The sequence below is a fragment of the Ovis aries genome, chromosome 2 (genome assembly GCF_016772045.2).
Source record: "Ovis aries strain OAR_USU_Benz2616 breed Rambouillet chromosome 2, ARS-UI_Ramb_v3.0, whole genome shotgun sequence".
Classification (NCBI taxonomy): domain Eukaryota; kingdom Metazoa; phylum Chordata; class Mammalia; order Artiodactyla; family Bovidae; genus Ovis; species Ovis aries.
Window position 1 is genome coordinate 203019912 of NC_056055.1, and position 229595 is coordinate 203249506.

The 229595-nt window shown below is 42.4% G+C and overlaps 4 protein-coding genes and 2 long non-coding RNA genes across 18 annotated transcripts; 3 read left to right on the plus strand and 3 right to left on the minus strand.

Annotated features, from left to right (window-relative positions):
* The first annotated feature begins 1426 nt into the window (after positions 1 to 1426).
* LOC101104808 (aldehyde oxidase 4-like) lies at positions 1427 to 69458 on the plus strand. The gene is made up of 35 exons (XM_004004811.5): positions 1427 to 1592; positions 3712 to 3769; positions 8056 to 8152; positions 10624 to 10732; positions 14508 to 14634; positions 17821 to 17882; positions 21095 to 21178; positions 21965 to 22045; positions 23661 to 23805; positions 24053 to 24145; positions 27670 to 27821; positions 28257 to 28350; positions 29477 to 29586; positions 31874 to 32058; positions 34443 to 34605; positions 35202 to 35294; positions 36307 to 36476; positions 36787 to 36901; positions 37337 to 37459; positions 39709 to 39805; positions 44537 to 44661; positions 47110 to 47243; positions 49396 to 49483; positions 49800 to 49886; positions 50061 to 50252; positions 51258 to 51485; positions 53116 to 53211; positions 53583 to 53711; positions 56685 to 56759; positions 58158 to 58210; positions 58678 to 58792; positions 58953 to 59018; positions 65296 to 65481; positions 67801 to 67968; positions 69145 to 69458. Exons 1-35 carry the CDS (start codon positions 1539 to 1541, stop codon positions 69196 to 69198), a joined length of 4008 nt encoding a protein of 1335 aa, XP_004004860.3. The 5' UTR covers positions 1427 to 1538; the 3' UTR covers positions 69199 to 69458.
* LOC121818829 (biogenesis of lysosome-related organelles complex 1 subunit 1-like) lies at positions 1966 to 3298 on the minus strand. The gene has a single exon (XM_042244941.2). It carries the CDS (start codon positions 2423 to 2425, stop codon positions 1973 to 1975), a length of 453 nt encoding a protein of 150 aa, XP_042100875.1. The 5' UTR covers positions 2426 to 3298; the 3' UTR covers positions 1966 to 1972.
* Positions 69459 to 88601: 19143 nt separating the features above from the next.
* On the plus strand, positions 88602 to 174879 carry LOC101102548 (aldehyde oxidase 2). Of its 6 annotated transcripts, XM_060410192.1 has the most exons (36): positions 88602 to 88812; positions 91499 to 91565; positions 93235 to 93328; positions 94452 to 94560; positions 95875 to 96001; positions 98736 to 98797; positions 101558 to 101647; positions 104483 to 104563; positions 106769 to 106913; positions 108313 to 108405; positions 118002 to 118153; positions 119750 to 119843; positions 122466 to 122575; positions 124050 to 124234; positions 124828 to 125011; positions 126573 to 126665; positions 127738 to 127907; positions 128488 to 128602; positions 130530 to 130652; positions 133648 to 133744; positions 134189 to 134313; positions 135014 to 135147; positions 137037 to 137124; positions 139529 to 139615; positions 139803 to 139994; positions 142132 to 142359; positions 145848 to 145943; positions 148773 to 148901; positions 150638 to 150712; positions 151439 to 151491; positions 153128 to 153242; positions 156086 to 156151; positions 156264 to 156452; positions 156755 to 156922; positions 168348 to 168423; positions 169017 to 171179. In XM_060410192.1, exons 1-35 carry the CDS (start codon positions 88759 to 88761, stop codon positions 168399 to 168401), a joined length of 4044 nt encoding a protein of 1347 aa, XP_060266175.1. In that variant the 5' UTR covers positions 88602 to 88758; the 3' UTR covers positions 168402 to 168423; positions 169017 to 171179. The 6 variants fall into 6 exon arrangements, with proteins under 6 accessions (XP_060266175.1, XP_042100877.2, XP_027820873.3 ...); XM_027965072.3 differs by lacking the exons at positions 88602 to 88812; positions 91499 to 91565; positions 169017 to 171179 and adding an exon at positions 172925 to 174879 and having other exon boundaries at positions 93213 to 93328; XM_012142071.5 differs by lacking the exons at positions 88602 to 88812; positions 91499 to 91565 and having other exon boundaries at positions 93213 to 93328; positions 168990 to 171179.
* Positions 101482 to 102354, minus strand: LOC105610195 (uncharacterized). The gene is made up of 2 exons (XR_001032577.5): positions 102287 to 102354; positions 101482 to 101847 (listed from the first exon to the last, which is right to left on the minus strand). It is a non-coding gene; the product is annotated as an uncharacterized LOC105610195 (long non-coding RNA).
* On the minus strand, positions 137357 to 160024 carry LOC121818831 (uncharacterized). 5 transcript variants are annotated; one of them, XR_006058965.2, is made up of 6 exons: positions 159829 to 160024; positions 156698 to 156897; positions 150700 to 150910; positions 148743 to 149422; positions 147780 to 147834; positions 137357 to 144459 (listed from the first exon to the last, which is right to left on the minus strand). It is a non-coding gene; the product is annotated as an uncharacterized LOC121818831 (long non-coding RNA). The 5 variants fall into 5 exon arrangements; XR_006058967.2 differs by adding an exon at positions 159103 to 159173 and having other exon boundaries at positions 137357 to 147834; XR_009599382.1 differs by having other exon boundaries at positions 137357 to 147834; positions 148809 to 149422.
* Positions 174880 to 196685: 21806 nt separating the features above from the next.
* On the plus strand, positions 196686 to 211907 carry BZW1 (basic leucine zipper and W2 domains 1). 4 transcript variants are annotated; one of them, XM_042244944.2, is made up of 12 exons: positions 196686 to 196916; positions 197954 to 198027; positions 199981 to 200157; positions 201778 to 201872; positions 202489 to 202554; positions 203149 to 203284; positions 204008 to 204117; positions 204275 to 204445; positions 204835 to 204981; positions 205520 to 205658; positions 206676 to 206798; positions 207407 to 211907. In XM_042244944.2, the coding sequence occupies exons 1-12, from the start codon at positions 196870 to 196872 to the stop codon at positions 207436 to 207438; spliced, it is 1317 nt and encodes a 438-aa protein (XP_042100878.1). In that variant the 5' UTR covers positions 196686 to 196869; the 3' UTR covers positions 207439 to 211907. The 4 variants fall into 4 exon arrangements, with proteins under 4 accessions (XP_042100878.1, XP_060266176.1, XP_060266177.1 ...); XM_060410193.1 differs by having other exon boundaries at positions 206676 to 211907; XM_060410194.1 differs by having other exon boundaries at positions 196686 to 196771; positions 206676 to 211907.
* Positions 211908 to 229595: the final 17688 nt, after the last annotated feature.

Genomic DNA, 229595 nt, shown 5'->3' on the forward strand with positions numbered 1-229595 from the left:
CACCCTTCAGATCCCTGTTTGATGAGCAGCATGCAGAGGGATGCGAATAGGAACCATGGGGGTGATGAGGCAGGGGAGTAGGCAGCCTGCTGCCCAGTTGGTGAGGTAAGCACTTGGGGCTTGAAGAAAGACTGGAGTCTCTGTAGGGAAATTCTGCCCCAAACCTGGAGCCTTCCCTTTCCTCAAGACAGGAAGCAAGGGGGTGGGAGGGTCAGCAACCTACTCACCATCTCCATTTGGGTGTTTTTTAGGTTCCCAAACTTTTACTATCCAAATAGAACTTGACATGTAAGTTAGCCCCAGTCATCTGCTCAGACTAAAAGCTGCAGAGACATTTTTCACTCCACCTCTCACACATACAACACACACACACACACGTGCGCGCACACACACACACACCCCTCACATCCAGTTTGTCAGCACATGTGGGCCCTTCTTACCGCTGCCCCTCACTGGCACCCTAGACCAAGCGTCATCATCCCTTGGTTGAGCCACTATCATAACTTCTAATTACCTCTCTTCTCTCTCCCCTTGTCCCTACCCTTCATTCTTTGCAAACAGCCTAGCAATCTTTTTAAAACCTAGACCCTGTCACCCCTACTAAAAGCCTTCCAGTGGCTTCCCATCATATTTAGACAGCTCAGCAAAACCTTCGTCATGCCTGCCAGGCCTCCCTCCATGCTCTGGCCCCGACTCTGGCCACTAGCCACCCCTCCAGCCTCATTTCCTTCCATCTAGAGCACAGGAAAGAGGTCAAAGACACGGACTCTGGAGCAACTCTGCCATCATTGCCTGTGTGACATTGGACAAATTGCCTGACGTCTCTGTGCTGCGGTTTCTACATCTTTAAAGAGAAGATGACAGCACTTTATCAAGCTGCTGTAGGACTAAGGGAGTCCTGAAAGGAGTCTCCAGCCCATAGCAAGTTTCTGTACATGTTTCTGGTTTTAAGTAGTTTGATGTCTTAACCCTTAAATTCAGAGAAGAAAGTGAGTATGAAAAAAAGATTAAGAGAATATACTTGCAGTTTGCTTAATGCAATTAAGGACACATTTTTATGAAGTCTCTATAAAGAAGTTATGAAGGTATGTACATAGTGAAATCTCCCTTTTTCCTTTAACTGTAGAAAAACCTAAGAAAGTGTCATGAGTTTTAATAGCATTGAATTAATTGATGACTTGGTTAGTTAAAAAAAACAATAATAGTCTATTTTAAACTCTCTTTTATTTTTTTCATTCCTGATGTTAAACACCTTCCCCCAGTAAAAACCAGTCTTGGATTCCAACGGGGACTGGCAAAATCACTGACCTGACTGACATGGGAAGGGAGGGGAAGGGCAAGCTCGTGGGCTGGGCGGGCCAGGAGCTCTGGTTGGTGCTTCACGTCCGCTAGTCTGACTATAAGTCACCTCTTCTCTTCCTGCTTTGGCAGCTCGGGCTTCCCCAAGGCTGATAAGCATCCAGGTTTTTGCCCTAACATATCTGCTTTCCAAGAAAAAAATAACCCTCTATCTTGGTGAAGGTATTTTTTCTGGCATAATGCCTTCTCTTTCCAATTCTGATGAGTTGATTTTTTTTGTGAATGGAAGAAAGGTAAGTTTATGATATGATTAATATGAATTTTCATATGTCAGAGATGAAAACCAAGCTGATTTTCTTTCACTGATACTGTTTCTTATTTACTTAAACTCTTTTTCTGTCTTTTTCAAGTCATATGTAGTAGTATGAACTTGACCATGGGTTGTTAGTTTAGGGTTTACTGTGAAATTATTAAAGCTTGGGAGTGTTAGTTTGCTCTTTTCTTTTGGAATCAATAAGGTACTCTCATTTTTATTTGTTAAATTACAATGGTAGTGAAGTCTGACCCAGGCATTAAAAACTATGTCATCCTCCCATTACACGGATGTTAGCTCTGCTTGAGTTTAGCAATGCTATTTTATTTTATTTTTTTACTTTGGAGGCTTGTGTTTTATTCATGGGCTATCAGCCTCCCTCCTGCCCACCTGGGGCAGGAAGGAGGAGTGGGGGAAGGGAGGGCAACTGGGCCAGGAGGGGGCCGACTGCCGCTGCCCTTTGTAGATGTCCTTCAGAGTGGTGGTGATGCTGCACATGTCCAGCTCGATTTTCTGGGCCCAGTTCTGCACATCCCAGATTTCCTTGAGTGCCCGGTTGAAGTTCTCCACCATCCCGATCCACTGACCTGTCTGCTCGGCAGACTGGGCAGCCTGAATCTGTAGGCTCTTCACCTTGTGGTCCAGCTTCCTCTGGCTCCTGTTGGCCTGGGCCACACCCGCATTGAGGTGATCCACCGAAACTTCTGCCAAGTGGGTGGCTGGAGTGATGGCCTCTAGCCTCTCCTGCTGCAGCTTTTTGCGTTCATTCTGCTTGGCCTGGTGTTCTTTCAGCAGGTGGGACAGCATGGTCATGGTGGGCTGGGGGTAGGGCACATCCGGCCCCCTCCCAACAACACTGTTTTAATAGAAGGAGTATATGACATTGAGGATAATAATAGCAAAGGAGGATTTTATTTTGCCCTAATAAATACTTCCAGGCTGATCCATGAACCTTGAGGCTAAAGCGTCCTGGCCTGCTACTTTGGGCCTGGAGCAATATCGTGAATGAAGACAATAAATCAAGTGCAGTGTTGAACCGGCAATTAGAATGGTTGAGAAACATTGACCTGGAATGTTGCCTCAGGAACATCGATGTCTTTATAGCACAGAATAGTGTCAGCAGGCTGTGCCCCCTCAGTGTAGGGGCACACAGGAGGAAGGGAAAGTGGTCCTGGCTTGCAGGCCACCACTCCTGACCCCCATCTTGCTTCCACCTTGGAAATAATATCCGTAGCCACACAGGTAAGGTGTTAAAGCGGTCTAGGTGTAATGCTTTGCTTCTGCGATGACATTTCGCTCAGCCTGCTCTGCACACTGAGATTCCGAGAGGGGAGCACTGAGCTCATCTCTGGCTGAGTGAATCTTCTGAGGACTCAAAAGGAGACTTGAAAATAGGAAGCAGTTATGAAAATAATGTGGTTTGTTACTTTTTCTGGGGTCATCAAAAACACTTTTGGTGGAATAAGGTCCTGTGTCTCTAGACTCAGTGTTGCGCCCCTTACTGATGGGTTTCGTTCCAATTCTCCTCTCTAATCTTGCCCGACTGTACCCAGCAGAGATGCTGCCTGAGTCAGGGATGACAGATGACTTTCGATCTATTGAGAGTAGCAGCCTGGAGCACCCCGTGACAGGCAGAGGGGCGATTCCTGTTCCCTTAAGCTCTTCCTTCACCCAGGCACCTCCGTTTCAGTGGGCAAGGGGAGCTGGTGGGGACAGAAGAGGCTCCCTCATGACATACTCTCCCACAACTCCTTTAGAGAATCTTCTCTGGCTAAGCTTTTTCATGACTTCATGTGGCTGAGTTATCTTGAGTCAGTTTTGGAATCTGTTTCCCCATCTGGATCCTTTCCAAGTAACTCTAAGGAAAAAATAATCCAGAGTTGACAGTTGTCACATATACGAGAAAGTTCAGAGACATTGAAACAGCCTTCCATTATTTCTCCAGAATTCTAGTTCCAGTGTTAGAAAAGGCTTCTTTTGTTGTTTTTGGTCCTTGTGAAGCCAACACCTTTCAAAAACAAGCCCCCAAAACAACAGATAGGATTGCCATAACATGCTGGTATTATCTTCCTAAAATCTCTTCTTATTTCACAATGTAGGTCATAGAGAAGAATGCTGATCCTGAAGTAAATCTACTATTCTACTTGAGGAAAATCCGTATCCTTTTATTTTACTGTAATTAATCTGGCTTTGGTGGTAAAAAGAAAACATGCTAAGACTTCTAAAGGAAGTCATTCTTCCTTTTGTATTTGCTCTAGATAAATAACCTTGTGTTCAATTTGTGCAGTCTAGTTGGGGTTCAGAGAATGCATTTAAAAGTGACAGATATGTGCTATATTCGTTGTATTTTTTGCCTGGGCAAAACCAAAATGATCATCCAGTGAACTGTGAGTGTGCTAACTTTGGAAATAACTTTTTGACTTTTGACCCCCATGGTCACCTTGATGATGGTTTTATATTCAGCAGTGTGAATGTGAAAATGTCGAGCCAGGAACTTCCCCAGTGGTCCAGTGATTAAGACTTCCATGTGTGGGGTCGTGGGTTCAATCCCTGGTTGGGGAATTAAAACCCAACATGGCAGGCCAACCAAAAGATTAAATATGTCCAGCTACTTGCTCAAGGGTACATCCCACTGACAAAGACAATATGTGTACCCTCCCACAAGGGCATTTCATTGACTTGTCATCTATGCCTTTTGATAATCCTTATCAGAGAAAACAAAGTTTTATAAGCATATTTCAAAATCCCTTCGTATAACTAATGCACTCCAGCTCTTCACTTTTGATCTGGACCCTTTTTCGCATCTCTCTCCTCCTGTACCTTCAGTAAATATTCAAAAAGAATTTCTTGGGCTTGAGTGTAACTGTAAAAGCACAAGAGAGTGACCGTGGCAGTGGTTACACAGATCTATGAGATACAATTGCATAGAGCTGAGTATACCACACAGTAGGAGAGCATGCATAAGCGGTAAAATCTGAAGAAACTCTAGCCTCTGGTTATCTGTTTTTGGTATGATTCCTATGTCAGTTTCCCGGTTTTGGTATTACACTGTAGTTCTGTGGAATGTCAGCATTGGGGGAAACTAGGGAACAGGTCCATAGGGCAGTCTGTACTATTTTTGCAACTTCTAATGAGACTACAATTGTTTCAAAATAATTTGGAGATTTTGAGGGGGAGTTTCCTGGCGTCTGGTGGTTAGGATTCTGGGATTTCACTGACATAACCTGGGTTCAGTCCCTTGTCATGGAACTGAGATCCTGCAAGCCACATGGCCAAAAGATAAATCAACAAATAATAAGTGAAAAATAAGTATACTTATTCAGTGTCTACTAAGAACCAGGCACTGTATTAAGCTCTGAGGAATCGGTGGTATGCCAGACAATCCTCTCTCCAGAATCTTCGTTTCCTTCTGCTTCTGGCTCTTGGCCTCCCAACATGCACATCTAAAAACATGAAGCATGACTTCCTTTCTCCCTGACCTTTCCTCGCCAGACTTATCTAATAACTGTGTGTACCTAATGTCTCATTTCTCTGCTGACTCCATCTCTCACTATTTAACATTTCAATCTGGTTTCCTACCCCCATTATTCTACTACTCTAGCCAGTACTGCCCCCCAGCGTCCCCGTTGCACTCACTATTCAGGGAATTGGGATTACAGTTGAAACAGAACAAAAAAACCCAAACAGGCCAAATCCTTCCTCCTTGGTTTTGCCACCTCCCACTTACCCAGCGTTAAAATCTGTGTTAGTCAGCATACCCTATCACTTCTCTTTTCTTACCTTTCTACATCTGTGCCACACTTTACCATGCTTTCTCTAGACTCCCAAAGTGAAGAAACTCTATATTAGGAACAAGCTGAAAATTCATGGGCTCCCAGGTAAGCAAGGCTGCTAGAGCCCCAGACAGAATCAGCCCCAGCCTCCCATTTCCCTAGTGGCTCACACAGTAAAGAGTCTGCTTGCAGTGCAGGAGAACTGGGTTTGATCCCTGGGTCGGGAAAATCCCCTGGAGAAGGAAATGGCAACTCACCTATGCACCCTACGCAGCCCAGACCTGCTGGGGTGCAACCTCTCCTTCCACATGACAGATCCTGGCCTGCTGTTAAGCAATCTGACCTGTAAAAACAAGATCCTGCACCAGCAAGAGGTGATGTCCCACAGCTACACAGATTAAAGAGGATGTGTCATTAGGGAGGTGCTTTAATGCAACTGTGAGATCCTGGCTCCAGGATAAAACTGGAGAAACGGGATGGGTCAGGCCTCCTAAACGCTTGTCCTCATTTTCCCTCACTCTTCACATACCCAGCCCTATCACTTCTTGCAGTTCTCGAAACAACTCTTCATTCAGTAGATGAATTTTACCAAGCACCACGTGTGCAGAAGTAAGCTAGAAGACACAGCCTCTGCCCTCAATCTAGTGAATGAAGAGACAGACAGCGGGTGTGATGAGTGCCGTGTTGCAGGAACATGGACAGGGCACTCCCACCCGGCTTGAGGAAGGAAGGGAAAGAGAAGGGTTGTAGGAGTTGCTGGGAAAGGGGAATTCTTGGGGAAAAGGGTATTCTTGGCGGTGGTGTGTGGGGGATGGGGGTGGTGCAGAGGCAAGAGAATATATTGCTTTAGAGGAACTGAAAGCAGTTTATTCCAATGGATGTAAAGCTTTTGGGGGTGGGGGTGGGAGGGTATAGCAAGAGATTAATGAGGAGTGAGATCCTTGAGGCAAAGAGTCAAGTTTGGCATGCAAGACACACTCACTCACTGATGAATGACCAGAGGTCAGTGGAAATTCCAGGGTCAACTGCACACGCTGGCCATGAGCATTTAGTCTCAGGTATATGCCCATAGTGCTGTGTATCTTGGGGCCCTGAGAAAGCTCTTTCCTTAAAGGACCGAAAAATAAACTTCTGATATATTATTTTTTGTATTTGACTTATGTAGGGTTGTCAGCTTTAGCATATAGAAATATAGTATGCCCAGGTAAATTTGAATTTGAATGCATGGGACATACTTACACTAAAATATAACTCATTTTTTATCTGAAATTCAGATTTAACTGGGTGTCCTGTATTTTGTCTGGTCACCCTGCCTAGCGAAGAGCTTTAGGATGAGTCAACAGAACATGGAGGAAACTGCCTGAATCAGGTACTTCTGGTGGGACTGGAGGAAGGAGGCATCAAACTACTTGCCTAGTAACCAGAGGGCAAAGCAGCTGGTTGAATCAACCTTTCACTTTTCACTCAAGGCAATGTTAAAACAAGAAGCAGAGAGCTTCTTTAAGGTCTGACATAGTGAACAGTCAAAATTTGACTCTTCTTTGAGTCAGACGGCTCCTGGATTCCTTTGCTTGAAAATGTCAGGTCACCAAAGGCAAACAGAAGGGGTTTCTCTGACTTTTCCCTTCAGGTCAATGGTACACTCTCACTAAGGCATCACCCACGTGACTCTGCCTGAAGAAAGCAAGCTTGGCTTGCCTGAGTGGGCTCAGATGAGGGAACAGAGGAAGCGGGGTGCCACTCCCTCTGAACCTCTGCAGAGAATCTCAGCTTCCCACTCTGCGGTGTCCTGACCTGTTATTACCTCGTCATGGGTAGCAATTCCTAAGATGAAATTATTCTCAGCCTCCACCCAAGCCAATTATAATCTGCACCCACCATGAAATCTTTCTTAAACCTCACCCAGAGAGGTCCCAAGCAAATTCTAGTAGACTCTAATAGCACCTGAAGCAAAGGGATTACATACATTATTTGCTCTTTCTTTGTGGAAACATGCCAGTGTCTTACAGGGAAGAGGTACACAGAGTTTGTTGATATTACTGGTTCAGGAACCAAGTTATCAATTCATATTCTCTAATCTTGTAATCCTATAAGAAAATAAAAACATTACATTGCTGAACCAGGAAAAGTTAAGCTTCCTGGTGGGGGGTTCTAAGTTTTACATCTGCACCACCTCCCAGCACCTCCACAGCAATAACATAACACGAATGAAGAATCCATTGTCCCCAACTCTGAATTCAACAGGCTTTTCCCTGTTCATGTGGATGCAGACTCTGATCTAACTGGCATGAGGCTCTTTGTAGTCTTCATGGCGTCCCACTCAGTGTGAATATCCAGAGGACTCACTTTAGAAGCATGAGCTTTTGATTACAAGGTGCTGCCCTTGCCCCACTGGAGAGCTACCATACTGTCTTTCTAAAATCCAGAAAATGCCGCATTCACAAATGCCTCAGGGATTTCAGATAAAGCCCTGTGATGTGGGTGTGTAGGGATATCTTCTCACCTTTCATCAATTAGCTCACTTATGTGCAAAAAGTGGAACAGCTCTTTTAAGCAGGAAATCTTAGGAGACTCCAGAAAACCACTCACTTGTTACGAGTATCTGAGGAAGAAAAGTATAGAAAGCAAAGGAGCCTGGGTCCCTCTTTTCCTTGACCCCCTTCCTTCCAGTCCACCTCACTGGCACCAAATACGGCTGTGGGAGTGGAGGCTGCGGTGCCTGCACTGTCATGGTGTCCCGATACGACCCGAAGACCAAGAAGATCCAGTATCCTTTGCATTGGCCCAAGTACTTCTGGAAAGAATGCAGAACCTCCACTTCCTGCCCCTGTGTCCCCCTCCTCTCTCCAGGTGTCCACTGCACTCACATGGCCTCTGGACCTGCTCTCCTGTGACTTCCCATGCTCCAGATCTTTCCTATGGACTTTCTTCCCATCAGGGTATATCTGTCCTGCGTTCCAGTCTCTCGGGGCCACTCTGTCTTGCTGTACAGATATTTGCTTTGCTTTTGAGCAGATCTCAGACTGAGGGCCAGGGAAAAATGGGTTTACACACAAAGAAGTGATGTCTTGTCCTGGCAGAAGGTTTAGGTTAACATACACTAGAAGAGTTATTCCCCTGAAGGGCTGAGTGAGACCTCCCATCGTGCTATGTGACTGAGCCAACGTCACCTTGACCTAAAATGTAAATTTGCTCACAGATTGCATGTGGTAGGAGAGTTATCAAGCATGATTTCAAAGTTTTTTGTCTTAAGTCTCTGGGTTATGCTGTTAACAAATTAGGAAGAGGAGAAGCAAAGGAAAGGAAAGGGGTGAGTTTAGTTTTGGATGAATCGCATTGCGATTACTATGGGACATGCAAGAAGGATTGCCCACAGGTATCTACACAGACAGGTCTATTACTCAGAGGAGAGGTCTCATCTGGAGCTAGTTTATTGGAAATTATCGACATAGATACTAACAATGACAATAGAAATAGCTAATGTTTATTGAATGCTAGGCACTGTTCAAAATAGTTTACTTCATGTTATCATATTTGGCCCCCAAAACAATTTTGAGATAGTCTCGACTGTCACTCATATTGAAAAAAGAGGAAGTGGAGGCAAACAGGGTTAACTAACTTGTCAAGGTTATGAGGGCCTATTAGTGGTAAAAGCAAGTTTTCAACCCTGGTCATTTAGAATGTAGTGGGAATCCCAGGAGAGCTTCCAAGTTCAGGACACTGCAGAACAAGAGACAGGGAGATGGGCAAAGACACCCTCCAAAGGAGACCATGAGGGAGTAGCCAGGGATGAAGGAGGAGCATCCAGAAGAGAAAGTTCCAAGGTGGTAGAAGTGCAATAGTATGAAACACCAGGACACGGCTCAGAGCCATTAGATTGCTCCCAGAGCACCGTCAGCAGACTTGTGGGGCTGGAAGATGAGGTACAGATACGCAGGAGTGGCTGGAGGGCCAGGAAGGCATGGATAGCTTTTGAAGAAACGTGACTAAGAGGGGGAGAAAGATGGGCTGGAGAGAGACATTAGCCTGGGGATTTATTTTTAGCCCAAAAAAACACTTAAACTTCTAATTTAGAGGAATGAGACCCTAGAAAGGAAGAGGTTAGAAAGGCAATTGATAATGAAGCAAGTCCTTGGGAAGACAAGAATAGAAGGGATTCAGGGCACAGGGGAGGAGGAAGGGTGGGGTGTCCTCACCCTCCAGGCCTGGACTCGGGGTGAGGCTGACTGCAGCTAGAGATGAGTAGGGGTGGGCTGGGCAGTGAGAGGAGAATATGCCTCTATTTCCTGGATGAGGCATAAGGCTAAGACAAGAAAGCAACAAGCCCTGGAAAAGTTGAGAGAAAAGGAAGAGGGAGATAACATTAAGAGAAAGTAAACTTAATGGAGGAGGGCAGCTGGAGAACAATAACAACAAAAAAAAAATGCACAGTAACCCAAGGTTCACTCTTGCTCTGTACACCAAGCACTCTTCCGAGAGACTAAACTGAATTAATGAAGCCTAGACCCCATTCCCAACCAGTGAGATGAGACTCTGATGTAACCACATCTGCTGTGTCAATAATACAGACTCTAGTGTGAGAGGGATGGTCAAGACAGGGGCATGAACCCATGGCTTATATACTTGCCCATGCATTGGGATCAGCTGAGGAGCTTTGAAAAAGTGATGGAGTGATTACATCCCAAAGATTCTGGTTTAATTGCTAGCCTTGGACTTCCCCGGCAGTCCAGTGGTTAAGACTCTGTGCTTCCAATGTAGGGGATCCAGGTTCGATCCCTAGCCAGGGAACTAAGATCCCACACACTGTGTGGCATGACCAAAAACTAATAATAATAATTAGGCTAGCATACAACCAGAGTTTTTGTATTTTTAGAAACTTCCACAGCTGAGAATCACTGGGGTAAATTATCCCATGATGGTTTACATGAGTCAATATATCATTTTATGAAGAGAAAAAGCCTTTTTTCTCTGAATAAGAAAAATAAACGAGAATGAGGGTCTCTTGGAGGTTCTACACAAAACTCATTTTTCTTTTTTTCCATTTCTCTCTACCATTCTACTCCAGCCATATGTTAAGTCCTTTCTTGAACACTTCCAAAAAGTTATGGTTTTTTATCTAGTGTTCTCTGTGTTCTCAGGGAAATATAGTCTCAAGACCCTTTCTAGAAATAACTCCCTGAATTATGGTACCCACTCCAGGTGATTCCAATGTGTTCTCTTTACAAAATCCCATCACAGCCATTATCCAGTTACAGCCTGCCTGGTGCCCATCTGCTCTCTGTATGGGGCTGCTGTCACCACTGTGGAAGGTGTAGGAAGCATTAAAACCAGGATTCACCCCGTGCAGGTAAGAGTACAATGTGGTGGGGACCCAGTGCTGGTATCGGCACCCTCCATAATCTAATGGACTCCAGTTAGGTCATCAATTTTGAGATTTTGTGTGTGTGTGCTTTTAAATTCTCATTTTGTGGGATTTAGTACTTCATAGCTAGGGATCTTTTCAGAGCTTGGTGTATAGGGACTTCCCTGGTGGGCCAGTGGTTAAGATTCTGTACTCTTCCGCTGCAGGGGATACAGGTTCCATCCCTGGTGGGGGAACTAAGATCCCCAAATAAAATGCCAAAAATAAAATTAAATTTAAAAAAAGAGAAAGATTTGTGTATAAACCAAGATTTCTTCATCTTCATAATTTTAATATATCTTAACTTCTCACTCTCATCTTGCCCTAAACTAAAACAAGGACAAGCCCAGTCTGATAAAAGAAGAAAATGAGATAGGAAACTAGAAGTTTATAGAAGACACTACTTGTCTACCACATTTCAAAATTACTAAACTGTGAATAAGAAGCTAACCTTGTTTACAAATACTCCTGAAATGTCTCATGAGAAGCTGAACACCATGACGAAGTATTTATTGATACTAATGTTCAGAGGACTTTTTAAAAGAAACTGCAATATTACTTTTATGTGCTATTGAACAAGAGTTTCTTCGGAGGTTAAGTTTTAAAAGCAGGGTGTAGAAAGAAAATTATGGATTGCTATAATCTCCTTGGAAATTTCTTCCCCTAGAAGGTTATGTTAGAACATGGAGGCTCAGAGCTTCCTCTGTTGATATGTTGCATTTATGAGCACTTTTGGTAGTGCTTGTCTTTCAACTGTAAACTTAATGACTTTTTGATCTTATTAAGCTCTTACTGCACACTTGGCTCACCATCTTAACAGTTATGGAAGCAACCAAATGCTGCAGCTTATCAGATTTCTTCCTCCCAAATTCTGACAATACGTGATAGTTCAGTAGTGTCCCGAACAGGCTTTTACTGGCATGTGAGAGTCGCTTCTCTTGTGTTGTTGGAAGAGGGTATTTGCTATGACCAGTGTGTTCTCTTGGCAAAACTCTATTAGCCTTTGCCCTGCTTCTTTCTGTACTCCAAGGCCAAATTTGCCTGTTACTCCAGGTGTTTCCTGACTTCCTACTTTTGCATTCCAGTCCCCTATAATGAAAAGGACATCTTTTTGGGGTGTTCTAAAAGGTCTTGTAGGTCCTCATAGAACAGTTCAACTTCAGCTTCTTCAGCATTACTGGTCAGGGCATAGACTTGGATTACTGCTGGGAAAGATCAAGAGCAGGAGGAGACGCCGACCACAGAGGATGAGATGGCTGGATGGCATCACCGACTCAATGGTCATAAGTTTGGGTAATCTCCAGGAGTTGGTGATGGACAGGGAGGCCTGGCGTGCTGAGGTTCATGGGGTCGCAAAGAGTCGGACACAGCTGAGTGACTAAACTGAACTGAACTGAGAGCCACTTGGTAAATGTTAGGGATTTTGTGAGCCAAGCTTTAAGCACAGCTGTTACTAAAAACTAAACTCTACAAACTTAAAAGCAGGTAAATGATATTAAAAACAAAGTTGATAAATAGTAACTTTTACTGTATCCCAATTATTTTACTACATTTTTCTATCACCTATGCTTTTGAGGCCATTTATGTCTATTGTAGCTACACAGTGGAAGTACCTTGTAAATATATCCACATTCAATGACATCACATCAGAAGTTTAACCTCAGCCTCCATGGAAATATTTATATTACCAAAAATAGTAGAAGCTACAAATAAGGACTGTCTTCCCAGAGATCCAGTTGTTAAATATTTACCAGCACATGTGCTGTGTCTGTCTGTATGACACGTCGGAAACAACTTGCCTTCTAGCAGTAAACCCAACACAACCATATTTTCCTCTGGCACTAGAACAATGTCTTTCCTTTCAGTTGAACAATAGATGAAGGATTTGGCTTCCATCTTAAGGGTCATGCTGTTGGAAAAATGTTTATTTAAAACCATTTGAATCACATTCAGGCCAGCGAACTGAGTATCCTCAACTCATTGAGAAAGACATGGGACGGAGACACACAGTGGGACCCACAGAGTCATGTTTCCCATCCGTTCATGGATTGGGTCTTTGTACAGAATGGACAAAGCAAATTGTCATTTCTCATTCTATTTCTATTTTGCACTCTTTTTTTATTGTTTTGTTGTATTTAAATGCATAAAGTTGAACTGCATAACTTAAGTATGTAAATGGCACAACACTTCTAAATTATACATCACAATTTTCAAAGCATGTATATGCTGTTGCTAAGTCACTTCAGTCATGTCCAACTCTGTGTGACCCTGTAGACAGCAGCCCACCAGGCTCCCCACTCCCTGGGATTCTCCAGACAAGAACACTGGAGTGGGTTGCCATCTCCTTCTCCAATGCGTGAAAGTGAGAAGTGAAAAGGAAGTCACTCAGTCGTGTCCAACTCTTAGCGACCCCATGGACTGCAGCCTACCAGGTTCCTCCATCCATGGGATTTTTCAGGCAAGAGTACCGGAGTGGGGTGCCATCGTATATAGATTGTCATTTAATCCATAAAACATTATAGAATATAAATGAAGAAGAAGATAAAATTTAGTTGCCAGAGACTGTTAAATGATTTGTGTATGCTCATTCACTTATTCTCAGTTATCTTGTGCCATAGATACCATTATTATTCTAATTTTAAAGATGGGAATAACTTGTGGACACAGGGTGGGAAGGAGAGGGTGGGATGAATTGAGAGAATATTATTGACATTATACACTACCATGTGTAAAATGGAGCTTCCTGGGTGGCTCAGCAGTAAAGAATCTGCCTGCAATGCAGGAGACACAGGTTCGGTCCTTGGGTCAGGAAGATCCCCTGGAAAAGGAAATGGCAGGCTCCTCTGTCCACGGGATTACAAAAGAGTTGGACATGATTTAGCAACTAAAAGGACAACAATGTGTGAAGTAAATAGCTAGTGGGGAGCTGCTGTATAACACGGGGAGCTCAGCTGGGTCTCTGTGGTGACCTGGAGTGATGGAATGTGTGGTGGGCTGGGAGAGAGGCTCAAGAGGGAAGGGACATATGTATACTGATTTACGTTCTTGCACAGCACAAACTGTCAATAACACAACATTGTAAGGCAGTACATTGTTGTTTAGCCACTAAGCTGTGTCTAACTCTTTTGCTACCCCATGGACTGCAGTGCCCCAGGCTCCTCTGGCCATGAGATTTCCCAGCCAGGGATACTGGAGTGAGTTGCCATTTCCTTCTCCAGGGAATCTTCCTGATCCAAGGATCAAAATGCATCTCCTGCATTGACAGGCAGATTCTTTACCACTGAGCCACCAAGGAAGCCCCCAAAGGAATTATACTTCAATTTTTTAAAAAAATTTCTTTTAAAAGGAAGTGAAAAAGATGAAGAAAGAAGTCAAATAAATCATCCAGGGACCTACAATTAATGAGTACAGGAAGGACCAAAACCCACATGAACATGACTTCAAAGCATTTTACTCGTTACTTAAACCATATTCTTATTTCACAGGTAAAGAAACCAGAGAGTCTGTGGAGTAAAGTGACTTAATACATGCCAATAGTATTTTCTTGAGTGGGTAGGGGGAAACATATGATTTCAAGAAATAGAAATATTCTTCCAGAATGACATTTTCCACTCTGCAGTTATTTCTAGAAAGTTAAATATATAAGCTTTGCTCCTATCTGGTATACAAGGGAGGGAAGTAAGAGGTTTAAAGTAGAAGTAATGTACCATTTTTCCCCCAGGAAAGACTTGCCAAGTGTCATGGGACACAGTGTGGTTTCTGCAGCCCAGGAATGATGATGTCCATCTACACACTGCTGAGGAACCACCCGGAGCCCACCCCTGAGCAGATAACCGAAGCTCTTGGAGGTGAGGCTTCTCAGCCCTCCGCAGGCAGGACTTCCAGAGGGAGGTGCCCAAGGAAGGAGGGAAGAAGGCCCCAGGTGGTGGAGAGAAGCTGTAGTGCAACTTTGGGGTTCCAGGCACCTGGTCAACAAGTAGCCCCATTAGCCCTCACCTTGACCTCAGTCCTCTCTAGGAAAGGCTGCCCTCATTGGCTAGCACTGGTGCCAAAAATTGGGGCAATATTGTTTCATTACAAACCTTTCTCCTTTAATGGAGCCTGTAGTCACTCTACAAAAGCATTCAAATCTGCTGTTTCTAACATTTTTAATACAATAGTTTCCAAATGTGGAAATCTGGGTAGTGTACAAGAATGAGATTTTTTGGTTTATTTTTAAATCAATCTGTTAAAATCATTCATTAACTCTACTTACTAAAATTAATTTTACAAAGAGAATAGATTTCAGAAATTTTACCTTTTTCTGTTCTGGTTGGGTTCATTACAAGATCGAGAAGCTCATAAATAGGAATTAGTTATCACAGATAAGCTTGGTGAGCAACTCGATCTCTTATGACAAAATAGCTATCAAATTTAAGTGAACAGACATGATTTACTACCCCAAAAAAGCATTTTATCAAATGTAGTTTCAATAAACATACTAGGTTCAAGGTAAGCAGTTACTAGTTCTTTGAAGAAAGCTGTGGAAGCAAACTTCTAAAGGTTATAAGAAAACTCTTTATCCCTTTCAGTAAACAAACCTACACAAAAACTCAGTTTTATGATGAAAAGATACATACTAAAACAAAGTAAAATTTCAACTTAAGTTGTATGGTATCTAGAATATAAACATTCACTAATATTTTCCCTTATCTCTCATCAACTTCTACATTCAACGTTTTTCAGTTTCTCAGTAAGTATTATAAGAATTTTGGCCAATGGTTTCAATTATAATTTTAACTAAACCTGAATAAATTTGAATAACAGATGATCTTCGTTTTATAAAATAACCTACACTAATGGGATATTTAGAGCTTTAAAAAGTAAAGGTCTTGTGATTTGCCTTACTTTTTGTATGTTTCTTTGAATATGCACAGACAGTCTTATAAACATGAATTATTTCCTCCCAGATTCTATGCCTATAACTCACTTAACCACCAGGAGATGGCATTGTCAAGTTTGGCTAAATTATAAAGATAACTTTATTCTAGGTGTAGATAACTCAAGAGTAATTTTGTTTCACACTTCATTTACTTGATCTCTTTCTAGAATTATAAATGCTAGGCACACTGATAACCTTTATGTTCATATTTTAAGAAAACTGATCAAATAAAAACTCAAAAGGAATGCAATTAGACATGACACATACCTTCTATAATGATCAGCTGATACAAATGACCACTTCATTTAATCTTGTTTTTTCTTCAAGACTAAGAAAAGAAAAATTTTGAATTTCCATATTTTTTCCCCTTAGAATCAGAAAATTTTCTGTAATGGGAGCTATTAGTTTCCCTTGGTGGGCTTTTACTAGCGCTTCTGATTATGTGGCAAACAAAACTAAAAGCTTTGATATAGCTCTCTCTAGCTTTTGGAGGAGGCAACGGCACCCCACTCTGGAAAATCCTATGGACGGAGGAGCCTGGTAGGCTGCAGTCCATGGGGTTGCTAAAGGTTGGGCACTACTGAGCGACTTCCCTTTCACTTTTCACTTTCATGAATTGGAGAAGGAAATGGCAACCCACTCCAGTGTTCTTACCTGGAGAATCCCAGGGACAGAGGAGCCTGGTGGGCTGCCGTCTATGGGGTCACACAGAGTCGGACATGACTGAAGTGACTTAGCAGCAGCAGCAGCAGCTTTTAATGCTTTCTCACTGTTTATCAATGAGAAATTGTCCTTTGACTCTTAAATAGTTCAATTTCATCCCTTATAGGTATGTTCTAGGTATTTCAACTCCTTTTTTCTATGCCAAAGAGAGGTTTGTAACTCACAAACTCCTGTATTCTTTCTTCTTAGCAAAAAGAAAGATAAAATATGGAATCTAAATCCATCCTTGTGCATGTAGTTTCTTTCTAAACAATTCCTGCTCAAATAAAAAAAGAAAAGTAAACCTATTATCCAGTTTTTCCACGTGACTCACTGGCAACAAGTTTCCAAATAACACTTTGCTTCTAGCTAACTAAACCTGCCCAGTTCACATACATACATTGCTTCTGAAATTTTTAAACTATATTTGAACATAATAATCTTAAATTTATGTTTAACATAAAAATGATGTATTTCTATTATGAAAAATGAAAAAAAAAGAAAAGATAAGGGAAAAACTCATTTATATTTCTGCTCCTAGAAGACAACCACAGTCAAGATGCTTCTCTTTCAGTCTCTTCTGTACATAGTTTTTGTAGGCTTATTTTAAATACTTGTGACTATTATGTATGCAATTGCATATTACATATACAATTTTTAACTATACAACATAAGAATTTTCCCATATTACTAAAACCTCTTTATAAATATCATTTATACTGGCTTCAAAATTTGAATATACTTTTTTTAAAGGACAGTGGTTTCATCTCCGTTTCTACCATATTTTGAAATGACTAATTAAAACAACACCTGGTACTTATTGAACATCTACTTCGCTATACTGGGAGGATTTGAGAACATCTAAGACTGTCTTTGCTTTCTCCATGAGCTTAAGAGCCAATGAAGGAAATGAAGCATGCACGTAAATGACCCTGCTCCACCACGGTCAGCGATAGACCTGGGGGAGGATCCAGACAATGAGTGTATGGCTCTGGCTGGGGTGTTAGAGCAGACTCCATGGAGGAGGGGTGCTCTGGCCCTGATAAATGGACACACTCTCCCCAAGAGGACATTTGAGGCAGAAGAGATTACATGAGAGACGCTTAACAAAGGGGCCCGTGTGAGATGTTATGGGGGACAGTGGTCACATGTTACATGAGTTAGGGCAGGGGTGGGAAATAATGTCGGAGAAGGGAAAAAACTATAGAGATCTCTGTGATATTTCAGGATAAAACTGTAATCACAAGTGTATTCTAGTTTTGAAGGGCATTTCTGTTTCAAAGAGCCATTTTGTTGGTTTGAGACACAGAAAGTAAAAACTGAAAAACTACTAGTATAGCTATTCCACTGAAAAAAAGCACAACTATGCAATATATCTCTATCATTCCTTAAACATCAATTTCTCCTTCAGGTAATTTGTGCCGCTGTACTGGATACCGACCGATTGTAGAAAGTGGAAAAACTTTCTGTGCGGTAAGTTATGATAAAAAATATCTTTTCAGTTGATTTAACATATTAAGAAACCTTTGTGTAAAAACCATCTATTGCATTCAGTTATCTCTAAAATGTTGTGCTTTCTATCCACTGAAAGTTGTTAAATGCCACTATTGTTGTTTTTAAAAATATGTCTTTAATATCTATCTTGTTTACAGCCCTAAATTAGGCACTGTCTTTAGAAGTATGTGGTCCATGACTTCAAGAATTGCAAAGCCTATAGAAGAAAATGAAATATATAGATTAAAAAACAATAAACACGTAGTTGAAAAGCAAGATATTAAAAGCTCAATATATCCTCTCTAGCGGGCTTCCCAGGTGGCACAGTGGAAAAGCATCTGCCTACCAATGCAGGAGATTTAGGAGACTTGGGCTCCATCCCTAGGCTGGGAAGACCCCCTGGAGTAGAAAAATGGCTACTAACTCAGTGTTCTTGTCAGGAAAATCCCATGGACAGAAGAGCCTGGTGTGCTATAGTCCATTGAGTCACAAAGAGTCAGACATGACTGAGCACAGCACAGCACAACAGCATAGCCTCTCTACCTTGTAAATAAATTTCAGAGGAATACGGATTAAACAGAATCAATGAGTGGGGAGGGAAGACACAGAGGAGACCTATTGGAGAAGGAGAGTTATGAGCCAGGTCTTAAAGGAAGTGATGTTAATGGATGGGTAAAGAGAGGCCGTTAGAAAATTTCCAGTAAGAAAATGTATGGAAGTAGAAAAAAGAAAGGATGTCCAAAGTTCAACTAAGAAATCGATGTGGCTGAAGCACTAAGGAATTTAGGCTCAAAGCTGATGCCTACTATATAGTCATTGTTTATTCTCAAGCTAGAAGTCATACAAGAACAATATTTCAAAATTCTTGGCACCTGTCTATAAGAAGAATAAGCCTGGAAAGAGAGGATGGGGATGAGGGTGTGGACTAATGCACTATCCCATGCATGAGGGAATGAGGACCTAAACCAGTGTAGTAGCTATGGGCCCAAAATGATAACTTTCAGGAAGAGGATTGCCAAAATCATAACCTCTAGATGATAAAGGAGGCAGTGAGAAAGAAATCCAAATCAGCTTCCAAACTGAGAGATCAAGGAATCAAACAGGTTGAAGGAAGTTGCAAAAGAATGATTTAGTATATGGCCTGGAGGGGGGTGATGTCTTGAGATAGATCTAGTTTTCATAAAGTGAAATATCAAGACTAGACCTCATCATGACAAGTATTCAGTTCTGTTTTTCATCACCCATTTTTATGGTAAAAATTATTTTTATATAATTTTGATTGACCAAAACCAACTCAAAGGGTGAAAGTTCATTCCAAATACTAAAACGTCTGAAAGAAATCTTTGTTTAGACCAGAAACGAAGAATTTCAAAAAGATTTCCAAACTACAGGCTAGTTTATTTTAAATCCTGAGTAAGAGTCGGACATGACTGAGTGACTTCACTTTCACTTTTCACTTTCATGAATTGGAGAAGGAAATGGCAACCCACTCCAGTGTTCTTGCCTGGAGAATCCCAGGGACGGGGGAGCCTGATGGGCTGCCATCTATGGGGTCGCACAGAGTTGGACACGACTGAAGCGACTTAGCTGCAGCAGCAGCAGTAGCAAGATATGTTTTATGTTGTGCTATATGTGTGGCCATTTTGACTCATAAGAACAGCAATTTCGTATGATTCAATCTACTACTCTTTTCCTGGAGGCAAAATACATACAAAGGTAGACATATTTTGTCGCACTCACTCAGGGTCCCCACATTCAGCCACTAGTTGGTCCCTTTATCATGCATGATGTTGTCGCAAAGTCCAAACCCCTTCTTAACTCTGGACTGTTACCTTATGAGTGAAAATACCCACCACCATTCCTGCAGTGCTTCCTGTGTGCCAGATACTGTGCACACCCGCCACATATTTAAACCTGACAAACCTTTTGGGACGGGTTTTATTTTCCTAATTTAACAAACTCAATCCAGCTAGTATGTGTGAAAGCAGGAACTAGAACCCAGGTCTCTTTGATTCCACGTATGAAGCCAAACCATAGGTCTCCAGACCACCACAGACCCTTAGGCTGTGTCTGCATGTGAAAACGGCAAACAGGAATGATGATTTGTCTGAGACTTGCAGGAACTGACCAGTGAAGTCAGGCCAAAAACACTACTTTGGGTCTACATGAAATGTCCTGAAAGTTACGGCAAGATGTTTTGGGGCTTGTGTTCTCCAAATACTTTGGAATAGTTCCAAAAACATTCAAAGGTTTTTCAGGTTTTTCAGTCTATTTATATTTGTATACAGGACATCTTAAAGGCAGTTTGTCCTCCCAGGACTTAAAAAATACACATGCATCATCTCCTCCCAGAACTTCATTAAAAATTACACATGCATCACTCTTCTGATGAAAAGCCAGCTGTTTGTCTAATTACCACCTTGTGACTATACTCCTTTGACATCACTTCCAATAGGAAGCCTTAGCTGACTGACCCACCTTCCTCTAACCGCCTTCATCTTCCCCTGAAACTCAAGCAGAACCGTTTATAAAAACCCTAGCAGCAACCCACTCCAGTGTTCTTGCTTGGAGAATCCCAGGGACAGGGGAGCCTGGTGGGCTGCCGTCTATGGGGTTGCACAGAGTCAGACACGATTAAAGCGAGTTAGCAGCAGCAGCAGCAGGAACGTGGTTGCACAGTCCCTGCATTTTCCCTGATCCTTCAGTGATGGAATAGCTTATACTCTGTCCCGCCCCATTACAGAGTCCGTGAGCTTCCCTGGTAGCTAAACTGGTAAAGAATCTGCCTAGAATGTAGGAGGCCCCAGTTCAATTCCTGGGTTGGGAAGATCCCCTGGAGAAGGGATAGGCTACCTACTCCAGTATTCTTGGGCTTCCCTGGTGGCTCAGCTGGTAAAGAATCTGCCTGCAATGTGGAAGACCTGGGTTCAATCCCTGGGTTGAGAAGATCCACTGAAGAAAGAAAGAGCTACCCACTCCCATATTCTTTCTGGCCTGGAGAATTCCGTGGACTATAGTCCATAGGTTCACAAAGAGTCAGACGCGACTGAGTGACTTTCGCTTCACTGAGGGCCAGGATGGGTTCTGTTACTTCTTCCATAGCTCCTCTGGGGCCTGGGCACTGCCGGGTGCTCAGGTTGGTGTTTAAAAATCAACCAATGGATTTGTTATAAACTGCATTACTTCCTAAGGCATCAACTGTTTGTCAAATGAAAGGATCAGGAAAATGCTGCATGGATAAAGAAGAGAAGTCTTTCACAAGTGGACAGGAAAAAGTAAGTATCTATTATTCTCCTTAAGTTGGAATTGACTGAAAAATGCCCACATCAATCCAAATTTATTATTCTATTCTTTTCAGTGAATAAAATGTAAAGTTAGTGAATTCAAGGCATAAACAGCCTTGAAAAGCCCCCCAGATTAGCAAGCCCATGACTTTCATGAGGGGCTTCCCAGGTGGCACAGTGGTAAAAGAATCCATCTGCAATTCAGGAAATGTAAGAGATGTGGGTTCAGTCCCTGGGTCAGGAAGATCCCCCTGGAGGAGGAAATGGCAACTGACTCCAGTATTCTTGCCTAGAAAATTCCAGACAGAGGAACCTGGTGGGCTACACAGAGTCGGACAGCACACGTGCATAGACTTTCATGAGGCTAGTCACTACAGAAGACTATTTCCCTTCAGAAGCACTACAGACTTCTGTGCCTTAATCTGGGCTTACCCGCTCTGTCACCCCCCAAAAAGCACTACAAGGGATGAAAGCAGGGACACATCTTCATGCCTATGGCAAGTACACACCTGCCAGTGATACCTGAGACCCAGACAGAAGCTTCAAATCCCGTTCCTGACACCAAAAGAGGAAGCAGGGCCCAGCAGATCTGCCAGGGAAACCATCAGTGTCCTCTGAGGGTGGGAAGAATTCTGCTAGGGCTGCCCTGTGGCTCTGGCGCTTCTATTTTATATACAGAATGTCAGATGCAGGCTCTGACTCTGAAGTTTCACACTGAGAGACTCCTATACATCTCTCAGCATCTCTGAAGTTCCATTTGTGTTTTGTTTTGTTGAGATGTGTACCAAACTGTACAACGAAGATGAATTCCAGCCCTTCGATCCAACCCAGGAACCTATATTCCCTCCTGAACTGATAGTAAGATACTTTACTTTTTGTTGTCTTATAACATGATGTGGTTTAAGCATTTTGCCTTACACTATGGGACTCCTGAGTTTTAGATCCTAAAAGTTGGGAGAGTGTCCAACACGATAACCCATTTTTAGAAACATGTTCAGCTCCACTGTGAATAGTATAAAACAGACAGCTTAGGAAAGTGGTGCTGCCAGGACCACAGGGGTGCTTGGGTCTACCCCTCCATTGAAGATCCTGAGCTCAGAGAGTGTAGGTGACTTAACCAAGATCACACAGCTACACAGTGAGATGCGTCAAAGGCATTTTGTAAAACCAGTAAAGTAAAAATCAGATGATACTTATTATAATGGAGTTTCATTATTGCTACTCTTAACCTCTGTGTTCTCAACTCAGTGGGGAGAAAGAGAGAATAACACAAATAGTGTCATATGCCCATCATTCTATTCCATGGCTCTGTCCTGGAGAGAGCATGAACTGAGGACCATGATTCTACTGGCTTTTCAGAAGGCTTCAGTCCCTGTGTTTCCAACCAGGGTTCATGGCCTCCTTAATCAGTAGAAATCTATCAGAGGCCAGACGAGAAATTCAGGTAAACCTTTACTAGGGACCCTGCTGCAGCATGGGGGAGTCAAAACACACAACAGGTCCGCTCTCTGCTTGCTTGCTCCCTGAGTTAGGGGGTGAGCTTGTTCCTTATATGGGGTGAAGGTAGGGGTGTGTCCAGGGGTCAACCCGAAGGGATGGCTTAAATGGTTTGCCCACCCCTTAGGTGATGTCGTGTGCAGGGGGCTGTGCGCAGTACCCTGCTTTTTCTCTGGGCTCTTCAAAAGCGGCAGCTGGGTTTTTTGGTCTCTTTGTATCATTTGTTCAGAATTTGCCTCAGTTGCGCATGCACGTAGTTGCTTTTGCCCCATACAGTTTCCTTGTGTTTTGTTACCCAAGGAGAGATCCAGGTGCAAGCAGTAGAGCACTCCAGCCAAAGGCCCCAGGTCCCCGCCTGCCTCACATACACACCCCTCAGAGCATGAGAACCTGGACACACCTCGTATTTAAGGATTATTTGTAGATGTAGATAAAGATAGATATTTTAAATATATTAGTATACTTGATATATATTTTAATCGTATATATATGTACAAAGTTGTAAAAGTATCCACTTATACTCTACCAGATGAATGAGTTAAGGGATTTTTTTCCCCAAGGATAATATTGCTAATAAGCAATTTCTGTCCTACTGAAGAATCTAATCTCCAAAGAATCTAATCCCCAAAGGAGGGGCCCCTGTGAGTCACCATTACGGCAGAATTAGAGCAAGAAGCCTAGCCCTTTAACTCCAGGCTAAGATACCTTCAAGCCGCCATGCTGCCTCCTCTCTGTGTAGTCGCTTCACAAATGTAGAGTCTGCTCTGCTCTATATGCAGCTGTTGATGCACAGACACTCACTATGAGAGTTATTCAGTGGTGCTAATACAGATCTTCTCAATCTAGATAGCCTCAAACAAGGCCACCTTCTCCTGATACCTAGAAGTTAGGTTGTCTCAAAAAGCTAAAATGATCAGCAGGCTACTTAGACACCCAGGGCGTTACTTGGAAATCTATTGGCTTTCCTTCCCTATAGAGAATGGCAGAAGACCCGAACAAAAGAAGGCTGACATTCCGAGGGAAGAGGACCACCTGGATCACTCCTGTAAACTTGAATGACCTTCTGGAGCTGAAAACCAGGTTCCCTGAAGCCCCCATCATCATGGGGAACACTGCAGTGGGTAGGTGGTCTAGGGACATGTTTTTCTTAGTCTAGATTGGGGATAACTCAAACATTGTCTCTTTTACAACTCTGCATAAATGCAATTCACTTTTATTAGTGAGTGCCTATGATCCTTTAGAATGTTGTGTTGTTTTCTTTTGCAAATGAGTTGCCGTGTAATTTTCACTGTGAATTATCAGCAAGCCACATATATTAGTATCCACTGTCTTTCTTTTCTAATTGCTTTACATGTTTTTCTCCTTAAGGACCCAGCATTAAATTCAGAGATGAATTCCATCCAGTTTTTATATCTCCACTTGGGCTTCAAGAACTATATTTCGTGAATAGCACAGATGATGGTACGTACCTTTTTTTTTTCACATAAGATGTAACCATTGGCTGCTAGTGGGCTGTTAATCAGTTACAAAAACTGGACTAATTTGAGATCTTCATAGAATAGCTGACCTCATTTACTCTTTCAGAAATATTTATTGAGCATCTATGTGAGTCTTCTATGAGCTTTATCAAACTGCCCACCCGGCTGTGTCACCATGGACTACATTGTCATGGAAGCCGTGATGGCAGGAGGATGGCACACAGCTCAGCCAAGTAGAGAGAGAGTGACTGAATAAGAAGACTTAAGACATTATTTGGCCAGTAGGAAAGGTTCTTGCCTGATATTACTCTCTGATTCACAAATTTGCTTGAGGCATATCCTATATATGTGCACACTCATCCAAAAGAGAAAAGATCTGGGCCATAAGATTTGAAAATTTAACTGTAAACAACAACCTTAATTATTTTTACAGTCTTCACAATTTGTTTTGATCCTCATTACAACCCTGGGAGGTAGACACAGCAGGTAGTCTTGAAATCCCCATTCTCCTAAAGAATATACAGGATCAAAAGGCTTAAGTAACTGCTGAACATCACACACCTGGTCAAGTCAGGACTAGATCCTAAGTCTTCTTACTCCAAGTCAAGTATTCCTTCTTCATCATGCACCAAATAAGGCTATCTGAGACACATGTACTGCTGTCTACTACCCAAACTCATCATGTGAATGGATATAAACCATCAGTTCAGTTCAGTCACTCAGTCGTGTCCGACTCTTTGCAACCCCATGAACCGCTGCATGCCAGGCCTCCCTGTCCATCACCAGCTCCCAGAGACTACCTAAACCCATGTCCACTGAGTCGGTAATGCCATCCAACCATCTCACCTTCGGTCGTCCCCTTCTCCTCCTGCCTTCAATCTTTCCCAGCATCGGGGTATTTTCAAATGAGTCAGCTCTTCACATCGGGTGGCCAAAGTATTGGAGTTTCAGCTTCAACATCAGTCCTTCCAATGAACACCCAGGACTGATCTCCTTTAGGATGGACTGGTTGGATCTCCTTGCAGTTCAAGGGACTCTCAAGAGTCTTCTCCAACGGACTGATCTCCTTTAGGATGGACTGGTTGGATCTCCTTGCAGTTCAAGGGACTCTCAAGAGTCTTCTCCAACACCACAGTTCAAAAGCATCAATTCATCAATTCTTCAGCATTTAGCTTCCTTTATAGTCCAACTCTCACATCCATATATGACTACTGGAAAACCATAGCCTTGACTAGATGGACCTTTGTTGACAAAGAAATGTCTCTGCTTTTTAATATGCTGTCCAGGTTGGTCATAACTTTCCTTCCAAGGAGTAAGTGTCTTTTAATTTCACGGCTGCAGTCACCATCTGCAGTGATTTTCGAGCCCAGAAAAATAAATTCAGCCACTGTTCCCACTGTTTCCCCATCTATTTCCCATGAAGTGATGGGACCAGATGCCATGATCTTAGTTTTCTGAATGTTGAGCTTTAAGCCAACTTTTTCACTCTCCACTTTCACTTTCATCAAGAGGCTCTTTAGTTCTTCTTCACTTTCTGCCATAAGGATGGTGTCATCTGCCTATCTGAGGTTATTGATACTTCTCCTGACAATCTTGGTTCCAGCTTGTGCTTCCTCTTTCAGAATTTTCCACAGTTTATTGTGATCCACACAGTCAAAGGCTTTGGCATAGTCAATAAAGCAGAAATAGATGTTTTTCTGGAACTCTCTTCCTTTTCCATGATCCAGCGGATGTTGGCAATTTGATATCTGGTTCCTCTGCCTTTTCTAAAACCAGCTTGAACATCTGGAAGTTCACAGTTTGCATATTGCTGAAGCCTGGCTTGGAGAATTTTGACATTACTTTACTAGTGTGTGCAATGAGTGCAATTGTGTGGTAGTCTGAGCATTCTTTGGCATTGGCTTTCTTTGGGATTGGAATGAAAACTGACCTTTTCCAGTCCTGTGGCCACTGCTGAGTTTTCCAAATTTGCTGGCATATTGAGTGCAGCACTTTAACAGAATCATCTTTTAGGATTTGAAATAGCTCAACTGGAATTCCATCACCTCCACTAGCTTTGTTCATAGTGATGCTTCCTAAGGCCCACTTGACTTCACATTCCAGGATGTCTGGCTCTAGGTGAGTGTGAGTGATCACACCATCATGATTATCTGGGTTGTGAAGATCTTTTTTGTACAGTTCTTCTGTGTATTCTTGCCACCTCTTCTTAATATCTTCTGCTTCTATTAGGTCCATACCATTTCTGTCCTTTACTGAGCCCATCTTTGCATGAAATGTTCTCTTGGTATCGCTCATTTTCTTGAAGACATCTCTAGTCTCTCCCATTCTATTGTTTTCCTCTGTTTCTTTGCATTGATTACTGAGGAAGGCTTTCTTATCTCTCCTTGCTATTCTTTGGAACTCTGCATTCAAATGGGTGTATCTTTCCTTTTCTTTTTTGCTTTTCACCTCTCTTTTTTTCACAGCTATTTGTAAGGCCTCCTCAGACAGCCATTTTGCTTTTTTGCATTTCTTTTTCTTGGGGATGGTCTTGATAAAAATCATGCATCTGAGTAAATCTCAGATATACAAATAGAAATCAAATGGAGAATTATCTGCTTTCCCCTCTGATCTTCCTGTCTTAGTCTGCTCATTCTTTTCTTATTTTTTTGCTTGTTGGAAAGTCCATATTAATGGACCCACAGAAGGAGATGGAGCAAGGAAAGGTCAGGCTGTATGGGGAAGGGCTAGAAGGAAGTGATGTGGTTAGGGTAGGGTAGAGATGGAGGGACTGGGTGGTAGAACCTGTAAAATTAAGTCAGTATTTCTCAACCTTTTCATTATTTCTCACTCTAAGGAGTGATGGACTTTTTTTCTCTCATCATCCTCCATAAAATTTTAGCATCACAGATAGACCATATATCTGTATGGGTATCAGGGCTTCATAAATAAAAAGAATAAGATTTTTTTCACTGCCTTGGTGGCAGTATTGCCCCCATTGAGAATGCATGAACTAGAGGACATCACTACTCAAAATACTCCCTGTAAGCTCACAGGCAAATAGAACTAAGCCAAGCTTCAGGCAGGTGTTTCTTCTTGTTATGATAAAAGAACAACAGGAAGAGATGGTTTGGAAAAAGGGCAAATGGGCAATGCAGATTTGGAAGTCAACTTCCACTCAAGTGTAATGATCTTTTAAAAATCTTATAGGACCTTGGTTGAAATTTTCACATTTGATCCATCTATTCAGGACAGCACTACACCGGGAATAAACAAAGTAGTGTATTTCAGATATCTATCGTTGAGGTGTCCTAAAATGTAAGGTAGATATAACTGTACACATGAATGAGAAAAATCTTTTGTACTTAATATTTAAGAATAAAGCAAATTGCCAAAATATATTTATCTTTGTTTCTGTCCTTCTAAGTTTATGTGAAAAGAGAAGATATATTTGAAAGAGTGTTTCCAAGCAGCCCATGCGTCTTGTTACCTTCCACTTTAAGTTTAAATTCCATGTCTTACTTTCAGGGGTGACGATAGGCGCAGGATATAGCCTGGCCCAGTTGAATGATGCCTTACATTTTATTGTTTCTGAACAACCAAAGGAGAAGACCAAGACCTACCATGCTCTCCTGAAGCACCTGAGAACGCTTGCTGGAGCCCAGATTAGAAACATGGCGGTATGTGCTCTAGTGTCATATGAGATAAGACTGTGTCAGAGCAGCTTTAGAGACGGTTTTGGGACAATGAGATTGTATTGACAGCAGCGCAGCACACATCTGAATTTAGAGTTTCCTCAGGCTCCAGTCTCCTCACTTCGCCATGTTATTGGACTCGTGCTAGGGTCAGTTCTGAAAGAGGTTTTTTTCCTCATGGCACATGGAAAAGCAATATTTCCTCAAGCTATAAGTCTGAATTGGCATCAGAGGGGTGGGAATCTTGCACACTGTGTTGTCTGACTATATTTAGCCGCACCCCTTCAAGTTTGCCAGATCTTTCTCTGAAACAAAGAAGAGAATTTTTAAAGCTTACACAGGATCCCTGTATATATAATTCCTTATTTTTCAAATGACTGAGTGTAGCTTTAAAAATGCCATCTTTTCTTTTTAATCTAGACTTTAGGCGGGCATGTGGTGAGCAGGCCTAACTATTCTGACCTGAATCCCATTTTAGCAGCAGGAAATGCTACCATCAATCTGATATCTAAAGGTAAGAGACCAAGCTTTAGGCATTTGATTTTATAATTATCACATCAGTTACGTAGCTTCTTTGCAAGCTATGAGCAAGGAACCCAGATATATCTCACTTAGACTCACCAAATATATCTGGTTGTATCTACATTACCTCAAACATAAGGATGAAATGAGATCAATCACCTTGTTTTCCATATGTTCTATATCTTGTAGATCACATAAGTTACTGCACCCGACAGTTTTTCTGAACTAGTTGGCTGTATTTATGCATAGTCCAAATTGTACTATCAAGGCAGATAAAGAAAAACTTAATGAGAAAACATATGTGATTTTGAAGTTTTATGGCATATTTTATTTCACAGTTTCAAAAAGGTGAAATTTTTACTTATAGTACTTTTCATTTTAAACAAAATTAAATTTGTGGGGCATATTACTCATTACTTCTCTCTTTAGTCACAGATAGCTTAAACTTTGCCAAGGGAAAATGATTTAAACTTAAAGAAATAAAAATAAAGACAAACGTGTGTTATTCACAGGTCTATTGATATAAAATACCTTCTCTTTTGTTCAAATCAGATTTTTAAAACTGTGGTGGAGCAAAAGAGAGAGTATGGTAAACTGTTTAAGGGGGAAAAAGTATATATCAGGCATCCCACCCCTGCCATTCATCCCATCTCTATCTCTTTGGACAGGCCGTCTATCCTTTCTTGACTCAGGGCCTCGTTTTCCCATCTATGAAATACACTGTAACCAGTGTACCCTTCACCCATTTGTGAACCTCCTTTGTACTAGGTCCTGCTCTTTGCGACCCCGACTGAGCGATTTCACTTTCACTTTGTACTAGATAGTTTCCAAATAGCTTTAAAGTCCTTCAAAGCCCAGATGTTGTGAGGGGTGTATAATGGGCAATAAGAACAAGAAAGGACACGTTAGTGTACTGGGTCCAACCCTGCCATTATGCATGAGAAACCAGAAGCCCGAGGTTCCAGGACCTGCCTCAGCCAACCTAGCCTGGGAGCTGGACGAAGAACCCACATCCCTGGCTTCCAGATGCGCTCTCTCTGTCCACCAGTGCGTCACATCTGTCCCTTTGGGCATACTCTCCAATTTGATAACTTCATCCCAATCATTTTCTCTAACAGAAGGAAAACGGCAGATTCCTTTAGATGGCCGTTTCCTTGAGAAGTCACCTGAAGCCAACCTCAAGTCAGAAGAGACTGTGTTATCTGTGTATATTCCGCACTCTACCCAGGTAAGGGCTCCCTGACCCACTGCCCACCCCAGGGAAGCCCAGCTTCGTCCTGAGCAGAGGGCCACATGTGGGCTTCCAAGGGAGAGGTGTCCTCTCCTTTCCAACCAGCTGTTGCAGGGCGCCTTTGGGGCTGCTCACAGGAGGGGTGCTTTCCCAGGTGACCATCGGATTTGCTTTCTTATCAGAGCTACAGTATGAACTCAGAGGCCCTGTGTTCTTTGCCTTCTGTCAGTCCTTTCCTCCATAAAAGATAAAGTAAAAAATATATATAACTGTGTCAGTATAAAGATAAATATGATCCAGGCTGCCTTCAGTGTTATATATTCATTATCATTATATTCATTTTTCCTTTTGATTTTAAAAGAAATGAAAATATTTCCATGAGCCTTACCTCTCTGCCTGCAGGGAACATTCGCCCTATAAAAAGGAGAGCCCTTTGTGTGAAGAGTTGAATTGGGAGTTTCAGACAAAGATGCAACTTAGCCAAGATTAAGTAAAACTATATAGTCTGTTGAATACAGCAAGTTTCTGGCAAACTGAAAGTTCATTACCATAAATGTACTACCAAGTCAACCAGATATTTATTAACCAGATATTTTAAGTACAATTTTCGATTTATTGACTACCTACTACTTTACGTGCCTGGCGCAGTGCTAAACTCCAAAGACTACAAGACACAGCGTTCAGTCTTTAAAGGTCTCTACATCTATGAGGAAGGGCTTGAAATAGGAAAAAACTAATCTCAGACAGGAAATGAGTGGACAGAGAATTGAGGTAGTTCTGGTGATGGGGAGAGCCCTGCCCTGGTAGTGTTAACCATGAAGGAAGGCAGTTGAGATCAGCATAGATCAGTGTAGAGAAAGGGGTGGTCTTTCCAGGATTTTCATTCAATTTAAAATATTTTTTCAGTTTTGTACTGGCGTATAACCAATTAACAATGTTATGATAGTTTCAGGTGAACAGTAAAGGGACTTAGCCATACGTAAACATAGATCCATTCTCCCCCAAATTCCCCTCCCATCCAGGCTGCCACATAATCGTTCAATTTTTTTTTTAATTTTATAAAAGAAATAGTCAAAGAGTTAATAGTCTCACGGGGATGGGGGCTGGGGGGCATGGCAGACTGAAGGCCAGATGGCCGGGCAGGTTGTGTGGAGCAACCTGTGAGATGAGTCTGGAAGGGAGGTTGGGGCTCCATCACCAAGCATATCTATTGCTCTATTAAGGAGTCTGTATGGGTCCTAGCAAACAGCCACCTCGGAAGGCTTTAAAGAAGATCCAATCTTAATGAAATTAACTTTTTAGAAATACTGATCACTGGAAAGAGAGAGGATAAGTTGGTTGGAGGATAGCCTAAAAGCCGAATGGCCATTTAGGAGACTAATGCAATAGTTCAGGCAAGGGAAGATGGTGAGGGATGAGAGGCGAGTCCCCACCAGTCAGTGCGGCACAGCAGGAACAACCAGTGTCTCCCAAACACTTCTTTATCACCTTGCTTTCTAGATCAAAAATGTTTGCTCCTTGTCAGGCTCAATGATGGTAGGGTCTAATCTCTCCCCTGCCCCCTACCAAGACGCTGGCCACGCAAAGAGGCTTTCACACTTTGTGGCTCCAATGTTTCAAGCTAGTAATGAAACTCAACCTAGAATGACAGATTTAAACTTGGCAAGCACTTTGGAGACCATTTGTCCTGTGGTTTCCAAGGTTTTTTCTACAGTAGAATACTTTATCCAAATGAGATTTACATAGAACACCAAACTAACACTGCTACAGGTGGAAGTGAGGAAGTTCATTGTGAGAGGCACCCCACCTCCTCATCTTCCGCTCAACCCTCTCAGCAGTCACCAAGGTGCCATCTGATCAAATTAAACCTTACTGTTTTAAAGAAAATTAAAACTGGAACAGTTTAAGTCCCCTGCCCAAGGCCACACATGGATTCACAGTGGAGGGTAGATGAATATAGACCCCAGAGCCGGCACTGCCACTTCCTGTGTGACCTTGTGCAGGCGACTGAGCCTCTCAGTTTCCTCATCAGGAAACTGGACACGAGCAGAGTTGTTATGAGGATTAAATATTAACACATAACATAATACATAATGTAATATATAATGTAATACATAACAATAGATACAAAGCACATGGGCAGTATATACTCCACAGTCAGCTCTATACCCCAAAACCACGCCTGTGTGAGAACTTAGATCTTTTTCATTATCAATACCAACGCCATTGTTGCTATACATCAGACAGTGAAGGTAAGCACTACACTTTGCTTTTCTGTTTCTAGTGGCACTTTGTGTCAGGACTCCGGATAGCCCAGCGTCAGGAGAACGCCTTTGCCATTGTCAATGCTGGGATGAGTGTGAAGTTTGAGGATGGCACAGACACCATCAAGGAACTTCAGATGTTTTACGGAAGTGTTGGGCCCACTGTTGTCTCTGCAAGCAAAACCTGCCAGCAGCTCATTGGGAGGTATGTCATAACACATCTGAAACATGAAACCCAGGCCTTGCCATTTTAAAATTTTAATGAAAATAGCACTTGGAAAATTTTTCTGATTATAATACACATATGTATATATATATATATACATGCATATAATGTGTTGAAAATTTAATCACTGCAGAAAAGTACAAAGAAAATAAAAATCACCCAAAAACCAACCATCTTCAAGATACAATGATTCTTTTGTTGTAGTTTCTATAATAATAATTCACAAATTAAGATAATCTAAGTAGATAGTATCTCCAAAATTCTACTTCGAATTAACCTGAAAAATAAGTAAATGTTTCTAATACTGTGTCCTAAGACAACTGAAAATGTCCTTAAAGAGATTAAAGAAGATTAAATAGTCCAAAAGGTGAATTGGCCTTCCTCCTGTCATTTGCATTATTTCTAGCATTTGGACAGCAAGTTTTTGAAGTTCTTTCTAACCAGTTATTTTACAGTAATTTTCATCCACCCATCATGTTTATTGTCAACAATTAGAACTTAATGCACAATGGCACCCCACTCCAGTACTCCTGCCTGGAAAATCCCATGGACAGAGGAGCCTGGTAGGCTACAGTCCATGGGGTCGCTAAGAGTCGGACACGACTGAGCGACTTCACTTTCAGTTTTCACTTTCCACTTTCATGCATTGGAGAAGGAAATGGCAACCCACTCCAGTGTTCTTGCCTGGAGAATCCCAGGGACGGGGGACCCTGGTGGGCTGCCGTCTATGGGGTTGCACAGAGTCGGACACGACTGAAGCAACTTAGCAGCAGCAGCAGCAGCGGCAGAACTTAATGCAAGTTTTTTCTGATACTGAAATAACTAAAATAAGTGTTCTCAGAACACTTATATAGTAACTTTCAGTCATGAAAAATGTTGGAAGTATCATCAATAATTCAGTCATTTACTAGTCTTTAGTCAGGAAGATCCTCTAGAAGAGGAAATGGCAACCCACTCCAGTATTCTTGCCTGGAAAATTCCATGGACAGAGGAGCTTGTGGGCTACAGTCCATGGCGTCACAAAGAGTCAAACACAATTGAGCAACTGAGCATGCATGCACCTGTGCCGGTGTGGTGCAGTTGTTGGGGACACGGCCATGAACAAAACAAAGTCCCGAATCATGGGAAGCTTGATTTGAGTGCTTTTTTCATCCAAGCTATTTGAGGTAAATCAACATTCCAGGCCATGACATTAAAAATAATAAAAACAATCTGATTGAAAAATAAGCAGAGGATTTGAATGGACATTTTTCCAAAGAAGACATACAGGTGGCCAACAAGCGTATGAAAAGATACTCAACATCACTAATCACAATGCAAGTCAAAACCACCGTGAGCTATCATCTCACATGTTAGAATGAGTATTATATGAAAGACAAGAAATAACACGAGTGGAGAATGGGAAACCCTTATGCACTGTTGGTGGGAATACAAATTGGTGCAGCCACTGTAGAAAACAGTATAGAGGTTCCTCGGAAAGTTAAAAATAGGACTACCATATGATCCTACAGAGAAGATGGAAACATCTACTTAAAAGGCATAGGCAATTCCATGCGGCTTGCAGCATTATTTACAATAGCCGAGATAATGGCAGCAACCTAAGTGGTCAATGATGATCAATGTATAAAGGATCAATGTATATATGAACATTATTCCATTATAATAAAAGAAGGAAACTTGCCATCTGTGGCAACATAGATGGATTTTGAGGGCATTATGCTAAGTATGATGCAGAGAAAAACAAATACTGTACAATCTTACATGTGGAATCTAAAACAAAGCAAAAACTGAGCTTGTAGATACAGAGAACCGTTTGGTGGCTGCATAGATGTGGTGGGGTGGAGGATGGAGTGCAAAATGGATGGAGGGGGTTAAAAAAGTACACATTTCTAGTTATAAAATAAATGTCATTGGGATGTGATGTATAGCATGGTAACTATACATAATAATACTATATTGTATATTTGAAAATTGCTAAAAACAAAACTAGATCTTAAATGTTCTTATCCCAAGAAAAAAATTAGTAACAACGTATGGTGACGAATATTAACTAGACTTATTGTGGTGATAATTTCACAATACATACATCAAATCATTACATTGTACCCCTGAAACTAACATAATGTCATGTCAATTACACCTCAATTAAAAATTAAAAATTTTTCAATAATATTTTTGAAAGGACTCTGTAAGAAAATTTGGGAGCCACTGCCTCGGATTCTAAAGAAAGCTAGTGAGGGATTTGAGAGTATTTTGTGTAGACTTCGAAGACAGATACACACTGCTCTCCATCTTTTTGTACTCTGCTGGATTAGTGTTTGTCTCTGCCTCTTCTGTGAAATGTTCACACTCTTTCCTGCTAGGCAGTGGAATGACCAGATGCTGAGTGATGCTTGCCGATTGGTCCTGGATGAGATTTACATCCCTCCAGACGCTGAAGGTGGCATGGTAGAGTATAGGCGAACCCTCATCATCAGCTTACTCTTCAAATTCTACCTCAAAGTGAGGCGAGGGCTGAATAAAATGGTAAGGACTACTTCTCTGGGTCTCTGGGCCCCTTGGCCTTCTGGACATGAGCCTGCACATGAAGGGCCTCCACAGCCTGGTTTTAATAATACACAGAGGGCGTCGAGGGTGGGGCCTTCAGGTGGCGCTTCCCCGCCTCCAGCAGCTTCCTCCTGGCCCTTTTAGTTTCTCTCCTTCCCTCGCTCTCCTTCACTCCTGAGCTGAGAAGGGGAGGGATGACCTTGTTATTCCGTTTGCTTTATAATGTGTATGACAGATGCTAATATGCAGTGTCAAGTTGGTTTATAGTAGTGAAGAACCTTCAGTGAGTAAACTATGATCTTTTCCTTAAAATAAGACCTATTTTAATATTTTAAAAATATGAATAAGACAAAAAGGAAGAGAAAATCATCTATAATGTCATTATTAGTATTTTATTATGTACTTCTTCTTCAAACAACTGTGCTAGCCCAGGGAATTCAAAGCTCAGGGCTCTCTCCCAGCAGAACTGGTATCTGATATCTGAAAGAATAAATATGATAACCTATTTCTGACATGTGTTTTTCCAAGCTAGTCACTCAGAATGTAAGTTAAATGTGAAATAATCTTCTTTTCAGGACTCCCACAAGTTTCCTGATATCCCAGAAAAGTTCGTGAGTGCTCTAGAAGATTTCCCTATAGAAACACCCCAAGGAATTCAGATGTTCCAGGTTGGTGGCTGGGGTTTTTTGCTTTTTAATATGTCTGTGATGTAAGTGTATGCCATTATGCATATATCTTCTTTCTTTTCAATAACTTACTTTTATTACTTGTACAGACAAAGTCTGCTAAAGCCAGTTGATGTTACCCATTGTCACCCATGCGTGGCTTTCTTGGTTTAGCTTCTATGCTTTTACTAAAGGCTACACAAAGAGTTGGATTCTGTATCTCCTTTCCCTACTATTTTCAGTTTTGCTGCTTAAAATTTCCTCCCTTTCTTGGCCAATGTCTGTCCTTTCTTTAAAATCTGACTTAACACTTACTGCTTCACTCAGTCCTGTCCAAGTCTTTGTGACCCCATGGACTATACAGTCCATGGAATTCTCTAGGCCAGAGTACTGGAGTGGGTAGCCTTTCCCTTCTCCAGAGGATCTTCCCAACCCAGGGATCCAACCCAGGTCTCCTGCATTGCAGGTGGATTCTTTATCAGCTGAGCCACACGGGAAGCCCAAGAATACTGGAGTGGGTAGCCTATCCCTTTTCCAGAGGATCTTCCCATCCCAGGAATCGAACTGGGGTCTCCTGCACTGCAGACAAATTCTTTACCAACTGAGTTAGGAGGGAAGCCCCTGCTTTCTTGTAATCACCCTAAATCTCCCAGAAACTTGTGTATATTTCTTGCACCAAATTAGTTGATGTCAACTGTTCTTTATTGCTATACAAAGTTGATCACATTATGTTAATGTGTTACTATGTATTCTGATACTTCAACAAGGTTGTAGAGTCTTTGAGGGCAAATAAAATAAAGTCTTCCTTTCTTGGGGTGAGGGAGTGGTTGTAATCAGAACTTATCCTTTACAATATGGATCTTTATTAATGTTGACTCACAGATATGGATACCCAATTGCCTGTAGTTTTGTTTTTTTTTTTTTTTTACTTTGCGGTAAGCCAAGATATATCAGACCCAAGTTTCAATGCTTGAGGACGTCAGTCAATAAAATAACTTGCTTTGTTCGTGAACAGTGTGTGGATCCCTACCAACCCCTACAAGATCCAGTTGGCCACCCAGTCATGCACCAGTCAGCCATTAAACACACCACAGGGGAAGCTGTGTTTGTTGATGACATGCCCCCCATCTCCCAAGAACTCTTCCTGGCTGTAGTCACCAGCACCAGAGCTCATGCAAAGATCATGTAAGAAAATAAAACATCCCTATATGTTATTGGAATGCATTCACAATTTCATATTAGAATTGAGAATTTATTATATATTTGGGTCAATTAAGAATAATTTCCTCTTCTGGATGGGAATCAGTCATTTTTTAAATATAGTTAAGAAAAAAAAAATCTATGGCCCAAAGTAACTGCGGGCACTTTCCACATGGAATACTGCCCATGACTTGTTATGAGGCCACCAATTTTTCCTGGTGTTTGAGGAATCACTTATATTACCCTGAGCTTACCTCTGTAACTTCAGTGTATGCTTTCAAATTTTCCTTCCTAGATTAATTGATACTTCAGCAGCCCTGGCCCTTCCTGGTGTTGTTGATGTGATAACAGCAGAGGATGTTCCAGGAGAAAATAACTACCAGGGAGAGATTTTCTACGCACAAAATGAGGTGTGTGATTTGTGCGCCGCTTCTCATTCAAATGTTTTGCTGGAAATGCCAAAATGATGATGGGTCATGGGTCCATGTTCACATCACAAAGACCTACAGGGAACCAGTGACTCCCCCTCAAATTCTCTCTTGAATGGTGGACCCTTTTGAGATTCTGTTAAAAGCCATAAGCCTTCTCAGGGAAGGCTTCTAAAAAAAACCATCAAGTGGTAGAGGCAGTACAGAACATAGGACATTAAAGGAACCAACATTATTTCAGGACAACTGGATTACTGGCTGTGATATGGGAGTGGGAAGGAGTGTGGCTGAAGACAGTCACAGGCCAGGTCCTCAAATTCTGCCTCCAGCATATGTATCCCCTGAACCCCACTCAAGTTACTGCTTTAGATTTGTTCTCATAGGTTGAAAATAATACAACATGTGGCTTTTCGGCAGGTAATTTGCGTGGGTCAGATCGTCTGCACTGTGGCTGCTGATACCTATGCTCATGCAAAAGAGGCTGCTAAAAAAGTGAAGATTGTTTATGAAGACCTAGAGCCCAGGATTATAACAATAGAGGTACACAGGCCATTCCATGTCTTCTAGAATGACTAGGGTGGTATAATTTTGACAGAATTCAACCCATGGGGTCACAAAACAATATAGGGCTCACCTATACCGGGTTTAGAGTTGTCCATAGTTTTAGAGAGAAGGCTCCAGCAATCTGCACCTCGAAACATAATACTGAGAATTTTCCTGCCTGGAGCTCCCTCCCTTCTTGGGTCCATTTCTCCTCCCTTGATCTCTTGCTAAGGCATGGCCACAGAATATAGATAAGGGATACCAGGGGGATGTTCTATGACCTCACATGCAAAACTAGTCAGTACGGAAATCCAGAGCATGTGAAGCTCACAACAGTTGTAACATTCACTAAATTACAGCTTGGGTCCTCTGTCTCCCTGCCCACTTCCTGCTTAAACGCAAGCCTTGGAGATGGCACTCTGACTCACAGTCTGACTCTGTTGTCTAGTGGGACCTTAATAGCAAAGAAAGCTTTGACAAGTTGTTTCAACTCCTCATACCTCAGTTTCCTCGACTGTAAAATGGGAACCATGAAAGTACCTACACCAAAAGGTCACTGTGAGGTTTAAATAGAATTCAAATGCCTGGCACAGCACTTGGGACATGGGATCCATTCAATAAATGTTAGCTGTCATTTGTTTTAGCTGTTTTTGTTAATGAGGACAAGAACATATTCTCAGTGCTTTATAACCCCAGTACCTAGTGAAGCACTAAACCCATAGTAGGTGCTCAATAAATATGTGTGATGGAAGGATGGATGAGTCCATAGGCAATGTGAATCCCAGCCAATGGGATGCAGTCTTCATCATTTTCTGTGATTCCCTTATATTCTTCCCAATGGTTACCGAGGTCAAGTATTTCCCAATTATCCTCTGAATGCCTCTTAATTCTGTCCCTTTCTTTCTATTCTCATTTTGTCTCCCATCTCATGGTTTGGCCAGATCCTCATCACCTGTTGTCAGCTTAATTATCATAACTGCTTTAAAAGGAGTTTTGTACTCTGTTTCAACCTATCTGTCCATCACATTAACTTTCTAAGCCTCAAAGTTCATCAGATCCCTTCTTCCACACAGCAGCATCCCCTTAGATGAGGTTCCTAGTATAGCACTCAGGATCTTTTTGCCGGGATGGTGGGTGCTCTTTGGGTCTTCACCGCTGTGCACAAGCTTTCTCTGGTTGTGGGGAACAGGGGCTGCCCTCCCTGCAGAGCACAGGCTCTAGGGCATGTGGGCTCAGTAGCTGCGGTGCCTGGGCTCAGTCACTGCGGCGTGTGGGCTCAGTAGCTGCGGTGCCTGGGCCCAGTCTCTGCGGCGTGTGGGCTCAGTAGCTGCGGTGCCTGGGCTCAGTCACTGCGGCGTGTGGCCTCAGTAGCTGCGGTGCCTGGGCCCAGTCACTGCGGCGTGTGGGCTCAGTAGCTGCGGTGCCTGGGCTCAGTCACTGCGGCGTGTGGGCTCAGTAGCTGCGGTGCCTGGGTCCAGACACTGCGGCATGTGGGCTCAGTAGCTATGGTGCATGGGCTCAGTTGCCCTGTGGCTTGTGGAATCTGCCCAGGTCGGGGATTGAATCCTTGTCCCCTGCATTGGCAGGCAGTCTCCCAACCACTGGACCACCAGGTTAAGTCCTCAGGATCTTTCTTAATCCAACCTCAAGGCACTTTTCAGCCCAACCTACTATTTCTTGATAGAAAATCTCCACCCTTCCAGTTGCTTGTTCTCATTTTGGCCCCTCAGCTTGGTTTCAACTTCAAACTATTGCTTTATGAGGCACTTTTGACTGTAAATTATTCTCCCTCTCTTCTCTAGCTGTCCTAATCCCATTCAGTTCAGCACCTAACTTTCATCACCTACGCAGGGTCACCCTGAGCATTCCTGGCCCCACCAACCTCCTCCTCTTGTCCTCTCTTTACTCTGTTATTTGCCCCCCTCACCACAAAGTTGGCACCTTAACACCAAACTGCATTAGGCCCTCATTCAGCTGTCTAGGGTAGGGCCATATTGTATATATCTATTCTTGTCTCCCCCTCAGCTCTTCCTCAGAGCCCTGAACAAAACTAAAGCAATACCAATGCCTGTAATCCATTTCAACCCAACATCAGTTGTCTCTCCTTACTGCTTGGATTGTCTTGGTGTGTGAAGATCTGATTGAGCAGGAGCTTGGGGTTTTGATGGTAGGTGGACGGCTTATTAGAATACTTTAAAAAAAAACACCTTTTTCTTGTTTGTTTTGTTTTGTTATTTCCCCTGCAGCAAGCCCTAGAGCACAATTCATTTCTTTCTGCTGAGAAAAAAATTGAGCAAGGAGATGTAGAGCAAGCCTTTAAAAACGTTGACCAAATCATTGAAGGTAAGTGACCTTGAGCCAAAAAGGTAAAGCCTCTTCAGTTGAAGACTTAATTCAGTCATCTGGCTTGAGAAATACTAGAGCTCTCAGGCAGAGCTTCTCAACCCTAGTGTGATTTTTGAATCACAATTTTAAATGCACAAATAATAAATTTACTAAGCTTGATGAAATTTTACATATGTATAAGTCTATGGATGGGATGGTTAGATAACATCACCAACTCAGTGGACATGAGTCTGAGCAAATTTCGGGAGATAGTGAAGGACAGGGAAGCCTGGCATGCTGCAGTCCATGGGGTCGCAAAGAATGGGACACAACTTAGCAACCAAATAAGAACAACAATAGGCTTATGTAAATACTACCCACACCAAGATATAGAAATTTCCAGCACCCTGAAAGCTTCCTTGTGCCCCTTCTCAGTTAGTAAACCTCCCAAAGATTTTTGTTTTAATTTTACTTATTTGGCTGTGCTGAGTCTTTGTTGCTGCCCAAGGGCTTTCTCTAGCTGGAGTGCGCAGGCTTCTCTTATTGAAGAGCATGGGTTCTAGGGCTCTCAGCCCTCAGTAGTTGTGGTATATGGGCTTAGTTGCCCCTCAGCACATGGAACCTTCCCAAACCAGGGATCAAACCAATGCTGCCTGAATTGGCAGGTAGATTCTTAACCACTGGACCACCAAGAAAATCCTCAAAGATTTTATTCTAACCTTTACCACTGTAGATTAGTTTTACCTCTTTTGAACTTCATATAAATGGAACCTTACAGTATAACTTCTTTTGTGCCTACTTCTTTTATTCAATATTATATATGGAGGGCTCATCCATGTTGTTGCGTAGATGCATAATTCTTTTTCATTATTCAGGAGTATCTCATGGTATGAATGTTTATATATCCATTATATCTGTAATTATACCCATAATTTATTTATCTATTCTACTATTGATATGCATTTGAGTTTTTTCAACTTGGGGCTTTTATGAATAGTTCCTATAAACACTGTTAAACACTGTTATTATACATGTCTTGTGGTGAGCATAAGCACTCATTTTCAATAGAATATAGTCAGCAGTAGAAATGCCAAATAATAGTGTTTTAATATGCTTTAGTTAATGCCAAACATTAAAAAATGTTTTTCCTATTTTATTCCTAGTAACAATTGTAAAAGTTCCATTGTTTGTTTATTATCATCAGTCTTTTTAGTTTAGTTCTTGTACACCCTTCTTAATATTTCTTTCTAGTACTTGATACTTTATAATGCTATTGCAAATTATATTTTTATTTCATTTTCTACTTATTTATGTCTAATATATAAAGACAGTTGGTTTCTGTATATTGATCTTAAAGCCAGGAGTTTCACTAAATTCCCTCACTATTTTAAAAGTCTTACAGAGTTTCTTGAATTTTCTGTGTATAAAGTTGTATCTTAACAGTTTTATTTATCTTTCCTAATCTTGATACTATATTGTTTGCTTGTTTGCTTCTTTTGAATTGCTACACTGGGTAAGACTTAGTACAGTTTTTTAAAATACAAATATACAGATCCCACCTCAGACTTGTGAAATAAGAACCTTGGAGTATAAGATCAGAGCATCAATATTTTATAAAAGATCTCCATGTGGGTGAGCCTAATTTGTAGCCAGAGTTGAAAGCTGCAGTTGTCTTTACTAAGAGAATTGCTACATCTTAAGTAAGAGAAAATAGTAATTTTACAGTAATTTTTACAATCTGTTCAGTTCAGTTCAGTTCAGTTCAGTCACTCAGTTGTGTCCAACTCTGCGACCCCATGAATCGCAGCACGCCAGGCCTCCCTGTCCATCACCAACTCCCGGAGTTCACTCAGACTCACATCCATCAAGTCAGTGATGCCATCCAGCCATCTCATCCTCTGTCATCCCCTTCTCCTGCCCCCAATCCCTCCCAGCATCAGAGTCTTTTCCAGTGAATCAACTCTTCTCACGAGGTGCCCAAAGTACTGGAGTCTCAGCTTTAGCATCATTCCTTCCAAAGAAATCCCAGGGCTGATCTCCTTCAGAATGGACTGGTTGGATCTCCTTGCTGTCCAAGGGACTCTCGAGAGTCTTCTCCAACACCACAGTTCAAAAGTATCAATTCTTCGGTGCTCAGCCTTCTTCACAGTCCAACTCTCACATCCATACATGACCACTGGAAAAACCATAGCCTTGACTAGACGGACCTTTGTTGGCAAAGTAATGTCTCTGCTTTAGAATATGCTGTCTAGGTTGGTCATAACTTTTCTGTTACCTACTTCTAAATAAGTGGAATGGCAAGTGCTATATTTTTTACTGAAATGCCTACAGAATACTTGTTTCCCAGCATCATTCTGTTTAAGCAGAAAATGTAGACTGATTCCCAATCATAAAAACAATTTACTACCTCAGAAGAATAGTTAAATACAAGCAGGAAAGCTAAGAAAGATGCTCAGAGATTTGACAGCATCTTGTGTCAAACATTCATTAATTCTATAATAGATTTTATAGAAGAAACTAAATGAGATTTTACAAAGACTATAAATTTGGGCTAAAGGGTATTTAGTTATGGTAATAATATCAGTTAACATTTGTCAGATACTAATTGTGCCAGGCACCATGACAAACATTTTATGTGTTTTATGTTATTTAATCCTGACAACCCTAGGAAATGAGTAGTATTATTATTAAGTCTATTGTAAGTTCCTATGTATTACTGCTTACTATTTAATATGTAAGTAGAACACTGCTAAGAAAGAACATATCAGTAGATGCATTTTACAGATGATGAAACTGAGGCTTTGAAAAGTTAAGTAACTGGTTGAGATTTCATAACCAGTTAGCAGTAGAACCAGGACTGGAGCCCAGAATTGGCTGAGCCCTAGACCCTTGCTGTTAACCATAGTAGTATATTTTCTTTAAATTTCTGTTCTCACTGAGGATAACAGAATGACAAGATCCTAGCTAGCTATTTGTCATTCAGGATTCTGGCCATTGTGAGAGTTCAAGTGGGAAGTTTGAAAGACAAAGAGAATATAAAATATGGGCAGAAATGATGAAGAATTGGAGCAGACTCTTGAGAGTCCCTTGGACTGCAAGGAGATCAAACCAGTCAGTCCTAAAGGAAGTCAACCCTGAATATTCACTGGAAAGACTGATGCTGAAGGTGAAGCTCCCATACTTTGGCCACCTGGTGCAAAGAGCCGACTCATTGGAAAAGACCCTGATGCTGGGAAAGATTGAGGGCAAGAGGAAAAGGTAGCAACAGAAGATGAGATGGTTGGATGACTTCACCGACTCAAAGGACATGAATCTGAGCAAACTCCAGGAGACAGTGAAGGAAGGGAAGCCTGGGCTGCTCCAGTCCATGGGGTCGCAAAGAGTTGGACACGACTGAGCAACTGAACAACACCACAGCTAGGAGTTATTGAGAATATAATGTCTTGTAATAGTTAAGAGCATGGATCCTGGGGTCAGGCTGCCCGGGTTTGGATCCCAGCTCTGCTCTTTACTGGCTGTGTGACCTTGGGAAGCTTACTTAACCTTCTATGTCTCAAGTTCCTAATAATACCTGCCTCATAGGATTGGTACAGAGATTGCATTAATTTATTATTTATAGAGTTCTAGGCCTCAGAATAATATCTATCATATGTAAAAACTATTTAATTATGAAATAAGTTTGAATTTAGATTAAAATCAGTATATACATGCTGAAAGCAAACTTTTTTTGTAGGGGAAAGGGTGCCTTTTTACATGACTCACATTCTGTCATCCCAAGAAGTAATTCAAGAAATCCTTTGTTTTCTGGCAAAGCAATTCACTTATTTTTAACTGCATGGGGTTCTTTTGGTTAGTTTTAAATTAAAAATACTACCTCTTAAATACTTAAATAAGGGCTAAATGTGTCTCTAGTACAACCTACAAAATAATAAGGATGAGGAACTTATTTACAAAACAGATACAGATTCACAAACTTAGAAAACAAACGTGGTTGCCAGGAGGGAAGGATGGGGAGAAGGGATAGTTAGGGAGTTTTAGATGGACATGTACACACTGCTGTATTTAAAATGGATAATCAACAAGGACCTATGGTATAGCACAGGAAAGTCTCCTTAATGTTATGTGGCAGCCTGGATGGGAGGAGAGTTTGGGGGATAATGGATACATGTATATGTATGATCCCTTTGCTGTTCACCTGAAACCATCACAACATTGTTAATTGGCTATACTCCAATATGAAATAAAAGGTTTAAAAATAATAATAATAAGGATGTACTGAGCAAGCCAAAAATCTCAGCTAAATCAACAAGAGCAGGCTGGTTTTAAGGTAGGGATCAACCTACTTACCCTCTTTGTGACCCAATAATCCTGACATCACCTAATTAGGGTACATACTATTATTACCTCCAATTTTCCAGATGAGGAAATGAGGATTTACTAATTTGGCCAAACTCACTGAGCAAGGATATAACAGAGCTAAGATATGTGGTCATATTGGCCTGTGTACTCAAGTCCAACACATCACAGATCTCACCACCCACTGGACAGGCCAAGAGAGGGGAATGAGCCAGCCGGAGTCAGGCAGCTGGTGAGGCACAATGAAGATTAATGAGAAAATGTGGTTTAACCAAATGATGGAAAGTCAAACTCTATAAACTGAAGCAACTTTCTCTTTACAACGTAAACACCACCAAGAGTCCCCAGGTTAGAACTTTCAAGTAAACCTTGTCCTGTGTTTATGCTTTATAGGTAAGGTCCACGTGGAAGGACAGGAACATTTTTACATGGAAACACAAACTATCCTGGCTATCCCCCAAGAGGAAGATAAAGAAATGGTGCTGCACGTTGGAACACAGTTTCAGACCCATGTGCAGGTAACAGAGTATTTTTGGAAAAAGAGACTCCAGATGGCTGTGTGACAGAGGCCCTTACAACCAGGCTTTCCCCTCTAAGGGCCTTCTGATGCCTGCACTCACTGCACACTTGCTATTAGCAGAAGCCCGGAATAAAGGAAATGGGGCAGATGTATCCCTTAAAGGGCAGACCTTTCAGAGATCTGAAAATTGTGCTGCCTTCCCAAAACAGAGAGCAGAGTCCATCTTTCCCTTCTAACAACTTATAGTGTAAAACCTAATCTCAGGGAGGATAAGTGTAAAGACTGCATTTACATTTCCCTTTGTGGTTCTTCTGAGTTGCATCTCGGTGTGAATGTTTTTATAAATCGGTGGCATACGGGTAAAGTGATTGCATCTTCAAGACATTTTCAGCCCAGCGCAGCAGCATGTGGATTCCAATCCTGTCCTGGTGGTTGAGATTTAACCTCACCGAGGCAAGTAAAGAAAATCCTCTGACATTCCCCTCTTCTGAAACGTGGAGCTGTAGGTCCTAAAACAGTGGCAGGCACAGGGGATACTTGGCCAGTTCTTCTGGGAGAGGGAGTAATGACAACCTCGCTGAAGGAAGGAGCTGGGGGCTTCCTGGTGGAGCACAGTGAGTTGGTAGCTTGAGGTCTTGAAGGATGGCCAGCCTCAGTAGGTGGAAGAAGCTCCCAGTTGCCATTCGAAGAAATAAACATGTATAACAGAACTAGCAAAATAGCCTATCAGCAGATATTTAATTCAGAGCCCTTGAGAAGATGCTGATGCTGAGCTGAGATGTAGCTGTGGCCTCCATTGTTGCAAATTTTGGAGTGGACAGAGATGGAAATATAGGCTTTGATGCTAATCTGCTACCTGATCTCTAACAAGCAGCTGGACATCAATATCTTCTGTAAATTGAGGAATTTGATAAAGATCACCCCTGAGATCTCTTTTGGAAGACCGTATGTGGCTCTGGGGTCCAGAGGAATAATATGTATGTCCCAAGATCTGTAGTTATTTCCCATCAACACCTTCTGAGGAACAATCAGTCATGACAGCAGGCATTTCCCAGGGATAATGGGGGCACTGGGTACTCACAGCCCAAAGCCCATAACCTGGGCAGCATCAAAGACAGGCCCAGTAAAGAGTTGGAATAGATATTTCTCCAAAGAAAGTCTATGAATGACTAATAAGCACATGAAAAGATGCTCATGCGTGCCCAAATATTAAGTTGCTTCAGCCATGTCTTACTCTGTGCAACCCACCAGGCTCCTTGGGTTCAATTCCTGGTTGGGAAACTAAGATCCCACAAGCCTCACGTGTGTGTGTGTGTGTGTGTGTGTGTAAGTCACTTCAGTCATGTCCAACTCTTTGCGAACCTATGGACTATAGCTCACAAGGTGCCTCTGTCCATGGGATTCTCCAGGCAAGAATACTAGAATGGGTTGCCATACCCTTCTCCAGGGGATCTTCCTGACCCAGGGGATCTTCCTGACCCAGGGCTTGAACCCGCATCTCTTAACATCTCCTGCACTGGCAGGCTGGTTTTTTACCACTGGTGCCACCTGGGAAGCTCAGCATCATTAAATCACTGTGTGTGTTTGCACAGTCGCTCAGTCATGTCTGACTCTTTGTGACCCCATGGACTATAGCCCACCAGGCTCCTCTGTCCATGGGGATTCACCAGGCTAGAATACTAGAGTGGGTTGCCATGCCCTTCTCCAGGGGATCTTCCCAACCCAGGGATGGAACCTAGGTCTTCTGCATTGCAGGCAAATTCTTTACTGTCTGAGCCACCAGGGAAGCCCACTAGAAAAATGCAAATGAAAAACACAATAATAGCAGTTCACTAGACAAACAAAGGACAAACAGTAACAAGTGAGAATGTGGAGAAATTAGAACATTTATTCCCAATAACAGAACATGAAAATGGCAGAGCCACTTTGGAAACAGCTTGGCAGTTTCTCAAGATGGTAAAGATAGAGTGATCACATAACCCAGCAATTTCACAACTAGGTATCTGTCCAATGTGGACTTCCCAGGTGGCTCAGTGATAAAGAACCCACCTGCCAATGCAGGAGATGTGGGTTTGATCCCTGAGTCAGGAAGATCCCCTGGAGAAGGAAATGGCAACCCACTTCAGTATGTTTACCTGGAAAATTTTCCAGGGACAGAGGAGCCTGGCTGTCTATAATCCATGAGGTCGCAAAAGAGTCGGACATGACTTAGCAACTAAATAACAACAAATATTTTCGTTAGGAGTGACTGCTTAATAGATATAAGTGTTCATTGGAGATGCTTAAAATATTCTAAAATTAGATTACAAAGATGGTTGCATAATTATGTGAATGTTGTTTTTGCTCAATTACTGAATTTCTCTTACTAGGTAGAGAGGAAGTACATGAGTGAGGAAATAAACCAGTAAGTTGCACTTATGTGACTCTGGGAATGTGCCTCTTTCAGGAATACGTGGCTGCAGCACTAAACATCCCAAGGAACAGAGTCGCCTGTCACGCAAAAAGAGCTGGAGGAGCATTCGGGGGGAAAGTGAGCAAGCCTGCTCTGCTAGGAGCTGTCAGTGCCGTAGCTGCCAACAAGTAAGAGTTACAGTGGTCGCAGGGCAGATGCTACCTCTGTCCCCCCAGCCCCACACCCCAGCTTTCATCCCACTGATCATGGCCCTTTGTTTCTCAAGGGTATGGTTAACACGTGGGTGCAGGTGCAGAAAAACTGGACCCAGAGCCAGAGGGCCTGGGTGTAACCCCTGCTCTGCCCACTCATTCACAGGATCATCTTGGGCAAGTCACCTTGGTTTCCTCACCAGTAAAGTGGCAAAAGTAATAGCTACCTGTTTCCCAAGGTGGTTCTGTGAAATAAATGTAATCACTATAAATTTTGACTCACTGCACAGATGTAACTTGGGGTTACTTTTATGAGTTGCATTGACTTTCATTCATTTTAATGTTTGTTTCAAATCATTCAAATAAATCAAGCTGAGGTTGGCTGAGTGAAGGGAGGGTCAAAATCCCAACCTAATGAGGGGCATGTTTTTTCATGAAATAAATCAGGTCTGTTGCTGCCTGGGAATGTTCTTTTAGCCTCTGCATGTTCTGGATGAAATAACCAGACTCCAGGAATAACCAAACTTCTGTGAATTAACCTTGTAACTACTAAATTTCACTAAGATATATTCAGTTCAGTTCAGTTCAGTCGCTCAGTTGTGTCCGACTCTTTGCGACCCCATGAATCACAGCACGCCAGGCCTCCCTGTCCATCACCAACTCCCGGAGTTCACTCAGACTCACGTCCATCGAGTCCATGATGCCATCCAGCCATCTCATCCTCTGTCGTCCCCTTCTCCTGCCCCCAATCCCTCCCAGCATCAGAGTCTTTTCCAATGAGTCAACTCTTCGCATGAGGTGGCCAAAGTACTGGAGTTTCAGCTTTAGCATCATTCCTTCCAAAGAAATCCCAGGGCTGATCTCCTTCAGAATGGACTGGTTGGATCTCCTTGCAGCCCAAGGGACTCTCAAGAGTCTTCTCCAACACCACAGTTCAAAAGCATCAATTCTTCAGTGCTCAGCCTTCTTCACAGTCCAACTCTCACATCCATACGTTACCACAGGAAAAACCATAGCCTTGACTAGACGGACCTTAGTCGGCAAAGTAATGTCTCTGCTTTTGAATATGCTATCTTGGTTGGTCATAACTTTTCTTCCAAAGAGTAAGCATCTTTTAATTTCATGGCTGCAGTGATTTTGGAGCCCAAAAAATAAAGTCTGACACTGTTTCCACTGTTTCCCATCTATTTCCCATGAAGTGATGGGACCGGATGCCATGATCTTCGTTTTCTGAATGTTGAGCTTTAAGCCAACTTTTTCACTCTCCTCTTTCACTTTCATCAAGAGGCTTTTTAGTTCCTCTTCACTTTCTGCCATAAGGGTGGTGTCATCTGCATATCTGAGGTTATTGATATTTCTCCTGGCAATCTTGATTCCAGCTTGTTTCTTCCAGTCCAGCATTTCTCATGATGTGCTCTGTAGACATACTCCTTTTCCTATTTGGAACCAAACTGTTGTTCCATGTCCAGTTCTAACTGCTGCTTCCTGACCTGCATTCAGGACAAACCTAATTTACCCATGGTTATTGCTCCAAAAAGAAAGACTATGAATGTTCCAGCTCTTTGGCACTTCCCAACAATAGAGAAGACTATCCAGTAAGTACAGGTGTGTAGGCCTTGGGAGCACTCCCACAGAAGTGGGGGGAGTGTTCACTAGGCACTTTAAAAAGGAAGAGTCTGAATGCAGCCAGGAGAGGTTGACAAACGATCGGTTCTTAACCCTTTCAGCCTCCACATCCCACTTATAACAAATATATTATCCCCCTTTTAATGTCCCCAGATGAAATTCATAATAGTATAACCTGCTTACACATATAATTGCAAAATAATCATACAATTCCTTGATGTAACATAAAAAGAAATAAAAAGGAAGGAAACTTAACCAAATAATATGTTATTTCAATATCTGAATTCTCAGATGTGACTAAACCAAAATGATTACAGTAATAGGGCTTCTTTTCCCACATTTTAATACCCCCACAAATTTTCAAAATGTTAAGGCCTGCAACTACCCCCAACCCCACATTGAGAAACCACGAAACTGGATTCTTTTAAGCCTTCTTTCTTTATTTCAATGCATCTCCCCCATCATGAAGCATCCAGCAGATTAACAGAGTCATCTCCTACAGGACTGGCCGCCCAATACGGTTCATTCTGGAACGTGGTGATGACATGTTGATAACTGCTGGCCGCCACCCGCTGCTCGGAAAATACAAAGTGAGTGACAGCAACAATTTCAGGGAAGTGCTTAAAACACTGTCCAGTGATAACCAACCTATAGTACAGACAAGTTACTAAGTTCTGTGCCACTTGAAAGGGACATTGGGATGCTGCCTAAAACTGATCAGAACTTCCTGTTGGGTTCATGATCTACTTGGGCACCATCCTCGGTGTTCCTCTGGTGACTTTCACATCAAACCATGAGCAAAGCTGGGTATAGATCGACAGCTGTGATCAGACGTGTTTGTGTACAGCATGATCTGGTTGTAAAGGACTGTTGAGAAAACGGTTTACTTGTTCTATCACTTTGCAGATTGGATTCATGAACAACGGGGTGATCAAAGCTGCTGATATTGAATATTATATCAATGGCGGATGCACTCCTGATGAGTCTGAGTTGGTAAATAAGAAATACACCTTTCCCATAAGTTACCATTGCAATGTTCTTCTTATGAATAATCATCATACAAATTAGACAAATTCTGTGAAGCATTTGAGTTAGAGATGACATTTGGATAAGTGGTCTTGAATACTTGATAGATATGAAGTTTTGTGTTGTTCTGCCTTAACTCAGGTGATGGAGTTCATGGTGCTGAGAAGTGAAAATGCATATTATATTCCTAATTTCCGGTGTCGAGGTAGACCTTGCAAAACAAATTTGCCATCCAACACTGCTTTCCGAGGATTTGGCTTCCCCCAGGCCATAGTGGTCGGTGAAGCTTATATAACTGCTGTGGCTTCTCAGTGTAACTTAACCCCTGAACAGGTAAGTCATCAGTCAGAACACCCTAACAAAATTCTGACATCGTTTGTTCAAATATATGTTGAATATCTATGTATATTAATAGATGATGTCAGCTTCTAGTCTTGAGGTGTCTGGTGCTAAAGAACCCATCTGCCAGTGCAGGAGACGTGGTTTCATTCCTGTGAACCAAGTCAATCATAAAACTTATTAACCAAAACAACAAACAGCACTTCTGATTTTGTGTATATGCACAAAATGCATAATATGCACTTCTGGTCTAGACCAGCTCAACTAGAGTTTTATAGTCTAAACACAGTCTAAGCTGGCATGTTACATGGTCCTTGGGCTGATTAGTCTAGGGGATGTCTCAGCTGGGAAGGCTCTCTCTGCGTCATGCAGTTTCTCACCCTTAGGGAGGCTAGCCCAGATCAGTTCTCAAGGTGGCTCAGAGAATGAGTAGCAAGAATGTGGCAAGCCCTAGTGCACGAACACTTTTCAAGTCTGCCTATATTGTCCCATTGGCCAAACAAGTCTCATGGCCAATCCCAGAGTTGGTATGAAGCATCCAAGGGCATGAATAGAGAAAGTGGAATATTATGGCCATGTATACAAGCATGCTAACACAGTTCAAGATTTTGAGGAATTAATCTGAGAATGATTAAGAATAAGGAAAAACTGTGTATGAGTAAAAGGCTGTGGGATCAGGAGAATTTTGTCTCAGCACTAACAAACCTTGGGACAGAGTTCATAATAACAGTACCTGCTATTGCTCAGAGTGGTAAAGTTAACTGAGGAAATGCACTTAACCTACAACCTGGAGCATATGAAGTGTTCAATAGTGGTTTCTATTGTTATTATCATTAAGTTTATACACGTATGTTTGTACTTACATATCCATAGCCATTTCAATACTTGTTTTGTTTTTCAGAAAGACTTTCTTCATATCAGGTATATTGCAGAAATGCTTGCCTCACGTCAACAATAAACATATAGCCTTGAAATTCACTTTATTTCCCTGTCTTTCAGGTTAAGGAAATAAACATGTATAAGAGAACTAGCAGAACAGCCCATAAGCAGACATTTAACCCCGAGCCCTTGAGAAGATGCTGGGAAGAATGTCTGGAGAAGTCTTCCTTCTCTGCTAGGAAACTGGCTGCCGAGGAATTTAACAAAAAGAACCGCTGGAAGAAGAGGGGGCTTGCCGTGGTCCCCATGAAATTTACAGTTGGGATGCCCACAACCTTCTACAATCAGGTGAGATCAAGACGGGCGTCCCTGGCAGGCAGACATGATTGTCTCTCAAATCATGTGTGAGGAGGGATGGTCCCCTCCAGGGAGAAAAAGAAATGGGGCACTTTCCTATAGCAGGAAACACAGTGGATTTAGGCAAACGTTGGAAACCATAGGTACCGGAGCAGACCTGGGGCAATGCAGTCCCAGGGACCTTAGAAACAATCAACAGATAAAGTCCAGCTCAGGGGGTTAGGCCTTGGACTGGGCCCCGAAAGTGAATATTAGAGTATGGCATCAAATTTCAAATCCATGAGAGAACTGGGGGAAATAAGGATCCCTTCCTCTCTTTTCTAATTTCTCAGTGACCACAGTCATTTGAAAGTAAGAGATTTCAAAAACACACGAGAATAGAGCTCTCCTATCCGTACGGAACTTGGAATTCCTATATTGAGGCTCAGTGACTACGATGCCTCCTTTTTAATTTCATCTTAAACAGTTTTTCATAGAGTTCTTATTTCTGATTTTTTTCTTTTGGCTTCTATTCCCATCAATCTCTGAAATATTCTCATAACCAAACCCATACAAAGACAGGTGCCCTTACTGGTGTGAATGAGTTTTGGCCAAGCTGTCTTTTATTAAAACTACCTTTAATATACGCTCTTCCTCAGAGTCTACTAACAAGGTAGAAAGGCAAGTAAGAAGGAGGGAGGGAAGGTCAGGAGAGTTTGGAGCAGATGTTCAGTCTTTCCCCCAGGTAGTATCTCTCAAGCCAGAATAACAGATCTCCTTTAAAGGAAAACAAATGTATTCTTGTGGACTTTCAATGGTTGCTTTTTTTTTTTTTTTAACTGTGTGTAACCACAGAACAAAGAATAAGCTTCTTATAGTTCTTATGCTTTAATAAAATACAAATTTGTAAAATTAATAAAAATAGTACTGATAAATTCCAATAATGTTCAGAATAGTAACACTAACTTAATGTGGTAAATTATGTTGCTTTTCTAAATTAAATCCTCACTTACAAAATGATGATGGCTCTGTTGCCACTGCACAAGGCGTTTTGTATGCCAAACATGGCCAATTATCCCAATCACCTGAGAGTTTTTTAAAAAATGGGTATTTGAACTCCAAGTTCAACCTTCTGCTGAATTGGAATTTCCATAATGGGGCCCACACCCTCCCCAACCATGATTCTTAAGGTCAGTAGCATTTGGAAATTATTACAACATCCTGACTTTCTTCCAGCTCTTCTGGTATCCAGGGCGGGTTGTGCCTGGAAATCGACTTATCCAAGTTCCCATTTGTTTTTAAAATTAATCTTCATGTTTAGGAAGGAACAAACAATAGAGTATTGTGCAGGTTGGGGCTTTGGAGAGGCAACACGCAAGCCAACCACACAATGCCTCCAGTGGGCAGGACACATGTGGGAGTGTGGCTGAGCCACACTTCATGCCTCTGCACTAGTGTTTGCAAGCCTGGGGCTTATTGACAGGGCTTGTCTGTAGCTATCTGTAAAGGCTTTCCTCTCCAGTATAAACAATGAGAGGTTGGCTCATTGAAGCAAAGCCATTCATAGGGTAACCTCAGCTAAACTCATGGCAACACTTGGCTACGTCAGTGTCCAAACTGGTATTATAATTACTGTCCCCAGGCTGCTGCTCTTGTCCACATCTATCTCGATGGATCTGTCTTGGTGAGTCACGGTGGCTGTGAACTGGGACAAGGCCTTCACACCAAAATGATCCAGGTGAGATACGTATTCCTTCTCTCCACTGTGGAACAGCATTGCTGGACCTCAACCTTGTCTGCCTGTGCTGTCCTAAACTAGGTGTCCTAGGGTGACTGTACTGCTGCGCCGCTACTGCGAAAGAGGCATAAACGAAAACAGACTCTTCGCTAGGCCACAAAGAAAACCGCATCTGCTTCACAGTGCCATTTAAAATCTTCAGAATTATATAATCAACAGATGAAATCACCAATGTCCCCTTAAATGTTCATCAGTACAGGGTAGCCAGGTTTTATACTCAATTCAAAAAAAGAAATAAAAGGTTTTTAACTTGTGGGGAGGGAGAATTAAAGTCAATGAAATAAATAGTATTTTTCTTTTGCTCCTGGCAGGTGGCGAGTCGTGAACTGAACATCCCTGAGTCGTATATACACCTGTCTGAGACGAACACCACCACGGTTCCCAATGCGACCTTCACAGCTGGCTCAATGGGGGCAGACATCCACGGGAAGGCCGTGCAGGTGACTTTTTTTCATTTCTCAGTCACCCAGGGCACCGTGCTGGAAGGGATCTTGTCCCATCCCTTCTTTTATGGAACATGAAACTGAGGCCAAGAAGGATCAAGCAAGTGGTTCTAGATCTCTCAGCTAATCACTGGCAGAACCAAGACTCCAAGTGGTTCCAGCTCCCTCTGTGCGCTTCTCTCCTCTCCCTTGAATAAAATCTACCTCTAATTGTTCTAATAACTCTAAGATCACTTAAAATCCATTTTGGGGGGCCTTGCCACATGGCATGCAAGATCTTATTTCAACTAGGGATTGAAACCATATGCCCTTGCTTTGGAAGCGCAGAGTCCTAACCACTGGACCACCAGGAAAGTCCCCATTGGTCTCTTTTATCTCATTTCAGTAATTTAAATGTCCAATCCAAAATTCCAAAATGTACTTTAAATTCCACTGTCTTTGCTACTTCCCAGCTTGGGCCTGCAGGCGGAAAGGGGCAGGCATGGCTTCTCTCCATTTCTCTCCCTACCCTTTCCCCCGTGCCACCATCCCCTTTTCAATCTAGAGATTAGAGTTTAGCCAGAGTTGGAAGGCAGGGCAACAGAAATTATTTCATAACAGTTATAGAGTCACCAAAAAATACATACAAGAATAAGATTGCTTTCAAAAATCAGTGAATAAAGTACAGCTTACAACATGAAAACTTCGTTTATTAATAGAACTATGTGGATATTCCTGGGCCACTTTGAGACAAAATAAAATCCTTCATCTGAAGTCTAAAAATGTAGTTCTCAAAATGAAGCCTTCCCACACACTGCCTTCCACTGTCTGATTTGCACAGAGTGGTGTTCAGCAGATCCGGAGAGAGCTACTTGGGAGGAAAGGAGGGGCAGTTTGTCACCCAGTTGCCATCAGGCCTCCTACAGTTTTGCAGTGGGCTTCCATGGTGGGTTGATTACGAAGAGCTTTCGAGGTTCACAGCTTCCCAAGGCTCTAGACTATTTGTCAGCCAACCATCATGCCAGATTTTCAAAAGAATCATGTGGAGCAGAAGCTGGGGCTTCATTGGCTGCCAAGAAGACAGTGGCTCTAGCCCTGGTGTAAATAGGCTGTCCATTGGCTGAGGAAAATGAAGTTGTTAATTTCAGAACCCCAGAATTCTTTTTTAAATCTCAAGTCATTTATATGGGAGTAAACCTGCCTCTTGAGAAACTTATATGCAGGTCAGGAAGCAACAGTTAGAACTGGACATGGAACAACAGACTGGTTCCAAATAGGAAAAGGAGTACGTCAAGGATGAATATTGTCACCCTGCCTATTTAACTTACATGCAGAGTACATCCTGAGAAACGCTGGGCTGGAAGAAGCACAAGCTGGAATCAAGATTGCTGGGAGAAATATCAGTAACCTCAGATATGCAAATGACACCACCCTTATGGCAGAAACTGAAGAGGAACTAAAAGCCTCTTGATGAAAATGAAAGAGGAGAGTGAAAAAGTTGGCTTAAAGCTCAACATTCAGAAAACGAAGATCATGGCATCTGGTCCCATCACTTCATGGGAAATAGATGGGGAGACAGTGGAAACAGTGTCAGGCTTTATTTTGGGGGGCTCCAAAATCACTGTGGATGGTAACTGCAGCCATGAAATTAAAAGACGCTTACTCCTTGGAAGAAAAGTTACGACCAACCTAGATAGCATATTGAAAAACAGAGACATTACTTTGCCAACAAAGGTCCATCTAGTCAAGGCTATGGTTTTTCCAGTGGTCATGTATGGATGTGAGAGTTGGACAGTGAAGAAAGCTGAGCTCCAAAGAATTGATGCTTTTGAACTGTGGTATTGGAGAAGACTCTTGAGAGTCCCTTGGTCTGCACAGGAGCATGTGGTCAGGGTGCCAGTAAGGGGAAGAACAGCTGAGCTTCAGACAGGCAGGATCTCTGACACTCATGTTTGTCTTGAATGTGGCGCTCTTGTAGAAGGTATCCCTTGGTAATGAGGTCAGTATTGAAAATTGAATGAGCCAGCAAAGGCGGATTAATGAAAACAGGGATCTCCCTGATACTCGAAAAGCCAGAGGACATTTCCCAAAGACGAGAAGACAGAACAGAAGAAACAGAAACCAAGAGAGGGTGTGAGCGGGGCTCTGAGTCTGAGAGGAGTAACTGAGGGCAGACAAGTAAACAGATCTGCATTTGAATTGAGTGGAAGCCAAGCTGAGGCCCACCGACACCTGGGGATCAGTAGGGGTAATCTTAAGGGTCTGAGATTTCATCTCAATAATTTTTATTTTCATGTCAATGAAAATCTTTGAACAATTAAAGCAAGCATATTTTGCATCATCAGAATGACCACTTTATAAGTGGAGTATTGCCACGAGATCTCTTTGTCAACATTTGGGACCAAGGTAACAATAGCAGAGATAGACTTGATATATGAATGATGTTTCCTGGCCCAGTGAATAGCAAATGATGGCAAAGTATGAAGTGCAAAATAAAAATCCATAGCAATTTAAATAAGAGAGAAAATTGATCCGTCAATTGGCATGCACTAGGCACATGAACTCCGAAGTATGTATGCCTCAGCACTCCAGACCTTTCTTCATTCCAAGCAGCACTTTAGCTTCAGAAAAACAAGATCAGCAACTAAATTAATGTTATTCTGAATTTTATTGGTCTATAGATTGGTTTGCACACTTTGTTGTTTTATTTTTGCTTTAGAGTTATCAAAGAGCTATAACTATACACAGGCTCTAACTTTATGTTAACACATATTTAAACAAGACGATGATAAAAATAATTTTCAGTCAACACCTCAGGAGCCACAAGGATGTCTGTCCCCCTCTGAGGGATTCCATCTGTGAATCACGTTTAAGAAGCCCTCCCCAGAGGACTAGGAATCAGGTTCTCAAAACTGATTGTCTACATTTGAATTGAGTATTTTGCTGTTCCCTGAGGCCTTCATTTCTGATATTTCAAATATTTCTTTTTAGAATGCCTGCCAAATTCTTAAAGCCCGTCTTCAGCCAGTCATCGGGAAAAACCCTAAGGGAAAGTGGGAGGAGTGGGTAAGTGTTCTCTTTATCACTCTTGCCTGGAAAAGGGCAGATACACCCAGGTGGACCAAATCCTGCGTGCACGGACCAGTTTGTGGTGCCCTTTCAAGAACAAAACATTTCTTAACATTATTTCTGCTTTCCAAAAGAGTAAGAGATGTCTGTGTTCATTGCAACGTGACTTTATTCCAGAGCCCAGTCTCTCACAGAGCACGATGGCAGCGTAAGTAATAAGTGTCAGTCACTCAGTTGTGTCTCTTTGTGACCCCATGGACTGTAGCCCACCAGGTTCCTCTGTCCATGGAATTCTCCAGGCCAGAATACTGGAGTGAGTTGCTATTTCCTTCTCCAAGGGATCTTCTCTACCCAGAGATAGAACCCAGGTTTCCTGCCTTGCAGTCAGATTCTTTACCATCTGAGCCTCCAAGAGAGCGACGATGAGAGCATAGGGTCTAAACTGAAACACCCAGTATTGCTGCCCTGCCCGTCACTGCCCAGGTGCCTTGCACCTGTCCCCTGGCGCCTCAAGGGCTTGGCTTTCTCACCAGCAACGGAGATGATAGCAGTCCTAATATCAAGAGATTACTCTATTGTAATAACTTTATAATAATTATTTAATTAATACAATTATATTAAATATAATAAGCTATATTTAATTAATATCAATGATTAATTATTTTGTTTTTATTATTATAGCCATTAGTAGTAGTATTCCCAGCCCCACCCAGTTTATTCCAGGAGGGAAGCTGACATAATACACTGAGACAGCCATTCAAATTATTTGGGAAAAAGTCAGGGTAAGAATACATACATGAAAAAAAAAAGAATACGTACATGCATATATACATATACATATAGGTGGCTCAGAGGTTAAAGCATCTGCCTCCAATGCAAGAGACCCGGATTTTATCCCTGGGTCTGGAAGATCCCCTGGAGAAAGAAATGGCAATCCACTCCAGTATTCTTGCCTGGAGAATCCCATGGATGGAGAAGCCTAGTAGGTTACAGTCCACGGGGTCGCAAAGAGTCAGACGCGACTGAGCGGCTTCACCTTACCTTATATGTTTGTATAAAAATATACATGCCTGTGTGCATACAGTGTGCATACATATGTAAGCACATGAATGCGGCCTAGCCCGTTTTCTAATTCAAAAAGCTAAAAAGGGTGAAAAAAATAATAAACTTCATACTACAATCTCAAAACATAGAGTCCCAGAGTATAGCCAGCAGCTGCCTTTAAGCGCCTCCCTTGGAAAGCCTGACCTGTGGCTTGTATGGGCGTGAGTCTCACTCCAGGGGAACACAGATACAGAGCTCAGTGCAAACCAGAAGAAGCAAGCCCCTCATGGAAGGCCTTTCTCGTTGCTTTCCCCAAACTTTTATTTCTTTGTAACCAATCATCTCTTCCAGATTTCGGAAGCCTACGAAGAATCCATCAGTCTCTCCACTACTGGATATTTCAAGTAAAGGACATTCTTGTTTTGGCTTAGATTACACTTAGGCAAGGATGGTGTGCACTCAGCTATCTGACCAAGTGCGCTGAGAGCCCTGGAGCTCTTCTGGGCCCCTTGTCAACCCTCAGCCCTGGGTCATGGGGTGCGAAGGGAGGTGGGGGAGGGCCAAGGATTCCCAGAGGCCTCCATGCTATTAACCAACCAGAAGGGACACCATAGCTCCCTAAGTGCCACTCTGGCCATCCCAGCAACTGTGCACTGGAGGGCAGGGTTGGGACACCAGTGGGCCTTCTCCCACGTCTGCGGTGGTTCTCTTGCAGCTCTGATCACTACCACCCCACTCTCAGGAAATGGGAAGAGAGGCATCAGCCCCAGGGTGGGTGCTCTCTTCATCTCCAGGACCCAGAGCTCAGCGGGCATTCAGTCCACTAGTGGGGAAAATGCCTTTTCTTTTCATTCCTGACTTCTCTTCTCAGAGGCTACCAGACAAATATGGACTGGAAGAAGGGGGAAGGTGACGCTTTCCCATATTTTGTTTATGGAGCATCCTGTTCCGAGGTTGAAGTCGACTGTCTCACAGGGGCTCATAAGGTAAAGAGTGACGCTTGTGTTCACCATCTTCACAAACATTGTTTTCTGTGTATTAAGATTCTCCCAGTGGGAGAACCAGGGACAGATACATAATTTGAGTCCAAATCTATTTTAAGTAAACAGCATTTCCCATTGTGCATTTTCTCTCTTGTGTTTTCAGCTCCTTAGGACTGACATCTTCATGGATGCTGCTTTCAGCATAAACCCAGCTGTGGACATTGGACAGGTGCGTGATACCAGAGCCACTGCCACAGAGGCTTTTGGTCAGTTCCCTTTAGAAAATTCTTTCCCAGAGTCCTCTAAATGTTGTTTATGCCTGATACAAGTATTCTACAATATGTAGTGTATACTGCACACACAAATAGATAAGATATGGGAAAAATATTCAAGAAAAAGTTGTCTTTTCTTCAGCGGTTGCCTTTATAGCAGGAATATGTATGATTTCTAATTTAGCCTCAGTTCTGTTCAGTTCAGTTGCTCAGTTGCGTCTGACTCTTTGTGACCCCATGGACTGCAGCACACCAGGCTTCCCTCTCCATAACCAACTCCCAGAGCTTGCTCAAATTCATGTCCATCAAGTTGGTGATGCCATCCAACCATCTCATCCTCTGTCATCCCCTTCTCCTCCTGTCCTCAATCTTTCCCAGCATCAGGGTCTTTTCAGATGAGCCAGTTTTTCGCATCAGGTGGCCAGTGTATTGGAGTTTCAGCTTCAGCATCAGTCATTCCAATGAATATTCAGGACTGATTTCCTTTAGAATAAACTGGCTTGATCTTGCAGTCCAAGGGACTCTCAAGAGTCTTCTCCATCAAGGATCAATTCTTCAGCACTCAGCTTTCATTATGGTCCAACTCTCACATCCATACATGACTACTAGAAAAACCGTAGCTTTGATTATATGGACCTTTGTCAGCAAAGTAGTATCTCTGCTTTTTAATATGCTGTCTAGGTCATAGTTTTTCTTCCAAGGAGAAAGCGTCTTTTAATTTCATGGCTGCAGTCACCATCTGCAATGATTTTGGAGCCCGAGAAAATAGTGTCACTGTTTCCATTGTTTCCATGAAGTGATGGGACCAGATGCCATGATCTTTGCTTTTTGAATGTTGAGTTTTAAGCCAGCTTTTTCACTCTCCTCTTTCACTTTCACTAAGAGGCTCTTTAGTTCCTCTTCACTTTCTGTCCTAAAGGTGGTGTCATCTGCATATCTGAGGTTATTGATATTTCTCCCAGCAATCTGATTCCAGCTTGTGCTTCATCCAGCCTGGCATTTTGAATGATGTAGTCTGCATATAAGTTAAATAAGCAAGGTACAGTATATAGCCTTAACATACTTCTTTCCCAATTTGGAACCAGTCCATTGTTTCATGTCCAATTTTAACTGTTGCTTCTTGATCTGCCTACATATTTCTCAAGGCAGGTAAGGTGGTGTGGTATTCCCATCTTTTGAGGAATTTTCCAGTTTGTTGTGATCCACACAGTCCAAGGCTTTAGCATAGTCAATGAAGCAGAAGTAAATGTTTTTCTGGAATTCTTTTGCTTTTTTGATGATCCAACAGATGTTGGCAATTTGATCTTTGGTTTCTCTGCCTTTTCTAAATCCAGCTTGGACATCTAGAAGTTTTTGGTTCATGTACTGTTGCAGCCTACCTTGGAGAATTTTGAGCATTACTTTACTAGCATGTGAGATGAGTGCAATTGTGTGGTAGTTTAAACATTCTTTGACATTGCCTTTCTTTGAAATTGGGATGAATACTGACCTCTTCCAGTCCTGTGGCCACTGCTGAGTTTTCCAGATTTGCTGGCATATTGAGCGCAGCACTTTCACAGCATCATCTTTCAGGATTTGAAACAGCTCAGTTAGAATTCCATTACCTCCACTAGCTTTGTTCATAGTGACGCTTCCTAAGGTCCACGTGACTTCACATTCCAGGATGTCTGGTTCTAGATGAGTGATCACACCATCATGGTTATCTGAGTCATAAAGATCTTTTTTGTACAGTTCTTCTGTGTATTCTTGCCACCTCTTCTTAATATCTTCTGCTTCTGTTAGGTCCATACTGTTTCTGTCCTTAATTGTACCCATCTTTGCATGAAGTGTTCCCTTGGTAACTCTAATTTTCTTGAAGAGATCTGCTAAGAGACCTTGAAGCGACTGCTGCTAAGTCGTTTCAGTCATGTCCAACTCTGTGTGACCCCATAGACGGCAGCCCACCAGGCTCCTCTGTCCACGGAATTCTTCAGGCAAGAATACTGGAGTGGGTTGCCATTTCCTTCTCCCTGAAGAGATCTCCAGTCTTTCCCATTCTGTTGTTTTCCTCTGTTTCTTTGTATGGATCACTTAAGAAGACTTTCTTATCCCTCCTCGCTATTCTTTGGCAGCCTGCATTCAGATGGGTATATTTCCTTTTCCCCTTTGCCTTTAGCGTCTCTTCTTTTCTCAGCTGTTTGTAAGGCCTCCTCAGACAGCCACTTTGCCTTTGCATTTCTTTTTCTTGGGGATAGTTTTGATCACTATCTCCTGTACAATGTTATGAACCTCCATCTGTAGTTCTTTGGGCACTCTATCAGATCTAATCCCTTGAATCTATTTGTCCCTTCCACTGTATAATCATAAGGGATTTGATTTAGGTCACACCTGAATGGTCTAGTGGTTTTCGCTACTTTCTTCAATTTAAGTATGAATTTTGCAATAAGGAATTCATGATCTGAGTCACAGTCCTCAGTGGACATTAATATGTTCATAATTAGGGAACATTATATAAATACCTAATAGAAAGGTTCAACAGTATTCATATTAATATTGGTTTTAAGTAGACCACAATGTAGCAAAATATAAGGGAAAAAGAAATGCTTACAGGTTTTCCCCTCTTGCCGAATTTCTGATTTTTATCTCACAAATAAAATGAACATGACCAAAGGCTTTTTAAATTTAGAGTTAAAACCTTTCCAGCCGTTTGCATAACTTGGCTTTTTCCCTAGCCTGTTACTCACAGTGGGTTCCCACAAACCAGCAGCATCAGCCCACCGGAAACCTACCAATCAGCCCCAGGTGATAGGGAGTCGGCTAGTGCCATTCCGCACCTGAGGAACAGTCTACACAGGCTGAGCAGCTTGGCTTCACACCCAACACACCTGTGGTGCTTTCATATGCAAACAGCTTCCCGCTGTCCTGAGTCCTAGGAGACTGGTTTATATAGATTGATGTACTTTGTAAGGAAGAGATGGGCCACCGGGTATATCTCAAAATGTGATCCTCAGCGTCTGCAACAGAAGACCTGTAGTGTTTATTGGAAATGAGGATCCCTGGCCCACCCAGGTCCAGACTAGCTCCATCATAACCTTGCTAAGCTGGGACTGGATTCCCCATATTTTTAAAAAATTACTTATTATAATTGGAGGCTAATTACCTTACAGCATTGTGGTAGTTTTTGCCATACATTGGCATGAATCAGCCATGTCTGTACATGTGGCCCCCAACCTGAGCCCCCCCTCCCTCCTCCCGCCCCATCCCATCCCTCTGGGTTGTCCCAGTGCACCGGCTTTGAGTGCCCTGTTTCATGCATCGAACTTGGACTGGTCATCTATTTCACATATGGTAATACACATGTTTCAATGCTATCCTCTCAAATCATCCCACCCTTGCCTTCTTCCACAAAGTCCAAAAGTCTGTTCTTCATATCTGTATCTTTTTTGCTGTCTCACATATAGGGTTGTCGTTACCATCTTTCTAAATTCCATGTATATGCATTAATATATTGTATTGGTATTTCTCTTTCTGACTCACTTCACTCTGTATAATAGGCTCCAGTTTCATCCACCTCATTAGAACTGATTCAAATGTGTTCTTTTTAATAACTGAGTAATAGTCCATTGTGTATATGTACCACAGCTTTCTTACCCATTCATCTGTCTATGGACATCTAGGTTGTTTCCATGTCCTGATTAACATAAACAGTGCTGCAGTGAGCATTGGGGTGCATGTGTCTCTTTTAATTTTGGTTTCCTCGGTGTATATGCCCAGCAATGGGATTGCTGGGTCCTATGACAGTTCTATTTCCAGTTTTTTAAGGAATCTCCACACTGTTCTCCATAGTGGCTGTACTAGTTTGCATTCCCACTAACAGTGTAAGAGGGTTCGCTTTTCTCCACACCCTCTCCAGCATTTATTGTTTGCAGACTTTTTGATAAGCAGCCATCCTGACCGGCGTGAGATGGTATCTCATTGTGGTTTTGGTTTGCATTTCTCTAATAATGAGTGATGTTGAGTATCTTTTCACGTGTTTGTTAGCCATTTGTATGTCTTCTTTGGAGAAATATCTGTTCAGTTCTTTGGCCCATTTTTTGATTGGGTTGTTTATTTTTCTGGAATTGAGCTGCGTGGGTTGTTTGCATATCTTTGAAATTAATTCTTTGTCAGTTGCTTCATTTGCTATTATTTTCTCCCATTCTGGAGGCTGTCTTTTCACTTTGCTTATAGTTTACTTCATTCTGTATAACAGACTACTCTAGGTTCAATGAATTGAGAGATTAGCATTGAAACAGATATTACCATATGTAAAATAGATAGCTAAAGGGAAGTTGTTGTATAACACAGAACACCCAATCTGATATTCTGTGACAGATTTTGCTTTACACAGAAGCACTTTTAACCTGAAATTCACTGCAAGCAGGTAAGGTTTAGGAACCACAAGCCCCACCTCCCATTCCCTTTTCTTCCCCTTCTTCCCAGCTCTTTCCTGCCTCTTTATTGTTAAGCAGAGGCAGAAAGGGAGAGGTCACGATCAGGAAAATCTGGCATTTTTTCCATTGGAAAAGGAAAGAAAACCACAAGTGGGTTAGACTGCCACTCTTGGAACTTGATCTTTTCCTTAGGAACAAGCATTTGGAAACACTCAAATTTAGTGTTTAAATTTGTTTACCTTATTCTGTAATTTTACGTTTCAATAAAATGCAAACTGTACTTCAATTTTTAACCTTCAGGAAGATACCCCTTTTAAACAAGACCTTCATTTTCCTAAGAACACAATCATTTGTAAATAGGACACAGCACGGCTTTAATTTTAAAATATTTAATTTAATAAAAATATTTCTTCCAGCCCACCTTGTTTAACTGATCTACTCTCCATAGCAATTTATAAAGGGAAATAATGAAATGCAGAAATTATAATAAATACAGTGTCATGGTTCCATTTCTAGTTCATGTTCCCTTAATGTTAGCTTCTTTATTTTTTTAAATTGCTTTTAACTGCTTTTTTTAATTGGAGGATAATTGCTGTACAATGTTGTGTTGGTTTCTGCCATACAACAAGGTGGATCAGCCACAAGTATACATACATCCCCCTCCCTCTTGAGCCTCCCTTCCACCCCCACCCCATCCCACCCCTCTAGGCTGTCACACAATATCAGGTTGGGTGTTCTGTGTTATACAACAACTTCCCTTTAGCTATCTATTTTACATATGGTAATATCTGTTTCAATGCTAGTCTCTCAGTTCATTGAACCTAGAGTAGTCTGTTATACAGAGTGAAGTAAGTCGGAAAGAGAAAAACAGATATCATATATTCACCCATATATATGGAATCTAGAAAAATGGTACTGATGAACCTCTTTGCAGGGCAGGAATAGAGAGGCAGACACAGAGAACAGACTTGTGGACCTGAGACGGGAAGGAGAAGGTGGGACAAGTTAAGAGAGTAGCTTCTTTTACAACTAATTCGACAGACATTTACCGAGAACCCATGTACCGAGCACCATGAATAAGAACAGAATACAGGAAGGTCAGGCCCCAGTGTACTTACAAGCTAGTGAGAGTGAAGCAAGAGCAAGAACAGAACAGAGAGTATACAGGGAAAATGCCCTCTGATCCCACCTTGATAGGGTAACTTGTTCAAGATGCTGTGAACCTGGATGAGGCAGTTCCTAAGTCCACCCAGGATGGACTTGGATGGTTGGAGGACCCAAAAGTCTCCCAAGAGGCAGTTGTTCTTTGACTGGACTTGGAGGATGAATAGGCATTTGCCAGGTGGACAAGCTGAGTGGTGAACAATGAAGAGAGTATACTGCTTTACAAAGACTTGGGGGTCCTGGGAATTCCTGGTGGTCCAGTGGTTAGGACTTGGTGCTTTCACTGTCCTGACCTGGGTTCAATTCCTGGTTGGGAAACTAAGATCCCAAAGCCTCATGGGCGTGGCCAAAAAAATACACACACACACACACACAAACCATCAAGACTTGGAGATCTGAATGAATCTGGTGGATTTGGCACGTTACCCAAAATTTGAGAAGTGTCAGGTCCCTGGAGGGTGGGGTCTCTGGTGAGAAGAGCTGGGGATGAGATCAGGCTACCTCTGGATGGCAGGCTCCAGATCCTGGGGACCATTCATAAAGCCACCACAGTGCCTTCAAGAGTGGCTTACTATAGTGCAGAGCTCCCTTTTCAGTCACATTGGAACACTTATTCAACCAATATCACATACTTATGAACTGGAATTTTTGCTGGTAGATTGAAGGAGCATTTGTCCAAGGCATGGGATTCTATACCACAGAAGAGCTGAAATACTCCCCAGAAGGCGTGCTTTACTCTCGGGGTCCAGATGACTATAAAATCCCCACCGTCACTGAAATACCTGAAGAGTTCAATGTCACTTTGGTGCGTTCCGGAAATCCCATCGCCATCTACTCGTCCAAGGTAAGAACCCGAGACCTCTATGAGTTTGTTAGGGCTGCCTTAACAAAACACTACAGACTGGGTTGCTTAAACAGTGGAGATACATTTTCTCACAGTTCTGGACGTTGGGGTCCAAGATGAAGATGTGATTTCTTTTGAAGCCTCTCTTTGGCTGGCAGATGTACACCTTCCCCCATGCCTTTGTATGATCATGGGTTTATCATATACTAAATGTGCCTCTGTGTCATTTTTTTTCTTAAAAGGACACCAGTCATACTGGATTGGGGTCTACCCTAAAAACCTCATTCCTTAATTATCTTAAACCTAATTATCTTAGATTTAATTATCTTAAACTTAATTATCTCTCTAAAGACCTTATCTCCAAATATGGTCACAGTCTGAGGTAGTCAAGGTTAAGACTTCAGCATCTGAATTTGAGGAGGCATAATTCATCCCATAACAACCTACTCAGTCAATAAATAGTAAAATAGCGACTTCCTTGGTGGGCCAGTGGCCAAGACTCTGTGCTCCCAATGCAGGGGGTCAGGGTTTAACCCCTGGTCAGGGAACCAGATCCTCCATGCAGCAACTGGAAGGATTCACATGGTACAACTAAAGATCCTGTGTACTATGGCTAAGGTCCAGCACAGCCAAATAAATAAAAATAATTTTTTTTAGAAAAAGAAATATGAGCAATCCCGTGAATTAATTTATCCCTTGCAATTGCAAATACCGAAAGAAGAAGGAAAAAAAAAGCAAACATTCACTGACTTCAGAAGCCCAAGTAGAGTCTTCACTCTTGGGTTGTTGTTCAGTTGCTCTCAGGAGAGATTATGAAATGAGTTTGAATCAGACAAGAAGGGCCAAGGAGTAAGCAGACATCTTGGGTCATTAGGCTAATTGCCACCATGAGATTAAACTGAAGTAGACATATTTCACCCGCCCTGGACCTTCTTTTCTGCAGCCTTCCCTGCCCTCCAGACTCAAGTCTTTCTCATCGACACTGCCTCTCCCCTCACTCTCCCCAGGTCAGGATAAACTTTTGCCCCAGCTTCTCACTGACAGTTTACTCTGAGGTGTTAATGCCACAGATACAGGAGGTGTTGACCCCAGGCTCCATAGAACCAATGAGCTCTCACTGGCTCATAAAGACTTAGGGCAAGGTCCTCAAACACATGTGGAAAACACACGACTTCTCCAACTGAAGTTCTGTTCTAGGCCCACATCTGGCCAGACAGATGGCAACTTTAACCTCAGGCTTTCAGAGAAGTCCCTTTCTTTATTAGGAGTAGGTCAGGTTGGGAGGAAGGTGAGACTTCCTGTCCCAATGGTCTCTACCTCCACTTCACCAGACATCGACCAGGGACATCGCTAAAGACCATCCTGACACAGGGCACAGCCCTCAGGACCTAGCCACCTCTCTGCCCGGTCTACTACCTGCTCTCCCCACCTCCCCTCTCCTCAGAGGAAAACCCTCTTTCTGCCAGCTCCCCCTCTCCCCCTCTCCCCCGCATTTGCTTCAGAGAGAGCACCACAGACTGGGATAGCCTTTATCTGCTTGGGCCCTTGGACCCATCTCTCCACTAAGGCCCTGGACACAGATCAAGGACCAGAACACGTTGAAGAAAGAAAGAAGAAAAATTAGTAAAAAGAAGCATTGCTGAATTATTCAGCATGTAATGCCACCACATTGTTCATTCAAAAGCACCCAACACACAGTCAGGGAAGTTAACACATACAAAGACTTCCACAGTCCACCCTCCAGGGGGCAACCATCAAAAGCACCCAACACACAGTCAGGGAAGTTAACACATACAAAGACTTCCACAGTCCACCCTCCAGGGGGCAACCATCTCACTGTCTTTCAAGCTCAACTACAAATATTGTTGTTGTTTTGTTGTGGTTTTGAGTTCAGTGAAAATAGTCTGGAGCTGCAGTTAGAGTATCCTAGAGGGCCCTGAGGGCTTCTGTCTCCAGAACTTTACCTGGGTTGGGGGAGGTGCGGGGGGGGGGGGTCAGGGAGAGACATTTTAGCTGCCCACTGTCCTGATGCCCTTGGGACATTTCCATGAGCCACTCTGAGGAGGACCTCCCACACACACACAAATCAGCAGGCGGGGGAGTGATGGCGGCAGTGGGAAGGGTGGGAAGCAGGGGGGTAGGGTGGGAAGCAGGGGGGTAGGGTGGGAAGCAGGGGGGTAGGGTGGGAATTTGATTCTGGTAATTTTGATGCAATACGTTCAGAGGGTTGTAAAGTCAGGAGGAGTGAGTGTGTGTGTGTACACAAATTAGCCCTAAAAGAACCGTGCAATTCTGACAGCCTTTTACCCTCCTTCTCAGGGGTTAGGTGAGGCTGGAATGTTCCTGGGATCCTCTGTGTTGTTCGCCATATATGATGCCGTGGCTGCTGCCCGCAGAGAGAGGGGGCTGACCAAGACTTTCACCCTGAGTAGCCCAGCAACCCCTGAGTTGATTAGAATGACTTGTGTGGATCAGTTCACTGACATGGTAAGGCTGGTGGGGAGAGCTCCCTGTTAGAATCAGCCCTTATGTGAACTTCCAGGTTGTTGGTATGGACCTGACAACCACGTAAAAATTACAGGGCAAGCTCATCTTTTCCATTGAAAATTCTCATTCTGGCTTCACTTACTACTTATATGCTTCAAACTGCAAATACAGCTGCAAAGTGAGCGACCCTCTTCAAATGATGGTTTAAAGTTTCGGATCCCAAATAAAAGCTCACAACGGACCCAGTGCTCATATCAAATGGACATGCTAGGTTGCTTTAAACATTTTGTAAGATGAAATTGATGTGCTATTTTCATTGCCTTAATAACTAAATTAGATTAAATAGATATCAGATCTGGTCAATTATTCTGAAAATATCTGTTAAGCAAACTAATAAAAATAATTTAAATGGAACTATCAAGTCACAGGGCTTCCCAGGTGGCACTAGTGGTGAATAACCTGCCTGCCAATGCAAGAGATACAAGAGACACGGGTTCATTCCCTGGGTTGGGAAGATCCCCTGGAGGAGGGCATGGCAACACGCCAGTATTCTTACCTGGAGAATCCCATGGACAGAGACTAGCGGGTTACAGTCCACAGGGTTGCAAAGGGTCAGACACGACTGAAGTGACTTAGCATGCACGCACATCAAGTCACTGGGCACTCTTTGATATGCCCTGTAATCACACCCTAATAGATCATAGGTGCATTTTCCAGCTGCTAGAAATACATCTAGCACTATCATCAGAGACTGTTTCTATACTGAACTGCTTACTGCAGCCCAAATGAGTCTCTGGTGTAAAATTAGATTGCCTCAAGAGGGAGGAGATACGTGTGTACTTACAGCTGATTCATGTTGCTATACGGCAAAAACCAACACAACACTGTAAAGCAGTTATCCTCCAATTAAAAACTTTTGTAAGAATTAGATTGCACTTTATGCCTTTGAAATCACAGGGCTTCTGAATAACATGCATCTTATCCCAAACATAAGAAGTATATGAGAATAAGGAGATTTAAAACTCAAGGATTGAAAGAAATATGAAAATTATCTAATTTTAATAAGAATAAAATGGATATTGACTTTTCTATTTTTAAAAAAATGTGTCTTCTGAATTATAACTTATTTCATATAACAATATTTTATTAATAATTTTTTCTTTTGATCTTCTTTAGATCCCCAGAGATGATCCATCAACATTTACACCTTGGTCCATCCATGTGTCTTAATCCTCAGAAAATGTATTTTCCTCAAAAAATGCAACAACACATGTTTGACCTTAAAATTTTCAAAGCCAAGCAAAATGTAGGTTGGCCCCCAATTGTCAAGGGTAATTTTAGCATCTTTTCATTATTCTCTGTGATTTAGGCCACTGTATGATTATGTTTTAGGATTCACATTTTCACCAATATGTATAAGGAAGTTTAGAATCAAAAATTCTTCTTTCCATTTGTATTATCATTAATAAATACAGCATCAGAATTTTCAACAGTGGTGGAGTTTTCATTACCCAACAACTCAATAGAGACTGCTCGTACTTTGTTCTACACAAGTCTGCTCACCCCCAAAATCATTCACCCCCAAAACTCTTGGGATTCCCCGAAGCCAATGGTGTGCTGGTAGTAGCCAGTTTCTCTCGGAAAATCAATGATTTGTTTTATTTGCCAATTTCCACGTTGTAAATACCCCACATCAGCCAACTCCAAACCGCAGACAAGAGGTCTCTGAAGGCAGAGTTGGAAGAGAGGCTTGAAACCTGCTCGTGATCTCCAACTTGAAAGCCCACCACAACCCTTGGTTCCTGCTGTTCCTCCCATGCAGCCCATTTAGATGGGGCTTAGAGAGGCAAACTATCCAGAGCCTCCAGCTGGTCCTCATCTGCCATGAGCCACGCACATGGTACCATGTCTTCCTTACCCGGGAAACAACACAGAGTAAAACGGCAATCTCAGATCACCCTGGTGTCCCTTCTACTGGCTTAGTGTCTAAAAGGTGAAATCAGGGCCCCCTTCCTTTTGCCATCAAAGGGCCACAAAATCCTCAGGGTTCTCTTTCAGTTATCTCTTAGCTATTTTACACTGCATTTTCTTGAGGAAATGTAGTCTCATGGCAGAGAAGATGCTCAATCTCCTATGAAGTTTGAAAACACGAATAAACTAAATCATTTGTTGGGATCTGTGTGCTAGGTATTAAAGCTCTGCGTTTACACAGAGAGTGGACATGGAGGGAAGGAGAGGGTGGGATGAATTGAGACAGTAGCATTGACATATATACACTATCATGTGTGAAATAGCTAGCTAGCGGGAAGCTGCTGGATGGCACAGGGAGCTCAGCTCAGTGCTCTGTGGTGACCTAGAGGGGTGGGATGGGGGTGGTGGGAGGGAGGCTCAAGAGGGACAGGATATATGTACGCATATAGCTGATTCACCTTGCTGTACAACAGGAACCAACACAACATTGTAAAGCAGTCATATTCCAACTGAAATAAAAAGCTCTGCGTTTATTAATAGTAATTTTGTGGTGGAAGAATAAGCTTGTAGCAATTGTTTGTGTGTGTGTAAAACTAGACTGGAAGAAGAGAAGGTTGACAAATGGAAAGGAAAGACTCACCAGTCAGCCTCTTATTCTGTGAGGAGTAGGGATGTGTGTGTATGTGTGTGTACATGTGGTTTTAACTGTCTTTTAATTCACTCAGTAGTCTAAATTACCTGGAACCCAGCCCACAAAAACTCATTGTCCCAGGCAGAACAGTAAAAATAAGGTAGCTGATATATTTTTCTAGCAGTAAAATAGGAAGACACATTCATCACAAACATAATTTTAAGAGTGTTATACTTCCTAGACTGTGTGAACAAGACTTCTGATAACAGAAACTGGATTTTTGCAAAATAAATCTGATCACGTCAGTAGTAGAATTGGAGTTGGAAAGGAAGAGTTTATAAAAATAGTACAGTTTAAAGGATAGAAAGTTTCAAATATAAGATTGCTATATTAATGCCTTTAAAATTTGACAGTCTATATTATCTTATAAACAATCTATATTACTAATTTAGATAAATATCTGTTATTGTGTGTCTAATTTTAGATGTTATGACAGTGATAGTTGTATGAGAAGTAGAAAATACAAGCTTTTCAGCCAGAGGACTCAGTAAACAGTCAAGCATATTTTGAGTAATAGAGCACATGATCATTATTAATTCTGGGCAAAAATGCTAGTGCTTGTCACTCATAGAAACTTACCTTTACTATTGCTTAACTGTAAGCTCAATAAAAGTTTGTCAGAAGAGAAATAATATTACGTGGCAGGTACTACGCTTGCTGCCTTTTTCCTTTCAACTTAAAGGACACACAGGGCCCAACTGTCTTACTTCTGGACTGAAAGTTTATGATAGAACAGTTTTGTGCAACCTTACAAAATACTAAAGAAATGGAGTTAAGTGAATAGTGGCTGGGAGGGATTTGATCTCAGTTCCGTATCTTAACCCTGTAGCACCGGGCATGATCTTGGCTTTTAGAAATGGGGGAGGTCAAAAAGAGGGAGACATCAAATGCTTGGGTACAAGAATGCTTGGATGTCTACATTGTTTCTTTCAAGGGAAAATCTTTAACCCCTCCTCACTTGATACTTTCTATGATGTAAATTAGCCATATTCTTAACACTATCAGAGCCAGGGATCACAAGTTGACTTCTCTGAAAGAAAGTGCTGAGACAGAGTTTAGGGAGCACAATGTTTCTTAGGGCTCAACACTTTGGCCAACTGATGCGAAGAGCTGACTTATTAGAAAAGATCCTGATGCTGGGAAAGATTGAAGGCCAAAGGAGAAGAGGATGACAGAGGATGAGATGATTGGATGTCATCACCAACTCGATGGACATGAGTTTGAGCAAGCTCTGGGAGATGGTGAAGGACAGGGAGGCCTGACGTGCTGCAGTCCATGGGGTCACGAAGAGTCAGACACGGCTGAGAGATGGAACAACAACCTGAGAAGGAAAGGCTGAGGAAGCAGAATTGGGCAGAGGGAGAAGTCAAACTGATGCAGGTCCCTCTAAGCAGCAGGACCCTAGCAGGGAGCCCTGGATCGAGCATTGACCCATGGAGCAGTCCTGCTCAGGCTGAAATGGACAGGCCTGTGTATCCCCAAGTGACTGGTTCACTGACGACAGGCCTGCACTGGAAAAGCTTAACCTTGAACAAAGAAGCTCCTCTGCTCTAAGGGAGACCCCGAGGGCACTGACAGCTGGGGACCACACTCCAACAACACTCCCTACAGCTGGGTGGCGCGGGCGCGTCCTTCCAGGAAGGGGAACGGAGAAGCTCACCTCCAGTCAACCACACACATCTCCCAAAGTGATCCTCCCTGATTCGTGAGTTTATTAACATGCAAATTCTACATAGCTGTAAGCTGTAATTCACACTTAGTTATACATTAGATTAACTGCCTTTATAAAAAAGAATAATTCTGATGCTTTTGAATTGTGGTGTTGAAGAAGACTCTTGAGAGTCCCTTGGACTGCAAGGAGATCCAATCAGTCCATCCTAAAGGAAATCAGTCCTGAATATTCATTGGAAGGACTGATGCTGTAGCTACAACTCCAATACTTTGGCTACCTAATGCAAAGAACCAACTCATTGGAAGAGACCCTAATGCTGGGAAGATTGAAGATGGGAGGAGAAGGGGACAACAGAGGATGAGATAGTTGGATGGCATCACCGGTGCAACGGACATGAGTTTAACTAGGCTCCAGGAGTTGGAGATGGCCAGGGAAGCCTGGCGTGCTGCAGTCCATGGGGTCACAAAGAGTCAGACACGACTGAGTGACTGAACTGAACTGAATTCTACATTCAAAGAAATACACGATTTACGTATATATAACATTTCAATATTTTAAGTCAGTAGTTGCCTGAGAAATTTCATATTATTTGTTTGCTATATGCTTTCCTTACTTATTCAGTTGAATTTTATTAAATTCAGTTATTATCACACTGTACCAGATGATGTTATTAATTACAAATAAAACCTCAGGGGAAAAATATGAGATTTTAAAACTCATTGTTTTTGTGTAGCCACTAAGTCTTGTCTGCTTCTTTTGCTACCCCATTGTAGCCCACCAGGCTCCTCTGTCCATGGGATTTTCCAAGCAAGAATACTGGAGTGAGTTGCCATTTCCTTCTCCAGGGGATCTTCCTGACCCAGGGATTGAATGCGAGTCTCCTGCATTGCAGGTGAATTCTTTCCCGCTGAGCCACAGGGAAGCCCTTTTAAAACTCTTATCTAAATTTTATTATCTGGAAATTGATACTAGGCCAAGAAAATTAATTTGCTCTGAATAAGTAAATGACTGGGTAGAAGTGTTTAAGAAGGTACAACTTTGTGCAGAGCTCTACAACTCTGAGCCCTGGTTGATAGGTGTAAGAGCAGAAGAAGCATTATATTAATAAGAAAACACAAATTTTGTTGTTAACATTTGCTGATATGTGTTTCACCCATCTATATTTAATCCTTTCCTTTTTTACTTTAAACATGTTTCTCAGTACACACACTTATACGCATATATAAATACATACGTATATATACATGTATGCGTGCTAAGTCATGTCAGTCATATCTGACTCTTTGCAACTTCAGGGACTAGATGTAGCCCGCCAGGCTCCTCTGTCCATGGGGATTCTCCAGGCAAGAATACTGGAGTGGGTCGCCATTCCCTTCTCCAGGGGATCTGCCCAGCCCAGGGATCAAAACTGTTTCTCTTATGTCTCCTGCATTGGCAGGCAGGTTCTTTACTACTAGTGCCACTTTGGAAGCCCTGTATACCTATATATATCTTAGTGTATATATATATATATATGTGTGTGTATGTGTATATATATGTATACATATATATGTAGCATGTACATATAAATAGTATGTACTAGGTTTGGGGTAATTTTTCTCATTGAATTTCTAGTCATCATTTTTAAATGGTAACCCATTTCATTTGTGCCTTATAATTATTTGAAGTGTTCAATTTTTCTATTTATTTATAATATAATAAATAACAAGTTATATAATTAATGGCATATGTTTTTATTATTCAGACTTGCACTCCTCTTCACCTTTCTTATCAGGGTTGTTTTTTGTGTGATCCTTCTTCTCAGGTAAGGTGGTTGGTACCCAGGCAAGAATACTTAGTTCCACCAACAGGGTCTCCAGTGCCCTTCTCTCCTCTCAGAAACCAATCTACAGCTGCCAGTCTCCTGCCCTCTAGCGTCCAATGTGGCAGCAAGCACTTAGATGCCAGACTGAGTCTTTTTCTTTCATAGAAAACTTGATCTTTCAACCTGAAGTGCTGTGAAAGTCACTCCGTCGCGTCTGACTCTTCGTGACCAGTCCATGGAATTCTCCAGGCTAGAATACTGGAGTTAGTAGCCATTCCTTTCTCCAGGGGATCTTCCCAACCCAGGAATTGAGCCAGGGTCTCCTGCACTGCAGGCGGATTCCTTATCAACTGATTTCTTTCAAGCTAATACCTTGTAAGAAATTCTTTTTATCCTCAGAGTTCCAAGATGCTGTCAGCGGATGCCAGGTGTGTGTCTTTTTCTTTGATCTAGCGTGGAACTTGAGGAGAACGTCCAGTCTCTAGACTCAGATCTCTCTCAGCTCACAGAAAGCGTCTTCACGTGTTGGTGGTTGCTTCTCCTTTGCCTCTTCCTTTTACTCCTTCAGCTGTCCTGTGCTTCAGGCTTCATCTCTCACATCTCGGCTCCCAGTCTCATTTGTTTCCTTACAATTGCTTCTTCTGCATGTCTTTACTCTGGGCCCGGGCTTATGTATTGCACTTTTTTTTCCAAGTCACTAATGTGGCTTTCCTTGTCTCTCCCAAGCTTGTGGTGGCTGCCAGCATTCCTTGGTGTTCCCTGGCTTGTGGACACATCGCTCCAATCTGCCTCCATCAACTGACTTGTTTGTTAGTTGGTTGGTTAGTTTTTTCCCTCGAGAAGGTCTTGAGGGCAGGGGTTGTCTTAGTCCCTTGGAGATGACAATAGTGTGTTCCATTTTGAATGATCCTCTCTCTAACTCTCGGGTATGTATGAATTCCCAAGGGCTGCTCTAACAAAATAACATACACTGGCTGGCTTAAAACAACAGATATTTATCTTCTCACTGTTCTGAAGCTATAATTCTGAAATCACAGTGTCAAAAGGGCCGTTCTTCCTCTGAATGCTGAGAGAAAGTCTTTCCTGCCTCTCCCCAGGTTGTGGTGGTTGCCTGCAGTCCTTGGTGTTCCCTGGCCTAAGGACACATCAATCTCTGCCTTCATCCTCAGATGTCTATCTCCCTCCCTGTATGTCTGTCTCCAAATCTACCTCTCCTTATAAGGACACCGGTCACTGGATTTAGGGCCCACCCTAATCCAGTGTGACCCATGTTCATTTGATTAAATCTATGAAGACCCTGTTTCCAAATAAGATCACATTGGGAAATGCATGCAGTTCAGTCCTCAACCGGCCTCCTTAAAATTTTATTTGTCAGCTCACTGGGCTCCCACCTAGGTACTGGGATACCTAAGAGGCAACAGATTATAGAAGCCAGCATGTTCCTGATCCACCCCATGGGCTGGCAGGACAGAAACAGGGCCAGTGCCCTGCTTAGGAGACTGGAGGCGGCCACACAGCCCTACAGCTCCTTGATTCCCCTCATAATTGCCCAGACACATGGGAAGGAAGGGCTCAGACGGCCCATGTGGCCCCTGACCTCCTATTCACACCAAAGTCAAACATCCTCTCCATCCCTCACCCACAACCCAGAGGACCAGCTGTCCTCTAGATTTACGGTCTTCAAGGTAAAGATTTCCAGGTTCTTCCCCAGCCTAGCACTCCTCCCCCACACAGCCCAAGGCCTTACTTCCCACAAGCTCAGCTGGGAGGGGCAGGGAAGGGGTCTCACAGCCAAAGAGGCTAAGAATGAAGTGGGGTAGGGGTGGTTGGAATATGGATGTGTAATGACCAGCCTAGGGGGTCTTCAAAGTGCCCACTGTCAGTCTGCTTGCCCATGTTCCATCTCTGGGTTTCAAAGAGCTCACACAGAAGGGACACCCCATAAGTAGTGGCCAGTACTTTCCCATATACATCAGCAGGCAACACTTGTTACAGCTTTTTCCCCAGAAACAGGTGTGTTTGAATTGTTGGGGAGGGCAGTATCATTTCCAATAGTAATCCTTTCATTAGGTAACAGGAATTCTTTGATGTTAACTCCTAAGACCATTTTTTATAACAAACATATAAGCACCTGGGTCAATAGACATGGTACTTCTCTCACTCACAAGAACAATCTATTTAAAAGTAATGAAATTCAATCTCCCCCTTTCATTAAAAAAAAAAAAAAAAAAGCAGTGGTTGCTTTTTTCCCCATTGTTTTGAATAAGATCTGAGAATCAGAAAAACTTGGCAGAGACATCCTCTTACCTTTCTACAGTAAACAGCCTTTGGTCACTCTGCCCTGAGTGATCTTTTGACTCAGCTCCCCAGAGCCCCAAGAGCTTCAGAAGGAGAGAAAATGTGAGGATTTTAGGCCTCACCCCTAGCCCTCCAGGCTACACAGTGACTTTTTAAAATTTGTTTACACTTCACAGGATATCATTCAAACAAAACTTTCCCTGGCTGAAACATGTTTGGAAAACACTTCTCTAAAGCATTTCAAGATAGGTTTCCAGATTCCCAGCAATTAATGAATTTGGTTGCCTAATCCAAAGAACTTAGACCTTCCAACTCTAACACTGTAATCTGACTTCAGTATTCTAACACTGATCTTCTCCATTTAATGCTTGTGCCTTCTGTTGATGCTGAAGGAGTTATTCCTTTAAGTATTTTTTTATGAATACTTGTTCCTTTTTAAAATTATTTATTGATTCATGTGGCATGCAGGATCTTCAGTTGCAACATGCAAACTCTTAGTTGCAGCATATGGGATCTAGTTCCCTGACCAGGGATCGAACCCCGACCCCCTGCATTGGATGTGCAGAGTCTTAGCCACTGAACCACCAGGGAAGCCTTCCTATAAACATTTTGAAACAACATGCTTTTCATTGATAGTGCCCATGCTCCTGTAAATGGGAAGCATGTGCTCCTTGCAAGCACTGGCTACCCTGTTTTACAGAGCAGAGTAAGGGAATTCCCTAACAATCCAGTGGTTAGGACTCCATGCCTCTACTGCTAGGAGTCCAGGCCAAAAAATAACAAGTGACAAGGACAGGGTGAGATAGTGAACGCACTGTGGACCCATAGCATATGCCTGTGTCAGTCTTGCCCTCGGTGGAAGCAGCCGGAGGAAGGGCTTCTCCACGTGCCCCTTCTCCCTCTTTGCTCCGCTCCATTCCCAGTTCTCATGGCATCAGCTCCTAGTCCCTTCCTCAGGGAGGCCTTCTCTGATTCCTCTTCCCAAACAAAGCTAATCTCCCTGTTCTATGCTTCTCACAATGGTTGATATTCAGTTACGTGTAAATTGTCTCTCATATGAACCATGAAGTCTCTGGAGAAAGAAAACCAGTAGATCTTGTTCCCCACTGTGCTTAATACTGGGCTGGCCAAACACTCTGTTTGGGATTTTCCATAGATGTTATGAAAAACCCAAATGAACTTTTTGACCAACCCAATAAGAACTGAGCAAATGAATGAATGAACACCAATGCCTCCTTCAGTTAAAGTATTTGGAGTCAGGCATTGACGAAGCCCTGCAATGAACAAGTCATCACCCATGCTGAGCATGGTGGGGAACACAGCCAGCTATTTAACCTCCAGGAGAGTATTACCTACTTGGAAAAATGAGATACAGACACTGATAAGACAACCGACTATTAGTAACAGATTAGAGACTAGTTACCTGGTTCCCAGTTTATTCAGTGGAAAGTAAAGGAGCAATCGGTTGGATATGCAGATGCTTTTAAAGGAATTGAGAGAAAGGAGAGAAGGGAGGTTTGCTTCTCTTCTTGACGATAAACAGAAAAGGGGGAGGGCAGGAGGACAATCACAGGGAGACAGGAGCAGGGTTGCTGTCCCTGCAGACATGGAAGGGACTGAAGAAGTGCCCGAGAGACAGTGGTGCCCTCAGGGACCTCACCTTCCAGTGGAGAAAGCAAATAACAGGTAAAGAAGCGTCCATGTTAGTGGATGAAGTACCATGAAGAAAATGAAACAGCGGTTAGGAGACCTCCTTCAGACGAGGAGGTCAGGTAAGAGCTCAGACCCAAGTAGCAAGAAGGCCAACATCAGAGAGAAGAGGAGTCGAGGTGGAAAGGGTCACATGCACCAAAGCCTAGGACAGGAAAGAACTCGGTACGTTCAAGAAGCAGGGGAAGGCCATTGTAGCAGAGATGACAACCCAGGGAGGAAGCGGTGAAGCTGGTCTCAGAGGGGGCATGGGCCCATCCCACAGGCCTCCTCAGAAAGCCTGTGAGGTTCTGCTAAGTGCAGTGGGGACCACTGGAAGGTTCCCAGGAGAGAAATGCCAAGGTTAAGCAGAGGCATGCTGATGAGGGGATAGTTTGGCTGGAGCAGGAGACCTTTCTGAAGAGAAAGAGAGTCTGAAGCCTGAAACAAGGACAGACGGTAGCAGGCTTCGGACACCAGGCTGAGGAGTTTGGACCTTATGCCCCCTAGGCTCCAGGCCTCAGAGGGCTCCTGGGGTATTTGTAGCAGAAAGTGTCAGGATCAAAAAGGCTGACCTGGGGGCTTCCTTAGTGGCTCAGTGGTAAAGAATTCACCTGCCAATGCAGGAGACAAGGGTTCAATCCCTGATCCGGGAAGATCCCCCATGCTGTGGAGCAGCTAAGCATGTACACCACAATTACTGAGTCTGTGCTCTAGACCCCGGGAGCCCCAGCTACTGAGCCCACGTGCTGCAGTTACTGAAGCCTGAACTCCCTAGAGTGCATGCCCCACAACAAGAGAAGCCACTGCAATAAGAGGCCTGAGCACCGCAACTAGAGAGTAGCCCACAAAAAAGCCCTCGTGGCAACAAAGACCCAGCACAGTCAAAGTAAATCAATAAATAAAATTATTTTTTTAAAGGGCTGACCTGAAGGTCTTACCTGATTCGCAGTGTGATCTCTAACTTCTCCCATGGCCCCGTTGTGCATTTATTCAACAACTTTCTACCACATGTGCAACACCACATACATACCCGGATGCGGGGGACTGCCCGTGAAGGGTTAAGTCTTGGGAGCTCCCTGGCAGGTATGCCAGGCCCTAGGACACGTGCCTAAGCTCCCTGTCCCGCCACCCTCAAGAGTTTTTATAACCCTTAAGGCTCCAAGATGTTTGGTTTCGGCAACATTTCATAGAAGATAGATTATCTTATTGTGTATATTTCATAGAAGATAGATATTCTGATTGTGTTCTGTATACAATGGTAAGGGTCTGGTGATTGTATCCTGAGATTAAAAAACAACCTTGTGAGTGCCTTAAGTCACGTACTTTACCCTATATATACTGCAGCACAATAAAGCAAGGTATCAGCCATTTTGGGCTGATCCTCTCAACCCCATCTTTTGTCTATCTCTTATTTTCTTAGCGGGGACGCTCCGTTCTCTCCCTGTGCAGGTGTGACTCTTGCTTGTGCTGGCCGCGGCAGGTGGCGCCCAACGTGGGGCTCGAGCTCGACAGTTTTCCTCGCCACTACTCTTATTAATTGAAAAGAGTGAGTATATGAGTAAACAAGTGAATTAAATTGAGGAGGAGTAGTAAGGTATATAGTTGAGAGTATAAATATGGGACAGACGCATAGTCGCCAGTTGTTTGTGCATATGTTATCTGTAATGTTAAAACATAGGGGAATTACTGTTTCTAAACCTAAATTAATCAATTTTCTTTCATTCATCGAGGAAGTTTGCCCTTGGTTCCCCAGAGAAGGTACAGTAAATTTGGAGACATGGAAGAAGGTAGGGGAACAAATTCGGACTCATTATACTTTACATGGCCCTGAAAAAATCCCTGTCGAAACTTTATCCTTTTGGACACTAATTCGTGACTGCCTGGACTTTGATAATGATGAATTAAAACGTTTAGGAAATTTATTAAAACAGGAAGAAGATCCTCTCCATGTTCCTGATTCGGAACCCAGGTATGCTGTTCCCGAGGGGGTTGAAAGCGACCCTCCGTTTTCTAACTTATTACGTCCTTCAGATAATGATGATTTACTTTCATCCACAGATGAGGCAGAATTAGACGAAGAAGCTGCTAAATACCATCAAGAAGATTGGGGTTTTTAGCACAAGAAAAGGGGCGTTAACATCTAAAGATGAATTGGTTGAATGCTTTAAAAACCTCACTATTGCTTTACAGAACGCAGGAATCAAGCTTCCTAGTAACAATGCCAAATCTCCTTCTGCTCCGCCTCTTCCCCCTGCTTATGCTCCTTCTGTTGTGGCTGGTCTCGATCCCCTCCAGGGCCCCCTCCACCGTCTGAGAACATGTCTCCGCTGCAAAAGGCATTGAGACAGGCACAGCGACTTGGTGAGGTTGTCTCTGATTTTTCTCTTGCTTTTCCTGTCTTTGAAAATAACAACCAGCGTTATTATGAATCACTGCCTTTTAAACAACTGAAAGAGTTAAAGATTGCTTGCTCACAATACGGTCCTACCGCTCCATTCACCATTGCTATGATAGAAAATTTGGGTACTCAAGCTTTACCTCCAAATGATTGGAAGCAGACAGCTAGGGCATGTCTCTCAGGGGAGATTATTTATTATGGAAATCTGAATTTTTGAACAATGTGCTCGTATAGCTGATGTTAACCGACAGCAAGGTATACAGACCTCCTATGAAATGTTGATTGGTGAAGGCCCTTACCAGGCTACTGATACTCAACTTAATTTCTTACCTGGTGCATATGCACAAATATCAAATGCGGCTCGGCAGGCATGGAAAAAACTTCCTAGCTCCAGTACTAAGACAGAGGATCTTTCAAAAGTCCGGCAGGGACCTGATGAGCCTTACCAGGACTTCGTGGCACGACTTTTAGATACTATAGGTAAGATAATGTCAGATGAAAAGGCTGGGATGGTATTGGCAAAACAATTGGCTTTTGAAAACGCTAACTCTGCTTGTCAAGCTGCTTTAAGACCTTATCGAAAAAAGGGAGATCTGTCTGATTTTATTCGCATTTGTGCTGACATTGGACCCTCCTACATGCAAGGCATTGCTATGGCAGCAGCATTACAAGGAAAAAGCATAAAGAGGTACTTTTCCAGCAGCAAGCCCGGAACAAGAAAGGACTTCAAAAGTCAGGTAATTCGGGTTGCTTTGTTTGTGGTCAGCCTGGCCATCGGGCTGCAGTGTGCCCTCAAAAACAACAAAGCCCTGTTAACACTCCTAATTTGTGCCCACGCTGTAAAAAAGGAAAGCATTGGGCGCGGGATTGCCATTCCAAAACGGATGTTCAAGGTAATCCTTTGCCCCCGGTTTCGGGAAACTGGGTGAGGGGCCAGCCCCTGGCCCCGAAACAATGTTATGGGGCAACACTGCAGGTTCCAAAAGGACCATTGCAGACCTCTATCGAGCCACAAGAGGCAGCGCGGGATTGGACCTCTGTGCCACCTCCTACACAGTATTAACTCCCGAGATGGGGGTCCAAACCCTTGCCACAGGAGTGTTTGGGCCTTTACCTCCAGGGACAGCTGGACTGCTTTTAGGGCGCAGCAGTGCGTCTTTAAAAGGAATACTTATTCATCCTGGTGTGATTGACTCTGATTATACAGGAGAGATAAAAATATTAGCCTCCGCTCCTAACAAAATTATTGTAATCAATGCAGGACAGCGTATAGCTCAACTTCTTTTAGTTCCATTAGTCATACAGGGAAAACAATTAACCGAGACCGTCAAGATAAAGGTTTCGGGTCCTCTGACGCCTATTGGGTGCAAAATGTTACCGAGGCACGACCAGAACTTGAGCTACGCATTAATGGTAAGCTTTTCCGTGGAGTGCTTGATACAGGGGCCGATATTAGTGTTATTTCTGATAAATATTGGCCTACTACATGGCCAAAACAGATGGCTATTTCCACTCTCCAGGGTATTGGCCAAACTACCAATCCAGAACAGAGTTCATCCCTTCTTACTTGGAAGGATAAAGATGGACATACAGGCCAATTTAAACCTTATATTCTGCCCTATCTTCCAGTTAATCTATGGGGGCGTGATATATTGAGCAAAATGGGTGTTTATTTATATAGTCCTTCACCCACTGTGACAGATTTGATGTTAGATCAGGGCTTACTTCCAAATCAAGGTTTAGGTAAACAACATCAAGGCATCATTTTGCCCCTTGATTTAAAAACCTAATCAAGATCGAAAAGGCTTGGGGTGTTTTCCTAGGGACCTCTGATTCTCCTGTGACGCATGCCGATCCTATTGATTGGAAATCTGAGGAACCGGTATGGGTCGATCAGTGGCCCCTAACACAGGAAAAACTTTCTGCCGCACAACAGCTGGTGCAGGAACAGCTGAGACTTGGGCATATTGAACCCTCTACCTCTGCTTGGAATTCCCAATTTTTGTTATTAAAAAGAAGTCTGGGAAATGGAGATTGCTACAAGATCTTCGTAAGGTAAATGAAACAATGATGCATATGGGAGCCCTACAACCTGGGTTGCCCACTCCTTCTGCTATACCTGATAAATCCTATATCATTGTTATAGATTTAAAAGATTGTTTTTACACTATTCCTCTTGCACCTCAAGATTGCAAAAGATTTGCTTTCAGTTTACCCTCTGTTAATTTTAAAGAGCCTATGCAACGCTATCAATGGAGAGTTCTCCCGCAAGGAATGACTAATAGCCCTACGCTGTGCCAAAATTTGTTGCTACAGCAATAGCTCCGGTTCGTCAACGTTTTCCTCAGCTATATTTGGTTCATTATATGGATGATATATTACTAGCTCATGCTGACGAACATCTATTGTATCAAGCTTTTTCGATTCTAAAACAACATTTAAGCCTTAATGGTCTTGTTATTGCTGATGAAAAATTCAGACTCATTTTCCTTATAATTATTTGGGTTTCTCCTTATATCCTCGTGTTTATAATACCCAATTGGTAAAACTGCAGACTGACCATTTAAAAACTCTAAATGACTTTCAAAAACTTTTAGGAGACATTAATTGGATACGTCCTTATTTAAAATTACCCACTTATACCTTGCAGCCATTATTTGACATCCTTAAAGGTGACTCTGATCCTGCGTCACCCCGAACACTTTCTTTAGAAGGACGAACTGCTTTACAATCAATAGAAGAAGCTATTAGACAACAACAGATTACTTATTGTGATTACCAACGATCATGGGGTTTGTATATACTTCCTACCCCCGAGCACCCACAGGGGTTCTCTATCAAGATAAACCTTTGCGATGGATATATTTGTCTGCTACTCCAACTAAACATCTGCTCCCTTACTATGAACTTGTTGCAAAAATTATAGCAAAGGGACGTCACGAGGCCATCCAATATTTTGGTATGGAACCCCCTTCATTTGTGTTCCTTATGCTTTAGAACAACAAGATTGGCTTTTTCAATTTTCAGATAATTGGTCTATAGCTTTTGCAAATTACCCCGGACGGATTACTCATCATTACCCTTCTGATAAATTGTTACAATTTGCTAGCTCTCATGCCTTTATTTTTCCAAAAATAGTTCGCCGACAACCTATTCCCGAAGCGACACTTATATTTACAGATGGATCTTCTAATGGAACTGCAGCTTTAATCATTAACCATCAAACCTATTACGCACAAACCAGTTTTTCTTCTGCTCAAGTTGTGGAATTATTTGCAGTCCACCAAGCGTTGCTAACTGTACCTACTTCCTTCAATTTATTTACAGACAGCTCCTATGTGGTCGGTGCCTTACAGATGATTGAAACTGTTCCAATTATCGGCACCACCTCTCCTGAAGTTCTTAACTTATTTACATTGATTCAACAGGTTCTCCATTGCCGCCAACACCCCTGTTTCTTTGGACATATTCGTGCACACTCCACCCTTCCTGGTGCCCCTCGTACAAGGCAATCACACTGCGGACGTTCTTACTAAACAAGTGTTTTTCCAATCAGCTATTGATGCAGCCCGAAAATCCCATGATTTACATCACCAAAATAGTCATTCTTTACGCTTGCAATTTAAAATTTCCCGTGAAGCTGCACGGCAAATTGTTAAATCTTGCTCTACTTGTCCTCAATTCTTTGTTCTCCCTCAATATGGTGTCAACCCTCGAGGTTTACGCCCTAATCACCTCTGGCAAACAGATGTTACTCACATTCCTCAATTTGGGCGTCTTAAATATGTTCATGTTTCTATTGACACTTTTCCAATTTTCTCATGGCTTCCCTTCACACTGGAGAATCAACACGTCACTGTATTCAACATTTGCTGTTTTGCTTTTCTACTTCAGGAATCCCACAAACCCTTAAAACAGATAATGGACCTGGTTATACTAGCCGTTCTTTTCAACGTTTTTGTCTTTCTTTCCAAATTCATCATAAAACAGGAATTCCTTATAATCCACAGGGACAAGGTATTGTGGAACGAGCCCATCAACGCCTTAAACATCAATTATTAAAACAAAAAAGGGGAATGAACTGTATAGCCCCTCACCGCATAACGCCTTAAACCATGCTCTTTATGTTTTAAATTTTTTAACTTTAGACGCAGAAGGCAATTCAGCAGCCCAGCGTTTTTGGGGAGAACGATCCTCATGCAAAAAACCACTTGTGCGATGGAAGGATCCACTTACCAATCTGTGGTATGGGCCAGACCCTGTACTAATATGGGGACGAGGGCATGTTTGTGTTTTTCCACAGGATGCCGAAGCGCCGCGCTGGATTCCGGAAAGGCTGGTACGCGCAGCAGAGGAACTCCCTGACACATCAAATGCAATGCATGACACTGAGTGAGCCCACGAGTGAGCTGCCTACCCAGAGGCAAATTGAGGCGCTGATGCGTTATGCTTGGAATGAGGCTCATGTACAACCTCCAGTGACACCTACTAATATACTGATCATGTTATTATTATTGTTACAGCGGATACAAAACGGGGCAGCTGCGGCTTTTTGGGCATACATTCCTGATCCGCCTATGATTCAATCCTTAGGATGGGATAAAGAAACAGTACCTGTATATGTTAATGATACAAGTCTTTTAGGAGGAAAATCAGATATTCACATTTCTCCTCAGCAAGCCAATATCTCCTTTTATGGCCTTACTACTCAATACCCTATGTGCTTTTCTTATCAATCACAGCATCCTCATTGTATACAGGTGTCAGCTGATATATCCTATCCTCGAGTGACTATTTCAGGCATTGATGAAAAAACCGGAAAGAGATCGTACCGTGACGGAACCGGACCCCTCGACATTCCGTTTTGTGACAAAAATTTAAGCATCGGCATAGGAATAGACACTCCTTGGACTTTATGTCGAGCACGAATTGCATCGGTGTATAACATCAACAATGACAATACCACCCTTTTATGGGACTGGGCACCTGGAGGAACACCTGATTTCCCCGAATATCGAGGACAGCATCCACCCATTCTCTCTGTAAACACTGCTCCTATATTTCAAACTGAACTGTGGAAACTTTTGGCTGCTTTTGGTCATGGCAATAGTCTATATTTACAGCCCAATATTAGTGGGAGCAAATATGGTGATGTGGGAGTTACAGGATTTTTATATCCCCGAGCTTGTGTTCCTTACCCATTCATGTTGATACAAGGCCATATGGAAATAACGCTGTCATTGAATATTTATCATTTAAATTGTTCTAATTGCATACTTACTAATTGCATTAGAGGTGTAGCCAAAGGAGAACAAGTTATAATAGTAAAACAACCTGCTTTTGTAATGTTACCTGTTGAAATAACTGAAGAATGGTATGATGAAACTGCTTTAGAATTGTTACAACGCATTAATACGGCTCTTAGCCGTCCTAAAAGAGGTCTGAGCCTGATTATTCTGGGTATAGTATCTTTAATCACCCTTATAGCAACTGCTGTTACTGCTTCTGTATCTTTAGCACAATCCATTCAAGCTGCTCATACTGTAGATTCCTTGTCATATAATGTTACTAAAGTAATGGGAACTCAAGAAGATATAGATAAAAAAATAGAAGATAGATTATCCGCTTTATATGATGTAGTTAGAGTTCTAGGAGAACAAGTTCAGAGCATTAATTTTCGCATGAAAATTCAATGCCATGCTAATTATAAATGGATTTGTGTTACAAAAAAGCCTTACAATACTTCTGACTTTCCGTGGGATAAGGTGAAAAAACATCTGCAAGGAATTTGGTTTAATACTAATGTTTCTTTAGATCTTTTACAATTGCACAATGAAATTCTTGACATCGAAAATTCTCCAAAAGCTACTTTGAATATAGCTGATACCGTCAATAATTTTTTACAAAATTTATTTTCTAACTTTCCTAGCCTTCATTCACTGTGGCGAAGTATAATTGCTATGGGCGCGGTTCTGACTGTTGTGCTTATCATAATTTGTCTAGCTCCTTGTCTTATTCGTAGCATTGTTAAAGAATTTCTACATATGAGAGTTTTAATACATAAAAACATGTTGCAACACCAACATCTTATGGAGCTTTTAAAAAATAAAGAGAGGGGAGCTGCGGGGGACTGCCCGTGAAGGGTTAAGTCTTGGGAGCTCCCTGGCAGGTATGCCAGGCCCTAGGACACGTGCCTAAGCTCCCTGTCCCGCCACCCTCAAGAGTTTTTATAACCCTTAAGGCTCCAAGATGTTTGGTTTCGGCAACATTTCATAGAAGATAGATTATCTTATTGTGTATATTTCATAGAAGATAGATATTCTGATTGTGTTCTGTATACAATGGTAAGGGTCTGGTGATTGTATCCTGAGATTAAAAAACAACCTTGTGAGTGCCTTAAGTCACGTACTTTACCCTATATATACTGCAGCACAATAAAGCAAGGTATCAGCCATTTTGGGCTGATCCTCTCAACCCCATCTTTTGTCTATCTCTTATTTTCTTAGCGGGGACGCTCCGTTCTCTCCCTGTGCAGGTGTGACTCTTGCTTGTGCTGGCCGCGGCACCCGGACACGTACACATGGTGTAAACACTTGTCTCCACGGGTATATGAAGCAAGAATGCCTGGACCCAGGAATTAGAGCTGTGAAGACAGTTGGAAGCTGTCAGGTCAGCTCCCTTCAACCAGGAAGTGTTTTCTGGACTAGCTCTGCTGGGAAGAATCTGAAGCCACATCCAGATCAACTGGGAAACAGCGTGCGTGCGTGCTAAGTCACTTCAGTCGTATCTGACTCTTTGTGACCCCATGGACTGTAGCCTGCCAGGCTCCTCTGTCCATGGGATTCTCCAGGCAAGAATACTGGAGTGGATTCCCATGCCCTCCTCCAGGGGATCTTACCAACCCAGGGATCAAACCTTTGTTTCCTGCAGCTCCTGCATAGCAGGCAGACTTTACCGCTGAGCCACCAGGAAGTGGGAAAGAGGATCTTCCTCAATCAGCCAAGTCAGGAGGTTGCCAGGTCTTTGCTATCCCTGGCCTGAGGCATCGGCACACAGTGAGTTCACCTTAAAACAAGGGGTTGATAACATCGGTGAGCCAGGAAGGGTTAGTAAACAGAGAGGCCTTGCCTTCTCTCCTGAAACCAGACCACACAGGCACGAAGGACCTGCTTCATCCATCCATTAGGCCAAGCCTGGGCATTCATTTCACTGAAAGAATAAGAACTGCTTGATTTTATCCACAGATATCTAACTGGAGTTCTTCAAACAGATCAAAAATGATATTTTCTTTTTTAAGTAATGAATCCGTCAGATGTTTTAAGCCAGAGAGCTTGGTTTCAGTTCCCATTTTGCCACTTACTCTTTGCATGACCCTGAGTTATGGATGTCACCTGTGTTCAGTTGCTTGGTCATGTCCAACTCTTTGCAACCCCATCGACTATAGCCTACTAGGCTCCTCTGTTCATGGAATTCTCCATGCAAGAATACTGGAGTGGGTAGCCATTCCCTTCTCCAGGGGATCTTTCTAACCCAGGGATTGAACCCAGGTCTCCTGCGTTGCACGCAGATTCTTTACCATCTGAGCCACCAGGGAATGCCCTCACCTATCTGGGCCCCAGTTTATTTATCTGTTGAGTAGCTGACTAAACTAGACCCTCTTTTCCAGTGGAATAATCCTGTAGGTGGAAAGGAAGGGCATCAAGAAGCTAAGTGGATGAGACATCCCACACCTCCACGTCAGGGCACAGACTGAACTGGTCCACATGATTCTGTATGAGGAGACATTTCTGCAGCTAGAATTAGAAAAAGGTTGGGTGAAAGTGGGAGGTCTCAGAGAGCCCACTGCTAGCTCTCTCAGAGAAGGAGAAAATCCATCCAGGACCTGTTCCTGGAGCTGAGTTAATGTGCAGAGGGGCTTTGAGTTTAGACGGTTGTTTATAGTTTTCACAGTGAAGCCCTCCAACTTCTGAGGATGCAAGAAGAGGCGGGCGCTGGCCACAAGCAAGCCTGGAAGCCAGGATTGGTGGAAGGCCAAGTGAGGCAGAGTTGGGAGGCCGGGCCACGCAGATGCCCTTGACTTAAAAGGCCATGAAGCCCGGTAGTCTCCACCCCCTTGCTCTGCTCCCTGGAGCTCCATACTGTCTGCTTCCACACCAGGAGAGACTTCAGTTGCTTGGACCTAAATCCTGGCTGCTCAACCCTACAGCTGGCTCCAGAGAGCACTCCCCCTAGAGCTGTAAGGCAAAACTTCATCTCCAGGTGCAATGCCTTGCCCATCGAGATCGGATGAGCTGGTTTTCTTTGTGAACGGGAGGAAGGTAAGTGTTGGGTATCGCCACCACGGTTTGCAGAGTCAGCAGGAAACTTCTAGCCTGAGGGGAGCACATGTGGCCTGTTTGGGTTGAGGACCCTCCAATCAGGGACAAGAAGCCAGAGCCTGGGAACCTGTTTACTTCGGCCTGTTGTACTCTCCACCAGGGAGTGGGAGAAGTGATAAAGCACTGGGGGTAAAGACAGGTGCCCCGTCACAGGCCTGGGCTCCAATCCAGCTCCACCGTTTACTGCACAACCTTCTACAAGTCACCTCACTTTCCTGAACCTCAGGGTGCCCGGCTTTACGGCTATTGTAGAGATCGACAGAGAGACGCTTCTTTCATTGATTAGAAACCTCTTAAATGCTTATAGAGATCTCTAGTCTTTCCCATTCTGTTGTTTTCCGCTATTTCTTTGCATTGATCACTGAGGAAGGCTTTCTTATCTCTCCTTGCTATTCTTTGGAACTCTGCATTCAGATGCTTATATCTTTCTTTTTCTCCTTTGCTTTTCACTTCTCTTCTCTTCGCAGCTATTTGTAAGGCCTCCGCAGACAGCCATTTTGCTTTTTTGCATTTCTTTTCCATGGGGATGGTCTTGATCCCTGTCGCCTATACAATGTCACGAACCTCCATCCATAGTTCATCAGGCACTCTATCAGATCTAGTCCCTTAAATCTATTTCTCACTCCCACTGTATAATCATAAGGGATTTGATTTAGGTCATACCTGAATGGTGTGATCACTCACCTAGAGCCAGACATCCTGGAATGTGAAGTCAAGTGGGCCTTAGAAAGCATCACTACGAACAAAGCTAGTGGAGGTGATGGAATTCCAGTTGAGCTATTTCAAATCCTAAAAGATGATGCTGTGAAAGTGCTGCACTCAATATGCCAGCAAACTTGGAAAACTCAGCAGTGGCCACAGGACTGGAAAAGGTCAGTTTTCATTCCAATCCCAAAGAAAGGCAATGCCAAAGAATGCTCAAACTACTGCACAATTGCACTCATCTCACATGCTAGTAAAGTAATGCTCAAAATTCTCCAAGCCAGGCTTCAGCAATACGTGAACTGTGAACTTCCAGCTATTCAAGCTAGTTTTAGAAAAGGCAGAAGAATCAGAGATCAAATTGCCAACATCTGCTGGATCATTGAAAAAGCAAGAGAGTTCCAGAAAAACATCTATTTCTGTTTTATTGACTAAGCCAAAGCCTTTGACTGTGTGGATCACAATAAACTGTGGAAAAGTCTGGAAGAGATGAGAATACCAGACCACCTAACCTGCCTCTTGAGAAACCGATATGCAAGTCAGGAAGCAACAGTTAGAACTGGACGGGGAACAACAGACTGGTTCCAAATAGGAAAAGGAGTATGTCAAGGCTGTATATTGTCACCCTGCTTATTTAATTTATATACAGAGTACATCCTGAGAAACGCTGGGCTGGAGGAAGCACCAGCTGGAATCAAGATTGCCAGGAGAAATATCAATAACCTCAGATATGCAGATGACACCACCCTCATGGCAGAAAGTGAAGAAGAACTAAAGAGCCTCTTGATGAACATGAAAGAGGAGAGTGAAAAAGTTGGCTTAAAGCTCAACATTCAGAAAACGAAGATCATGGCATCTGGTCCCATCACTTCATGGCAAATAGATGGGGAAACAGTGGAAACAATAGCTGACTTTATTTTTGGGGGCTCCAAAATCACTGCACGTGGTGATTGCAGCCATGAAATTAAAAGACACTTACTCCTTGGAAGAAAAGTTATGACCAACCTAGATAGCATATTCAAAAGCAGAGACATTACTTTGCCAACAAAGGTCCATCTAGTCAAGGCTATGGTTTTTCCAGTGGTCATGTATGGATGTGAGAGTTGGACGGTGAAGAAAGCTGAGAACCGAAGAAGTGATGTTTTTGAACTGTGGTGTTGGAGAAGACTCTTGAGAGTCCCTTGGACTACAAGGAGATCCAACCAGTCCATTCTAAAGGAGATCAACCCTGGGATTTCTTTGGAAGGAATGATGCTGAAGCTGAAACTCCAGTACTTTGGCCACCTCATGTGAAGAGTTGACTCATTGGAAAAGACTCTGATGCTGGGAGGGATTTGGGGGCAGGAGGAGAAGGGGACGACAGAGGATGCGATGGCTGGATGGCATCACTGACTCGATGGACGTGAGTCTGAGTGAACTCCGGGAGTTGGTGATGGACAGGGAGGCCTGGCGTGCTGCGATTCATGGGGTCGCAAAGAGTCAGACACGACTGAGCGACTGAACTGAACGGAACTGAGATGCTTATAGAGGACCTCAGCGCTGGGCCCAAAACACCAGAAGCACTCTATTCTAGCAATGTATTTTGATTCTCAAACTCAGGAGGATAAGAAGTGGGGCATTCTTTATTTTTCTATTTATAACCTTAATTTTTCTGTTCAGCTTCCATTATACAGAATTAGTTGATATGTGCATGTGTGCTAGGTCACTTCAGTTGTGTCTGACTCTTTGTGACCCCTTGGACTGTAGCCCACAAGTCTCCTCTGTCCATGGGATTCTCCAGGTAAGAATAATGGAGTGGGTTGCCATGCCCTCCTTCAGGGGATCTTCCCAACCCAGAGATCAAGCTTTTGTCTCTTGGTCTCCTGCATCTCACTGGGTCACCCATTCAGTCCCCATAATAGTCTCCTCTCTGTTTCCAATACAGGTGATTGAGAGGAATGCAGACCCAGAAGTCACTCTCTTGAGCTTCCTAAGAAAGAACTGGATCCTTTTGGTCAGAGTCTTGGCCAGGTCTGTGTTTGCCTTAAAGCTTAGGCTAGCTGTGATTACGCAAATTAATCAAACTTCCCTATCTGTAAACAGCCAGGCCCCTTGGCCCTCATTCTCTTTTTGCTCTTGGCAATGGTTCTAAGGATATTAAGTTAATTGAGCTATTTGGAAAGGATGAAGTTTCCCCAGAGTTTCTTATATCTTGATTTAATAGCCATGAAATAGAAGCTAAGCTCTTTCCTTCAGCACTAATTATTCCTTTAAGGGCCTTCCAGCTCCCCAGGAGGGTGGTTATATAAGAGAGGTTTGTTTTGCATGTACCTTACCCTGGAGGAAAACCAAATTCTCCAGATTTAGGAAGAGCGCTTGTCATAGGAGATTACCTTTTTCAACATCTATTTTCTCACGAGAGGTTTTCCCTCAACTTCCTATATTCTGAAATTTATTCTCAGAATGGTTAACATATTTTAACTGATAAATCTAGTGTATCTTTCGAAGAAGGCAAATTTTTTAAAGACAGAAATTACAAGTTTTGTTTAAAAGCCCACATGGTTTATCACTCACTGTCAAATATTCTTTTTTTATTTTTTATTTTTTATTTTTTTTTCCTCTTTTTTAAAATTTTTTTTAAATTTTATTTTATTTTTAAATTTTAAAATCTTTAATTCTTACATGCATTCCCAAACATGAACCCCCCTCCCACCTCCCTCCCCAAAACATCTCTCTGGGTCATCCCCATGCACCAGCCCCAAGCATGCTGCATCCTGCGTCAGACATAGACTGGCGATTCAATTCACATGATAGTATACATGTTAGAATGTCATTCTCCCAATGTCAAATATTCTTACCTGGCAGCAGTCTTGCTTAGAGCTGGGTGGAGCCTGTCTGTCATCCTCCATCTAAAAGGGGGCCCAAGCTCTCCAGGTATACTCAGCCCACTCCAACTCATTCACATACTCTCTGATAAGCATTTATGGTTATGACTTAATTTAGATGAACAAGCCATATTGCTTTTTTTAAAAAGCCAGCGATTCCAAAGTCTTCTTAGACAGTCTAGTTAATTACTAGTTTATCTAATCCATAAACTGTTTGGAAATGGACAACAATTGAGGAGAAAAATGACTAAAGAGAGGAGCAGGGGCTGGGCCTTGGGATTGCACCTGGACCAAGAGGGAGAAGAGAGGTACTCCAGTGGGATACGAAAATAAGGATGGGAGTTTTCTCTGAAGGCTCACTGACTGGGTTTCAAATGCAGTACAGATAACTGAGAAAAACTAGCAATACATTAACCTGCTAAAAATAAATGCTTCCCTTCCAATTACGTAATCGGAACCCAGAAGACTACCTGTAATGAAATAGGATTTTTCTAAGGGCTTTTACTTCTGTTATCTGACAAGATACTTACGATAAGCCTGTGAAGATCAAGTAGATACTGCTGTTCCCTCATTGCTAGTGAGAAAACAGGTAGGGAGAGGTTTGTGTGTGCAGCGTCACACAGCTAGTAAGACACAGACTGGTCTTAACTGAGGCTTGGAGGCAGGGGAATGTCTTCTCAGACCTGCATCTCACTTCACAAAGGAGACTTTCCTCACTAGCAACACCCTAGGGAGGAAGCTCTAATGGAGGCGACATGTCCACCAGGAGTCTTTCCTTGACCGGCCCTCCCAGTGCGCCTCACAGGAACCAAGTACGCCTGCGGAAGAGGAGGCTGCGGTGCCTGCACCGTGATGGTGTCTAAGCGAGACCCCACGTCCCAGGAGATAAGGTATCCACCCAGATGCCCGGAAGTCAGGCTCGCATTCTCCTCTCACAGCTGAGGACGCTCTCAGAGGCCTTCCAGCTCTGTGATTCTAACCCTGTCTAGGTCTTAGACCTCTCTGAAAATCTGATGAAAGCCTGTGCTTTTACAGAAACTACTAATGCACAACACTGTAAAGCAACTATACTCCAATAAAAATTAATCACAAAAAGAAACTAATAATGTTTTACACAGTTTCCAGGGGGTCATGGATCTCCCAAGGCCCACTGATGCATCCCAGTTAAGAAACCCCAACTTAGGGACCTCCCTGGTGATCCAGCAGTTAGGACTCTGTGCTTCCACTGCAAGGGACACAGGTTTGATCCCTGCTGGAGGAAGATCTGGCATGCTGCAGATTCCACATGCTGTGTGGTGTGGCCAAAAAAAATGGAACTCCAATTTAGGCCAAACATTCATTTGACAGGTGAGGAAACTGAGGTTCAGAAAAATGAAGTGACTTGTTCAGTCATACAATTAGTAAGCCATATAACAAGAACTCAGGCCCACATTTTCTGGCTGTTTTTATTATTAGACTGAACCCAGCCCATGATTTCAGCATTTCATTAAGGGCCAGATTCTAGTACTTGGACTGCTCCCAAATCCACAGGCCCAAGATTGTGAAAAATGGCCTCAGGACACAGGCCTTCCAACTCTGCTGAATAACCTTATACAGAGTTTAAAATAAACAGGCAAAAAAAAATTCTCAAATATGGTTAAAAGACAAGGTGGGCCTTTTACCTGTTATGGGATTAATGCTGTAATGAGTAATAATTGACGTCTAACTTATTTCTGATGAGACAAGTCCATTCCCACTAAATCCAGATCCAGCTGGGTCTGTTTTAGGCTTGGAAAGTGTTTCTGAGGTTCAGAATGCCCATATTCCCCCTAAGAACCCCAATTATTACAGATGATACAGTCAGCGGACAAGACTCTAATTCTCCCTCCTGGTCACCCCTCCAGTTCCCCACCCTCTAGACTGAATGACAGGCCGGTTGAGGGGAGGGGTTCGGCTGCACTTCTTCGTTCCCACATTCCCACCAGGCAGAACGGTCTTACTCCTGTTGATTTTCCCTGTGCTTCTCACATAAAGACACTTCTCTGTCACTGCCTGCCTGGTGCCCATCTGCTCTCTGTATGGGGCTGCTGTCACCACTGTGGAAGGTGTTGGAAGCATCAAAACCAGGCTTCACCCCGTGCAGGTAAGAGCACATCCCAATTTTCTCACTTCTTAACCCTATCTTTGTAATCAAAGCTGTGTTGACTGTGCCGCCTAGGGCTTCTATGTTGTGGTCCAGAAAGTAGAAGCTTTAGATACACATTGATCCAGATAATAATATCTGTTAAATGACTTAAAAGAAACCTAGAAATACATCCACATTTCACTAGCTGATCATCTTTCTTCTTATTTTGTCTGCTTGAATAGTAACAGCATGATCAAAATATTAATTAATGCATATTAGACTGTAATGCAGAATAAATATTACACAGAGGGTATTATGCATAGAATAAAACATCTCAAGGATGACAGGATAAAATTTAGGTTTATTCCCTGTGGGATGGAGTTTTAAGAGTACTGTGACACGTATGGGCAGAAACACACCAATCTCTGAGTTATCGGCACAGGGGTTTGGGAAGTCATACATTCAGACACACTAATGCTGCAAGTACTACCAGGCAGGAGTCATCTGAATTTAACCACATAGGAATCAATTCCAGGAATGTCAGCAAAGGCAAAAGACCCAGCAGAGTTTACTAGAGTCTCTGAGAATGTCAGAGAGGATGCTTACCCCAAGACCGATAAGCCCAAATCCTAGGATTACACTAAGGTCTGCATCCAGAGCAAGCCTTCTCAAGCCTAAAAATCAATCAGCCAGGAGCTTTCTAAAAATGCAGATCCTGATTCAGAAGGTTTGAAACAGAGACCTGAGGTCCCACATTTCTTACAAGATCACAGGTGGGACCAACAACAACGCTGCCAGTCCACGGACTGGACTTTAAATAGCCAGGATCTAGAACACAGACCAAAATCTTGGACCTTTGAAAGTAGAGCTCCTTTTGATCCACACAGAAGAATTTAGAGAAGAGAGTAATATAAGGCCCATAGTGGAGAGTCTCTTAGTTATTCAGAAAGAAGTGACCCCTGCTCAGAACCAAGCTGGGAAAGATGTGGAGGTGCTCGACAAAACTGTTTTTTAAATTACACACACATTCCTTGTCATTACTGATTTCTGGAGAGTTCTCACTCTGGGAATAGAGGTTGTGCACCAATAACTCCCTAGTAGAGGGATCTGGACATTTGAGCTTGAGAAGCAACTGTAATGCTAGGACACGGTTCCTGGGTCACCTCCCCTGGGAGCAGCCAAGGAAAGGGGATGCTGGCCGACTCTGCCGCAGGTGAAGGTGCACTGCTCAGGGAGGGGATTCCACTGTGACAAGGGAGACGCTTGACCTGGACCCTGGTGGGAGGTGACAGTGGGAAGTCAGGGCCTGTGACCGTGCCTGTGTCCATCCAGGAGAGGATTGCCAAGAGCCACGGTACCCAGTGTGGCTTCTGCACCCCTGGGATGGTGATGTCCATGTACACGCTGCTGAGGAACCACCCACAGCCCTCTGAGGAGCAACTTCTGGAAGCCCTGGCGGGTAGGTCTGACCTGAGACCAGGTGGGGGCATGTGTCAGGCTGTGCTTCCCCCTACCATGCCACCCCAGCCCCACTCAGGGACCCCCTCGATTATTTCTGAAGTAGCTGCTTTCGCCAGGAGCAGAGAATGTCAAGCTTAGCAGCTGCTCATCAGAGCACTTGCTGCCCAAACAAGTGGCTCACACCCCCATTTTAACACCCCACTCTCTTTTCCTATCCAGTGACTTTACCTGGCTGCCTTCATTTAGGCTGTCATAACAAAGCACCACAAACTTGGGAAAAGAAAACAACAGGAATTTCTTCTCTCATGGTTCTGGAGGCAAAGAGTCTGAAATCAAGGCCCTAGAAGAGACTCTTCCTTTCCTCTTTCCAGCTTCTAGTGGGTGACAGCAGTCCTGGCCCTCCTTGATTTAGAGATTCATTGCTCCAATCTCTTCTTCCATCTACTCATGGCCTTCTCCCCTGTGTATCTATGTTCAGATTTTCCTCTTTTTCTAGTCCAGTCACTGGATTAAGGCCTACCCTAAGATGAGTATGGCTTCCTCTTCACCTGATTACATCTGCAGCTCTGCAGAATTTCAAATAAGGTCGCATTCACAGGTTCCAAAGGTTGGAATCTCAGCACATCTTTGGGGACACGATTCAACCCCATAACACAGCCCTTCACATGTTGAAAGGATCTTTTCAAATTTACAGTGGGTTTAAGTTACTAAAGAGGAGTTCATAGACATATCCTTTTTGCAGGAACAGTCAACCTCATGGGTTTCCCAGGTGGCACTAGTGGTAAAAACCCACCTGCCAATGGAAGAGACGCAGGTTTGATCCTGGGGTCGGGAAGATCCCTTGGGGTAGGAAATGGCAACCCACTCCAATATTGTTGGGAAATTCCATGGACAAAGAAGTCTGGAGGGCTACAGTCTATGGGGTCACAAACAGTTGGATGTGACCGTGCACACACACATGCACACATGTATTCACATACGCAGCAACTTCTGCTTCCTCTCAACAAACCTCACATTGGGTCATCAACCATTGCTGAACAAGACATCTGTTAGAATTGAAGGAGACACGTGTACCCCAATGTTCATCGCAGCACTGTTTATAATAGCCAGGAAGAAACAACCTAGATGTCCATCAGCAGATGAATGGATAAGAAAGCTGTGGTACATATACACAATGGAGTGTTACTCAGCCATCAGAAAGAATACATTTGAATCAGTTCTAATGAGGTGGATGAAACTGGAGCCGATTATACAGAGTGAAGTAAGCCAGAAAGAAAAACACCAATACAGTATACTAACACATATATATGGAATTTAGAAAGATGGTAATGATAACCCTGTATGCGAGACAGCAAAAGAGACACAGATGTATAGAACGGAATTTTAGACTCTGTGGGAGAGGGAGAGGGTGGGATGATTTGGGAGAATGGCATTGAAACATGTATACTATCATGTAAGAAACGAATCGCCAGTCTATGTTCGATGCAAGATACAGGATGCTTGAGGCTGGTGCACAGGGAAGATCCAGAGAGATGATATGGGGTGGGAGGTGGGAGGGGGGTTCAGGATTGGGAACTCATGTACACCCGTGGCGGATTCATGTCAATGTATGGCAAAACCAATACAGTATTGTAAAGCAAAATAAAGTAAAAAAAAAAAAAGACATCTGTTAGATACATAAATCCTTAGATTGAGGCCTGAAGAGTAAGCCCCACATGCTCTCCTAGTCTTCCAGTTATAGTGGACTTCCTTTACTCTCTCTGCTCCTCTACAGGACATCCAAACAAGTCATCTAAAATCCTGCCTTCCTTAGGTCCTTCCACTGCGTGAGGCCCTTCAGCAACTCGTCATCCCTCACGTGGCCACATCCACCCTCCTTCACGCGGCACTCAGAGATGCCCAACAGCTGGCCTCCCGAACTCATTCTTCCTCCTCAGCTACGTGACTCCCCGCTGGCCAGTCTCCTCGCAGCCCTCCATCCTCCGCACGTTTCCACTTTTGCCTGCGCTGCTCTGTGAACCCCGAGCGCCCCTCCTGTGCTCTCCATCAATCCATTTCTTTCTCATCCTTCAGCATGAGCTTCTTTGTGGAGCCTCTCCAGATGACCTCGATTCCACACTAACCTTCCTCCACCCCAGCCTCCCCCACGCCGTCATCCCTTGGAAACCTGAGGCTCTCATACTTTCCCATGCAATAGAATCACCACAGACCTCTTAAATGCAGATTCCTGGGCTTGTCCCCAGACATTCTGATTTAGAATTGGAGAAAGGCCAGAGATTCGCATTTTAAACAAATACCCTAGGAAATTCTGAAGCAGTGACCTAATGTGGAGGGGCTCTGCTAACAAGCTGTCGAGGCATGATACTTCACTCATATAGAGCCTTAGAAACAACGCATGTTTTCCTGTTTTAGAATCACTTGCCTCTTACATAGTATCTGAAATATAGTTGTTGTCAACAGATACACGTTGAATGAATGAATAATTTAATAGATGGATGCAACTGAGCTCACCAGATAGACTATTCTCTTCTTTCAAACAGCGAATGAAACTAGAATTGAGGTGATGGGAAGGGTATTATCTAAGAGGAAGGAAAAAGCAGTGAACAGCCTAGCAGATAGTCAAATATTCTCAAAAACAAAACACCTGTCTTCATATCAACTTTCTAAAGAAAAATAAAGTAAAAATCACTAAAAATAAAACATACTGATAACTTTGCTTTTTCTCTGATCAGGTAACCTGTGCCGCTGCACTGGGTATCGGCCAATTCTCGCAAGCGGGAAGACCTTTTGTTTGGTGAGTAGGGGCTGCAGGGGCACCCACAGAGAAAGAACAACAGTGACAGATGGTCTAGGCTGGGAACACAGGAGTCGAGTTTTTAGACCATGCAAATAGATCGTAAGGAAGACTGATTGAGTTATCAGTAGCTCCATCTAACTCAGGAGTCTGAGCTCTTTGTTGAGGGAAGGGTGGGTGTTATACTACTTTTCACCCTCGACATCACACCACCGGAAAGCCAGGTGATCTAGCCAGCCAGCTAGACATCTTCCATGAAAATTTCAGCAAGGCATCGGGACAGGACAGGGAAGACGTCTCCAGCAAACCCAAGGAGACAAGCAAAGATACAGAGTTTGCCTAGGGGAGGCAAGGTTAGTGCCGAGAATCCAGACCAGCTGAGAAAGTGTGAGCAAATAAAGAAGCCAAAAAGGCTTAGTAGAATCCAAAATTCACCCCAAATACCAGAGAACAGAGAGATTCCCCCACCAAATAGTGACACCTCACTAGGCTGCTGTGAAAATCAAATGAGAAATTGCAGGCACGTAGCAAAGTCTTGCTTAGCACTTAGAACTCAACAAATATTTACCACTGTATCAAGGATGCCATCGACACTACAAATAGTGTTTGCCAGGGAGATCAGACAAACACATCTGATCACCCTCTGCAGAGGGCAGGATGGACATAGGCAGTACTACCCTTAGACCCGAGCAAGGGGGATCCCAAACTTCAGAGAACCCGCTTGCTATTAGCCCTACAGCCAATCTCAGGAGGCCACAGGGCCAAAGTGACTTGCTCACTTCAAGCCTTCACCCTTTTCTGGACTATGCTCCAGATATGGTCTTGATCCCACTCCCAGGAACAGGCCTATTGCCCTAGTCCATCTTCCTTGAGAAGATCTTAACAGCCAGCATGTGCTCCAGAAGCCAAACACTGGCTATTCAGGGAGAAAGTACACAGAATTTGGATTTGCAGGCTGGTTCACAGGTGTGTGAGGCCCCTCACAGTACACACCCAGAACCAGGGTGAGGAAGGAAGAGCAGCAGGCCCCAGGCCAGGGCCTCCATTTGTACTCTTGCCTCAGCTCCATGAAGAGTGGACAAGGGCCTAGAAATGAACCAACAGGTATGTCCCACTCCCCAGAGCCAGGCCCATCCCAAGCGCATGTCCCATCTTCTATTGCCACACGGGGGAGCCAGCGGTTGACAAGCTGAGAAATAAAATGTATGGCTTGAAAGCCATCAAATTACTGGTGTAAACAGGAAAACATTTGTGAAATACAAATGAAGTTAAAGGCAACCTCTCTCCCTCTGGAACATGGATGTTATCCACCTTTCCAGGCACAGCCTCTGGGGATAAAGGAAAAACTGTAGTCAGAGACCCACAGTGCAGCCAACAGACCCCAGGAACCTTAACGGGTGAAAGGAAGCGAGCTCCGGAGCAGGAATACTCAAGGCGCTTATCTGCTAGACAAGCAGAGACTGGCTGCTTCTGTTACCACTCGCTCATGGTCTGTTATGAGAGCTCAGAGTTTTGCTGGAGAGAGGAAGTGCTACTGGCTTGGCTCAGCTGGTTTTTGCTTCTTGGGCAGAACCAGGAAGCTGCCAGCCTGAGACATTTGTGCAGAGACAGAGAATTAAAGTATCTGGAAGAAAGTATTTTACTAGAGACTTAGGAGAGACTATTTGAGGAATAAAATACAAGAAGTAAGGTTGGAGAAATGGGAAATGAAAGAACCAGCAAATGGAAACCAGCTTCAAAATTCATTGATTGTCCTTTCATTCCCAGTCAGTGCCACACAGATTGCAAATGGTGGGGAGACCTGGCTCCAAAACTGCTTTCTTTCTTTGTCTTCCTTTTTATTTTCTCTTTTTTAGGTCCCTATATAAATGATAATAGTCCATGTTGTCAAATCTTGCAGAGAATGATACTAGCAGTTGTTATTGCTCTGAAAAACATCTTATCAAGTGATTCTACAACTAGGAATTCACCTAAAAAAAAATTCAGAGATGTACACAAAACTATACCTGCAATGAACAGAAGTGTTTATGTTATTTGTAGTTATAAAATATAGGGAAAAAATTAAGTATACATCAATGGCAAATTTTACAAATATATTTATAGAATAGCCAGAAAATAGATTAATATGCCATCAACAAAACTATATTTTAAAGACTTTAATGACAGGCAAATAAATGAACAAAAAGTCAAAATAAAAGGCATATTGTAAAAAAAAAAAAAAAAGGCATATTGTACTAACTATAAATATAGTACAAATATATATTATATAAAAATTTTCATCAGTAATGATAGTTTATTTCTTTTACATTTCTTCATATTCTTTATTATTGTTTATGCTATTTATTAAATGTTGTAAATGTATTATATATTCTATCTATATTATATGTTCTGTATCTGAATCATATTTTTAAAATAAAGTAAAAAGGAAAGATCTTCTGATTATCCCTATTCCAATAAAAACCACCAAAAGTGACTTTAAAAGCTAGGAGCCTCATTTAAATTGCCAGACCCTTTAAGGCACACACTGATTTACATGTCGGAAAGTTTTTCATAGGAGAGGCAGGTGGTGAGAGGGAGGCTCAAGAGGAAGGAGATATGTGTATATGTATAATTGAGTTGATTCACGTTGTTGTATAGCACAAGCTAACATAATTATACTCCAGGAAAGCAAGTATACTCAAAAATTTTTTTAAATAATGTTTTTTTTAATAGGTTTGGTTTTTTTTAAGTTTTTCATCTCAAGGCATTTCTCTGTCCTAGGAGTCAAATGGCTGTCAACAGAAAGGAACAGGAAAATGCTGCCTGGATCTGGAAGAAAATGATTCTTCTTCGCTTTGCAGGAAAAGAGATGTGAGTCCCTTTGCTTTGTCTTCTCCCCAAGAGTATCACTTAACACCAGTGCTGAACCGTGCTTGTGCGTGCTGATGGTCATTCTCTGCTTTCACAAACGTTCAAAGTGGAGGCACAAATGGAACACTTTTCATTTGGGAGCAGGGTAAAGAGGTGATTGAAAGCTCGCGCTCTGATTTCCCTCTTCACTCTCCGGAAGGCTGAAACAGTAAAACATAAGCCGGTTTAGGTCAGAGAACAAAGACTTGCCCCAGCTCTGCGAGTCCTGTCCTTGCCTGACCCAGCGCCTGCCGTCCTGTCCTCTCGCACTGTCTTCCCCTCTGCAGAGAGAGGGCACTGCTGCCTCAGGGAGGCTGGGGAGCCAGTCCACACTCAGACGGCGAGTCACGGCCCCCACAGCTGGGACATCCAGCCTGAAACACCCCAGTCTCTGGCTTTGCTCTCTGAGAGATGCTAGTTTCCCAAAAAAGACCCACTGCCAAGTTCTTATAGTAATTATTTAGAGAAAATTCCTAGTGAGAAGACAGGAAAAATAGTCTGCTCCCTGTAGACATGGAAAGCTAAGCAAACAGAGCTGCCCTTACACAAAACTGAGCCCAGTCATTCCCTGCTGGTTCTGTTTTTACCCTTAACACCTACCTTATTTCCATTCTTGGCCTCCCCTGTCACTTTATTTCTGTCTGAGGAAGCTGTGCAATGGAAGAGAGGGGTGTTCCCCAGGAAGGCAGGCTACACCCTGGAAAACCACTTCACAGAGGATCAGTGCCCCCTGGAGGGCTAAAAATATTCTAAAGTCTGGATTTTGTAGCCTCCAGAATTCAATCTGTCCCTAGTAGCTCAGTGGTAAAGAATCTGCCTGCAATGTGGGAGATCTGGGTTCCATTCCTGCGTTGGGAAGATCCCCTGGAGGAGGGCATGGCAACCCACTCCAGTATTCTTACCTGGAAAATCCCCATGGACAGAGAAGCCTGGCAGGCTAGCCTGGTGGGCTACAGTCCATGGGATCACAGAGTCAGACACAACTGAGCGACTAAGCACAGAGCACACATGATTGGGCTCTGCAACCACCTGAATCACTTTAACCAAACTCAAAAGAACATATTTAAGCTGGACTGTGCCGCAGTATTCATTTATCAAGAGAAACACAATTTTAAGGTGGATCTTATGGTCACTGAGCCACGTCCTTTCCTGTAGGGAAGCACACGCAGGAGGTCACAATATAAGGGGAAGATTGCTTGGTGAGCGTGGATGCAGAGCCATTGATAATCATAAGGGTAACATCACAGAAGACCCCTCTCCACCCATCAGGTAGCCCTACTAGATGGCACGTGTCTGCCCCATGACACTCCCATCTCTTAAAGCTGTGTTACTGTCTTCCATGGGCTAACTGTGAAGTCTTGGCCTAGCTCCTATTTAGGGGAATTTTAATTCCTCAGCTCAGATTCATTGTTTTCCATTTTAATTCTCAGACGCTATCTTACTTCTAGGTTATAGATACACACCACATTATTGCCCCCAGGTACTGCCTACACTTCTAATTCCAGCTAAAGCAAAAACTGGTCCTTTAGATGTTGGCAGGTATGTCTCAGTCTGCGATCCGACTAAGGACCTACACAAGGAATAATGCAAGCTTTCCTTCCAGAATCTGGGGAAGACCTTACAGAGACAGAGGGAAAAGCAGGGCAGTGTTGGACACATGGCAGGGCATTTCATCTACATGTCACAATTACCCTTCAAAATAGTCATTATTTCACCGGGAATTTGGAGTTGGTATTTACGGACTGTTGCCTTTAGAATGCATAGACAACAAGGTCCCACTGTATAGCACAGGGAACTATATCTAATCCCCTAGGATAAACCATGATGGAGAAGAATATTTTAAAAAGAATGTAAATAGGTGTAAAACTGAGTCACGTTGCTGTACAGCAGAGATTGGTATAACATTGTAAATCAACTATACTTCAGTTTTTTAAAATAGGTTTCTACTTAATCTTTAGAGAGATTAAGTACATTTCTATTGAGAGGGTCAGAGAGCCAGCCAAGTTATGGCAGAGCTGATAATGAACTCAAATCTGTCTTCACCATCCCACCAACCCCACCCCCCCCGCCGTGCTCAGCCAGCCCATCTTCCACAGGTTTCCCCATTATATATCCTTCCAACCCCGCACCCCCACAGTTCTCTCCTGATTTGCCTTACTCTTTAGAAAACTGCTTGAGAATAAGCACTTCCAAAACTAAAACATATTTAATTTAGAGAGGATTGCAGTTGGGTAACTTTTCACCATGCTTTAGTTTCCTAATAGATGAAATAGAGATGGCAATTTACTCTCTTTGTACAGTTGTTGGGAGGATTAAGTAAATTATTAATATGTGTAGAAAGCACGTGGAATGTAAGCACTCCATAAATGCCAACTAGTGTTATTAAAGCAAGTGGGGTATGTGTGTGCTCACACAAGAGCATATATGTTCAGAGTCATGTTTTACTTAAATTACAGGACTTCTCAGAGCTTTTCACATTTTGAACCTTAACTTAACAGATGAGGGGGTAGTGGCTGGGGCACAGTGAAGAGGATTGCCCTAACTAATTGACCTGTGATTGGTTTTCACAGACGGTCTTTGTATTTTGCAGGATACTATTTGAACTGGTCATAGGATATTCTTTTCTTTAGTGTCAACACAATTCTTATCTAAAACTATTTGGTTTGAACTATTTTCCCATACAAGCAGAGTCGGAGCTATTACTGTGTTCATTTTGCCTTATTACTGTAAAGAATGATGATGCTGTTTCCAATTGAGCCCGACTGATGGAACCATCTTCTTCTGCCCTTTATAAAGATTTGCACAGAGTTATTTGTGAAAGAGGCGTTCCAGCCCTTGGACCCTACCCAGGAGCTCATATTTCCTCCGGAACTCTTGGTAAGAGGGATTGGGTGTTTTATGTGCTATTGAAATGTCACTGGTTATAAGCTCAGGTTTTAAAAACCACCTTTTCCATCCTGTGAAATTATCAAATTGTAGAAATTCTTTATCAAGTCAGAATGCTTGTCCCTGCCTGCCTCAGCCAGCCCTTGATGCCCTGTACACATTCCCCAAAGCCTCAATTGAGGCTATATTTTAACTGTTTTTGTCGTTACTTCCATCATTGCCATCTGCAATGTATCCCTATTGACTGTCCCAATCAATCCAGTCTTTCTCAGCTTCTAACTCGGTCTTTCCAGCCCTTCCCAGATATTGACCTCAAGGGGCACTTCCAGGGCCTCCCAGTTCTTCAGCCTTCCCTCTGTCAGCATTTCTGTCTTTCCTCTCTAACATCCACTTGTTCCATTCGATAACATATGTATTTCTGAAGGGGTTCTGATATGTTTATTCATATATTCAACAAATATTAATCATTCAGTAACATGCCAGGCACTGTTCTAGGTACTGAATACACACAGGGAACAAAACTCACCCAAAGACCTGCCCCCAAGGAGACTAATCTGATTGGAGAAACACACAATGAACAAGACAATAGATGATATCCCTTATACAAATAATCTTTAAAAAATGATACAAATGAATTTATTTATAATACAGAAACAGACTCACAGACTTAGAGAAGGAACTTACAGTTACCAGTGGGGAAGTGTGTGGGAAAGGGATAGTTAGGGAGTTTGGGATGGACATGTACACACTGCTATATTTTAAATGAATAACCAACAAGACCTACTGTACAGGGAACTCTGCTCAATGTTATGTGGCAGCCTGGATGGGAGGGGAGTTTGGGGGAGAGTGGATACATGTGTATGTATGGCTGAGTCGCTCCGCCATGCACCTGAAGCTATCAACATTGTTAATTGGCTATACTCTAATATAAAATAAAAAGTTTAAATGGATAAATAGATGTATAGATAATAGATGAGTTATACAGTGTGTTAGTAAGTGATAAGGAGAACAAAATAAAACGGTGAAGGGGGATAGGAGGCAGGGGGTTGCAATTTTCAATATCTGGCCAGAGAAGACATCTCTGAAAAGGTAGTATTTGATGAAAGTTCTGAAGTAGGAGAGGGAACTGGTCATGGTGGGGAAGAGCAATCCAGGCAGTGGGGCACCAAGTGCAGAGATACCAACGAGAGGAGAACTCCTGTCCTGATCAAGGACAGAGCAGAGGCCAGCCTGGCAGGAACTCAGGGAACCAGAGAAGTCAGTAAGCTGCAGGGCTGGAGGCAGGCCATCCTGGACTTAGACTGCTTGGCTTTTACTCTGCGTCAGATGAGAAGCTATCAGAGAGGTTGGACCTAAGAGGGGTACGCTCCTGTTAACCTTGTAATGGGTGGGATCTGGGGTGGTTTGGGCTGCTGGGACAGGAATAGCCTGGGGATGGGTGAGAGAAGGATCAGGGAGCCCGTTAGGACAGCTGTGCCCTCCTGAGGATGGTGGTGCTGGGCCAGGCAGCCAGCATGCACACGGTGAGGAGCCAGTGGATTCTGGATACACTTCTGGAAGAGCCGACATGATTTCCTGATGAATGTGATGTGGTGTGTGGGGAGAGAAAGGAGTCAAGGCTGACTCCAGGGCTTTGGGCAGCTGGAAAGGGGAGTGGCCATTTACTGAGAAGGGGAAGACCTCTGAAGGAGCAGGGGATTTTTCCTTTAGGGAATCCTTTCTGAGGGGGCTTGGAGGAGGATGGGGTATGAAGAACTCAGTTTTGGACATGTTCAATTTGAGATGCCTATTACACATCTAAGAAGAGACACCGAGCACTCATTCAGGTATGTGAGCTTGGATTTCAGACGTAAAACTGAAGATTCTAATTTAGGAGTATCAGTATAATTATTATTTTTTAAGGCCATGATTCCAAATTATGCTAAGTTAATCTACACTGAAGGGTCAATGACAGATGCCAGCTCATACTTTCACTTTCCTCCAAAGCACTACACATGAACAAGTCTTAAGCTAAAGGAGTAAATATCTAATTATGGAAATTCAAGCATTAGCCAATGGTATACTGAATACTTTTTGGTCAGGGGGAACCCAGAACTTCTGAAATCTCTCTAGAGAAACATACCTCCACCTGGAATCTATCATAACCCAGGAATACAGATGTGCCCACATGCACACACCTTTGTTATTTGCACTTAGAGAATGGCAGAGGACCCAGAAAAGCGAACCCTGACCTTTCATGGAGAGAGGGTTACTTGGATCTCCCCTGGGACCTTCAAAGACCTCCTGGAGCTGAAAGCAAAACACCCAGAAGCCCCGCTCATCCTGGGCAACACATCACTGGGTGAGTGATTACAACGGTTCTCACACCACCGTCAGGGCCTTAGTGCTGAACTGGACTTCCTGTCTCCTAGTCTACGAAAACTACTTTTTAAAGATAAAGACATCATCATTTTTAATAAAAGTGTTATAGTATAATAATGTATTATAAAATGTACTCATATTGTGTATTATATAATAATTATTTATACATTACCTTTTATATATACTGTATATAAATACTAGCATATTATATATATATATATATATATATATATATATATTCCTAGGTAGCTCAGATGGTAAGGAATCTGCCTGCAATGCAGGAGACCCAGGTTCGATCCCTGGATCAGGAAGATTCCCTGGAGGAGGACATAGCAACCCACTCCAGTATTCCTGCCTGGAGAATCCCATGGACAGAAGAACCTGGCGGGCTACAGTCCATGGTGTCGCAAAGAGTCAGACACAACTGAGCAAAAAACACAATATACTGCATATACTTTTATATATACATTACATAAATAATATTAAAAGTATAATACAAATATGATAGCATTATCATATAATAAAATAGCCTCCAAAATTCAATATACACAGATCCTGGGAGTATGCAGTGTAACCCCTTGAGGTGTGCAGCAGTATTAAAGGATTGTTGATCATTTAATTTACCTTGTCCTTTTAAATTTTGTTTCCATTAGGTATTGAGTAACTAAAATAGAATTTTATGAAATATGGTGGATATATTAACAATCTATACCCAGTTTTCACCATACTCACTTTGAGAACCAGAGCTTTACCAAGAAGTTTGCCCCATGGGCCCCCCCAGACCATAGTCCCTCCCCTCCCCTTCCTTTCAGGGGTGCTCACTAGACTGAATATGGTGTTGGTCCACCTCGTCTCTGTTTCTTACGTGTTATACCCATATACTTGAGTTCCTAAGCAATGTGTTGCTTCGTTTTGCATATTTTTGAACTTCGCTTAAGTAGATGGACACAGCATTACTCCTCTACAGTTTGCTTTGTGCATTTAACATTCTTGAGCAGGGACTTGCCCACATGGTTGCACATAAGTGTGCTAGTCCATCCTGTGCCCAGGGCACAGTTCACACCTCCATTCGATTGCTCAAGGCCATGGCGTGTTTTCCAAGTCTTGGCTCTCTCAGATACCGCTATACACATCTCCTTAGAGTCTTCTAAGGATCCCTCATCCATTTTATTTCCTATTTTTATATTCACGTAATGAGTATAAATAAACACGTATACTGGAAGCGCACGTGCTAGAAAATTACCTGGCAGGGTGTATGGCCACTGCTGTCACATGTATATGCATCTGAATATTTTAATGAGAAACTTTCAGTGCCAAAAAACCGCATTTTCTTTTTCCGAACTCCCCCTCTCTAAGATATGTACTGCATTTACTTTTAGGACCTGCCATGAGATCTAAAGGACATTTTCACCCAATTCTCCTCTCTCCTGCTAGGATTTCTGAGCTGAATGTGGTATCTAAAACAAACGATGGTGAGTTCCAGGTTTTTTTGTAAAATATCCATGAACCAATCCCTACACTAAACACTTGCACTAAACTAAACACTAAATAGTTTAGAATTTCATCATACCTTTATCTTGACTGGCTTGTTTCCAACTCTTTGACATTTTTCTGATATGATATTATACCCCCACCATGAAAATTTACTATCAGAAGCTTTGTACAGAATATGGGGTATTTGGATGATGTCGTTCAAGACCTTGTAGTCACCTGTAGTATTCTCGCCTATAAAGAGCCATGATGGAACTTCCTTGGTGGTCCAGTGGTTAAGACTATGCTTCTATGCAGGAAGCGCAGGTTTGATCCCTGGCCTGGGAACTAAGACCCCACATGTCTGCCTCTCAGTGTGGTCAGAATAAAAAGGCATGGTGACGCAAAGGCAATAAACTCACAGTGTCAGTTTAATGAGAAGACAGCAAGAGAGAAGTACTATCTATCACTTGGATGGTCAGTTCCAGGGAGGGAGGCAGGTTTGCAGGAGGTATTTAACTTAGTGTCTGGCATTCAGATGCTACTTGTCTCTTAGGGGCAATGGCAAAAGGCCAAGTAAGATAGAAACCTGCCCAGGGAAGCACCCCCGGTCATTTGCAACATCCTTAAGGGCCCACTATGTGCAGACTCTTCATCAGGCAAGGTGGCACCCATAGAGTAGGAAGGGAATGTCCAAGACTTTGCCTTCAAGGTGCACAGCAACCCCTTTAACGAAAGGAATTTTATTTTACGCCTTCTCTCATCCAGCAGATCTCTTAGCATACATGTGCTTGTCTAAGGTACATGCATATATGTACTGAATGACTTAATGGAAAGAAAAAAAGACTAAATGAATGAGTGGGCCAGGAACTTGAATTTGGAATGCAGTGGTCATAATGATTTCCTTAACTCAGGCAAAAAGGAGGTTGGCTGGACTGAAAGCTTTAGTCAAGATTGACTTGTAGGCCATCATGTGTTTTTGGAGATCCGTGGTGGGCAGGAGAAGGGACCCACCCTGGCAGTATCACTGCCATCCAGGAGTCCTACCTTCCCGGCCTCAACCATCATCAGCCAAACTTAGACTGTGCTGCAGACCAGCAAGCCTGCCTTCCCTGACCCCGACCCATCCATTTGCAAGGACAGGGACCCTTCCCGGTTTTGCACCACAGCCTCACAGCTTCAGCCTTGGGACCGCTTAAGTAGCACATCCACACACCACTCAGAAAATGAGGGGAGCGTGCTTAGATATATCTGAAATCTTGGGGTTGGAGAGAAGAGGAAGAGAGAAGAGTAAAGTGGATGGTTTGGGGGTATAGTCAAGTACCCTTTTATTTTTTAACATTTATTTATTTGGCTGCACCAGGTCTTAGCTATGACTCGCAGTCTTCAATCATCACTGTGGCCTATGGGATCTGGTTCCCTGACCAGGGATCAAACTCAGGCCCCCTGCTTTGGCAGAGCAGTCTTAGCCACTGGACAACCCTTAGCCACTGGACCACCAATAAAGTCTGTTGGTGGTCCAGTGGCTAATAATTTAATAATAAATTATTAGTGCCTAATAATTTAAGCAGACAGTCAAGACAGGACAACCCTTTTCCTCATCTCCACCCCAGGCCCATGGTTTAGCCCATGATTTTCAAACTTGTTTTAGCATCACAACTCAGTCCTCAAACAAATCCAAATAGATGAAAACATGCTCCTCTGTTTGAAGGAGGGGGAGATTTTCTCCATCCCACCAAGCCCCCTATATTTCCTCCGACAGGGCCAGGACAAAAAGAAAGAGATCTGGCCCAAGGTCTGCAAACTGGCTGGTGGCCGGTCACCAAGGCACGCATCTCCCATGTCCAATCCAGAACTCCCATCGTTACTGCCATTCCCTGTCCCCCCAGGCCCAACCCACTGGCTCTTCAACTGGCTCTTTGTCAGTTTAGACTCAGCGGGCAAGATAGAGGCAGATTCTAAAATCTTAACCACGTGTTTTTCTTGGGGCCCCTTAAACTTTAAGTGTGAGTCACCTCTAGAAGTCTCCAGGGACCTTTCTCAGGATGCCCAAGCTTTTCCTGAGGCCCAGAGGAGTGAAGGACACTTGTAAGGGAGGGTTACACCGGAGCCAGCTGTGCCCCACCACCACCACCAGCAACCCCAGGAAATAAATATCTGTGACAGCTTGTGTTTGTTTACATTTTGTGTGCTAATCCATGTCACCTAGTTGTTTGGCTGGATATACTCCCACCTCCCCCCTCAAAATCTTTAGTATAGTAAGTGCTACAGGAAGTCAGTGCATCTTAAACCCATAGACCCTCAAACTCTGAAAAGCATGGAGTTAAAATAAAACCCATGTTCTGAGGATCATATAAAGATCTTTTCAACACCCCTGAAATGCAAGCTAGGTTTTGTGACCAAAGGTGGAATAAAATATGAATAGAAGTTCAGTAAATAGAATTTTCTCAGTACAGTTGTGTCATGCCTGACACAAAGTGAGGGGGTACTGTGAGCAATGGAAAGAATCACACAAAAGTCTCTAAAATGGATTGTCTCCACTCAGCCTGAGTCTGAAACCCATACTTATCAGGACCTAAGCAATAGGGAAGACAGCAGACATTTTACTCTCCCCTGGGGCTGAACTGCATTGCCTGCCTTTTTTTAATTTAGGTTATCACTTTATTTTTTATGTATTATTTTTGGCCATGCAACATGTGGGATCTTAGTTCCCTGACCAGGGATCAAACCCTGCAGTGAAAGTAAGGAGTTTTAACAACTGGACCGTCAGAGAAGTCCCTGAACTTCCCTTTTCTATCTATGTCAAGTAACGGATGGTCGAGCCAGTCTGTGATGCTGCTGACCATAACCAGATAAAAATCTTTGTCTCTGATTTCTTCTCTACTAATATGGCTCTGGATCCATATGATAGGAGGAATGGTATGGTAGGAAACAAGCATGGTCTGCCCAGTGCCCCTGCAGGCAAAAGGAAGGCAAGATTTTGAGGAAGTTAAAGCTCTACTGGAACTTGTGGTGATGGGAAGCAATAGACAATCACCGATGGGACCAGATCCCGTGTGCCTTTTATGAGATACTGATGCAGAAACGGGGTATGGACTCTAAGCTGAAAGACACTCCAGGTAGAGGAGCAGTATAGTTACTTTTAGGCATGATTTGCTTGTGGGCTTCCCTGATGGCTCAGACGGTAACGAATTCACCTGCAACGAAAGAGATCCACGTCTGATCACTCGGTCAGGAAGATCCACTGGAGGAGGAAATGGCAATTCACTCCAGTATTCTTGCCTGGAGAATCCTATGGACAGAGTAGCCTGGTGGGCTACAGTCCATGGGTCGCAAAGAGTCGGACACGACTGAGTGATTAACACTTTCACTTTCAAGATTTGCTTAGCATATAGATAATAAGAAGCAGCTAGTAGTTTTGCTAATCAATTAGATTAACTATGATCACTGAACCAACAGGGGATGTTAGTTATGTGGGTATGTTGATAGGACTGGGAATGTATTGCACCAAGTTCATTTCTCAGTTCTGTCGCTCAGTCATGTCCAGCTCTTTGTGGTACCATGGACTGCAGCACTCCAGGTTTTCCTGTCCATCACCAACTCCTGGAGCTTGCTCAAACTCATGTTCATTGAGTTGGTGATGCTATCCAACCATCTCATCCTCTGTTGGCCCCTTCTCCTCCCGTCTTCAATCTTTCCCAGCGTCAGAGTCTTTTCCAATGAGTCAGTTCTTCGTATCAGGTGACCAAAGTATTGGAGTTTCAGCTTCAGCATCAGTCCTACCAATGAATATTCAGGAATGATTTCCTTCAGAATGGACTGGTTGGATCTCCTTGCAGTCCAAGAGACTCTCAAGAGTCTTCTGCAACACCACAGTTCAAAAGAATCAATTCTTTGGCACTCAGCTTTCTTTATAGTCCAACTCTCACATCCATACACGACTATTGGAAAACCATAGCTTTGACTAGACGGACCTTTGTTGGCAAAGTAATGTCTCTGCTTTTTAATATGCTATTTAGGTTGGTCATGGCTTTTCTTTCAAGGTGCAAGCATCTTTTAATTTCATGGCTACAGTCACCATCTGCAGTGATTTTGGATCCCCCAAAAATAAAGTCTCTCACTGTTTCCATTGTTTCCCCAACTACTTGCCATGAAATGATGGAACCGGATGCCATGATCTTAGTTTTTGAATGATGAATTTTAAACCAGCTTTTTCACTCTCCTCTTTCACTTTCATCAAGAGGTTCTTTAGTTCCTCTTTGCTTTCTGCCATAAGGGTGGTATCAACTGTATATCTGAGGTTATTCATATTTCTCCCAGCAATCTTGATTCCAGCTCGTGCTTCATCCAGCCCAGCATTCCTCATATATTCTGCATATAAATTAAAGCAGGGTGACAATATACAGCCTTGACATACTCCTTTCCAATTTGGAACCAGTCTGTTGTTCCATGTCCAGTTCTAACAGTTGCTTCTTGACCTGCATGTAGAGTTCTCAGGAGGCAGGTCAGGTGGTCTGATATTCCCATCTGTTTAAGAATTTTCCAGTTTAATGTGATCTACACAGTCAGAAGCTTTGGTGTAGTCAATAAAGCAGAAGTAGATGCTTTTCTGGAACTCTCTTGCTTTTTCGATGATCCAGCAGGTGTTGGCAATTTGATCTCTGGTTCCTCTGCCTTTTCTAAATCCAGCTATCCAGTTCATGGTTCACGTACTGCTTAAGCCTGGCTTGGAGAATTTTGAGCATTACTTTGCTAGTGTGTGAGATGAGTGCAATTGTGTGGTAGTTTGAGAAATCTTTGGCATTACCTTTCTTTGGGATTGGAATGAATATTGACCTTTCCCAGTCCTGGGGCCACTGCTGAGTTTTCCAGATTTGCTGGCATATTGAGTGCAGCATTTTCACAGTATCATCTTCTAGGATTTGAAATAGATCATCTGGAATTCCATCACCGCCACTACCTTTGTTTGTAGTGATGAAGGCCTACTTGACTTGGCATTTCAGGATGTCTGGCTCTAGGTGAGTGATCACACCATTGTGGTTATCTGGGACATGAAGATCTTTCTTTTTTATAGTTCTTCTGTGTATTCTTGCCACCTCTTCTTAATATCTTCTGCTTCTGTTAGATACCATTTCTGTCCTTTTTTGTGCCCATCTTTGCCTGAAATATTCCCTTGGTATCTCTAATTCTCTTGAAGAGATCTCTAGTCTTTCCCATTCTATTGTATTCCTCTATTCCTTTGCATTGCTCACTTATATCTTATATATATATATAAGATATATAAGATCTTATATCTTATATAAGATATAGATATAGATCTTATCAGTTCAGTTCAGTCAGTTCAGTCCCTCAGTCATGTCCAACTCTTTGCGACCCCATGAATTGCAGCACGCCAGGCCTCCCTGTCCATCACCAACTCCCGGAGTTCACTCAGACTCACGTCCATCGAGTCAGTGATGCCATCCAGCCATCTCATCCTCTGTCGTCCCCTTCTCCTCTTGCCCCCAATTCCTCCCAGCATCAGAGTCTTTTCCAATGAGTCAACTCTTTGCATGAGGTGGCCAAAGTATTGGAGCTTCAGCTTCAGCATCATTCCTTCCAAAGAAATCCCGGGGCTGATCTCGTTTAGAATGGACTGGTTGGATCTCTTTCAGTCCAAGGGACTCTCAAGAGTCTTCTCCAACACCACAGTTCAAAAGCATCAATTCTTTGGCGCTCAGCCTTCTTCACAGTCCCAACTCTCACATCCATACATGACTACTGGAAAACCATAACCTTGACTAGACGGACCTTAGTCGGCAAAGTAATGTCTCTGCTTTTGAATATACTATCTAGGTTGGTCATAACTTTTCTTCCAAGGAGTAAGCATCTTTTAATTTCATGGCTGCAGTCACCATCTGCAGTGATTTTGGAGCCCCCAAAAATAAAGTCTGACACTGTTTCCACTGTTTCCCCATCTAATTCCCATGAAGTGATGGGACCGGATGCCATGATGTTTGTTTTCTGAATGTTGAGCTTTAAGCTTTTTCACTCTCCTCTTTCACTTTCATCAAGAGGCTTTTAGTTCCTCTTCACTTTCTGCCATAAGGGTGGTGTCATCTGCATATCTGAGGTTATTGATATTTCTCCCAGCAATCTTGATGCCAGCTTGTGCTTCTTCCAGCCCAGCATTTCTCATGATGTACTCTGCATAGAAGTTAAATAAGCAGGGTGACAATATACAGCCTTATAACGTACTCCTTTTCCTATTTGGAACCAGTCTAGTTCGCATGAGGTGGCCAAAGTACTGGAGCTTCAGCTTCCATGTCCAGTTCTAACTGTTGCTTCCTGACCTGCATATAGGTTTCTCAAGAGGCAGGTTAGGTGGTCTGGTATTCCCATCTCTCTCAGAATTTTCCACAGTTTATTGTGATCCACACAGTCAAAGGCTTTGGCATAGTCAATAAAGCAGAAGTAGATGTTTTTCTGGAACTCTCTTGCTTTTTCAATGATCCAGCGGATGTTGGCAATTTGATCTCTGGTCCCTCTGCCTTTTCTAAAACCAGCTTGAACATCAGGGAGTTCACGGTTCATGTATTGCTGAAGCCTGGCTTGGAGAATTTTGAGCATTACTTTACTAGTGTGTGAGATGAAGGCAATTGTGCGGTAGTTTGAGTATTCTTTGGCATTGCCTTTCTTTGGAATTGGAATGAAAACTGACCTTTTCCAGCCCTGTGGCCACTGCTGAGTTTTCCAAATTTGTTGGCATATTGAGTGCAGCACTTTGACAGCATCACTTTCAGGATTTGAAATAGCTCAACTGGAATTCCATCACCTCCACTAGCTTTGTTCATAGTGATGCTTACTAAGGCCCACTTGACTTCACATTCCAGGATGTCTGGCTCTAGATGAGTGATCACATCTTCGTGATTATCTGGGCTGTGAAGATCTTTTTTGTACAGGTCTTCCGTGTATTCTTGCCACCTCTTCTTAATATCTTCTGCTTCTGTTAGGTCCATACCATTTCTGTCCTTTATCGAGCCCATCTTTGCATGAAATGTTCCCTTGGTATCTCTACCTATATCTTATATCTCTCCTTGCTATTCTTTGGAACTCTGCATTCAAATGGGTATATCTTTCCTTTTCTCCTTTGCCTTTAGCTTCTCTTCTTTTCTCAGCTATTTGTAAGTCCTCCTCAGACAGCCATTTTGCCCTTTTGCATTTCTTTTTCCTGGAGATGGTCTTGATCACTGCCTCCTATACAATGTCACGAACCTCTGTGCATAGTTCTTCAGGTGCTCTGTCTATCAGATTTAATTCCTTGAATCTATTTCTCGCTTCCACTGTATAATAGTAAGGGATTTGATTTAGGTCATACCTGAATGGTCTAGTGGTTTTCCCTACTTTCTTCCATTTAAGTCTGAATTTGGTAATAAGGAGTCCATGATCTGAGCCACAGTCAGCTCCCAGTCTTGTTTTTGCTGACTGTATAGAGCTTCTCTATCTTTGGCTGCAAAGAATATAATCAATCTGATTTTGGCGCTGGCCATCTGGCTATGTCCATGTGTAGAGTATGACCAGTGCATTCTTTTGGCAAAACTCTGTTAGCCTTTTACCTGCTTCATTTTGTACTCACAGGCAAAATTTGCCTGTTACTCCAGGTATCTCTTGACTTCCTACTTTTGCATTCCAGTCCCCTATAATGAAAAGGACATCTTTTTTGGGTGTTAGTTTTAAAGGGTCTTGTAGGTTTTCATAGAACCATTCATCTTCTTCAGCATTACTAGTTGGGGAATAGACTTGGATTACTGTGATGTTGAATGGTTTGCCTTTGAAACGAAGAGATCATTTTTAATATTAATTAAAATAAAATTATGTGGGAGAGTGAAATATTCTCCAACGTTAATCCATAAGAGAAAAATCAAAGCCCAGTCTGCAACCTGCTTAAAAAAAAACAAAACAGACTAACAGCAGTTAGAACCCAGCCCTGGAAGTGACCAAATCATACCCTATGTGTTAGTGACTCATTCCACAAACCCCTGGGGAAGTTGAAGATTAATTTTTCAAGGCCAACTAAGTCACCTTCTGATGGTTTGGGTGACTTCTTCATTTTCAAAGATTGAGCTGAATCCTTTACATCCCTACTACAGAGAAACCCAGAGCCCATGCGACTATCGATATCAATACTCACAAGTACAGCTGCAACAGCTTTTTTAAATATATGCTGCTGCTGCTGCTAAGTCGCTTCAGTTGCGTCCGACTCTGTGTGACCCCCATAGATGGCAGCCCACCAGGCTTCCCTGTCCCTGGGATTCTCTAGGCAAGAACCCTGCAGTGGGTTGCCATTTCCTTCTCCAATGCATGAAAGTGAAAAGTGAAAGTGAAGTCACTCAGTCGTGTCTGACTCTAGCGACCCCATGGACTGCAGCCTACCAGGCTCCTCCATCCATGGGATTTTCCAGGCAAGAGTACTGGAGTGGGGTGCCATTGCCTTCTCCATTTTTTTGTATATAAATATTTGCCATTTTCTTTTTATATATTTTTTATTGATTTTTCTTTTGACTGCGGTGGGTCTTCATTGCTGTGCACAGGCTTTTCTCTAGTTGTGACGAGTAGGGGCTACTCTCCAGCCGCAGTGCACAGGCTTCTTATTGCAGCAGCTTTCCTTGTCGCGGAGCACAGCTCTAGGCATGAGGGCGCTAGAGCATGGGCTCAGTGGTTGCTGCACAGGGGCTTAGTTACTCCACAGCATGCGGGATCTTCCCAGATCAGGGGTAGAGCCCATGTCCCCTGCAACGGCAGGCAGATTCTTATACACTGTTGCAGGGAAAGCCTGCAACAGTTTTTAAATTCTGAGTTATTTCCTTGCCAGCTAGCGAATAGTAGTTTCTTTTGTTTTGTTTTGTTTTTTTGTTTTGTTTTGTTTTGCAAAGAGAAAAGGCTTTATTGCAGGGACTAGCAAGCAGTACTCTTGCCTGGAAAATCCCATGGACAGAGGAGCCTGGTAGGCTGCAGTCCATGGGGTCGCTAGAGTCAGACATGACTGAGCGACTTCACTTTGACTTTTCACTTTCATGCATTGGAGAAGGAAATGGCAACCCACTCCAGGGTTCTTGCCTAGAGAATCCCAGGGATGGGGGAGCCTGGTGGGCTGCCATCTATGGGGTCGCACAGAGTCGGACACGACTGAAGCGACTTAGCAGTAGCAAGTAGTATTGCCCTGATCCCAGGATGCTCTCCCATTTCTCCTGACTCTCTAGCCCCTCCCTGGGAACCCCACTCTCCCACACTCAACAACACCCAAAGTAATAACGGAGGCAGCTCCTTGTATGGACTGTATTCATTCCGATTGGCTGGTGTCCCTCCTAGAACTGGTGTTGAAGATTTTGAATATCAAAGCCACCTATAGAGGGGCAAATCAGCAGTGGAGGCACTGTTGATTTACACAATGACCTTGGCAATTGAAAGACCTTTGACTTTTTTTAATGCTATCAGTTTTATCCCCCTTAATCACAAAACAGCTTGGCATAGCCTCACTGTGGTCAGTCAGAAAGGGGTCATGGAACATTCTAGTAGAGTCTGCCTCCTGCCAGTTGTTACCGTCATTCCTGCTTTCCAGGACTGACAATAGGTGCTGGCTGCAGCCTGGCCCACGTCAAGGACATCTTGGCTGAGAGGGTCTCCGAACTCCCAGAGGAGAAGACCCAGACGTACCGAGCGCTGCTGAAGCACCTGAAGAGTCTGGCCGGCCAGCAGATCCGGAACATGGCTGTATGTCCTCTGGGCCCATCACGAGGCCTGCTACGCCTATCTCTTAATCTCAGCAAAGTGTTGAAATAGGCATTGGCAGAATCAGTGTGCACATGGGTCTCAGCAGATTGAAATGACAGCGCAATAAACATTTAATATAGCAAACATTATTCAGTCGTATAGCTAAGTAGCAATATAAGTGGGAAAAGAATGTCATGGTTTCACTAATTTCATGATAAGACCTTCAGAGAAACTAATTTCATCCTAGGCTGCATTGTTGTTGCTAAGTCATGTCCTACGCTTTGCAACCCCGTGGACTGCAGAAGTGAAACACCCAAAACAAGGAGGGTAGCCTCCCCCAGCCCAGACTGTTCAGACCGCCGCTAGACGGTAACGCTCAGAACAGGGAGGCAGACTCCAGGGTCGGTAGATTCAACCTCAGATGAATCCAGATGTAGATCTTCAAAATTCACATGACCCCTTCCCTTACATACCCCCGAATGATGTATTAGAAATTCTTAGGATACGGGGAAAGGAGGGAGAACAGGTTTCTATTGAAAAAGCTCTTCAGTTGATTCCAAATGATTCCCTGTCATGGGTTCTGTCTGACACCCTGGAGCCTGGTGAGGAGATGGTGCTGGGAGAGTAAGGGGTTGGAAACCACTGCAAAGAGAGGAGTGGTGGGGCGTCATGAAAGCTGGCTTCAGATATTTCTAGACTCCTGAGAAGAGGTGTGATATATTTCATATGATCACCAAGAGTAGAAGTATGACCGATAGGTGAGAAACCAGGGGTGTAGATTTTAGCCCAGTGGAAACAAGAGCTTTAAAATTAAGCTGTTCATAGAGTACTGGGAGTTCCGTGCCCTCACCCATGTTCCAGCCCAGATCACCGGCAACCTGGGTGGTCACTGTAGAGTCTGGCACTAAGTGGGAAGGAGAATACTGAGCTGAATGGCTGGTCGTTTCCCTGACATGTTCTGAGATGCTATAAGCTTAACCAGATCCAAGATGAGTCTCTCAAGAAGCGGAAAAGGGAGACTCAGTGATAGATGCCCGGCACCTAAACATGGCCCCCGGGAAGTCCAGCAATTCAGGAGGCCCCGAGATAAGGCTGAGATCCCAAGGCAGCACCGCGGCTACTTTTGTAGCCAGCACTGTGGCCATCTGCACCACCTGAGTAGGAGTGGCCCAGAACTGGCCGCTGCACCTCAGTGCTTGGCTTTGCATCCCCGTCTGCCCCTTCCTTCCTGGGAGATCTCAATCAAGTTTAATAATTCCTCTGTGCCCCCGTGTCTTCGTCTGTTAAAGGGGGACAGTGGCCTCACCTCACTGAGTTGTTGTGAGGACTGAGTGAGGAAATATGCATGAAGGGGTGAGACATCAGGTGAAACACACCACATGCCCTTCAGTGCTTGTTACCATCCATTCCTCACCCGATCCAGAGTCGTGGGTGGGTGGGGACCTCTCACGGTATCTGAACTGAGTCTCATCTGCAGAGGAGGCCAAGACTCCTCTCGACCCTGTCACCTACCAGGGAGGACCATGAGCAGGTGCCGGGAGAGGCGGGGGGCTCAAATTTGAGGGATCGGATGACTGAGGCTGTCTCTCTCCTTAGTCCTTAGGGGGTCATATTATAAGCCGGCACAGCTACTCAGATCTGAACCCAATTCTGGCTGTGGGCAACGCTACCCTCAATCTAACATCAGAAGGTAAGCTACCCAGAACCCTCTGAACAGCACCTGCAGTGTTTCTGTCTCTGTTTTAGGAGGTGCTATGTCAGAGCCCATGTCTCTGGCTCTCAGTCCACCATGGGGAGCTCAGGATCCTGGCAGAAGTCTCCTCACGCAGGGGATGGCACCTTCTGTACCACCCGCCACATACACACGACACCCAGCCCCAACCACAGCTCAGCCAGCCCGCAGCAGCCAGGGCTGTGTGCCGAGGCCGACTAGAGCCTCTCTGTGACCAGAGGACCACTTGCTCCTCCTCCTCCTCCTCATGGCCCCTCTCCAGTTGCTGTGTAAGAAGTCACAAGTCTAGTGAGGACACGCTAGGGACACTGTGGGGCCCTTGGGGGCAGGAGGAAGGCTAGCAACATTTTGCATGCTGGCTGAGAAGGGCAGTCCTTGAGGGCTGCTCCAGGGTATTCCACCCTTGCCTCCCCAAGATGCTCAGCCCCCACACTGGCTCTGGCTGCTCCAAAGAGGCTGACACTCCCATCCAGTGCATGCTGCTTGTTCCAGGCTCTGCTGGATACTTTACACAACACATCTAATTTGTCCAACGCCCCTAGCTGAAGTCGCTTGCAGTAGAGGGTGAAGGATGGGAATCCAGCCTGCCTTGATTTCCCAATGGGCATGCTTGCCTCTTCACCACCAACCACCTCCCCAGGTCTTCTAACTCCCCACTTTCCATCTCTCCCCTCCTCTCTCCCCCACACCCATCAAATACCCTCACATGAGCTGAGTTGGACCCAGGGAACTGGAGTGCAAGGGAGCAGTCACACTGCCCCTTGTGAACTCCAGGGTGTGGCCAACCAGGAATTATCTCACCAGCATCATAAGCCTCCCCAGGGAATTGTTGGCTGACACAGTCTGGTCCCTGATGGGTGGGAACTGAGAAATCCTGGGAGGGACCTGCTGGTGAAGGAAAAGCCCTCACACTCCTATTCAGCTTCATGTGGGGCCCAGGAGAGGAAATTCCTCAGCCCTGAAGGACCCCGTCAGCTGTTTTGCTGGCTCCGCCAAGCCTGTAGTCCAGGATCACCCCATCTTGAACCCTGAAGACTAAGGGAGAGGAAGCCAAGGCTCTGGGGCATCAGGATAGCAAAGATGGCCTGGCCCCCAAGCAGGGCCTTCTACTTTAGGACTAGCGGTGCTAGCTGTGTTCCTCTGCTGAGATGTTGGTCGTCACCTTTGGCTCAAGATCTCTGTTTTCCCAGCTCTGCCAAAGCCACCTCCAATCTGCACTCAGCCCAGCTCCAATGAGGCCAGTAGCTAGCTGGCACCCCAGGAGGGAGGCCCAGGTCCACAAGAGCCCCTCTGGGGTCTACCTTCCTCTGTCTCGGCCACACCTACCTTCCAATCAGCATCTCACTGCTGTTCCTGGACCTGAACGCACGTCAGATTTGCTGGGCTGCAATCTCCTCACACATTTCCCGTGGAGCCACAGCCACTTTTTAAAGCCAGAGGGGACTGCTCTAACCATCACCACCATGTGGTGACAATGGGGCTGAAAGGAGGTTTTGTAAATTGTTCACATTCCTTTAAAGATATGGGTATCCTGCTTAGAAAGCTTCCCAGGAGCCCAGTGGTAAAGAATCCACCTGCCAATGCAGAGGACTTGGGTTCCATCCCTGGGTTGGGAAGATACCCTGAAGGAGAAAATGGCAACCCACTCCAGTATTCTTGCCAGGGAAATCCTATGGACAGAGGAGCCTGTCAGGCTTACAGTCCTGTACTGTGCTTAATCGCTGAGTTGTGCTCAACTCTTTGTGACCCCATGGACTGTAGCCTGCAAGGGTCCTCTATCCATGGGGTTTCTCCAAGCAAGAATATTGGAGTGGATTGCCATGGCCTCCTCCAAGGGATCTTCCCACCCCAGGGATCAAACCCAGGTCTCCCGCATTGCAGGCAGATTCTTTGCCAGCTGAGCTACCAGGAAAGCCCAGGTTACAGTCCACGGGGTTGCAGAAGAGTTGGATATGGCTCGGCAACTAAATAACAATAATCCAGTTTAGAAGCCAACAGCAGCAGCAAAAACAAAAAGCAAATCCAATAATCTGAGCTCTGTTAATAGAGCTGTTTGGAAACAGCTAATAGAGTTAATACAGTTAATAGAGCTCTGTTTGGAAACAAACCCTTTCTCAGCTTAAGCTATGCCCTGACTTTGATCATAGTATTGAACAAGCTAGATTTAGTTCAACAGTTTCTGCTGAAAGATAAAAACAGGTCTGGTAGGCCTTGGGGACAGGAAGAGACCCAGTTCATATAGCATGTGTGCTAGCAAGAGTAAATGTCCTAGGGATTCCCTAGCAGTCCATTGGTTAGGACTTGGTGCTTCCAGTGCTGGGGTCTGGGTTTAAGCCCTGGTCAGGGAACTAAGACCCCACAAGATCCACAGAGCGACCAAAAAAAAAGTAAATGTCATGAAGCTGCCACCACCCTTCCCTGTGAGGAGGACGGGTCGGAGGCTGGTCCACCACACTCAGATCCCCACTCTGCTCCATGCGAGGAAGGTGACCTTTTCTTCTCCACTGCTGACATTTAAGAGTATAGAATAGTCTTGCATTCCTTGTTGCAACTGTGCAGAAATGTCATTTTCTTCAACAGAAGGCACACGGCGGATTCCTCTAAGTGAACATTTTCTTGCTGGGTTGGCAAGTGCAGACCTGAAGCCAGAGGAAATTTTGGAGTCTGTGTATATTCCTCACTCTCAAAAGGTAAGACCTGAGAGTTGTTTTTCTCTTTCTATAACTGAGGCCAGTCATCTTTAGATGTTTCAAAACAGATGGAAGGAAAATAAGTCTGCCCCGAAAACCTGTTTCCTGTCCTTCGTGGCCTGGCGCGGCACCAAGGCCCGCAGCCACCCTCGGGCCAGCAGCTCTGGGCGGCGTGGAGCTGGGGTTGTTGTTTCAGCTGTGGGGTGGGGCCTGCCCAGCCTGCGCTCATGCTCACACACCCGCTCGTGTCCAAGATCTGGGAGGCGGAAATTAAAGTTCTCTGGCTGTGGAATGAGCTTCTCTGCCTGACCCACAAGGAGATGGAGGTTGGGGCTAGGCCTCCCGACTGCCCACTTGAGCTGACCCCAACAGTTCAGAAGACCAGGAGCGCCTAACACATGATCCCTGGGGGAGATGTGGCCACGTAGCTGGCTGCAGAGGGGACCCTCTGTCCTCACTCCCTGTTCCTGATGCTTCTCCCCTAAAGTGTACCTGAATCTCAGAGACCAGTCTTCCCAAGAGGGGCAACACAACAGATACACAGAGAGATCCAAAGCCAGGAGGGTCATGCAGGAAGTCTTATATTAAGTCATGCTTTCAGCCAAGTATGGTCTTCATTTATTTTTTCCTTGGGAATGGAAACTCTGAAATGTGTTCCCAGTCCAGTGTGGATCAGTGTAACAGACCCAGACAGAAAAACAGGCCGACCCACACACAGTGCCCCCGGTGGCCAAAAACATGGAAACACATGCAAGGCAGCGGCCATCTCTGTTAACTTTGTCACCACACCAGTGGTCCTGGGCCAAGGATCATGGGGGGAGCCATCACCCTTCTGACTCTTGTCCCTGGTAGAAAATTCCCTAGTCCACTGTTGGAAAGTTCTATTCAGCACCTTTATGGACTTTACAGAATGAAAAGGGGCAGTATCTACAAAGCAAGAAATCCAGTGGATCTCTTTCACACTTTAAGCAAGCAAGAAAGAAAGTGTGCTCAGTCGTGTCCTACTCTTTGCGACCCCATGGACTGTAGCCTACCAGGCTCCTCTGTCCATGGGATTTTCCAGGCAATAGTACTGGAGTGGATTGCCATTTCCTTCTCCAAGTCACCTTCCAAACACCTGTGTTGGAGGGATCCTCCATCCACATGGGGGACAAAGGGTCTGGAGACTAGCCTTAATGGCACCTGGAAATGAGAGCACATGGAAATGATGCAGGGATCCCTTGCAGAGGCATCCCAGCCCCAGTGGGAAAGTGCACAGTGACCCTGCTAATTGAGAGTATGGGGTGTTGAAGATGGACCTTTGGGAGCACATCACTTTGAAAAAAGAGGCAGCCAAATTGTCCTCAAACTGTGCCAAATGTCCTTTGTGTCCCTTTCGATTGAGTCTGAGTGATTAATTAGTGGCACCAAGAAGCAAGAACTCACTCTTAGTTCTGACATATCAAGTAACTCCAAATGGTCTTTGTCTCCACAGTGGGAATTCGTGTCAGCCTTCCGACAGGCTCAGTGCCAGCAGAACGCCTTGCCCGACGTGAATGCCGGTATGCGAGTCCTCTTCAAAGAGGGCACAGACATCATCGAGGACCTGAGCATCACCTACGGAGGGGTCGGGGCTGCCACAGTCAGTGCACATAAGTCCTGCCAGCAGCTCCTAGGGAGGTAAGTGACAAACCCTGTACCCTGATGGTGAAGCTTGACATTAAAAAAAAAAGTGGAAAGATGGAAACTCCTATATGTAGAATCATTGCTTGTTCTTCCTGTAATTTTCCTAAATGACTCTAACCTCATTTGACTTTGATTAATAAGGCACAACCCTTTGGGTGAGGTGTACAATGAAAATGGCCCAGGAAGGCATTCAGCCCCAGTGCTCTTGTGCACATCAACGCTCTGGCAAACCTACACCAGGCAGCATCCAAGCGCTCCCCATCGCTCCCACTGCTCAGGGGCACTCTGTTTCCTTCTCAGCAAAGGCAGTGTCCAAGTCTGAGTCCTGTCCAGTTCACCGTGGAACTGGCCATAGTCGTCTCTTTATTTAATGCCTGGGTTCTAGCACGTCCGGCCTACTTAGCGCAGCCTCCCAGGCCTCGGTTTCCCTGAGCAGCTTATTTAAGTGATTTCTAAGTTTCCATCCAACTCATAAAGTGAGACCCTGGGGTCTCTGAACCATCTAGCACAGGCCTCTAGTCACGGAGACCTCTGGTCATGGAGACTGACTTTTCTCATTGGTTCCTTCCTGCCCCCAACCCTCCCAGGCAGTGGGATGAGCTGATGCTGGATGAAGCTTGCAGGCGGCTCCTGGATGAAGTCTCCCTCCCAGGCTGGGCTCCAGGTGGGAGGGTGGAATTCAAGAGGACTCTGGTAGTCAGCTTCTTCTTCAAGTTCTACCTACAAGTTCTGCAGGAACTGAAGAAGCTCATAAGGCCGTTCCCTGTGCCTGTAAGTTCTCTGGCTTTTATGGGCTCCTGGCAGCATAAGCTCCCACCTTCCCCACTCCTTTTGCAAACTGTCAGTTCCAGCTTTTCCTTCTTCCTGGGTTCAGCCCTTCAGGGTTACTGAGGGGTGAGGCTCAGGATGCCAGACTGTCTTTGGTGCACACATGCTTACCGAGTGCCCTGAGCAGGGAAACATGATGGGATCCCTGCCTCCGGTGTGCAATTGTTTTTCTTTTAAAATCAACTCTGTTGAAGTATAATTACATAGAACAAAATGTACCTATTATTTAAACTCAGAGAGTTTTGACAAATGCGTAAACCAGTGCAACCACCACTTCAAACAAAAGTATATCCATCACCCCCAAAAGTGCCCTTTTGCCCCTCTGCTCTCAACACTCTCATCCCTGCCCCCAGTCAACCCTGATCTGCTTAATGACACTATAGATTAGTTTTGCCTATTTTGGAGTTTTATATTCAATATGAAACATTAAATAAAATTTTATTTTTCAAAAAGTCAAAACATTTATGTGTGCATGCTAAGTTGGGTCAGTCACATCTGACTCTTTGCAACCCCACAGACTGTAGCCCCCCAGGCTCCTCTGTCCATAGCAAGAATACTAGAGTGGGTTGCCATGCCCTCCTTCAAGGGATCTTCCCGACCCAGGGATTTATCCCCTGTTTCTTTCATCTCCTCCGTTGGCAGGTGGGTTCTTTACCATTAGCACCACCTGTATGCTAATATATAAGTAGCTTCTTTTCAGAATTTCTGATTATGAACTTTGGGAATAAGTTACCAAAGCAAAACATTTTTTCTCTCTTTCTCTCTCTTCCCCGCTCAATCAATCAGATTCCTCCCCAGACTATGACTGCACCTCTCACCCTACCTTGCACCCATGTTCCCCAACCACACCCCACCCCAACAGCCCTGTGTTCCTAAACTGTCTGCTTTTATTCATTCAGATGAAAACCCTCACAGGACTTCCCTGGCGATCCAATGGCTAAGACTCCACACTTCCTCTGCAGGGCACACGGGTTCAATCCCTGCCTGGGGAACTAAAGAAAGAAAGCTGAAGACCCTCACAAACCACATTTACTCGAATAACTCTTGCCTCCCTTGAATTTCCGAATCAAGACACTAGATACGTTTCAGTGACACCCAAAGAGCCTTCCCAGTCTTGCTGCTCTCCCAGAAAAGCTGAGGAAAATAATTAAGCTCATTATTTACCCCAGCTCACTCTAGAAGGGCTCCCCCAGCCCTCGGTTTTCTTGATTCTCCTGCTGCCTCTGCCCAGCTTGCTGCCAGAGGGCCTCTCCCTCCTTGGGCTAGCTTGGCTCGAGGATCAGATTCAACCAGTCTGTCCAGGTCCTCCTAGTGTGGAAAGGGAGGGAGGGCAAGGAGCATTTGCCAAAGTGAGAGTCTGGGAGGCGCTGCGGATTTGCATCATCCCTGCTACCTGAGCTCATGGTTTCTCGGTGACCTTCGCCAAATCCTTTTCACATAAATCAAAGCCCAGTTGAATCATAGACTAATCAGCTTATCTTTATTGTTTTGAATCATCTCTCAGAACAGCCGCCATTATCCTGAAATTTCAGACCGATTCCTGAGCGCTCTAGAAGACTTCCAGGGCACGGTTCCCCAGGGAGTCCAAAGGTACCAGGTCAGTGAGTTTAATCTAATGGAAACTGAGAAACTAAGAGACAGTGATAGCTGTGTGAATAAGCAGGCACTTCAGAGTTGCACATTTCCCTTCTGACTTTCCGAGTTTTGCCAGGACATTGGCCCTTTGTTTCAGGCCTATGCAGGGAGAGCCTGGATCTAAGATCAGACCCGAGCTACTGAAGCTGGATGCCCTCAGGCCAAAGCCACCTGAAGCAGCTTGACCATCCAACTAATACCCGAGGGTCTCTTCCAACTGCCGTTCTTTGGGCAAATGTTTGAAGAGTAGCTTGGCTGTGTGGGGCAAGGACAGACCAGGATAGTAGCAAGGGTCAGTCTCCAGCCCCTGATTCCATACGTTTAACCTCCAGTCAGCAAGAGAGCCTGCAAGCAACTGAATCCCTTCTCTCGAAGACCAATTGAGAAAGTATCCATAATTTTCCACTGGAGCACAAGCCCTCCCATCACCCGATCTCCACACTCACTCCACACACATCTTCAGGTAGAAGAGTTCCAGAATAAACACTTCCTCCACTTATTACACTCCCAGGGATATTTTGTTGCCACTCACAAGGGCAGACAAGGCAGCTTAGACCAGATCTGGATGGGCTCCATTGCCATTGGCCCCCACAGCCCCCCACCAGAGGCCTTGTTCCTGTCGATAAGCAAGCTTTTGAATTATATCACTCCAAGCCTTATCATCATGATGGCTTTATGTGTAAACAGGCTGATCCTTAGAAAGGTAAGGAAGCAAGACAGGGAGACCCCTGAATTCCAGAAGACAGGGATATGGGCCACCACTCAGGAAAAGAAGATGCCAAAGAAGCCAGAGCACCCCTTCACCGACTTCACAATTTTGCTAAAACATTGGCCTCATCTAAAGCATTGCCACAGAGCTGAAATGACAGCTCCCCAATCAAGTTACATCATTAAATTCTCATGCTCATCTGACCCACTCCAGTGTTTGCTGACTGAGGGTGACTGCCTGATTTCTCAACCCTGAATCAGGAGTATTGGCCAGGCCACTTCTGAAGATGGAAGTTTCCCAGGGAAGCTCTTGTCTTTCTCTGTAGAGTGTGGATTCTCACCAGCCCCTCCAAGATCCAGTTGGACGCCCCGTCATGCACCTATCAGGTCTCAAACATGCCACCGGGGAGGCCGAGTTTTGTGATGACATCCCCATGGTGGATAAAGAACTCCACATGGCTTTAGTGACCAGTACCAGAGCCTATGCAAAAATCATGTAAGTAAATGAAAAGCTTTCAAAAAACTCTTTCTAATGCACACTTGGGGATTCCCTGAAGCAATGTGACCATTCTTTTGAAATGTCTAAACCCAAGGAAACTAACGGAAGGAATGTTTAAAAGGTCACCAGCCCCAAGAGGAGGAAAGGAATGTCAGTAGAAATGATCATCATGAAAGGGAGGGGAAAAAAATCACAATTATGGGCCGTTGCTTTCATCTCCCTGCTGCAGCCTCAGGCATGGCTCAGAGGAGTAACTCTGAGTACGGCTAATATTCAGCTGGTGATAAAACCCTGGACTAGGTAATTGCTGAATGGTGAATGGCCACTGTCCTAAACTTCCTTAGGATGCCCCTTGCCACAGCCACGGTGGCCACCCCCCTCCTGTCCCCTTCCAGCAACTACAGTGTTATCCCTGGCCCAGCAGGGAGGCTCCTGGACCCTGCTCTCTGGCAGGTCAGCTCTGATTGGTCAGGGTCTATAGTCCAGTTATCATATATTTTGACTTTCATCCATGCTGTACCCCTCCCTCCCTCAAAGCTTGCTGATTTCTACTTCTCAAATGTATCTCTTTTTTCAGATCAATTGATTTGTCCAAGGCCCTTGAAATACCTGGGGTGGTTGACGTGATAACAGCGAAGGACATTCCAGGCACCAATGGCACCGAAGATGACAAACTGTTGGCCGTAGATGAGGTGAGGTACAGGACGTGCTGTCTCATGTGACTTGGCACAGATGGTCACCAAGGTACCACCTCCAGGCAGCTTTCCATCCCCTCCCAGCCCTCTCTGCCACTAGGGGCCAGAAAGCCAGTTCTTCCAGCTTCTCTCTAATGCTTCTCTCTCTCTTCTAATGCTTCTGTGTGGGGCTTCCCTGGTGGCTCACAGGGTAAAGAATCTGCCTGCAATGAGGGAGACCTGGGTTCTGTTCCTGGATTGGGAAGATCCCCTGGAGAAGAGAATGACTATCTACTCCAGTATTCTTGCCTGAAAAATCCCATGGACAGAGGAGCCTTACAGGCTATAGACTTGGTCACAAAGAGTCAGACATGACTGAGCAGACACTCTTTCACTTTTCAATGACTTTATAGACCTACTCTTCTGGAATCAGGAAATAACATTGCAAAAAGGAAATTTATTACAGAAAAACAACAAATACTCACTTTCCCACTGTGTACCGTTGAGTCAGTTTACTCTTATTTGAAGAATAAATGCAAGAACTGGCATGTATCAGGATGGAAAATCCTTGAAAAAATCTAGGAAGGAGAATACAATATACAGCCACTCTCCATTATTTACACTGAACTCTCTTCCTTCCTGGACCAACCCTCTCCCTACCACCTCCCACTGACCTTCATATATTCCATTCTTAATAAAGTTGCTCATATCATTCCTAACCTTTAATTCAATTCTACCATCATTCACGGGGCACTTGCTTTTGGAGCCAAACTATCTTGGTTCATGGTCTCGCCCTGCCACTCTGTATCATCACCTGTGAAATTCTGTCTTGATACCTGTAAAATATCATCACCTGTAAACTGGGAATAATCAGAGGAACCAACTCATTGTGTTGTTATGCAGTTTAAATGAGCTGATCATGTGAAGTGTTCACAGCAATGCTTGGCATGTGAAGGCTCTCAGGAGATGTCAGCTGCTGTTGTCACATCTCAGGCTGTTTCTCCTCCGGCCATGAAATAAACCACTGTTCTTTCGGTTGAACTCCAGATGAGGAAGCTGGCTATTGCTTAGGAGCTATGTTATCTTCTCAGGCTGCCAAAACAAAATACCACAGAATGGGTAGCTTACAAAGCAAAAATGTATTTTCTCACAATTCTAGAGGCTAGAAGTCTAAGATCAAGGTGTTGGCAGGTTTCTCCTGAGGTCACTCTTGCCGGTTTGCAGATGGCTCCCTTTTCCTGTGTCCTCATAGGAGACAGCCTTTTCTTTGTGTATAAGCCTCCCTAGTGTTCCTATCTCTTTCTCTTTTTTTTTGGCCACGCCTTGTGGCATCCAGGATTTTAGTTTCCCTACCAGGGATGGAACCCATGACCCTGCAGTGGAAGCGTGAAGTCCTAATCACTGGACCATGAGGGAATTCCCTTTTTTCCCCTTATGTCTTCTTATAAGGACACTAGTCATACTGAATTAGAGCTACAACCTTAGGACCTCATTTCACCTTCATTACCTCTTTGAAGGCCTTATCTATAAATACAGTCCCATTGGGGGTCAGTGCTTCAGTTTGGGGGCTGTGAAGGGAGGCACAGGAATCATAGTGTACAAAATATACTCTCCTTATCTTTAAAATGACTCCATGAAGGCATCACACATGAATGAATCACCCTCGACAGAGGACATAGCAGATTCTGGACCCAGCCAAATTCACATCCACTCTGGGGCTTACATTCAATTGAATAAAATGGCTAATGAAACCATATGTATGATTTAAATTAACTTTTAAATTAAAAGTTTAAAGAATTTTTTTTTAGCCAAGCACATGATGTGACTTCAGTCTGGTTATTATTGTTCAATAATAGTAACTAAGGCACTTAGCCATTGGTAAGTTTGCACTGATAGTACTTTTACCCAGAATTTTCCCCCCGCTTCATGCCTATACTTTTTGCAGGTCCTCTGTGTGGGCCAGATCATCTGTGCTGTGGTTGCAGAAACAGATGTACAGGCAAAACGTGCTATTGAAAAGATAAAGATAACTTATGAAGAGCTGGAGCCCATAATCTTCACCATTGAGGTAAGCAGAGTGCCTGGGCTCTCCTATAAGGTTGTAGAATCAAAAGTCCCTTGTAAACTTCTTAATGCAAGACTTATTTAGGGCTCTACTTCTTTTTCATCACTGGTTTACTCTGGAAAAATCAACTTTTTCTGGAAGGTATTACTTGCATGAATTAAAATTAGCTTTGGTTCCAAGAAACAGGAGAAAAATAGAAGTTTCTTTCTCCTGCACATTCAAAAAAAGTCTAGAAATGGTCAGTTTCAAACTCGCCTGTGGCTCTAAGTGTCAGGGTCTGGGCTCCTTATATCTATTAATAGTCGCTCTGTCCTGCGTGGTTTCCATTCTCTAGATCACACTTCAGTCCACAACAGTTACTGAACACTAACCTTTGAGTCCACACTTCAGTCAGCAGAGAGAATGAGGCAATGATGAAGAGCATATCCCCTCTCCTTAAAGACACTTTTCAGAAGCTGCACATAATCTTTCTACATCTCCTTGGTTAGAACCTAATCAGGTACCACACCAACACACCTAGAAAGGGGGTCTGGGAAACATACATTTTATTCTAGGTGGCCAGGTATTCACTAGAAACTGGGGGTTCTATTACTTGAGGAAAATGGTGGGAACGGATATTGGGAGCAATAATCTTTCCAAAATGGAGCCCAAAAGCAGTGGGACTTTCATGATGGAATTCTATAGAAATTTCCATTCTCGCTTCTGGGTCTAGATGATGGAATACAAATGCAACTTCCAGCAAAAATAATGGATTTAGATTAGAAAAATCAGATGTAGATTTATGGCGTTTGCGTGCTCTAATTCAATGAAAGATAAGTTCATATCAATTAAGTTGACAAAAAAAGAGTACTTAATTTTTGCTTGTGAAAGAAATAAAATTGTTTCAAAGGCCCTAGTGAACCATTTGAACATTTTTTAAAATGTCCCTAAAAGGTACAACTTGTTCAATATTCAGAGTGTTAAAAAGGTCATGTTTCTAGTTCTTTCTAAATTAAATTAACTCTATTCCAAATTCCCATTTTGTCAAGTTTGCAAGAAGTTCAGGCCATTGTTCTTGGCTCACACCCCTTTCTAGAGTTGTACTAGGATCCTAACAAGGGTTTTTGAAATATCAATTCCAATCCCATTTCCTCAAGGTGGGAAATGGCACCACCCAAAGGATATCCTCATGAAATATCCTGGGACTCAGAATGCTTAGAGATTTAGGGTTCCCTCAGAATAGGACTCTCCACCATCAGTAAAAAGAGTTCTTCCGTGAAGAAAAGTAGGTAAAAGAACAGTCATATATACCAATACTCATTCATCCGCTCATTCATTCACATGACTGTATATATAAGAAGCAAATAGAGTTCTGTCTAAAAGCACTGGACAGAAATTTCTACAGAATTCTAGAACCAAACTGCCAGGTTTGAATCTTGGCTGCACCACTTCTTAGCTATGTGACCTTGGACAAGTTTCTTAACATATCTGTGCCATAGTTCCCTCCTTTGTAAAATGAAGAGAACAGTAATAAAACCTGCCTCATCAGGTTGTAAGACTCAATGAGTTAATATGCAGAAAGCACGTAGAACAGTGGCTAGCATCTAGTTATAGCATATATTATATATAAATATAGCATATATTCTAATAAGATTATACTAACTTAGGACATATTTACGGATGACGATAAACATACTTTCACACATACGAGACTGACATACTGAGATCTTGGTGTAGCAAAACAATGAGAACTTCAGCTATATTCTTCATTTTCCACTGCTTTGAGAAATCAAGCATTAGACAAGATGTTTCTGAAAACTGAGCCAGGCTTGAAAACTGCCTCCATCACTTATTTGAAGCATGACTTTGGGGAAGTTATTTTAGCCTCCTTAAGCCCAGCTTCTTCATCTGGAAAGTGGAGAGAATAATAGAATTCATGTGAGAATACATGTAAATACACTGTCTATTCTACAGTGTTGGCAAAAAACATGCACTCAATTAATATTGGCTGCTTTCACTACTCGAATTGTCATTAACAAAAACGGGCATGGACCTGAGACCATTAGGGAGTAAGAACACAAGAGCCAGGTGCCCTTGTGAAATATGGAAAACACCTGTATCTACAGATTATTAGGCGTTATCATTACAGGGTAATAATCCTAGATTTCTTAACATTTGGAAAATTCTGCTATTAAATTAGTGAGTGATTTGAGGAAAACTGTTTTCTGGAGGGGGGAGAAGTTGCTTTGCAATTTGTTTCTTTAGTGGGGGGTCGATCTTCAACACTGTACTCTTGACAAATAGACATATTTGTGCTTACATTGAATAAAGTAAATTAAATTTTTTTAAAAAAGGAAAGAAAGGTTAAGCAAGAATCAACTGTCATAGATCAATCCATAGAACAGCAGGACAGGATGGCTTCCAGTATTCATGTGTCAGTCAGTTCATAATATTGTTGCAAAAAAACAAAAACAAAAACAAACCTAGCATAAAGGGCTAGGAAGCCCTTATGAGATATGCCAAATACACACAGAAATGAACAAACTGCCTACCATACCTCTGTTGGGTCTTCTTGCCCCAGAGGTGCATTAGGACTTGAGTCCTCCCCTTCAGCATGAAGTCTAACAGGAGTATTTTTATTCATGAAGTGGAGAAAGGGGGAGGGCCCTGAACCTCACTCTTACTGCATTTGGATCTATCACCTGTGCCCTGGAGATCCACATTGAAATGGAGAAATGAGTAGTTACCATCCTGGGCCATCATAGTATCCCCAGATCTCAAATCATAATGTCTCTCTAACGCTTGCTGGTTTTCTCTGCAACTGAGAAGGCATCTCCTATGGCGTCCCGGCTCTGCGGGGAGTCTGCTGCTCAAGGACACGCTCCCTTGCTGGCCCGACTCCTTTCACGTGTCCTAGCAGATGGCGATTATCAGAGTTTGCCGGCTTTTGAGTAAGAAAAATTTGCCAGTGGAAGAAAACAACAAAAAGAATTAGCTTTTTTTTCTTCCTGTCACTCAGGACGCCATAAAACACAACTCATTCCTGTGCCCTGAAAAAAAACTTGAACAAGGAAACATCGAGGAGGCATTTGAAAAAGTCGATCAAATTGTTGAAGGTGAGTGACTCAGGATTGTTTCCTAGAATATTTGTGCAATTCTCTTCTGAAGCAGACAGGGGAGCATGTGATTTCCTTTCAGAAAGACCACCCCCTAAAGTCATGGCATTTTGCCAAAGTTCTCCTCTCTCGCTTCCTTTCAAATTGTGCATGTGTTGCTTGGGGTTGGGGAGGGGGGCGGGTAGGGAGCAATAGAATAAATAGAAAATTCCTAAGACTTTGATTAGTCAAGGACAGAATGAAGAACAAAAGCAGAGATTTTCAACTTCTTATCCAGAACCACAGTCTCTGAAACAGATGACCTCAGTTGTCACAGGACAGAACACCTGATCCATCAGTTTCTCAATCAGGACAAATCCAGCCAGCCAGTCCATGTCTCACTTGCTTTTGAATTCCCCAATCAGCACACACCTTCAGGTGCTTTCCTGTACTTGCCCTTAACAGGAGAGGTCCATGTCGGAGGACAGGAGCATTTTTACATGGAAACACAGAGAGTGCTTGTTATTCCAAAGACAGAGGACAAAGAACTGGACATTTATGTATCAACACAGGATCCAGCCCACGTGCAGGTGAGGTCCAGTGTCTCCCCCACCTCCTCCCCAACTTCCCAGTTCCCTCATGGCCTTCAGCCTCACAACGGCTGCCATTTTACCTGCAGAATCTTAGAATCTAAGTATTATACATCAGCAGAGCAACTCAGACCCTGGAACCATTTTTTATGTTTTCTGGTCTTGTTAAGTAAATGAAAGAACAGCCACAACCATTTTCAATTTAAAGTGAACATTCATTGGCTTCATGCTTAAATGTGACCGTGATTGGATGAGTACAATTATTTCTGTACTTGATTTTTCCCTAAAATAATCACTACAGGCAACCTTTGGAGTAAACACAGCACTTCATAACACATTATCATTTCCCCAGTCATAAAGTGCTTCGGGTTTTAGCTGCAAACATTTCTTCCTCTTTAATAGATTGTCGGGAGTTTGCTGGTTTTCACCTTCCTGGGGCTTTAGGTGTAAGCATTTGGCTAGGATCCAGGTTTTGACAGGAATCCAGACCACTTTTCTGCTAGGAAGTTTGTTTTATGGAGATTAGCAACATTAATGAACTCAGAACTCTGAAAGATTCAGACTGTCCCAGCTGTTTATTTCTTTGTTTTTACTAACAGTAGGGGTGGATGAATTTTGCTGTTATGTTGTGTTTTAGGAAGCAAAAACCTTCTTTACCACTTTACCCTTGTAAAACTTTCCCATTACCCACCTTTTACAGAAAACAGTGTCCTCTACTTTAAACATCCCCATCAACAGGATCACCTGTCACGTAAAGCGAGTGGGTGGAGGTTTTGGAGGGAAGATAGGAAGACCGGCTGTCTTCGGAGCTATTGCAGCTGTGGGTGCTCTCAAGTAAGTGCACCTAGGGACACGGGAGGGCGTAAAATGCACAGAGCTGAGGGCATATCGGCAGCCTGAGGGTCACTTGGGCTGCTGGCATCACCATCTGAGTGTCCTTGGGCACCGCAGCCTCCTGTCTCTTTTACCCACCCTCCTAAAGTTATTGGAAAAGTCAAACGCACTTAGAAGTTTGAATAGGCTAATTTGCTCTATAAAGGAAAAGTGGTATTATTAGTTGAACACCTCCAGAGCTGACACTGCCCCATCCTCGAGCTTCATGGAAAGTGACCCATTTAGGGGTGGGGCAAGTCACCTGCCCAAGTGGAGTGCCAAGGGAGAGGCTGCTCCCCCACTTTTCCTTTCTACCACCAGCTGAAGACAAAGTGGAGTGAGAAAGAAAAATCTCCCTGCTCCTGGGAAGGGCTGGCTTTTCAATGGATGTTCAGTGGACACAAGACATCCTCAAACAGAGCTCCCGGTCTAACCCCAACCAGAAGTCTTGCTCCTGCACTGTTCATGCTGTTCTCGGGCTGACTTTTCTATTCCTTGTTAGTTTTTATGGCTGTTTTGTCACTATGTCAAACCCCCAACTGTCCTGCAAATTTCAAAGGTCCTGCTTCCCTTGACAGTTTCCATGTAATTCAGAGGTCCCAAAGCCCTCAGACATGTGCCTCATTTTGCAATGACAGGTGGGGAGAAGGCAGAATCTGAATCGCACCCCCAGTTTTTCCATAATGAAACTCTTTTCACACCCACCAAGGACTCAGCAAGGAATAATTAATTCATCATATTCCCACCAGGCTTTGTGCATTTAAGGCTTCTCAAACATGACTGTATGTTAGAAATCTGGGGAACATTTAAATCCCAATACCTAGGCTGCCCCTCATTGACCCTGGCATCAGTCTGTTTTAAAAATTCCCCAGTAATTCCACTGTGCATCCAAGTACAAGAACCAGTGCCTTAAGTTACAGTACCTGCTGTGCATTAAGTAGTTCCCAGAGCAGTGTTCCCAACCTATTGATAATAAGACTCTGCCAAGTTCATAGAAAGTCCTGCCTCCCCACCCCAGACCCAGTGAATCAGGATGACCAGGGGATGGACTGGAAACTACATTTCACTGATGCTCCAAGTGGTCCTCGCCATTAAAGAAAAAAGGAAATGCTGGTAGAATCGTGGGTTTTCAACATGTACCTGAAGACCCCTGCATCAGAATCACTGAGAAAGATGTAGATTCTAGAGGTCCTCCCACCAGAATCCTAGTGCTAAGGCTCAGGAATCTGCATTCCACCAGCACTCCAGACGATTCTCCTGCACTTCAGAATCTGGGAACCTCTGCTGAGGTAAACAGAAAGCCTGAACCTCCTAGCTACCCAAGAGCCCAAATTAGCCAACACAGTAGGATTTACGACTAAAAATGAAGATTCTAAGCCAGACTTGCTAGGCTGTGTGCTTCTTGTTTTTCCAGTTGTGTTGTGAGGTTTGATCTACCTGTTCACACTCTCTCCTTTGTAACTGGCGGCAGGGATATGCCAAAGGAATGGATCTGGGTGAGGGTCACATTGGAAGCATAAGAACACAGGTTAACCGACATGTGACATTAATCTTTTTTGGCTAGATCTCCAAACACTGAGTTCTAGAACATAGAGGTAACAGTGATTTGATCATACATCAATTCATATCAGTGCCTAGCACACCGTATGCATTCAGTGAATATATAAGTGATGGGGGGATGGTTAAATGAACGCTTGTACATATGAGTGGGAGGGTGGATGGTGGATGGATAGATGGGAGGGTAGATAGTTAAATGAGAGAATGGATAAATATGCAGGTGGATGGTAGATGAGTAGATGGATGAATGGATGGGTGGGATGGAAGAAGAAACTAAAATTTGTTTTCTTTAGAACTGGTCACCCCATTCGTCTTGTTCTTGATCGTGAAGATGATATGTTAATAACTGGGGGAAGACACCCATTATTTGGAAAATATAAAGTAAGTATTAAAGAGGAAAATACTAAAGTACCTCATTTTATCTGAATGGTTTTACCCTTTCCTATTATTTTTATTTTTCCAAATTCTAAAAATAATCATCTTAACATCTACAATATTAAAATGTGTATTTGAATACTCATAACATTTTGTGAGGAACTTTTAGTAAATCTCATAAAATTATGAAGAAGCTAAATGATAAAAAATACAGTTTCCAATAATGATAAAAACACTATTTAAGGAACAGGGTTTATGTTAGTGATTCCTCAAAGATAAAAAATAAAAAATAAAACTTCAGACATTTGTTATACCAAAGCTTCTTGATGATAAAAATATTATTTCACAATACAGATGTTTGGAAATGATTTAACTGCAAAATCATTTTTTACAAGTGTTCCCACCAAATGGTTGAGTGTCACAAAAAGCTCTTTTCAAATAGGAAAAAGAATCCACTAACTAGTGAAACAATTTAAAATTGTCTCAAATTACATCCTTCGTATTTTTGTGCAACTATAGCATAAACACTATGAGAAATAATTGCTGGGATCTGGTTGACAACAATAATTCAAATTTGTGGCTGAGCTGTTAGGACAAATCTAATGTAATTGTTCCCATATCAAATATGCTTTATTTGGGAATTGTTTATGGCATACACCTGGGCTTCCCAGATGGTGCTAGTGGTAAAGATCCCACGTGCCATTGCAGGAGACACAGGAGACATGGGTTCAATTCCTGGGTCAGGAAGATCCCCTGGAAGAGAGCATGGCAAACCATTCCAGTACTCTTGCCTGGAGAATCCTGTGAACAGAGGAGTCTGGCAGGCTATAGTCTGTAGTTTCACGAAGAGTCACACACAACTGAAGCAACTTAGCATACTTAGCATACACATAGCTAGATTTTTCTGTCTGATTCTGTTGCTTTAGATTACTAAATTATTCTATTCCCTGTAACTAAACCACAGCTTTCCATAGCACAGCACAATTTTATTTCTTCCACTGATATTAGTAATTTTTATAATTAGAGAGGAAAAGACCATAGTTGGCCATTAAACCTTTTTTTCACCTTCAAATAAAAAAATAAATGAATACTCACAACTCTTATTATCCGCTAGGCCCAAGAGCAATGTGAAGGCACCCTCTGGGATTGTGGGATTTGGTGTTATGGTAGCTGCTGAGTTCTTTGGTTTGGGCTGGATTATAAATCAGGCTTCAGTTATACCATAGTTATGAGACTGTTTTAGTACTAGTACTTATTAAGAGGGTTCTAGACTATAAATATTTTGGTAATTATAGTAATATAAAATATAATTTTAAAAAACAAATAGACTTTTTGAAAAAAAGTTTTATTTTTAAATATAATTTTACTTCCAATATTATAATGTATATGTGTATGTATCCTCAAAGTTTTGCTTGGTTATTCAGAACTATTCATAGACTAGCATAATAGATGATTATGTGCATAGGCCCTTCCAAAATCCTTGAAAAGCTTACTGAACAGTTTAAGAATCCCTCTGCTCTCTCACTTCTGGTACTGTTTTGCTTAGCAATCCTTTCTTCATGAAAACTTCAGCCTAGCATTTGTCAAAATTGCCATAAATTCTGAACTTGTACATTTTGCTCCATTTCCTAACTTCTCTGATTTGTTATCCAAAATTTCCCTTGTAGTATGAATATGTAAGTGACCTCATATAGGTAAATGGTTCCATCATTGTATTTATCCCTGTTTTCAAAAAGACAAAGGAATCAGGGCCAATTCTTTCTTGGTGAAACTACACTAGGGAGTGGTAATTTTTCTTTTCATTCTGGGCTGTGCAAACAAAATGGTCTAGGTGGGAGGAAGGGAGTGGCAACTTCAGAAAAATACAAGGTGCACTCAGTGAATCCTGGTAGTAACAGCAGCTCACATTCATGCCATCTTTCCAGAGTGACAAAGTGCTTCACTAGCTCAGTACGACGAGGGCAGTCACTCCTGTGTCCACTCCTCAATATCCAAGGCTTTCTCATAACAATAGGCACTTCTATTCCTTCCGACACACTCTGGAATCCCAGAGACTTTTCCACAAGGTGGAAAACCAAAGGCTAAAGTAGAAGGAAAATCTGTAAAAAGTGAAGAGAATCTTCCAAGAACAAGGAAGAAGGGGGTAGCAATTAAATGCTGGGAGACAAGCAAGGATTTTAGAATTCCATACTGACTGTGAAACCAGAAAATTACACGTTGAAAGAAAAGGGCTCAGCAAAATTCAGGTCAGAGGAGGTCTTTGTCTGCCAAGCACTGAAAAACAAGAGACTATCCAGACGTAGTCCATCACAGAGCAAATGGGAGTGGTCTGTCTTCAGTCCTGCCCATGGAGGAGCAAACTTGGCATTAAATTCCAAACATATTGTAAAATCATATCATTTGGTGACAGGTGGGATTCATGAACAACGGGCGAATCAAAGCTCTAGACATCGAGTGCTTCATTAACGGAGGGTGCACGTTGGATGACTCAGAGCTGGTACGTATATCAGAAACCAGTACCGTCCTGGTTTGTGAACAGAATGCAGAATTTCTATATGAGTCTTTGTGGAACAGTTTCTTCAAATACTTACCTCGTTCCACAAGCAGTTCAATACTGTAATTGACTTTTAGAGAAAAAGAAAAAAATGTTGTCCAGTATATGTAAATATCTCCTTTTACTTTAGGTAACAGAATTTCTTATCCTGAAGCTGGAAAATGCATATAAAATCCGCAACCTCAGGTTCCGGGGCCGTGCATGCCTGACAAATTTACCATCCAACACGGCCTTTCGAGGATTTGGCTTCCCCCAAGGAACCCTGGTAACAGAATCGTGCATCACAGCTGTGGCAGCCAAATGCGGCCTTCCGCCAGAAAAGGTAAGGTAGAAATCGAAGTCATAACCAAGGCTACTGAAGAATCAGATGAGGTAGGAAACTAGCTACCCAAGGAAATAAACCTGGAAGAGCCACACAAATTAGACCTGGCTCAGAACTCAAGATAAATTAAGGGCTATCTAAAAGGGTTCACCTCTACATATTGGCCTTCTTCTTTTTGCAACAATTTATTTTCTTCCTTTCTTGTTTTAATTTGCACAAAAGGAATTACTCTTTTTAAAATTCAAACCATACTGAAGTTATTAAAGTGAAAAGTAAACATCTTTCTTTCTTATCCCCATCCCTATTGGTTGAGGATGGCACCCTACTCCAGTACTCTTGCCTGGAAAATCCCATGGACGGAGGAGCCTGGTGGGCTGCAGTCCATGGGGTCCCTAAGAGTCGGACACGACTGAAGCGACTTAGCAGCAACCATTGTTAACAATTCTATGTTTATTGTTCTAGCTCTTTCTCTGTTTACCCACCCATCTGTATTTCTACATACATAGACATTAACATATGATGGATAGGTGCGCTAAATGCTTATTTTCAAAATGAGACCATAATAAACACATAATTCTGCCCCTTACCTTTTCTACTTGACAGTACGCCTGGCCATCTTCCCATGCCAGTAGAATGAACTACTTCATTCATTTTCATGACTGAATAGTATTATTATGTATCTAAATTTATTTAGACACTGCACTATTGATACATATTCAGTTAACCAGTTTTTGCTATTTAATTGGTATTGGTACAAATGTACCAAGGTTATATCTTTGCCTTGTTGTGTATATCTGTACAATAAACTTAGAGAAGTGGAATTGCTGATGTACTTTAAAACTTTTGAGAGATACTGCCAAAAGAATGCCCTCCAAAAATATTATTTTGTGCAAGATCCTAAAGTGTTCATAATATGTACAATATGCCAGACCAAAGAGAAGCAGCCACTGACAAGTGAGATAATTGTTGATAATACTTTTCCAACTCCTCACTCATTCCAAGCAAATCCCAGCCTACTTTTTCTACTTCTATCCCCTGTTTCCCCCAATAGAGACCCTCTGCTGCAGCAAGGCTCTCCATGTCTTTGAACCTCTTTGTCTTTAAATTCAACAGGGAAGACCTCCAGGTCTGCGAACTGTAATTGTTGGGGGTACTTCTTATGCACAGGGGAATGCCTAAATATTGAACAAGGAAGATGATGGTTATCCCAAGAGAAGTCACATAAAGTGTTCTGTGGATACAAAGGAGACAAACGTCACACTGGCTTGGTGGAGGGGTATGGAGCAGAACTTCCTGGAGAAGGTGACACTGGGGTGGCCTTGAAGAATAATAGCACAGAGAATGAAAGGTCATCTGGGCCAGTGGAACACTTGAACAATGAGAGGCAGCTTCACTGTGGCTCCATTTCTTTATCTACAAAATGAGGACAATATGACCTCACAGAGTTCCCACAAGAATTAAATGAGTTAGCATTCATGAAAAGATTTGTTTCCATAAACCGGTGGTATTCCAGTGTAACTGCTATTAATCATAACTCCTTTATCATTAGAGTGATTGGGGATGATGAAAAACCCTGAGCATATCTCAGTGGGCTCCCCTGCTTCTTTGTCAGATGTTGCAAGTTACTAGAACATGACATGCCCATATTTAAGTACATTTTTTAAAGATTTGACCACACATCCCAAAGGCAACTGGAAGGCTTGGAGAAGATCTGCTATTTGTCAATAGGTGCACTGCTCTCCCTCTCTAGCAAAACAAGTCTTCGTTATGACAATAAATCCTTGCTTTAACTTACTGTCTACTAACTCTGCTCCACCCTTTGAACCGTGCGGGGGAAGAAAAAAAAGGATACTCTTCCTCCTCCAGCCCCTTCACCCCACTGCCCTTCACAGATCAGTCACTACCTCTATTCTCCACTTTACGGAGGCAGAAACCCTGATTGGTGTCTTGAAGAAAAGAAATCATGCTTCATTATTTCTATAAAAACAAAGGCTGAGCTCAAAGAAAAAGAAACAAAACCCCTGTCTTCTCCCCCTACTGAAGTGTATGCTTTAGTGGGGAGGTTTTCCAAATCTCTATTTCACAATCACTTTCTGTCTTATCATAACTAGTGGATTCCATTTCTCACTCACTTCAGATTAGGGAGAAAAACATGTACCGAACAGTTGATAAAACCATCTACAAACAAGCGTTCAACCCTGAGAGCCTGATAAGGTGTTGGAACGAATGCCTGGACACGTCTTCCTTTCACAACAGAAGAATGCAAGTGGAAGAGTTCAATAAGAAGAATTACTGGAAGAAAAGAGGCATTGCAGTGATCCCCATGAAATTTTCAGTCGGCTTTGCTGCAACAAGCTACCATCAGGTAAAGCTTGTATGTGTGGGTGGTAACCCTCCTGTTGGACACACTTGGCTCTGACCTGGGGAGAGTGTCACATTTCCCTGGGTCACTGAGCCCCTCCCCTAGCACCTGGGAGAAGTGAGCAGTCCCCACCTGCAAGCACGTTCAACACTGTGCAGTAGAAAAACACCTCAATGGCAGAAAACAGCATCCGCAAGCATGAGCGCCACAGCAGCAGAACTGCTGAGATGGGGCCCTGGCCCCGCTGAACCCCCACTGTTCAAATAGGAAACGGGAGTAGGAACTTCCTGTGGTTCAGTGATTCCTGTGATCTGGTGGTTAAGACTCTGTGCTTCCAATGCAGGGGGTCCAGGTTTGATCCCCAGTGGGGGAACTAAGATACCATATGCCCAGCAGCCAAAAAATATATAATAATACCTTTTTAAAAGGGGTATAGGAGCCCACAAGGTCCAAAGAGGCAGGAGGAAGCTAACTGTTACAAGTCTGGACTGAATCAATCAATAGAGCATAAACGATCCTAGATAGTTCCCAGTATGGTTTTTCTCTCTGACACCAAGCGTTGTCTTTTCTCCATCAATTCCCCAATACCAACTGAGTGTCCAGCAATTCAGTTCTGGCACTAACTACCCAGAGTTAGCACAGACCCCAAAGATCAAGAGCCAAGCGAACATGCTCTCTCTGTCCAGGCATGCCCCCTCCAGCTTGTGGATGTGTTCACCAACCTGGAAGCTCCCAGAACCCTGACATTTGACAAGGAAGGGTAATGGATTCATTACATAGGTATGGTTGATTACATTATTGACCATTGGTGGCTGAACTCAATCTCCAGTTGCTCTCCCCTCCCTGGAGACTGGGAGACAAGGCTGAGAGACGGCACCCTCTGACTGTGTGGGGTTGATTTTTGTAGTAATGAGCACCCATTTTGAAATTATTTAGATTCCCTCCATGAACCATCCCATGAGCATACAGAAGAAAATAAATTCCAAGGGTTTTAAGAGTTCTGTACCAAGAACCAGGGCCAAAGACCACAGTTTTGGGGAGAGGGGGATTATTATTTTTTTATTGAAGTATAGTTGCTGCACAATACCTAACAGGTATACAGTATAGTGATTCACAATATGAAAGGTTACATTCCATTTATAGTTACTATAAAATATTGGCTATATTCCCCATATTGTATAATATATACTTGTGCTTCATATTTATTTTTTATTATTCCACATCTCCCCTCACTTGAATGGCCCCCATATCCTACTCTCTACCATCATCCATGGGAGCAAATTTCTCATCTTGCTACAAAAAAACCAGCTTTCAAATCAAGCACTGACTGTCTCCATTTGAAAGGCCTCCAGCTTCCCCACAGAGTTCTAAATTGAGGCACCCAAGAATCATCTGCTGGGGAGTTGAAGTGTGTTATTCCAGGTCAGCTGATGACTCACAAAGCTGGAACACTCACTCTCTCAATTAGGTATGAGAAGCACTAGCCTCAGAGAGTCAATGGGCCCACAGCGAATAAGTACTATTCTTAGCACCCACAAGCCTTGATGCTCTGGAGATGCTCCAAGCCACCCTGGGCCTCTGGGCATCTCCAGACATGAACAGATTAAATTTCCAATTCCTCCTCCTCCTGGAAAGAAAAATGCCACATTTCCATTCGTCCAATTTAACAAATTCGCATTTAGTGTCTCTGTGATTCAGACCTGCTCAGAGTTCTCTACAGCACTCGGAGATGAGCCGGACCAGGACCCCCTCCTCTGAGAGACACTCAGAGAAGAGCCTGTCATGCTAGTGTTCATTTCCCATGGCTGCTGTAACAAAGCACCACGAGCTTGGCGGCTTAAAATGACACATTTGTTCTCTCAGTTCTAGGGGCTGGAACTTCCAACTCCAGGTGTCAGCAATGCCTTCTGAAGGCTCCAGGGAAGACTCCTTTCTTGCCTCCTCCAGCTTCTGGGGGTTTCTGGAGTTTCATGGCTTGTGGTTGCAGAACTCCAGTCTCTGCCTCCATCTTCACGTGACCTTCTTACGAGGACACTAGTCAATGAATGTAGGGTCCGCCCTCATCCAGCATGGGTGTCTGTAGTGGCTCACACAGTAAAGAATCTGCCAGCAAAGTGGGCGCCTCAGTTTCAATCCCTGGGTGGGGAAAACCCTCTGGAGAAGGGAATGGCTACCCACTCCAGTATTCTTGCCTGGAGAATTCCATGGACAGAGGGGCCTGGCGGGCTACAGTCCATGGAGTTGCAAAGAGTTGGACACAACTGAGTGACTAACACTTTCACATTTTTTTTACTTTCTAATCCAGTATGACCTCATCTTGGCTAATTACACCTTTATAGACTCTGTTTCCAAACAAGGTTACATTCTGAGGTTCCAGGTGGACATGAATTTGGGGTAGAGGCGGGGACACTATTCAACCCAGCGCACCCCCATAAGAGGAAGTGCCAAGGAGGAGTGACTGATCCTTCCCAAGGGGAATAAGAAGGGTTCGGGGACATTTTCACAGAACAGACCGGAGATCTGAAGGCCAGGGAAGAGGCCAGGAAGAGAGAACCACATCAGCAAGGGCACAGCTCGGCAAGGAGCAGTTGTCAGGCTTGGAAACAAGGAGGGAAAAGACAGAACTGAATCTGGGAAAGTTCTAGAGACCAAATCCCAAAGGTCCTCATATTGTAGTCAGGAGCCAGTTTTCCCTGACAGACAGTGGGGAGCTTTTGCCCACCTTACCCAGTGGTGAACCCCTCTTCCCTCTGATTCCATTCAGTAGTCATTTAGGGGCACCCTTCCTAGGCTCAGTGGTAAAAAATCTGCCTGTCAATTCAGAAGCCACAGAAGATGCAGGTTAGATCCTTGGGTGGGGAAGAGGCCCTGGAAGAGGACATAGCAACTCACTCCAGTATTCTTGCCTGGAGAACTCCATGGACAGAGAAGCCCGGCGGGCTACAGTCCATAGGGTCACAACCGAGTGACTGAGGATGAGCACAGCATGTTCCCAGGCTCCACAGAAGCAGCTGGATCTGCTCTCCCAGGGCCCCTCTGCCATGTCCATTATCTCACAGAACATTGCTCACAATAATGACTCACTCTCCAGCCTGTCCTCCCACTACACTGTGAGCTACTTGAGGAAGAACCACATCTTATTCATCTCTATACACCGAGCTGAGCACAGGTTGGCACGTAACCTGTGCAACCTGTGATGTTTCAGAAGCTGGCTGAGTGGTCAGCCAGAGAATTGAAGCGGAGAAGAGGCTTTCAAATAGTTGGAACCAATACTCACAACTCCCAAGGTATCCAAAGGGGCTCCCATGGAAACCAGGCTCAGTAGGAATGTTCTTTATGGGCGACTTTAGCACTTCAGTGTCCTACCAGGAAAGCTCTCTCTCTGACCCTCGCCACTCCGTGAGCTTAGCGTTTCACCACCTCAGTTCTGACACTGAACCTCCCTAAACGCTGACTTACACTAAGTTGTGCCTTCTGTGTTGTTTCTCTAGGCAGCTGCGCTGGTTCATATTTACACTGATGGGTCTGTATTGGTCACACATGGAGGCAACGAACTGGGGCAAGGTATTCACACCAAAATGCTACAGGTGAGGGAAATAAAATTCATCTCTCTATACACTGTTGACATGACTGATGTTTGGCACTAATTTTAGAGTTATGACAACCCCCTGTATGTACACCCTAAGATCTTGTCTATTAAGTTGAAAAACTTCTTACATATCAGCTAGAATGGCAGAGGTGGTAGAAATCCACACATGTGCAAACATTCCTGGAGCTTGGCCAGGGTTTATGGATGGAGGTGGTTCTTAGTGAAAACACCATTGGTGGGCCTGCAGAGCCCTCAATACTTTGGCCACCTGATGCGAAGAACTGACTCATTGGAAAAGACCCTGATGCTGGGAAAGATTGATGGCAGGAGGAGAAGGGGATGACTGAGGATGAGATGGTTGGATGGCATCACCGACTCAATGGACATGAGTTTGAGCAAGCTCCAGGAGTTTGTGATGGACAGGGAGGCCTGGCGTGCTGCAGTCCATGGGGTCGCAAAGAGTTGGACACGACTGAGCGACTGAACTGAATTGACAGAACACTGTTGTGGGTACACATGCAGGTTTATCCAGAGTTGGGGGGGGGGGGTTTCCTCAACTTTTCTATTTTGAGACCAGTATGTATAATTTTTAAAGTCTGGACAATAATATTGGGTGGCTAATATATTGTTTTGACCATCAGGGACAAATAGTTCATTAACTGTCATCATCCTATAATTTTTAAAAGATATTTTAACACACACACATATATACAAAGTAGGAAGACATAGTCCCAAAAGAAAGAAAGAATAATTCTTTAAATTGAATAAATTAACTGTGAAACTGAAAGTCAGTCAGCCATGTCTCAGACTCTTCACAATCCCATGGACCGTGGCATGCCAGGCTCCTCTGTCCATGGGAATTTTCTAGGCAAGAATACTGGAGTGGGTAACTATTCCCTTCTCCAGAGGATCTTCCCTATCCAGGGATCGAACTCAGAACCCAGGTGTCCCGCATTGCAGGCAGATTCTTTACTGTCTGAGTCACCAGGGAAGCCCAAGAATACTAGAGTGAGTAGCTTATCCTTTCTCCAGGGGATCTTTCTAATCCAGGAATCGAACCAGGGTCTCCTGCCTTGCAGGCGGATTCTTTACCAGCTGAGCTAATAGGGATTTAGGTATAATTTACTAGATTGTTATAGTGCACATCTGAAACTTTTGACCACTCAGTCCCTCAGCTCCTTTGGAATACCTCTCCCACACTCTATGTAGTTTTGAAGGACATCTCAATTCTGGTACCTTTTAACCTCATCCCCTTCCTTGCCTCAACACCTGCCACAGATATAGACACAGGCCCCTGGACTGGCCAGGCATGGTTTCTGAACCCTGCTGGCTGCAGAGATTGGTCTGGGAAAAAGACATGGCCAAGCAAATCTAATCAGCATCCTTTCCTGGAGAAACGGAACTATTTTTCCCTTTGGTTGCTTAGCCACTGTGCTATAGGCCAGGAGTTGTCAGGGGCAATTCTGAGCCAAAGATGAAACTCGTCTACGGTTGGAAATAACATGGCCATTATCCTAGAAAGACTGTGAAAAACTGTGAGAGGAACTGAATGAGATCACAAAGGCCCTAGACACAGATATACACGACACTAACTCCTCCATCCCTCCCGGGTGTGTGAACCAATAAATTCCTTTTGGATTTTCATCACCAAGAATTAATCAAATTGTCCTCTTTTTTTCTCATTTTGCATCTTTCTGGAAAAATTCAGTCACTGAATAACATTAGTTTGAAGATTAGCAAGTATGAACAGGTTCATACCTGCAGACATCTAGAAAAGGCATTTTTGCAAAAACTAAAAAAAAATCAGCCAAAATAATGTTTTTTTCTTCATTACCTCTCTTTTTTCCTCTTTTCTTCTTGGTTAAACATCTTCACTCCCGCTAGAGAAACTGGAATGAAAATAACAGAAAAGGAAAAGTGAACAGCACACACTAGAGGAGTATAGTCAAGTGGAAACAAATAAAAGAAAAGAGTGACATGACATATGAGCTCAGTCTCGTCTGACTTTTTGTGACCCCATGGACTGTAGCCCCCCAGGCTCCTCTGTCCATGGGATTTCCCAGGCAAGAATACTGGAGTGGGTTGCCATTTCCCAATCCAAGAATTGAACCGGAGTCTTTTGCATCTCCTGCATTAGCAGATGAATTCTTCACCCCTGCACCACCTGGGGAGCCCCAGAAGAAAAGAAGGAGGGAAGCTAAAGTTAAACTGAGGGCACTTCCCCCGTGGTCCAGTGGCTGAGACTCCGTGTTTTCAATGCAGGGGGTCTGGATTCGATCTCTGGTCAGAGAACTAGATCCCACATGCTGCAACTAAGAGTTTGCATACTGCAACTAAAGGTCTGATGTGCCACAACTAAATAACAAATATTTTTTAAAGGCAAAGTTAAGCTGGGAACTAGGGCAAAACAGGCCCTCACAGTCCTTCCAAGTTCATCAGATACCAGTATCAACAGACTTAAGACCAAACTCTGAATCAGTCAATTTAATTTCTATCTCTCTTCCTGCCACTGTCACCAAGTTAATCTGAATAATCTCAACTTGGCCTATTCTCTACACATGCAAAATTTAGAAAATAGGCAATTCTTAACATCCTAAGTACACTAAATTGAATTGAAGAACTGCTGTGGAATATTACCAAGAAAACACTTCAAAAATTAGCATGAGGTCTTGCTACAAAGTAGTTTTAATTGTTATAAGATGCATTATTTTAGGCTTTAGAGGATATTGTGGATGTAATAAAAAATAAATTTTTAATTAAGAAAAAGAATGACTCAAGTCTTCAAAGAAGTTCTTACCAGATTTGAAATTATTTCTTTTTCTCATAGGTGGCCAGCCGTGAATTAAAAATACCCATGTCTTACTTGCACATCTGTGAAACAAGTACAGCCACGGTGCCTAATACAATCGCTACAGCAGCATCCATCGGAGCAGATACCAATGGCAGAGCCGTGCAGGTGCTTCCTCCTGTCTGTCTTTCCCTGGGTGCTTTCTCCACATCTCTGGTTTTCGTAACTGGATACAGGCACAGTGGTTGGCTTCAGAGAAGTCATCTGTGTCACAGAATGTAGGCTTGGGATCACCAAAATGTCCGGACAGTGTGTTAGTCGGAACTAAAGTGAGGTGACAAGTAGACCCAGAATATAATGACTCCAACATAACAAGAGTTCTTTTTTTGTGTGTATAACACTGCAGCAGGAACGTTTAGTCATTTGAGCACCCAGATTGATGGCAGTTCCTCCATCTTCAACATGTGGCTTTCAAGGTTGTCCAGAGTGTCATCACTTGAGTAAGCCAGAGAACCGAAAGAGCATGGGGGAAGACCTGGGAGGAATACAAGTCACTGCCCCTCAGCATGCATTAGCAGAACAGCCTCAGGCAATGTCCAACAACAAGGGAGGCTGGGGAAACTTAGAGCAGTGGGAAACCATAGGCCCAGCTCCGTGGAGGAGTAGATGTTGGCAAACAGTCTCTGTCCCTGGGAGATACAGAAAGAAGAAATCTGGGTACCACATAATGCAGACCTGTGCAAGTTTCCACTGACACAAGCAAGTTCTTACAGGCAGGTAGGCAAGCAGAAGCCCAGCCAGGTAGGCATGCTGCAATTAAAGTTTCTACATCAGTAAGAATTCTACTTGAGTACTTCCTTTTCCTTTGTACTTATTTTTCTAAATGATGTATAAAAAAGATAAATCTTCACTAATTCAGAATAGAATGATGACTTCATCTTTCTTAATTCAAAGATCTTACTGCATGTATTTTTGAAGTAATATCTATTTCTCATGTTTCTGTTATAAACTGTCAACTTCTTCCACTGGGACATTGAGGGGGAGACATATGTCCTTACTCCCAGGACACTGCAATTATGCTACCAAGAGAGACCACTTTCAAATCCATCTTATCATTGTGGAGACATCTCCAAAGACTCAAAAAAATAGACTCATTTTGCTCAGAACAAGTTGGGAAACCTCAAATTCACGGGATCCAATTTTAGGTAGAATCAAACACAAAGCAAGAACTGCTCAGTGTGTATGGTGGGTGTCAGCCCAAACCATGCATTGGTCTGTCTTCTAGAGTTTTACGTTTCTGTATCAAGAATCAGAAACTTTGTCGATCTCGCTTATTACAAAAACAAATTTATTTTCTCACTTCACACTCAAAGCCAATGCCTTAACTGGAGTAGTTTGATGGTGGATGGATGAACAGACAGAGGGATAAAAGGACATACAGAGAGTTGAACAATATTTCATACCCAGAGGGATACTGGCATATCATTGTTATAGACTGAAAAGCACAAACTTGAATGAAAATGATTTTGTTCCACTGATCATATTTGCTAAAAAATATGAAAAAAGGTTAGGGTTAGGAAAAAAGGGAGAAGGAATTAAGAACATGAATATTCTTAGAAAGGGGATCTGAAAGTAGAATTTCAACTGAGCCCATATTTTCACAGGAAATGAATGAGGAAGAGAAAGCACTCTATATAACAGATACTCTCCTCAAGGTCAGGAGTGGTGTGATACCATCCCTGAGTTCCCACTGTGTCAGTGTCGAGCACCTCATAAGCATTCGCTGAACTGGGCAATTATCCACCAATATTCTTTCAAATTATTTTCAAATTCTTTCAACATTCTTTCAAATCCTAACCACCACAGTCTTCTCTAATGAGCATTCCCTTCTTTACTCCTTTAAGAACGCTTGTCAGATCCTTCTGAAACGCCTTGAGCCCATCATTAAGAAAAATCCAGAAGGTACCTGGGAAGAATGGGTAAGTGTTCCACTCTGTCTGTAGCTGCAAATGAGAAAGTAGTCCGCCCCAGTGCTGAGAGTGCTGTGGTAGTCGCACCACGCTGACTCAGTCTTCGGAGCAGCTGGCTGTGGGAGAGCGCGGGGTTACCAGGCTGGGACGGCTGCTTTGCGAAATATCCCGGGTCTTAGTGGAGTCAGAGCACAGGAAAGAGCATCGCTGAGAGGAGGAACAGAAGTGTGTGAGGAATTAACAGAGACTCACCTTCTCTGCCTAAATAAGAAAGAGGAAAAGACTAAGACTTCCTAAGCCGTAAAAAAGGTGATGCTTTAAGTAGGGAAGAAGTAAAAAGGCTGTGAATGTGCCTCAAGGGAAATGACTTGTTTCATCCAACTTTACAATGTCCTATATCTTGTTTCATTAAAACAGCTATCTCACACTGGCACACACACTGGCCAGAGTTCCAACACTTAGAAATGAAGCTGTAAATACCTTGTGAACTAAGCCCCTATTATCATGATGTGCAGCAAGATTCCATTCTATTTGCTTAGATTTCTGAACTCAGCCAGAAGGAGACTGTTGTTAGTACACCAACTGAGGAGCAAAAATATTAGGATAGGCCCTATTATTGGTAACAAAGCACCAGTAACAATTGTCAGATGTCAACTTTGGTATATAGAATGTTTTCATTTTCCCCTCTCAGATGGTATGTTTACCTTATTCTGACTAAATATGCCCATTCTGCAGATAGAAGCTGCTTTTGAACAAAGAATCAGTCTTTCAGCTACTGGATATTTCAGGTAAAAATTACAATAATGCCTTGACCTGGCTAAGAAAATATGAGGCCTGGGCCTCATATTCTTCATTTGTGAAATAAATTTTTATGTGGTCCTTAAGGTTCCTTCTAGGTCCCAAATACCATGATTTCACATAGGCCTTTGAGCTATGTTCAAAGAAATAGTAAATAATAAAAATACCCCTAATTTGTAAAAATAAATAAATAAATATGAATTGTAACATCTAATCATTATTTACTATTCTTTACTATGAGTAGTAAGAAAATATCATTAGGAATAAGTTGCAACTCAGTTTTACAAATCTCCCTCCCTTTATCATAAAACCTTTCTATTTTGATGCTCCTTTCTGGGCAAGAGAGATAAATAAGATGCTTAATTTGACTTCTGAACTCAATCAGAAGGAAATTGTTAGTGTATCAGCTGAGGAGAAGAAATTTTGAATGGGCTCTATTATTGGTAACAAAGCAAGAGAGATGAAGAGACGGATAGGATGGTGATCACCACTCATCACTGGTGCAGTGCCTGGCAGTGAAGGCCCTCAGGAGATTCATGTTAATTAAATAAAATACAAAAAGGAGCATGTGTGCATGCTCAGTCGCTTCAGTCATGTCCAACTGTTTGCAACCCTGTGGACGGTAGCCCACCAGGTTTCTCAGTCCCTGGGATTCTCCAGGCAAGAATGCTGAAGTGGGTTGCCATGCCCTCCTCCAGGAGATCTTTCCAACCCAGGAATCTAACCAGCATTTCCTGTGTTTCCTGCGTTGCAGGCAGATTCTTTACTGCTGAGCCACCAGGGAAGCACCCACAAAGAGGAGAGCTGATTGTCAAATGCAGGAAGTATTGACATTAGTTTTACAATCAAATGAAACAAACCAACAAACTACACACATACACACAGAAAATCTCATGAAGAAAGGAGGTAACAGCCAGCCCAATGCCCTGTGCATAATGAGTTCCAAATTCCTGAGTTCATCTACCCAACAAAAGGGCAGATCAGCCCTCTAGCTGGGTCCATCTTCCGTTAACAACGCATTGAATTATCAGCCCTTTTTCACCAGCCCTGTATTACCATCAGATTAGAGAAGGAAATGGCAACCCATTCCAGTGTTCTTGCCTGGAGAATCTCAGGGACGGGGAAGCCTGGTGGGCTGCTGTCTATGGGGTCACACAGAGTCGGACACGACTGAAGCTACTTAGCAGCAGCAGCAGCAGGAGTCCCTCACAAAGAGTCAGACACGACTGAAAAGACCTAGCAGCAGTAGCAATCACTTCCTGGATTCTGGGAACCCTAATAAAAATCAATTGAGGTTTTCAGTGTGCAGATCTAAAACTCAAAATAATTCCTCAAGATACAGACACCCTGTGAGGTCTGGAGCAAGTGAAATAGTTTGTTGGTTTCTCCTTTTTTGGCATCCTAACTTGAGCACAAAGCATTTCCTCTTTAAAAACGGAGGCAAATGTTAGGGTTCCTGTAACAAGCTAGATTGCAAACACAGGTAGCAGTTTAATTGAGCTTAAAAAGCGGTCACAATCAACATCAATCAAATAAAATGCTAATGAAAATTTTGGTAACATTTAAAACAAATCAATATTGTTTGCACCCCCCTACCAAGCTAAAGGACTTTATTTCTTCCATCAGGGGCTACAAGGCCTTCATGGACTGGGAGAAGGGAGAGGGAGACCCTTTCCCCTACTATGTCTATGGAGCCGCCTGTTCTGAGGTTGAAATTGACTGCTTGACAGGAGCTCACAAAGTAAGTCATTTGACAGCTTTCCTCTTGGCAAGTTAGAACAACAACAATCACAAAATGTGTTTACATTAATAGCCCCCTTTCATTATGTAATACTTGTACAATAAGAACAAGATTCTTTCAATTACATGGGAAGGTCGAGAGATTCAGCTTTATCCTAAATTTCCACTCAAAAGGAGGTAGTCGAGAAGGAATTGCTCACGATAGCCTAAAATGCATTAAATTTTTTATTCTGTTTCAGACAAAATTACATTCCAAAGTTTTGTGGGGTTTGGGTTTGTTTGTTTTTTTCTTTCAAAAAAAGGATCTATTCCTAAAGGAAGGTCAAGTTATCTCTCTCAGGTCAGTTTAGTCACTCAGTCGTGTCCTACTCTTTGTGACCCCAAGGACTGCAGCACTCCAGGCTTCCCTGTCCATCACCAGTTCCCAGAGCTTGCTCAAACTCATGTCCATTGAGTCGGTGATGCCATCCAACCATCTCATCCTCAGTCATCCCCTTCTCCTCCTTCACTCTTTCCCAGCATCAAGGTCTTTTCTAAGGAGTGAGTTCTTCACATCAGGTGGCCAAATTATTGAAGTTTCAGCTTCAGCATCACTCCTTCCAATGAATATTCAGGACTGATTTCCTTTAGGATAGACTGGTTGGATCTCTTTGCAGACCAAGGAACTCTCAAGAGTCTTCTGTAACATCACAGTGCAAAAGCATCAATTCTTCAGCCCTCAGCTTTCTTTATAGTCCAACTCTCACATCCATACATGACTACTGGAAAAAATCATAGCCTTGACTAGACGGACCTTTGTCAGAAAAGTAATGTCTCTGCTTTTTAATATGCTGTCTAGGTGGGTCATAGCTTTTCTTCAAAGGAGCAAGTGTCTTTTAATTTCATGGCTGCAATCACCATCTGCAGTGATTTTAGAGGCCAAAAAAATTAAGTCTGTCACTGCTTCCATCGTTTTCCCATCTATTTGCCATGAAGTGATAGGACTGGATGCCATGATCTTAGTTTCTTGAATGTTGAGTTTTAAGCCATTTTTTTCACTCTCCTCTTTCACTTTCATCAAGAGGCTCTTTAGTTCCTTTTTGCTGCCATAAAGGTGGTATCATCTGCATATCTGCGGTTATTGATATCAAGTTATCTATCTGACTAGGTAATTTAGTAAGCTATCTTGAGTAAATGCTTTAAAAGCATATAATGATGTGATATCTCCCCGAAGTCAATTATCCCAAAGGTAGTACTGAGACCAGTAGTACCAGAGATATTCCTGAGATCGATCACAAGCACACAGGGCTTTCTGTGGCTTCTCCACAGCCTGGGTTCACGTGTCCAATAACACAACATAAGGGCCAGATTAGTGTGATGTTTCTCAGGGAAGGAAGTAAATTGGTCTCTTATACCCAAGATCTTACAAATCCCCAAATTCATACATGCCACTGTGGCTACGTGATTTCCTCAGTAAAATGGCAATACCGCCATCTACAGCAAACCATTATGAGGATTAGATGAGCTCATGATTTTAATATAATCACAAATCGAGCTTCAGAATCAGTTGAACAATCAGGCTCATTTATTTACTAAGTGATACCCAGAAGCACCCACATATCATGGACTTTAAAGTCACTTAAGATAAACCAAAACTATGAATGCAGAAGATCTTCTGGGATCATCAACAGTCCTCCTAGCACTAAATTTGATGAGCTTAGTAGATGTCTTACCACCTCTGATGTTGATGGGGTTCCATGTAGTGCTAATCAACCAGCAAGAGTCCTAGAATAAATTGGGACCATTTGAATAAACCCTAAAATAGTATTTTTAATTCGAGTTTTTATGGTCAGGGCCTCTTGAGAAATCTGTATCAAGTCAGGAAGCAACAGTTAGAACTGGACAGGGAACAACAGACTGGTTCCAAATAGGAAAAGGAGTACGTCAAGGCTGTATATTGTCACCCTGCTTATTTAACTTATATGCAGAGTACATCATGAGAAATGCTGGGCTGGAGGAAGCACAAGCTGGAATCGAGATTGCCAGGAGAAATATCAATAACCTCAGATATGCAGATGACACCACCCTTATGGCAGAAAGTGAAGAGGAACTAAAAGGCCTCTTGATGAAAGTGAAAGAGGAGAGTGAAAAAGTTGGCTTAAAACTCAACATTCAGAAAACTAAGATCATGGCATCCGCTTCCATCACTTCATGGCAAATAGATGGGAAAACAGTGGAAACGGTGGCTAACTTTATTTTGGGGGGCTCCAGAATCACTGCAGATGGTGATTGCAGCCATGAAATTAAAAGATGCTTACTCCTTGGAAGGAAAGTTATGACCAACCTAGACAGCATATTGAAAAGCAGAGACATTACTTTGCCCACAAAGGTCCATCTAGTCAAGGCTATGATTTTTCAAGTAGTCATGTATGGATGTGAGAGTTGGACTGTGAAGAAAGCTGAAGGCCGAAGAATTGATGCTTTTGAACTGTGGTGTTGGAGAAGACTCTTGAGAGTCCCCTGGACTGCAAGGAGATCCAACCAGTCCATCCTAAAGGAGATCAGTCCTGGGTGTTCATTGGAAGGACTGATGTTGAAGCTGAAACTCCAGTACTTTGGCTACCTGATGCGAAGAGCTGACTCATTGGAAAAGACCCTAATGCTGGGAAAGATTGAGGGCAGGAAGAGAAGGGGACGACAGAGGATGAGATGGTTGGATGGCATCACCAACTCAATGGACATGGGTTTGGGTGGACTCCGGGAGTTGGTGATGGACAGGGAGGCCTGGCGTGCTGCGGTTCATGGGGTCGCAAAGAGTCAGACACAACTGAGTGACTGAACTGAACTGAATTTTAATTTTGGCAGAAAATCAGAACGGACATCGTCATGGATGCCTGCTGCAGTCTAAATCCGGCCATCGATATTGGGCAGGTAGGTGCTGCCCCACTTGGATGGATGCCTCTTTTTGAGAGTCATTGTGAGGTCGATAAAGGCCTTCTGAAAAGCACACAATATCACAGAGCTTAACATTTTCCCTCTTCAGATTGAAGGTGCATTTATTCAGGGAATGGGCCTTTATACCACTGAAGAGCTGAAATATTCCCCAGAAGGTGTCCTGTACTCTCGAGGCCCAGATGAGTACAAAATTCCAACCATCAGCGATGTCCCAGAGGAGTTTAATGTCTCCTTATTGCCATCATCACAAACTCCACTAACCATCTATTCATCCAAGGTAAGCATTCAAATCTACAACTACACAATGTGCTTTTAAAAACACACATACTACCTTTCCTATAGAACAACTATTTAACCCACACAGGATTTTTAAATTTCAAGAGATACTAGGATTTCTAAGAGCACACAAGCTTCACTCAGTCAGTAAGTCAGTCAGTCAACAAACAATTATTGAAAATTATTTTATGTAAGATGCTGTGCCAGGAGTTGGGGATACAGTGGTGAAAAAGACCTGCCCCTCACCTACGGTGGCTGATGGTCTAGTGCAGAAGCCTCTAATACAAATGTGCTTCCTTGCAGGGCCTGGGGGAGTCTGGGATGTTCCTGGGGTCATCTGTGTTCTTTGCCATCACTGATGCTGTGGCAGCAGCTCGCAGAGAAAGAGACATAGCTGAGGACTTCACAGTGAAGAGCCCAGCAACTCCAGAATGGGTTCGAATGGCCTGTGCAGATCGGTTCACAGAGATGGTATGGAATTACTATTTATTTTTCTAAAAGGTGATTTTTCTATATCTTGCATCTTAGACTACTCAGGTAAATTATAAGATTATATATAAATCTTATATATAAATTATAAAAATTTATACAATATAAAATATGTATCTTATATTATGTATAATTTACTCAGGTAAATTATAATCAAATTATAAGAGCACATTATAAGATACAAGCTCATGAAGTATAAGATGATAAAAATAATCACCCAAATACCTTTTAGTGAAAGTGAAAGTGAAGTCGCTCAGTCGTGTCTGACTCTTTGCGACCCCATGGGGTGTAGCCTACCAGGCTCCTCCGTCCGTGGGATTCTCCAAGCAAGAGTACTGGAGTGGGTTGCCGTTTCCTTCTCCAGGAGATCTTCCCAACCCAGGGATCGAACCCAGGTCTCCCTCATTGAGGGCAGACGCCTTACCAGATGTAGTAATTTAAACTTTATGAAAAGCATTTCCCCATCTGTTATGTAACTTAATCATCTGGGCAATCTTTAAGTAGGATAATTAATGGTGCTTCTGAAACAAATAGCTAAATGTGAAACAACAGACTGTTTTCACCAAACCATTCTAAGTATTCCCTCCCTCTATCCTACCTAATCTATCCGATTCTTCAACAAAAACAAACACACAAAAAATAACCCAGGTCATGGAGAAGTACTTGATAATGTCACTTTCCACATCCCCTATACAAACACAGAGTACACCCAGTCTGTCCTTTATTCAGGAAACATGTGGTCTCATGTCCTGCTGATGCTTTTCCACCTCATTTCATTTCATAGCAGTGCCTCCCAGCCCAGGGGTGAGGATTTGAGAGCCATCTGCTATACACACATGCACACAGCAATGCCAGCCTGCTGGCTGGGGCAGACACGCGATATTGGGTGGGTCATTGGTTCCACCCTGCACTGATTTCCTCATAGCTCCCTTACATCGACAGTAACTGTAGTTCATACTGACTAAATATTTCACAGATTATCTCACTACTCATTCCTACAACTCTATCAGGTAACTACTATGATTTTCTTCATTTTACTATTGAGGAAACTGAGGTATAGTAATTTACCCAAGGTCAAGATTCAAGCCCAGACCACCTGGCTCCAAAGAAGTAATAACTGCCTCCTAGAGACAAAAGAACTGATTCTCTACTTCTTAAAAGAAATGTGTGTTTTCATAACTACATTAAAAGAAACCCAAATACTTAACTGACCTCCTCAAAACAGCCAGCCAGAGAGTGAAAGAACAAAGTGACTCAGGATTTAGGAATATTACTTAAAGGGATGTGTCATAACTACTCATTCCCTTCCCCTGCGTGGTGCAGTCCTCGCCCCATCTCCAAATCTGACTCAGCATTTCTTGGACTCCAATAACACTGACCACCCTGGATTTCCCTCCGTCTCCCAGAGATGGTTCTGCCTCTCAGGCTGACCCTCAGCCAATTGCACTGTCCACAGAAAGAATTCCAGTCATCTGCCTCGGGCCAGTCCCTGCTCAGAGGGTCAAGGCCAGAGACCCCGCCCTCCTTCACCGCAGGAACTCCTCTGGGCTGATCTGGCCTGGAGAGCCATGTCTGCCCATTCATAACAGCACCAATGACACGAAACTGCAGAATCGTGTGACCTCCACTCCCAAAAGCACAAGCATTTCTGACCTTTAAACAGAAGTTCTCCATCACCTTTTGCAGTAATAAATATCCTTTTCTGGAATGGGCAGATTTGGGTAACCAAAAAACCACAACAGAAGATACTAATCTTCCTTTCTTGCCTGGTTGAACATGTTCAGCCTTCAAATGTCCCAGCTTTTAGAAAATGAATTTCTTCATTTCCAAGACTTCAAGCTGCTTTTAATAGTCCAGCTGTCTGGCAGTCACTGTCACATGCAGTGATAAAATGTGAATCACTTTAATTTCATTCACCGTTTGAAACTCAGCCTGTCAGCTACCTGGTCCATGTAAGGAGGCCACATTTTCTCCCAAATCTGATGATTTCATGGTAAGATTAATAAATGTCTTCATGGATATAAAGCATGTACTGATTTGTACACCCATCAACTAAATGATCAGAGTCATTATGAGAGTAACCTCTCATTTTCTAAAATATCCATAAGTGGATACATTCTAAATATCACCTCATATTATAATCTGTATTTCGTATTACAAACCTCATTTGCATAGCAAGTATTTTTATCTTCATAAAAGTCACACATGTCCATTATGGAAAAACTAGAAAATGCTGGAAAGAATAAGATTAAAGTTAAAATCAGCCCTAATCCCACTAACCAAAAGTAACCATAATAACCATAATATAGCCATTTTGGGTTATGTGTATATATATTTATAAATACATATGCACACTTTTAACCACATTTTAATTCATATAGGGTTTTTTGTTTTATTTATTTAAAGTTTTATTGTAGTTTAGTTTGCTTACAATGTTATGTCAATTTCTGCTGTATAGCAAAGTGAATGTTATACATATTCATACAGGTTTATATATATATAATATATCCTATTTATATACTCATTTTACAAAATTTGGATATCCCTAATATAAATATTTTAAAAGATTTGAATAGTATAATGGGGAGTGACTCAGTTGAGCCTGCATTCACAGGAAATCTGGATTGAGAAGGTCATTTTCCCATGCAATGTTACTCAAAAAATACAGTTGCTTAAACCCAAAGAGAAAATACCTGGCCAAAATTGTTTATCCCCCAAAGTTATAATCTTTATTTATAGCCACTGGAACAAGTTTTGGAGGCAGGAACAGGGCAGATACTTCTTAATACTAACCCTCCTGTTATTAAGGTTACTTTGAACATGTTGAGAAAGACCATTTATCTTTCATTCTTATCCCAACCCACAATATTCCTAGCAATTCCACTGACCTCACGTATGTCTGAATCAATGAGAATACAGCCTTCTTCAAATTCTTGACAAGACTTGGGTGACCCAATGGTTTTTCTCTTCTAGCCTACAAACCTCCTCAACTGTAGGTCAGCAGAGAGAGAACAATTAGAGCCAGCCTTGCGTGGAGCCTCCTGAAAGAGACAGAGAGGAGGAAGTCCTGATTCTCAGTTTAACAAAGAGAACCAGAAACACACGAATATAGATTCTACTGTCACTTCCTGTCCCAGGAAATGTCAGTATTCCTCCATCCATATAGTAACACAAACCGGAAACCTTGGACTTGGCCCAACAGATCTCTTTCTCATACTCAGTAGCTAGTCCCTCATCACACCCTGTCAGTCTGAACCCCTGACAATCTCTTCCACCAGTCATATTCCTGTTGTTGTTGTTCAGTCACTAAATAATGTCCAACTTTTTGTGACCCCATGAACTGCAGCACGCCAGGCCTCCCTGTCCTTCACTTTCTCCCTGAGTTTGCTCAGACTCATGTCCACTGAGTCAGTTTCCATCAGATGCCATCCAACCATCACATCCTATGTTGCTCCCTTCTCCTCTTGCCCTCAATCTTTCCCAGCATCAGGGTCTTTTCTAATGAGTCAGTGCTTTGCACCCTGGACTCTGCAGGTTTCTAGGGTGCAGACCAGTTACAGACCTCATAACTGGTCTGTAGGCTAGAACAGAGAAACCGTTGGATCACCCATGGCTTGTCAAGGATTTGAAAAGGGCTGTCTTCTGACTGATTCAAGTATACGTGAGGTCAGTTTATTTTCCTCCATTTCTATTGACTTCATGTCTAACCACTATGTCATTCATGCATTAAACATTTATTGAGGATCTAATATGTGCCTGGCATTAATCTAGGTGCTGGGAATACAGCAGTGAATCAAACAGAGAGTGATCTCTACCTTCAAGAAGCTTACTTTCTAGAGACTCTAAGTCCAACTTCCATCTCTCTAGCCTGGGTCAAAGCAGCCTTGTAACTGGTCTCCCTACACCCACTGCAACCAGAGATGTGTGGCATGACAAATATGATCATGTCCTTCTAGCATGTACACGAGGTGAAAAATTTCCCATCACTCAGGATAAAGATAAAACTGTTTATGTTGCCCTGCCAAGCCTATAAACCTGCAGAGTTCAACCTGGCCAGCACTCCCCCACTTCTCCAGCCGCACGAGGTACCCTACCTCGCCTTGTCTCTCCACTCCAGCTATACTTGCTTTCATCTGTCTGTTCCACATGTCAAGGACAGAGGCCTCCACCAGCTCTTCCTGCTGCTTGGAATCATCTTCTTGCTTTTCCTCACTCAGCTAATCCCCCTGCTCACCTTTCATGTCTTATTTAAATTCAAGAAATTAAATGATATTTCCCTTCTCCATAGTTTGGTTCAGGAATATAGTGGTGAACTAGACTCACAGGCACCTTTTCTCTAGCTGTTTACAGCATAGCAGAGGGAGAAAATGATTGCTGTAAAGTTTAAGTGCTTGCCCTGGAGAAGGCAACAGCACCCCACCCCAGTACTCTTGCCTGGAAAATCCCATGGACGGAGGAGCCTGGTAGGCTGCAGTCCATGGGGTCGCAAAGAGTCGGACACGGCTGAGCAACTTCCCTTTCACTTTTCACTTTCATGCACTGGAGAAGGAAATGGGAACCCACTCCAGTGTTCTTGCCTGGAGAATCCCAGGGATGGGGTAGCCTGATGGGCTGCCATCTATGGGGTCGCACAGAGTCGGACACGACTGAAGTGACTTAGCAGCAGCAGCAGCATAAGTGCTTGCCCAACTCTGAGTTATCCCTGAGTGTCAACGGGACAAACTTTTCTAACTTAGCCTTAACCTTTTCTTACAGTCAAAGGGGTAAGAAATGAGGCCCAGCTTTGATCATTCATCCTACAATCCATTCATTCATCTAGCATACTTACTCAGCCCTTTCCATGAGCCAGGCACTGCTGGGAACTAAAAAACACACTGATAGTCAATTTCTGCCCAATGGACCCTACATTCTGTTGGGAAAGCCAGTCAGTCAACAAGAAATACACAATATAATTTCAGATGGTGATAAATATTGTGACACAAAACAGAAGAGTAGGCGGCTAGCATGTGATAGATGATTTTAGATTATTAAAGAAGCTTTCTCTGGAGTATTCATGTTTGATCTGAGGCCTAAATGAAGTGGAGGAACAAGCATGAAGCTGGTAAGGGTGTATTCCAGGCAGAGAATAGCCAGTGCAAATGCCCTGGGGCAGATTCAATGGATTCAAAGTAGCCCTCAAAATGGCCTTCTTCATAAGTCTCTGATCTTGCCTCCCTGGTAGCAAAAAACTTAAAACTGACAGACTGCAGAAGCTGTTTTCCATGGCAGAGAGATAAAAGAAATATGTGGTCAAGCCACTCTATCTTCCCATCTTTGGGTGAAACCTGAATAGTTCTTATCCAGTCCGCAGTTTCCTAGCAACTAGCCTCCATCACAATGGAGATCTACTGCTTCAGATCTTTAGCAGCTGTCATCATTCACATGGCAGGCCTCCTGAACTCTTATAGCTTGGCTCTTGACCAGTTTTTTTGGCACAGTAGAGCAAATGTGAACCTGCATTAGAATTTATTGAGGTGGCCCAAAAGGTTCTTCAGGTTTTTCAAAAAGTTTGTTCCGGTTTTTCTGTGAGATGTTACCAAACGAAATTTTTGGACAACTCAATACATTTGCTCCAACTACAATGTAGCTTTTTAGTTGTGATATATGTAAGGACTCACACTGGCATACAACACTGTACTATGAAAACAAACATTTTTAGAAACAGATACTGATACTCTTTGTACTTGGTCTGTGAATACTTTTGTCAAAAGACAATTTGTTCTGACAAGTAAGAAGGTGAGACAGTCAGAAAGTCTGTATACTAGAAGATGAGCATTGGAAAGTCCCAGATCTCTTCTTTTAATAACTTTCTTATAACCACAAGGTAAATAAAAACCAGTGTATAGCTACTTCTTCAATAGAAATGATGGTTAAACATTCTGTATTTTTCCTTTGGAATTAAGTAAAATAATGCATGTAAAAACACTGTGTGAATACAAGTCACTACGTAAATATTACAGTTCTGGTCTCCACCAAATATCCATAACTGCTAAGGACCTTTTTTCAAAATATGCCTCTCCCAGAGGCTTAAAAAGACTTTCCACATTAAATCAAGCTGACCTGCTGAGGGCAGGAAAAAAAACAAAAAAAAACAGCCCTTAACACTTAGCAGCCACTTTCATGGATAACTCTTTAAGCATCAGTGAGAAGCAGGCATTGGTAAGAAGCCTGGAGCTTTTTTTAAAAATCTTTCGGCTGCACCCAGCAGCCAAAAGGAACCTTGGTTCCTGGACCAGGAATCAAACCCATGCCCTCTGCATTGATAGCGTGGAGTCTTAACCACTGGACCACCAGGGAAGTCCCTGGAGCATTTTTGTTGTAAAAAGTTCTACAAATTGAATAATCATATGAAAAATTTTTTTGACCAGTATGACAAAAAAAATTTTATATGACCAGTATGGTTACCTTGATTACAGTTGTTAATTGTTGCTCTTAACCAGGGGCCCTTTCTCAGGTGGTTCCCTCCTGGTCAGAACAGTTTTGCTGGTGTTAGTTTCTGCTCTGAGCTCAACAGAGCAGCCTGGCTCAAACAGATACCATCAGAAATATCATTCCTATACAAAATTTTCCTTTTTAGTGATGGGAGAGAGAAAATTGTAATTCTTGGGAAATGTATTTTGTAAAGTCGTTTAAAGTACGACAAGGAATAAAAGAGGGTATTTCCTTTAAAGGTATACAGAAAATGCCTAATCAACACTTTCAAATTAGGACTTTCCTTAAAAACAATTATTTCATTAAAAAAACAACTTTATGATTCAGAGACATGAAGGAATCCACAATCTTAAAAATTAGAAAAATACTGCTTTCTAGAATTCATCCTGCCCTGTAATTCTATAAAGTTGGCAAATGTCTTTTTTCTGAAGACCTTTGCCTTCCCCACTTTGAAAACCTAAAACATAACCAGTTCGGAGAGGGCAGGAGGGAGGGGCATTAAGATTAAATGATACAAAAACACTACTGGACTTCCCTGGGGGCCCAGTGGTTAAGACTCCACAGTCCTAAATGCAGGAGGTGTGGGTTCAATCCCTGGTCAGGGAATAAAGATCCCACATGCTGTATGGTACAGTCAAAAAAAAATTTTTTTAAGATACATGCTACTATGTATTAGGTTGGCCAAAAAGTTCATTTGGGTTTTCCCATAATAACAACCCAATATAAAATAAATAAGCAATAAGAATATATTGTACAGTACAGGGAAATAGAGTCACTATTCTGTAATAACTTTAAATGGAGTATAATCTAGAAAAATGTTGAATCACTATGTTATACATGTGAAACTGATAAAATATTGTAGATCAATTTATACTTTGATTTGAAAAAAATTAGGAAAAAAACCCTAAAGCAGCTTCCTTTCACCTACTGTCCTGCCTCTACCTCATTAGGACCCATGTCTCATTTTCCCTCCCTGCTGCTTTTGCATTTCTACGTGTACACACTCTGTGAGAGCTGGCAACATTGAAAGTGCCACCTGTTTAGCTCAGTAAAGGAAGCCCTTCCTGACGGTGAAAGAGGAAAGGCGTGTGAGCATTTCCTGTGCTGTGACAAGCCTACTTTACCTGCACTGTTCTCAGCTGGTTCGCCCCCAGATGCTAGTCCTCAACCCTATGTCCTACCCACACTCAGGCTTGAGTTCCTCTGAGCGGGGGGAGATACACTGCCAGTCTTATAAGCCTGTATGCCCTTTCCTTCCGGTTTTGGAACCTACTCCAGCAACGCGTGGAAACATGCAGCCTCCAGCCTGTTCTGCCGGAAACTGAGCCGCAGATGATCGGCAGGACCTTAAAGCAGCACAGTCATGCCTCAGTCACATGGATTCTGTGATACAGAGCACAGATACAGACCGCACGACTTGGGCTGCTGCAACGGCTTCCCCAGAACACCGAGCCTGTGGTCCTGCTCCCATGAGAGACACACGCAGGCAGACAGGCGGGACGCACACACGCACACACACACACACGCACACACGCACCTTCACACATTCAGACAGGCGCACACACACACACACCTTCACACACACACACACCCCCCTTCACACATTCAGACAGGCGCACACACACACACCTTCACACACACACACACCTTCACACATTCAGACAGGCACACACACACACACCTTCACACACACACACACACACCCCTTCACACATTCAGACAGGCACACACACACACACACACCTTCACACACACACACACACACCTTCACACATTCAGACAGGCACACACACGCACACACACACCTTCACACATTCAGACAGGTGCACACACACACACACCTTCACACACACACACACACACCTTCACACATTCAGACAGGCACACACACACACACACGCACACACACACCTTCACACATTCAGACAGGCACACACACACACACACCTTCACACATTCAGACAGGCACACACACACACCTTCACACATTCAGACAGGCCTGAACTGGCCCATTCTTCACCACCTCCTCCTCCTCCCTGCCTCTCATGCTGTCTTGGAAGAGGTTTTGTGATGAAACTGGTTCCACATTGAACATGCTTGTTCCGGGAGATAACACTTGGTAACACTTCATACAGTGACCTTTCTTACTGCTGAAGGGGATGATCTGATACTGTTAGTGAATATGTATTTTTGCATCTAAAAATTCTCCTACCTGGTCTCTGGAAGGTTGCTCCTTTTGCTCTGGCAAAACTGGAGGCATCCCTCAGATTAAGAGAGGGAATAAGGGATGCAGAATGGGAAAAAGGAAAAAGGCAGCCATCTTATCCAGTCAGGGAAAGGAGTTATGACACAACTTCTTAGCTTTGTGATTAAGATATGGCCCTGGAGTCAAAGGCACTGGAGTTGTGATCCCAGCCCTAATTTAAGAAAAACAAAATTTGTTTTTAATTGAAGGGTGATTGCTCTACAACATTGTGTTGATTTCTGCCATACATCAACATGAATCAGCCATCCAGCCCTACTTTTGATGATGCATTTAGCCACTCTGATAATTTAATTTCTTTATAAAATAGCAGGAAATGTTCGTGGAGAGAATAACTCTACTTTCCTTATAGCGTTGTTAAAAGGTTTGAATAAAACACATGAAAAGCATTTAGCAGCTGTCACAAGTAGTAAATGGTCAATATACACTGATGATGATGTGTGGAATGATGACTGGGCCAGAAGTCCTCAGGGCTATCTTCAGTTTTGATGACTCAGTGATGGACTCACAGAACTCAGAAAGCTGTTATTTGTGGTAATGGCTTATTACAGTGAAAGGATAGAGATTAACATCATCAAAGGCAAAGACACATGGGGCAAAGTCCAGGAGAGACCAGGTGAGGCTTCCAGGTGTCTTCTTCCAGTGGAGTCACACAGACAGCCACCTACTTTCCCCAGCAGCAACGTGGAAGAAGAAGATACATGAAGTATTGCCAGCCAGGGAAGCTCAGCTGAGCCTTGGTGTCCAGGAGTTTTATTAGGGATCAGCCACATAGGCACAGGTTGTGCGCAAAGCTGACCTTAGTCACTCAGTGTCCAGCCCTTCCAGAAGTCTAGTGATATTATTAAGACCTCAGGTAAACAAAGGCACTCTTACAAGGCAGGATATTCCAAGGGCTAGGGTGTTACTCCCAGGAGTTGGTCAAAGGCTAACTCTTCCTTTGGAATGTGCAGAGTTTGGACAATGGAGGCCTCCTGAATTCATCCTTTCCTGCACAATGAGGATGATGAACAATCCTGGACTGATGACACTAAGCACTGAAACCAGTGAGACTGGGCACAGATATACTTCAGAAGGTTTAGCTATAAGTGGAATCAGTCTTGACCACCAAAGTCAATATATTGCTTTAATCATAGCTATCAAGAACCAACAGGGAGAAAGAGGAGGAGGCAGAAAGGGAATAATGGCCCTAAAGGGAGAAGTGAAAGAGAAGATCATGAAAGGCCAGTGAAGATCTGCTTACATCCCAGAGCCGGGATCCTTGAGGAAAAAAGGGAAATTGGGTCCTCGCTCAAGAAGCTAGGGAGTGGGTGAGACCCAAGAAGGCTGGGGTAGCAAGAGAATGAGTATTGATCTGAGTCCCAAAGTAGAAGAGTACCCCAGGAACCCAGGTCTGGTGACAAGAATAGGAAACCGGTTTTTGGAGAGACTAAAATTGAACAGAAGAGTTGACCTGGATCTACTTCAGACGAGACTGAGGAGCTTTGTCCTGCACCCAGCCCAGTCCTGGTGGAACAGGCTGACCCTAAATAAGACAGCCAAGTAAATCCTAGTGCAGCAGTTAGGTTAGAGAATCGGGGAAGTCCCTCTCAGGAGGGCAAACTAGCCCTCTAATTTACATTTCAATACAGATTGAGAGCAAACAGGAAGAATGGGACTGGTAAAGATATCCTGACAAGTTAGGAGCTGGGCTGTGTTTTTGTTTGTGGTTTTCTGTCCTCTTTTTGTGTGTTGTTGTTTTTTTGTGTGTGTGTGAAATAAATATCAGGAGACAAGCTCTCTGAAATTTTCATAACTTTTCACTATTTACAGAAAGTTTTTTTATGTTTTTAACACTTTTGTAACTAAAAGTCAACTCTTCAAACAAAAACATGACTGCAGAGGAGGCGGGAATGTACATTCTGCTTATTCTGCTTTGGGGCAAACTCAGCAGAGAGAATTCCGCAGATGGGAGCTGCAGACCAGAAGGAAGAAGGACAAATAGGCTAAATTCTTGGGGCTTCTAGCCCAGAATAGAGAAACGGGCCGAAGTTTAACTGGAGCCAAATCATTTGGCTAGGCATGTAGACAGGGCTCTTATCAGATCCCTGCAGAGGAGTCTGGGTCTGTAAACTACAAGCAACTCTCAGCCTAACCACTTTGCCCTTCCCATCCTCCTCCCACAAAGATTTTCGTTGGATTTATAATTCTTTGGGGGATTCACATCTGAAAGGCAGAGAAGATAGGTTAAATAATCCAAAAAAGTCAAAGTGTCAATCGCTCAGTCATGTGCAACTCTTTGTGACCACATGGACTGTATCCAACTGGCTCTTCTGTCCATAGAATGCTCCAGGCAAGAATACTGGAGTGGAGAGCCATTCCCTTCTCCAGGAGATCTTCTCAATCCACGGATCCAACTGAGGTCTCCTGCTTGCAGGCAGATTCTTCCCCATCTGAGCCACCAGAGTGTGCCCTCTTAATTAGCAGTGTAATGGTTAGCAGAGTTGATAGCACAGACCCCCCATCTTTTCAGAGTTGTCATTTGAAAGGAATAGTACAATCCCATTCCCCAGGAAATTTCTGCTGCTTCCCATCAGAAACATCTTTCAAAACCTACAGATTTGATATCATTTTCCTGGTGAAATATTACAAAGGTATTATGATGTTTAGTATTTAATTTACTTTCTTTCTTAGATTCCAAGAGATGATCCTAAGACATTTAAACCCTGGTCGATCACTGTGGCATAACACTGCTGTCATTGCCTTAAAGGTAAGATCAATAAGCTGAAAGAGAATTACTCAAAATGACAAGATCAGCTAGTCCAGTGGTTTTTCAAGTTGTGTTCTGTGATATCTTAGGATTGCACAAGTGTGTAAATCAAGTTTCCTTTTTAAACTCTTTCTTAAAAAATTAATCTTTATTGGAGTATAATTGCTTCTTTTTAAATCTTATCCAATATTTTCAATGTTTATTTATTTATTTATTTGGCTGCACTGGGTCTTAGCTGCAACATGCAGAATCTTTTAGTTGCGGCATTCAAGATCTAGTTCCCTGACCAGGGATCGATCCTGGGCCTCCTGCATTGGGAGCATGGAGTCTCAGCCACTGACCCACCAGGGAAGTCCCTGAGTCTTTAACCATCTTCCTTTACCTGCAATTTCAAAGTTTTGCACTCTTCAGAGTAGCATAACTTTCTTATGTATTTGCTTTATGTGCTGAACATTGACCTTACTAAAATTTATTCCACACTAAAATCATATATGTGTGTGTATTCTCTGTAACATTTTAAATCTCTGCTAAAAGTGTGTCAAAACTGGATTTCCTTAATGGCTTAGTGGTAAAGAATCCGCCTGCCAATGCAGGGAACATGAGTTTCATCCCTGGTCAGTGAAGATCCCACAGCTTTGGACCAACTGAGCCCGTGTGTCATGACGGGAGCTGAGCCCGGGAGCCGCAACTTGGGAAGCCCTCCCGCCTTGGAGCCCGTATTCTGCAGCAAGAGAAGCCGCTGCAGGGAGAAGCCCAGCACAGTTGGAGAGCAACCCCACCTTTCCGCAACTAGAGAAAGCCAGAGCACCATGAAGGTCCAGCACAGCCAAAAATAAATAAGTAATCCAACCTCTGATCTCATTTTATATGATCTCTCTGATTCTTATTTTATAAATGAAGACATGGAGGGCAAGAGAGAATAAGTAACTCCCTAAATTATTCAAATTTGTGAAGATTACAGTTCATTTTGTCAACTACTTATTGTTCTCTCCACATACAAAAGTTGAGATTTGTACCCCTTTATAATTATTATCTTTTCTTTTTTCCCAGGAGTCTCAGTTTTTCACAAGTGAAAAGATGGTTTGTTAATGCTAACTGGACTCCAAACTGATATTCGTGTATTGTTGTGTGGGAGTGGAAGACACAAAATTTAGAAATATTATTCAGATTTTACTATATTAAAAAGATGAATCATTACCTCCAAATTGTTGACTTAGACTTTCTAGCCTAAAGGCCACCAATCAAACACTGCACTTGTCACAGCAAGGAGCATAACGGTTGATTTTTTCTGAAGATAATCATGTAAATATTGCTATGAAAGCAAAATTTCCCTTTGTGTACCCATCCAATCTAACTAAACGAGTAATCCAGGTTACAATTCTACAATGAAAGATACTTCTCAGCTGAAGAACATGTGATTAGTTTTCCCAGAGATGTGTTTGATTCAGTTGTAAGAACACCATAAAAGTCCTTAAGGTTTTGTATTATTTTGTTTTTACTGTGGAGTAGCTATGGGTCTGTGTATGTGCATTGAACAGCAAAGGAATATTTTCCTCATGTAGGTCAGCTATGCAACTGGTTAACATTCTTTTGGAATTTGGAAGGGAAAAGCAATGTAAAAACATTTTTAATATATTATCACAAAACCCTTTATTTTTTTTAACTTGGTTATGAAAAAGTATCCACTCTGTTATCAGTTTCAGAAATGCTTAATTGCTCAGTTTTCCATATATAGAAGTAGGTGCCTTGGAGCTCGACCACAAAGAAGGTAGAATGCCAAAGAACTGATGCCTTCGAACTGTGGTACTAGAGAAGACTCTTGAAAGTCCCTTGGACAGCAAGGAGATCAAACCAATTAATCTTAAGAAAAATCAACCATGAATACTCATTGGAAGGACTGATGCTGAAGCTGAAGCTCCAGTATTTTACTCATCTGATGCAAACAGATGACTCCTTGGAAAAGTCCTTGATGCTGGAAAAGATTGAGGGCAGAAGGAGAGGAAGGTGACAGAGGATGAGATGACTGGATGGCATCACTGATGCAATGGACATGAACTTGGGCAAACTTCCAGAGATGGGAGGGACAGGGAGTCCTGGTGTGCTACACTCCATGGGGTTGCAAAGATTCAGACACGACTGGGTGACTGAACTACAATGACAACAACGTGGAGCAAAAGAATCCTAAATTGTAATCACCTTTATGCTGTAGTTAAAACATGCAGAATCCATCAAATTCCACTTACCTGCATTTTAGGGGCCTTCAGAGAAGGAGAAACCAGCATGTGAATTAGGCCTCATTTGACCAAAAAGTCGGAGGACAAAATGATGCTCTGTCAACCAGAAGTCATACCATCAGGCTCACCAGTCATCTGCAGTGACTCCTGGAGTGAATGAAGGAGAGGAGGCTGAAATGAGAGTGCGGGGGAAAGAAAGCAAAGATTGGGCATGTAGTCTATTCTGAGGGTCGTTGAAGGCCATGAGCACATCTGATTGAAGGGACTGGGATGTGGCCTGTACAGTGGTGGGAGGCTCCACTGGGCCACAGGAGCCCAAGGGAGGAAGTGGGACAGGAGCACAGAGAAAAAGGAGACAGGAGCAGAAGGGTCATGTGCAGGGCATAAATGATGCAAGACTCTTGCACACTGGACCAGCAGAGCTGGGAACTTAGTGGGTGTAGCCAGGGTGAAATAAGTTGAAAGTAATAAAGAAAAAATGTTTTGGCTCTTGAAAATAAAATCCTTAACTGTGTAATCTAATATGAATGTGATAAATGCATGTGTTTTTATCATTTGTGTCATTTTAAATGATGATAAACTAACTTTTTAAAAAATTTGGCCTATTAGGGCTAAGGATTTTTCATTTGTCATGGTTGAGAACCATAAAGCACCAAGAACAGAGGGATCTGAATAAAAATTATTCATGTAAGTTGATGCACTGAAATCTGGATGGCGTGGATATAAGTACTTTTTAAAAAAGACTTATTTGAAGCCACATCCTAAAAACCAGTTCCTTGAGCTCTATAAACCTTGGTATAAAAGGATAAAGCTTAAAACTTAACTAGAATTTTTGGATAAGTAATACATCCACACAGTTAAAAAAATATATGCAAAGGTGTGCAGGGCAAAAACTTATTCTAGTATCACCATCCCATCCAGTTTTTACACAAGTGCAGAGTGTTAACCACTTTTGTTAGCTACTTTTTACTTTTTTGTCTCCTTCAGAAATAGCTGGTCCCACGATGCCCAGTGACTCATGCCCATTATACCTGCTGGACCCACTGAGCGAGATGCTGTTCTCTTTCTCTGTTTAGACAATTCCACCCCCTTTTCCATGTAATAACCCTGGTGCCCATAACAATGGGAAACTGTAATCCTTGACACTCATCTGGACTCTATGAACCCTCCTAATTCTTCCCCCGGGGTCTTGGGTACACAGGAAGCATTTATATATTTGCCTTCAGAGCCTGGGTTCTCTGGATGGGTTTTCGCTCATGTAAATGAAAAAATAGTCTGCTCCCAGCTCTACCCCTGGAACTGTGAAAAACACTTAATCAGTCTCACATAACTGGGTAGACAAGTAGCAAAAAATATGCCTTCTGATTTTCAAGATACAAAAAAGTAAAAATAAAAAAAAGGGGCAGCAATAGTTGGAGACAGAAAATAAAGGCATCGTCTGTCTCCCTACTCACGTTGAATGAGTCAGTATTAAGAAACCACGGATTGCAAAATGCGAGTGCTCTTTCCCTGGCAGTCACCGTAGCAGGACAGATGCCTCCACCCTCTCTTAACTCCACACTGGCCGACGTCATTGCTGATCTTGCTCCAAACCATTTGGCACAGAGCTGCCAGGCCAATCTTTCTCAATATCTGTAACCAATCCACCCTCCCTTGCTAAATGAGTAGCATGCAACAGGAGAGTTTCTTCTTCCAAACAGGACTATCCAAACATTGGCAGAGTAGTCATCTGTCATTTTTATCTGCTGGGGATCTTTCTCTTTGGAAAGTCACCTGTCCTCCACCATGAAGGCTGCTGGGAAAGGCACAGGATAAGCTGGGTCAAGAGTCTCTCCGATGAGAATCAGACTCAGGAGTGAGGTACAGAAGGGTAAAAGGATCTCATGGCCCTGGGCCACGCAGAACACACAAGCTCCCCTGCTGAGATCCTCTGATGGGCCCCTGTTCCTACATATCTGAAGGCTGGCTTCTTCAGCCCAGCATTCAACTCTGTGAGCTAGAGAGTACCCTTTCCAATGGCATTACTTTCTTAAAAAAAAAAAAAAAAAAAGGAAAAAATGGCAGGGGGCAGGGGTGGAATTCCCTGGCAGTCCAGTGGTTAGGACTTGGTGCTTTCACTGCTATAGCCAGAGTTCAATCCCTGGTCAGGGAAATAAGATCCCGTAAATCGTATGGCAGGGCCAAAATGAAAAAAAAAGTATTCTTCCCTAGGGCTGTTGTAACAAATAACCATAAACTGAATGTCTTAAATATTTATTTCCTCACAGCTCTGGAAGCTAGAATTTTGAAATCAAGGTGTTGACAAAGCCACGGATTCTAGGGATGAACCCCTCCTTGCCTGTTCTGGAGGCTCCTGGCATTCCTGGGCTTGCAGCTGCCTCACTCTCCGCCTCCATCATCACACAGCCTTCTCCCCTGTGTGTCTGTGCCTACCTCTCTCTGGATTGGGGACCACCTTAATCCAACATGACCTCATCTTAGCTAATTACATTTGCAAAGACACTATCTCCAAACAAAGTCACATTCTGAGGTTCCAGGTAGACATAAATTTGGATTGACACTATTCAACTCACTATGCCAATAATCTGAGGCTAACAGATAGAGTTTGGGATAGAAGTGATCTTCCCTCCTTTACTCCCAATTGTACTTGGTTCTTCTTTCTCTCCCACTATCTGTCTACATATATATATATATATATATATATATATATATATCTCCTCCCTTTCTGGACAACAGACATACTTACTGGTGGCAGGAAGTATAATTTACTCATCCTTTACCACAGGGTCCGTCTTAAACTGATGCTTTACATGTTTGACTAAGGAAGAGCAAATAAATATACTCTATTCAAACAGAAAGTATTTGTGAAACCTATACTGTGTAACTCAGATACTCATCTAAGGAAAGTAACAAGAAAAAAATATATAGTTCTTTGACAAAGAAGTCAAGTTACATTGTTATTGAAATTTAATCTCTTGAATGCATTATTTATATTACTTGTACGTGTTAAGAAAAATGTCCCGAAACTTGGAAATAAGGAGAAAAAATACTGTGGTACGTTTTGAAGTCATACTCCAGAACTAACCGACCCATTAATGAGTAACCTGATGCTCCAGGAATGCTCTGCCCTTATGGTGGCTATAAGCCATATGTGGCTATTTAGAGCCTGCCTACGTGCGTGCTAAGTCACTTCAGTTGTATCCAACTCTGCGACTCCATGGACTGTAGCCCACCAGGCTCCTCTGTCCATGGGATTTTCTAGGCAAGAATACTGCAGTGGGTAGCCATTTTCTGCTCCAGGGGATCTTCCCCACCCAGGGGTGGAACCCACATCTCTTATGTCTCCAGCATTGACAGGTGGGCTCTTTACCACTAGTGCCACCTGGGAGGCATTTAGCATTTAATTTTAATTGATTAAATTTAAAAATCAGTTCTCTAGTTGCCTTGGCCACCTATCAAGTACTCAACAGCCATGTGTGGCTGGTGGGTATAATACTGAACAGCACAGAAGAGACCATACTCATCATCCCAGAAAGTTATATTGGACAGAACTGCTCTAAGGAAATGGAACTTTATGTATCTACTATGTATTAGGGTTTACACTCTGACCAAAGTTAGGTCTTGAGGTACACCATCTCTAGAAACTGGAAGAGGTAATGAAATGGATTCACCCCCAGAGCTTCCAGAAGGAACACAGCCCTGGTAACACTTAGATTTTAAGCCCACTGTGACCCATGACCTCCCAACTGTAATGTGATAAATCTGTGTTATTTTAAGCCACCATGTTTGTGGTGATTTGTTACAGCAGCAAGAGAAGACTAATACAGGTGTTAACTAGTAGAACATTGAGAAAGTGCGAATGATTTCTGTAAAGCTGAAAAGATAATGCCAGTGGTTTCAGGGGGGTTCTGCCCTGTAGGACATGCAACAGTTGTGTTTTGGGAGTTGTTTGTTTTTCGATCTAATCTTTTATTCTGGCATTCTTTTTTTCCCATATCAGTTCCTCATGTCTTCCTTCCCAAATACATTTTCTTCTTGGCTATATCTTTGACCTTGCTCACAACACATTTTATGATATGAATCATGGTTTAACATTTTTAAAGTTAGACACTGACATATAGCTAGCAAGGAAAAACAAACACACAGGATTCTGAAATTGTTCTGTACGTCAGGAGAGCCTACGCAATTTATATAGTAATGGATCTGATGAAGACAGCTCATTTACAATTTAAATGAATAAATTTCATATCCTACAACAAATACAATTTATTGACTAACTGTGACCAGTAGATGACTACATTCCAGGGAGAAGATACAAGGAACTTTGTGATAACTTTGAACAAGCCCAATGTGATTAACATTAAATGTATAACTAAGGAAGAGCTTCTTCCTTTTTTAACAAATATTACAAGAGCAGAGACTGTAATGTAAGTAAGATCTTTTTCCACCTGTTCAGTCTCTTGGTTCCTTGTGCTCAAGAAAGTACTGTGCTGTGACCAGTCACTTGAGTTGGCTCCAACTCTTTGCTGCTCCATGGACCATAGCCCACCAGGCTCCTCTAGCCATGAGATTTTCCTGGTAAGAATACTGGAGTGGGTTGCCACGCCCTCCTCCTGAATCTTCCCGACCCAGGGATCAAACCCTCATCTCCTGCATCTCCTGCACTGCAAGCAGATTCTTTACTGCTGAGCTACCAGGGAAGCCTGGCTCAAGAAAGTGCTTGGAGTATAAATGTTCTCCAAGGCTTATCCAAATTAGTATATAGAAAATGCAATGTACTTGCTTTTTCCCTCCCCAGGCCTTTCAAACACCATGATGACAATTATTTATTTATTTATAGTTTTACCCAAAGACAAGATGAATCAAAGTTTGTTGTTTAGCCGCTCAGTTGTGTCCAACTCTTTTCGACCCTATGGACTGCACACCAGGCTTCCCTGTCCTTCACTGTAACCGAGTTTGCCGAAATTCATTTCCATTGATTTGATGATGCCATCCAACCATCTCATCCTCTGTCGCCCTCTTCTCCTCCTGCCTTCAATCTTTCCCAGCATCAGGGTCTTTTCCAAGAGCTTATTATTTCAATATCCTATTCTCAAGTTTGCTCACAATACATAAACAGTGAGGAGATAAGAGGTCCATACAAGCAAAGCAACAACATCAAAACCCTGTCCTCTCTCCTGCCCTGAGGCTCTTTTCTCCACTCCATTAAATGCCCGGAGGAAGCAGGAGTAGACATATCAGAACCATGTAAGGAGCTTTATTTATTTATTTGGGTCTTAGCTGCACATGTGAGATCATTTAGTTTGCGGCATCTTGGTTCTAGTTCCCTGACCAGGAATTGAACCCGGGCCCTCTGCATTGGGAGAGGGGAGTCTTAGCCACTGGACCACCAGGGAAGTCCTGTAAAGAGCTTATCAAAATTCCCCTATCTGGCTGCCCACAGCTACCCTATCCTGAAACAACACCCCAAAAGGGTATTGCCAGAATCTAGGTTCTTTAAAATTTTACAGGACGAAGAAGAGGAGCAAGTATACAAAACACATGTAAAAAGGATATATCAACTTAGTTAAAATAGAACTCAATGGGGTGTCTCACCTTCCAGCCCACCATGCCTCTTTCTTCCAGAAGGTCTTTCTAAAATGCTGGAGACTTACTTTCTTTAATAATCTCCAGTGATAGCCACTGCTAGCCAGATTATCACAAACTTACCTAAAGTAATTAGGAAATGACAAATATAGCACTCGACAGATTCTTTTAATAAATATTGGCAGTATCCACCCGTTGAGATAGGTCAAGCATGGCAGGTTCACTTTGAGTGGGCACAACACTCTGATGGCAGAATCATCTGCCTTCCAGTCGGACAAGTGACAGCATCCTCTAAGAAGGCTCCCAGACCCAATAGGGCTCCCAGAACAAATAGTGCTCCCAGAACAAATAGTGCTCCCAGAACCAATAGTGCTCCCAGCACTGCCTGCTGAATCCCTCCACCTTCTTCATATGGCCAATGTTAGCTTTCTAGACAATCACGTTGTCTTATTTCTAACATCTCCTATGCCAATTAACAAAACCTTAAGATAGAGTTTTAGAAAATTATTTGAAACATTTAGGGAACTAGACTTTTTTTTTCCGATTGCACCAGGTCTTAGTTGTGGCACATGAGACCTGAGATCTTCACTGGGACACGTAGCATCTTTAGTTGCAGCATGTGGGATCTAGTTTCCTGACTAGGGACCAAACCCAGGCTCCCTGCATTGGGAACTCAGAGTCTTAGCCACTGGACCCCAGAGAAACACCCAGGGAACTCATCTTGAAGTGTAAATTCGTGATTTGGATTCTTCAAAGGCAAATTTACTACACAAGTTGACTAGATAAAATTTTGTCTATATACCAAAAAAATTATAGATAAAAGTTCATTATACTTAAATATATCACAGTTTATACTAAATTTCTAAAGCATATCAAAGCAAATTACTATACGGAAAATGGAACACAGATTAAGGCCAAACTCTTAGCATAGCCTTCTTCTCAATCCCCATCTCATCTCTGCCACCCTTCCCACAACACCCACAGACACACAGACACACAGACACACACACACACACACACACACACACACACACTATACCAGACACACCATGCTGCTTCCTACTCTTAGAATCTGGCATCTATGGTCACTTTTCAGGATTTTCTGTGTGTTGCTTCTTGGCTCTATTTCTCCATCTATCCAACTTCTCTTCCTTCAGATACCTCCTATTCAGGATCCTTTGCGAATCCCTTCCTTCCCAACAGTGGATTTGGTCTCTCCCTCCTCCGTATTCTGATGGCATCCAGTACAAACCTCTGTCTCTGCACATTCACAACAGTACTGTGCCTGTCCTCACTATGTCCCTCGTTGGACAACGCACACCCTAACTACCACGAGTCACTGTCTTCATATCTCCACACATATGGCTGGTATTTACTGGATATTTATTGAATAAGGGAAATAAAAATGGAGGTCGTAGAGCATTTTGTTGTTACGTCTTACCTGCCTTGAAAAAGCAGAGCCCTTCCTAATGTGTGCTCAGCAAATACATTTCTCATAGACAAATCTGTTACTTGTTATTTCTGCTTTCTTTCTAGAACGACTGATTCTCAAAATGTCATTAAATACCAAAGTTCCTTTTTTCTTCACTTTTACATGATTTTTTAGAAATTGAATTATATTTGATTTATAATATTACATTAGTTTCAGATATACAACATAGTGATTCCATATTTTTATAGGCTATACTCTATTTAAAGTTATCATAAAATAATGGCCGTATTTCCCTATATTATGTATCCTTGTTGCTTATTGTATATATTTAATTTGTATCTTCTAATCCCTGACCTGTCTTGCCCCTCCGCTGCCTTCACTCTCCCAGCTGATAACCTCTAGTTTGTTCTCTGTATCTGAGTCTCTTTTTATTATATTAGTTCATTTTATTTTTTAGATTCCACATATGAGTGATAACATCCTCAGCCTTATTTCACTAAACATAATACTCTGTTTTTGTCTGCCTTATTTCACAAGCATAATATGCTTATCCATAAGTTTATCCATGTTGTAACAAATGGCAGATCTTCTTTCTTTTATATGCTAATAACATTCCATTGTGTGTATAAGTGCACATACATATTTATTTATATTTATTTCTCAAACCTTTTTAAAAATAATTATTGATTTATTTTTTTTTAGGCTGTGCTGGGTCTTTGTTGCTGCTCGGGCTCCTCTCTAGCCACCGGGCCCGGGCTTCTCATTGCTGTGGCTTCTCTTGCTGCAGAGCACGAGCTCTAGGGTGCATGGGCTTCCGCGGTTGTGACTCGTGGGCTCAGTAGTTGCGGCTCCTGGGCTCTAGAGCACTGGCTCAGAAGTTTCAGTGCACAGGCTTAGCTACTCCGAGGCATGCGGAATCCTCCCGGATCAGGGATCAAAGCAATGTCTCCTGCACTGGCAGATGGATTCTTTACCACTGAGCCAATCAGGGAAGCCCTCTCATATCTTCTTTATCCATTCCTCTATTGATGGATGCTTAGGTTCCTTCTGTATCTTGGTGATTGTAAATAGTGCTGCTGTGAACATTGGGGCACGTGTGTCTTTTCAGTTAGAAAACATCAAAGTTCTTACTGTTATTTAACCTTTTTACTTGGCTTCTAAAACTCCTTCATAACATTTATGTATTTTAAAATGTGAGATGAATTCAAATAGGTGAAGAGAACTGATGGAGAATTTCACTTTAACACCTCCTATAACAAGTTACCAAGTGCTAAGAATCTCTGTTGTGGGTAAGCCTTATTAAGTACTGTTCTCTGAGGCTACAGCCTTCTGCACTGGTCAAGTTCTGAAAAGGATACGTTTTAAAATAAAACAATATTTTTGTCCCAGAAAGACCTGGGAAATCCTCTAAAACAGTTTTATACTACATTTTAAGGTAGAAACTGAAATGCATCTTAAGAAAAAGTTTCTACTTTTTCTCACCAGATAAAATGATACTAAATTTATTTAATGGTAGTCCATGGCCTTCTTTTGGAAGAATTAATAATCACTGTTATCTTATTTTGAAAATAAAGCAGTCCTTCTCACAAAGTTTCTGGGAAAAGTATATAATGCATGTGAAAATATTCTGTAAACATTAACATCCTCTGTAAACGTAAGGTCTACTATGACCAGTGTATTACTGTTAATAGTAGAACACACCAAGTAGTAGCAGTATTAGTAGTGATTACTACCAGTAGGAGTAGTAGTATACTGCTGCTGCTGCTGTTACTACTTTAATAATAATAACAGTAAAACAGTCCTTTTAGTTTAGTTGCTTTTTTATTTTTGGTAAATAACTTTACAACATGCAGAGAACTCTAAAAAGTGAAATTTGGTTTATAAAAAGACATCAAAGAAAGATGGCCATGTAAATATGCCAAGCAAAAGTTTAACATACATTTGAGATAATTTCCTAACACAGAAACATTTAAATCTGCATCATCAGCACAGGTTTCTTCTTCTTTTGAACAAGAAAGAGTTCCTTTGCATTTTAATATACCAAAGGATATGACTTAATGAGCAATAAAGAGTCCTTAAATAATTCTATAGCCAATAATTATATCATATGCTGTCACAGTTAACCTTGTTCAGTTTTGTTTTTTAATGAATGCTTTGAAAGTTGCATAACTTAGAATGTAGATATTGTGGTCATCCAAAATATTGCTTACTTAGCAAGTTACCTCAAACTACTTTCTGAATAAACACTTTACAAGAACAAAGAGTTTTCCCCTTCACCTATCATCATTCCTATGTGGAGAGAATGAATGCCAGGTTTCTTGGATCCCTAAGCCTCAAAAATCTAAATAATAGAGTGTGTTTGCTGATACTAAACAAATCCATTTTTGCTGGAGAAATAACTGCCAGTCTATCTGTTTTAGGTCAATGTTTTTGTAGCCCATATGGGGGCCAGAGAAGATCCTCAACAGTTCTGGGGCTGGTGAGCTAACAGGTGCATTACCCGCAATTATGCCCAGTGAGCTCACTGCTTTTCTTGCTGACCCTTAAGTTTGAAGGTGTGACTTTCTTTTGGACTCAGGCTTCCAGCCTCTTTGCAATAGAAGCTCTCCAGGACTTAACTCAGAATTAGTTTTAAGGTTTTGTCCTTCTTGGTTAAGGTCTTGTTCTGTATGTGAGTACTCATTTGGCACTTTATTCTGATTCTGAAATCAAACTCTTTCAACTGAAACTGGATGTGAAGCCTTCAGCCCATTACTTCTGCAACAGGAGCTGTTTCACTGAAACTGTCAATTAAGCCATCAGCATCAAAGAATTAATGCTTTTGAACTGTGGTGTTGGAGAAGACTCTTGAGAGTCCCTTAGATAGCAAGGAGATCAAACCAGTCAGTCCTAAAGGAAATCAACCCTGAATACGCATTGGAAGGATTGATGCTGAAGCTGAAGCTCCAATACTTGGCCACCTGATGTGAAGAGCCAACTCACTGGAAAAGACCCCGATGCTGGGAAAGATTGAAGGCAAAAGGAGAAGGGAGCGGCAGAGGATGAGATGATTAGATAGCATCACTGAATTAATGGACGTGAATTTGAGCGAACTCTTGCAGATACTGGAGAACAGAGGAGTCTGGTGTGCTGTAGTCCAGGGGTTTGCAGAGAGTTGTACAAGACTTAGTGACTGAATAACTATCCCATTAGAATAGGGGCTTTTCCACGAGAACTGGCTAAGAGGTCTTCAGTCTGGCCCCTCAGGAACCAACCTGTTTCCTTAGAACTGGCTAATATTAGGCCTGAAGGGTGTTTGAGCCATAAGTTATTTGACATATTGAACTATTTAAGCTGTTTGAAATTAGTTGTTTGAGCTGTAAGCTGTTGCAAATTATTCTTTTAGAAATGGAAAGATATCACATGCTCTTGGATTGAAAGAATTAATATTGTTTAAATGGCCATACTACCCAAAACAATCCACAGATTTAATGTGATCCTTATCAAACTACCCATGACATTTCTCACAGAACTAGAACAAATAATCCTAAAATTTCTATGGAACCATAAAAGACCCAGAATAGACAAAAGCAATTCTGAGGAAAAAGAACAAAGCAGGAGGCATAACCCTCCCAGACTTCAGAGAACACTACAAAGCTACAATAATCAAAATAGCATGGTACTGGCATAACAATAGACATAAGGGTCAATGGAACAGAATAGTGAGGCCAGAAATAAACCTATATAACTACAATCAATTAATCTTCAACAAAGGAGGCAAGAATATACAATGGAGAAAAAACAATCTCTTTAGCAAGTAATATTGGGAAAGTTGGACAGCCACATGTAAATCAATGAAGTTAGAACATATCCTCACACAAAAAATAAACTCGAAGTGTCTTAAAGACATAACACCATAAAACTCCTAGAAGAGGACGTAGATAAAACATTCTATGATATAATTTGTACCGATGCTTTCTGAGGTCTCCCAAGGCAATAGAAATTAAAACAAAAATAAACAAATGAGGAGTTTTCTGGTGGCCTAGTGGTAGGATTCTGGATTCACTTCCATGGCCCAAGTTCAACCCCTGGTATCAAGGAATTGAGATCCCACAAGCCACTGAGGCCAAAAAGAAGGAAACAAAAAACAAATAGTACCTAACCAAACTTACAAACTTTTGCACAGTTACTGTGTAGCACCGGGAACTATATACAATACCCTGTGATAAATTATAATGGAAAAGAATATGAAAAAGAAAGCATGTGTATGTATAACCAAATCACTTTGCTATACAGCAGAAATTAACATATTGTAATCCACTTTATTGAAAAGCAGAGGTATTACTTTGCCAACAAAAGTCCGTCTAGTCAAGGCTATGGTTTTTTCCAGTGGTCATGTATGGATGTAAGAGTTGGACTGTGAAGAAAGCTGAGCATCGAAGAATTGATGCTTTTGAGCTGTGGTGTTGAGAAGACTCTTGAGAGTCCCTTGGACTGCAAGGAAATCCAACCAGTCCATACTAAAGGAGATCAGTCCTAGGTGTTCTTTGGAAGGACTGATGCCAAAGCTGAAACTCCAGTACTTTGGCCACCTCATGCGAAGAGTTGACTCGTTGGAAAAGAATCTGATGCCGGGAGGGATTGGGGGCAGGAGGAGAAGGGGACGACAGAGGATGAGATGGCTGGATGACTTGATGGACATGAGTCTGAGTGAACTCCGGGAGCTGGTGATGGACAGGGAGGCCTGGCGTGCTGCGATTCATGGGGTCGAAAAGAGTTGGACACGACTGAGCGACTGAACTGAACTGAACTGAACTGAATCAACTTTACTTCAATAAATACATATATAATTTTAAAAAATTTAATTATTCTTTTACTATGGAGAAAAACTTCTGAGAAATGGTACTCCAGTTATCTAAGTATTTTGAGGATACCCCACCCTAGAGAGGAACTCTGGCTAATTTCATGTTTAAAAACCATTGTCATTTCTTATGCATATTTCTGACCGACCTGACCAAAAGCAATTTAAAATAATGGGGACTCCCTGGCAGTCTAGTTGTTAGTACTCTTATTACATAGCCAGATTAGATCTCTGGTCAGGAAACTAAGATCCTGCAAGGTGAACAGTGAAGCCAAAAAATAAAAACTAGAATATCAATAGCCATCATGGGAAAGTTTTGAAAGCCAAACTTAATTTTCTTTCTTGTTTTGTTTTTAATATTTATTTATTTGACTGAGCCAGGTCTTAGTTGCTGCACTGTATATGTTTTAGTTGTGGCACGAAGGATCTTTAGTTGCAGCCTGTGGGTTCTACTTCCTTCACCAGGGATTGAACCCTGGTCCCCGCATTGAGACCATAGAGACTTACCCATTGGACCACTAGGGAAGTCTTATAAACAAATTACATTACAATAGCTCTAAAATTTCCAGAACTGAGTAGAGTGATTATTTGTATTGTTATTTTGAGGTTTCTGAATCTAAAATTGCCTCTCTACAAAATAAGATTTCAACATTAACTGAGAAGAATAAACAAATAATTAAGAAAAAAAATGGTTCTAAAACACTCAGGCTCTTCTTCCTCGTCTTCTTTGTCTCCGGCTCCACCTCCAGTGCCTTCTTCCCCCTTTCTTTGCTGCCCTCAGTTCCTCCAAACCAATTCTTTCTCTGAACTTCTCTTTTTCTCTGAAATTCTCTCCACTCCCTCTTCCTCTGAACTTATCAGAATTTATCCTTTTAAAACTAAGCCAGATGAGAATCCAGAGGCTAAACCCTTAATTGCTTACATTCCCTGGACTAACGCTGAACCATGAGCCATAGTCAAAGATTTTCCCAAAGTAACCAAACACTATCACAGATTTGCTGAGGATTTTACTATAGTCATTCAAACTAACCAACCTGGTTTCTTGACTTGTATCAGCTAGTTTACATGCTTGTCAATGAAGGCCAGGCCACTAGTAGATGAAAACTGAAAGGTTTCTAGGATTACAAACAGGAAACCAGCCCACTACCTTGTTACATTATCAGGCATGGGCAATCGCTAAGATTCTTCATTGAGCAGTTCCTAGGACATTTCCAAAGCCTGTTGATTGGAACAGAATTCAGACTTGCACAGAAAAATCTGATGAAACTGTTCATGACTGTTGTAATTGACTTCAGATTACTTTTAAAGAAAATTCTGGTTTTTCTTCAGATGTTGATTCCACCCAGGTGGGTTTTAACTCTATTAATGGGCTGAACCAGCACCTTTCAAGTAAAAGAGGCCAGAATGAAATGCCAAATTATGTCCACATTAACTAGATTTAATCAATCTAGCAAACTAACTCTCTTGATCTCTAGATGAGTCACCTCAAGGGAAGACTGCCAAAATTCTTAATCTTCAACTCCAGCAACTGAAGGTCCCTAAACGAAACCAAAACCCTCCTAGTTTCTACTACTATTGCAAAGAGCTATGCCACTGGAGAAGATAACTATAGAGTCAAGCACTTCTGGTGCCTTCCGCCTTCTAACTGGCCTTTCCAACATTCTCCCAATTCTCAGTGTTGGGGATCCAAGGAACTACAGGGGCTCTTCTCAATTCTCCCTCAGAACTGGCTTGGAGAAACACTTCTCCAGGTTGGGGATGAATCTCTTCCAGTCCTAACTGACATTGGAGTCACACTCTCAGTGCTCAACCCCACTACAATAAAGCAGCCCCTGCTTTGAATTCTATCAGGGAGATCTCTTGAGTTGCAAGAGATTCTTATTTCTGAACTGATTTCCCTCATTTAGGCCCTTTGAAACATACACATCCTTTCCTCCATAGTTCCTCCTCCTGTGTTCATTTATTAGGCTGAAACTTAGAGAAGTATCATAGGCAGAATTTCTTGCTCCCAAAAGGGGGAAATAATTCTAGAATTTGAGTCATCAAAGCAGCCAACCAGATGAATTAAATGATTCTATGGCATCTCCATCTCTCATGGCACTAGAAGTGATTCTGGAAACACTGTTCATTTGTCCCTATTGAATTAGGAGCTACCATCCTCCTTATGGACAAAATCTCCAGCCGAAATTGGCAAAATTCACTGCACACCTCCCATCCAGATTCAAATAGATCCATCAAAATCTCCTCACAGAATTAATTAATACTCTATAAGTAAAGAAGCCCTTCAATGCACAGAGACCATTAAGAGAAAATTACAAGACTCAAGGCCTTCGTTTGTGCAAGTCTCTGTAACACTCCCATTTGTTTATTGTCTAGTCACTAAGCTGTGTCAGATTCTTTGCAATTCCATGGACTGTAGCTCACCAGGCTCCTCTGTCCATGGGATTTCCCAGGCAAGAATACTGGAGTGGGTTGCCATTTCCCACTCCAGGATATCTTCCTGACAAGGAATAGATCCCATGTCTCCTGCATTGGCAGGTGGATTCTTTACCACTGAGCTACCTAACACTCCCATTTACTGGTGAGAAAACCTAAGGGCTGAGGGTAGAGGTCTGTCCAGAACATGCAAGCAATAAGCGACATCGTTATCCCTTTACACCTGTTGTTCTTAACCTTTTGTTGTTGTTCACTCAGTCACATCCGACTCTTTGCAACCCAGTGGACTGCAGCACACCAGGCTTCCCTGTCCTTCACCATCTCCCAGAGCTTGCTCAAACTCATGTCCATTAAGCCAGTGAAGCCATCGAACCATCTCATCCCATCATCCCTTTCTCCTCCTATCTTCAGTCTTTCCCAGCATCAGGGTCTTTTCGAATGAGCCAGTTTTTTCGCATCAGGTGGCCAGTGTATTGGAACTTCAGGTTCAGCATCAGTCCTTCCAATGAATATTCAGGACTGCTTTCCTTTAGGATTTAACAGTTTGATATTGCTGTCCAAGGGACTCTTAAAAGCCTTCTCCAACACCACAGTTCAAAAGCATCAATTCTTCAGCACTCCAACTCTCACATCCAAACATGACTACTGGAAAAACCATACCTTTGACTAGGTGGACCTTTGTTGGCAAAATAATGTCTCTGTTTTTTAATATGCTGTCTAGGTTGGTCATCGGAGAAGGCAATGGCACCCTACTCCAGTACTTTTGCCTGGAAATCCCATGGATGGAGGAGCCTGGTGGGCTGCAGTCCATGGGGTCGCTGAGAGTTGGACATGACTCAGTGACTTCACTTTCACTTTTCACTTTCATGCATTGGAGAAGGAAATGGCAACCCACTCCAGTGTTCTTGCCTGGAGAATCCCAGGGATGGTGGAGCCTGGTGGGCTGCTGTCTATGGGATCACACAGAGTCGGACACGACTGAAGCGACTTAGCAGCAGCAGCAGCAGGTTGGTCATAGCTTTTCTTTCAAGGAGCAAGTGTCTTTTAATTTCATGGCTGAGGTCACCATCTGCAGTGATTTGGGAGCCCAAGAAAATAAAGTCTGTCACTGTTTCCATTGTTTCCACATCTATTTGCCATGAAGTGATGGGACCGGTTGCCATGATCTTAGTTTATTGAAAGTTCAGTTTTAAGCCAGCTTTTTCACTCTCCTCTTTTACCTTCATCAAGAGGCTCTTTAGTTCCTCTTGGCTTTATGCCATAAGGGGGGTGTCATCTGCATATCTGAGGTTATTGATATTTCTCCCAGCAATCTTAACTCCAGCTTGTTCTTCATCCAGCCTGGCATTTCACATGATATAGTCTGTATATAAGTTAAATAAGGAGGGTGGCAATACACAGCCTTGATGTACTCCTTTTCCAGTTTGGAACCAGTTCCATGTCCAGTTCTAACCATTGCTTCTTGATCTGTATATAAGTTTCTCAGGAGGAAGGTCAAGTGATCTGGTATTCCCATCTCATGAAGAATTTTCCAGTTTGCTGTGATCCACACAAAGGCTTTAGCATAGTCAAGAAAGCAGAAATAGATGTTTTTCTGGAACTCTCTTGCTGTTTTGATGATCCAACAGATGTTGGCAGTTTGATCTCTGGTTGTCTGCCTTTTCTAAATCCAGCTTGAACATTTGGAAGTTCTCGGTTCACAAACTGTTGAACCCTACCTTGAAGGATTTTGAGCATTATCTTGCTGGTGTGTGAAATGAGTGCAATTGTGTAGTAGTTTGAACATTCTTTGGTATTGCCTTTCTTTGGGATTGGAATGAAAACTGACCTTTTCCAGTCCTGTGGCCACTGCTGAGTTTTCCAAATTTGCTGGTATATTGAATGCAGCACTTTCACAGCATCATCCTTCAGGATTTGAAATAGCTCAACTGGAATTCCATCGCCTCCACTAGCTTTGTTTGTCATGATGCTTCCTAAGGCTCACTTGACTTCACACTCCAGGATGTCTGGTTCTAGGTGAACGATCACATCATCGTGATTATCCAAGTCATTAAGATCTGTTTTGTAAAGTTCTGTGTATTCTTGCCACCTCTCCTTAATATCTTCTGCTTGTTTGGTCCATACCTTTTCTGTCCTCTACTGTGCCCATCTTTGTATGAAATGTTCCCTTGGTATCTCTAATTTTCTTGAAGAGATCTCTAGACTTTCCCATGCTATTGTTTTCCTCTATTTCTTTGCATTGATCACTGAGGAAGGCTTTCTTATCTCTCCTTGCTATTCTTTGGAACTCTGCATTCAGATGGGTTAACCCTTCAGTTCAGTCGTTCAGTTGTGTCCGACTCTTTGCGACCCCATGAATCACAGCATGCCAGGCCTCCCTGTCCATCACCAACTCCCAGAGTTCACTCAGACTCACATCCATCAAGTCAGTGATGCCATCCAGCCATCTCATCCTCTGTCGTCCCCTTCTCCTCCTGCCCCCAATCCCTCCCAGCATCAGAGTCTTTTCCACTGAGGCAACTCTTCGCATGAGGTGGACAAAGTACTGGAGTTTCAGCTTCAGCATCATTCCTTCCAAAGAAATCCCAGGGCTGACCTCCTTCAGAATAGACTGGTTGGATCTCCTTGCACATTACTAATACCCGTTCCCACCAACTGTAACTGATTTTATAGTGAATTCTTGAGAAAATTCTTTATCAATGCTGATTGATTAAGCTAGTCAATACCACTTTGTCTTCACCTGGGAAGTAAACCAAGTCGCCTGACACTAATGCCTCAGGAGTTTAACTGAGAGTCCTTATTTCTCACAAATCCTGAAGGCCATTCTGGATGATATAATTTCCCTAGAGGTTCCACTTTGTTGCGATATGTTAATGATTTGCTTCTTTGCTCTCCTTCTCAAGCCTCCTCACAGGAAGGCAGAATCCACTTGCTAAAGCTTTCAGCCTCAAAAGGACATAAGGTCACCAAGGAAAAACTGCAGTTTGCCCAAACCCAGGTTTGATATTTAAGACATCAGATACCGGAATAAGGACTACACCTACCCAGGTAGACTTCATGATGTCCTACGTTTCCCAGACTCCCAAACAAGCACCAATTGTGAGGTTTTTCCCTCAGGTTAGCTGGTTACTGCTGAAACTGGATTCTAAATTTCTCTCTTACCGCCAAACTTCTGTATGTTTCACTAAAGCACGTCTATCCTGATCCAATTTTATGACAAGAATCGAACAACATAGCTTTTAAGTCCTTAAAGAAGAGTTTGATTAGCCCTCCGCCCTTTCGGCATCCCAGTGATCAGATTCGCCTTTTCCCTTTTGTGTATAAAAAGGAAGGGAATGTCCTTGGGGTACTCACCCCAAAACACAGGGTTAACTCATAAGATCTTATAACCAGAAACAGAGCCCTGTGGTATGGGAATATCCCTCCTTGCCTTAGAACCATTACAGCCTTTGGTTAAGGTCACTGAGAAAATAATTGTGGGATCCTCTTTATCCACTTTTATACCCCATACAGTAACAGTACTCCTCAATTCTCATCACATTCAACATTTTTCAGTCAACTGAGCCACCTCCTTTGAAATCCACTGGTTAATTGCTCCTCACACATTTGTTACTTTGTACTAACTTTAACCCTGTTATTCTTCTCTCCTCCACCACTGGCAAAGCCTTCACCCTCACCATAACTTATTTCTGACAGGTCATCTCCACACTCCCCATGATGATCTGCAGAAAATACCTTTAGGTAGCATTGACATCTCATGGTTCCATGACGGTTCTTACTTAAAAGGCAACAATGGCCAGTTTTCTGTAAATGTTTTATGTATTTTTGAGAAGATTGTGGATTTTCGGTTCATTGACTATGAGAACATATGTCCATTAAATTTAGATTGTTAATAGTGCTTTTCATATCTTCTCTATTTTCTTAATTTTCTGTATTTGCTATATTAAACAGTGTACAGTGAAAAAAGAAAGGTGACAGAGGCAAGGTGCTGGGTATGAAACTGTAACTCCTTTTGATGTTGTTGAGGCAGCGTCTTTATCCATGACTACTTTAGCCCAACAGGTTGAATTGAACACTCTTACATGGACTTGCACATTAGCCAATGGCAAAAATGTCAATACTTACACTGATAGAATACATACTTTTAAAGCACTTTTAGGATTTAGGAATGTTGGGAAGCAACTTCTGTATTTCCAGCAAAAATCAAATTTAAAATGACCCCTAGTTTCAGGAATTATCAGATACAATACTTTTACCTGCCACTTTACCTACTATTCAGCTTCTGAAGCATTCTAAACTTGACTTTCTGGAAGCTAAGAAAGGGAACCCATCTTGCTGACATTTCCACAAGGAATGGTGCTCTTAAAGGAACCAATAGCAATCAAACCTCTAACTTGGTTCAAAGGGATATTTCCCCAAATGATAACAGAAAAACTAACTAGAGAAGCCTGATGATTGGCTGCAAAGAAAAGGAAAAACAAGATTTAAAATTCAACAAGCATTGGTTTAATAAGGAAAGAAACCTCTAGTTTTGACCAAATAACAAACTAATCCTACCGAAGACTCTAAAAATTTCCAAGGCTAGCAATCATACATGCACTAAACCATTAGTCTACTGACAAAATGCTGGCATTTATCAGTCAATATTGGTGCGGAAACACCAACAAGGCCACAAAAAGTGCCTATCTCACTTGTTCCACTTGTCTGAAATACAACCCAGGGATTCTTGTCCATATTGTTCCCAGACATTTTAAGTTGTTTAATGGACCATTTAAGGTCTGGCTAATGGATTTCATATAATTTCTTTCATCTCATGGATATAAATATGTTTTTGTCGTGGTCCATGTGTTTTCGTGCTGAACTGGAGCCTTCTCTTGAGATGGGCTATCGCCTCTTCTACGGCTAAAGTAGTTCTGAAAAAAGTATTCCAACCTGGAGAACTTGTTTTAAACTTCACAATGGTTGAGAAACCCATTTTGCTGGTCAAGTACTTCTTTTTTCTTTTCTTTTTTTCCCTTCGCTGTTCTGTGTGGCATGTGGGCTCTTAGTTCCCCAACCAGGGATAGAACCTGTGCCCCATGTAGTAGAAGCACAGTCTCAACCACTAGACCACCAGGGAAGTCCCACTGGTCAGGTACTTTGACAAGTCTGCACTATTTGGTTCATTTCACAACACTTTTACTGTATTAACCACCCTCCTTTCCCTTGTTTAGTAATATACACTAACAGCCCTATTAACACTCAATTGACAAAATTTGTAGAGACCCTACAAACCCCTTGACCAAACACACCGCTGTTGATCCTTCTAAATCTCAGATCCATGCCTTCTGGAACTAATAAGCTTAGAGTCACCAGACGCCCAATGCCTTTGGCTCTTGCCTCTTTTGACCCACAGCTTATAAAAGGAGAGATACTCCAATATCACAAAGGCCTAATTGCTTCTACCAAAAATAACCATGCTTTGGTAGAACAATCTTTTCACAGGCACTCTCTGGAGACAAAAACCTTAAGCATCACACCTTAAAACCTGGAGATTTTTCTTTTGAAAAAGATACCTCCAGAAGATCTTACCGGAGAAGGCCTTTTCAAGTACTATTGACCAACCTCTATGTTATGAAATTCAAGCGAACAGACTTTTAAATTCCTATGACACAGCAAAGAAACAACTAAACTCTTGACTGAAACTACTTATCATCTGGTGACCTGAAAGCAAAGATTTTCCAGAATTGAAGCAGATGACACCTAATGAGAGAGTTTTCCCAAGATATACAGATCAGGCTGGTTGGAATTTTGTTGCCAAACCTTGGATGATGACATAATACTTCAAATAATCTCCAATATCTGTATCTTGATAACATATGGACATTAGGTTAAAATGTGCTTAAGAGTTCTCCCTCAAATATGACCTGAATATGTCTCCAATCTGTGTACTTTCCCCCAGTAAGAGATACTACACCCAGGAAAGACCCTTCTTGGTACTGACAGTCAAAAAAACCATTGAAACTGGAAAACTTGACTTTTTTTTCTGAGGGGCATATTTTCATTTCACTATTAATTTGACACATCTGAACCAAAGCATTCACAATACTTGATAAACTGAAGAGAATCATGTACTATATAGTCTTAGACAAGAAGACAGAACAAACAGAACAATTAAAACTACATAAGGCCTCAGGACTTCCCTGGTGGTGCAGTGGCTAAGACTCCATGTCCCAAAGCAGGGGGCCTGGGTTCGATCCCTGGCCAGGGAACTAGATCCCATATGCCACAACTAAAGATTCCATAGGCTGCAACTAAGACCAGGTGCAGCCAAATAAATTAATTTTAAAAAAACTACACATGGCCTTAAAATATATCCACGTGCATGCATGCATGCTAAGTTGCTTCAGTCATGTCTGGCTCTTTGTGACCCTATGGACTGTAGCCCGCCAAGCTCCTCTGTCCATGAGTTTCTCCAAGCAAGAATACTGGAATGGATTCTCATGCTCTCCGCCAAAATACATCCACAGTGTGTATTATTTCAATATTTATTCATTTACAAATTAGACTACATACCATTAATTTTGTTTTTCTTTTTCTTCCACTGTTCTACTAAAGCAGGATTCATTCAAGGAAAAGCAACTTGGTTTTTGGGTGAGTTTTATTATTTTACTATAATGGTTAATATAAAGGTTATGAATTAAACATTTTCTTATCTCCTGCATGCAGTAGTAAATCCATGAAATTCTTAGATACAAATTCAAAACAACAGGTCTTATTTTTAAAAATAGTTAAAGTGAAAAGGGATCAGTCTGTTTGTGGTCTTAAAGAACATCTAACAGACTTTCAGGGAAAACTTGACTGTTGATCTGCCATGCTTTCAGGGAAAGATCTTGGTCAAAAGGGGGAAGTGTAAAAAATTAGTAACAGAAACCCCAATTAAACAGAGTTGGGAAATCAGCAGGAGGAGCATTTACGGACTGGGACAATAGCAGGGCCCAAGAATAAGAACTCTTTTTCCTGACAACAACTCAGCCAGGAAAAAGTCATGGACTTCCTCATGAAAAAGAGAAAATCTGAACAGATCTGTAACAAGTAAAGGAACTGAAATATTAATCTAAAATATTCCCATAAATGAAAGCCCTAGCCTGTTTTTGTAGCTTCACTGATGAATTCTATCAAATATTTTGAAAAGACATTCAAAGTAGGGAAGACAATCTGGCCTATCAATGATAAAGGTTCCAAAATACTTTTATCATAAGATTCTGTCTTGAATGTTACTAATATTTTACCAAAATATTTATTATTAACAGCAGGAGTTTGCAAATTTAGCCAGTTTAGAATTATTAACTAAGCACTTAAAAGTCTGAATAACAGTTTTATATAGCACTAACCAGTCCATTCTGAAGATCAGCCCTGGGATTTCTTTTGGAAGGAATGATGCTGAAGCTGAAACTCCAGTACTTTGGCCACCTCATGCGAAGAGTTGACTCATTGGAAAAGACTCTGATGCTGGGAGGGATTGGGGGCAGGAGGAGAAGGGGACAACAGAGGATGAGATGGCTGGGTGGCATCACTGACTCAATGGACGCGAGTCTGAGTGAACTCCGGGAATTGGTGATGGACAGGGAGGCCTGGTGTGCTGTGATTCATGGGGTCGCAAAGAGTCGGACACGACTGAGTGACTGAACTGAACTGAACTGAACAAAACAAAAGCCAACCTGAGGTAGCCCTGGGCCTTGTCTTATGAGACATTTCCTCAAAGACCTGATTTATCCCTCTTCTCCTTAAGGTCATCAGTTATATTAGCACAGCATTTATCAAGTAGGAGCAAAATATATTGCTAGGAATTTCAATCAGTTCAAGGATACCAATAACAACAATACAAACATATCTGGAACCCCAATTATCAGGGTTAAAAGAGTCTTGGAAAAGGGATTCCCAGATGACTCAGTGGTAAAGAATCTGCTTGCCAATGCAGATGTGAGTTCAATGTGAGTTCAATCCCTGGGTCAGGAAGATCCCCTGCAGGAGGAAATGGCAACCCACTCCAGTATTCTTGCCAGGAAAATCCCATGGATAGAGAAGCCTGGTGGGCTACAGTCTGTGGGGTCACAGAGAGTCAGACACAAAAGAGCACACACACAACTATTATGTAAAGCTTTGGTACTCACAAAGCTTTCTTTAAAACATAATTCCAGCTGTTCTTTGTTGTTGGTTTTTTTTTAACAAATAAAAAAAAGGCCCCATACACAAAGAAAGTGCTTACAAGAATACACAACACACACCTGCTGTATTAAAGTAGCTATTATTTTTATTAGTGAAGCGTTGTATTTTTAACAGAACTTCAGAAGTGAGAAATGTGATTTTGGGAGAGAAGTAATCAGTAGCACCAAGGATTTCCTTTGGTATTCTTGTAAAGATACCGGATATGGTGGATTGGTGGCTTGAGAAAAAGGATGGGACTATCCTTAAAAGACTGACTCTTGCCACTTCCCTCTGCTCCCCACATTCTCTCATCTCCAACCAGCTCGTCACAATAGCCTCTGTCAGCTCCTCCAGTGAGTCAGATTTTTTTCCTACCTCAAGATCTTTCCACTGCTGTTCCCTCAACCTCAAAGGGCACAGAGCCTGGACTCAACAAATATTTGTTCAATAGATAAATTTGGAACTCTTTTAAATGAAGATAAAAGTTAAATCCCTGATAATGTACAATGCTGCCACATAAGAAAATCTGAGGAAAGATGGTAAAAGGTGTGACCACAAAAAGGATGAATGAGCAAATACAATGGAGGATACAGAGGTGACACTTTTTTTTTTTTACAATATTCTATTGGTTTCTGCCATACAACAATACAAGTCAGTTATAATTGCAGTGAAATTTTAAGGAGCTAGGTAACATCTTAAATTCTCAAGACTGAAAGAATCACTGTATTTGGCAATAATTTAGAGAAAGAACCCTGAAAAAGTAATTTTCCATGAAGTTGGAAGGGTCATGGGGTAAAGGTCAGATTGTTAAGGAAAAATAAGTCAGCTAAAACATTAATTTACCAAAATTTATTCTGCTTGATAAGGAAAATAAGTAGGATCCAAGAAAGGTGATTTTAGGGACAAACTGTTTTTTGAGTGATCAAGACCATCTCCAAGAAAAAGAAATGCAAAAAGGGAAAATGGTTGTCTGAGGAGGCCTTACAAATAGCTGAGAAAAGACGAGAAGACAAAGGCAAAGGAGAAAAGGAAAGATATATCCATCAGAATGTGGAGTTCCAAAGAATAGCAAGGAGAGATAAGAAAACCTGAGTGATCAGTGCAAAGATATAGAGGTAAACAACGGAATGGGAAAGACTAGAGATCTCTTCAAAAAAATTAGAGATACCAAGGGAACATTTCATGCAAAGATGGGCAAAGATGGCAGTTTTCATTCCAATCCCAGAAAAAGGTAATGCCAAAGAATGTACAAACTACTGTACAGTTGCACTCATCTCACACGCTAGCAAAGTAATGCTCAAAATTCTTCAAGGTAGGCTTCAACAGTACATGAACCAAGAACTTCCAGATGTTCAAGCTGGATTTAGAAAAGGCGGAGGAACCAGAGATCAAACTGTCAACATTCACTGGATCATTGTAAAAGCAAAAGAGTTCCAAAAAAACATCTATTTCTGCTTCATTAACTATGCCAAAGCCTTTGTCAGTGTGGATCACAACAAACTTGAAAATTCTTCACAAGATGGGAATACCAGACAATCTGACCTGCCTCCTGAGAAATCTGTATGCAGGCCAAGAAGCAACAGCTAGAACCAGACATGGAACAACAGACTGGTTCCAAACTGGGAAAGGAGTATATCAAGGCTGTATATTGTCACCCTGCTTGTTTAACTTATATGCAGAGTACATCATGCAAAATGCAGGCTGGATGAAGCACAAGCTGGAATCAAGATTGCCCAGAGAAATTTCAATAACCTCAGATACGAAGATGACACAACCCTTACGGCAGAACTCAAAGAGGAACTAAAGAGCTTCTTGATGAAAGGACAGTGAAAAAGCTGGGTTAAAACTGAACTTTCAAAAACGTAAGATCATCACTTCATGGCAAATAGATGGGAAACAATGGAACAGTGATAAGACTATTTTCTTGGGCTCCAAAATCACTGCAGATGGTGACTGTAGCCATGAAATTAAAAGACACTTGGCTCCTTGAGAGAAAAGCTATGACCAACCTAGAGAGCAGATTAAAAAACAGAGACATTTGCCAACGAAGGTCCAGCTGGTCAAAACTATGGTTTTCCCAGTAGTCATGTTCAGATGTGAGAGATGGAGGAACTGATGCTTTTGAACTGTGGTGTTCAGAAGACTCTTGAGTCCCTTGGACTTCAAGGAGATCCAACCAGTGCATCCTAAAGGAAATCAGTCCTGAATATTCATTGACTGATACTGAAGCTCCAATACTTTGGCCACCTGATGCAAAGAACTGACTCAGTGGAAAAGACCCTGCTGCTGAGAAAGACTGAAGACACGAGAAGGGGACGACAGAGGATGAGATGGTTGGATGGCATCACCGACTGGATGGACATGAGTTTGAGCAAGCTTGCAGAACTGGTGATGGACAGGGAGGCCTGGCAATGCTATGCTGCAGTCCATGGGGTCACAGAGTCGGACAGGACTGAGCAACTGAACTGGTAGGAGACTAAGGAAGCAGATGAAGAGGCAAACAACTAATGTACAAACGGAGTAAAAATAAAACCTATATCCTGAAGACACTGTGCATCTCTATTTGTCCAGGTTTGTAACTGCCACAGTGCTTTTCGCACACACTATGTTACTGTTCCCCAGCTCTCTGGTGACACATCCTCTAATTCGATAGTGTGTGCGAAAAGCACTGTGGATGTTAGAAACCTGGACAAAGCATCAATTCTTCGGCGTTGAGCTTTCTTTATGGTCCCGTGACTGGCAGCATTAAGCATCAAAAGGAACTTGTTAGAAATGCACATTCTTGGGTTCCACACCGATGGGATTCAGGTGAGTCTCAGCAGTGCGTTTTAACAAATCCTCCAGCGCATCTGATGATCTCCAAGTTCCCACAATCATCACACTCAGGAGGGAACTACGGAGATCACTGCAAGGATGGCGGCCGCAGTCGGAGGACCAGACTTCCTTCTGATCCCTACCTGGATTTTCCTCGCTCCTAGCAGTGGTAGTACATGACCCCACCCAGCCACCATCGCGGAGCAATGTTGCCCCGCTTTGGACTTAGCCTGTGCAAGCTCTTTCCAACTTCAGCCAGAGAAGAGGCCAGAAAAGAACTCCTTACTAAACTCCGCTCCCACCCACGAACGTCCTGGGCGTCCCCAGCCTTCCGGCTTCAACTTCCGGCGCAGGGGGAGGGTGTGGGAGGGGGAGTGGGTGGAAGGGTCGGTGCGGAAGGGACTTGGGACGGACGTATCCAACTTCCTCGGCACCGGCGGGGGTGGCGGGGGGATATTCGTTCTCCCAACCCCCTCCAGCTGCTGACTAAGAGGCCGGAGGACACGGCGGTGGAAGAAAGATGGGCTAGTCTAGTCTAGTGTCCGGGAAATCGGGAACCCAATAAAAGAATAAAGAATCTTTGAAAATCACGTTCGCTTCCTTTCCTACCCCAGGCCGCTGAACCGTGATCCAGGAGGGGTGGAGAAGGGTGGGTAGGGCACCGGAGGAAGAAATCTCGCGATAGGAGACCGGCCGGGGCGGGGGTGGCACCTCTTCCCTCCTCCTCCTCCTCGCGTTAGTTCCGGTAGCAGAGGAGACACCGCCGCAGTTGCTGCCACCTCCGGGGTTTCTGGCTCTTTTCTCATCGCCTTAAATTCGGTGAGACGCGGGGCTTGCTCATCTCGGGCCGAGATTGCGGGCTCTAGTTGTTGGGTAGAGGGTGAGGGAGCCGGTGAGTCCTTTGCGGCCGGATTTGGATGGGCCCGGGCGGAGGCCGCCGCATGAAGCCGGACCAGATCTCGAGGTTGGATTCAGGGGTCGGAGCCGCTGCTCCAGCGGGGAGATCGAGAGGCGGCTGCCCGGGCCGGAACGCGGGGCGCGGTGTGCCCCGCGGCTCCACGGACGGAGGCAGTGGGCGAGGCAGGCCCTCGTCCAGCCCTGTCCGGCCTGGGTAACAAAGCCGCCGCGGCCTCTGTTGGGTGATGTACGCGTGGGGGGTTCCGGCGGGCGGGGCGGAGGGGCCGCCACCACCACTGCGGCCGCCTCCACCGCCGCTGCTTTCGCTGGAGGGCGGGCGGATGTACGGGGCGGCGGGGCCCCCGGCGCGAAGCGCCTCGGCGCCTTTGGTCCGCTCGTTGCGGCGGCCGCCACCGCCGACCACGGGGTCAGTGGAGAAGGGGCTGCGGGCGAGGAGCAGCCCTTGGGCGGGGTGTGGATTATCCGTCGCTGGGCTGGAGGCCCGGGAAGGGTTGAATGGGGAGACACGTGCCCGGGCATGAGGCTTGCCTTGTAAGGGATGGGGCGGAGGAGGCTAGGCCCGTTCTCAGCCACTTTTTGCCGGCTGGAGTGGTGCAAGCGACCGCTACGGTCCCGGGCACGACTTGAGGGTAGGGTAGTGCTGCCCTCGGATGAAGGGATTAGCCTTCTGATAGCGTCTTCAAGTTGACATACGTGTTTTGTATACCTGCTGATCACGGTGGTCGTTTCTGTTAGCCCTCTGTGGTGCTCAGAGTAGTGGAAGATGAAGGCGAATTTAAACAGGAACGAGGAGGAGACCGCTTATGATGGGTGGTTTGCCACTAGTCGCAGTGGCGCTGTGAAGTCATTTAAAAGTGGCCTTCACATTTCATCTTTAAAGAGGTTTTTGTAGGGAGAAATGCAGGTTTTGAACTTTCATTTAATCAAGCAAAGGTAATTCTTTGTGCCCGTCCCAGGTCTATTGCTAGGCTGAAAGTGTATGTTCTATGTAGTTTATCCGTGACTAGGCCAAGGTTTGATGGTTTGTTTTTAAAATGGATGTTATGGCACTGATATTTTTAAGGCCTTATTTTCCCCCCTTAGGGTGTCTTTTATGAATAATCAAAAGCAGCAAAAGCCAACGCTATCAGGCCAGCGTTTTAAAACCAGAAAAAGAGGTAAATATTTATATTTTAATATCTTCTCTTCAGACCTCCAGAATAACTTATATCTTGGTTCCTCTGGCAGGCTATTGCTTAGTATTAAAACTTAAAGGGAAACTACCAGAAAGGAGCTTGAATTTGTAGTTGATTGCCATTACAGATATAGCCTTACTGTTTCTACTGCCTTTAAGATTTGTGATATCAACATAGATATATCTAAGCAGGCTAGTAATGGTCTTTATTGTGAACATACAGTGACTCTAAACAAAAAAAAGTAAGGACTTCAGGGCTTCATTTTCACTCGCTAAATTTCATTTAAGCAAGATTTTGCTTGAGAGAAAAGGTCAGTTTATAAAAGGAGAACTCCTAATGTGATTACTAGTTTCATCCAAGCTATGTGAACATTTGTGAGAGAAAAATCAGACTTTAACCCATGGAAGTTAATTATGGAACAGAGTTCACATTGCACTGTCTTTTGAAACTATTTCCTCACAGACTTAGGTTTTTGTTTTAAAGCACAAGAATTGCATTAACTACTTGTATTTTATTAGATACTTTGGTGAATATTGAATACTGTAGCAACTCCCGATACAAAGTTAAATGAGATGTGGTCTCAGATATATTTTGTCTTAGCTTTAATGTTTTACCCCTAAACTTTTCAATGTTATTGCTCAAAAGTACATATTGACCTTATCTTACAGGAAACTTTTAGGAAATAAAGAACTGGGTTGGCTACTGGTTATAAATTATGTTTTTTCAACCCTGAGTGGCAGACACTTAGAGATATATATTACAGAATCTTTTTATAATTTCTAATTGTAGCCTGCCGCCTTACAGCAGGGAACGAGTGTTTTGATTCTAGTCTTTGAAGATTCATTAAGTTTTAGGCCAGTAAATTTTCTCAAGAGGAAGAATAGTTGGGAACCAGAACAATTCTATCATGGAAAAGCCTGTATATGTTATCTGGTATAATACATTATTTAGTAGTTTTAGTATTGTTGTTAGTATCAGGAAGATATGTCACTTCCCCAGTTGCAGGTTGAGATTACTCATGGTCTCTTAATTCTTAATAATTGGATCCTGATTTGCCTGGGACTGAATAGAGTTCCCAGGACATAGGCCTTTCAGTGTTGCAAACAAGGAAAGTCCTAGGCAAACTTTGGTCACCCTAGTGCTATGTTGAAATTAAGACATCTAACCTAGATAGGGAGATCAAAGGCTACCCTGGAGTGTGTGACGGCAGCACAGTAAAGGCTGGGTATATACCCAAGGTACTGTTGAGTGTGCTTTCTATTTTATTTATGTCATTTCATATTCAGAACAACTTCATGAGATGGATCCTACTCTTAATCACCGTTTACCTCAGGAACATTCAGACATGAAGAATGCACCAAGTTGCTCAACTTCAGATAGCAAAGTGCTGATCTCAGTTTAAATCAGGCAGTTTAAATCCAGAGCCCCTACTCATAACTGCAAGTATTAGAGTGTTTTGGTTTTTTTTTTTTTTCTTTTTAAGTAGAAAGTGATATGGTCATTTAAAGAAAATCAAGAGGTGTCCCTACTTAGACAAAATTTCACTCAGGAATAAAGTTTACCTGAAGTATAGAAGATACCCTGAATTTCACACATTCCAGGTGGAAATTGTCTCCTAGCAGTAGGAACACACCAGCTCATTTAGGTCACTTGGGAGACCTGCGTGAAAAAATAGAGAGAAGCCATACACTTCTTGTGATAGGCAGTCCTGCCCTGCACTCGCAGAGGTGCAACTTGCAAAGGATATGTGTTTAGTCTCCTGTTGTGTTTGCTTGTGTTACAGGTCTTAGGCAATTAAATAGCGTTTGTTTTTTCCAGATATTGAAATAAGTGAAATGGTAATGAATGTGGTTAACTTACTCAGTAGTTACAGCTTCATAAGGCAGTGGTTTCATGCCCTTTTAAAACTTAAATGTTTTGGGGTTTTCCCTCCAGATGAAAAAGAGAGGTTTGACCCTACTCAGTTTCAAGACTGCATTATTCAAGGCTTAACTGAAACTGGTACTGATTTGGAAGCAGTAGCAAAGTTTCTTGATGCTTCTGGAGCAAAACTTGATTACCGACGATATGCAGAAACACTCTTTGACATTCTGGTGGCTGGCGGAATGCTGGGTAAGTGTCTGGGTCTTGTGGGAAGAGTGTTGTATGGGGATTATGTAAAACCCAGCATATGAACTGTTTGACAGACATATCAAATCAGGATGGCTTTGTTTGTGTTTGTTTTTTTTCTAACCCCCTTAGGATTTTCACTTTTTTTTTTTTTCTTCTCAAATTATAGTAAATTTGCAGATTGCCTTGCTGTGTATAGCTTTATATTTGAAATCCATAATAGAATCATAACATTTGGGGAAGACTTTTCAGTCTGATACATAAGTCCCAAAACGTCTGTCATAGGTGATTTTTCCAACTTGTGTGTGCATACTCTCAGTTAATGAAGAAATCCGTATCTCTTGTTCTGTCTTACCAAATACTTTATACAGACAACCCTCTATATCCAAGGTTCCACATCCATGGATTCAACTCAACTGTGGATCAAAAATTTTCCGGGGAAGAGCAGAAAGTTCCAAAAAGCAAAACTTGCATTTTCCATATCCAGCAACTGTTTTTCAGCATGCATTTACATTGTATTTGATATTACATACAACCTAGAGACCATTAAAATATACAGAAGGATAAATGCAGGTTGTATACAACTACTATGCCCCTGGTAACCCTGGTTCAATTCCTGGGTTGGGGAGATCCCCTGGAGAAGGGATAGCCTACCCACTCCAGTATTCATGGGCTTCCCTGGTGGCTCAGGTAGTAAAGAATCTGCCTGCAATGCAGGAGACCTGGGTTTGATCCCTGGGTTGGGAAGATCCCCTGGAGGAGGGCATGGCAACCCACTCCAATATTCTGGCCTGGAGAATCCCCAGGGAGAAAGGATCCTGGCGGGTTACAGTCAGTTGGTTCACAAAGAGTCAGACACAACTGAGTGACTAAGCACGCACATTCCCTTTTATATAAGGGACTTGAGTATTGACAGATTTTGGTGTCCACTAGAGTCCTAGAGCCAATTCAGGACAGTACTATACCTGAGTCCATAGGATGGCAGAGTTGGACACAACTTAGCAATTGGACAACAAGTAACTGAAGCCTGATTCTGCACTCTTCTGTGTATTAGCCACTATCACTTAGAATGTGCCAAGTACAAATTGAGAGGTTCACATACACATTGGATTTTGAAGACAATGTTAAATAGAATAAGACGTCTTAATAACACTTTGAATACTAAAATGGTAATATTTTTGATGTGTTGGGTTAAAATATATCAAAATTAATTTCACTTCTTATTTTTAATGTGGCTGCTAGGAGATTTAGAATTACATTATGTGGCTCCCATTATATTTCTACTCATAGCCCTGCTAGTTTACTCCTGCCCTCACTCTCAGCAGCTCAGGATATCTTAACAGAATCTGCTACTTAGTTATATATCCTCAATTGATGCTGGTAATTTCATTTCCATGGCTCCCTAAAGTATTCCAAAATGTTTTCACAGTAACATCGTATTGAACCTCACACCAAGCTGCTGGAACGAGAACTCTTGCTTGTGTACATGCAGAATGGAGGCTTAGAGAGGCTTGCATGTAGTCAAACAGTTGCTCAGTGGTGGAACTGTGAAATCAGAAAGGTTGAAATAATAATTAATTTTAAATGAATGACATTACAATTTTTTTGTAAAATATACTTTAGCCCCAGGTGGTACACTGGCAGATGACATGATGCGTACAGATGTCTGTGTGTTTGCAGCACAAGAAGACCTAGAGACCATGCAAGCATTTGCTCAGGTGAATTAAACTTTACATAATTCAGTTAGCTGTTATCCATCTGGCTAATGTTTAAGGAATAGTCTGCTTTTAAGAGATTGGTGGCAGAAAGTTGAAGGAATTTGAGCTGAGGGTTTAGAGGTGTTCTTGGTGTACAGTATGATTTGGAAACTTCAAAATGCATTGAAGAAAAAAATTGAATTACTTTTCCTTTTCTTGTTTGTTTTTCTAGAATTAATCCTTTTTTTAAAGTCTCATTTAAAAGTTCATACAAGTGCATCTAACCTAGGGGTTGTTGTCTTTGTCATTCAGAAAGTAGAACTATATTTTATGATCTTCTGTTAATATCCTACAGATAGGTAAATGACTTGTATTTGAGCAGGAATTAATTTGTGCTTTGATACCTTGGCAATAAAAGTCTATTGGGGCTGGTAATTAAAGTGTTAACATTATTGGTATATTGTAGGATTTCGGAAAGGACAAGACTTCCTAAGCTGATTAAATATCTAATGAAAGGTTCATTTCTTTGCTGTTCTAGAGATACTGTGGAGAGGTCTTAGTTTCCCTGATTTAGATCTTTTAGGTATCTGACATTTTTACATATGAAGTTATTCAGTTCCTTTATTAATTCTTACAGGTTTTTAACAAGTTAATCAGGCGCTACAAATACCTGGAGAAAGGTTTTGAAGATGAAGTTAAAAAGGTATGAGCAGCAATATCCTTTGTGGAGAACAAAAGGTTGGGGCCAAAGAAGGGGATGTTAAATCCTAATTCTGCCATGGTTTTGAGATAATTTTAGATATTTAGGTGGGCTGTCTTTGAAATGAAGTTTGGAATATATCATGTAGTTTAATTTGCTGCACACTGTTTCTTAGTTCTGTGTTCAAACAAGTGGCAAAGTGGTAAAAATCCAAGTGGAGTTTGTTCAAAAGTCAGAGTTAACAGATCAGAGCTAAATACCTTGACAAAGAGAAATTTACCATGCTTGCTGTCAGAGTCAGATAGTGTACATATCGGTGCACAGAAAATTTGATAAAGTTAATATTAACTCATTCAGTACTCTCAAAAGCCCTGTGAAGCAAGTTTTATTTTACACATTTACATGTGGACGAGAGGAGACTGCACCAGAGGTTAAGTGTCTTGCCTAAGATTATTCAGCTAGTGAGCATTATAACTGAGATATAAACTTGTGTGATTAGACCTCAGAGCCCATAGTTTTAACCAATATAAAATGCTTTACTGCTTCTTTTTATATAATACAGTTGCTCTTTTAACCCTTGACTATTTACCTTTATAGCTGCTGCTGTTCTTAAAGGGTTTTTCAGAGTCGGAAAGGAACAAGCTGGCTATGTTGACTGGTGTTCTTCTGGCTAATGGAACACTTAATGCATCCATTCTTAATAGCCTTTACAATGAGAATTTGGTTAAAGAAGGTAATCACCCTTTCACAAATGGATAATCTCTAGTTGGCTGAGAGTGGTGTAGATAAGAGCATAAAAGATGAACTGATATAAAAGTTAGGATATAGTTTGTGTAGATCTGACTTGTGTGATAGTGATAGTTTTTTTACCTAGTATCCTTGAATTTAATTGGTTCATTTTAATTCAGTCATTTAATGTATAACTTTAGCATTTAGACACACACCAAATATCCAGGGTCTAGACAAAATGTGATTGATTGTAAAGTAAAAATAGAAATGCTGTGGAACCCAAAGAGATTAATTCCAATTGGGAAACTTAGGAACATTTTGAATAGAGAAAATGGGGGAAATGGCAAGCTGAAAAGAAAAACAAGTTCCCTTTTATGATATCCATAGTTAAATTGTTCTGTACAGTAACTGAAAAGCTAACTTGTTTTTTTTACTTTGATTACTGAGTATTTAACATGCCTCAATGTAATTCTCAGAACAACTCTGTCAAATGTAAGAGTTGTCACTCTCATTTTACACATCAGAAAAATCTAACTTAACTAACAGTACACAACTAACAAGTGGCAGAAAAGAGAAATTGAAATGGGTTGGTCAACAGTGGCAGAGGGAAGTTTGGGGATAAAGTGAATAATCCTGTGTGCTGGACCTTCAGAGAGAGGACATGGGGAGACAAAGTCATTGAAACCCAAGAAAGTACTTCTGTTAAATAAGCTCTGTTTTTCTACAGGGGTTTCAGCAGCTTTTGCTGTAAAGCTCTTTAAATCATGGATAAATGAAAAAGATATCAATGCAGTAGCTGCAAGTCTTCGGAAAGTGAGCATGGATAACAGACTGATGGTTTGTGACTTTTCATTCTTCACTTTCTTGACAACACTTAAGGAAAATGTGCCGGCAGCTCTCCCATTTTTAATCTGTGAGGAGAGGGAAAGTGTTTTGTTTTTGTTTTTTTTTAATGATTTGAAAACCATTTAACCAGATTAAATTCTCATTTCAGGAACTTTTTCCTGCCAATAAACAAAGCGTTGAACACTTCACAAAGTATTTTACTGAGGCAGGCTTGAAGGAGCTTTCAGAATATGTTCGGAATCAGCAAACCATAGGAGCTCGTAAGGAACTCCAGAAAGAACTTCAAGAACAGATGTCCCGTGGTGATCCATTTAAGGATGTAAGTATTTTACCAGAGTGAGTTTTAATAATAGCTGTAGAATGTTATGCTGAGGCTTTGCCTCAGTCTTTTTCATATTTGATGCCTTACATGTGCCCCCAGATCCAAATAGTTGGGGATTTTGTAGGGTGCAGGCCAATAGACAGACCTTTCTGTTTTCGTCATGGGCTTTTCTTAGGTAGTTTGCCTATGTGTAACATAAGGTGTAGAAGTAGAAGTCTATACCTTCTAGTTTTAAAAGTTGTGTGGTTGTATGTAGTCTCCCGGTCATTGCTAGTTGCATGGAAAGGTCTTCATGCTTTTTTGTAAGTTTGATATGTATAGTATCAAACTTAGTTCTGTACTAAATATCATACTTACTTCTGTACGAAATTTGGATTATTTTGCAGATAATTTTGTATGTCAAGGAAGAAATGAAAAAAAACAACATCCCAGAACCCGTTGTCATTGGAATAGTATGGTCCAGCGTAATGAGCACTGTGGAATGGAACAAAAAAGAGGAGCTTGTAGCAGAGCAAGCCATCAAGCACTTGAAGGTATTAGAACTGTGCCTGATAAAATATTACTTTTGTAAGTGGGGATAAGTGCACAGTCAGTGTACTTTTTCCAAAAGGATTTATCATATCCTATGGTTTCTGGAGGTAAACTACCAGTAAGTAGACAAATAACATGTTAAATATTGGTGATAACCTTTTAAAAAGTCTTAACTTGGGCTTTCTGTTGCTCATAGGATAAAAACAAATACATGTTTAAAAGTAGCTTAAACTTGTAATTTGGTGTTTGCTTTTGAAAGAATATTGAAAAATAGGTTTCTCTCTTTTCTCCCTTTAAAATATTAAGATTGTAGTCGCAGTTATCTGGAATTCTTGGTTTAGTATTGCCTCTTTGATTTAAATGCTTAAGAGATTTTTCTGCCTTTAAAAAAAAAAAGAAAAACTTCCACTAAATAGAATATATAATGATTGTAAAAGATGAGTTGTGGTCTATCTTTTAGGAGTTTGTACTGCATGTACAAATTCAGTACATTCAGCATTGTACTGAATGGCTGAATCTTTTCTCCTTTCCCTTTAAAAGCAATACAGCCCTCTACTTGCTGCCTTTACAACTCAAGGTCAGTCTGAGCTGACTCTGTTACTGAAGATTCAGGAGTACTGCTATGACAACATTCATTTCATGAAAGCCTTCCAGAAAATAGTGGTGCTTTTTTATAAAGGTAATTTAAATTTTGAATTTTGTTAATACGTTTATTGCAAAGCCTAGAAAACTCAAAATAGTTCTAACAAGTAGTTCTCTGAACATAAGCACCCTAAAGTATTTCACTCTAATCATAGGGCTGAGTTGTCTGATATAATTGGATACATTTTTAGTGCATTATTATTAAAACATCTCTAAAGCCTTCTTGAGCCTCAGACTTCACCTGCTGCAGTCCTCTTCCCCAGACAAAAGATTTTCTTGGTTCCCGTATTTTAAACCTAGAGGCCTATCTGCATCCCCAGATTTTTTTTTTTTTTTAAGCACCCTGTGCTTTGGTGATTATCAACTTGTGGTTAGATTTCCTTAAAGTATCTATACCTCCACTTACTTCCTCCAGATTGTTTAGAAATAAGTCTTTAAAATCCTCATTTAATTCTGGAAAAGTTTATAAATAACTTTCAATTTTATCAATAAAACAGTGGACTTTTAAGTAAAATCACAGTACCACATGTAAAATAATCTTTTGAATTATCTATCAATTATCCCTAATCATTTATCACAAGATTTCTCAACCTTGACACTACTGTTTTGGGCCAGAAAGCTGTTTTGTAGATGAGTGTCCCATGCATTATAGAGTGTTTAACAGCATCCCTGGCATCAGCCAACAGGTACCAGTAGCACATCTCCCCAGCGCAACAACCAGCAACGTCTGCAAACATTGTCTGGTGTCCCTAGGGGATCAGGTTGCCTTCAGTTGAGAGAATCACTCTTCAAGTTGATAAAGTTTATTAGTGCATGGTTCTCATTTCATCTTTTCTACTTTTCTTTTAAAAATTAATTTGTTGAAGAAACTAGCTGAGTGTTGAACACAGATTTATTTTATAAGCAACAAAAATAATTGATTTTACTCCACATTTCAGTCAAAACAAAAATGCTCTGAAGGCATGTGCACCTTAGGGAGTTTCTGACTCTGCCTCAGTTACGGAAGTACTGTATGAATACTCCACAGATGTAAAGGGTGCTCTCTTCTTTACAGCTGAAGTTCTGAGTGAAGAACCCATTCTAAAATGGTATAAAGATGCACACGTTGCCAAGGGGAAGAGTGTCTTCCTTGAGCAAATGAAAAAGTTTGTAGAGTGGCTCAAAAATGCTGAAGAGGGTAAGTCTTTTCATTTGTGCAATCTGTTTGGTAAAGCCTGAGAACTTATTTTAATGTGGACAAGAATATGTCCATACATGTCATCCTTCATTCAGATACCATTTTGTACCTAAAGTACAGATTTTTGTTTATTCATGACACACCTCCAAAAACTCATTTACTTTAAGGCAGGGGAGAAAAACTAGACTTCAAGCATTTTGATGACTTGGCCATAATACTAAAGTTCTTAGGAAAATTGAAAATTTTGAGAATGTGTGCATTAGTCAATCACTCATGTCCGACTCTGGAACCCCCTGGGCTATAGCTTCCCAGACTCCTCTGTGCATGGAATTCTCCAGGCAAGAATACTGGAGTTGGGTTGCCATGCCCTCCGGGGGATCTTCCCAACCCTGGGACTGAACCTGGGTCTCCTGCATTGCAGGTTTATCATCTGAGCCACCAGGGAAGTCCAAATATTTATGAATTTTGAGATTTACAGATGCATACTTTTAGATATCCTCCTCATATGAGTAGATCATTATTAATAAAAAATTTTAAGTAAAGTTATAAATGGAACTTTTATTTTCTGATATTATGTAATGCTTGATTGCACTTTTCCCCTTTTCTAGAATCTGAGTCTGAAGCTGAAGAAGGTGACTGAATTTTGAAACTACACCCTCAGTAAAGCAAACAGGAGTTGTAGATAAAATGTCATGTCTCATGTGTCCTGGTTCTTACATCTTCCTACCTCCCTATATCAAGCATGATATAAGGGCTTTCATGGCAAATTTTATTTTAACTGTTTCTATGGTTACTGGAAATGTTGGATTTAGTTTCTAAAACCATGTTTTAGGTAGCTACAGGAGCTATAGATTTGAATCTGATGTTGCATTAGTCTTTTCAGTTATCTTCTACCTCCTGTATTTTCTACTGTAATAATGTAATTTAAGGCCTTCCACAATGAACAGTTCACTTTATTCCCTGGGTTTTCTATATAAACAGTTTTCAAGATATGATTTGGTTAAAAATAATTTGTTATAAAAATTCTGTTTGCAAATTAAACTGTAAAAGTATCCAGTGTCTCAGAAGGCAATGATTTGTGTGATAATTTGATATGCCCAAAGCCCTGCTCATCAATGAAAACTATCATATACAGTAATTGAATTCATTAACATGAATCTTGAGTATTTGGACCATTGCTTCCATGTTAACATTTTCTTGGCATTTTTAGCCCCAGATGTACTTGAGCTCAATTGTCTGCTCTCTGATTTTCATTCCCTAAAATGAAGCCATGGAGAACAAACTTGAAAGTAGGGTATTTGGGAAATTGTATGTGGCAGAGGTAATAGGAAGAAAAAAATTAAGCTTTTTCCCATTGAAAAACTTCTGCATTCAGTTTGTTTCTTTCCACACAAAACAAATGAATATTCTTTTCACAAAGCCATTTTCAAACATACCTTGGAAAAAGCCTTGCCATTTAAAGTATTTTACACTTATCCTGCACTTAGATTCGTGAGAGAGGACCAGAAATAGTGCGAGTAAAGCAAATGACTGTACTAAACCCAGAAAATTGTTGAAAGAAAAAAGATCAGCATGTTCTAATTGGGACTCCAAATATAACTCCGTATTGCCTGTTGGCTTAGCGTATTTGTTGTAGAGAGAGAAGTGCGGTGATAATGATGTGTTGCTACTTGGTCATAGTGGACCAGCTTCATTCTCTTCACAGGTTCATTTATGACTCAGCTATCTGGCTGTTAACCTAGTTGCCAGTTTCTTAAATTGCCATGAGCCAAATATCTCTTCTATACAGTTGATCCATTTATTTTAATGGCTGCCTTTTTAATTTCCATCTTTTCTTGCTGCTACCTGTCTTCATATGTAGTCATTAGAAAACAAAGTGTGGCCACGCTTTTTGCTGGAAAGATTTCATGTTGAAAGTAAACACTTTGAAAGTTTTTTGACTGGTGAAAGAAACAAGCTTGGAATAATGCCACGAGAGACTTGAGTGGAAATTGCCTTTTTCAAAGGTGCCATTCTTATGAGCCAAGAATTTGTGTTTAGAAGTTTATCTTAAGGGAATAACATGTAATATAGTTTGAAATAAAGGTATAACCTTATGAAGAAGAGCATTATAATTGATACCGTTGTGAAGGGGGTGAAATTGTTAAATGAATGACTTTTGATAAAGCTTTCATGCACAGGCAAAATGTATTCACTAGGTTTCTACATAGTGATCTGCTTTTACTTTGTAATTTGTAGTCCTCAAAAGACTTTTTTTAAAAAAATAAAGTCCATCCTTACACTTAGGTTTATATAGGTCAGTCTTCTTCTTTTTTTTTTTTTTTTTTAAATTTTTGTTTGTAAATTCCATGCTGATACCTAGTGGTAACTGTATGTTATGCGTCAGATGTATCTACTGTGTAACCATTAAACAATTGCTCTTTTCATCCTTATGACTCCCAACTTCACAGAATTCTGATGTAGCAGAAATTACATTAACATTTCTACAACCAAACCATTGCATGTTACTGCAGTACAGAGTGTACCTTGTTTATTATATACTGTGTATAGTGAAAGTGTGTGTAGTTTTCCAGAAAACTACATTATGATCTCTGTCTGATCAGTTTTTTCCTTCATAATGACAAAGTAGTGTTTACTTACTGCAATATTAACAGTAAGTGGATGTCACCTATGACAGTATAAAGAAAGGGAATGCTTTCTAAAAAGACTTAGCAGATTTTCATTCTGAATTTTAAGTGGCAATTTTGAGTCTCAGCTGCCAGTGCCAACCTCAGATATGTAAATATAGATGTTAAGATTGTACTTGTAATCATGATCCGATAAATGTTCATTGATTTTCCTAACTTGGTGTCAGTTTCTAAGGATAAGTCTCCTCTTAGATACCATAATTAAATGTGTGCTTAGAGCTGATTAAATTTCTTAATCTTAATTATTCTGGGAGTATTGTCCTAGAGACATTTATTATATTCTTAAGAAAATTGCAAATGCCACAGGCTATTTTAACACAGCATAGTAATGGTGGGGTGAGATTTATTTCCAATTCAATGTTTTTAAGGTTTTTTTTCCTCATCAACCCTATCCCTAAAGCATTTGAAACTTGAACAGTGCACCAATGAATTTTGGGGGGCCACACTACTTGGCTTGCAGGATCTCGGTTCCCCAACCAGGGTTTGAACCTGTGCCCTCAGCATTGAAAACATGGAGTCCTAACCACTGGACCACCGGGGAATTTCCCCAATGAATTTTAGTATCACAGATATGCTGTATGTGTATTCTATCTGCTTTTTACATGAAAAGAGTAAGAGGGGTTTGGGGGCCCTGTTTGGGGGTGACACCACCCCCATTTGAGAAATCATACTCTAATGTATTTTTCTAAGGGAGGACCACCTAGTGGCAGACGTTTGCATTGGCAGACATATCTTTATGTGTGTCCAAATCCTGAAGCAGTATTGTTTTCTGCCAGTTAGTAGAAAATAGCAGACCTTTGTTTTCTGCCAGTCAGCATCATTTAACAGCTGTGCTTTACATCCTTCCAGCCACAGGCATGAGACAAATCATTGCCCATTGGCTTTGGATGTCTTGATAGATTCTTGCTTGATTTAGAAATGTATTCATAATTAGAATCGTTCAGGTTCCTTCTCATCTATAAAAAACAGTTAAAATCCTAGGTGAATGATCTAATTAAAGTAGGTTATAATACATTGATAAATGGCATTGGAATTTTACCAGTGAGTCTACAGTCATATCCAAGTAAGCTGCTTGCAGGAACTGATAGAACTATTATTGGCTGGTTGAAAATGTAACATAGATGCCAAAGTTTTAGTGTACTTTATTAATACCTAGACTACTGAATTACCTTTGTAAAAATTTCCTCCAATGCTATTTACAGGTGCCATGTTAAATAGGCTATTGCATTTCTGTGACAATTCTAGTAAACTGCCTTGCTGTGATCTTTCATATAAAATATTAGTGCTCTAGTATTGATAAAGAGTATGTCTATTCACCAGCCTACTGAGGCCTAATGGTTTCACATATAATTATTAAGAAATATGTTTTTAGATGGCTTTATATAAGCGGAATCTAGAAAATAAGTACTTTTGACTTCAAAATAATGAATTTATAATTGGCCTCTGTCTAAAAAACTTGAATTGCAGTGGATTTGTACTTAAACACATTCTTGCATAATTGTATGAAATTTGGTTTGGGTCAGAAAGATTTCCAAACTCCCTTTGCCTCTCTACTTTTTTTTCTTTCTATGTAACTGTGGCTATTAGCCACCATACCAAATCCAGTCGTTTTAATTTTCCAATGCACTTATAATCCTTTTATCTTTATTCCAAGATTATAATTTCACCTCTTAATGAATTGAAAAAAGGGTGAGAATATTTTACAAATAACAGTCAATTTCTGTCAAGTTATTAACCTTCAAGTAAAGGCTTCAACTGCTTGTGCCTCCTCTAGTGCCCTAGAGGAAACAGTGGCAACAAATCTATTTAGTCCTTTGCTTTGTAGACTATCGAGAGGGACCAATATCTCATTAAACTGTGATACAATTAGAATGTTTATAGTTGTATTAGTGTAGGTCTGCGAACTATGCATTCAATATGTATAATGAATTTGGGGTGCTACAAAGTTATCAAATATAATTGAGTTGTTTCAGGGAATTTCCAGTCAGTGTAATAACCATTTTAAAATATCTTAGGATGAAAATAGTTTAAACCATTTTTTTTAAAGCTGAACTCCTGAAGGCTGTGCTTAAAGTTGACTTAGAGGTAAACATTGGGGAAATACAGACTGAAGAATACTCTATACAGAAAGGTGTTCTACATTCTCTGGCATCTTAAGAATAAAATATTATCTCTGTAAGTACACTTTATTTCCATTCTAGTTAGGACTAATGGATCCTGGCATGGCAAATAGCTGAAGAATGGAGAAAACGGGATAGCCGATAATCCAGATAGTTCTTGACACTCTGAACAACCTCAAGTACAGCCATTCAAGCCAGTAATTACATTGCTGCATTATTTCTGTGTTTAACTGTGAAATTTGCTTCTTGCCTGTACCCTTGAAATTGAATAAAATTTCATGAACTCCTTACTAATGTAAAAAGAAGAGCAATGACTTGCACTGGTTGTTGTCAATAACCTTTGAGTGCTGGAGTTGTTGAAAACTCGGTCCTTTTTCTGGCCCTGTTTTGCTTTCGTGTTTAAAATGCCATCAAAAAGGCCTGTGCCCTCAGAAGACAATTATCTCCAGATAATGTTTGCTTTCGTTTGACTCACCTATACTTCAAACTCCCATCCAAACCTGTGCACATTCAAAAAATGCCATCTACCCTCTCCAGAAAGCTTCAGGTCCCTTCTCTTTCCTTCTCACATCTAACAGATCAAATAATGCCCATTCCAATTACAAGATTACTTCTCTCCAAAGACATTACCTGAATTGAAGCCATCAGCATCTCTTACGGAGAAGGCAATGGCACCCCACTCCAGTACTCTTGCCTGGAAAATCCAATGGATGGAGGAGCTTGGTGGGCTGCAGTCCATGGGGTCGCTGAGAGTTGGACACGACTCAGTGACTTCACTTTGACTTTTCACTTTCATGCATTGGAGAAGGAAATGGCAACCCACTCCAGTGTTCTTGCCAGGAGAATCCCAGGGATGGCAGAGCCTGATCTATGGGGTCGCACAAAGTCAGACACGACTAAAGTGACTTAGCAGCAGCATCATCTCTTAACACCTAGGGTAGTGTTTAAATGCAAGTGTAGTTTTAAGATTTTTGCCTTTGCCTGGAGGGTGCTGTATAATCCTTTAACTTAATCTGCCTTCCCCTCATTCACCACTACATACTCTGTATTCGATAGTATTTGGTAGTAAGCATTAAATTTTAGTTGAATATGTGAAGGAATAAGTCTGGTGTTTCCTGGATTAGAATACTGGAGTGTATAAAAAAATGAACTTATGGGGAAGTTTACATATAGAATTAACTCTGTTATATGAATTTGATAAGATTAACCCAAGATTTCTCTTCAGTAGTTAGGGTTGCTGTTACTGATGGGACCAGGATTAGAGTCTGTCAGTCAACAGAGAGGTGAGCAGTACTGGGTGCCAAAATTCACGCCTGTGGAACAGAGTAGGTAATCAAGAGTGCTGCTGCTAAGTCACTTCAGTCGTGTCCGACTCTGCAACCCCATAGATGGCAGCCCACCAGCCTCCCCCTGGGATTCTCCAGGCAAGAACACTGGAGTGGGTTGCCATTTCCTTCTCCAGTGCATGAAAGTGAAAAGTGAAAGTGAAGTCACACAGCCATGTCTGACTCTTCACGACGCCATGGGCTGCAGCCTACCAGGCTCGTGTGTCCATGGGATTTTCCAGGCAAGAGTACTGGAGTGGGGTGCCATTGCCTTCTCTGAATCAAGAGTGAGGTGAGTGCAAAACAAAGACATGAGAGGTACTAGCAAGTTGGAGAGTTCACTTTCAAGGGCTTTCTATAATCTACCACTCAAATGCCACAAGAAACAAATCACACCAGAAAAAATATGGTTTGTAAGCCCTCTGCATCAAAACTGCACGCCTTCCTGAAACAATCTTGGATGAAGATGTCACGCTTGTCTATGAGCTGTGTGATTGGGCAAATAATCCAATCTTTGAGCCGCCTTTTCTGCATCTGTAAAAGAAGGAACTGTGATAATGATGCCGATTTCATGAAGTGGTTGAGAAGTTGACAATGAAATGATCTATTTAAATAAAATTGAGGTGCTTGATGTAGTACTTGTCACATAATCACACGAATAGTGACTATTATTTTGTCTGGCAAGGAAGGATATGTTCATGGGGAACTAAGAGCTCTGAATTGAGGTCTCTTGTTAGATTTGAATTGGTAGAAAGTAATGGAAGTTTCAACAACCATCCTCACATTGCTTTAGCAACACTACCGTGTGCCCATCTCCACAACAGAAGAAGCCACTGCAATGAGAAACCTGTGCACCACAACTGGAGAGTAGCCCCCACTTGCCACAAGTGGAGAAAGCCCACGTGCAGCAACAAAGACTCGGGCCAGCCAAAAGTGAATATTTTTTAATATTATTTTTTTAAAGTCACAAAGAGAAGAGTTAATGGCAGATGAAAATACTCAGTTGTTGGAAGAAGGAAAGCAGATGACTGACTTGGTTTTAGCATTCTCTATTCTAATCTTGTGGCACAGTAGAGACCTAACAAGGAGAAATAAATTGACCCCAGGGTCCAGGAAAGTCTCAGAAGTTAGAACTGCTCATTTTAAGGATGCTGGTAAGGAATAAAGCTGAAAATAGATGAATTTATTGGGCTCTGTAAGAGCACCTTCTCTATCCTTTCTCAATTTATGCCACCACTGACTGCCCTTACACAATTAAGCAGAAAATGGGTATACCATCTGTATAAATTGGGGAGAAATGACGGGGGGCTATGGACTAGTTGACAGCATAGAGGGTAAGAGCACCATATTAAAATTCTGAACTCCCCCCTCCAAAAAAGTGGGCAGATCCCTAGCACAATACCCCTGTGTAGCAGAGCTACAGTAGTCCCCAATATTGATTCTTTTGATTTGTTCTTAAGACTCCTCAACTTTTAGCTGGACACATGTCTGCTCATAGAACATCTGTCAGCCTCCCTTGTAAGAGTGACCATATAATTCAGCTACAGACGATGCCCCTAGAGGAAGTGGCCATGTCTTTTCCCTTCCCTTTTTCCTTCCTACTAGCTGGGAAATGGGCATGATGACTGGAGTTCAAACAGGATTCTTGGACCATAAAGATGAGGAACTATTTGTGGAGAATTGCAAAGCAGCAAAATGGGAAAATCTCGAGTTCATAACAGCGTTATATCCCTGAACAACCTACATCTGGACTACTTTCAGATAATCTTTGGATCACTTTTATTTCAGGTGTTCTATTCCATGCAGATGAATGTAATCCTGAATGGTTCTTTAGAAATATAAAGTGAAACAGCAAACAAAATAGCCATAATAGACTCAAGGAGAAAATCCAAATAGATCCATCATCATAGGGGAAAAAAATCAGGAGGTAATGTGCCAATTATGAAGCTGTTGTCTCTTAGCTTCAACATACCCTTTCATCCTACATGATGTTAGGGCTGGAACTCTGCACACTGCATTTTTTGTATGCCATCTGGTTCTCAGTTGTGTGTGTGTGTGTTAGTCGCTCAGTTGTGTCCGATTCTTTGTGACCCCATGGACTGTAGCCCACCAGGCTCCTTTGTCCATGGGATTCTCCAGGCAAGGACAATGGAGTGGGTTGCCATTTCCTTCTCCAGGGGATCTTCCCAACCAAGGGATTGAACTTGGGTCTCCTGCCTTGCAGGCGGACGCTTTACTGTCTTGAGCTACTAGGTAGGCTCTGCCTATAGAGGGTCTTAGAGGGAAACTGGAATGATAGAGGAGACTGACTTGCTGCTTCCTGTTTCCTTCCTGTTCCTGTCAGTGTCACTTCAGCAATGGCCCGTCACCCTGGAGTAGGCACTTGGCTCCATTCTGCAGTTTTCCACACAGACTGACTACGGTCACTCTCAGAAATACCAGTACCAGCCAGCTGGCATTTTTCTCTCAAAAATCTGCCTCAGCTCCATGGGGTTCATTTTCTGAGTTGAAGGCTGTAGTACCAGCCAAGTAAGTGCCCCTCCCCAAAGTGAATCCTCGCTCTTTGGGTTCTCTTCTAAACCTTTAAATTTTAATAATCCTAACATCTTGCCTTTTTACCTTCAGCCACAGACAGGATTGTTGCTTCTTGCAATTACTACCTCTAGAGAAGGCAATGGCACCCCACTCCAGTACTCTTGCCTGGAAAATCCCATTGGCAGAGGAGCCTGGTAGGCTGCAGTCCATGGGGTTGTGAAGAGTCGGACAGGACGGAGCGACTTCACTTTGATTTTCACTTTCATGCATTGGCAAAGGAAATGGCAACCCACTCCAGTATTCTTGCCTGGAGAATCCCAGGGACGGGGGAGCCTGGTGGGCTGCTGTCTATGGGGTTGCACAGAGTTGGATACGACTGAAGCGACTTAGGAGCAACAGCCTTTTCAACTCCCTAGTTCTTACTTTAAAATACTTTATATTAAATCTCTGTTAAAACTGGTCTCCTGGCTGAAAAGAATTGGCACCAGGAGTGGTCCTTGAAAACAAACTGTGAAAGAGGGTATTTGGGATCTGGTTTGTACTTGAATGTGCTATGGAGTTTTTTTGGCAGAAACAGAATTCCAGGAATCCATGGCATGAAATAGCATCATAGCTAATGAAATTATTGATGAAGCACTTCAAAAATGAAGTGTTTGAGAGGCCAGGTACCTGCTGCACTGGCCATTATTGGCCATTATTGCATAATGATTACTACAAGGACGTGGCTTGGAATGGTTGCATCTGAATGCATGAGACACTGCAGAGGCCAGAAAGCAATGAGATGACATATTCAAGGTGCTTAAAAAATAAAAAAAGCATGTCAATCAAGAATTCTGTAGGCAGCAAATCTATCCTTCAAAAATGAAGGGAAAATTGAGAAATTCACAGAAAAAAAAAAAACAAAAACAGAAAATCTGTTATAGAAGACCTGCCCTACAAGAAGTACTGAACAGTCCTTCAGGCTGAAATGAAAGGACACTAGACAGTAATTCAAACCCACATAAATAAAGAGTATTGGTAAATGTCACTACATAGGTAAATGTAAAAGTATAAATGTCTTTTTTGTCTGTAATTCTTTTTTCTCCATCCGATTATAATACCAGTACATAAACAATAATAAAACTGTTGAACTCATGATGTCAAATGATATAATTTGTGATGATCACAGCACAAATAAGAGTAGAGACAGCACAGGTATATGGGAGATTCACCATATTATTGAGCTGGATTCCAAAAAGTAGTCCCCCGAGAGGGAGCTGCTGAGAGCAAGTGTTCAACGAAAACAAGAAAGGAGTCTCATGGGCTTTTATGACCTGGCGTGACTGCTGCTATGTCTTTTATTTGAAGCAGTTACCAGTTCTAAAGAATATGTGAAGTGGGAGAGATTGTTGTAGATATTTTTGGAAAAATTCTGCCACACCTATCTTACAGGAAGACTTTTTCTATAAGAAAAAAAGCAAGAGGTACAACCTCATTTCTAAAGTTTAAAAATGTGTACATAAGAACTTCCCTGGAGGTCCAGTGGCACAGACTCTGCAGGAAGCCCGGGTGCGATCCCTGGTCAGGGAACTAGATCCCACATGCCACAACTGAGAGTCAGCATGCCGCAATGAAGATTGAAGTTCCCACAACTAAGACTCGGTACAGCCAAATAGATACTAAATAAAATTTTTGTTTCACTGTGTACATAGGTACAGATGCAAATTCATCGCTGGGATGGGGATGAGGATGAGGAAGATAAGTGAAGCAGGACTTTATTTTAATCTACATTATATTTTGTATTGTTTGAGTCTTCTCTTAATGAGAAGTGTTCATGTATTATTTCAGTACTAAATTATAAAAGTTGAAAATAGCAGTTTCTAACAAATAATACAATATATGGATGCCTTCAGTTTACCAGAGAAAAGACAAAGCTAACATGTATATGACTTATCAGTCATACACTGATACACTGATAATGACATAATACTACCAATTAAGAATCAGATGCTAGAACACAGGGGTTTCAGAGGAATCTGAGCCCTACGAGGGGAGATTTTCTAGAACCTACAGTTCAAAGTTCTTTGTGAGAGCAGACCAGTAAGAGTTATTCCATGTCTGGCTTACCAGCAGCAGAGTAAATCTCACAGGATGCAGAAAAACTAAGCATTTATGGTGGGCAATATATCAATAGATTTACAAATGCTTCAGTTGCTAATCTATGGATACATGGGAAGTGAAAATCCCAAGTTTTGCTGTCTTGGATAAAGTATTTTGTTTGCTGGTTGGTTTCTGCTTCTGGCAATGGCAGGATAACATGTTCCAAACACACTCTGTTACTAAGAGCAACTAGAAAACCTGAATAAAATGTAAATGTAAAATACATAAGTTGGAAACACTGAGGAGCAGTGATGTCTTGGGGACTAACATTCCTGAGAAGGGAAAAGGGAGGTCCAAAGAGGGAACACCTCAAAATATTAAGGCATTTACCAACAGTGGCTGAGAGGCTGAGCAGAATTTTAGGTGGTTGCATGCGGGGGGTGGGGGAGGGTGTTGAAGGCCTGCCACGGAGGACCACAGGAGCATGCCTCCTCCGTGGCATGAGGACCCCAGATGCTTCACTTAGGATCCTGCAGCATATACCACCAGCGGCCTGCCCGCTTCCCTAGGACCTCCCGCCATCATAGTGAATGGAGGTTACCTTCCAGCAGTGGGCATCACATTTGCATGGCTTTGTTTGTGAGCTGCTCTGTGTTTGGCAGGCTGAAACGCTGAGTCTCCCCACCCCAGGAGTCCTCAACATTGCCCCTTGGGGAGAATATTCTGAGGCTCATGTTCTACACTGGCTCCCAGACTTCCACAGAGGAGTTATGTTCTAGGTATATCCACGATGGGAACTTCTTGATGATGCATCCTGTTTCAACTGCCTTTCCTTCCTTGTCGCACTTCACTTTCTTACTGGTATTTTTTGGAATCACCTCCCAAAGAGCCTACTTGCATTTGAAATCATGTTTCAGAGTTTCTGCTTCTGGGGAAACCCCAAACTAAAGCAGCTGGGACAAGAGAAGATCCTGCAAGATGGAACATTCAAGACGAGATTCCTGATTGGATCATTCAAGGACTAGATGGTAACAAGGAAGGCTACAACTGTGAACAGTCAGAGATATTATCCTCCCTGGATAATCCACCACAGTTCTACACACACACACACACACACACACACACACACACACACACACACACACACACATACCATACATGGTGAGACCTCTGGACTAGAGAACACACATACACACACACCCCACAAATGGTGAGACCTCTGGATTAGAGAACAGAACATTTACTCACAGAGAATCTGTGCTGGTTCCCCACACTGCAGCTCCCTACAGGTTGACAGGAAGAGGGCCAGATATATCTGCAAATGTGAACCCTGCTGCTGCTACTGCTGCTAAGTCACTTCAGTCGTGTCCGACTCAGTGCGACCCCATAGACAGCAGCCCACCAGGTTCCGCCGTCCCTGGGATTCTCCAGGCAAGAACACTGGAGTGGGTTGCCGTTTCCTTCTCCAATGCATGAAAGTGAAAAGTGAAAGTGCAGTCACTGAGTTGTGTCCAACTTTCAGTGACCTCATGGACTGCAGCCCACCAGGCTCCTCCGTCCATGGGATTTTCCAGGCAAGAGTACTGGAGTGGGGTGCCATTGCCTTCTCCGAATGTGAACCCTGGAACCGTGAAACTCAGAGCTGATACATGATGAGAGCACACCTGTGCCCTCTCTCCCTTTGATCTGGGTAAAAGAAAGAAGGTTCTAAGGTTTTATTGCTCTTAAGTGAGTGAGTGAAAGTCACTCAGTCATTTCCAATTCTTTGCGACCCTATAGACTATAGCCCGCCAGGCTCCTCTGTCCATGGAATTCTCCAGGCAAGAATATAGGAGTGAGTTGCCATTTCCTTCTCCAGGGGATCTTCCTGACACAGGGATTGAACCCAGGTCTCCTACACTGCAGGCAGACTCTTTATCTTTTGAGCCAGCAGGGAAGTTGTTTTTTTTGTTTGTTTGTTTAATTTCTCTTAGAACAGAAGTAAATGGCTCCAGGGCAGGTGAGTCTTTAAACCCCCATAGAGCAATTCACTGTCTCTAATTTCTAAGATATGTTTGTCATTCAGTCTTTTTAAAAATAATTTATTCATTTATTTTTTGCTGGGCTGGGTCTTCATTACTTTGCATGAGCTTTCTCTAGTTGCAGCGAGCAAGGGCTTCTCTCTAGTTGCAGTGAGGAGGCTTCTCATTGTGGTGGCTTCTCTTGTTGGGTGGCACAGGCTCTAGGGTATACAGTTTTCAGCAGTTGCAGCTTGCGGGTTCTAGAGCACAAGCTCAACAGTTGTGGTGCCGAGGCTTAGTTGCTATATGGCATGTGCGATCTTCCTGGACCAGGGATGGAACCCATGTCTCCTGCATTGGTGGGTAGATTCTCTACCAACAAGCCACCAGGGAAGCCCTCATTCAGCCACTTTTTAACCCAGAGTGACAGTCAGGAAGCCCAGACTGTGCAGAAGCTTGAACGTTCCCATGGAGCACTGTCTTCCAAAATAATCTATGGAAGGGATCCATTACAAGCAGGTTCAGAGGATACAGGTACATCCCATCATATACCTACGTTGCAGCAGCTCTTCTCCCTTGGTTTTGGTGTTGGAGGGAGAGGGTAAGTAGGTATTGCAGGCTGGTCATGGATGGGTTAGCTTACTAGTTGGTGTAGCTGAAAATGGACTCTCTTGCATTATAATCCCACTCAGAGGTGGCTCTGAAATATAGTGGTGAGGGAAAAAATTCCTCCAGTGGGCAGAGCTCTTTGCACATCCTAAAATATTTAATACCTGGTCATTAAATATTTTAGGGACAAAAGTGGCCTGATGTAAGATTATATGAACTCTTGTAAGGATACATATGAACTCTTGAGCACCAGGGCAAATAAATCAGTGGGTAAGTTGGGGGCTGAATGCTGCCTAATTATTTGGAAATGTTTATGTTGGTTGACCATCAGCCAAATAAAGGTATTAGTATATCACAGGGAAATGGGCCGGATTATGATGAAAGATGGGGTTGTCACTACAGAACAAGGCAGAATATGTCTGGAACGTTAAGGACTCACTCTTGGTAGGTGTATGACTTGATGATTACAAGTCCATAACTGCAGCAAACATGGCCTTACAAAGGCAAGGTAAGCAGGGACTCATTTGCCTCAGAAGGGATGAAGGAATGGGCATCCCATCAGAAGCAAGCATTCTCAACTAGTATAGTGCGAATCTAGAATGTGTGGTAAAGGAGAGGGTGATAAATATTAATACTGGCCTCAGCACCAATTGGTAGGCTTTATAGCTTATTCTAACCAATCTCCTGTTACAGTCAGGTGTTTGTTTGGTTGGTTGGTTTTGAATTATGACCAGCCACCACCTGGAGGAATCAGTGTCAGGAGAGAGTAAAAATAGACATTGCTGTTGTCCCCCACTTATCCTATCTATCTGGTTCCTTAAGTAGAATAACTTTAAGACATGTTCTATCTACATTGGTTCCCAAAGGTCCTCAGTGCTATCAAACTTCAACTACCCACAGTGACAAGTAGTTTTCTAGACAACTACTATCAAGAAAACAGCTTGATAGTATATGTTATATTAGCTATTTTTTGTTCCCTGTCTCCACTTCCCCATTCCACAATTGATAATCGATGGCATCATCTCTCAAATAAACTTTCTGTGGTTAAATTTTTGTCTTAGGCAAAAATTTTGTCAGGGGAACCCAAACTAAAAGAGATTCCCTGAGTACAAACCCTTAGAAGTAAGAGTAGACTGGGGATTTCCTTGGTGGTCCAGTGGTTAAGAATCTGCCTGTCAATGCAGGGAACACAGGTTCAAGCCCGGTTCCAGGAAGATCCCACATGCTGAGGGGCAACTAAACCCATTCACCACTATTACTGAAGCCCACTCTAGAGCCCATTCTCTGCAACAAGAAGTCACTGCAATGAGAAACCCATGCATCACAACTAGAGTAGCCCCTGCTCACTACAACTAGAAGAAGCCCTTGCATAGCACGAAAGACCCAACTCAGCCAACAATTTAAAAAAAAAGTAATAATTAATTTTAGGTTTCCCTGGTGGCTCAATGGTAAAGAATCTGCTTGCCAGAGAACAAGATGGCGGAGGAGTAGGGGGATGTGGAGTACATCTTTCTCCATGGATACATCAGGAATACACCTTCAGACATAGAAGTGCATGCAGAACACCATCTGAGAGCGGACAGGAGTACCTGACCAGTGAAAAAGAATACATAGAACCACACAAAACTCGAGATCAAGCCCCTGAGCCTTTGGAGTGGAACCACTGACTCCAAGACCCTAGATTACTGGAGAACTAACCCTAGGGAGTATCAGATAGTGAGAACTCACACAAAGGAAACCACTGGAATATAAGACCCTGGCATCACGCAACCACCCTGTGCAGGACACCTCATCTAAACAACAAACAAAACAAAAATACAAACCCAATCACCAGCAGACAGGATTACCACCTCATTCAGCCTTGGCCATCAGAGGAAAAACAAGCAAACAAACAAAAACTCAGCACTAATCTCACCCTATACAAAGCTGACAAAACCACTGGACCAACCTTAGGAGGGCAGAAACCAAAAGAAAGACAGAATTCAACCTTCTTCAAGGAAAGAATTCAACTTTCCTTGAAGCCTGGGAAAAGGAGACTTTAAATACAATAAATTAAAAAAAATAATGAAAAGGCAGAGAAATACTACACAAATGAAGAAACAAAACACAGAAGTACAAATAAATGAAGAGGAACAGGCAAGCTACCAGAAAAACAATTCAGAATAATGATAGTAAAGATGATCAAAAACCTTGAAAACAAAATGCAAGAATCAACAAAGACCTAGAAGAATTGAAGAATAAACATACAGAGACGATCAATACAATTACTGAAATTAAAAATACTCTAGAAGGAATCAATAGAGTATCTGAAGCAGAAGAACAAATCAATGAGCTGGAAGATAAAATGGTAAAAATAACTTCTGAAGAGCAGAATAAAATAAAAAGAATTAAAAGAACTGTGGATAGTCTCAAAGACCTCTGGGACAATATCAGATGTACCAACATTCGAATCACAGGGGTCCCAGAAGAAGAAGAAAGAAAGTGTATGAGAAAATTTTTGAAGAGATTATAGTTGAAAATTTCCCCAAGATGGAAAAGGAAGTAGTCAATCAAGTCCAAGAGGCACAAAGAGTCCCATTCAGGATAAACCCAAGGAGAAACACACCAAGACACAGTCTAATCAAACTAACAAAGACTAAACACAAAGAAAGAATATTAAAAGCAGCAAGGGAGCAGCAACAAGTAACATACCAGGGAAACCCGCCCCCCCCCCCCCCCCGCCATGTATGTTTAACAGCTGATCTTTCAGCAGAAACTCTGGAGGCCAGTAGGGAATGACAGGATATATTTAAAGAACTGAAAGGGAAAAATCTACAACCAAGATTACTGTACCCAGCAAGGATCTCATTCAAAATTGATGGAGAAATAAAAAGCTTTTCAGACAAGCAAAAGTTAACAGAATTCAGTACCACCAAACCAGCTTTACAACAAATGTTAAAGGCACTTATGTAGTCAAGAAATACAAGAGAAGGAAAAAGATCTACAAAATCAACCCCAAACAATTAAGAAAATGGCAATAGGAACATATATATCAATAATTACTTTAAATGTAAATGGATTAAATGCTCCAACCAAGACACAGACTGGCTGAATGGATACCAAAACAAGACCCATATATATGCTGTCTACAAGAAACCCACTTCAGACCTAAAGACACATACGGACTGAAAGTGAGATGATGGAAAAATATATTCCATGCAAATGGAAAGCAAAAGAAAGCTGGAGTAGCAATCCTCATGAAGAACTCGACATAATGATCAAGGGATCAATCCAAGAGGAAGACATAACAATTTTATCTATGCACCCAACATAGGAGCACCTCAACACATAAGACAATCACTAACAGACATAAAGGGAGAAATTGATGTATGTAACACAATAATAACAGACTTTACATCCCGTTCACACCAATGGACAGATCATCAAAACAAAATTAAAAAGGAAACACAAGTCTTAAATGATACATTAGATGAGATGGATCTCATTGATACCTTCAGGACATTCCATCCCAAACCAGAAGAATACACCTTCTCAAGTACACATGGAACATTCTCCAGGACAGACCACATCTTGGGTCACAAATTAAACCTCAGTAAATTTAAACTGTATCAAGCATCTTCACCAACCACAATGCTATGAGACTAGTTAGCGTTTACAAGAAAAACAACTGTAAGAAACACAAACACATGGAGATTAAACAACACGTTTCTAAATAACCAACAGGATACTGAAGAAATCAAAAGGGAAATAAAAAAATTTCTAGAAACAAATGACAATGAAAACACAATTCAAAACCTATGGGATGCAGTAAAAGCAGTTCTAAGAGGGAAGTTTATAGCACTACAATCCTACCTCAAGAAACAAGGAAAACATCGAATAGACAACCTAACTTTACACCTAAAACAGCTTTGGAAAAAGAACAAAAAATCCCAAAATTAGTAGAAGGAAAGAAATCATAAAGATTCGAGCAGATATAAATGAAAAAGAAATGAAAGAAACAAGAGTAAAGTAAAACTAAATGCTGGTTCTCTGAGAAGATAAACAAAATTGACAAGCTTTTAGACAGACTCATCAAGAAAAAGAGAAGAATCAAATCAACAAAATTAGAAATGAAAAAGGAGAGGTAACAACAGACAATGCAGAAATACAAAGGATTATGAGACTGTTATGAATAACTATATGGCAATAAAATAGATAACCTGGAAGAAATGGACAGATTCTTAGAAAAGTTCAATCTTCCAATACTGAACCAGAAAGAAACAAAAATTATGAACAACCCAATTACAAGCACTGAAATTGAAGCTGTGATAAAAAAAAATCTTGCAAAAAACAAAAGCCCAGGACCAGATGGCTTCACAGGAGAATTCTATCAAACATTTAGAGACAAGCTAATGCCTATCCTTCTAAAACTCTTTCAAAAATTTGCAGAGGAAGGAACACTTCCAAACTCGTTTTATGAGGCACCATCACCCTGATACCAAAATCAGAAAAAGACAACACAAGAAAATAAAACTACAGGCCAATATCACTGATGAACATAGATGCAAAAATCCTCAACAAAATTTTAGCAAACAGAATTCAGCAACACATCCAAAAGCTCAAACACCATGATCAAGTTGGTTTTATTCCAGGGATGAGAGGATTCTTCAATATACACAAATCAATCAATGTGATACACCATATTAACAAAATGAAAGATAAAAACCATATGATAATCTCAATAGATGCAGAAAAAGCCTCTGACAAAATTCAGCACCCATTTATGATTAAAACTCTTCAAAAAATCATCACAGAAGGAGCCTACCTCAACACAGTAAAAGCCATATACAATAAGCCTACAGCAAACATTATTCTCAATGGTGAAAAATTGAAAGCATTCCCCCTAAGATCAGGAACAAAACAACGGTGTCCACTTTCACCACTATTATTCAATATAGTTCTGGAAATCCTAGCTACAGCAATCAGAGAAGAAAAAGAAATAAAAGGAATCCAGATCGGAAAAGAAGAAAAGCTCTCACTGCAGATGACGTGATACTATACATACGAAAACCCTAAAGATAGTATCAGAAAATTACTAGAGCTAATCAGTGAATTTAGCAAAGTTGCAGGATACAAAATCAATACACAGGAAATCACCTGCATTTCTATATATTAACAATGAAAAATCAGAAAGAGAAATTAAGGAATCAATCCCATTCACCATTGCAGTAAAAAGAAATATCTAGGAATAAACCTACCTAAGGAGACAAAAGAACTGTACACAGAAAATTATAAGACACTAGTGAAAGAAATCAAAGATGACAAACAGATAGAGAGATATTCCATGTTTGTGGGAAGAATCAATATTGCAAAAATGACTACACTACCAAATGCAATCTACAGATTCAATGTGATCCCTATCAAATTACCAATGGCATTCTTCACAGAACTAGAACAAAAAATTTTACAATTCATATGGAAACACAAAAGACCCCAAATAGCCAAAGCAGTCTTGAGAAAGAAGAATGGAGCTGGAGGAATCAACCATCTTGACTTCAAATTATGCTACAAAGCTATAGTCATTAAGACAGTATGGTACTGGCACAAAAACAGAAATATAGACCAATGGAACAAGACAGAAAGCCCAGAAATAAACCCATGCACATATGGGACCTTATTTTTGGCAAAGGAGGCAAGAATATACAATGGGGCAAAGACAGCCTCTTCAACAAATGGTGCTGGGAAAACTAAACCACCACATGTAAAAGAATGAAATTAGAACACTTCCTAATACCATACACAAAGATAAACTCAAAATGGATTAAAGACATAAATGTAAGACCAGAAACTGTAAAGCTCTTAGAGGAAAACAGGCAGAAGACTCGATGACAGAAATCAAAGCAAGATCCTCTATGACCCACATCCTAGAGTAATGGAAATAAAAACAAAAGTAAACAAGTGGGGCCTGATTAAACTTAAAAGCTTTTGCACAGCAAATTAAGGTGAAAAGACAACCCTCAGAATGGAAGGAAATAATAGCAAATAAAACTGATACAGGATTAATTTCCAAAATATACAAGTAGCTCATAAAACTCAATACCAAAGAAACAAACAACCCAATCAGAAAGTGGGAAAAAGACCTAAACAGACATTTCTCCAAAGAAGACATACAGATGGCTAACAAACACATAAACAGATGCTCAACATCACTCATTATTAGAGAAATGCAAACCAAAACTACAATTAGGTATCACCTCACACCAGTCAGATTGGCCATCATCAAAAAGTCTACAAATAATAACTGCTGGAGAGGGTGTGGAGAAAAGGGAATGCTCTTGCACTGTTGGTGGGCATGTAAATTGGTACAGCCACTATGGAAGACAGCATGAAGATTCCTTAAAAACTAGGAATAAAACCCACCATATGACCCAGCAATCCCACTTCTAGGCATATGCCCTGAGGAAATCAAAACTGAAAAAGACACAAACATGTATCCCAGTGTTCACTGCAGCACTATTTACAATAGCTAGAACATGGATGCAACCTAGATGTCCATCGACAGATGAAAGGATAAAGAAGTTATGGTACAAATACACAATAGAATATTACTCAGCCATAAAAAGGAACGTATTTGAGTCAGTTTTAATGGGAGGGGAGGGATGAACCTAGAACCTATTATACAGAATGAAGTAGGTCAGAAAGAGAAAGACAAATATCGTATTCTAACACATATATGTGGAACCTAGAAAAATGGTACTGAAGAATTTATTTACAGGGCAACAATGGAGAAACAGACATGGAAAATAGACCTAGGGACATGGGGAGAGGGGAGGAGAGGGTGAGATGTATGGAAAGAATAACATAGAAACTTACATTCAGTTCAGTTCAGTCGCTCAGTCATGTCTGACTCTTTGCAACCCCATGAATCGCAGCACGCCAGGCCTCCCTGTCCATCACCAACTCCCAGAGTTCACTCAGACTCACGTCCATTGAGTCCATGATGCCATCCAGCCATCTCATCCTCTGTCGTCCCCTTCTCCTCCTGCCCCCAATCCCTCCCAGCATCAGAGTCTTTTCCAATGAGTCAACTCTTCGCATGAGGTGGCCAAAGTACTGGAGTTTCAGCTTCAGCATCATTCCCTCCAATGAACACCCAGGACTGATCTCCTTCAGAATGGACTGGTTGGATCTCCTTGCGGTCCAAGGGACTCTCAAGAGTCTTCTCCAACAGCACAGTTAAAAAGCATCAATTCTTTGGCGCTCTGCCTTCTTCACAGTCCAACTCTCACATCCATACATGACCACTGGAAAAACCATAGCCTTGACTAGATGGACCTTAGTCAGCAAAGTAATGTCTCTGCTTTTGAATATGCTATCTAGGTTGGTCATAACTTTTCTTCCAAGGAGTAAGCATCTTTTAATTTCATGGCTGCAGTCACCATCTGCAGTGATTTTGGAGCCCCCCAAAATAAAGCCTGACACTGTTTCCACTGTTTCCCCATCTACTTCCCATGAAGTGATGGGACCGGATGCCATGATCTTCGTTTTCTGAATGTTGAGCTTTAAGCCAACTTTTACACTCTCCTCTTTCACTTTCAAGAGGCTCTTTAGTTCCTCTTCACTTTCTGCCATAAGGGTGGTGTCATCTGCATATCTGAGGTGATTGATATTTCTCCCGGCAATCTTGATTCCAGCTTGTGTTTTTTCCAGTCCAGCGTTTCTCATGATGTACTCTGCATAGAAGTTAAATAAGCAGGGTGACAATATACAGCCTTGACATACTCCTTTTCCTATCTGGAACCAGTCTGTTGTTCCATGTCCAGTTCTAACTGTTGCTTCCTGACCTGCATACAGATTTCTCAAGAGGCAGGTTAGGTGGTCTGGTATTCCCATCTCTTTCAGAATTTTCCACAGTTTCTTGTGATCCACACAGTCAAAGGCTTTGGCATAGTCAATAAAGCAGAAATAGATGTTTTTCTGGAACTCTTGCTTTTCCATGATCCAGCAGATGTTGGCCATTTGATCTCTGGTTCCTCTGCCTTTTCTAAAACCAGCTTGAACATCAAGGAATTCATGGTTCCAAGCATGGCTTGGAGAATTTTGAGCTTTACTAGCATGTGAGATGAGTGCAATTGTGTGGCAGTTTGAGCATTCTTTGGCATTGCCTTTCTTTGGAATTGGAATGAAAACTGACCTTTTCCAGTCCTGTGGCCACTGCTGAGTTTTCCAAACTTGCTGGCATATTGAGTGCAGCACTTTCACAGCATCATCTTTCAGGATTTGAAACAGCTCAACTGGAATTCCATCACCTCCACTAGCTTTGTCCATAGTGATGCTTTCTAAGGCCCACTTGGCTTCACTTTCCAAGATGTCTGGCTCTAGATTAGTGATCACATCATCATGATTATCTGGGTCATGATCTTTTTGTACAGTTCTTCCGTGTATTCTTGCCACCTCTTCTTAATATCTTCTGCTTCTGTTAGGTCCATACCATTTCTGTCCTCCATCAAGCCCATTTTTGCATGAAATGTTCCCTTGGTATCTCTCATTTTCTTGAAGAGATCTCGTCTTTCCCATTCTGTTGTTTTCCTCTATTTGCGTTGATCACTGAGGAAGGCTTTCTTATCTCTCCTTGCTATTCTTTGGAATTCTGTATTCAGATGTTTATTTCTTTCCTTTCCTTCTTTGCATTTAGCTTCTCTTCTTTTCTCAGCTATTTGCAAGGCCTCCTGAGACACCTATTTTGCTTTTTGCATTTCCTCTATTTGCATTGATCGCTGAAGAAGGCTTTCTTATCTCTTCTTGCTATTCTCTATTCTCTGTTCTCATCTGAACTCTGCATTCAGATGCTTTTATCTTTCCTTTTCTCCTTTGCTTTCCGCCTCTCTTCTTTTCACAGCTATTTGTAAGGCCTCCCCAGACAGCCATTTTGCTTTTTTGCATTTCTTTTCCATGGGGATGGTCTTGATCCCTGTCTCCTGTGCAATGTCACGAACCTCATTCCATAGTTCATCAGGCACTCACATGTAAAATAGATAGCCAACAGGTGTTTGCTGTATGGCTCAGGAAACTCAAACAGGTGCTTCTGTATCAAACTAGAGGGGTAGGATGGGGAGTGAGATGGGAGAGAGGTTCAAAAGGGAGAGGATATATGCATACCTATGGCTGATTCATGTTGACATTTGACAAAAAACAAAATTCTGTAAAGCAACTATCCTTCAATAAAAAAGAAATAAAAAAAAATCTGCTTGTCAACATAGAAGACAGGGGTTTGATCCTTGATCTGGGAAGTTCCCACAGGCTCCAGAGCAACTAAGTCCTTATGCCGCAACTATTGAGCCTCTGCTCTAGAGCCCAGGAGCTGCCAACTACTGAAGCACACACACACTAGAGTGTGTGCTCCACAAGGGAAGCCATAATGAGAAACCCGGGCACCACAAACAGAGTAACCCTCACTCACCAA

Excerpts from the sequence above, each read along its gene's own strand:
- LOC101104808 (XM_004004811.5), top strand. The coding sequence starts at position 1,539 with ATGCCTTCTCTTTCCAATTCTGATGAGTTGATTTTTTTTGTGAATGGA. Across the intron at positions 28,351-29,476 it reads CATCAATCTGATATCTAAAG|AAGGAAAACGGCAGATTCCT; the intron begins GTAAGAGACCAA and ends TTTCTCTAACAG. Across the intron at positions 49,484-49,799 it reads CGCTGCTCGGAAAATACAAA|ATTGGATTCATGAACAACGG; the intron begins GTGAGTGACAGC and ends ATCACTTTGCAG.
- LOC121818829 (XM_042244941.2), bottom strand. The coding sequence starts at position 2,425 with ATGACCATGCTGTCCCACCTGCTGAAAGAACACCAGGCCAAGCAGAAT.
- LOC101102548 (XM_060410192.1), top strand. The coding sequence starts at position 88,759 with ATGCCTTGCCCATCGAGATCGGATGAGCTGGTTTTCTTTGTGAACGGG. Across the intron at positions 128,603-130,529 it reads AACTGTTGGCCGTAGATGAG|GTCCTCTGTGTGGGCCAGAT; the intron begins GTGAGGTACAGG and ends TACTTTTTGCAG. Across the intron at positions 135,148-137,036 it reads GCAGCTGTGGGTGCTCTCAA|AACTGGTCACCCCATTCGTC; the intron begins GTAAGTGCACCT and ends TGTTTTCTTTAG.
- BZW1 (XM_060410193.1), top strand. The coding sequence starts at position 196,870 with ATGGGCCCGGGCGGAGGCCGCCGCATGAAGCCGGACCAGATCTCGAG. Across the intron at positions 201,873-202,488 it reads CCATGCAAGCATTTGCTCAG|GTTTTTAACAAGTTAATCAG; the intron begins GTGAATTAAACT and ends TAATTCTTACAG. Across the intron at positions 204,118-204,274 it reads GCATGGATAACAGACTGATG|GAACTTTTTCCTGCCAATAA; the intron begins GTTTGTGACTTT and ends TTCTCATTTCAG.